Below are 287,567 nucleotides of genomic sequence, written 5' to 3'. Positions count from 1 at the left end.
TGAACACCTGTTGTTCTGTTTGACACTTTTTAATTAAAAAGAGGAATAGCGCCATTAAGATTGCCTGACCTTGCAGAGTCACACCACAATCCTATTTTTGCGTCTCTGTGTGTGTGTGTGTCATGTGCAGGGGAAATGAAATGACCCACTGTCATGAATATAAATGAGCGCAGCACGCTAACCAGAATTAAAACCTGTTCCTCTGCATAATTTAACAGATAACTTTGTGTACTTTGAGATACTTGCATCCTTTATTTCCTGGAGCTCATCAGACGAGAGATGCTTATTTTCTCAACCAAGCAATTTATGAATTAGAGTTACGCTAAGAAAGGCACAGACATTTATTGAACAATATCGCTCAGATATATTATATTGTCTGCTTTGGTTTTGCAATGGTGACTCTACAGTACAAAAACAGTAGGGGGGGATGCAACTGTTAAAATAAGTCAATAATGGACTGCTATGAAGAAAATACGGGCGGTGGAAGTACAGGAATTCCTGATTTATTGGTGTTCATGGCTTCCAGACCCGACCCCAATTTCAGCTAAGTTGGATTCTTTATTTGGAAATGGAATATTTTTGTAGTTAGAGCGTAGGAAACTAGTTAAAGCCCTCGACGTGTAATAACACCCCGTAGTCACCTTTACACTCATATTGTCCAATTAATTGAGACAATGAGAGAAAATGAACCATTTAAGACACAACTAAGACAAATGTGTTTCGGTGCTGCGGATAATGAGTGGGGGGTGGACAGGATATGGCCGCAACTGGAGCCCACATTGTGAGATAATTTTGTTGTAATTGCTGTTGTTCCTTCCAGCAATTCTGGTGCTTGTGTGTCTCGCCAAAACATTAGCGATACCATTACAGACAGCTAGTGATCTCGTTAGTAGAAAGGTAGTAGGTAGTAGACAGCTTAGACAACATAAACAACATGAAAAAATTGGTTGTTTTGCATCAAAATGTATTTATTTTCACATTTGGAACTGAAATATGTGTGTGCACGTGTGTGTGTGTGTGTGTGCACGTGTGGATGCGTGAAAATTTCCCTACAATATGTAACCTTCTGCATGCTACGCTCCTCCATGCTCTTTCACTTCCTATTTCCTGTCATGTGTGATTTTGCGTTCACTTGATCTCCGCCGAGCTCTTATCAAATCCACTTCTGCCGCCTTGTGGCCGTTTTCATGGCTCAAAAGTGCTCTCAAGTGTAATCCATTCATTGAGAGTTGCGTCATCACCTCTTGTAAATTGTAAATAAATTGAATAAGTTAATTAAATAGTAAATAATAAGTTTACACAAAGTCAACGCATTTGGAGGTTTCATTGTGCAATGAAGGACGTTTAAGCTTCCATGTGCAGGACAAGGTTAGCCCCGCCCACTTGCCAATGAATTCCTACATCAGATGACCTTGTTGCTGCTGTCATGTCCACCTGACCTTGAACGAAAGTGCAAAGATCTCACACGCGAGGCCCTTGCATGCAAATGTAGGCCAATATAGCGGCGATATTCCACACTAATGCATGTGCTCGCATTAACATTGTGACTGCATGCATAGCAAAGATCGTAACGAAAGGTTGCTCCTCATTATATATAGACATACGGAATTTATGACATTATTCGATAGCACATGGTTGGAGTAGCTTCCCACTTTACCACCATGGAGACTTTTATGCACATGCACATATTGTTGCTGCATTCACTTTTTACTTTTTTTTTTATTCCCCTCCATCATAACACGGCGTAATTACATCTTTTCTATTCTCTAATATGTGCAATGCGGTTGTAGACGCGCTGATCTTGGCAATATCCTCTCTCCTTAATTGGCTTGCTGCTGGGAGACGGCTGCACACCATCCCTGTTTAATAACCCCCCCTTGCACACACTCTAATGCAAGTCACACACAATGCGGCCACTGGATACAAGGGACTTGGATTTTAAAGGCAAAAAGGTAGTAATGAAAACAAAGTCACTTTTTGTGTATGTCAAACTAAAATTTATGACGATAAATAAATGTAGTTAAATATTAATAAATATGTGCACGACCGAGTTAGAAGTTTAGAGACAATTTCTCATGCAATAGGATGCAAGTATCTTCAAATAACGTATCATTGCACGGTGGTCAAGTGGTTAGCACACAAACCTCACAGATAGGAGACCCGAGTTCGATCCATCTCTGTGTGGAGTTTGCATGTTCTCCCCGTGCATACGTGGGTTTTCTCCGGGTACTCCGGTTTCCTCCCACATTCCAAAAACATGCTAGGTTAATTAGCCACTCCAAATTGTCCATAGGTATGAATGTGAGTGTGAATGGTTGTTTGTCTATATGTGCCCTGTGATTGGCTGGCCACCGGTCCAGGATGGACCCCGCCTGTCGCCCGAAGACAGCTGGGATAGGCTCCAGCACCGCCGCGACCCTCGTGAGAATAAGTGGTAGAAAATGAATGAATGAATGATTCAGTTGAGCTGGTTTCATAATTATACCTTTTGAGTGTTAAGTTGGTGTGTGATGAGTTTAGTGTTCTTTGTAAGAACACTAACACGTTCCAAAAACATTTTAGGTTTTGGCGACTCCAAATTGTCCATAGGTATGAATGTGAGTGTGAATGGTTGTTTGTCTATATGTGCCCTGTGATTGGCTGGCTCGGATAGGCTCCAGCAGCCCCGGGACAATTGTGAGGATAAGCGGTAGAAAATGAATGTTATACTGTAGTCATCCCTCATTTATCGCCCACTTATGACACCCCTAATATATACTGTATATTACTTATATTCAGTATACAAATAGCCAGCCATCTGAAAGGACAGAAGTCATCCTATTATATCAATATTTAAATTTCTCCTCATAAACAAAATACATAAACTTCCTTATTGTGTAGTAGAATAAATCCTTGTCATGACCTCTAAGTTTTGTTGTTGCTCCCCAACAGCCCCCTCCAGGGCAGAGAGGAAGGAAGTGTAGGACAGCCGAGTGTAGTGTCAGTCGCCCCCTCCCCAACGTCCATCCTTTGTTTTATCTTGTACCGCCAGACGGCCTTGGAGCTGATTCACTCCGGCTTTCAACTACAAACCTTATGTATTGCGGGGTTTTTGGACATGTGTGAAAAGACACAGACATGAAGAAGAAAAAACGAAAATACAATAGTAGGTCAGCGAGACGGGGGGGTGCAGTGTGCATCGGTGTGCAAGCCTTGACCAGGGTGGAAAGGTTGTGGTCTGAATATCAACACAAAGGATTCCGCAATGAAATTCACTTTGCTACATGACTGAAAGGAGCTCATATGGCATCCGTTCACAAAGTGTTCTCATTTTTGTGTAGTTCTGCGTACTCGGTAAGACTAATGACTCAAGAAATTGATCCCCTGCATGCAGAGCTTAATAAGTTAGTCTTAAAGTGATTCCCTCGAGAAGCATAAAGAATGTTGTGTTGTTTATAAGCAACAACACTATAATTAAATATAATTCAAAGATGACCAAGTATGACTCCCTGTGGGACACCTCTTAAAAATGAAGCTGCGCTTTAAGTGTGACAGATGTTGTATTTTTGGTGGAAATTTATGATATTCTGAACTGAACTGATGCAACGCCATACACATGATAAAAAAACCAAAATTTTATTCATTATTCATAGGCAACGACTACCTTGTGATGAGTTCTCCTCTCAGATGCTCCAGCTTAAGGATGCAACAAAGTGCTCTCGAATAATCAAACCTACACTTCTGCTGGAAACCCTCATAGGTAAGTATCAGTCTTCTTATGCTGGACTTGTTTTTCAACAAGTGCAGTCTCATTCATTCTCATCGTCAACGTGCGGCATTCGGCTGTTTGTTGACGATGGACGGGACTTGAACGATTAAATGCAGACTTCGTGTTCATGTGCTGGAACAGAATGTTGTTGAGCTCTTTAGTTTGGGAACATATCAAGCTGTAGTTCTGATGCTAATTTATCCACAGATAATGGACTGTAGGAAAATAACAAGCTTTATAACCGTGTGTGTAGAATATGGTGACAAAGTACAGTGAAAACTTTTTCGTGTGTATTGCCAGACTCTAAAAATATTTACAATATGTTCCTCGACAAGGGCTGCATATATTCTAGCTTCATTTGCATGCGGCGTCCCACAGGGCGCAGAACTTAGACAACTTCTATTTGTCACATCAGTATTAAACGTATTGTTTAAAACACCTCTAGAGAACTTTGGATTCGAAATTTCTTCCCTAAAGTAGTTTTATTTTACCTGCAATTGTACAAAATATGTTGTTCATGAGCTGCACGGCGGTCGAGTGGTTAGCACAGCTAGGAGACCAGGTTTCGATTCCACCCTCGGCCAGCTCTGTGTGGAGTTTGATTCTGCCTTTTTTCATTCTAGTCATAGATAGTCATTAGCAGTAGAACATGGGTAAGTTTCAGGAAAATATCAGTTCCCAACTAAAAAAGGGAGAAAGCCATCTTTTTGTGAGAATAAGCGGTAGAAAATAAATAAATGAATGAATGATTCGGTTGAGCTGGTTTCATAATTATACCTTTTGAGTGTTAAGTTGGTGTGTGATGAGTTTAGTGTTCTTTGTAAGAACACATTCCAAAAACATTCTAGGTTAATTGGCGACTCCAAATCGTCCATAGGTATGAATGTGAGTGTGAATGGTTGTGTGACTGAGCTGCACAGCGGTCGAGTGGTTAGCGCACATACCTCACAGCTAGGAGACCAGGTTTCGATTCCACTCTCGGCCATCTCTGTGTAGAGTTTGATTCTGCCTTTTTTCATTCTATTCATAGATAGTCATTAGCAGTAGAACATGGGTAAGTTTCAGGAAAATATCAGTTCCCAACTAAAAAAAGGGAGAAAGCCATCTTTTTGTGAAAAGATAAATTTGAAGTTTTGATATTTTAAACGAGGCTGCAGGGCAGTTGAGTGGTTAGCGCACAGGCCTCAAAATTGTTGTTTTTTCCGGGTTCTCCGGTTTTCTCCCACATTCCAAAAACATGCTAGGTTAATTGGCCACTCCAAATTGTCCATAGGTATGAATGTGAGTGTGAATGGTTGTTTGTCTATATGTGCCCTGTGATTGGCTGGCCACCAGTCCAGGGTGTACCCCGCCTTTCGCCGAAGACAGCTGGGATAGGCTCCAGCACCCCCGCGACCCTCGTGAGAATAAGCGGTAGAAAATGAATGAATGTTGTTCATGAGTGGATGTGCAAACGGCCCATGCAGACAGTGTGAGAGCACATACAGAGTGGCATCTTTGATCTAAAATGCTGAAATGTTTGCTCGGAATACAAAGTATAGTGGAAGGTGACCGCAGACATCTGCTTGAGAAGGAAATAACTGCAGTCACGAGGGATGGTGCGCATGTATGGTAGCTGCTCGCATGTCTTTGGGGTAAACTCGGCTGTGACCTTCGCACATGTAAACAACACCGCAGCAGACCTAAACAATTAGCTTTAAACAGGATAACTGTTTTCCCTACGGCTCCCAAGAATCAGATGAATTATTAATTATGAAGCAGTTGATGATCCCAGCCGGGGTTCACGTGCATGCTGCAACTTAAGATGAGTTTAGAAAGCAAATAAAGTATTTTTTTTGTAGCTTTTCATCTTTCTCATTGTATTTTAATAAAAGAGGACATGCCGTTATAATAAACATGAATATATTATTTTATTGCATTTGTGGTTTATTGTTATTTTGCTTAATGAAATAATGAACTAAAGTATAGCAAATTTTAAAAGCAATAAGTATAATAAAAGAAAATGAATCTCAATAAAACATAAAATATATATTTTTTTTTTAAACCTTTTCTGGTCTGGGGTCACCACAGTGAGTCAATCACATGATTTACTTTGCGGAATAGTAATAATAATAATAATAATACAATTTAAAAAAACGTGTGTATATTGCTAATGTTAGCAGTGTTAAACATGCTGATATAAGCACGCTAACACCTAGCATAATAGTGGTAAGTGTTTATATATGTGTCTAACTATAAAAATGGGTAAAAATGCTCCTATGCTAGCAATGCTAACATGCTAACATTAGCATGATAACACCGAGCATAATAGTGGTAAGTGTTTATATATGTGTCTATGAAAATGGGTGAAAATGCTCGTATGCTATCAATGCTAACATGCTAACATTAGCATGATAACACCTAGCATAATAGTGGTAAGTGTTTATATATGTGTCTAACTATAAAAATGGGTCAAAATGCTCCTATGCTAGCAATGCTAACATGCTAACATTAGCATGATAACACCGAGCATAATAGTGGTAAGTGTTTATATATGTGTCAAACTATGAAAATGGGTGAAAATGCTCGTATGCTATCAATGCTAACATGCTAACATTAGCATGATAACACCTAGCATAATAGTGGTAAGTGTTTATATATGTGTCTAACTATAAAAATGGGTAAAAATGCTCCTATGCTAGCAATGCTAACATGCTAACATTAGCATGATAACACCGAGCATAATAGTGGTAAGTGTTTATATATGTGTCTATGAAAATGGGTGAAAATGCTCGTATGCTATCAATGCTAACATGCTAACATTAGCATGATAACACCGAGCATAATAGTGGTAAGTGTTTATATATGTGTCTATGAAAATGGGTGAAAATGCTCGTGTGCTATCAATGCTAACATGCTAACATTAGCATGATAACACCTAGCATAATAGTGGTAAGTGTTTATATATGTGTCTAACTATAAAAATGGGTCAAAATGCTCCTATGCTAGCAATGCTAACATGCTAACATTAGCATGATAACACCGAGCATAATAGTGGTAAGTGTTTATATATGTGTCAAACTATGAAAATGGGTGAAAATGCTCGTATGCTATCAATGCTAACATGCTAACATTAGCATGATAACACCTAGCATAATAGTGGTAAGTGTTTATATATGTGTCTAACTATAAAAATGGGTAAAAATGCTCCTATGCTAGCAATGCTAACATGCTAACATTAGCATGATAATACCTAGCATAATAGTGGTAAGTGTTTATATATGTGTCTAACTATGAAAATGAGTAAAAATGCTCCTATGCTAGCAATGCTAACATGCTAACATTAGTATGATAACACCTAGCATAATAGTGGTAAGTGTTTATATATGTGTCTAACTATGAAAATGGGTAAAAATACTCTTATGCTATTTATGCTAACATGCTAACATTAACATGATAACACTTAGCATAATAGTGGTAATTGTTTATATATGTGTCTATATATGCTAACATTAGCAGGAAAATTTGGAATTCTGGATCACCGCCGAAATTGAATCAGTTCTTCTACATCCCATGTCTGACAATTCCTGAAAATGTCATCTCAGTGTGTGTGTGTGTGTGTGAGAGATGCCGTGATGTGGTGGGTTGAGGTCACGGTGCTCAGGTTGGTGCTCGCTCAGCAGGTTAAACAAAAGTCTCATCCATAACCGGCGACAGCTGTTTACGACGGGAGGGGATTAGGGGCGGCGCGCATATTTCATCAGGATTTATCTCAAAGTGGATTGCTCATAAGCCTCTCACTTTAGCGCTCATAAATAATTTCTAAAATGATGTCTGCTCCTATTTGCGTGCGTAAGTCCACATAACCTTCACGTGTCCTAGAATGGAACAAGTGGAAAGCGTCTGTGTCCTCTCAGTAAAAAAAACCCAAAACAAAACTCATGGAAAACTCCCAAAGAGATGAAAACATGCGACCCGGAGTCCGTTTCTAAAGGACTGCACAATCTTAAATGGAATATATTTACTTCAATGTGACTTTCTGGGATTATGTCTCCACAGTATGTTAATGCAAGCGCTTGTTTCGTTTTGAATGATAGTTAGCACAAAATGGCCACAGGCAACCAGGGTTTATAAAGTGTTTCCTTTTAGAGCCTCACAATTAAAAACGAATTAATAGATTTTTTCAACACTTACAATTTTCTCCAATGCTTCAGGGTAAGAATCAAATTGACTTTGGATGACATACACACAACATGAAAGAGGAAGGGGAAATCATGGTGCTCGGAAAGATCGTAATTCGCCGTTTTAACACTTTTGGGCGGAATTAACGGAACAGCGATGACGGAAACAAACCACAAGGGGGACCTGCGGTGAGAGAATAGGACTAAAGTAATCCCTCCTTGACTGACCGTGATAAGTTCATTTCCACAAGCATTTCTAAAACTTCAACTTGCTGATATAGTTCATCTTCAAACAGCTAAAATAATGCATAAGGCTAAAAATAAGCAATGAGCTAAAAATGTCATCCAATACTTCTCTACAAGAGAGGAGAAATATGATCTCAGGGAAGAAGTACATTTGAAACACTTCTATGCTAGGACTACGTTATGCTAGCCATAGCATTTCAGTATGTGGAATCAAACTATGGAATGGATTGAGTAAGGAAATCAAACAATGCACAACGATGAGCCAATTCAAGAAACAATACAAGCAGTTGATGTTTGCTAAATACAAGGATGAAGAGTCTTGAACCAGTCATGATGTGCTATATATATCACTATATTGACACGCACTATGGTACCCATTATGGCATTGGATGCTCATATCACCCAGTACTTTGGTACGGGACAAAAATCAAATTAATTTAATTTAATTTAATTTAAAAATGCTCTTATGCTAGCAATGCTAACATGCTAACATTAGCATGATAACACCTAGCATAATAGTGGTAAGTGTTTATATATGTGTCTAACTGAAAATGGGTAAAAATGCTCTTGTGCTAGCAATGCTAACATGCTAACATTAGCATGATAACACCGAGCATAATAGTGGTAAGTGTTTATATATGTGTCTAACTATGAAAATGGGTAAAAATGCTTCTATGCTAGCAATGCTAACATGCTAACATTAGCATTCTAACACCTAGCATAATAGTGGTAAGTGTTTATATATGTGTTTAACTATGAAAATGGGTAAAAATGCTTCTATGCTAGCAATGCTAACATGCTAACATTAGCATGATAACACCTAGCATGATAGAGCAATTTATTAGGAAGGCTAAATGTCCTGAAGGAGTTGACAATTTGGAACGGTCTGAATCGGTTGAGAAATGTGGAAGTAGCTTGAACTCTTTCGATTGATTAATTTAATTTAATTTAATTTAATTTAATTTAATTTAATTTAATTTAATTTAATTTAATTTAATTTAATTTAATTTAATTTAATTTAATTTAATTTAGGAAAGCAGGAAGTGAACAAATGTAACAGTTAGTGATTGTAAAAGTACCAGATGGAGGGGTAGGATTTAATAAGCTTTGCTTCTTCCTACTCCTTTTGGACATGTGGAACTGGGAACTGATTATGGGATGCACTCAATTGGAATCTGATGCATGTTCAAATGAAATTAAACCATTACCATTACCATTCCTTATTTTACAACGTGCAAAATTTGTGTTCAGATGAGCTACACAAATAACTACACTGTGTTTGTTTATGTTCACACAGACTCACTGCATTGTCCAATTTGACCTTAAGAAGGATGTAAAAAAAAAAAAAAGAAATAAAGAGAAGAAGCCGAAGGAAAAGAAAAGAGCAGCTTTAGGTGAGTTTCATCAGGATGAAAATGTCACCTGTTCCATCTGGAAGAACAAAATGGACCAGTAGTTCGCTGCAGCAGCATGTAGAGTAGAGTCGTGTAAGAGTAAGCACCTTGTCGTGGAAAACTGAGCCATATGTAAGCGTTACTCGAAAAAAGCTCGCAGGCACTTTTAGTCCATTTTTTGCATGGGAGGTTTAGCTGCGGAGTTTTAGAAAGACTTTTAGACGATGGAATATAATGAGAACTATTTAAAGCAAGGCTATTTAACAAAGCAGCAACAGTAATGTTCTAAGCCTGCGTTAATAGCGCTGATGAGTTCACTGGCAGTGTCACACGCATGACTTTCACAGTGGGCCTACTTTTTAAAACACACGCAGGAAGCCTGCTGGATTCTGACCCCCGGTATATACCTATATATATATTAATGTCACTACTCTGTATTAAGACATTTGGATTCATACTTTTTCTTCACCTTCTACTGGATCGAGTGGCTCTGATATCACTGATATTTACAGTAATCCCTCGTTTATCCTGGATTCTTCATTTATATATGGAATATTTTATAGTATAGTATATAGTATTTATTTGTATTATATTTATTATTAATTTATATTTTCATAGTATACAAAACCTTTTTATGACATTCTGCATATATTTTTTACATTATTAGAGCCATCAATTCCACCCTCCACCCACCATCTCTGTGTGGAGTTTCCATGTTCTCATGTTGAAAAATATAGAAAATAAAAATATAAAAATTATAAAATATAAAATAATAAGCATAATGAGAAGCAAGAGCTGCACAGTGGACAAGTGGTTAGCGCGCAGGCCACGCAGCTACGAGACCTGAGTTCAATTCCACCCTCAGTCATCTCTGTGTGGAGTTTGCATGTTCTCCCCGTGCATGCGTGGGTTTTCTCTGGGTACTCCGGTTTCCTCCCACATTCCAAAAACATGCTAGGTTAATTGGCGACCAGTCCAGGGTGTACCCCGCCTCTCGCCCCAAGACAGCTGGGATAGGCTCCAGCACCCCTGTGACCCTCGTGAGGATAAGCGGTAGAAAATGAATGAATAAATGAATGATTCGGTTGAGCTGGTTTCATAATTATACCTTTTGAGTGTTAAGTTGGTGTGTGATGAGTTTAGTGTTCTTTGTAAGAACACTAACACATTCCAAAAACATGCTAGGTTAATTAGCCACTCCAAATTGTCCATAGGTATGAATGTGAGTGTGAATGGTTGTTTGTCTATATGTGCCCTGTGATTGGCTGGCCACCAGTCCAGGGTGTACCTCGCCTCTCACCCGAAGACAGCTGGGATAGGCTCCAGCACACTCCGCGACCCTCGTGAGAATAAGCGGTAGAAAATGAATGAATAAATGAATGAATCAGTTGAGCTGGTTTCATAATTATACCCTTTGAGTGTTAAGTTGGTGTGTGATGAGTTTACTTTTGAGTCACTTTTTTTTTGGAGAGTGCACTTCCTGAAGTGGCTATTGTATCGTCAGTGTGATATTACTGACAGCTAGTGATGAGTATAGAACATATTCATCTGTGCTTACCTTTTTGTTTGTTTGTGTTCAAAATAACTTGAAAAGCTCTTAATGGATTTGGATGAAATTTGCAGGAATTGTCGGAAATAGCATATGTAAGAACTAATTATTATTTGGGGGTGATCCGGATCACCATCTTGATCCAGGAATTTTTTTTAGAAGGATTTTTTTATATTGCCTTTTTTGCCATTTGTGAATACAACACAAAAAATGTTTACAACAGTTGGAAAAAAACATACAGGGAAAGTTTCAACAAAATATTAAACACTTTCCCAGATCATGGAATAATTCTGGTTACAATGATCCATAATATGAAAAAATAGTGGACCTTTGGAATTCTCATGATAGGAAGACAACAAAAGAAGCTATAAACATGCAACAAACACCATTTTATACAACCAACGCTGTGTGGAACCATCGGATTTGTTGTATCTTTAAACGCTATGGAGATCCAGTAGATCCAGAAGAAAAGCACCTTTACGGAACTACTGAACTAATATTGACATCATTATGAATCTAATTATTAGTGTTTTCATGGTCAAGGAATCTAAATATGTAGGACAAAATAAATATCGGACTAATATTTATGGCGTAAATCCCAATACCGGGAAGGGGGGGGGTGCTGTGGCGTTGGCGGAGGTCTGCACTCTCTGAGTGCTTTTCTAGTTAATTTATTTAGAAAAACCCTGACAGTGAAGCCTGATGTGGCGAGGGATGACTGTGCTGTTAACGAGCAGACATCCACTGGAGGAAAATGTCATCTTTGTCTTGTTTTTTTAATGTTACAGCTCCTCAGTTGTGTTGTCCTTTGGCAAGGAAAGGAAGACTGTCAGATTAATGTAAGTGTAGGAGTGTGTGTGAGTGTGTGTGAGTGTGAGTGTGTGTGTGTGTGTGTGTGTGTGCGTGCCTGTGGAGCATAAATGTTATTTAAATTGTGAGGAGAAGATAGGGGCCGTGGTTATTTGTGGATTCTTCTATCTTCACACTTTATGTCCAGAAATGTGTTGTGACAAGCGCCACTTCTTCTTCCTCTACTTTTACCACCCAATCTCCATCACCAGGAAATAATTGGCTCTCCTGCCAGGGATGATTAAAAATATTAATAAATATTAATAAAATAATTTAGACACAGAGCGCACGCAAAATCTTCTAACATAACGAAGAAGGGTTATTTTTAGGCGGCCAGCCTCACATGGAATTAAAGGGAGGGAGGACTAAATGAGATTCTAACTGAAGGCCACTTGTGTGTGTGTGTGTGTGTGAAGACATGACCTTGAGTGGACCATAAGAAGGGAAAAGTCCCCTTTTAGTGACACATAGTCCTGTTTGGGCCTAGGATAATATTTACGCTATTTACCTTTGTATTTATCTTTGGAGTTTGATTCTGCCTTTTTTCATTCTAGTCATAGATAGTCATTAGAAGTAGAACATGGGTAAGTTTTAGGAAAATATCAGTTCCCAACTAAAAAAAAAGGGAGAAAGCCATCTTTTTGTGAAAAGATAAATTTTTGATATTTTAAACAAGGCTGCGCGGCAGTCGAGTGGGTAGCACGCAGGCCTCAAAATCCAAAATCGTTGTTCTCCCTTGTCATGCGTGGGTTTTCTCCGGGTACTCCGGTTTCCTCCCACATTCCAAAAACATGCTAGGTTAATTAGCGACTCCAAATTGTCCATAGGTATGAATGTGAGTGTGAATGGTTGTTTGTCTATATGTGCCCTGTGATTGGCTGGCCACCAGTCCAGGGTGTACCCCGCCTCTCGCCCCAAGACAGCTGGGATAGGCTCCAGCACCCCCGCGACCCTCGTGAGGATAAGCGGTAGAAAATGAATGAATAAATAAATGATTCGGTTGAGCTGGTTTCATAATTATACCTCTTGAGTGTTAAGTTGGTGAGTGATGAGTTTAGTGTTCTTTGTAAGAACACTAACACATTCCAAAAACATGCTAGGTTAATTAGCGACTCCAAATTGTCCATAGGTATGAATGTGAGTGTGAATGGTTGTTTGTCTATATGTGCCCTGTGATTGGCTGGCCACCAGTCCAGGGTGTACCCCGCCTCTCACCCCAAGACAGCTGGGATAGGCTCCAGCACCCCCGGGACCCTCGTGAGGATAAGCATACATATGACATATCTCCGCGAGGCTGGATGCTTCCTGTCACCTCATTTGAGCAACTTTGGGTGTCTAGGCATGTGAGTCTGTCCTTCAATGTCTCCGTCCTTCACAGGACGAGGACCTCTCACCTTCGTATTCTTTGTAATCTCAAAGGACTTTTCCCGACTCTTTTCTATTTTGAAATAATGTAATGCACATTCACCCACCCGCAGGATTGGAGTGGGTGTCATCTTTAATGATCAGTACTTTCTTTTAATTATGCCTTGGCGGAGGTCTGTGCTTTCCGAGACGATAACACTTGACATCGGAATGAGAGTATCGTGTTATTTTCCAAGTCTCCTCCGACAAACGCATCGCAATAAACACCCGACGGAGAGTTGTTACGCAAGCGCGCGGAAAGGGAATTTTAAAGCAGCTAAAATTCAATTTGAGGGCATGTGAAAGTGGAAAAGGAAGTCATCTTATCTGTCAGAGGGATGCGTTGCCGTTAATATGAAAGGAATGCGGGGGCGGGGGTTGCTGCAAGAGAGCGCATCATTAATCCTCTCAGAGCTGCAAAACAAGAGTGTGAACACGATTGGTGTACATTGTGCACCTTTTGCTGCAAACCTCGCCTCGCCGGCCTCATTAATATTCATTCTCGGCAAGTGTCATTTTCTTGAGGAACTGCAGCAGACTTGAAAATGACTTTGAAATAAACTCCGAGTGTCGTGTCTGCAAGGCGATACACTCGTAGAGGGATTCCAGACTGGGAATCGGCGCACTTATCTTGCACTCCTCTGCCTTTGCCAACACTCCCATGATGGCCGGGCTCCGTGGTGGATGATAGTCATTGGCCGGCCGTGCCAGGCCACACACATCAAGCGCTCCTCGCATGCATGCGCCGGCCGGCTGGCGTGCGGCTGCGAGAAGAGAAAGCCGTGACTTGTTATCTCATTGCAGCTTTTTCCCCGAGTGCACACTTGCCGTATCTGCGGCTTTGAAGACGGAGCCGCTGGCGGTGTCTCAAGCCCGGCCGCCATCCAGCCAGCGCCTCTTCGTTAAAATCCTTGAGCTGCCTCTAATTATGGGCCGCTTCCACAGGGCCGGTGGCGAAATGACATACGCACCACCGGGGAGGCTGAGAGGATGGACGTCGGTGGTCAAGATGTCAAGATGGCCGTGTCCCGCTCACCTCATTTGGACTGAAATTTCTCATCAGTCGTCAAAGTAGATCCTGTTGAGAGTCTTGAGTGGAGTCCCCCAGCTGATGGAACACCTGTCAATGACAACTTGAAAATATAACCTTCAGTGGACCGACATCCTCCTTTTGGAAAATACTGAAATACTAATATCGAGTATTTTGAGACTCAAAATGGTTTTCAGTAAAGATGCCAACATTAGTCCTCGTCGGCTTATGCAAGCGTGTTTGTAAACAAATCAATTTGAAATATTACTCAATGACAACGCAACAGGGCCAACCAACAACCCAACAAGTCACAAAAGACCCCACAATAACATTCAAAGAACTGCGGGCCTCATTTGCCTCAGTCAGTGGTGTCATTAGGCCGATTTTAGGGGCGCTTCAGTCCCCCTAAAATTATCCCCCTTATAATTTTTTTGTTATTTTGTATTGATTTTTTTTTTTTTACAAAAAAAACTCAAGACAAATTTCATATAATAGGGCAAAAGCAAGCTAATAAGATTTTAGGGGTTTTAGGGCTGAATCCCCCCTAAAATGTTCTTAAGCCTCCCTAAATAATTTTTTATTGATATTTTTTATTGATTTATTTTTTATTTTTTTATTTATTTAATTTTTTTTTTTTTGGTATTTTTTTTTTACAAAAAAAATCTGACAAATTTCATTTAATAGGGCAAAAGCAGGCTAATACGATTTTAGGAGTTTTAGGGCTGAATCCCCGCTAAAATGTTCTTAAGCCGCCCTAAATAATTGTATATTTTTTAGTACGTTTTTTTTGTTATTTTTTATTGATTTTGTTTTTTTTTCTACAAAAAAAATTCATATAATAGGGAAAAAGCAGGCCAATAAGATTTTAGGGGTTTTAGGGCTGAATCCCCCCTAAAATGTTCTTAAGCCTCCCTAAATAATTTTTTATTTATTTATTTTTATTTTTAATTTTTTTATTTATTTTATTATTTTTTTATTTTTATTTTATTTTTTTTACAAAAAAAATCTGACAAATTTCATTTAATAGAGCAAAAGCAGGCTAATACAATTTTAGGAGTTTTAGGGCTGAATCCCCGCTAAAATGTTCTTAAGCCGCCCTAAATAATTTGATATTTTTTTATTGATTTTTTTAAACAAAAAATCTCATATTTACAAATACATACATAAAAAAACATACAAAAAATGTCATAGAATAGGGCAAAAGCAGGCTAATAAGCAGGCTAATAAGCAGGCTAATACTAGCCTCTGATAGTAATAATCAGAAGAATAATAATGATAATAATAAAAATAGGCTAATTAATAATATAATAATGATTATTATATTGTTGATCACTGTCCATTGGACAGAATGGAGCAGCGGTTTTGCAGTGTAGATTGTGTGTACTTGTGTACATTTAACGGTGGCCTAAAACTATTGAGTATCTCTACTAAATCTGTCCAAAAGTGGGAAAGTTATATCCCGGTTCTTGTTCCTTATTTTATTTTTCGGAAATTTTGATTTTTGGGGATTTTTTTTGTAAGTCTACTACATTCATTCATATGCTGTGCATCTCCAGGTCGCTAAGATCCAACAGATCAAGAAGATCATACCAACAGTAAAACACGGTGGTGGTAGTGTGATGGCCTAGGCTCTAGCATGGATTCTGCTGTCTACAAAAAAATCCTGACGGAGAATGTCCGGCCAGCCGAAACCAACATGGGTTCTGCAACAGGACAAGATCCAAAACACACAGGCAAGTCCACCTCTGAAGTCCTATGGAGATGCTTTGGCATGACCTTAGAAAGGTACTTCACGCTGGAGGACCCTTCAGTGTGGCTGAATGACAACAATTCTGCAAAGATGAGTGGCCTTAGTGTTGCCGCTAAGGGCGGCCAACCAGTTATTACCGTAAGTTTAGGGGGCAATCACTTTCTCTGCACAGACCCATGTACTGTAGCTCTGCAGGAAGTACTGTAGAAAGGGGGCGGGGGCACTTTAGCATCATTGTCTGCTTCCTTAAACACGTTTTATGACTTCAAACCCTAATGACAAAATCCTGACTACAGTATGTGGCCCTCGGTGAAAGGTTGGACACCCCTGGTGTGTGCAGTTTAGCATACACGTGTATCATATTTGTAATAGCGTCATGCAAACAAATCACCAAACTCCAGCGCCGGTTTATTGTTAAACTCGACAGTGTTGCTGCTTTTTGAAGTGTCGGGATGAAAACAGGAACACTGCTGATGCTGACACTTTTGTACAAGCTGGTGGAAAACGCACATTAAAAAAAAAACAACTCACAAACCGCAAGACTTAATTGGCGCTGTTTGTCTGCCGCACCAAAGCATTCTGGGATAGAGGATTTGAGCTTTGTCTCTCAAGGTAATACGCTCCGTGGCTGTCACCTGCACTCCTGGCTGCTCTATTTATAACTTGTAACCATAACGATCGCTTCGTTCTCTCTTTGCCAAAGAAGAAGATCCCATCATTAGGCGTTTCTCAGCACAAGGCACAAAGAATGCCAGTTAAATAATACTCAAAGGGGGTATTTTATGATATAGTTGGAAAAATATATATATATGATATGGTTGAGATGGCTTCTTTTTGTTTTCCTGTGTGGGAAGATGTCAGATTCTGGCTTTTAATGAATGCTGAATAGGAAAACACGGGGAGCAAAACAGAGTTTGAATTGCAAATTGAGCACATTGAACAGGAAGAAATGTTTGACTAAAATACACGCTTACATATTCTGTAGAGAAACTAATGATAAATAAAGATACCTGCGTATGTTAAACATGAATCAAAACGCCTTTTTGGAAGTTTGATCGGAATTTCACCTTTTCACCTTTCACCAACACAAAGTGATGGGATGGAAAAAAGATGTCATTGGTTTCAACTGGTTTGTCCACGGGAGCCACCATCATCGCCTATAATAGTTCAACTTCTGAAATATATTATATTTGGTAATGGTTATGGTTTAATTTCATTTGAACATGCATCAGATTCCAATTGAATGCATCCCATAATCAGTTCCCAGTTCCACATGTCCAAAAGGAGTAGGAAGAAGCAAAGCTTATTAAATCCTACCCCTCCATCTGGTACTTTTACAATCAGTAACTGTTAGATTTGTTCACTTCCTGCTTTCCCAAGTTTTTTTAAACATTTTTTTGTAATTTTTTTTGCAATTTTTATTATTTTTAAATTTTTTGTCACGTACCGAAGTAGGAGGTGATATGAGCATCCAATGCCATAATGGGTACCATAGTGCGTGTCAATATAGTGATATATATAGCACATCATGACTGGTTCAAGACTCTTCATCCTTGTATTTAGTAACTGTTACATTTGTTCACTTCCTGCTTTCCAAATATATTTTAATTTTAATTTTAATTTTAATTTTAATTTTAATTTTAATTTTAATTTTAATTTTAATTTTAATTTTAATTTTAATTTTAATTTTAATTTTAATTTTAATTTTAATTTTAATTTTAATTTTAATTTTAATTCTTGTAGAGAAGTATTGGATGACATTTTTAGATAATTGCTTATTTTTAGCCTTATGCATTATTTTAGCAGTTTGAAGATGAACTATATCAGCAAGTTGAAGTATTTGTCATTTTAGAAATCCTCTGTAGGCGGCATTATGAATTATCCTTACTGACCTTTTTTGCAGTACATTTAGCAGGTGAAGATTGCTTTTCTAGTTATTAGCCCATATTTCCACACAATAAGTAAGTATTTAAAGGAACAACGTGAGCTGCAGTTGAGTCTCTGTATAGCCTGTTCTTCTCCAGCAGATATCTGAAGCTGTGTGTCGGACAGAAAGCACGTTCAGGGACATCGGGTCATCCCTCAAAAAAAAAACCTAAAAGTATTTACTAATACCCATTCATACCACCAGGTGGGTGGATGGGGGGGAGCTGAGGGGTTGCAACATGGCGTCCCACCCCGGCAGTAACCGAGGGTAACGGCCATTTAGCCGATGAGGGGAAACGCCGCTGTTTGACATTTCCCTTCTCCCATCATCCTGCATCCTTTGGCGGGCCCTAATTGCTCCCGCAGGGACCAATCCCGCGGTTCCAACTAAATGGACCGGGTTGAAGAGCATGGCGGCGGCTTTGCGGAGCGAAATGGATGTGTACCCTCGCAGGCATCTTCGCCACACAGGGAGGGAGGGGGGTAATGGAGGGACGGAGCTGCAGTAGAACCAAACCAGCTCTGTGCTCTTTGTCTCTGCTGGATTATTATCACCATTTTACTCTCTCAGTGAAGTGGTTAGCGCGCAGACCTCACAGCTAGGAGACCGGAGTTCAATCCCACCCTCGGCCATCTCTGTGTGGAGTTTGCATGTTCTCCCCGTGCATGCGTGGGTTTTCTCCGGGTACTCCGGTTTCCTCCCACATTCCAAAAACATGCTAGGTTAATTAGCCACTCCAAATTGTCCATAGGTATGAATGTGAGTGTGAATGGTTGTTTGTCTATATGTGCCCTGTGATTGGCTGGCCACCAGTCCAGGGTGTACCCCGCCTCTCGCCCCAAGACAGCTGGGATAGGCTCCAGCACCCCCGCGACCCTTGTGAGGATAAGCGGTAAAAAATGAATAAATGAATGATTCGGTTGAATTGGTTTTATAATTTTACCTCTTGAGTGTTAAGTTGGTGTGTGATGAGTTTAGTGTTCCTTGTAAGAACACTAACACATTCCAAAAACATGCTAGGTTTATTGACTCCAAATTGTCCATAGGTATGAATGTGAGTGTGAATGGTTGTTTGTCTATATGTGCCCTGTGATTGGCTGGCCACCAGTCCAGGGTGCACCCCGCCTCTCGCCCGAAGACAGCTGGGATAGGCTCCAGCACCCCTGAGACCCTCTTGAGGATAAGCGGTAGAAAATGAATAAATGAATGATTTGGTTAAGCTGGTTTCATAATTATACCTCTTGAGTGTTAAGTTGATGTGTGATGAGTTTAGTGTTCTTTGTAAGAACACTAACACATTCCAAAAACATGCTAGGTTACTTGACTCCAAATTGTCCATAGGTATGAATGTGAGTGTGAATGGTTGTTTGTCTATATGTGCCCTGTGATTGGCTGGCCACCAGTCCAGGGTGCACCCCGCCTCTCGCCCCAAGACAGCTGGGATAGGCTCCAGCACCCCTGGATAAGTGGTAGACTTTGATCTATACCTCTCATTACTTTTTGAGTCATGACTAAAACATAGCGTCACTCCCGTAATGACAATCTGGTCTTCTCCATGTTTCTCAATGCCAAAGCAAGGTTGAGGAAGAGCTGAAGACCCAATCTGTCACATGACAGGGCTCACCGAGACATCGGAACCGTGGCGACGCGCTGAATTCAACCGGATTTATTTGCCGTTTGTTGTCTTCTCTCGGGTGCAGTAGTTAATTAACGACACAAAGCAAGGAAAAAGGATGATAGCGTATTTGCTCATGATGGCGCTTGTGGTTTGCGGTGGGGGGTGGAAGAGCTCTTTCTGGTATTTTGGTGACCCGATTTATTGTGGCAAGAGCCTCCCTCCTTGTTTCACGTACGTTTCCTCAAGCAGGAGACAACCAAAACGTGTTGGTGTTTGTGTTCATCTCCAATTATGAGCAGGATAAGACTCACACTCCAATGGAAGGTTGACAAATGGATTGAAAATCCGACAGACTAGAATAGAATCACCATTTTCAGAATTCTAACGTCCGACGAGAAGAAGCGTCAGCCCCCACTAACGGGGCTTGTCCGCCTTTTATCGGCGCCAAGATATCTCATCCGTAGCATTCTTTGGCTGTGTGGGTGTGATGACAACACCTGAGAATCTTTGGCTGATGTCATAGTCTTTTTCATAGTCATAATTGGCCCCAGACCCAATTAACAAATGAATTTGAAAATGAAATAGATTCCCGTAGAAAGCTGTTTATGATCTTCTACAGTAAATATGGTTTTAAACATTATTAGAGCCCTCTCGACATGAAATAACACCCCTATAGTGTCCTTTGCACTCATATTAACCAATATTCGTTCATTAATTTTCTACCGCTTATACTCACAATGGTCACAAGGGGTGCTGGAGCCTATCCCAGCTGTCTTCTGGCGAGAGGCGGGGTACACCCTGGACTGGTGGCCAGCCAATCACTATCTGTCTAGCTATCTGTCTAGCTATCTGTCTAGCTATCTGTCTAGCTATCTGTCCATCTATTCGTCCGTCTATCCGTCCGTCTAGCCGTCAATCCATCTGTCCATCTATCTGTCCATCTATCCGTCCGTCTATCCATCCGTCTAGCTGTCAATCCATCCATCCATCCATCCATCCATCCATCCATCCATCCATCCATCCATCCATCCATCCATCATCTATCATTCCTCTTTCCATCCATCCATCCATCCATCTATCATTCCTCCTTCCATCCATCTATCCATCCATCCAGCTATCCATCTATCATTCCTCCTTCCATCCATCCATCTATCATCCATCCATCTATCATTCCTCCCTCCATCCATCCATCCATCCATCCATCCATCCATCTATCATTCCTCCCTCCATCCATCCATCCATCCATCCATCTATCATTCCTCCTTCCATCCATCCATCCATCCATCTATCATTCCTCCCTCCATCCATCCATCCATCCATCCATCCATCCATCTATCATTCCTCCTTCCATCCATCCATCTATCCATCCATCCAGCTATCCATATCATTCCTCCTTCCATCCATCTATCCATCCATCCAGTCATCCATTTATCATTCCTCCTTCCATCCATCCATCTATCATCCATCAATCCATCTATCATTCCTCCTTCCATCCATCATCCATCCATCTATCATTCCTCCTTCCATCCATCCATCCATCCATCCATCCATCCATCCATCCATCTATCATTCCTCCTTCTAGCCATCCATCTATCCATCCATCCATCCATCCATCCATCCATCCATCTATCATTCCTCCTTCCATTCATCCATCTATCATCATCCGTCCATCTATCATTCCTCCTTCCATCCATCCATCCATCCATCCATCTATCATTCCTCCTATCCATCCATCCATCCATCCATCTATCATTCCTCCTTCCATCCATCCATCTATCATCATCCATCCATCTATCATTCCTCCTTCCATCCATCCATCCATCCATCTATCATTCCTCCTTCTATCCATCCATCCATCCATCCATCCATCTATCCATCCATCCATCCATCCATCTATCATTCCTCCTTCCATCCATCCATCCATCCAATCCATCCATCCATCCATCTAACCTGTAATAAATACGTGTTGGTGCTTGTGTATCTCGGTGGTCACATGACAGTGACATTACTGACACCTAGTGGCCAGGGTAGAATACTACACGTCATCACAACCTCTTTGAATGCATCTTCTGACAGCCTCATTTTACATAATATGGCCATTTTTAGGCTTGTTTTCCTCTAATCTTTGTCACGTTCCCAGTCCTAATTCTTTCATGGTCAGGTTTAACTCCGAGTCTTCTGTGGAGGCGGAGCGTGTTTTGTGGTAAAGATGCGTCCCGTCAGTACGTGGTATGTTGTGTCATAGTAACGGTGGTGAAAAAGCTGTGGATGACGCGGCGTTATTTCAAGGAGCTCTGCTGTAGTTGATATGATCTTTAATAACTCTCGCCCATGTTATGATTTAGCCAGGCTTTGGTTTAGCGCTCACATAAAACACGACTGTGATCTTTCTATGAAGACGCGCAGAGGGACGCACAAGTGAACATGGCGCTCTCTCTCCCTCTCTCCCGCCTTGTTTGAGGAAACACAAAGCAAATAAAAAGTACAAAGTGGAGACCTCTTGTTACTTTGGGTTTGATGCCAGACCTCTCGGGAGAGTGGAATGTTTGCCGCATGTTTACTTACGAGGGGAAAGCAAAGGAAGAAAAAAAAAAAAACCAGCCCAACAACAACAACAACAGGTGAAATGAAAGCAGACGCACTGTTGGCAGGCTCTAACGAGACCTGAAAGAGAAGTCATCTCATTAAGCCGTCCTATTCTCGTTGATTCTACTCTCCACTGTTACGTAACCGTTCTTTGGAAGTATTCTCCACTTTGGTTCCGTCTGCAGTGGGAGAGGAGAGAGAGAGACGCTTCCCTCAAAAGCTTATTTTCCTCTTTCATCCTCCGTGATTGTGCAGAAACGGATGAGGTACACAAAGTGATTTGGCAGCCATGTTGTGGATATTTGGAAAAAATGATTTTAACGGAGCAAATAAGCCTTATAAACATATGGCAGCGGTGTCCAAAGCGTGGCCCGTGGCATGTTCGAAAAATACAATTCAACAAGAAAATGTGGGAAAAAAACAAACAGCCAAAATTTAAAATAAAACGGTAATAATTTTACAAGAATGAAGTCGTAATTTTATTTTATTTTTAATGTTAAAATTTTAGCAAAATGAAGTTTAATTTAAGACAAAATACGTCATTTTTCGAGTCATACAATGACAAACAAAACTAAACAAAGTTGTCATTTGTGGAAAATTTACTTGTGGAAAAAATTATAATATAGGAAGAAAGTCCTAATATTACAAGAAGAAAATTTACAAGCATAAAGTTGAAATTGATAGAAAATAATAAAAAATTTTAATTTAATTTAATTTAATTTAATTTAATTTAATTTAATTTAATTTAATTTAATTTAATTTAATTTAATTTAATTTAATTTAATTTAATTTAATTCTTTATTCTCTTCTAATCTAATCAATTCAATTCTTCATTATTTTCTCTTCTAATCTCTTCTAATCTCTTCTAACCTTTTATTTTATTTTATTTTATTTTATTTTATTTTATTTTATTTTATTTTATTTTATTTTATTTTATTTTATTTTATTTTGTCTGCTGGGATGGGCTCCACATTAATAGAAAATTAATTTAATTTAATTTACAGTTTTTCTCGATTGTTTAAACACATTTTCTGACAGGATGCCTCATATTCTCAGAACTCTACACACAAATCAAGAACAGCAGGAGTGGAAAATTTTATGAGAATTTTATGAGCCCTTTTATGAGAATAAATCAAAAATAAAATAGTCATATTCAAACAAAAAACATTGCAATTTTATCATTTTAGTAGCATAGTCCTGAAATATTAAGGAAAGAATGTGTTTTTTTTAAAGTAATAATTCTATGAGAAACAAACAAAGCAAAAGTATTTTAAAAAATATGAATGTTAGGGGAATAAACTCATAATATTACAATTATTAAAGTTATTATTAGTTATTAATGTTACAATTAAGAGCGGCAAAAATTGGTAAATGGTAAATTGGTAAATATATTAATGAATACATCTTCCTGGTACAAAAAGTGCATATTTAAGCATATTCCACCTTTTTGCCTAAATGATGCATTTTCCAGCATCAAAAAGTCTAAATTACTTGAAATGCAAATAAAAGGCATTCAGAAGACCTATTCAAAGACATTATGATATGTAGTAGCATACACTGGCCACTGGGTGTCAGTAATGTTATTGTAATGTTGGGTGAGAACCACAAGCACACAACAGAACTACAGGATTTTATTGCATCTTTCTTTTGGAACGTACCATGTTTACATAACCCTAGAACACAATGTTCTGTGTGCCTTTAAAAATCTGTCAAAATCATGAAAACTGGCCAGCGGCACCAAAGGGGACTAAAAAATACACATAAATGATGAACAAAATGTATAAATAATCATTTAAGGTGAACATTTCAGGCATTTGTCGTCCATGTCAATATTTCATAACAACACCAACGTGATTCCCAGGCATCAAAGCAGCCTGGCAGCATCCTGCGTCTCAAAGTCGGCCATAATTACTTTCCGAGTAATTACATCTGCCATCATTGTTGACTGTGTACGCGTGTGTGAGTGAGATCACTCAGTGTGATGAAACCCACACGCAGTCACCAATTGTTTCCTAATCCTGGCAGACTCGCTCTCGGTGGAATGAAAGAAAGCCCCCCCACCCGGGTGTCTCCCGTCGCCACAGCGCAATCAAACGCCTTCCAAGTTAGCTAGGGAGACGTATCTCTTCAGTGTATTACAAAATACAAACAACTACTAAGTCTGAATCCTAAATGAAGCAGATAAAACCTTCACAACGACAACATTTTGTCTGGTAAACGCCTTCCTGAGGATCTGAGATGGTGTGTTGTGCAAGATGCACCCACTGCTGCGCTGATACAGAAGCATTAGCATTGACTAAAACAACTGCTGACCCACTTTTAAGCATGGCCATTCAATTTCCGTGAAAAAGAAATGGAGTTCTTCTTCTTGTAATAATAATCCTAACAGGTTGGAAGAACATGTGGTATGTTGAATATTGGCAACAAGATAGGTAACGTACTGCTGTTTTCACATTTTGACCATAGCCATAGTCATATTATGTATGACCAGAATTTAATTTAATTTAATTTAATTTAATTCTCTTCTCTTCTCTTCTCTTCTCTTCTCTTCTCTTCTCTTCTCTTCTCTTCTCTTCTCTTCTCTTCTCTTCTCTTCTCTTCTCTTCTCTTCTCTTCTCTTCTCTTCTCTTCTCTTCTCTTCTCTTCTCTTCTCTTCTCTTCTCTTCTCTTCTCTTCTCTTCTCTTCTCTTCTCTTCTCTTCTCTTCTCTTCTCTTCTCTTCTCTTCTCTTCTCTTCTCTTCTCTTCTCTTCTCTTCTCTTCTCTTCTCTTCTCTTCTCTTCTCTTCTCTTCTCTTCTCTTCTCTTCTCTTCTCTTCTCTTCTCTTCTCTTCTCTTCTCTTCTCTTCTCTTCTCTTCTCTTCTCTTCTCTTCTCTTCTCTTCTCTTCTCTTCTCTTCTCTTCTCTTCTATTCTATTCTATTCTATTCTATTCTATTCTATTCTATTCAAATTTTGACCTTAGCCAACGTAGTCATATTATGTATTACCAAAATTTAATTTAATTTAATTTAATTTAATTTAATTTAATTTAATTTAATTTAATTTAATTTAATTTAATTTAATTTAATTTAATTTAATTTAATTTAATTTAATTTAATTTAATTTAATTTAATTTAATTCTTTCTTCTCTTCTCTTCTTCTATTCTATTCTATTCTATTCTATTCTATTCTTTATTCTCCTCTCCTCTTTTCTCTCCACTCTTATTAATTTTATTTTATTTTATTTTATTTTATTTTATTTTATTTTATTTTATTTTATTTTATTTTATTTTATTTTATTTTATTTTATTTTATTTTATTTTATTTTATTTTATTTTGTCTGCTGGGATGGGCTCCAGATTAATAGAAAATTAATTTAATTTAATTTACAGTTTTTCTCGATGTCATTTTATGTCATTTTATGTCATTTTATGTCATTTTATGTCATTTTATGTCAAGATGACTTTAAACATTTCCTGGATCCAGACGGTGATTTGGATCGCTCTCAAAATGGAATCAGTTCTTCCAGATCCCGTTTCCGACCAGGTGTTTATCAAGGTGTTGATGTGATGACGAAGTTCCTTTACTTCAGGTAAAAGTCATCGATATACTTGGGAACGTCCGCGTATTAGAGAGCGTGTGTCTTAGGTGTTAGGATGCATGCCGTCCACGGGCCAACGTGTGCTTCGCCGGCCCCGTTTGGAGTTTGATGCGCCGAGATAGCTCCCGAGATCCGATGCTTCTTGAAGCCACCTGAGGGCTGATGACGGCAAAAAAAGAAGAGTAGTCACTTCGCCAGCAGTTATATGAGGCCGCCTTCGCTGCCTTCCGCGCTCCACGATGAGATATGATCACATCTGAGGTCAAAGCGCCACGTGCTAATTAGAAAGCAGACAGGATGTGGCAGCAGCCCAGCTCGCAGGGAAGCATGGCGGCGACGCTTCCAGCCAGAAGGTCGCGTTGAGGGATGATACGTGACACGAGTACACAGCCGCTGACCCCGGCGCTGATGCGCGTACCTTCTAATGTGTCACACCTGCTCGTTGGCATGGGAGGACACCGCCGGGAGGACAAACTGCCCCCCCCCCCAAAAAAAAACAGTTGCAGCAATTTTGAACTTTCCACAATTTGCCAAAGTGTCAAAGGTTTAAGGTTACTAATTATAATACAAATAAATAAAAAATACTACCACCGCTACTAATAACAACAATGCTAATCAGAATGACATTCGCAAGCTTTGATTGGCTGTAAGAAATCACATGGTTCCACTAACTGATATGGAGCGTTATCCATAATTTTATATTTGTAACATTCTAACAATGTCGGTTATGTTTAATAATGTCATTTTACAGTAATTAAAAAAACAAAAAAAGTGAAAATCGTAATTACTCACCAAATTTGGTTCCTCCTCAATACTGTTTCAATACTGTCCTACTCGCGAGTCAGTGAGGAAGTGGTAACTATTTGGCCGGAGCCAATCTTGACCAATCGGAAAATCGCAGGATCACCATCTGACTCATGGTGTCGTCTTACAAAAGACGCTAAAGTCATCACACAACACCTTAACACTCAAAAGGTATACCTAAGAATGATACAAAACAGTACCAATATGACTTTACATAAAAAAAAAACAACTATTTAATGTTGTCCCATAATGTATTGGGTCTTGCTGGGGCGCTGCAGTGACGTCAGCCTCCTGCTGGGCTCTGTGCTCCTCTGGCTGGCACGATCCATCCATACATTTTCTATACTGCTTGTCCAATGAAATGCTTTGCTCAGTCGAAGTGCACTTTTATGAAAATGTTAAAAATTGTTGTTTTTAAACTTGTTCCACCCTCGGCCATCTCCGTGTGGAGTTTGCATGTTCTCCCCGTGCATGCGTGGGTTTTCTCCGGGTACTCCGGTTTCCTCCCACATTCCAAAAACATGCTAGGTTAATTAGCGACTCCAAATTGTCCATAGGTATGAATGTGAGTGTGAATGGTTGTTTGTCTATATGTGCCCTGTGATTGGCTGGCCACCAGTCCAGGGTGTACCCCGCCTCTCGCCCCAAAGACAGCTGGGATAGGCTCCAGCAATCATGTATTGGAAAAATATTTAGTATGTGTTGTTTCTACATATATTGGAACACTTTTAGTACCCAGCCATATAAAAATTCAATAATTGTATTTTTTGATGCACCCTAATGTACATTATACGTGTATATTTTTGAGCTGGTTTCATAATTATACCTTTTGAGTGTTAAGTTGGTGTGTGATGAGTTTAGTGTTCTTTGTAAGAACACATTCCAAAAACATGCTAGGTTAATTAGCCACTCCAAATTGTCCATAGGTATGAATGTGAGTGTGAATGGTTGTTTGTCTATATTTGCCCTGTGATTGGCTGGCCACCAGTCCAGGGTGTACCCCGAGACAGCTGGGATAGGCTCCAGCAAATATGTATTGGAAAAATATTTTGTATGTGTTGTTTCTACATATATTGGAACACTTTTAGTACCCAGCCATATCAAAATTCAATAATTGTTTTTTTTGATGCACCCTAATGTACATTATATGTGTTTATTCTTCTAAATTTAGTTTGAGTCTGACTTATGTATATCAGGGTTTACGCTATAATTGCAGGAATTGCTTAGGATTGCTTAGGAAGTCAGATGCTAACTATTCTGTAAACTTGACAGAAACCTTTGCTTCTTGTCAAAATAAGAATACGATAAGAACTTGATGGCTGTTCCAGAACCAGCTGTCCTGGGAGACATTTCCAAAAGTGGAAGAAGTAACATGATTATTTCAGGTGACGACGGGTCAGGGCGGACAAGATCACCATGTCCAAATGCGGCCGGCCTACCCGCAGGTGCTGGAAACGGAAACGTAATGACGTCTCTGGAGGAGGCAGAGCAGCCCAAAAGCAGGCCGACCCTGACGCGTCGCAGCCAAGGATGATGGCTCCCTTAGCAGGTCATGTAGATGAGCTTAGCTCTGGCTTGTGCTGTGACATTTATACACAATAATACGCCTCGTTAGCGGCAGTGCGGCTAGCACAGCCTAGCTCGGGGCTAACTGGGTGTCAAGTCCGGTGATCAAAGCGGATGAAAGTGACGTCATCGAGATGTGGAAGTGGTGTTTTTTTTTTTTTTTTTTTTTTTTCTTTTCTGGCAGACGGTGGAGTCAGCATGGACACAATGGCGAAGGACACGTCGGCCAAGATGTCGTATAACATCCCTGATGCATCTTTATTGCAGGTGAGACAACCCGGCTGTGTGTGTGTGTGTGTGTGTGTGTGTGTGTGCACCTTGCAAGAGGCGTAGGTCAAAGGTGAAATTCCTGCACTGTTAGCCTCTTGTCAGATTTATAAGCGAGACGGAGATGCGTTATTACATTTTGTCAACACAGCACATGACAAAGTGTAGGCTCCTCCTCCAGGATGCAATCTCCTTGGCGCCCCCCTTGGCCTTGAGGCCACGCCCCTGCCCGTCATCTTGTCAGTTCAACTGTTTTTGGTTGGCTCATCAGTGACTCCATCTAATTAAAGAATTATATATTATATTTATATAGGCTGCATGTGAATGTGAATGGTTGTTTGTCTATATGTGCCCTGTGATTGGCTCACCATTGGCTCAGACAGATAGAAAATGAATAATTTTATTTTATTTTATTTTATTTTATTTTATTTTATTTTATTTTATTTTATTTTATTTTATTTTATTTTATTTTATTTTATTTTATTTTATTTTATTTTATTTTAACCCTAATGTACATTATACATGTATATTTTTGAGCTGGTTTCATAATTATACCTTTTGAGTGTTAAGTTGGTGTGTGATGAGTTTAGTGTTCTTTGTAAGAACACTAACACATTCCAAAAACATGCTAGGTTAATTAGCCACTCCAAATTGTCCATAGGTATGAATGTGAGTGTGAATGGTTGTTTGTCTATATGTGCCCTGTGATTGGCTGGCCACCAGTCCAGGGTGCACCCTGCCTCTCACCCTAAGACAGCTGGGATAGGCTCCAGCACCCCCGTGACCCTCGTGAGGATAAGCGGTAGAAAATGAATGAATGAATTATATTTATAAATTTAATTCAAGTTCAATTAAACTTTAAATGAAATATATGACATTAAATTGAAATAGATAAACAGAGCAAAGTTTAAATAACTTAAATGGCATATTTTGATGAATTATATGTGTTGCTACTACTACTACTACTAATTGATACAATACAGTTTCTCCAACTACTTCCTGTCATTTTTGGGAGTACTTTTTGAAGTACTTCCTGTCACAGCAGGAAGTAGACACCTTGAACATGAGTTTCAGCCATTTCATGCAGCTGTAGTCAGGCCGTGCGGCCGATTGTAGCACAATGTTGAAATGCAGTACTTGGAAATAGAGAAATACTACAACTTCCTGACATTCATTAGCACGTCCTGCTTTGTTTGTTTGGCTTCCTCTGGCCTGGTGGGCCTCACCTGTTTGTGGGGGGAATCATGGCAACATCAACCACATGAACGTCGGTGCAAGCACAATGGCAAGAATTACCAGAGCTCTCTGACTGTGAGTAGTCTTCATTTTTCTGTGTCCTACTTTACCCCGAATTGAATACAATATATCTCTGTGAAAGAAGCAGTAATATCACTTATCAACGTGTCCTACTTTGACATAGCATGGAGGTAATGTGGCCATGTAGACCTTGTAGACTGTAGACCCGTAGACCAGTAGGCTGGTAGAAAGGTGTGCAGGTGTTAGTCCGCCCCTCCCTGTGAGTCAATGGCACCTTTGAAGGCCTGTGTCATTTCCCATCCATCATCTGCTGGGCCTTTCTGCTCTGCAGGAGGGAATCCGTCTCATGGCTCGTCATCAAACATTTCACATTGGCGATGTTTTTATTCTCTTCTTCAGGCCCAAACTACATGTTTTTATCTGTTGTTATATTTTTACCACAGCTTCCTCAAACTAGTGTGAGACACCTCGCAACTGTTTGTGGAAAAATGGCTTCATATGTCGCCATCATTCATTCATTTTCTACCGCTTATCCTCACGAGGGTCGCGAGGGGTGGTGCTGGAACCTATCCCAGCTGTCCTCGGGCGAACATAGCCACCTTCGTCATATTATGTTTCATATCACCCGAATTTAATTTAATTTAATTTAATTTAATTTAATTTAATTTAATTTAATTTAATTTAATTTAATTTAATTTAATTTAATTTAATTTAATTTAATTTAATTTAATTTAATTTAATTTTCTACCACTTATCCTCACGAGGGTCACGGGGGTGCTGGAGCCTATCCCAGCTGCCTTTGGGCGAGAGTTGGGGTACCCCTGGACTGGTGGCCAGCCAATCACAGGGCACATATAGACAAACAACCATTCACACTCACATTCATACCTATATACTTACATACCTAATTTAATTTAATTTTCATTCATTAATTTTCTACCACTTATCCTCATGAGGGTTGCGGGGGGTGCTGGAGCCTATCCCAGCTGTCTTTAATTTAATTTTATTTTATTTTATTTTATTTTATTTTATTTTATTTTATTTTATTTTATTTTATTTTATTTTATTTTATTTTATTTTATTTTATTTTATTTTATTTTATTATTTTTCAAACATTATTAGAGCCCTCTCGACATGAAATAACACCCCTATAGTCTCCTTTGCACTCATATTAACCAATATTCATTCATTCATTCATTTTTTACCGCTTATGTGGGAGGAAACCGGAGTACCCGGAGAAAACCCACGCATGCACGGGGAGAACATGCAAACTCCACACAGAGATGGCCGAGTGTGGAATCGAACTCGGTCTGACCCAAGCATGTCACAGCTAATATCTTAAGAGAATTTATGGAAGAATGTACATATGTATATGCTGTAATATATCTCCTATATCAGGTCATCTGATGACATTTTTGATGGTTTCCTGTCCCAACCAGGGTCCAAGTTCTGATCTAGAAGGAGGAGGATGGAGGGTTTTCTTGTGTCCCGTTGCCGCCATCATCATCTGTGCGTTTAAAGATGGATGGGGTAAGTGCAGAAGTAAGCACACATAACGACGCTGGTTCTGTTTACCTGGAAGTGAATGGAGACATGTTGTTGTTGGCTAATGAGATCATGTGACAAGCCAAGGCTTTGTGTTTGGTGGATGAAGCGCACCCCCTGTTTGTTTGGTCACGGTGCATCATCAGTCACTTTGGTAAAACTTTATACGGCGTTGTTGTTACTTTTTCCCTCCTGCTGGGCGGCCTTTGCTACACTTTGAACATGTCAGGATATGCGAGCTGTTATCTTGTTAGCACCGAGTCTATCTTTAGGCGATGACGCCGCCTCTTATGACTCACCGAGCAACACACACACACACACACACACACACACATCGGGATTATTAATGTTCTTACTGAAATAGTTACCAGGAAATAACAGCAGCCCAGGCGGTGATGGCGATGATGGCGATGACGTCCTCCTCGGGTGTTATTGATCTCCTCGCCCACTCCGTCTCCAAACTTCCAATTAATCTGAGGTGGCCACCCGCTGTCTCCGCATGAATTGTTCTTCTCCTTTCCTTTAAAAGCGAGCCGCTGGCTTCCCTGCAAAGTGTCGAATCGCTATCTTGTGCCCGACTAGCGTCCCGGCTCATTTGTGAAACGTTACATCACGGCCCTCGTGGAGCCTCTCCAACTCTCTTTGGCATTCTTTGGTAATCAAGAAATGAAGCGGCTTCCCGTCGGGTTTTAAAGGCCCGCGTCTAATGCCGAGGGTGGCCATGCAAACACGGAGACCATTTAGAGGGGGGTCGAACTGGGGGGTGAACTGTTGAGAAATTTGCATTGAGAAAAGGTTCGAGTGTCTTGGAGATCATCGTCAGTGAAGTGGGACCTTTTGTATTGAGTTGTGGGCTCCTATAGAGCAGCTACACAGGAGCTTTCTAGATCTTCCAGAATCTCCGCCTATTCCAGCTCTATTTCATTGGATTTCCAAACATTCATTCATTCAATTTTCTGCCGCTTATCCTCACAAGGGTCACGGGGGTGCTGGAGCCTATCCCAGCTGTCTTCGGGCAAGAGGCGGGGTACACCCTGGACTGGTGGCCAGCCAATCACAGCCAATTATTAGAGCCCTCTCGACTTGAAATAACACCCCTATAGTCTACTCTGCACTCATATTAACCAATATTCATTCATTCATTTTCTACCGCTTTTTCCTCACGAGGGTCGCGGGGGGTAGCCACCTTCGTCATATTATGTATCATATCACCAGAAATTAATGAGAAAATGTAATTTCATTTAATTAAATTTGTTTAATTTTTTTTACATTTTAAAAAATTTTTTTAAATTTTTTAATTTTTTTTAAATTTTGTTAATGTTTTAAATTTAATTTAAATATGTTTGTAAACATTATTAGAGCCCTCTCAACATGAAATAACACCCCTATAGTCTCATTTGCACTCATATTAACCAATGTTATTCATTCATTTTGTACCGCTTATACTCACGAGGGTCACAGGGGCGCTGGAGCCTATCCCAGCTGTTTTCGGGTGATAGGCGGGGTAAACCATGGACTGGTCACCAGTCAATCACAGGGCACATATAGACAAACAACCATTCACACTCACATTCATACCTATGGACAATTTGGAGTGGCTAATTAACCTAGCATGTTTTTGGAATGTGGGAGGAAACCGGAGTACCCGGAGAAAACCCATGCATGGAATTGAACTCGGGTCTCCTAGCTGTGAGGTCTGCGTGCTAACCACTCGACTACCGTGCAGCCGGATTTCCAAACATGAGACGCTTTTTTTCATCGGCGTTCAGCAGCTGCCGAGGTCCAAGCATCCATCGGTGTATTTCCTGTGCCGCCATTACTGGTGGACTCCATTTGATCCCAATTGCATCCATTCTTATCAATCAAGCCATCATCCCTAACTCCCAGTCAAATTGCTCCAAAGCTCCAAACGGTAAAAATTTTGCTGACTGGGTTGTTCCCGGGTGCTGCAGCGTGGTTGTCTCATGGCAGCGTTGAGTCCTCCTGGGGCGGGAAGTAAAGCTCCTAGGAAAGCTAAATAAATGCTCTGCTAACTGCTCTCAAACTGCAGCCTTACGGAACCTAATCTACTATTTAGTTAATGAAATCCTTCAGGCCAAACGTTTAATAAGTCATCGAAGGAAAAAGCAGACCAAGTTGGAATAGCCGCAACTTCTTTTTGCTGAGGGACGCAAGGAAGGGCTCGACTGGCATTGGGTATTTCTGCAGTCAGGCAAATCATTTCTCATTTCATTTAAAGGCGCGCTGACGCCTCAAGACTTCTATTTAACGCCGCACTTAATTTGCTCTTGTTGTACTCCGTTTGCCGCTATTTGGAAATGATTCCATAAGTGGATGCCTGTTGACTTCACGCCGCCTGGCAGACGGCAATCAGGGTAAAGATTATCGCTTTCTGGTCCACAACTTCATCTGGACGCACTGCATCTGCTTTTTTACATGTCAGTTATAAAAAGCATTGTCTTATATTAAATCTATATATTCACATATAATTATAGAATGATAACTCAAAAATATACATAAATATATAAAATAAATATATATAATAAATATATACAAAATTATAAAAAATATAAACAAATTATAAAAATATATAAATTATATACATTATATACATTATAATTATAAAAAATATTTTTAAAAGTTTTGTAGTGTCTATCTAAAAATTGTATTTATATACATACAGTATATAAATACTATTACTATTACTACTACTACTATGAATAATAATAATAATAATAATGTATTATATTTTGATATTATTCCCAATTTTTATTATGTTATTTTTTGTGTATTATGCTTAATTTTTGAAATTTAAATTTAGTACAATTTATAATATGAATAGTCCTATATTATTTATATAGTTGATTATATTATATATACTTACAGTATATACATATGGGGAATATTACAATTATTACATATAATATTATATAATTCCATTATTATTATTATAAAATCATATTATTATGTAATATAATATATATCTAATATATATATTATTTTTACATATTAATTTGTATTATTTATTTATTTTGTTTAGTTTGTTTTATTACACAATATATTTGTCTACATTTGTCTATGTATATATATATTTTTTTTTATTATTTATTTATTTTTATTTTTTTAATTTCATTACGCATAATTTGGTTCAGATGGCTTGGAGCGATTGCATGAAGACTATATAGTATATTTCTAATATTTATAGTCGGATGAATTTATAAGTTTCTGTCATGCAAGTGTAAAAAGAAGTAACACAAACTTGTTGAGTCAATCCTTTCGAGAAAAATGATGTCGTTTTTTCCCTTTCACGTTTTTTTACGTGTCATTTTTCAGCAAATATTTCATTTGCTATACAAAAAAAATCTTAAATCAAAAGGAGGCTTTTGTAATAATAGAATCATCTTTTATGTAAATACAAATAAAGAGCTGTGAAACAACTTTATGTAAAAGCGATTTAATGTCGGCGTCGGAGTGCTGCAACAAGCATGAATATCCTTTCCGAGCGTCAAAAGAACATCAAAGCTGCCGTTCAATTAGGCCCTTCTCCAAATATAATATGATTTTTCCTCTGCCTGCTGTCACAGTGCCAACACAATTAGCTGATGCTTTGTGTGTCCTTTATTGGCGTTGCGGCGGCGTGAGGCGAGATCTCGGAGTGTGATTCCTACTACTTGTCAAAGTAGGCCAATACACTTGATGTTCCACGGAGGTGTGTCCCTGGGGGAGCCATCCTTAATACTGCTCTCTGCGTTGCGTTAATCTGGATTTGCTGTAACTTTGGATCAACTAAATTCCAGATTAAAATCAACATTTCATTTCCAGTTATCAAGGCAGCGTGATTTCCCACAGCACGCTTGACATCTCCAATCTCTATTTTGATTATTTTTACAAACTTCCAACTCACAATGTGGCTTTGTGATGGTATTATTGTGGTATTTCTCGCACGTGAAAACGTCCTACGTTCTCTAATGCGTCTCGGAGGCGCCGAGCGACCGCCTCATCTGATGGCGAGGCTAAGCAGTCGTGTCTGACTGCGTCTCGGATGAGCATTGATGTTGTTTTCGAGCTTCCCCGGAGACAAAGTAACAGCTTTAGCGTCGGGCGACGGCCGCAGCTAACAGCTGCTAAAGCAGCAACCGTGAACGATAAAAGCAACGACGGAGGGACGTTTCTCTCCAAATCGTGCGTGAATGCTGAAGAGATGAGGACAAACTGAAATGTCCGTTAGCCCAAGGCTGCTGACACCAGAGAGCCTCCTTGCGTCGACTCGTCCATTTTAGTTCAAAGTTTGAAGGTCATTTTGGTTTTCCGCTTCAAGTGAGGAGACTGTGACACTTGTGGAGGATTTTTCATATTTTTTTTTCTTCCATGTGATGCTGCCAAGAACAGCCTCTCTAAAGCTCCAAGGTGTTTTTGTGGGAGCTGAGATGAGTCCTTGCAGCATTTGAAATCTGTGGACAATATACTGTATTGTTCTGCTCCCACCAGGGAAGCCTTGTTGCCTTGTTGCCTTGTTGCCTTGTTGCCTTGTTGCCTTGTTGCCTTGTTGCCTTGTTGCCTTGTTGCCTTGTTTTGCACGTCTTGGTAGCTTTTATTGCCTTGTCTTATATTTTCATAATCGGAATTGGTTATTGGATTATTTATTATTAGCAATGACCAACACCAGAACAATAAAGTGCAAGTGGATTTTTAACATTGACCTTGACCTTGACCTTCATGGTGGTCTTTTCTTCTTACAATCATTTCAGTGTAAATGATTTATTTCTCAAATCAAGTCAATGGACGTTTACATTGGGGTGGACTGGTTTAACATAACAAAGACTTTTACATGAGTTGACTCAAATTACATATACATTTTTATGGAATTTTATTTCATCTAGTTTAATTTAATTTCAGAAATTATTATTAAAATTATAAAATTATTGAAATTACAAAAATATTAAAATTATAACATTATTAAAAATTATTAAAATTTATTAAAATTATTAAAATTATTAAAATTATTAAAATTATTAAAATTATTAAAATTATTAAAATTATTAAAATTATTAAAATTATTAAAATTATCATTTTTTGGTTTTAAAGTTATAATATATAAAATTTTAAATTACAATTTAAATTTAAAAAATATATATATTAATTTGAATTAAAACTAAAAGTCTTTTTTAATTATAATTTAAATGTATACATTTACATTTATAAATTCAAATGTATACATTTAAATATATTTTTAAAATTATAATTTAAATGTAAAAATATATATAGTTTACTTTTAATTAAAACTCAAACAAAAATGATAATTTTAATAATTTTTTATGTTTTGATAAATTTTAATAATTTTAATAATTTTTATAATTTTAATAATTTTAACAATTTTAACGATTTTAATAATTTTAATAATTTTAATAATTTTAATAATTTTAATAATTTTAATAATTTTAATAATTTTAATAATTTTAATAATTTTAATAATTTTAATAAAATTAAAATTAATCGATTTTCAATTGACCCCCTCCACATTCCCAAGGCCAAAAGTCACATAAGTCCCACCTCTTCATAGCATTCAATGTTTGTAACATAAATTTAGGAGTTTTTTTTATCTCACAAATGTAATTTATCTTGTAAATGTTTGATTTTATTCTCGTAATATTATGGGTTTTGTTCTCATCAATTTGCGACTTAACTCATATCATTTTAATTCTCTGTCATAGCAGACTATGCCTTGGACAGCTATGAACCGATGTGACCTTTTGCCTTAGGGAAAGGTAATATTACGACTTTATTTTCAAAATCTTCGATTCTGATAATTTTTTCAATGTGGCCCTCCCACTCCGCCATAGACTTGAGAGGTACCACTCTGTGTTAAAAGCTTAAGTTGCTCCTTAAGTGCGGGGTTACTGTAGTGCAGAGCCGTATTGTACAAATCATCTATTTATCAACATACCCAGAGCTCACAAGGGGGTTAAGTGCATTTAAAAAGGGAAAGAAAAACTCCTAGTCGCCAATTAAGCTGATTTACGAGGTCGGCGATGGTGATTTAATTCCTCTTAAATGACCCGGAGGGATGCGAGTACAGGCCATGATCTCGTTAGCATCGCTCTTCCGACTCTTTTTGGAAACACAAGGTGCTGTTTTGACTTGCCTGCAATCAGGAGAGCTCCAATCTGGACGTAAAGCCGCCAGAAGAGGGGATTGGTAGTTAATAGCGCTTAAGTGGGAAATGATGATCATTGCCGCTAATCAGGCGGCTCTTGTTTGCATATAGCAGGTTAAGTTAAGGAGCTGTAATTACAGCGTTGGATGGGGGGGGGGGGTGTCACTGCGGAGATTACATCACACGTGCTTTTTCATGCTGCTCCTGTCTCAGCCATATGTCTTCCATAACTGCTTGCTTATATTATTCATAGTGTAGCACATCTGCTTAATATTCAATTAATGGCTTTCTTTTTTACATCCAACTTGGAACCCTCGTTTTCTACTCCTTGTCGTCCATTTTCTCCTTCATTTTTAAAGAAATTTTCATTTTCTGCGTGAGTGGACTACTATACAAACGCTACACACAATAACAACAACTAAAAGCTGTCTAGAGCTTCCAGAATCTGCACCTATTCCTCAGATTTCCTGTTTAACGCCAACATGGTCGGTTTTAATAACACACCCAACTACCTCCAGGCACGCCTACTGTGGTTGGTCGCACTCCCAATTGTTTTTTCCCAATTGAAAGGGCTTCAGTTTGGCAAATAGTCCAGCTTTGTATTGGCCCTTGTTCACAAAACGGTCCCATTTGTGTCCGGTTGATTCCAGAATGAACTTGGAACCCTCATTTTTTGCTCCTTGTTGTCCAGTTCGTCCTTCATTTTTAAAGGATGCTCATTTTCTGCCCTTTTGTATTGAGTGGTGGACTCCTATACAACCGCTACACACAATAACAACAACTAAGAGCTGTCTAGAGCGTCCAGAATCTGCACCTATTCCTGGGATTTCCTGTTTACCGCCAACATGGTCGGTTTTAATATATTCCAAACACACCCAACTTCCAGGCACGCCCACTCCGCTGTGATTGGTCGCACTCCCAATTTTTTTTTCCCAATTGAAAGGCGTTGGGCTTCAGTTTGGCAAATAGTCCAGCTTTGTATTGGCCCTTGTTCACAAAACGGTCCCATTTGTGTCCGGTTGATTCCAGAATGAACTTGGAACCCTCATTTTCTGCTCCTTGTCGTCCATTTTGTCCTTCATTTCATTGAGTTGTGGACTCCTATACAAACGCTACACACAATAACAACAACTAAGAGCTGTCTAGAGCTTCCAGAATCTGCACCTATTCCTGGGATTTCCTGTTTACCGCCAACATGGTCGGTTTTAATATATTCCAAACACACCCAACTTCCAGGCACGCCCACTCCGCTGTGATTGGTCGCACTCCCAATTGTTACTTACAGCTTGCTCTTCTCACTCTTCGACTCGACCAAGAAACGTTGGAAAGGCGTTGGTCTTCAGTTTGGCGAATAGTCATGTTCACAAAACGGTCCCGTGTGGAATGCCGTATTTTACTCTTGCATCAACTCCATCATAATCATAAATCATAAACATTTCCTGGGAGCCAATTGCTAACGGCGTTAACTGGTGGGCGGGCAGGCCGACACTGTATCTGGGCATGCCCTTATAAGGAAGTGCGGATTGTTTTTAGAAAAAAAACTCTCTGACACCGAGCGGTCAGCGCCATCAAACTTCTTTTGTGTCTCCCGTCCACGTCCACAAACTTCCTGTTTTGTAGGGCGCAAAATAAATGAAATATATTCTTATTTATTTACAATCATGTGTTGTCTACACGACGGGACATAGCCATTGATTACCGATTTGATTGTTTGAGGCATTCAAGGCAATACCGGAAATACATTGGAGTTTATCCGGAATGTGTGTGTGTGACCTACTTTTTCCAAACAATACGTTTTATTTCCAGTTCAGAGCTGCTTAACCTCCTTCGCTGGTGTCTCATCAAGCGGCAGTCTTATTGTCCGACATATTCTGTAGATCAACGTGGAGCACGCCATATGTTTTCATGTCAAAGCGTGACCTATAGTCATGAGCTTCGGGGATCGGATCACGCGGCCGGAATGTTCAGGCTTCCCTGCTGAGGCTGCCACCCATGTGACCCCCACCTTGGATGAGCGGCCGAAGATGGATGGAAATAGCATTGTTGTAAAGAAAAACCCTGAGTTTAGAAGTTCTAGTACTTGTACTAGTACTAGTATTTGTGTCGTCATTCCCAGGAAGGTGTGACAGGAAGGAGTTCATTAGGACACCAAGGAGTTCCCAGGCCGGCTGTGAGACACAATCCTAGGTCTGCTCCGAGGCCTTTTCCCGGCTGGGCATGCCCAGAACACCTCACCGGGGAGGCGTCCCGGAGGCATCCGGACTAAATGCCCGAGCCAACTCAACTGACTCCTCTCGACTCTCAACTCAAAACCCACCTGTTTAAATCCGTTTTTAATGTCTAACTTTTTATACCTGACTGTTGCGCCCCGCCCCGCTTTAGCCCCGCCCTGCTTTTAGCCTTGTTTTAGCTCTGAATGAATGTATGGATATTGCATTTTAATGCATCTTTTACTCTGTTTTTACTCAACTCTATTTTTATTTCTTTTTTTTCTCTACTGCAAAGCATCTTTGAATACTCTGAAAAGTACTCTGAAAATAAAATGTCATTTTTATTATTAATTATTTAATTAATTATTATTTATACATTATTTAGTTAAAAATTTAAAAATTTAAAAATTTAAAAATTTAAAAATTTAAAAATTTAAAAATTTAAAAATTTAAAAATTTAAAAATTTAAAAATTTAAAAATCTAAATTTAAAAATTTTAAAAATTAGAAATTTAAAAATTTTGAAATTTAAAAATCTAAAAATGTAATTATTTGATTTATTTAATTTATTTAATTTATTTAATTTATTATTAATTATATTGTCATATCATGGGTGGTCAGCATCCAGCTGCTTTATCTACCTCTGCATACGCTATAAAGCAGAGCGTCCATGTGATGCGAGGAGTGTTCACCCCGAGGGCAGGTGTCCGACGCCCCCCCCCCCCATTCCCACTGCTAGCACACCATGCCACACAATATTTATTGTACGCAATAAGACACCAACATGAACCCAAAACGCTTTCCAACATGGAGGCAACAGCAGTCGGCTTTGAATTGTTTCCAGCCACCTCCTGCAGTGAGTCATAAAAGCACATGGCAATACTGCTGAATTTTTGATGAGGCATCACCGAAGGCCAAAGCAGAGCAGAGCACAGCAGAGCAGAGCAAAGCGAGCCGGACGGGGGCTGAAACCAAGCTAGGAAAATCTTGATGCTGTTTTAAGATGTATTACGATCACTTTCCCCGGCATGAATAATGGAAATACATCAAGTTGTGAACACTGGCCATTATAAAAGTTTAAACTACTGAACAGGCCGTGTGGTAAATGGCTCATATTTTAGATTTTATATTTTATACTTAAGTCATACAGGAAGCTCAGACACGCACAACATTGCCGTATTATAACTTATCATTTATAACGGGATAGGAAATGGGAAATTATGTACATATGAAGAAATATAATGAAAATATAAACTCCCAGATTATAGAACCCTAGGAGACCAGGGTTCAATTCCACCCTCGGCCATCTCTGTGTGGAGTTTGCATGTTCTCCCCGTGCATGTGTGGGTTTTCTCCGGGTACTCCGGTTTCCTCCCACATTCCAAAAACATGCTAGGTTAATTAGCCACTCCAAATTGTCCATAGGTATGAATGTGAGTGTGAATGGTTGTTTGTCTATATGTGCCCTGTGATTGGCTGGCCACCAGTCCAGGGTGTACCCCGCCGCTCGCTCTAAGACAGCTGGGATAGGCTCCAGCACCCCTGCGACCCTCGTGAGGATAAGCGGTAGAAAATGAATGAATGAATATTGGTTAATATGAGTGCAAAGGAGACTATGGGGGTGTTATTTCATGTCGAGAGGGCTCTAATAATGTTTAAAACCTAAATTAAATTAAATTAAATTAAATTAAATTAAATTAAATTAAATTAAATTAAATTAAATTAAATTAAATTAAATTAAATTAAATTAAATTAAATTAAATTAAATTAAATTAAATTAAATTAAATTAAAATAAAATAAAATAAAATAAAATAAATTAAATTAAATTAAATTAAATTAAATTAAAATAAATTAAAATAAATTAAAATAAAATAAAATAAAATAAAATAAAATAAAATAAAATAAAATAAAATAAAATAAAATAAAATAAAATAAAATACATTAAAATAAATTAAATTAAATTAAAGACATCTTCCCTCGTGAGGATAAGCGGTAGAAAATGAATGAACTTCTTTGTGGTTTAGGAAAAAAAAGACTCTGCAAATAACGACCAATGAATGAAAATGGTGTTTTAGACTGTAATAGTACTTTACTCTTGTTTATATTTCTCCAAATATACTTCTCCAAAGTAAACAAGCAGTCCAGTCCAAGGGCTTGTCCCGGATGAAATGCCAAAAGAGGTGAAGTGGAATGATAACATTCCGACATGCAACATCCAAATGGACGTGAGTCACGCTGAAGATAACCTTTGCCAACATGAAGGGTCATTTCATCTTCAGATGTCTGACACAAAATGACATCTTTTGCTGCAGTGTTGATTTTGGAGAAGAAAAAAAAAAAGCAGTCGTGTGCGCGACTTTGTTTTGGTAAGCTCGTTAGCTGTAGCCGCTAGCTGCTGGCGTTTGTTTCACTTCCCCGCAAGTAGATGATAATGTGTCGGAGTTCCGCAGCAACAGTTAGCTAACAGTCTTTTACGACTTTCCACTCCGTAGCTCTACGTCTTTTATATGCAGATTGAATTCAATAATAGACATGTAAATAACGCACATAGCAGCAGCGATGCCCACAAACGGCACAATAAACACCACCATGCTGTTGCTAAGCGACAGCGAGGCAGAGGCACGCACCGGGTCTTAGATGAACTTTTGCTAGGCTAACCTCAAACACTTCAATAGGCTTACTATGTGTGTAAGGTACTCCAAGATCCTCTATATGACGGGAACACTGTGCCTTTTTTAAGGACTTAGTGTAGAAACACTAGTCCAAGATCCTCTATATGACGGGAACACTGTGCCTATTTTAAGGACTCACTGTAAAAACACTAGTCCAAGATCCTCTATATAACAGGAGTCTGGCTGTTTCAAGGACAGATTTCAAAATGCTCATCAAAGATCCTCTATATAACAGGAGTCTGGCTGTTTCAAGGACAGATTTCAAAATGTTCATCAAAGATCCTCTATATATCAGGAGTGTGGCTGTTTCAAGGACAGATTTCAAAATGTTCATCAAAGATCCTCTATATATCAGGAGTGTGGCTGTTTCAAGGACGCATTTCAAAATGCTCATATAAGATCCTCTATAAAATGCTCATCAAAGATCCTCTATATAACATAGACACTGCTGTTTTAAAGGACCTACTGTATGAACACTAGTCAAAGATAAGAGTGTTCTATTTTTAAGTACCTTCTGCAGAAACGCTTGTCAAAGATCCTCTATATGACTGGACCACTGCGCTATTTTTAAGTACCTTGTGTAAAAACGCTTGTCAAAGATCCTCTATATGACAGGTGTGCTGTGCTATTTTTAAGCACTCAGTGCAAAAACGCTTGTCAAAGATCCTTTATGTGACGGGAGCGCTGTGCTATTTCCAAATGCTCATCAAAGATCCTCTATGTACCAGAAACACTGCTGTCAAAGATCCCCTATATGACGGGAGCGCTGTTTATTTTTAAGTACCTTGTATAAAAATGCTTGTCAAAGATCCTCTATATTACGGGAGTGTTGTGCTATTTTTAAGTACCTATTTCAAAAACGCTTGTCAAAGATCCTCTATATGATAGGAGCGCTGTGCTATTTTTCAGTACCTATTTCAAAATGCTCAACGATCCTCTATATACCACAAACACTGCTGTCAAAGATCCTCTATATGACGGAAGCGCTGTGCTATTTTAAGTACCTATTGCAAAAACGCTTGTCAAAGATCCTGTATATAACGGGAGCGCTGTGTATTTTTAAGTACCTTGTGTAAAAACGCTTGTCAAAGATCCTCTATATGACAGGTGTGCTGTGCTATTTTTAAGCACTCAATGCAAAAACGCTTGTCAAAGATCCTCCATGTGACGGTAGTGCTGTGCTATTTTTAAGTACCTTGTGTAAAAACTCTTGTCAAAGATCCTCTATATGACAGGTGTGCTGTGCTATTTTTAAGTACCTATTTCAAAAACGCTTGTCAAAGATCCTCTATGTGATGAGAGCGCTGTGCTCTTTTTAAGTACCTATTTCAAAATGCTCAATAAAAAGATCCTCTATATACCAGAAACAATGCTGTCAAAGATCCTCTATATGACGGGAGCGCTGCGATATTTTTATGAATTTGTCTAAAAACGCTTGTCAAAGATCCTCTATATGACAGGTGTGCTGTGCTATTTTTAAGCACTCAATGCAAAAACACTTGTCAAATATCCTTTATGTGACAGGAGCGCTGTGCTATTTCCAAATGCTCATCAAAGATCCTCTATGTACCAGAAACACTGCTGTCAAAGATCCCCTATATGACGGGAGCGCTGTTTATTTTTAAGTACCTTGTATAAAAATGCTTGTCAAAGATCCTCTATATTACAGGAGTGTTGTGCTATTTTTAAGTACCTATTTCAAAAACGCTTGTCAAAGATCCTCTATATGATAGGAGCGCTGTGCTATTTTTCAGTACCTATTTCAAAATGCTCAACGATCCTCTATATACCACAAACACTGCTGTCAAAGATCCTCTATATGACGGAAGCGCTGTGCTATTTTTAAGTACCTATTGCAAAAACGCTTGTCAAAGATCCTGTATATAACGGGAGCGCTGTGTATTTTTTTAAGTACCTTGTGTAAAAACGCTTGTCAAAGATCCTCTATATGACAGGTGTGCTGTGCTATTTTTAAGCACTCAATGCAAAAACGCTTGTCAAAGATCCTCCATGTGACGGTAGTGCTGTGCTATTTTTAAGTACCTTGTGTAAAAACTCTTGTCAAAGATCCTCTATATGACAGGTGTGCTGTGCTATTTTTAAGTACCTATTTCAAAAACGCTTGTCAAAGATCCTCTATGTGATGAGAGCGCTGTGCTCTTTTTAAGTACCTATTTCAAAATGCTCAATAAAAAGATCCTCTATATACCAGAAACAATGCTGTCAAAGATCCTCTATATGACGGGAGCGCTGCGCTATTTTTATGAATTTGTCTAAAAACGCTTGTCAAAGATCCTCTATATGACAGGTGTGCTGTGCTATTTTTAAGCACTCAATGCAAAAACACTGGTCAAAGATCCTTTATGTGACGGGAGCGCTGTGCTATTTTTAAGCACCTAGCGCTATTTTTAAGTACCTATTTCAAAATGCTTGTCAAAGATCCTCTATATGACAGGTGTGCTGTGCTATTTTTAAGCACCTACCGCAGAAGCGCTTGTCAAAGATCCTCTATATGACGATATATCTAGCATTAGCTTACCCTTTTATTGCCCCGAGTCTCCACTCGGATAAAAAGAGTGGATAATTAAACCAGGAGTTCCTTGTTCTCCTCCATGTTTGTCATCAGTCCCATCGATGCGTTCAGTGTGGCCTGTTTTTTTGCATGTTCCCACCGCACTATTTTTGAAGATCGTTGTAGTGCAGTAAGATCTTGAGCGTCAACTTTCTGGTCGCTGGCCGATTCCCGCAAAGCAGCATCCTGCGTCTTAGCGTGAAGCGGAGTGCTATGTGCATATTTAATGCTAGCACGCCATATGCTCGGGAAGAGCGTTGACGTCAAGCTCATTAGCATGCGAGTCCGCAGGGACACATGGGACTTTTTGTCCTCGGGGCGTTGTTCTCCTAAAGAGGAAGAAGAAGCTGCATGGAGAGGACAGGGCCTTTTATAAAAACAAAAAAGTACATTTCCATCTCTTCCTCGCCGCTAGTTAAGACGTTTGACAGCTGAAACAACGTTAGCACCACGAAGAGGCTAACTCTTTTAGAAGGAGTCAGCGGAGGCCTACGCCGACTCTCCTCATCCAAGGTCGAGAAAATGAGTCAGGTGGGACGTCTCCCAGCAGCGGGCGAAGGAGAGGGAAGAGGGAACGCAGACGTCCTCCATCCGTCACGTCAAGATGCGCCTTGACATGACGGGGGCCGACCGCCGTGTCAGCGCCGGGAGGACGTTGGGGCGTCTGTCGGGACGCCGCCACCACGACATCCATGACTTAAGTCACCTTTACTAAAAGCACTCGAGTTTGTCACACCGTGATAAAGGTCATTTCTTTTTATTACATGATAAAAAGTCTTTTAGCATCATTTGACTTAGGCTGCGTTCGAATCCGCTACACATCAAGAAACAATACAAGCAGTTGATGTTTGCTAAATACAAGGATGAAGAGTCTTGAACCAGTCATGATGTGCTATATATATCACTATATTGACACGCACTATGGTACCCATTATGTACCTTTGGTAACTTTGGTATGTGACCAAAAAAAAATTAATCAATTAATTAGTTAAAAAATAAAAAATAATTAATAAAATAAATTGAAAAAAACCTTATAAACTTAAAAATTATATTAGGAAAGCAGGTATGGTCATATCACCTTGTACTTTGGTATGTGACCCCAATTTTTTAAAATTAATTAATAAAATAAATAAATAAATAAAAATAATTAATAAAGTAAAAAAAAAAACTTAAATTATATTAGGAAAGCAGGTATGGTCATATCACCTCGTACTTTGGTATGTGACCCCCAAATTTCGTTTTTAATTAATTAATTAAATAAATACATAAATAAATAAATAAACAAAAATAAACAAAAATAAAAAAATAATTAATAAAGTAAAAAAAAACTTCAATTATATTAGGAAAGCGGGTATGGTCATATCACCTCGTACTTTGGTATGTGACCCCCAAATTTTGTTATTAATTAATTAATTAAATAAATAAACAAAAATAAATAAATAATTAATAAAGTAAAAAAAAAAAACTTCAATTATATTAGGAAAGCAGGAAAGCAGGTATGGTCATATCACCTCGTACTTTGGTATGTGACCCCCCCTCCAAAATAAATCTATTAATTAAAGAATAAATAAAAAAAATAAAAATCAACAAAAATCAAAAAATACTGCATCACACTCAAATTACCCAGGATGCAACGCGACGTGATGAAACGCGACCACAGACCCCCCCCCCCCAAAAAAAAAAAAAAACATCGGCTGAACACTGAGCAGCAGGATGGACCAAACGGCGGTATCAAGTTTTTTTGTTTTTGTATGAGAAAAGTAACGGGGTGTTTTATTTTGTAAAAATAACCAAAAAGTATGTTACTCACTTCGGCTATCTTAAATTTTGCCGAATTTGTCTGAACCAAATTGTAAACGTTTGGTATTTGGACAAATAAACGACACACTCGGGATCTAAACGGACACTTTTTTGCCTGATTAAAAAAAACCTTAAAGTTATGTATTTTGAGTTTTAGAGCGAAAGTGAAATCAGCTTCAGTCTGTTGATTTCGACTCGGGTTGGAGCGCAATGCATTGTGGGTTATAGTGTAGTACGCTGTAGTGTAAACGTTGTCTGATGGATTGGGTATGCAGTATGCGGTATCGAACATATTGACTAAACTAAACCACATTATGCTTGGGAATGTTTTGTCCTTACTATTAGCATATTAGCGTGTTGCCGTTGTAGTTTTATCAGAAGCGGATGCTGTATATGAATGAGAATATGACTAATAACCAGCATCCAGTTAGAATAAATGAATAATACGTTCCCATTAAATTGACGTTTTGCCGTTTAGGAAAATGAAAAACTAGGAAGAGTAAGTTGACAAACTAAGCGTCTAATGAAATCCGCAGCAGCCACATGACGGATGTTTCTCTCCCGGCATATTTAATGGCGAGCAGGCAGGTGATGCTTATTAAATATGCATACTTTGGCTCTTATCTCCAAACTCTCGAGTCGCAGCACGGAGAGACGCTCTGCTCACGCGTGATACAAGCCGGACCCGGACATGCATACTGCATCTTGGCGGCGGAAAACACGTCCCGCTCCGGCTGACCCACTTGCAGCATCATCTGACACCCGCCCCCGGAGAGGCGGGGCGTCGGCGCTTCGCAGCCAATCATGCATCACGTGTCTGACGGCGGAGCCTGCAAGAGCAATGAGAGGAACTTTTAGCTTGTTGACGATTGGTCCCTGAAGGTGCCTTCACATGGGCCATCCACGACCTAACAAGGGGGGTGGGGGGCAGGGGGGCGGTCTTCCTGCAAGTATGAACGCCGCCCAAATACTGTATGCGGCGTTATCACGTAATGATGTGAAAGTTTCTGATGTTTGTGACGATATGCAGTGTTGCACACTGACCACTAGGGGTCAGTAATGTCACTGTAATGTTCGATGAGACACACAAGCACCAGACCTGATTGCCGGAACAGGCTTTCATTGGAGGTTTCAATGATATCACACCAGGCACGATAAAACCTCTAACATGGCCGACTGTTGCCACCGCAACAAAGCTAAAACTCCACTTCCTGTCCTGTCACTCAACTCGCGATGACAGCAACATATACCAGCACAAGTCTTATTTACGGCTTATTTTCTCTCATTATGTCTACTATATTGGTTAATATGAGTGTAAAAGGTGACTATAGGGGTGTTATTCCATGTTTAGAGGGCTCTAATAATGTTAAAAACCATACATAGAGGATTATAAGCAGGTTTTCTAGGCAGTAAGTTTGAAAATATTCAATGTCTAAATAAATTCATGAAATTCACTTATCATGGTCGGGTCTAGAACCAGTTAACCGTGCAAAAAGAGGGATTAGCGTATTTAGTTTTTCCATAATGCCGATATAATGGACCGTATCTTAAACAATATTACCCACAGCGTTGGTGCCTTCATGGCGTCAAGCTCGTTGTTGTTGTTGTTTTTGTTGTTGTGATCGCCATCGAGCGTCTGCAAGATGCCGCGCCAGCAGTACGCAGGCAATTAAGAGAATAACAGCTCATGCTTTTCCAGCTGCTCCCATAACGGCCGTATCGGCGGCGACATCTTGGGAAAACAAGACGCTTACTGTGTGAGAAACGGCACATCCCAGTAGGGCAGCCTCCATAACTACCGCAGCGATTGACGGGATAACCTAGCACGCCGCTAATTAGTCCTACAGAGGAACTTTTTTCTTTTTTTTTGAAGGGGCTGCAATAAAAAAGCGCTATTCCGTTTTATTGTCATCAGCCTATTAGCTCAATGGGGAGGAACACAGCAATTAATACTTCCTTGCTCATCCCTTTCATGCACTCCAAGTGCGTCTTTACACCTCATATTTGCTGTCTGGCACCCAAAGCACCCAAACCGAGGCATACTTTTGGGCTTTAACCAAAAACCATGCTAACCAGGGTGTACGCCCAACAGGGTTCAACTGCATTCCTTTGTAACACAAAATTGTGTATAAAAGTGCAAAATAACCCTCCTAGTATGTCCAATGACTTATTCCCTGTATATCCCATGTGTATACCCCCTCCATTATGAAATACTAAAGATATCTATTTATTTTTATTTTTATTTTTATTTTTATTTTTATTTTTATTTTTATTTTTATTTTTTTTTTATTTTTTTATTTTTTTATTTTTATTTTTATTTTTATTTTTATTTTTATTTTTATTTTTATTTTTATTTTTATTTTTATTTTTATTTTTATTTTTATTTTTCAGTATTCCTTGTTTACAGCACATTTCACAAATCTTTTCTAATCTTATCTCCCATGTGTATAGCCCCCCCATTATGAAATACTAAAGATATCAATGCATTTATTTTTATTTTATTTTATTTTATTTTATTTTATTTTATTTTATTTTATTTTATTTTATTTTATTTTATTTTATTTTATTTTAATATCTATTCATTTATTTTTACTGTACAGACTGAACTTCAAACTGAAACCAGGAAATGCAACAAAGCGTATTCAGGAGTAAAATTCCATGTTGAGTACTATAAACGTGTACATGTTGGCAGGTCTGCAATAAAGTGAAAATCTCTTGTGTCCCCCCTGACAGTTCCCTGCAAAGGGGGCGGCTTTGGATGGATGAATAGGGTTTTAAACATTGCTAAAGCCCTCTAGACATGAAATAACACCCCTATAGTCCCCTTTACACTTGGGTTACCCAATTCAGTAGACATAATAACAGAAAATAAACCAGTTAAGACATAATAGACTCCCACTTGAGCATCGGGAGTCACATTATCACGAGTACTTCAAGTCAAGTGTTTAATCGGGTCTTCCGAATAATTTATTATTATTATTATTATTATTTATTTGCATGTTAGTTGATTTATTCATGCTCGAAAATGCTCCATTTTGGGTAAAAATATGTCAGATTTAAGGTGTCACTGATGAGGCGATATCCTCTGATATGGAATAAATTCCCATACGGATAGAAATGGTATCATCCAGGTTATCTCCTGTCATCACAGCAGTTTTCCACTTTACAGCATAAAGCTGCTCCACGCGGCAGCAAGCCAGATCTTGATTTAATCCACTGAGCATCCACCTTCCCCTGAGACTCTCCCTGAAGTCTCCACTGGGCGTGTCTGGCTGCATCGCTAGCGTCGACGTCGCAGCTTATGGTCGCTTTCTCGACCATAAGACTCCTACAAACTCATCCTAGTAGCCTTGGAGAGCCGAGAGTTGAGGATGCGAGTGTGTTGTGGCGGCGGCAGCGGCGGCTCTGTGGGGAGACCTTGAAAGGATGCGGACCAGGTCAGCGGTGCTGCTGCAGGCCCCCACAGGAGGTTAGGAAGAGCTGAAATAACACACTGAGACGGCACGAGGAGATGACTGGAGTGGTTGGCGCCGCTTTTATCACGCTCCTTTGGGATCGGAATGGAGTTTGGGCGTCATGTCGGTCGCAAGCCTCGGCATAACCCGCACTGACAAACACGCCTGGAGAGAAACATGCGGCCATTTTTATCCTGGTGCCTTCTGCAAAGGTTGCTGTGGTTGTCTTATCCAGGTTGTCTTCTATTCAAATGCAGCAAGCTTTTAAACGGGGGGGGGGGGGGGGGGGGGGTCAGACCCGGACCCGGACCCGGACCCGGATCTTGACCCAATTACATGCATCTGGAGTTTGGTTTACAAATACGGTTGTGACCCGGGCTTCAGGAGGACCCCTTAAAGGGGACCTATGATGCTCATTTTCCATTGACTTGTGGACTCCTATAGAGCAGCTACACGCAATAAACCACAGAAAAAGCTTTATAGATCTTCCCTCATCTGCACCTATTCCAGATGTATTCCTTTGGATTTCCAAAGTTTTAATCTGTTTTAATTGATTCCACCCACGGCCCACCTCCAGGCACGCCCACTGTGATGTCACAAAGAGAAAATAACTGAGCGTTCAGATTCATTCCAAACTTAGGTCCCCTTTAAGACAAAGTCACAATCGTAAAACGTAATTGTGGTGACCATGAAGTAGCAATATCTGGAGGGCGTACGAAATATTGGAACGTGCATTGGTTACACTAATTACCGTATTTTCCAGACTATAAGTCACACTTTTTTTCATAGGTTGGCTGTTCCTGCGACTTATACTCCAGTGTGACTTATGTATGTTTTTTTCTACCTAATTATGCATTTTTAGCCTTGTGCGACTTATGTTTGTTTTTTTTCTACATAATTATGCATTTTTAGCTTTGTGCGACTTATACTCCAGTGCGACTTATGTATGTTTTTTTTCTACCTAACTGTGCATTTTTGGCCTTGTGTGGCTTATACTCCAGTGCGACTTATGTATGTTTTTTCTACCTAATTATGCATTTTTGGGCCCTGTGCAACTTATACTCCAGTGCGACTTATGTATATTTTTTTCTACCTAATTATGCATTTTTAGCCTTGTGCGACTTATGTTTGTTTTTTTTCTACATAATTATGCATTTTTAGCTTTGTGCGACTTATACTCCAGTGCGACTTATGTATGTTTTTTTCTACCTAATTGTGCATTTTTGGCCTTGTGTGGCTTATACTCCAGTGCGACTTATGTATGTTTTTTTCTACCTAATTATGCATTTTTAGCCTTGTGCAACTTATGTTTGTTTTTTTTCTACATAATTATGCATTTTTAGCTTTGTGCGACTTATACTCCAGTGCGACTTATGTATGTTTTTTTCTACCTAATTATGCATTTTTGGCCTTGTGTGACTTATACTCCAGTGTGACTTATGTATGTTTTTTTCTACCTAATTGGGCATTTTTGGCCTTGTGCAACTTATACTCCAGTGCGACTTATGTATGTTTTTTTCTACCTAATTATGCATTTTTGGCCTTGTGTGACTTATACTCCAGTGTGACTTATGTATGTTTTTTTCTACCTAATTATGCATTTTTGGCCTTGTGCGACTTATACTCCAGTGCAACTTATGTATGTTTTTTTCTTCCTAATTATGCATTTTTGGCCTTGTGCGACTTATGTTTGTTTTTTTTCTACATAATTATGCATTTTTAGCTTTGTGCGACTTATACTCCAGTGCGACTTATGTATGTTTTTTCTACCTAATTATGCATTTTTGGCCTTGTGCAACTTATACTCCAGTACGACTTATGTATGTTTTTTTTTTTTTACCTAATTATGCATTTTTGGCCTTGTGCGACTTATATTCCGAAGCGACTTATAGTCCAGGAAATCCGGTACATGGTACGTGGTGCACAACACCATACATAGGAAAAAAGCCTAAGCAGCCATAATAGCGTTGCTTTGACATGACTAAGAACCTCTACAGCTTGAAAATCAACACCTTGTACCTCATTAATACGTACCCTTCGTAGACCAGCCGTAGGAGCCCACACAACCGGTTGTGACCTAGGCTTTACGGGGGGCGGGCTCATCTAGCGAGGGCAGGTCTTCTTCTCTCATAAGTCAGACTAACAACTGATTTATTCTCAAGGTCAGTGCACACATACTGCTGTTACAACTTCATTAAAAAAGTAAATTATGCATACTTGGGGAATTTTATTTCTTTGTACTGCATCCAGTATCTCATGTTAAAACTAAACGGATCCCACAAACAACTCCGCTCCCGGCCAAAATGGAGCGAGCAAAGGGTGCTCCAGCCTGGAAGCACCATGCCCCAAAAATCAATATTTAATGTTTATTTTCAACTTGTCTCCCCCTGAAGTGGAGCAAATTGGTCGCCGGGCGCAGAGTGCAGCCTGGTAAAACGGCGTAGTCGAGTCAGATATACGAGTGCCGGACGCGCCGAGTCATCACTTTGCATGGGGAGGTGTGGCCAAGACTCCGACATGAATCTTATCTTAGCTAGACGAAGCAGATTAGCTATACATTTTCATTGATTGAAATACAGGGAGTAGTTTATTTTTATTTTATTTTATTTTATTTTATTTTATTTTATTTTATTTTATTTTATTTTATTTTATTTTATTTTATTTTATTTTATTTTATTTTATTTTATTTTATTTTATTTTCTACCGCTTATCCTCACGAGGGTCGTGGGGAGTGCTGGAGCCTATCCCAGCCGTCTTCAGGCGAGAGGCGGGGTACACCCTGGACTGGTGGCCAGCCAATCCCAGGGCACATATAGACAAACAACCATTCACACTCACATTCATACCTATGGACAATTTGGAGTGGCTAATTAACCTAGCATGTTTTTGGAATGTGGGAGGAAACCGGAGTACCCGGAGAAAACCCACGCATGCACGGGGAGAACATGCAAACTCCACACAGAGATGGCCGAGGGTGGAATTGAACTCTGGTCTCATCGCTGTGAGGTCTGCGCGCTAACCACTCAACCACTCACTCAAATTATTTGTAAATGTTAGAAGCCTAAAATGTACCACTTCCACATGCAATTGGAGGAGACAAAAAAGCTGAAACGAAAAGGATGCTAACATCCGAGTGGAATAAAAGATATATAGGATGATAACTTATTTATTTATCCGTGCTCATGTCAAACTTTATCCTAATGACGACGAGCCCAAAAGAAAGTTTTGCTGCATTAGCATAAAAGTTTTGAGTTTAAAAGGTCGAAATGTGTTTTTCCAAAAAAAAAAAAAAAATGGTGTTCTTGCGGCCATAAGCACATGCAGCTTATCTAAGTCAAAAGGTTTGCCATTATATTCTCCTCTGAGACACAACAAAATATCCCAAGTTCATGCAAGAAACTGCTGCAAAGGCAACGGATTTAAATACGACCCTGAGCTGTCTGGGTGGGAATATTTCCTCACAACGTTCTCACACAGCACGGAGAGTACAAATACTGCCTGCGGTTCTACATAGCTTCCTGTCTTTATTCTTATGTTGTCTTATTGTTATTGTTATGTTATGTTATGTTGTTATTACTCGCGTGTGTGACAATATGGCTTTCTGAGATTGAGTGACTCAAAGGCTCTCCTCTCGTTCTGTGTGGAAGTGGTATGTTTTTGGCTTCTTTGTCCTTCATTGGCGGCACCACGGGGTGGCTGTTAGCACTACAGGATGGCTGTTAGCAATACAGGGTGGCTGTTAGCACTAGGGGATGACTTTTAGCACTGTGGGGTGGCTGTTAGCACTGTGGGGTGGCGGTTAGCACTACGGGGTGGTTGTTCCCACTACGGGGTGGCTGCTAGCACTACGGGGTGGCTGCTAGCACTACGGGGTGGCTGTCGGCAATACGGGGTGGCTGTCGGCACTACAGGGTGGCTGTCGGCACTATGGGGTGGCTGTCGGCACTATGGGGTGGCTGTCGGCACTATAGGGTGGCTGTCGGCACTACGGGGTGGCTGTCGGCACTACGGGGGTGGCTGTCAGCACTGCGGGGTGGCCGTTGGCACTGCGGGGTGGCCGTTGGCACTGTGGGGTGGCTGTAAGCAGTGCGGGGTGGCTGTAATTACTGTGGGGTGACTGTCGGCACTGCGGGGTGGCCGTTGGCACTACGGGGGTGGCTGTCGGCACTACGGGGGTGGCTGTCGGCACTACGGGGGTGGCTGTCGGCACTACGGGGTGGCTGTCGGCACTACGGGGGTGGCTGTCGGCACTACGGGGGTGGCTGTCGGCACTACGGGGGTGGCTGTCGGCACTACGGGGGTGGCTGTCGGCACTACGGGGTGGCTGTCGGCACTACGGGGTGGCTGTCGGCACTACGGGGTGGCTGTCGGCACTACGGGGTGGCTGTCGGCACTACGGGGGTGGCTGTCGGCACTACGGGGGTGGCTGTCGGCACTACGGGGGTGGCTGTCGGCACTACGGGGGTGGCTGTCGTCACTACGGGGGTGGCTGTCGGCACTACGGGGTGGCTGTCGGCACTACGGGGTGGCCGTTGGCACTGCGGGGTGGCTGTAAGCAGTGCGGGGTGACTGTTCCCACTACGGGGTGGCTGTCGGCACTACGGGGTGGCTGTCGGCACTACGGGGGTGGCTGTTAGCACTACGAGGGTGGCTGTCGGCACTACGGGGGTGGCTGTCGGCACTACGGGGGTGGCTGTCGGCACTACGGGGGTGGCTGTCGGCACTACGGGGGTGGCTGTCGGCACTATGGGGTGGCTGTTCACGCTCCGGCCACCCCACTGGCCATTTCAGGTATCAACTTATTGTCACCCCTATGTGACAACCTTCTTCCGTTTGAAACCCTTTCTTAAGTTTAGAAAATGTAAATTAGAGATGCCAACTAGTTAGCTTAGTAGCTCGCTGTGCTAGCGGTAGCCTTTTTTTGTCTCTAGCCTGCTTAATGCGATGTAAACAAAGGCAAAAACAAATGTTATTTCATTTTTAGCGTTTTATTTCTTTGAATAATGTTAACATTTTGTTATTTACCGTTATATTCTTACTAGCATGTGCGGCAATCTGTTTTTCACTCGGCAACGGGGCAGTTAAAATGCAGCCCGACGAATTCTGCCTAGCAACACCTGGCTAGAAAAAAAAGCTAGTCAGTGTTTACTGTGTTACGCTGGCATCTTCTCCCTCCTCTCAGGCTGCGATGTTACCCGTAAACGCTGATAGATAAATTGGCCTCCTCCACAGAATCTTGCTTTTATTCTGGCCCGTGTCTTTCATTAAATTGCTGCCCATTTGTCACAATCAGTCGGGGAGCTGCCGGGCCAGCGGAGCAATTGAAAGCGGCGTGGAGTTATTCGGCTGCTGAGTCGGTAATACCACTGAATTTATATGTATGGTTCATATCCTGGGGTTAATGTATAGGTGAGGGGCGGGAGGGAATGGCTAGCAAGGAAAGTTCAAGCAGCGGAGATCAAACCGCCCACATGTGGGGAGCGGACGGAAGATCACCGTGGAAGCATCCGCTCAGGCAGGGACTCTTAATATATTCACAGTACCGTGTTCATTAAAATACTTTTTGAAGAGAATATTATATGAAAAGTACCAGCAAATAAAACCATAAATGAGAATCATCATCCAAAAATAAATTGACAATTTAACCATGGAATAAAGAAAACAAACAATAACAAATGAGATAAAAATGTAAAAAAGACATATTTATATAAATATATAAAAATATTTAAAATGTCAATAAATTATCCTAAAAAATAAATTAATAAATCAAAAATAAAAATAAATAATAAAATTAATAAAAATAATAAATAATACAATTAATTAATTGATAATTAACACATTTTATATCAAATTTAATTGACAGTTTAAAATAAATTGAAAACTAAAAATACTATACTATAATTCATTGTATTGATATCTCATTAATTCATTGTAGACATATAAAAATCTGATTATATTTCATATTTAAACGAATTAATAGACAATTTATTTGTGAAATAAAAATAATGAAAAAACAATGTAATTTAAAAATAAATAAATCAATACAAAAAATCAGATTATATTTTATACATTATTAAAATTATTAGACAATCATGAAATTCATTAAAACATGAAATATACTATCATAGTCAAAATGTAATTAATTAATTACATAAATTAATTAATTAATTTATATTAATTATATAAATTGAGTGCATCCCATAATCAGTTCCCAGTTCCACATGTCCAAAAGGAGTAGGAAGAAGCAAAGCTTATTAAATCCTACCCCCCCATCTGGTACTTTTACAATCAGTAACTCTTACATTTGTTCACTTCCTGCTTTCCAATTTTTCATAAAATAAAATAAAATTAAATAAAATAAAATTAAATAAAATAAAATAAAATTAAATTAAATTAAATTAAATTAAATTAAATTAAATTAAATTAAATTAAATTAAATTAAATTAAATTAAATTAAATTAAATTAAATTAAATTAAATTAAATTAAATTAATGGACAAATCATGGACTAAATTGAAAATCTGAAGAAAATAAATCTGAACATATTTCACATTTAAATTCATTATTAGACACTTTAATCATGAAATTAATTTACAAAATAAAAAACATCATAATAGTAAAAATGTAATTGAACAATGACATAAATACAAACATTTCTGATGTTGCAACGTGTGAGCCTGAAGCTGAAAAGCAAATTTAAGACGATACAGAATAAATTCTCTTTTGAGCCCCTTCGGTGAACGTCTGCGCTGCTGTCCGATTCTTTTTGTTGTTGCTTTTTTTTTTCCTGCGGTAGATTCCCAGTCCACGCTGGACGGGGGAACGCTATCGATTGTGAGGTGCACCAGATGCCACCAGGATGAGTGATGAGCATTGGAAGGATGGGATTGATGAGCATGCCACGCAGGGACCGGTTTGTCTTATAGCCTGCAGGGAACGCTGTCAAGGACCACAAACCTTTCAAAGTCCATCCAAAGTTCCGGCTGTCAGAAAGTCTTACATGTTCATTGAAAGCAACGCAGCCTTTTTTCCTTGAAGCGACCTTATTTCACACGTCACAAGTGCAGTGGTAGAAGAATTATTAGTGAATAAAAGCTTCTCCTCTCATGACGTGTGGAAGTGGTACATTTCGGGCTTATTTATCTTTCAGTGGCGGAGCTACAGGGTGACATTTTTTTTTTTTCAAGTATCAACTTATTAGCACCCCTATGTTAGCGACGGTCACTGGTGTCCGCCGAAAACCAGGTCGCTCAGGCATCCGCCCTTGACCGCCACCCAACACACAATGCACCGGATGCTTATTCTTGCCCCCGTATGTGGTGGGTCTACTAGGGGGAGATCCATGTGTGGCTTCTTCGGGTTGGGCCCGGCCGGGCCCCCACGGGTGAAGGCTCTACCACCAGGCGCTTGCCTGCGAGCCCCTCCCCCGGGGCCTGGCTCCAGGGTGAGGCCCCGGTATCCCATATCCGGACGAGGTACAGTTCTTCCGGTTTTAGTCATAAGGGTCTTCTGGATGGATGGATGGGGTGATGGATGGGTGGATGGATGGGTGGATGGATGGATGGTGACCATAGGGTCTTATCGTGTCTTATTTCCAATGATTTCTAATGATGTAAAAACTAGTTATGTTTGATCATATGGGCCCGATATTAGCATAAAAATGTTGTGTTTTTTTTCCCTATCATGAAAAACTATCATGCCTGTCAAGTCTGCCTAGCAACAAGTGTCTGTACAAGCATGACGTTACTCTAGCGACCTCATTTCCCGGACTTTATTTCTCGTCTGAAGCTTCCACCATCCATCAATAATGACACACGCAACAGGATCTAACGGATCACTTTGCTAATTGATCACCAGACATATATTATGATTATTACAACCAGCGTAATAAACATGTTCAATGGACGACTGAGCATTATTATGTTTGGAAAGCCCGATTCTTTATTCATATTTAATAGTGCAAGTGAGCATTGTGTGCTAATGGGATTTTATCATCATAAAACTCCATTCAAGACCACGCTGATGCAAGAATTGGCAAGGCTGCTTCTTTCTAGCAATATTCCCCCTTATGACTGCTGATACACACACACACACACACACACACACACCTCCGAGTCCCAGCCTATATTCTTGCATCTTCACTACCTCTTTTGGCCGTTGTGGCCCACTTACATGCAGCAGCTTTGCAAAGAAGTCCGCCATAAATCCTTCATGACGCTCCAAGTGCAAAACAAAGCAAAAGCCTCTCCTGTGCTTTTCTTGAGATTTTTTTTTTCTAGTGCGATGCTGGAGCCCCAACTCGGTGCAATGCGTCATGCTGCCTCTAGCCGGCAGAGGGCGCTGGTCTCAAGTCAGGAAGGATGCTCAGCCTCCTTGATGGCTGCCACACCCTGATAGGAGATGTTCATCTTGGTATGATGTTGAAGTGGTGTTATGTCACAGACAGATTTCTGGTTCCTGTTATTATTATTATTATTATTTACTAATTTTGCTTTGCAACCAACATGTCATATATAATGTAGATAATAAACTATAATAAATGCTATTATATAGTCATCCCTCCATCTTTTCATAGAAGCATAGAAAACATGTTTCTGATCTTCTAAATATGGCTTTTAACATTATTAGAGCCCTCTAGACATGAAATAACACCCCTATAATCACCTTTACATTTTATATTACTCCAAAAAATAGCTTAATAATAGCCCTGGAGCCTATCCCAGCTGTCTTGAAGCGAGAGGCGGGGTACACCCTGGACTGGTGGCCAGCCAATCACAGGGCACATATAGACAAACAACCATTCACACTCACATTCATACCTATGGACAATTTGGAGTGGCTAATTAACCTAGCATGTTTTTGGAATGTGGGAGGAAACCGGAGTACCCGGAGAAAACCCACACATGCACGGGGAGAACATGCAAACTTCACACAGAAACGACAGAGGGTGGAATTGAACCCTGGTCTCCTAGCTGTGAGGTCTACGCGCTAACCACCCGACCGCCGTGCAGCCATATAATGTACATAATACACTATAATAAAATACTACTATACAGTAATCCCTCCATCTTTTCATAGTTGGAGCATAGAAAACATGTTTCTGACCTTCTAAATATGGCTTTTAACATTATTAGAGCCCTCTAGACATGAAATAACACCCCTATAATCACCTTTACATTTTATATTACTCCAAAGAATATACATATAAAGAAGAAATAAGCCATTTAAGATGTAAAGAAGACTGTGTGTGTGTGTTGGTTTCATGAAATGTGTTCTGCTGCAAGTGGAGTTGAGTGGGGGACGGACAGGAAGTGGCGTTGGGGGTACATAGTTGAGTTGAGCAACTGAGTTGTCACCTGTGTTAGGCATTGTTGGGCCTGCCATAAAAGCCCAGTTCTTGTGTGTGTCTCACTTAACATTACAGTAACATTACTGACACCTAGTGGCCAGAGTAGAGTACTACACATCACGTCTTTGAACACATCTTTGGAATGCATTATATTTGTAGTTTAGGTTTTTTAAAAGCCATTTTTATGCTTGAAAATGCTTAATTTAGTCCAAAACATTTGACTATTAATAGGCCATATTAAACCATGAAACATTAATTGTAGTATTTTATTATTTTATTATTTTATTCATATAGAGTTTTGAAAAAAAGCTATACAAAATTAGAAGCGTAGTAATAGTAATGATAATCATAACCATGACAGCAGTTTTAATAACAACAACAATAATAATAGTAAAATAACATATAATATAATAATAATAAAGATAATAAATTATGAATAATCATTATTAGTAATGTAGCTGATGGATAATCTATCTTAACAATAATAACAACAATAATAATAATAATAATAGCAAAAATGATTAATAATAATTATTAATTATTATTAGTAGTAGTGGGCTGATTGATAATCTATCTTAACAATAATAATCATTGTTATTAATAAAAAATATTAATATTAATTATTAATTAATATTAGGAATGGAGCTGGTGGATACTCTATCTTAAAAACAATAACAATAATAATAACAACAACAATAATAACTGTTATTAATAAAATTTGTAATGATAATTATGAATTATTAATAATTATCATTAGTAATGGGCTGATGGATAATCTATCTGAATAATAATAATAATTTATTATTATTATTATCTAATAATAATAATAATAATTTAGTATTATTATTATTAAATTTTATTATTATTACATTATTTTTAAAATTTTTATTTTATTACTATAAAACAGAATGTATGTAAATAAATTGAATAATAAGCACTTCTTCTGACAGCATATATGCTAATAATTCCAAATGTTATCAACGTTGTGTTAAAAATACATTACCGTATTATTAAAATAAGAAAATCATTTCCTAATAATGATAACTTTTCCTGAAAGGAAATATGACGGAAATTCCAGTTGGCATTAAAAAAAACTCCTGTGATGAATTATGAATTATGCACATCACCATCATCTCATACCCCCCCCCCCCCACCTCGGGGCTCCTTCTCCCATGGATGCTCTATCTTGGCCAAAGTGACGATGCAAAAAAACATCTTTGACTTCTCCCAAACATTTCCAGTGTAGGCGTCTTTATTAAAGGGCTCTTTTGGAGTAATAATAATAATAATTATTATAATAATTCCCACTGGCTCTTTTCTCATCACAGTGCTTTAAAAAGCCCCCGATCAATAGCACATCACTGCAATTGATTTTGCGACACAATTAGGCCTCAGTGAGGAGAGGAAGGATATTTTGGGCACTTTTTTTTCTTCTCAGATTTGATGTTTTCACCCAAGAAGTTGTGGTGCTTTCAATGCCTCCTCGGGACTGCGGCTTCTGTGAACGTTGCAATAATCATCATCATCATCGTCGTCGTTCATTATCGCGAGAGGAAACTGCTGTACGGTAATACGGTAACTGTGAATTTGGACGCTGGTCCACACCAGAAAAGGGACTTTATTGCTCCTAAAAATAACCCAAGACCTTCTCCACTGGGACCGCTGCGCTCTTTTGGACGCGGATCTCCAACATCAGCATCATTTGGAGACAAACGGCCAGCAAGTGATGTCTTACACTGATTGACAGGCGTGGAAATGAGACGTGTTTTTTTTTTTTTTTTTTTTTTGGAGTGAGTGTCTTTTCCACAGCACCCGGTGGCACACAGACGCACGTCAGACCGGTCCTTGGAGACTCTCTGGCGCTGCACATCCAGCGAGGAGCATCGCGATTGGCTCACTCCCTTTCTCTCTCTCTCTTTCTCTCTCCCTCTCTCTCTCTCTCTCTCTCTCTCTTCGCTCATACTCTCGCTTCCTCTTCACCGTGCAACGGCGAGGGTGGACCAGGCATGCTCGCCCCGGCCACAGCATCTCCTCCGAGGCGGCATCAAACTTGACTACACACACACACACACACAAGTGTACGGAGAAGACAGTGTGCAGCATCGCGGACACGTCCCCTTTCCCCGGCGTCGTGGGCGCTCTCCGTGGTGCTGAAAGTGGAAACTCGTGCAGCCGATCAACTAGTGAAGGAAGGAGGCAAGGCACGCCGAGACACACTTGGCAGCTTCTTGTGGACTGCATGGTCCTCAGGAGTGGAGCACAGGTAAATACCCGACTATGGGATGGGAGATCCGCATGGGTCCGGTTACAGCTCACATTCCGGACCGGGATTGCTTCCATTGCTTTCAGTGCTGTGTCTCATGCATGCGTGCATTCATGGAAAGTGGATTTTATTGGCGGGGGCTGACTTAGGTGTGGAAGATGTGAGCTCACCTTTGAGGGTTGTGGACCTGACCCGACAAGTCCCGGGCAGCCTGTTGATGTCCTGGGAGTTTTTTCCCCCGAGACCCCCGAAGACGTTCATATTTGGGTCTTTACAGTAAAAACAAGCGTTGTACAGTCTTTGTGTAGAATACTGTCTTGGTTGCTTTGGGGCTGGTTTGGCTTTTTTGGGGGGGATTTTTAAGGTTGTCCATTCCCTCTTGGGACGGGACGGAGGTGGAGAATTAGGGCGACACTTATTACACCAACTAGACCAATTATAAATGATAATTATTCCCATAATCATCTTCATAATATTATACGTAACTTTAGCGTATTTGTAGTACTGATGGCTGTACAATAATAATAATAATAATAATAATAATAATAATACATTTTATTTGTATAGTGCTTTTCAGAGTACTCAAGGATGCTTTACAGTAGAGAAAAAAAAGAATTAAAAACAGAGTTGAGTAAAAACAGAGTAAAAGATGCATTAAAATATAATATCCATACATTCTTTCAGAGCTAAAACAAAGCTAAAAGCGGGGCGGGGCGCAGCAGTCAAAAAATAAATATGTATATGTATATATATATATATATATGTCATATTATGCTGATTAAAACGCTCTTGCAACTTTAGTTGCATTTTAATTGCAATATTTTTGCATTAAAATGTCAACTTATTCGGGTGATATTTCCCATAATTACCACTTTTTATGTTAAGTTACAAGTAGTTACGTGAGAATATTACAGTCAACTCAAGGATAAAGTAGTATTCGAACTCATTGCAACTTATTCTCAGAATATTGTAAATATATCCTCGTCATATTTCTTATAATTTCATGTTAAATTGTGGATGAGCGGCCTAGAAAAGTTCCATTACAAATATTTACTTAGCGAGGATAAATGTACCTTTTATTTGTGTAATATTACATTTGATCACATTTAAACTTTATTCTCATAGTTTGGTCGGCCTTTGTGATATTTCTTAGAAGTACAGTTGACTTCATGAGAATATAATATAATATAATATAATATACATGGAGATGTCTCATGAAATGTCCGAAGAGAGCCGGCAACTTGGCAGTTGTGTCGCTAGATCCTTTTTCCTTACGCAATTGTTTTGCATTGGACTCCACAAAGCAAGAATCATTTCCAGCACGATATGCAGCATTTCCAGCATGATAAGCAGCATTTCCAGCATGATAAGCAGCATTTCCAGCATGATAAGCAGCATTTCCAGCATGATAAGCAGCATTTCCAGCATGATAAGCAGCATTTCCAACATGATAAGCAGCATTTCCAGCATGATAACCAGCATTTCCAGCATGATAATCAGCATTTCCATCATGATAAGCAGCATTTCCAGCATGATAAGCAACATTTCCAGCATGATAAGCAGCATTTCCAACATGATAAGCAGCATTTCCAGCATGATAAGCAGCATTTCCAACATGATAAGCAGCATTTCCAACATGATAATCAGCATTTCCAGCATGGTAATCAGCATTTCCAACATGATAAGCAGCATTTCCAACATGATAAGCAGCATTTCCAGCATGATAAACAGCATTTCCAGCATGATAAGCAGCATTTCCAGCATAACAGCATTTCCAGCATGATAAGCAGCATTTCCAGCATGATAACCAGCATTTCCAGCATGATAACCAGCATTTCCATCATGATAAGCAGCATTTCCAGCATGATAATCAGCATTTCCATCATGATAAGCAGCATTTCCAACATGATAAACAGCATTTCCAGCATGATAAGCAGCATTTCCAGCATAACAGCATTTCCAGCATGATAAGCAGCATTTCCAGCATGATAAGCAGCACTTCCAGCATGATAAGCAGCATTTCCAGCATGATAAGCAGCATTTCCAGCATGATAAGCAGCATTGCCAGCATGATAAGCAGCATTGCCAGCATGATAAGCAGCACTTCCAGCATAATAAGCAGCACTTCCAGCATGATAAGCAGCACTTCCAGCATGATAAGCAGCATTTTCAGCGTGATAAGCAGCATTTTCAGCGTGATAAGCAGCATTTCCAGCATGATAAGCAGCATTTCCAGCATGATAAGCAGCATTTCCAGCATGAGTAGAATTTTCAGCATGATAAGCAGCATTTCCAGCGTGATAAGCAGCATTTCCAGCGTGATAAGCAGCATTTCCAGCATGATAAGAAGCATTTCCAGTGTGATAAGCAGCATTTCCAGCATGATAAGCAATATTTCCAGCATGATCAGCAGCATTTCTAGCATGATAAGCAGCATTTCCAACATAAGTAGAATTTTCAGCATGATAAGCAGCATTTCCAGCGTGATAAGCAGCATTTCTAGCGTGATAAGCAGCATTCCCAGCATGATAAGCAACATTTCCAGCATGATAAGCAGCATTTCCAGCATGATAAGCAGCATTTCCAACATAAGTAGAATTTTCAGCACGATAAGCAGCATTTCCAGCATGATAAGCAACATTTCCAGCATGATAAGCAGCATTTCCAGCATGATAAGCAGCATTTCCAGCATGATAAGCAGCATTTCCAACATAAGCAGAATTTCCAGCATGATAAGCAGCATTTCCATCATGATAAGCAGCATTTCCAGCGTGATAAGCAGCATTTCCAGCATGATAAGCAAACGATGACAACATGGGGCCTGTGTACTCCTTCCGTGTGGTTTTAGGCGGGCTGTGTTTGATATTTTGGGTGAAGGATCTTTGAACTGCAGTCTCACTCTCGTGACTATTTCTTGTCTTCTTGTTTTAAATGGTTCAAATGTTTTCTTGTTGTTTTTTTCCCACCTGCTGCTTATAATTACCACCACTTCCTTGCTCGGCCGACCTGTGACAAAAGGCTCACTTGCAAAGATCTCGGTGCCGCTTTTGTTCTCGCTGTGTGTGTGTTTGTGTGTGTGTGTGTGTGTGTGTGTGTGAATGCCACAAACAATGCCTGAGCTGGTGTAAAAAGAGGAAAAAAAGTCGCCCGTTTGTGTCACGGCCGTTACGTAACATTCATCTTGAAGACATTTGTATTAATATGAATGCGCTTGATGCGCATCCAAAGGCAAATCAAAGCAGCCTGGAAACGAGAAAAGAGAAGAAGGAAACGTAACCTAAAAATAAAATATCCAGTAAATCCTATAGGGAATATTGCTGGATGCCAGGAGACCTTCCCGCCTTTTCCTCGGAAGGTGGAGACATTTTGGAGGATAAAGTTTTGTCTTCAATCGGTGAACGAGGGCATCACAGCACAGTGGAGTTTCTCTGAGGTTGGCTGTACGATGCCGTATTGATCTGGCTGTCCGTTATGTTGGCTCCTCTTGGATTTTTGGAGGATTTGCAGAGAAGTTTTGCACTAATGTGCTGGCCTGAAATCCTCCTAATTGGCGTCTTCTCCGCCGTAAAAAGCGGGAATAGTACTCCATTACTGACTGATTCCTTTCTGGCTTCTTTTGACGGCGTTTGCTGGAACCGTGGTCCCAATCAGCGGTGTCTAACATGTGGCCCCAGGGCCCATTTGCTGCCAGGCTGGCATTAGTAAACGTAAAATGAAAAAAGAGCAAAAATGACAAGAATAAAGTCAAAATATTTGGAGAAAAAAGTTGAAGAAAAAGTCAATTTTACCAGAATAATGTTGTGGAAAAATATCATCATTTTAGTAGTTTAAAGTGGAAATATTGAAAAATCATACACTTAAGAGAACTTACGATGAATAAAGTTAGCATTTTTAGAAAAATAGCAGACTTATGTAATAAATATTTAATAATTAATAAATAATAATTATTGACTATTAAGAGAATAAATTTCCATGTTTATAAGAAAAAACTGGCAATATTATGAGGAAAAATATAATTTTAGCAGCATAGAAATATACAAGAAAAAATATGTCTTAATATCATGAAGTTGTTTTTGGAAAATTCAGTTACAGAAGAAGAATGTTACGAGAATAAGAAAAAGTCATAATTATGATGAATGAATTACAACGCAAGAAATATGAAATAAAAATAATAAAATAAAAAATAAAATTAACAGTAGAAATGGGGAAACACATCATTTTTGGACAAAATCAAAATATTAAAGAGAAAAAAATTACAATTTTACAAAAATAAACTTATATGAAGAAAAATAATGTAATTATGTGTTGAACTATTAGAAAAATAGAATCTCATAATTTTGAGGAAATAATGTTGGTGACTAAAGTCATAATATTATGAGAAGAACATTTATGGAGCTCCCTCTGACAATATTATTACAATATTATTTTGTATTCTTATTTTAAGGTCGTGTGAGTCAACTGGATACTGAAAAAAATAAAACTCAAAAACTAAAAAAAAATTAACAACAAAACAAAAAAAGCAAAAATAATTTAAAAAAATCTATAATTTTGTGAAAATATTCTGAGGAAAATGTAAAGAATTATGGGAATATTATGAGGAAAAATCATGGCGTTTTAGTAGCATGAAGTTTAATAATTCAAGAAAAAATACGTTTTTATTTTTAAAGTTGGAATTTAAATTGAATAAACACTTAATTTTTGGAAAAATTTGGTTGGGGAAAAAAGTTATATTACAAAAGTAAAGTCAAAATATACTATATATATACATATATATATATACTATATATGGAAATAAATTCATACTTACAAGAAGAAAGTTGAAATGGAAGAAAAAACATTAGTAAAATGGTAAAAAGCTGTCATTATACGAGAATAAAGTCAATATATCATTTATGGAGATTATTGAAGAAGAAAGATTAAACATTTGGGGAAAATAAAAATCATAAAACCCCAAAAATGATTAAAAAAAAAAGCAAAAACAGAAGCCGATGCTAATTACTTTTTTAATCTCTATCATACCTGCATACTTATGTATAACCTCTTTTATTTGAGGGGCACAATTTAATTTGCCAAACATAAACAAAACACACGTGAAAATATATATCTGCCTCACAAAAAGGGGAGGGAGAGTCGGCAGGACCAAAGTCAGGGATCAAAGCTTGTTGTTGTGATTAATGGAGGAATTTGGGAGGTGTCCAAAGTGATGCGCGGGGGCCATTTGCGAACTACGACTGTTTTTTTATTGGTTTGAAATAAAAGGAAAAATTTTAGGAAAATGAAGCAAAATTTGGAACATTATGGGAAAAGTTGAAAGTTCCTACTACCAATATGCGTTTTTACTGACGTCACTTTTCTCGAACTTCCTGGCATATCTGCACCGTTGCTTTAAAATATCAAAGCGACCCCCCCCCTTGCATGCTTTCCTTTTCCTTTTTCTCCCCCCAGAAAACGCTTTGTGCAATGTAAGGCTGCGCTAACTTGAGCTATTTCAAACACAAACCCTCCGCTAGCACGTATCGACTCCTCTCTTGGCCACACGTGTGACTAGAATCAATATCAGCATCATCCTGCATGCGGAGGACGGCGGCGTGCAGGTGGCATCAAGGCACCGCGCGTCCCCGCCGTGACGCTCAATGGCTCCACTCACGGCCTCGGGACACACACTGCCTGGCTTTGACGTGTCGGAACTGGCCTCCAGTAGGAGGCCTTCATCCTGGGACCGACGGGGTCTTGTTGAGCTCCAGATGGTCCGGAGAGGCCGGAGGAAGGGAGCGGTCCAGGCCCAGCTGGGGGTGGCGGTGGTGCGGGGAGCGTTTGTACGATGAAAGGCAGACTTGAGCGACGTGCTCATTCACTCTCGCTTCAGTACTCGTAGTACTCGTACTACGTAGTATGTGGTGGATATTTACAGTGACGTCGACAATCCGAACCGTGGAACCGGAGTTCACTTCCCAATCCCCAAGATGGCGTCCGTTTCGGATATAACAGAACCGTACGAGAAGAACAAAAGTTCCTTTTAACCAAAGCCAACATGGGACATGTGAACGCAGCACGGATGAAATGGAATAAGCCTCCAAGAGACGGCGAAGGACGGATACTTGCTGTTATGCAGTCTGACTCTCCGCTTGGGTGGGGGCAACATGTCGCCAACGGGAAATAAACCACTTCCTGTTGCTAAGTGCTCGCTGCAAACCAAGCCTGACTGATAGCTTTTAAACAGGGATCAAACTGGGGGGGGGGGGGGCAAAACACTCCCTCTGACAATATTATTACAATATTATTTTGTATTCTTATTTTAAGGTTGTGTGAGTCAACTGGATACAGATGCAACAAAACTAAAAAAAAAATTAACAACAAAACAAAAAAAAGCAAAAATAATTTTTTAAAATTCTATAATTTTGTGAAAATATTCTGAGAAAAATGTAATGTAAAGAATTATGAGAATGATATTACAAGAAAAAATAATGGCGTTTTAGTAGCATGAAGTTAAAATATTCAAGAAAAAATGCGTTTTTATTTTTAAAGTTGGAATTTTAATTGAATAAACACCTAATTTTTGGAAAAATTTGGTTGGAGTAAAAGTTATATTACAAAAATAAAGTCAAAATATACTATATAGGGAAATAAATTCATACTTACAAGAAGAAAGTTGAAATGGAAGAAAAAACATTAGCAAAAATGGTAAAAAAGCTTTTTTATTATATGAGAATAAAGTCAAAATATTAAGAGAACATTTGACTGCCCTGTTTGTTTGATGACTGATTTTTTTTAATTTATATATTAAATGGCCAATTTATTGATATTTTATGGGCATTTAATTAAAAAAGGATGTACATTTTTGAATAATGGCATTTATATTTACATATATTATTTTATATTATTATTTTTCATTTACTATTTTTTTAAATTTACAATATTATTTTTATATTATATTTATTATTTATTTATAATTTTTTATATTATTTTATTTCCAATATTTAAATATATTATTACATATATATATTTTCAACATCTTTCAACTTAATTATTGAAAATATTATATTTCACTATTTAATTAAATCATGGATAATGTATCCAATTTTTCACTGTTTAATTAGTATTTTGTACATTACAATGAAATATTTCAAACGTGTGTTTATTTACTAGTATTTATTTATTTTTCTTAGGTTTATTTTACATGTATTATATATCCATAAATCAGAGTATATCAATTTAACGGTGGGATGATGCGGTGTTGAATGTATTAAAATAAAACTGATTTTTTTTTTTAAACATTGCCCTTGGCGAAGGTCTGCGCTGCCCCCCCCTTTTCCTCCATCCATCTTCTAAATCTGAATTCATATATTTTTTTTTTACACCACACAAATGCCACATTTACATCCTAGCCCGCTTAAAATCATGAAATAAATCCCCCACGATGTAATTAAATATGTATTTAGAATAATGATCTTCCCAACGCTGCCCACCTCTGTCACTAGTCACGCCGCTTCCCTCCGTGTGTGTGTGTGTGTGTGTGTGTGTGTGTTTGTGTGTGTGTGTGCATGCATGAAAGTAGTGTGAGGGTAAAAAAGTGTGGGAGGGAGATGCAATGAAAGAGAAGATGAAGGAGCTGCTGTGTCTGAGCGCTCGTGCACGGCAAAGAAGGATGCTGAAAATGAAAGAGAAACAGACGTGTGTTTGTGTGTGCATGCGTGGGAGGGAGTATGAAAACTGGAAGATGCATGTGTGTGTGTGTGTGTGTGTGTGTGTGTGTGTGTGTGTGTGTGTGTGAATGACTGCAGACAAAGCAAGGAGGGGCAGGATAGACAAAACATGGCAAACGTGTGCGTTCCCTGATGGGAAGGTGACTCCTGACTTGGGGGGTTTTAGGTGTAGTTTACCGTTTCAGGAGTACACCGGTATTTTCTACACACAAATATTGTACTTAAATATTGTACTTCTATATATTTTTTTGCTGCGCCGTGCCTTGGTAAATACGGTAACTCTGTCAGGTTGGGTCGGGAATATTCCACTGCACAGTCGCGCTCACCCCCCCTTGCTTAGGACCCTACCAGCCGAGCCGGGGGCGGGTGGGGGGGTGCAGTTTCAAACAAGTGGGTGCATTCTCGGCAAATGCGGCAAAATTGCCATCGACTCTGAAGTCTGAGGGGGTCCGATTCAAATAGTCCCAGGCCAGATTTTTGTCCCAGTCGGCAACATGACGGCCATTTTTGCAGAATATACGCCATGTTTGTGGAGTTCTATTGGCACTGCAGCTAACAGCTAACAGCTAATGTGTGCTAATATTTAGCTTTGCCTAAAACATAAAGATAGGTCTTCTTTCTTGGATGACTAAGTGCAAAAATCAGAGACTATTTGCGTTTTTACATCAAGAAAAATCGAATAACAAAACAATCTGGATTAATTAATTAATCAGTGATTAATTGTTGCAGCTCGTGAGTTTATTATTGCAGCTCGTCCGCCATATTTGGGAAATGTTTGCAGCCGTGTTTATGGTAGGTATTGTTGCAGCAACGTCACTACGGCAACGTGTTTTTCAGCATCTCCGCCATCTTTGTGGAATATGTTGTCGCAGCCCAAGCTGCCATATTTAGGGAGTGTATTGCAACATGAGAATATTTTCAGAATATCTTGTATCATGTCCACCATGTGTATGGAGTGCATCGCAACATCAACTATATTTTTTTCAGCATATCATATCCCTCATTTATCACTGTCAATTGGTTCCAGATTTGACTGTGATAAGTGATTTTCCCCCAAGAAGCATTCTTTATTTTTGTAGTTGGAGCATAGAAACTCTTCTAAATACGCTTTTTAACATTATTAGAGCCCTTAGACATCATATAACACCCCTATAGTCACGCTTACATTTATATTATACAATATAGCAGACATAATTTCTTCCATACAACAATCCCTCATTTATCACTGTCAATTGGTTCCAGATCTGACCGTGATAAGTGATTTCCCCCAAAGAAGCATTCTTTATTTTTTTAGTTGGAGCATATAAACTCTTCTAAAAACGCTTTTTAAACATTATTAGAGCGCTTAGACATCATATAACACCCCTATAGTCCCACTTACATTTATATTATACAATATAGTAGACATAATTTCTTCCATACAATAATCCCTCATTTATCACTGTCAATCGGTTCCAGATCCGACTGTGATAAGTGATTTCCCCAAAGAAGTATTATTTATTCTTGTAGTTGGAGCATAGAAACTCTTCTAAATACGCTTTTTAACATCATTAGAGCCCTTAGACATCATATAACACCCCTATAGTCACGCTTACATTTATATTACACAATATAGTAGACATAATTTCTTCCGTATAATAATCCCTCATTTATCACTGTCAATCGGTTCCAGATCCGACTGTGATAAGTGATTTTCCCCAAAATAGCATTCTTTATTTTTGTAGTTGGAGCATAGAAACTCTTTTAAATAAATATTATTAGAGCCCTTAGACATCATATAGCACCCCTATAGTCACGCTTACAGTTATATTACACAATATAGTAGACATAATTTCTTCCGTATAATAATCCCTCATTTATCACTGTCAATCGGTTCCAGATCCGACTGTGATAAGTGATTTTCCCCAAAATAGCATTCTTTATTTTTGTAGTTGGAGCATAGAAACTCTTTTAAATAAATATTATTAGAGCCCTTAGACATCATATAGCACCCCTATAGTCACGCTTACAGTTATATTACACAATATAGTAGACATAATTTCTTCCGTATAATAATCCCTCATTTATCACTGTCAATCGGTTCCAGATCCGACTGTGATAAGTGATTTTCCCCAAAATAGCATTCTTTATTTTTGTAGTTGGAGCATAGAAACTCTTTTAAATAAATATTATTAGAGCCCTTAGACATCATATAGCACCCCTATAGTCACGCTTACAGTTATATTACACAATATAGTAGACATAATTTCTTCCGTATAATAATCCCTCATTTATCACTGTCAATCGGTTTCAGATCCGACTGTGATAAGTGATTTTCCCCAAAATAGCATTCTTTATTTTTGTAGTTGGAGCATAGAAACTCTTTTAAATAAATATTATTAGAGCCCTTAGACATCATATAGCACCCCTATAGTCACGCTTACAGTTATATTACACAATATAGTAGACATAATTTCATCATTTATCCGCCATGTTTGTGGAGTGTATTGTTGTGGAAGTTTATCACAACACGACGACATCCGTGGAAACATGTCGGCCATGTTTGTGGAGTGTTTTGCAACGAGACTGGTGAATGGGTGATGTTTGTGTTTTTGTAGCAAAATGTACATTTCTTTTTAGCGTGTCGGCCATGTTTGTGGAAGGTATTGAAGCATGTTGTTTGTGAGTGTATCAATGCCCTTAAAGGCCAGCCATGAAGTCGTGCTTAACTTTGTCTGGGTGAGGCCGTGTTCTAAGCGGGGGGGCTTTTAAGTATCTATATTTTTAACAGACGGAGATAACAAAGTGGCGGCGGCCGTGGAGATGTAAAACTTTGCCTCTTGTTTCTATGTGGGGAGCCGCTAGAGAGCAGGAAGAGAGGAGCGAGTGCTCTTTTCATCCCGTTGATGGAGCGGAGCATGATCTGCACTTTGATCACAATGAATTATTCCTATGCTCGGCTATAAATACGGCCTGTTTCCAGCAGCCACACTCCCGCTCTGGCTTTTCCTCCGACTGAATCTGTGCTCTGGGCGGCGACACTGCGGCTGCGTTGCAGCTCTGATTTCATCCTGTCGACTTCTCTGGAAAAGGGAGCACACGTTGTTGTGTGGAATTTCATCCCATTTGGGAAACGGTGCATTCATGTACTTCATTGTTTGGCATCGGCAACATTTTTGTTTTTTCTCTGGTAATTTTACAACTTTTTTTTAGTTTGGTTTGTTTTTCATAATATTACAACTTAAAAACAATAACTTTTTACTCCTAAAATAAAATAATTTTTCCTCATAACATCATTTTTTTCCCTGTAAAACTGTGACATTTCTTCCTGATTACAATTCCACATTTATTCTTGATATTGTTAATATTTTGACTTTATTCTCATAAAATGAGAAAATTTCGTCCATTTCCCTTTACAGTTTTTTTCAAAACTTTAAGGTTTGTTACTCATAGTAATATGATTAATAAAAATACATTTTTAAATGTAATTTAATTTCAAAAAATCTATAACAAATGTATTAACTATAAAATATAAATAATTAATATTGGATTTTTTTCGTGCAATATTCTAACATTAATTCCATATTTTGACTTTATTTTAATAAAATGAGAATATTTCGTCCATTTCCCTTTACAGTTTTCAACGGTTTCAACCTAATTTTCCAAAACTTAAAAAATATTTTACTTATAGTAATATGATTTAAATGTAATTTAATTTCAAAAATTCAATAAAAAATGTATTAACAATACAATATAAATAATTAATATAGTATTTTTTTCATGCAATATTCTGAAATTATTTCCATAATATTTTGACTTTATTTTCATAAAATGAGAATATTTTGTCCATTTCCCATTTACAGTTTTCAACGGTTTCAACCTAATTTTCCAAAATTAAAAAGTATTTTACTCATAGTAATATGATTTAACAAATTATTTTTAAATGTAATTTTATTTTTTTATCAATAAAAAATGTATTAACGATAAAATATAAATATTTAATATTGTACTTTTTCTTGCAATATTCTAACATTATTTCCATAATATTTTGACTTTATTCTCATAAAATGAGAATATTTTGTCCATTTCCCTTTACAGTTTTCAATGGTTTCAACCTAATTTTCCAAAACTTAAGTTTGTTTCTCATAGTAATATGATTTAAAAATTATTTTTTACATTTTAAATTTTATTTAAAAAATGTCATTGATTAAATTTATAAACAATAAAATATAAATAATTAATATTGTATTTTTTTCTTGTAATATTCTAACTTTATTTCCATAGTATATTGACTTTATTGCAATAATTTGACTTTATATTACAATCATAGCTTTTGACGCTCATTTTACTATACTATTTAGTGTATCGTTTACTATTTATTTACTATAATATATCAATATTTCATATGCTAATAAGATTTTTTTTTGTGGAGATGTTTCCATATTTGCTGTTCAGGTGCGGGTAAGCCAACGCCACTGTTGACGTTGTCAATGAAACGTAGCATTGTTGTCTTTGCAGCCGTACCGGTTTTACAGGAGGTAGAGGTTCTGTAGTTACGGTAGCGGAGATGCAGTCTTTGTGACGCATGTATAGCAGAATGGCGGATGATCAGAGGGCGTGTGATGTGAAGGGAACGAGCCTGATGAGAACATGGAGGTGGTGCAAAGGAGGAGCCGGGGGCTGTGCTTTAGGAACAGTCAACAAGAGGATCCCTGCGGGACGCCGCCCGTTGCTTTTCTTAGCATCCCCGCTCACATGGCTCACCATTTAGCTGATTTTCGAATCCGGCAAATTCCTGCCTGCCGACCCCGCCCTGGAAAAAAGTATGGCAACCGATCGGACGGCAGCAAAAGGTCAGGCCTTAATTATTCATTCAGGATGTCAAACAAAGCTGTTATTTAGGGATGGGAGGGGGGTCCCGATGAATAATTCACAAGGAGGATTCTCTTTCCTGCCGCGGTTTGGGAGAGTCTCACCTCCACCTCTGACGTTGATGGGTTGACCTTGAAGCAGCGACATAGCGGTAAACACCCCCCACCGCCCCCCCCCCCCACACACAGTCCATGCAGTCAGGGAATAGAACGCAAAACTGCTCAGCTTTTGTGTAAAGAACTTCAAATCCCCCCCCCAAAAAGTTAATGTTTTTTTTTTTAGCAAAGAACAAAAGTAACAGTTTGACCAGCGTGGATTCTTACTTGATTTGTGGGGAATGAAAGTTGCTCTTTGCCTGAAGTGAAGCTCCCGGCTATTTGTCTTCCCCGCTAGTCTTTGATGGTTTACGCCAGGGTTGTCCAAATTATGACACCGGAGATCATTGCCGGCCCACAGCTACATTTGTATTGGCTCTCAGGTGCTGCAAAAACAGCAAAAAGGAAAAATTCAGTGAATGATAATATGCTTTGTCGCCTATAACACAAAGCTCACATGGATGCTGTTTTTCCTTCCGTTCAATAATCCCTCATTTATCACTGTCAATTGGTTCCAGATCCGACCGTGATAAGTGATTTTCCCCAAAGAAGCATTCTTTATTTTTAGCATAGAAACTCTTCTAAATAAGCTTTTTAACATTATTAGAGCCCTTAGACATCATATAACACCCCTACAATCATGGTTACATTTATATTACACAATATAGTAGACATAATTTCTTTCGTACAATAATCCCTCATTTATCACTGTCAATTGGTTCCAGATCCGACCGTGATAAGTGATTTTCCCCAAAGAAGCATTCTTTATTTTTGTAGTTGGAGCATAGGAACTCTTCTAAATGAATATTATTAGAGCCCTTAGACATCATATAGCACCACTATAGTCACGCTTACATTTATATTACACAATATAGTAGACATAATTTCTTCCGTACAATAATCCCTCATTTATCACTGTCAATTGGTTCCAGATCCGACCGTGATAAGTGATTTTCCCCAAAGAAGCATTCTTTATTTTTAGCATAGAAACTCTTCTTAATACACTTTCTAAAACAATGTTAGAGGCCTTAGACATCATATAACACCCCTATAGTCACGCTACATTTATATTACACAATATAGTAGACATAATTTCTTCCGTACAATAATCCCTCATTTATCACTGTCACTTGGTTCCAGATCCGACCGTGATAAGTGATTTTCCCCAAAGAATCATTCTTTATTGTTGTAGTTGGAGCATAGAAACTCTTCTAAATACGCTTTTTAACATTATTAGAGCCCTTAAATTTCATATAGCACCCCTATAGTCACGCTTACATTTATATTATACAATATAGTAGACATAATTTCTTCCGTACAATAATCCCTCATTTATCACAGTCAATTGGTTCCATATCCGATCGTGATAAGTGATTTTCCCCAAAGAACCATTCTTTATTTTTGTAGTTGGAGCATAGAAACTCTTCTAAATATGCTTTTAAACATTATTAGAGCTCTTAGACTTCATATAGCACCCCTATAGTCATGCTTACATTTATATTACACAGTATAGTAGGCATAATAATAGAAAATCAACAGAAATAAGTTGCTGTTCCTGTGCTAGGGGAAGTGAGTGGGGGGGCAGGAAGTAGCTGCGGGCTATGATCCCTGATGTTGGGGATCACTCAAACTTGCAATAACAGCCTCTTGTTCTGGCGAGCAAGTCTGGTGCTTGTGTGTCATTGCTACAGAATACTATGAATGAGTCTTCCGAATGCCTCTATATTTGTATTTGAGATATTTTTAGACATTTTAATTCATCAAAATACAAATTAAATAAATTAATATAAATTACAATAATTAATCTAAATCAATATATATATTATTTAAAAAGTATAAAGTGATAAATTAATATAAATTATTATTTCAAAAAAGTATAAAGTGATAAATTAATATAAATTATTATTTCAAAAAGTATAACATGATAAATTAATATAAATTATTATTTAAAAAAGTATAAAGTGATAAATTAATATAAATTATTATTTAAAAAAGTATAAAGTGATAAATTAATATAAATTATTATTTAAAAAAGTATAAAGTGATAAATTAATATAAATTATTATTTAAAAAAGTATGTTCTTTTTTCTTAAAGCTGAACAGGCTCAAAAACAATATTTGTTAAAATGAATCACAAGCATATCTCTTTGCGGTCGGTGGTTGAGTGGTTAGTACGTTGGCCACACAGTCAGGAGATCAGGAAGACCTGGGTTCGAATCTCCGCTCTGGCATGTTTGTGTGGAGTTTGCATGTTCTCGCAGTGTGTGCGTGGGTTTTCTCCGAATTCTCCGGTTTCCTTCCACATTCCAAAAGCATACATGTTAGGTTGATTGGCGGCTGTAAATCGTCCATAGGTATGAATCCATAGACTGGGCTGTACCATCTGAGTAGATACATAGGATGCACGGTTCCACCCCTAATGTTTACAATACAATGAATGAGTCAGGTGCCAAAGTCTGCAGATTAGTGGTCTTTTACAACAAGTCATTCCGCTTTCTCACCCGCGGCGTGTTTGTGTTTTCCCTACGCTAGCCCCCGACAATTGCTCTTAAGCGGCTTTCCGACGATGTCAGCGCAGTTTTATTGCCGTGGAAGAGGCCAAATCAGACATTAATGCTATTAAAGTGCATTAAAGTGAGGAGCGCCAGTGTAACGTGAGTCACTTCCCCGCAAGGATTAGAGGGAGAAGGAGGGAGAGTGTTCATCTTGTTCCCTGGGAGGCAGCATGAAGGAGGAGAAGGACGGATGATGGAGGAAGACAAAGTGTGCAACGCACACTGTGTGACAGACAGCCTCCATCACGCCTGAATAAAAAAAAAAAAATACACATATTCGGTACCGTACAAATGTCTCGGTGGCTCACAAGCGTGTTTGTCATCACGGCGACGACTCACGCCTGAGGGTAAAGGTCACTGTAAGGTCATTACTCTGCAGTTACGAAACTATGCTAAAATGTATGGGAATTCTTGCTTTGAAGCTAAGTGGGACCAATCACAGCAAAGCGGGCACGCCTGGAGGCGGGCAATGGGTGTAGTAACTTAAAAGACCATTTTGGAAATACAATACAGCTGGAATAGTTGCAGATTCTGGAAGCTCTAGAAAGCATTCTGTGCATGTTATTATGTGTAGCTGCTCTATAGGAGTCCACAACTCAATACCAAGGGCTGAAAAGGTCCCCTTTAAGGTGTTATTTGATGAAAAAAACAAACAAAAGGTGCACAGAACTCATCCTTGATGCTTGTTGTGTTGACATTTTGATAAATTTGCTGAGCTCTTCAAGTTTCGTTTTGTTTAGAAGGATGCTTTCAAAAATGACTGAAATGTAGGTGGAATTCTCAACTACATGTTACCTTTTGTTTCAAAAACATTGAAAGTGATATAAACTATAAATATATAAAGTAGACAAACATGAACCAACATGTACAGGCACTGTAAAAATGAAAATAAAAATATTTGATTTCAGGTAAAAAGACATTCAGTCGTTAATGCAAGTCCGCTAATCATGTGAACTTCCTGTTATCTTAACGGTCCTTGCCGACTCTGATCTTTCTAAAAACAAACAAAAGGTGCGCAGAACTCATCCTCGATGCTTGTTGTGTTGACGTTTTGATACATTTGCTGAGCTCTTCAGGTTTTGTGCACAATTAGAAGGATGTTTTTAAAAATGACTGAAATGTAGATGGAATTCTCAACTACATGTTACCTTTTGTTTCAAAAACATTGAAAGTGATATATATAACATATAAAAATATAAAGTATACATATACGGCCAAATATATCACCGTACAACTATCATCCAAATATTAATCACAGTGTGAATAAATAGATAAAGTCATGTTCAATTATCAACACAATCTTCCACCCATCTGTTATGAGGCATAATTGACACCAATGTTATTCACCCAGGCATGGATCACTTTAATGGTAATTATAACATATTTCTAGCCGTCAGTCTCCAAAGCCAGTCAATATCAACACATCAACCTTGATTGTTATTTAATATTTGTTGTCAAGCGATCAATCGGCGTGCGGCGTCATAATTACACTCCCGGTGCCAAAGAAAAATGAATCTGCCTTATTGTTATCTGCTTTTGAGCGTGATTAAGCGGCACGCTGATGGCGCTCATTCAATTAGTCTGTCACTGAGGACTTTGAATGACTTACAATGGCTGCCCTCTTTGACCCGGTCGGCTCTTTTCTCACTTCCTTCCTGCGTGGGACATGTTCAAACTGGGCTTCCCACCAGGAACAGGCATTTTAAAAATGGTATAATCCTGTCTATAAATATAAATGTAATATATATAGTATATATATGGCGGACAAAGATAAAAGGATGAGTGCTTATTGAACTATAAGGCCAAGCACTGAGAGCACCTGTGCTCCCGGCTGGCCCCTTCACTCCAGCTTTGATGTGGCCAAGGTCCAAGCTGTGCTCTGAGAGGTTTAAATCATTCTTACGCTTCATCTGCACAACAACAAAGTTGCCTGCACGAGGCGGGAGACACCCATTGTTGGTGATTTTTTTTTTTTTTTTTTTTTTTGGCAATAGGACTCATATTTTGGACGTGAGAAGGACTGTCCTTTCATATGTCCTCCTCTTTGATTGCAAACTAAATGGAAATAGCTGACAGGTTGTGACATTAAAGTGGACTGGCCCGGTGTTGGTCCACATTTTTTCATGCAGACGAGCTTGTGTGGCTCGCTTTCGGTCAGAGGTATCCAATATGCGGCTGTAGCGTGTTTCCTGGGGAAGTGCGGCACATTAATAATACGGTAAAATTTAAAAAATTGGTAAAATAATACCAATAAACAAGAAGAACCTGCAAAAAATGTAACAAAAAACATTGATACTACTACTACTAATAATAAAAAATTTATCATCTCAGATACCGTATTTTCCGGACTATAAGTTGCTCGGAGTATACGTCGTGCCAGCCAAAAATGTACAAAAAAGAAGAAAAAACTTATATAAAATATAAGTCACACTGCAGTATAAGGGTGGGGGGGGGTCACTCAGATACCATAATTGCTATAAGTCGCTCCGGGTTACACGCTAACATGTAAGAGCACGTAAAAGCTGCATGCTAACGTTAACATGCTAACATTAGCATACTAGAATGTGTTTTCGTGAATATGAACTTAAGCATACATTAACATGCTAACATTAGCATAGGAGTATTTTTCGCCTTTTTTTTTATAGGTAGGCACTATTATGCTAGGTGTCAGCATGCTAGCAATGGTAACATGCTGACATTAGCATACTAATTTGGTGCAACGATCCTACTGTGAACATTCCCGATAAAAAAATTGATCTCAGTGTCAAACCTGGGATAATTTCAAGGGAACGGCCATTAAATTTTTTTATATTATATTATATTTTTATATTTTTATATTTTTATATTTTTATATTTTTATATTTTTATATTTTTATATTTTTATATTTTTATATATTTATATTTTTATATTTTTATATTTTTATATTTTTATATTATTAATATTTAATTATTTTTTTATATTATTTATTTATATTGTTGTATTATTTTAGGTATTTTTAGATATTTACTTAAAATAATCCTTTACTTCGTTATAAAGAACCCAATGTAACATGGCTGTGGTTTCGCTTGTTGATGTTTGAACTTTTCCTGCTGTTTTCATGTTATCTGAAAGCTGGTTTAAATTAAGAGTAGAACATGTTTTTTTTTTTAAAGATGAAAGTTTCTACATCAACAGAATATCAGCGTATTATGTTTTTAAACGATGTCTTCATCTCAGTATGCGGGATGTTATTAGAGGCGATAGGAGAGGTCAAGCTGCTGCAGATTGTCAATCATTCCAAACAATAAGAGTGATTGATGCGAAGCTAAAGCGCATGAAAAGATGATGATTTCATCAAAAGGCTGGAATGGAAAGAGAAACAGCAGAATATGGATCTCATTCAAGTTGATATAATCAGCCTGATTAGCTCTTTGCACGAGAACACCGACTTGCATTTGGAACGCCCGCTCCTGTCGTCGCAAGTTCTTGTTGTCTTTTTGAAGCAAGCGCGTTGCATGGCCGCCCTTGAAGGAGGCCGGGGCGACCTTGAGGATTTCAATTTGGCTGCGCTTCTTTGCGGCTCAAGTTTGACCTTCACATGCTGCTAACTGAAGCACAAATTGATTTTTTTTTCTGCTATGAAAAGTTTGATCCCCTTTCACGTCTCCATTTTCAAGTTTTTAGTCATTTTCTTCTCCCAGCGTGGGTGTCCGGGGAGTTTATGCTGGAGCGTTTTTTTGCTGAGTCAAGGTTGCAATGAAGGAAGGGTTGAGATCTCACCAGGCAGGTGTTCACTTCATGGGAGGTGTTATGAGCTGACATGGCACCCATGTTGTGGCTGCTCAGCATCCTACCCTGGACGCCTCCGGGTTAAGGTTGGCCGACATCATGAAAACAAAACAGGGGGTGCTGGAGCCTATCCCAGCTGTCTTCGGACGAGAGGCGGGGTACACCCTGGACTGGTGGCCAGCCAATCCCAGGGCACATATAGACAAACAACCATTCACACTCACATTCATACCTATGGACAATTTGGAGTGGCTAATTAACCTAGCATGTTTTTGGAATGTGGGAGGAAACCGGAGTACCCGGAGAAAACCCACACATGCACGGGGAGAACATGCAAACAACACACATTGAACTCGGGACTCCTAGCTGTGAGGCCTGCGTGCTAACCACTCCAACGCCGTGCAGCCTCGTTTAAAATATCAAAACTTGAAATTGATCTTTTCACAAAAAGATGGTTTTCTCTCTTTTTTAGTTGGGAACTGATATTTTCCTGAAACTTACCTGAGTTCTACTGCTAATGACCATCTATGACTACAATGAAAAAAGGCAGGATCAAACTTCTTTTGCTTTTTAGTTGGGAACTGGTATTTTCCTGAAACTTACCTATGTTCTGCTGTCAATGACCATTAGCAGTATAATAATTATAATAATTATATATATATATATATATGTATATATATATATATAATTACTATAATAATGCTTTTTAGTTGGGAACTGATATTGTCCTGAAACTTACCTATGTTTTACTTGCTAATGACCATCTATGACTACAATGAAAAAAAGGCAGGATCAAACTTCTTTTGCTTTTTAGTTGGGAACTGGTATTTTCCTGAAACTTACCTATGTTCTGCTGTCAATGACCATTAGCAGTATAATAATTATAATAATTATATATATATAATTTTATAATAATGATTTTAGTTGGGAATTTATATTTTCCTGAAACTTACTTGAGTTCTACTGCTAATGACCATCTATGGCTAGAATGAAAAAAGGCAGGCTCAAACGGCTTTTGCTTTTTAGTTGGGAACTGATGTTTTCCTGAAACTTGCCTATGTTCTACTGCTAATGACCATCTATGACTAGAATGAAAAAAGGCAGGCTCAAACTTCTTTTGTTTTTTAGTTGGGAACTGATATTTTCCTGAAACTTACCTATGTTCTGCTGCTAATGACCATCTATGACTAGAATGAAACAAGGCAGGATCAAATGGCTTTTGATTTTTAGTTGGGAACTGATATTTTCCTGAAACTTACCTATGTTCTGCTGTTATTGACCATCTATGACTAAAATGAAAAAAGGCAGGCTCAAACTTATTTTGCTTTTTAGTTGGGAACTGATCTTTCCTGAAACTTACCTATGTTTTACTTGCTAATGACCATCTATGACTGGAATGAAAAAAGGCAGGATCAAACTTCTTTTGCTTTTTAGTTGGGAACTGATATTTTCCTGAAACTTACCTATGTTCTACTGCTAATGACCATCTATGACTGGAATGAAAAAAGGCAGGATCAAACTTATTTTGCTTTTTAGTTGGGAACTGATATTTTCTTGAAACTTACCTATGTTCTACTGCTAATGACCATCTATGACTGGAATGAAAAAAGGCAGGATCAAACTTATTTTGCTTTTTAGTTGGGAACCGATATTTCCTGAAACTTACCTATGTTTTACTTGCTAATGACCATCTATGACTGGAATGAAAAAAGGCAGGATCAAAATTCTTTTGCTTTTTAGTTGGGAACTGATATTTTCCTGAAACTTACCTACATTCTACTGCTAATGACCATCTATGACTAGAATGAAAAAAGGCAGGATCAAACTTCTTTTGCTTTTTAGTTGGGAACTGATATTTTCCTGAAACTTACCTACGTTCTACTGCTAATGACCATCTATGACTGGAATGAAAAAAGGCAGGATCAAACTTCTTTTGCTTTTTAGTTGGGAACTGATATTTTCCTGAAACTTACCTAAGTTCTACTGCTAATGACCATCTATGACTAGAATGAAAAAAGGCAGGATCAAACTTCTTTTGCTGATGAAAATCTACCTTTCTTTTGGTAGGTTCCAAAAGAAAGTTCATACAGCCATAGAACACAATATTGTGTGCCTAAAAAGATCAGTCCAAATGGTGAAAAATGTCCGGTACTGAAGGGGTTGTCTTTTAAAAAATGGCTGGGATTTAATGAGGTATATTTTGGAAAAATGTAAAAATGAAAAAAAACAAATTGGCGAGGGATTACTCTCAGTAAATAAATAGAAAATAATGAAGCTGCCACTGCACTTAAGCAAAGCGCATCACAACAAAAAAATCTACAAATTCAGCTAACGATGCTGTACAGCAGAGCACAGAGGGTGGTATCCACAAGATAAATTGCAAAGACTTCCCTCCAAAAACCCAAACACTATTGATTTGTACAGTCCTTGTTTGCACGTGGCCCCCAAAAGGCACCAGCACAGTTTGGCCTCCGTTGGAAGGACACTAAAGACAAAGTCCCCTCTCCGAAACACCAACGTGCAACGTGTTGAATGGATATTCAATCACGGTGTGAGCGCCATCTGTCACACCGACACGTCATCCTCGTCTGCTTTCCGTGTAAACAACGCCAACGGTGACCTTTCATGGCATCATTGGCGCAGACGGAGTACCGGGCGTGGAGGAAGCGGCATTGATGCGGATTAGCATGAGAGCAGGGATCCAAAATCAATAGTTCTCTAAAGTTTGGGCCGAAGGGAAAGCAAACAAACGTGCAAATGCAATACAAATACAAATACTGGAAGATGATGACATACAAAAATACTGCAAGACAGGACGTAACCATAAAGCCACTCATATGACCACTACTACCACTACTACTACTACTACTACTACTATTACTACTACTACCACTACCACTACCACTACCACTACCACTACCACTACCACTAATGATAATAATATATTTCTAATAATAATAATATTAATGATGATGATGATAATATAATAATAATGATGATGATAGTATAATAATAATAATAATAATAATGATATAATAATAATAATATATTTCTAATAATATATTTCTAAGAATAATAATAATGATGATTATATAATAATAATTGTATATAATAATAATAATAATAATATATTTCGAATAATATATTTCCAATGACAATGATGATAATAATAATAATAATATATTTCTAATGATGATGATGATAATAATGATGATGATAATAATAATATAACAATAATAATAATAAAAAAATAATACTATATTTGTAATGATGATGATAATAATAATGATGATGATGATAATAATATAATAATAATATAATAATGGTAATAAAAATAATAATAATAATAATAATAATAATAATACTATATTTGTAATGATGATGATGATAATAATGATGATGATGATAATAATATATTAATAATGGTAATAATAATAATAATAATAATAATAATAATATATTTGTAATGATGATGATGATAATAATGATGATAATAATAATAATAATAATAATAATAATAATAATAATAATAATAATAATAATAATAATATATTTCTAATGAGGATGATGATGATATTAATATATTTCTGTGCCTGACTGGTGATATGGTGTCTTGCAACAACTCGTATTTTTATTTTTTTTGCCACCGAGACTGCCGGAACAGGTGGGCAACTGGCCATCACCATGGCAACAAAGCCCCGAGCTTTAAACTAGCGTTGGCAGCTAATCCAGCTATAGCAAAGTGCTCTTATCTGTTCTTCCTGTGTATGGCGCTTGATGGCAGATAAAAGATAGTCATACAATTACATTCATGATATGAATTATATATTTTTTTTCCATGTCTTATTATTAAAATCACTTTTAACATTTTATATATAATTTTTTTAAATATTTTTTTGGTTTTGTTTATTTCCTTTTGCTCTTTATTTCTTGGTATTTTATTGTTTTTGTATTATTATTATTATGATTAAGTTCAGGCTGGTGCGAGTCCTAAAGAACTTCCCAGACAGGGTTGACCTTTTCCCACCCGGATGCCCTTTCCGTGGCTTCAAATACCAAGGTTAGATTTCAAATACCAAGGTTAGATCCCCTCTCACAGCCCTGATGGTTGGATGCGTGAAGGAGGTGTTTATTGTGTTCCAATGATGTGCATCGTAGAAACAACTATTATCCTCACGGCTTTTCATAGATAATAGCTTTGGCATTTTTGCTTTGTTTTTCATAGTAGGCCACTCTATGGTAATAGTGACACTCCTATTATGGGTTTTTGGGTCTATTTTGGGTCTTTTCAAGGAGTCTGAAATATAAACTTAAATGAAATACAATCACGTTGTCAATATATCTAAGTATCTAATATATAACAACAAATATAAATGATAAATTTGAGCATAAACGTCAATCTATCTTTGGCTTTCTGTGTTTAATTCTCATTGGTTGAATGCGCTAATATTGTCGCTAATGTGGCGAACTGACTTTTGTCAGTTCATTCATCCCTTGTCAGCGACTTGATGCAAGTTTTTGCTTAGTATTAAGAATTTCCAAGCATAAAAATGTCTACATGAAGTAAAATAGAAATACATTATAAGGCATTGAGAAGACGCATTCAAAGACAATGTGTAGTATTCTGCACGGCCACTAAGTGTCAGTAATGTTACTGTAATGTTCAGTGAGAAAAACAAGCACACAAGAGACTTGACTGCTGGAAAACAAGCATTTATTGCACAAAAAAGTGACTATAGGGGTGTTAGTTCATGTCTAGAGGGCTCTAATAGCATTAAAAAACTTTTTTACAGTTTTGATTCATAAAAAATGAGTCTACTTCACGGAAATTCACTTATCATGGTTATCACGGTTATCCAGTTAACTTTAATAAACGAGGCATTACTGGATTTGCTGACTTGTTTGTTGATTTTGTCGTTTAGTTTTTGAGTACAATTCGTCAGTCGTGAGATTTTCAGTTTTCATCAAGGCCACTTGAAGGTCCCTGCCGATACCATTTCTGTATGTTTTAAGCAGCGTCTTTGCTTTGTTGCACCCCCACTGTGTTGCGTGTGTGATAATTGTACATGAAACCCTAAAGTTTGACCCCCATGAGTGGATTAGCTTGGAATGACTGACGTAGTGGTTGGCTCCAAAAACACCCACCGTCATGTTCGGGTCATCGGGGAATTCGATACACACATTTAGAGGACATGTTTGTCAAATTTGAGCCAGATTGGTTGGAAAAACATGGCCGCCATCAAGCAAAGGTGCAGTCATTGAGTGTTGGTTTAATTCTAAAACTATGAGAATATCTGTATTAAAAAGTATTTTGCTTTGCTGTTTTGACTGTCGTCGAGATTTGCTTTTCATCGTTTGTTCAACAATGTCAAAGTGTATGTAATTCTACCGCATGTAGAAAACAAATATGACATGAAGAAAGACAATAGCGTGCTTCCATATTGCTGTCAAAGCCAAGCATTGAATGGAAGATGAAAAAAAATGGAGTGCTTTCCTCTTTGTAGTCCCGTAGTGATAATAAAATAAATACAGTGGGAAGCTTCGCCGAATTAACAAAGCCCGTTGTGAAGTGTTTCCTGTGACCTCCTGTAGACAGAATGTGTCAGGGAATTAAAAAGGGAAACAAAAAACAATCAACAGAGTGAAAGTGAGTTGCTCTGCAGCCGTAGCAGTAGCTGGGCACTGTTGATTTTTCTTTTCAGAGGTGTTGCGGCACTCTTTATATTATAATATAAATATAATATAAATATAATATAAATATTACATAAATATAATATAAATATAATATAATTTATAATTTATAATAATAATTTATAATAATAATTTAAAGTTTAATAATAATTATTTATTATTTATTATTTATTATTTATTATTTATTATTTATTATTTATTATTTATTATTTATTATTTATTATTTATTATTTATTATTTATTATTTATTATTTATTATTTATTATTTATTATTTATTATTTAAAAATTGCAAGAATTTAAATTTAGCGCAGTCAGATTTTAGAGGAAAAAAAATATTTTGCCCAGCATCCAGAATCCTGGTGTGTTCTAAAGACAAAAAAAGATGGTGGCTAAATAAAGCATGTATTGGGACACACCCATTCCACAGACAATTAACTCATTCCCGACTAAAGACCTATTTATAATTTTTTTTAACCCTTGTATTATGTTACGGGTCAATTTGACCCGTTTCAGTTTTTGTGTTAATGACCCTAGATGAGGAAAAGTCACAAAATTTCATGAAGAAACAGAAAGGATAACCAGTACTTTGGTCAACACAAAAACTGAAACGGGTCAAATTGACCCGTTTCAGTTTTTGTGTTAGGGTTAACTAGCATGATTTGTTAACAAATCATGCTAGTTAACCTTGTATTATGTTACCGGTCAATTTGATCCGTTTCAGTTTTTGTGTTAATGACCCTAGATGAGGACAGATAAGGTCAAAGGACAAGTCACAAACTTTTCGTTTCCAAACTGAAACGGGTCAAATTTTGTTAACAAATCATGCTAGTTAACCTTGTATTATGTTACGGGTCAATTTGACCCGTTTCAGTTTTTGTGTTAATGACCCTAGATGAGGAAAAGTCACAAAATTTCATGAAGAAACAGAAAGGATAACCAGTACTTTGGTCAACACAAAAACTGAAACGGGTCAAATTGACCCGTTTCAGTTTTTGTGTTAGGGTTAACTAGCATGATTTGTTAACAAATCATGCTAGTTAACCTTGTATTATGTTACCGGTCAATTTGATCCGTTTCAGTTTTTGTGTTAATGACCCTAGATGAGGACAGATAAGGTCAAAGGACAAGTCACAAACTTTTCGTTTCCAAACTGAAACGGGTCAAATTTTGTTAACAAATCATGCTAGTTAACCTTGTATTATGTTACGGGTCAATTTGACCCGTTTCAGTTTTTGTGTTAATGACCCTAGATGAGGAAAAGTCACAAAATTTCATGAAGAAACAGAAAGGATAACCAGTACTTTGGTCAACACAAAAACTGAAACGGGTCAAATTGACCCGTAACATAATACAAGGGTTAAACCTGACCGCATGCTCCCATAGACGTATTTGTACATCTTTTCAATTTTTTTACGCGGAGGTGATGATGCAACTCTACAGTAGAAGAGAGCATGTTTGGTGCACTTTTAAGCCAATTTTTTTTTTATTAAAAAGCATCGAAACCAGGAAGTGGAAAGGCATTTCGCAGCGTTATTATAATTTTAAAAACACACGTAGTCATGCTTGTAAATGTGAAAATGATAAACAGTTCATGATGTTATATTGATAAAAACGGTTATTTTTAACAACATTTATTTTCTTGTTTTGATCATCAGCGTATATCCTCTCAAGTGACAACATTTATATAATAACTATGAAGCAGAATTGTAAAATGGGGGTCGGTAATTAGAATGACTTCCTCTTCAATGGTGATTTCGTCTCAATATGGCGTCACTGAAGCATCTCCTCTGTGGTTCTTGCCAGCCAATTGCACCCCCAGCGATCGGCTTCATTATAAAGTAATTAAATTGAAGCCATGCGGATGTATTCAATCATCGTGAAATTAACACCAGGACATCGTAGTTTACCGAGTCACAGGTGTACAAAGTGTTAAAAAAAAGAAAAAAAACTAAATCGTGAAGCAATTGATTTAGCAGCACAGGGAAAAATAAAAGGATTTAAGTGACAACGACTTCTTCATTGACCTGAACACAATGTTACGTGATTAACATGGAGTCCCACGGCACACACGCCACTTCCAAGCATGGTGATGCTCGTCTTATTTGTTTCTGGCCGTCTACACTCGTTGGATTGTTGCTTCTAATAGAATCATAACAGCAAATAACACCATTGTGTCACAAACACTCGCGTGTTTGCTGCATGGACGCTGATCATTGCAGCCTAATCAGGCTTGGGATATCTGAGTATCAGGATCAGAGTACGTGCGATACGATACATGAGATACGATACTTTAGTCAAGACACTGCATGGTATGCTGAGCTCAGAAGCAAATATACAGTATATTAAACCGAATGGAAGCATGATGCTAGCATTACCTCATTGAACATGATATTATTGTAGTCATTATCGCTATGCTGCCGGGGTCACGTGACTCTTATTGGGTGAAATTATTTTTAAATAATGTTCGGTACGTGACAAAAATAAAATTAAAAAATAAAAAAAAAACTTCAACTATATTAGGAAAGCAGGAAGTGAACAAATGTAACAGTTACTGATTGTAAAAGTACCAGATGGAGGGGTAGGATTTAATGGTAATGGTAATGGTTTTATTTCATTTGAACATGCATCAGATTCCAATTGAGTGCATCCCATAATCAGTTCCCAGTTCCACATGTCCAAAAGGAGTAGGAAGAAGCAAAGCTTATTAAATCAATTAATTATGTAATTTTATTTTTGTCACGTACCGAACGTTATTTATAAATATTTTTAAAATAAAATAAATGGAAAGTGGAGTATTAAATAAATATTTTAATTTAATTTAATTTAATTTAATTTAATTTAATTTAATTTAATTTAATTTAATTTAATTTAATTTAATTTAATTTAATTTAATTTAATTTAATTTAATTTAATTTACTTTTTGCCATGTACGGAAGTATTCCGTAAATCATATTTCTCCTCTCTTGTAGAGAAGTATTGGATGACATTTTTAGCTAATTGCTTATTTTTAGCCTTATGCATTATTTTAGATGTTTAAAGATGAACTATATCAGCATAATAAGCTTTGCTTCTTCCTACTCCTTTTGGACATGTGGAACTGTGAACTGATTATGTGATGCATTCAATTGTAATCTGATGCATGTTCAAATGAAATAAAACCATTACCATATTTAGTCACAGTCTACCTTTAGCCTGGTCTTCGGGGTAGCACTACAACCCGGCTTCTGTTTTGGTGAACTCCACCTTCCATCGCCCGTCGAAGCAGCTCGAGGTGGTACGTTCCAAATTTACAGTATGTGGTTTATGAAATGTAATGACAGTGAAGTCAACTTGGGGACTTTGGAACCAACACCGGACCCACACATCTGTAACGTTCTGCACCAAGTTTTAACCCGATCGACTAGAAAAAGAATGAGAAATTTACTCGCCGCGAGCCAGACGGGCGGGTATCCCCGGAGACGGGAAAGTGCATTAAGAGCGGTTGCCCTCGCCAATAATTCATGAAGTCAGTGGCTATAAATCCTGCAGCATTTGTCTATAATGTAAATTACAAACACGTCCAACTGACCTCCTTCGTTTTGAACGTTTCAGCCAGCAGGCCAGTCGAGTCCCACATGACGGGTGGGAAAGACCATTATAATGGATGGTGCCTTCATATTAACACTATATACTCTATTGTACGCTACATTTTAATGGACATTTGCCTGTGCTGCCTTCATGCCTCCTGGTAAAATTGGGTATCCCACAGGTCACCAGCAGGGCAGCATTTTCAAAAGTATGATGAATCAACAAATTATGGGAATAATTACGGGTAAGCTTCAGAGGAGTCCATGAAATTGGTAATGGTTTAATTTCATTTGAACATGCATCAGATTCCAATTGAATGCATCCCATAATCAGTTCCCAGTTCCACATGTCCAAAGGGAGTAGGAAGAAGCAAAGCTTATTAAATCCTACCCCTCCTTCTGGTACTTTTACAATCAGTAACTGTTACATTTGTTCACGTCCTGCTTTCTAAATAAAATAAAATAAAATAAAATAAAATAAAACAAAATTAAATTAAATTAAATTAAATTAAATTAAATTAAATTAAATTAAATTAAATTAAATTAAATTAAATTAAATTAAATTAAATTAAATTAAATTAAATTAAATTAAATTTATGCATGTTCAAATGACATTAAACCATTACCAATTTCATGGACTCCTCTGAAGCTTACCCGTAATTATTACCATAATTTGTTGATTCATCATACTTTTGAAATTAAATTTAATTAAATTTAATTTAATTTAATTTAATTTAATTTAATTTAATTTAATTTAATTTAATTTAATTTAATTTAATTTAATTTAATTTAATTTAATTTAATTTAATTTAATTTAATTTAATTTAATTTAATTTAATTTAATTTAATTTAATTTTTATTTATGTATGTGTATGTATGGATGCACTCAATTGTAATCTGATGTATATGCAAATGAAATAAAACCATTACCATTACCATTACCATTAAATCTTACTCCTCTATCTGGTACTTTTACAATCAGTAACTGTTACATTTGTTCACTTCCTGCTTTCCTAATATAGTTTAATTTTTTTTTAAGTTTTTTTTTCACGTACCAAAGTATGAGGTGATATGACGTATAATACGTATATTAGCCGTATATTATATATGAGCATTATTTATTTATTCATTCATTCATTCATTTATTTATTTAAAAATTGCAATCATTTACATTCGGTGATATGACCATACAATGACATAATGGGTACCATAGTAACTGTCAATAACTAAAAAATTAACGCTCAGAAAGTTCCCGTGGCACTTAAACACATCACAGCACATCTGCGCTATTACTCTTCTCCCGTTGACTTGAATTCATCACGCAGCTCAACAAGTGAGATTGGTTGAAAAACATGGTTGCTATCAAGCAAAACGAGGCAAGTCACTGATCCTTTGAGTAATTATGATGTAACTTTGAGGATACCCGTGTTACTTGTATGCTAGCACGTCTAGCGTGTAAAACATTTTGACCACAATCAGTCAGTAGCGCTGTCAAATGCAGTCAGCCGTAATGAGTTGATGGTGTGATTTCGTCCATCACAGCCTTTTTTTGCTTTTTCATTGGAGGCCTCTGAGCACGCTCACATCAAGGACTCCTCCATCTGACTCGCTTCCTCTTCTCGAAACGGCAGAATGAATGTCATTGTTTGGTTCATGCCGAAGAAAAGGAAAGGAATATCCGGTCTTGACAAGCATGTGTTGGCTGTTTCGTATGCTGACAAAAACGACACAATTTAACTCGCTTGCTCTTTAAATCCAACACGACTCGCTCTCGTTGGCTTCAGTGCTTTTCTCCAGAGGACTGAAGAAGAAGATCCGACTCAAACGTCTTCAAGAATTGCATCATGTCTCGTTCACCTGGTCCGGTATGACCTTGCACCCCATAATATTCAGTGGAAACTTTCCCGACGTCCTGTTGCTTGACAGCGGAACCTTTCGCTTGCACTTTTACGTGTTAAAAAAAACCGAGCTGTCAAGGCCTGGCGTTTGATCACGTTAGCGTCACCCAAATCAAGACAATGGGGATCCGCTTTGAACGCCAGCCGCTGCTCCCGCTCGTCCTATTCTCCTGCACGCCGCGCCGCCATTAATTAATAAAGGACGCCTGCCAGCGGCTTTCATGTCTTTTATTAGGCGGCGTGCCGGCGCTTCCACGGATGCTGACAATTGAACGGGAATGAAAATGATCCCTGAGAAAGAACTTTCGAGGAGATAATATGTGGCTAATATACATAATATACGACTAATATACGTAATATACTGCTAATATACGTAATGTACGGCTAATATACATAAAATACTGATAATATACGTAACATACTGATAATATATGTAATATACGGCTAATATACGGCTAATATACTGCTAATACAGATAATATATGTAATATACGGCTAATATATATGGCTAATATACATAATATATTCCTAATATACGTAATATACTGCTAATATACATAATATACGGCTAATATACGTAATATACTGCTAATATATGTAATATACTGCTAATATACGTAATATACGGCTAATATATGTAATGTACTATTGATATACGTAATGTATGGCTAATATACGTAATATACTGCTAATATACGTAATATATGGCTAATATACATAATATACTGCTAATATACATAATATACAGCTAATATACAGCTAACATACGTAAAATACTGCTAATATATGTAATATACATAATATACGTCTAATATATATGGCTAATATACGTAATATATGGTTAATATACGTAATATACTGCTAATATACATAATATATGGCTAATATATGTAATATACTGCTAATATACGTAATATACGGCTAATATATACGGCTAATATACATAATATACTGCTAATATACGTAATATACGGCTAATATACGGCGAATATATACATAATATACTGCTAATATACGTAATATACTGCTAATATATGTAATATACATAATAAATACGGCTAATATACGGCTAATATACATAATGTACGGCTAATATACGTAATATACTGCTAATATACGTAATATACGGCTAATATACGTAATATACTGCTAATATACGTAATGTACGGCTAATATACATAATATACTGCTAATATACATAATGTAGGGCTAATATACATAATATACAGTTACTATACATAATATACTGCTAATATACATAATGTAGGGCTAATATACATAATATACTGCTAATATACATAATGTAGGGCTAATATACATAATATACAGTTAATATACATAATATACGGCTAATATACATAATATACTGCTAATATACGTAATATGCTGCTAATATACGTAATATACTGCTAATATACGTGATGTACGTACGTAAATGCATAATGTAGACATGTCTGTCCATTTGCATACACTCATCAAGTAAACATGTATGTCTAGTCACATACATGCATAATGTAAACCTGTCTGTCCATTCGCATTCACGTACATTGATAGATATCCATAGTTGGTTATATATTTTATTTATAGTTTTTATATGCACACAACAAATGTGTTTGTCCATTCGCATACACTAATTAGGTAAACATGTTTGTCTATTCACTTGTACACATAATGTAAACATGTCTAACCATTCGCATACACACAAAATGTACGCATAAAATGTCTTTCCATTCACACACACCCATAATGTAAACATGGTTGTCGATTCACATACGCACATGATGTAAACATGTGTGTCCACTTGCATACTAAATACGCAGTACACATCAAATGTCTTTCATGCACATTGAAAGGAAACATCTGTACACACGTACACAATGTATAGCCATGTCGGTCCATTCACCTAAAGATACTGTAAAGATGGAACTATCGGCGTTCCTCTACGATCTCCTCAGCCTTTTCAAGTTCAGTCAGGTAAATTGCAGAAGAACCCGTCATGTTCTTGGGATGTCACCAAAGCAGCACATTGGATGTCGGCCGCCGATGGCTCACGCTTGAGTACGACGAGCGTATTTGCATATTCATATCATGAAGGCGGCGGGGTTGCTCGCCTCCATCCAGCCGGAACAATGTTGGAATGCCTCGACTTTATTTTAAGGATGGAGTTATTTTTGCTGAATGTCTGCAACGCCTCTAATTTGTCTCACTTCACGGATTATTGCTCACAAATTAAATCTTAAAGCGGCTAAAGCGTGTTTTATGCCAGTTTAGACAAATAGATGCCGGGTGGGGAGAGTCAGATCGGCGTGTTGACTCTCAGCAAATGTTGAAAATTGAGCTTCCGGAGAGGCAAAAATGGTTTTCTTCAAGTTGAAGTGGCTGTTTTTAGTACCAACCTGCAGGAGATGAACACAGACTGTGCAAATGTGCGTGTCAAACAGGTTTTTATGTCACACGATAAGCCGGGTAGATAATGGATTGATGGATAATTAAAACAACGATCTGGGAAAACTGTTTACCCCCAGGCTCCTCCTCCTGCTGTTGGGATTTATTGCGCTTCGTACTGACATTAATGCAACAAGATACCAAAACTACACCTAATATTTTTCAAATATTTTTTAAAAATTTACTACAACTAATAATGATTGTTGTCAATAGTAGAAAATACTAGTTTAAATTATTTTACAATTATTTATTTATTTTTATTTATTTTGTACTTATTTTATTTATTTTTACAGTTAATTATTATTTTTTATTATTCATGTATATTACAAAATACATGTATATATATTTCAGCACACCTAATATTTTCCAAATATTTAAAAAAATAAATTGATTTAAATTTTTTAATTACTACAAATAATAATCATTGTTGTCAATAGTAGAACATACTAGTTAAAATTATTTTACAATTATTATTTTTTTTTATTTATTTTGTTTATTTTTTACAATTAATTATTATTTGTTATTATTCATGTATATTACAAAATACATGTATATATATTTCAGCACATGTAATATTTTTCAAATATTAAAAAAAATTGATTATTTAATTACTACAAATAATAAGAATTGTTGTCAATAGTAGAAAATACTAGTTTAAATTATTTTACAATTATTTATTTTTTATTTTTTTTATTTTATGTATATTTTACAATTAATTATTATTTTTTATTATACATGTATATTGCAAAATACATGTATATATATTTCAGCGCACCTAATATTTTTCAAATATTTAAAAAAATAATAAATTGATTATTTAATTACTACAAATAATAATCTTGTTTTGTTTACGCAGACATGGACCAAACTGTGCTCTTATTTTGAAGGGCGGTCCCGGAAGTGTGTTTGTGGAGAATGTGTATTTACGGCTACAATATGAGCTGCTTGTATTTTTTTCACTCAGAATCTGCATGTCTTCATCAGATATTATAAAAAGTACCTTACCTTAAAACCTTGCGTGCTAAACTAAGCTAACCCCTGCTAGCATTCCATTCACGAGATTCGAACCTGAAGGTCCCCTGGGTCACCTCCTGATCCAGCATTGAAGAAAGCCTCTGCACACGTTGCTACTAAATTGTCTACAAACTGTAATGACTGTGCTTGTCATTAAGGAAGATGTAGTCACCCATGCACTTTTTTTCACCTGGGATTTGCATTTGAAAACATTACCCCATCAATAAAGTTTTCGAGCCTGTATGTGAACCGATAGTTGTGAAAGAGTATTTGAGGTTCCGTTGGATGTGCTGCACCAGCTGTTATACGTGAAGCGATGGGGGGGCTTTTCCGTGATGAATGAAGTTCCTGAAGGTCCCCCTGGGTCACTTCCTGATCCAGCATTTCTAATAATACACCCGGCCTTTTTCGCCAGTCACCACAAACGCGGCCAAATGTGCCTGTGCCATTTTTCACCAAAAAGAAGTAGGCCTCTCTTGACTGTTGTGCTAATTGTGCTCTTTTTCTCTGCCCCGCCCCTCCCCCTTTCTAGTCTATAACCTTCTCTCGCAATGGTGTGGGAGGGGATGAAGCGGAGGATGGCGTTGGATTCCCTGTTTGGACGGAGGCGGAGGCTGTCCTGCTTCTTCTGGTTCCTCCTGCTGTTCGGTGTTGGAGTTCTGCTTTTCTTCATCCAGCTGCAGGACGCGCCAGGGTGTGCGCCGCAACAAGGATACGGTGAGTTCCGCCTCAAAGGCAACCCAGACCGCTGGCGGCCATTTTGTGTGCTCAGCCCAAAATGTCACAGATGGTTAGTTCCACGTTCAAAACCTCCTCAGGTCCATCACCGACCCTTTAGTGTACACCAGGATGACCTACACACTCCCACTTTATGTCAGAAGGTCTATCCATTCGTGTACAAACAATGCAAACGTCTGTCAGTCCACTCGCATGCAGCCATACGCATAATACATCTGTATGTCCGTTCACGTACACGCATAATGAAAATATCTGTTTTTACATATACACACAAATGTAAGCATGTATGTCCATTCGCATACTCATGTAATGTAAATGTTTTTTCTTCCATTTAAATGTTGAAAACTGTCTGTCCATTCACATATACTGGGTGAGCACCGGTCTGTCCATTCACATGCAAACTGTTTCTCCTAAATCCAGTCTGTCCATTCATATGCATACATGTCTGTCGTTTCACATACAAGCATGGCCTAAACATGTCTGTCTATCCATTCATGTACAAACAATGCAAACATCTGTCAGTCCACTCGCATGCAGCCATACGCATAATACATCTGTATGTCCGTTCACGTACACGCATAATGAAAATATCTGTTTTTACATATACACACAAATGTAAGCATGTATGTCCATTCACATACACATGTAACATAAACGTTAGGTCTTCCATTTAAATGTTGAAAACTGTCTGTCCATTCACATATACAGGGTGAGCACCGGTCTGTCCATTCACATATACAGGCTGTCCATTCCCATACAAACATATTGCCAAAATGTTTCTCCTAAATCCAGTCTGTCCATTCATATGCATACATGTCTGTCGTTTCACATACAAGCATGGCCTAAACATGTCTGTCCATTCGGAGGTACAGGACATAAATGTCATGCAAAATCACTCTCTCCATTCATATACACACAGAATGTGTATATGTCTATCCTTTCACATACAAACGTAATGTAAACATGTCTGTCCATTCACAGATACAGGACATAAATGTCATGCAAAATCACTCTCTCCATTCATATACACACAGAATGTGGATATGTCTATCCTTTCACATACACACGTAATGTAAACATGTCTGTCCATTCGTGTAAATTGTAAGCATTTGTGCATCCTGTCACATGACGCAAACATCTGTATGGCCAGTCACATAAACACATCATGGCATCTCAATGTTCCTTTACATATACACATAATGCAAACATGTATGTCCATTCACATACACATTTGATGTAAATGCATAACTCTTGACTCAAATGTCTGTCCATTCACATATACTGTACGCAGGTGTAATGCCTAATCTATTCAAATACACATAAACGTTTGTCTATCCTTTCACATACACACAATACAAGTATGTCTGTCCATTCACATACAAGACCTGGGTTCCCTCTAAGCTCGTAGCGACAGATTGCAAAGTCCCTCTGTGTCCCACGCCCTGCCCGGTGTTTTTTTATCCGCCCTCCTGTCTTGCATCGATCGCTTTGTTGCTGGCCAGAGCAAATTCTGATGAAGTAGTGCAGCGGGGGCGCCTGGGACAACATCAGCTCCGGCAGCGCGGTTGTGTGGGGACAGCGTGGCCAATCATTAGCGATATCAGAGCGCCGTCACACAGACTGCACTCTGGACGAGAGCCACTCGCTCTAATGGTGGAATGTCACCGCTTGTGATATCATCTCCGATGGTCACATGATGCTTGCTGAGGCGTGTCAGGTGAGCGGAAGGAATAATACTTAAAAAGCTGGCTTGATGGGACACAAACGGAGATGGATGTGTGCGGTGGAGAAAACATGTCAGGACATGTCGGAGGCGACGCCACAGAAGTCCAAGACCAGGCGGATGATGTGAGAAACCACACCAGCGCTCATGATGAGCTACCTGGTCAGGGTAAACCAGTCTTGTGTGGTTGTTCTCAGAAGGCCCGCATGCAGATGTGTTGAGGCGTTCAGGTGCACTCGGAATTTTGAGTGTTAGGCGCTAATTGTTCGTCATTTTGATTCACGTAACACCCCCCCCGTGTTCTGTTGCATGTTCTCCCCGTGCATGTGTGGGTTTTCTCCGGGTACTCCGGTTTTCTCCCACATTCCAAAAATTAGCCACTCCAAATTGTCCATAGGTATGAATGTGAGTGTGAATGGTTGTTTGTCTATATGTGCCCTGTGATTGGCTGGCCACCAGTCCAGGGTGTACCCCGCCTCTCTTGCCCGAAGACAACTGGGATAGGCTCCAGCACCCCCGCGACCCTCATGAAGATAAGCGGTAGAAAATGAATGAATAACAATAATTTTACTTTTCTGCACTGTGTGTGTATACTAGCGGCCCCGCCTCCACCCACCGAGACAGAGACAGTATGTGATTTTAGAAAAGGGCTCACTCCGTTCATGCCGTTGTTTTATGGAATAAATGTGCCAAATTAGGGCTGCACGGCAGTTGAGTGTTTAGCGCGTCAACCTCATAACTAGGAGACCTGAGTTCAATCCCACCCTTGGCTCCCACCTGGTTTACATGTTTTCCCCGTGCATGCGTTTTCTCCGGGTACTCCGGTTTCCTCCCACATTCCAAAAACATGCTAGGTTAATTAGCGACTCCAAATTGTCCATCGGTATGAATGTGAGTGTGAATGGTTGTTTGTTTATATGTGCCCTGTGATTGGCTGGCCACCAGTCCAGGGTGGTTTTCATTGGACTGTAGAGGGGCTGCACGGTGGTGGAGTGGTTAGCGCGCAGGCCAACATAATGCAAATAAATATAAGACGGACTTAAATCAAAGTGGGTTGCATGTTGACACTGCAGGTCAATTGCGATTTTTTTTGTGGCTAGTATCAGATTTTTTTTTGCATTTTTTCATGTCACGGTGAAAAGTACAATTCCGATTTTTTCAAATGCCACTCAGGCCTCATTCATATGTATATATAATCCCATAGGTGTCCCATCTAAACGGCCATGTTGTGTATATATCCAACCTATAAAGGTACTCCCAGATGTGGGCAAAAGTTCCTCTTGTCATCCAAAAAAACATTTCAAGAAGTGTCAGTGAAGCTGCTCAGGCCAAGATCTCCGCCCTTCTGGTTCTGACATCCACCCACAGACGTGGCAGCAAGTTCTCGGCGAATTGCCGTAGCCAAAAAGTCTTGCTGTCTTAACCTTAACCTTAACCTCCTACGTGGACTCATGCTTGACATTGCCACAAGGAGAGCATAAACTGGGACAATGTTTACTTCTGTACACACATGGTACTTCCCGAATGCATGGTGCTCACTTTTATAAGTTGCACTTTTTATTTTAACGGATGTATTTTAACCATTAACCATTTAGTCATTAAACCGCTGCAGTGTGAACGTAGCTAAAATGACCAATAAGCTTATTTGGTATTTTGCCTTTATTATTTTTTTTAAGCAAAGTCCGATCAATCTTTGATGAGGACGATCCTATATGGAAAAAATATGGAAACAACACGGTGCATCATTTTCCAAGTGAAGGTCTTCTGAATGTGTGACAAGCACATTCCTGTACTTAGTCGACAACACAGTGGAAAATATTCCATTCCTAACCAAGAACACAACTTTACATTTTAAGGTGTCATTGTAAAGTCAGGTTAGTTTTTTGCATATTTTTTTTGATAATAAAACATTAAAACATAACAAGGCTGCACGGTGGATGAGTGGTGAGCGCGTCAACCTCACAGCTTGGAGACCCGAGTTCAATCCCACCCTCGGCCATCTCTGTGTGGGTTTTCTCCGGGTACTCCGGTTTCCTCCCACATTCCAAAAACATGCTAGGTTAATTAGCCACTCCAAATTGTCCATAGGTATGAATGTGAGTGTGAATGGTTGTTTGTCTATATGTGCCCTGTGATTGGCTGGCCACCAGTCCAGGGTGTACCCCGCCTCTCGCCCCAAGACAGCTGGGATAGGCTCCAGCACCCCTACGACACTCGTGAGGATAAGCGGTAGAAAATTAATGAATGACAATAATTTTATTTTTCTGCACTGTGTGTGTATGCAAGCAGCCCCGCCTCCACCCACCAAGACCGAATATGATTGAGACAAGGGCTCACTCCATTCATGCCCTTGTTTTATGGAACATATGTGCCAAAGTGGGGCACATGAATGTGAGTGTGAATGGTTGTTTGTCTATATGTGCCCTGTGATTGGCTGGCCACCAGTCCAGGGTGTACCCCACCTCTCGCCGGAAGACAGCTGGGATAGGCTCCAGCAAATGAATGAATGAATGAACAACATTCTAACTCCATTTATCATTAGAAGAGTGTAAAAAGGATAATAGGTCCCCTTTAGCGGCTCCTAGACCAGACTGTACGCCACTATAATGCCCCCACCGGGATTCGGTTTCATTTTAAAAGCCCTGAAATGAGCAGCTTATGCACGTGCACATATTTCCACAGTGGCTGTTTATTTGGCAAAGTATTAAGATGAATAGCGGACCAGGTTTTTGTCTACATGTAAAAGCCAGCTAGCATCATCTCTTTCTTTTCCCTGTTAATTTCTCAACGCCGGCTCATTTTTGCCGAGTCTGCACATCTTTTCATGTGGTCTGTTTGAATATTTCTAAAAAAAAAAAAAAAAGAAAAGACGTGTGCTGTTGGCTAAATGATTCATGAGAGCCGTATAGCCGGCGAGTCAGCTATCTACCGTGAGCGAGCGTTCGCCTGGAGCCATGATGCTCAACCCCGGCAGGAGCTCATGTTGAGTAGAGCTGAGTTACAGCCAGTGTCAGCTTTTATCTGCTTCCTCCTCATCCTCCTCATCATCACCCACCTCTTTTTATTTTGTTGATGACTTTCATAACTGGTCCCCCCCCTCCCCCACCACAGTACAGTAAAAGTTCAAGTTAAAGACACAGGATGTATTTTTTTTTTTAAGTTGTAACATTTTTTATTAGTCTTAATAGTAAACAATATTAAACAGAAAATGGGGTGTATGTTACGAGAATAGAGTCAAAATATTATAAAATAATCATGTATAACAATGAATATAGTAAATATAACAATTTCAATTTAAAAAATGGAATAACTTTGTCATTTTATGCTGAAAAATAACATTTTATTTTTAACATGATACCGCCCCTTGGTAGATGAGCCTGCTTGTGCATACACCCACCACTTTATATTTAAAAAGCAGGCTTTGCTACACATCTTAAAACAGTGTTAGCACTGCTGCACACGTACGTAATGATAATATACATAATAATAAGAATTTTAATTTAAAAAATTTAATAAAGTTGTTATATTATGAGGAAAAATAACTTTTTATTTTTTAACATTTTTTATTAGTCTTAATAGTAAACAATATTAAACCGAAAATGGGGTTTATGTCACGTGGATAGAGTCAGAATATTATAAAATAATCATGTATAACAATGAATATAGTAATGATAACAATTTCAATTTAAAAAATGGAATAACGTTGTCATTTTATGAGGAAAAATAACACCTTTTTTTTTACATTTTTTATTTTATTTATTAGTCTTAATAGTAAACAATATTAAACAGAAAATGAGGTTTATGTTATAAGAATAGAGTCAAAATATTATAAAATAATCATGTATAACAATGAATATAGTAATGATAACAATTTCAATTTAAAAAATGGAATAACATTATCATATTATGAGGAAAAATAACATTTTATTTTTTAACATTTTTTTTATTTATTAGTTTTAATAATAAACAATATTAAACAGAAAATGGGGTTTATGTCACGAGAATAGAGTCAAAATATTACAAAATAATTATGTATGTATAAATTTAACAAAGTTTTAATTTTATGAGGAAAAATAACATTTTAATTTTTAACATGATACCACCCCTGATCCGCCCCTTTGGTAGATGAGCCTGCTTGTGCATACCCCCACCACTTTATATTTAAAAAGCAGGCTTTGCTACACATCTTAAAACAGTGTTAGCACTGTAGCACACGTACCTTCCGATCATGCATCGCCTATCCTGGAATACATCATAAAGGTTCTTTTCTACTTAATGTAATGGAAATGTGCACTGAAATGAAGCGGTTGGTGCCCCCCCCCCGCACCCCCCCACCAACCCGTATGTGTGTCCGCATGCATCCTGCCAGGACCGACACAGGCATATTGTTTCACGCTCCGAGGTAAAATTTGATCCCTCCGCCAGAGGTCCACTAATCCCTTAAGCCTTGTCTGTTTGCATAGTCCAATTTAGCCGTCTCTTAATGTAATTAAATTGTGCTGATGACCCTCCGAGCAGCGTTTGAATAAAAAGCCTGAATGATATTTGCTATTCTTCCGAGTGCAAAAAGCTCCTTTAGCAACAAAGCCTGCTCGTGTTTTGTTGTGTTGTGTTGCTGGCACGATCCTGGCTATTCCCTCCTGAGCAGGAAGATCATTGCAAAGCAACACTGGGCCAGCCAAGTCCATCACAAACCCTTAAATGCAATTTTCCTCCCAAAACAAAGACGGAGGAGGGATCGGGTCTCCTCGGAGCCAAGGAAAATCCTCAAACAAAAGTGAAAGAAAATGGTGTGAAGAAAGTGGGGTGATTGTGTTTGTTTGGACGTATTACGTCAGGATTAGACATGCGGGACTGTACCATTTTCACTCTGGGGATGGGGGAAATGGCGCCATTGTGATCGAAACGAAAGCAACTTATTTTTAATGTGTGGTATCCCCGTGTCAAGTTTCAGGGAAATTGGTTGTTGTTTGCGAGTAATTCTGCAAAATTATTGTTATATTTTAGTTTTATTTATTTTAGTTTTATTTTAGTTGCTTTCACACTGTGCTGAGTTTTTATATTTATTTAATTTACTGACATTTTAAAATATAAATCAGAAACTGTAATGGCACATTGAGGATCAATGAAAAAAATAACATAATTAATTCAACTTGTTGACTTTGTTTATTTATTTTTATTTGTCTCCAACATTGATACTATTTTTGACTTTTTATGCATAAAAAACTCAATTTACCAAATGTCTGTATCTAGTATCTGTGTGACAAAACCTCCATTGTCAATTCGATAATAAACATAAACCTGAAAAATAAGCTAAGTAAGAAATAGGGGAAATTGGTAGTTGTTTGCGAGTAATTCTGCAAAATTATTGTTATATTTTAGTTTTATTTATTTTAGTTTTATTTTAGTTGCTTTCACACTTTGCTGTGTTTTTATATTTATTTAATTTGCTGACATATTTTAAAATATAATTCACAAAATGTAATGCCAAATTGAGGATCAATGAAAAAAATGACACATAATTAATTCAACTTCTTTACTTTTATGTTTATTATCGAATTGACAATGGAGGTTTTGTCACACAGATACCAGATACAGATATTTGGCAAATTGAGGTTTTTTTATGTCTAAAAAATCAAAAATAGTATCAATGTGGCGACAAAAAAAAAAAGAAAACTGAAAAAAAAGCTAAGTGAGAATTAGGAGAAATTGGTTGTTGTTTGCGAGTAATTCTGCAAAATTATTGTTATATTTTAGTTTTATTTATTTTAGTTGCTTTCACGCTTTGCTGAGTTTTTATATTTATTTAATTCACTGACACATTTTAAAGTATAATTCACAAAATGCAATGGCAAATTGAGGATCAATGGAAAAAAATACAACACCTTGAAGTAATTAATTTAACTTTTTTACTTTTATTTTATTTTATTTAATTCACTGACACAATTTTAAATCGAATTGACAACGGAGGTTTTGTCACACAGATACCAGATACAGATATTTGGCAATTTTTTTTTTATGTAAAAAAAAATCAAAAATAGTATCAATGTTGGAGTCAAATAAAAATAAATTAAATGAAAATAAGCTATAAGTAAGAAGTAGGGGAAGTTGGTTGTTTGTGAGTAATTCTGCAAAATTATTGTTATATTATTTATTTATTTATTTATTTATTTATTTATTTATTTATTTATTTATTTATTTATTTATTTATTTATTTATTTATTTATTTATTTATTTATTTATTTATTTATTTATTTATTAAATAACCTGAAAAATAAGCTAAGTAGTTTGGCTGTTTTTGATGGATTATCATAGTTAGCATAGGAACATTTGGACTTTTGCTACCCCATTTATTTCAATGTGTTATTATAATTAGTAGTGCAATTGATTATATGATTTGCATATTGTATTCTAATATGCAAAATAAGTGAAATAATTGCTAGATTTGCACATTAATACATGTGATGTGTGCCATATTCATTCCATATTCAACCTTGTCTTCTTCCAAGAGGAGAGGAAACCTGATATCTTCTGGGATTTGCCTGAAAAATAAACAACGAAAACAGGCAAGCTTGCGGTTTTTCATATGTTGGGTATCAGCTGCCCACATGGCTGTCTCCGTGGCGTCTCGCAGACCCGGGTCATGTCAACGGGATTTAGAATGGAGGCGCTGCGAGGTCTCGTGCTTTTCCATTAACATTAATGCCCGCAGTTCTGCCATCGGAGCTTTGCGGCCTAATCTCATTTTCCCTGCCATCTGATCCTGCTCGCCAATGACGGCGATATGCCAGACGTTCAATGACATTAAAAAGTACGCACGCTTTGTCATGCACTGAAAACCATCATTAAAATGTATACATGAATTGATGTTTTGCATTACTTCTAATCCTAATCAAATCCTAAACCAATTCCTAATCACCTGACGTGAGGGTCATGGGACTTTACATGATCCACCAGTAAGCAAAAAGCTAAATAAAAATCAAAGCATACAATATGGACACGTATCCATTTTTAGTGGTTATGAATATGAACCCTTTGAAAGCTGTTAATGAGGGACATTGTTTCTTCTCCCATCTTGTCAGAGATGTTCATTAGCGACTGTCACTGCGACTGTCGGTGTCTCCAGCATGCTTATGATTATTGTACGCAGATGACAGACATGTCTTTGAGTTGCTATTAGCAACAAGAGTCAGATGATGGAAGGTCTGCTTTTACTGTGGAGGCATACTGGCTGCTTGTTGGAGGTGAGGTTGAGTCCGCGTGAATCCCAGGCCAGTTCTCAGACATTGTCTCGCCAACATGTCCTGGGTAGGCGTCCGGGAGGAAGCCTGACCATAATGATAAGAATTTCAACTAAAAAAATTGAATAAAGTTGTAATATTATGAGGAAAAATAACATTTTATTTTTTTACATTTTTTATTAGTCCTAATAGTGAACAATATTAAACAGAAAATAGGATTTATGTCACAAGAATAGAGTCAAAATATTATGAAATAATTATGTATAACACTGAATATAGTAATAATAACAATTTCAATTTAAAAAATGGAATAACATTGTCATATTATGAGGAAAAATAACATTTTATTTTTTCACATTTTTTATTTTATTTTTTAGTCTTAATAGTAAACAATATTAAACAGAAAATGAGGTTTGTCACGAGAATAGTGTCAAAATATTCTGAAATAATAATGTATAACAATGAATATAGTAATGATCACAATTATATTATGAGGAAAAATTACATTTTATTTTTTAACATTTTTTATTTTATTTTTTAGTCTTAATAGTAAACAATATTAAACAGAAAATTAGGTTTGTCACGAGAATAGTGTCAAAATATTCTGAAATAATAATGTATAACAATGAATATAGTAATAATAACAATTTCAATTTAAAAAATGGAATAACATTGTCATATTATGAGGAAAAATAACATTTTATTTTTTCACATTTTTTATTTTATTTTTTAGTCTTAATAGTTAACAATATTAAACAGAAAATTAGGTTTATGTCACGAGAAGTCAAAATATTACAAAATAATTATGTATAACAATGAATCTACATAATGATAAGAATTTCAATTTAAAAAATTGAATAAAGTTGTAATATTATGAGGAAAAATAACATTTCATTTAAAAAAAAATTATTTTATTTCTTAGTCTTAACAGTAAACAATATTTTACTGGTTTTTGTCGCGAGAATAGAGTCAAAATATTACTAAATAATTATGTATAACACTGAATAAAGTAATGATAATTTTAATCTAAAAAAATTGAATAAAGTTGTAATATTATCAGGAAAAATAACATGTGATTTTTTAAACATTTTTTATTTTATTTATTAGTCTTAATAGTAAACAATATTAAATAGAAAATGAGGTTTTTGTCATGAGAATAGAGTCAAAATATTACAAAATAATTATATATAACAATGAATTAAGTAATAAGAATTTCAATGTAAAAAATTGAATGAAGTTGTAACATTATGAGGAAAAATAACACATTATTTTTTATTTTATTTATTAGTCTTAATAGTAAACAATATTAAACAGAAAATGAGGTTTATGTCACAGGAATAGAGTCAAAATATTACAAAATAAGTGTGAATAACAATGAATATACGTAATGATAAGAATTTCAATAAGAAAAAATAAAGTTGTAATATTATGAGGAAAAACAACATTTTATTTTTTAACATTTTTAATTAGTCCTAATAGTAAAGAATATTAAACATAAAATGGGGTTTATGCCTCAGATTCTTCTTCGCCAACATCCAAGTCCAAGATCACTGCAGACGCCGCAAATCCACACGTTCTTTTTGTGCGTTTGTTCGTCTTCCAACACGAAGAAAATACGCTGTGATCCTCTGTGTTCCTTCTTGTGGATGGAGACTTTTTTTTTTTTTTAGAAATATCCGGTGGACGTGTTCAGTGTTCAATATGCCTGCTCTTGAACCAGCCTCTAATGCTACTATGTGCCAGGGGAGGGGGGGGGGGGGGGAGTGGGGGGTCACTAAGTCAATGTCGGCCATGTCCCTGCGGTTGCATACAAAAGCCTCTGAGGTGTCTTGTATAGAATCTTTGGCCTTCGGTTTTTGCAGTGGGTCTGTAAAAAACAGAGCACTCCTGTCGTTTTTAAAGGATCTTTGACTGGCATTTACGATGTTGGTCCTCAAAAACATCAGAATGCTTCTGTCATATAGAAGATCTTTGACTAGCGGTTTGGCTGTAGGTCCTTGAAACAGCAGAGCATTCCTGTCGTTTTTAAAGGATCTTTGACTAGCATTTGCGATGTCGGTCCTTAAAAACATCAGAATGCTTCTGTCATATAGGTGATCTTTGACTAGCATTTATGATGTTGGTGCTTAAAAACAGCAGACTGCTTCTGTCATATAGATGATCTTTGACTAGCGGTTTGGCTGTAGGTCCTTGAAACAACAGAGCACTCCTGTCGTTTTTAAAGGATCTTTGACTAGCATTTGTGATGTCGGTCCTTAAAAACATCAGAATGCTTCTGTCATATAGATGATCTTTGACTAGCATTTACGATGTCGGTCCTTAAAAACATCAGAATGCTTTTGTCATATAGATGATCTTTGACTAGCATTTACGATGTTGGTCCTTAAAAACATCAGAATGCTTCTGTCATATAGATGATCTTTGACTAGCATTTACGATGTTGGTCCTTAAAAACATCAGAATGCTTCTGTCATATAGATGATCTTTGACTAGCATTTATGATGTCGGTCCTTAAAAACATCAGAATGCTTCTGTCATATAGATGATCTTTGACTAGCGGCTTGGCTGTAGGTCCTTGAAACAGCAGAGCACTCCTGTTGTTTTTAAAGGATCTTTGACTAGCATTTACGATGTTGGTCCTTAAAAACATCAGAATGCTTCTGTCATATAGATGATCTTTGACTAGCATTTACGATGTCGGCCCTTAAAAACATCAGAATGCTTTTGACATATAGATGATCTTTGACTAGCATTTATGATGTCGGTGCTTAAAAACATCATAATGCTTCTGTCATATAGAAGATCTTTGACTAGCATTAATGATGTCGGTCCTTAAAAACAGCAGAATGCTTCTGTCATATAGAAGATCTTTGACTAGCGGTTTGGCTGTAGGTCCTTGAAACAACAGAGCACTCCTGTCGTTTTTAAAGGATCTTTGACTAGCATTTGCGATGTCGGTCCTTAAAAACAGCAGAATGCTTCTGTCATATAGATGATCTTTGACTAGCATTTACAATGTTGGTCCTTAAAAACAGCAGAATGCTTCTGTCATATAGATGATCTTTGACTAGCATTTACGATGTCGGTCCTTAAAAACATCAGAATGCTTTTGTCATATAGAAGATCTTTGACTAGCATTAATGATGTCGGTCCTTAAAAACATCAGAATGCTTCTGTCATATAGATGATCTTTGACTAGCGGCTTGGCTGTAGGTCCTTGAAACAGCAGAGCACTCCTGTCGTTTTTAAAGGATCTTTGACTAGCATTTACGATGTCGGTCCTTAAAAACATCAGAATGCTTCTGTCATATAGAAGATCTTTGACTAGCATTTATGATGTCGGTCCTTAAAAACATCAGACTGCCTCTGTCATATAGAAGATCTTTGACTAACATTAATGATGTCGGTTCTTAAAAACAGCAGAATGCTTCTGTCAAATCGATGATCTTTGACTAGCAGTTTGGCTGTAGGTCCTTGAGACAACAGAGCACTCCTGTCGTTTTTAAAGGATCTTTGACTAGCTTTCTACATAGGATCTTTGACTAGCATTTTTGTAGTAGGATCTTTGACTAGTGTGAATATGTTCATGCCGATTTAAGGCAAAGGTAAAAGCGTGAAGGCAGGACATCGCTTCCATCGACATTCCAGTTTATGCCAAATGAGACTAAAACGTCAACGCAGGAAGAAGATAACTCAGACATGAGCTCCAGGGTCTGCGACACATAATTACCGTCCACTTTCTCTGTTACCGTTCGCTGTCAGATCAATCAACCGCCGCGCCAATTGATCACCGGCTGCTTGTGTTGCATGGAGCCGTTTGACCACCATCAATCTCTGAAGACCAGACGGAATCAAACTCGTCTGCGCTCAGAGACTCCCGCCTCTCCAGAATAGCATCGGGTCAAAGTCATGTCTCCGAAAGCAACAACTAAACGTATCTTTCATATCATATGACTGCTTTGCCGGGATCAATAATGGCCGAGCGCATGAGGGCAAGCCCACAGCTACGGTCTGAAATAAAAGCGTAAACAGCCTGAAATAACTCCTGTGTGACTAATTGAATCCCGGCAGGATATATTGGATTTGTAGTGGCTTGGCCCAGGACTGCCGCAGTCCAGAACGCCGCTTCAACTTTTATGTGGAGGATGTTCGCTTCTTTTGTACTTGTTGTATTTCAGCGGGCGGCAACGGAATCTGTGTCTTCTATCTCTGTTAGCGGCGCCGAGCAGGTCCAAACGTTGCTTTATAGATTCCAACGGTGATGAATGTGGCGTCTCCTTGCCATAAAGCAGAGGCGTCTACAGACCGGGGGCCATTTGCGGCCCGTAGATGTTTGTTTTAATGGTCCGTGGCACATTCTAAAAATGTTATTTAAAGGGGAAAATTTAAAAAACATAATTTTACAAGAGTAAAGTCCAAACATGATGAGAATTTTTTTTAACTACAAGTCATCATTTTAAGAAAATAATGTTGTCATATTATGAGGATAAATTTTTTATTAGTCCTAATAGTAAACAATTTTAAAAAGAAAATGGGGTTTATGTCACAAGAATAGAGTCAAAATATTATGAAATAATTATGTATCACAATAAATATAGTAATGATAAAAATTTCAATTTTTAAAAAATGGAATGAAGTTGTAATATTATCAAGAAAAATTACATTTAATTTTTTTACATTTTTAATTTGATTTATTAGTCCTAATAGTGAACAATATTAAACAGAAAATGGGGTTTATGTCACGAGAATAGTCAAATTATTGTGAAATAATAATGCATGACAATTAATATAATAATTATAAGAATTTCAATTAAAAAATGTAATAAAGTTGTAATATTATGAGGACATTCTTTATTTGATTTATTAGTCTTAATAGTAAACAATATTAAACATGAAATGAGGTTTATGTCACGAGAATATAGTCAAAATATTACGAAATAATTATGTATAACAATGAACATAGTAATAAGAATTTCAATTTTAAAAAATTGAATAAAGTTGTAATATTATGAGGAAAAATAAAATGTTATTATTTTTTTATATATTAGTCTTAATAGTAAATAATATTAAACAGAAAATGAGGTTTATGTCACAAGAATAGAGTGAAAATATTATGAAATAATTATGTATAACAACGAATATTGTAATGATAAGACTTTCAATGTAAAAAATCGAATAAAGTTGTAATATTATGAGGAAAAATAACATTTTATTTTTAAAATTTTTTCATTTGATTTATTAGTCTAAATAGTAAACAATATTAAACAGAAAATGAGGTTTATGTCACGAGAATAGAGTCAAAATATTACGAAATAATTATGTATAACATTGAATATAGTAATCAGAAGAATTTCAATTTTAAAAAATGGAATAAAGTTGTAATATGATGAGGAAAAATACCATGTTATTTTTTAACATTTTTTTATTTATTAGTCCTAATAGTAAATAATATTAAACAGAAAGTTTATGTCACAAGAATAGAGTCAAAATATTATGAAATAATTACGAATAACAACAAATATTGTAATGATAATAATTTCAATGTAAAAAATTGAATAAATTTGTAATATTGTAAGGAAAAATAATGTCATTTGACTAGCATAGAGTCGAAGTATTAACTAAATTTTTTCTTAATATTAGGAGAAAAACAAAACAAAATAAATATGTCATTTTTGGATGATTAGGTTGGGGTGGGGGGAAAGTGACCATATTATGGGAATGAAGTAAAAATATTAGGGGACCAAGGTAATAAATAGATCCATATTGACAGATTTGGTCTGGATTCGATCCGGATTTTGCTTTTCTTTTTTTTTTTTTTAATCGGACATCTTTAGGAGATAAATTGAGAGAAAGGAGCCTCCCATCCCCGTGTGGGCGATATCAGAGACTAATACCTTATTACTCGCCAGTCTATTGCCTTCCATTCATGTCATTTTTAATTCCCCACACCTTTTCTTTGTGGCTGTCGTCAGACAAGAAGATGAGATGAGCTCTCTAGGGATCTCAAACGTGTTCAAGATTGGCTCGGTTTGCATCGCGACCTCTTTGTTTGGTGGCTTTTGTGCGTCCGCTTTCTCTCCGTCAATGATGCACCGTTTTGGGGGCAGATAAGCGTTAGCCGGCGGTCCACTCCACCGACACCTCCGATTCCTCTCGCAGTCAGCAGATTACGTCTGAGAAGTTGACAGCTTGTTATCACTTTCAATAGCAGCGGGGCTTAAGTCTTTTGTGCTGTTTGGACCAGGCCAGGGTGCAGGACTCGACGGCTCAGGTCACTTATTTCCTGACGACTTCCTCGGCTGTGAATGGGCCACTCCGGCTTCCGCTCTTCTCATCTTCCTCGGAAAGAGCGCCTGCACTTTGTTGAGGGATTACAGTGATGGAAGCTTCAGCCGTGAACAAAGATATCCATTCAGCTTGTCTCCTCGCCAGACAGAGGAAGAAGGGTCTGATTTCATGATGGCTGCACCCGCTTCAGTCTGCAGGAACGTCAGTCGGGAACGCTGCTGTGAACCCCCCTCCCTTGGGAACCATCAAAGTGTCGGCCGTTGATCACCGGTTAAGAAAACCGGTCAGGAGAAAACCGGTTTTCAACCTCCAAAACACATCAGACTGAATTTTCATTTATTGTATAATTAACGTATTTTCCCGACTATAAGTCGCACTTTTTTTCATACATAGTTAAAATAAATTACCCACAAAAAAATGCGACTTATATTCCAGTGCGACTTATGTATGTTTTTCTTCTACCTAATTATGCATTCTTGGCCTTTTGCGACTTATATTTCGTAGCAACTTATTGTCCAGAAACCGTATTTTCTGGACTATAATTCGCACTTTTTTTTGTAGGTTGGCTGTTCCTGGGACTTATACTCCAGAGCGACTTATAGTCCGGAAAATACGGTATATACACAAATGGCGAAAAGTCTCGCAATGTTAAAGAATCCTTGAAAACATTCCCGCATCCAGACGGAGACCAGGATCCCTCCTAAATTTTAATCAGTTCTTGCATATGCCATCTCCGCCAATTCCTGCAAAGTTACCGTATTTTCCGGACTATAAGTCGCATTTTTTTTCATAGATAGTTGAAATAAATTACCCACAAAAAATGCGACTTATATTCCAGTGCGACTTATGTATGTTTTTTTTCTACTGAATTATGCATTTTTGGCCTTTTGCGACTTATACTTTGTAGCAACTTATAGTCCGGAAAATTCGGTTTCGGACACATTTTTCATAGGTTGGCTGTTCCTGCGACTTGTACTCCGGAGCGACTTATATACACAAATGGCGAAAAGTCTCGCAATGTTAAAGAATCCTTGAAAACATTTCCGCATCCAGACGCAGACCCGGATCACTCCTAAACTTTAATCAGTTCTTCCATATGCCATCTCCGCTAATTCCTGCAAAGTTACCGTATTTTCCGGACTATAAGTCGCACTTTTTCTCATAGGTTGGTTGTTCCTGCGACTTATAGTCCAGAAAATACGGTAAATACACAAATGGCGAAAAGTCTCGCAATGTTAAAGAATCTTTGAAAACATTCCCGCATCCGGACGGAGACCCGGATCATTCCTAAACTTGAATCAGTTCTTGCATATGCCATCTCTGCCAATTCCTACTGACAGAGGAAGAAGGGTCTGATTTCATGATGGCTGCACCCACCTCCAAAACACATCAGACGGAATTTTCATTTATTGTGCGGTTACCGTATTTTCCGGACTATAAGTCGCATTTTTTTTCATAGATAGTTAAAATAAATTACCCACAAAAAAATGCGACTTATATTCCAGTGTGACCTATGTATGTTTTTTTTCTACCGAATTATGCATTTATGGCCTTTTGCGACTTATACTTTGTAGCAACTTATAGTCCGGAAAATACGGTTCGCACTTTTTTTCATAGGTTGGCTGTTCCTGCGACTTATACTCCAGAGCGACTTATAAATGAAAAAAGTGTTTATGTTCCATAAACACTGGACACCTTTTGTGTTCATGTTTATTTTTTGTGTAGCTGAATAAGCATTGTGTTAGCATATCTTACTGGGCATGCCCCATTGACTATTCTGGTTGATTATAGCGCCGCATGTAGACACGCGATTGAAATATTCCTTTCGGAAAAGGTCATTGCTAAAGATTCCATTCGGAAAGAGAAAAACTCCTCATGTAAACGTGGCTAGTGTTTCATGTCGGCAGAGTATTCCTCTCCATAGGAACAACCTTGGAATGCCTCACAATGTTTCTCCCAACAATAATGAAGTGTTTGATGGAATGATGACACGCTGGAGGGGTGACCTTGAACACGAACCGGGCGTTTCCTACCCTCGCTCAGCTCCTCAAGTGAGCACCATGTCTCCTCCACGAGTTGCTGCGTTTATGTAACGCAGGTCTCTTCCCACTCGTTTTTTTTTTCTTCTTACACGCGTCTTCCTGGCTTGTCGACGCCGGCAACCTCAAGGCTTCCCAACCTTTCAGAGAGTTCTCCAGACTTTCTGAAGTCTTTGCTGAAGTTTGAATCGAGGAGACTCGTATGAATGTAAATTTATTCCAGGAACAAAGTTTCTCGCGCTACGGGCGCCGGCTTTCAAGAAACGACTCGGAGCGTTGCTTAGTATTTGATAGGTCAACAGGGTTTTGTTTTCATTTTTTACGAACTCGAACAAAAGCAGAGATGAGTCATTCTTTATTTCTTCCCTTTGGAGTGGAGGCTCCACGGTCAGGCGTTAAAAACAAGCAGACAGGAAATAGATTTCAAGGCATTTAACAATTCACTTTGCTTCTTTTAGCGATCCAACGTGTTATTCTGTGAGGACAGCCCGGGAAAGACTGGCAGCGTTCATGATTATGGTCTTCAAAGACATTTTTCCAAAAATCAGCCTCCCTGTCGGATCCGCCAGGTGCTTCTGGCCTCACTCTGATTCGTGTCCTTTTAGTTTCGAACGTTACTCAGTGTGGCGTCATGGAAAAGGGCAACTTGAAAGCCCCCCCCCCCCCTCTGAATCCCACCACTCCACATTTTTAAACCAGCATCAACCAGACAGCGGGGCGCTCGCTAGGCTTGTCGGCGCCGCCAGAAAGCGCATCCTCAATCAATCAATGGCCTCCTGGATGTCAGATTTGTTTAAAAAATGTAATAAAGTTGTAATATTATGAGGAAAAATAACATTTTATTTTTAAACATTTTTTATTTGATTTATTAGTCTTAATAGTGAACAATATTCAACAGAAAATTGGGTTTATGTCATGAGAATAGAGTCAAAATATTATGAAATAATTATGAATAACAATGAATATAGTAATGATGAGAATTTCACTGTTAAAAACTGGAATAAAGTTGTAATATTATGAGGAAAAATAACATGTTATTTTTTAACATTTTTTATTTTATTTATTAGTCTTAATAGTAAATAATATTAAACAGAAAATGAGGTTCATGTCACGAGAATAGAGTCAAAATATTAGAAATAATTATGTATAACAATGAATATACATAATGATAAGAATTTCAATTACAAAAATTGAATAAAGTTGTAATATTATGAGGAAAAATAAGATGTTATTTTTGAACATTTTTTATTTGATTTATTAGTCTTAATAGTAAACAATATTAAACAGAAAAATAGGTTTATGTCATGAGAATAGAGTCAAAATATTATGAAATAATTATGAATAACAATGAATATAGTAATGATGAGAATTTCACTGTTAAAAACTGGAATAAAGTTGTAATTTTATGAGGAAAAATAACATGGTATTTTTTAAATTTTTTTATTTGATTTATTAGTCTTAATAGTAAATAATATTAAACAGAAAATGAGGTTTATGTCACGAGAATAGAGTCAAAATATTAGAAATAATTATGTATAACAATGAATATAGTAATGATAAGAATTTCAATTTAAAAAATTGAATAAAGTTGTAATATTATGAGGAAAAATAACAGTTTATTTTTTAAACATTTTTTATTTCATTAGTCTTAACAGTAAACAATATTAAACAGAAAATGGGGTTCATGTCATGGCAATAGAGTCAAAATATTATTAAATAGTTATGTATAACAACGAATATAGTAATGATAATAACTTCAATTTAAAAAATTGAATAAAGTTGTAATATTATGAGGAAAAATAACATGTTATTTTTTAACATTTTTTATTTTATTTATTAGTCTTAATAGTAAATAATATTAAACAGAAAATGAGGTTCATGTCACGAGAATAGAGTCAAAATATTAGAAATAATTATGTATAACAATGAATATACATAATGATAAGAATTTCAATTACAAAAATTGAATAAAGTTGTAATATTATGAGGAAAAATAAGATGTTATTTTTGAACATTTTTTATTTGATTTATTAGTCTTAATAGTAAACAATATTAAACAGAAAAATAGGTTTATGTCATGAGAATAGAGTCAAAATATTATGAAATAATTATGAATAACAATGAATATAGTAATGATGAGAATTTCACTGTTAAAAACTGGAATAAAGTTGTAATTTTATGAGGAAAAATAACATGGTATTTTTTAAATTTTTTTATTTGATTTATTAGTCTTAATAGTAAATAATATTAAACAGAAAATGAGGTTTATGTCACGAGAATAGAGTCAAAATATTAGAAATAATTATGTATAACAATGAATATAGTAATGATAAGAATTTCAATTTAAAAAATTGAATAAAGTTGTAATATTATGAGGAAAAATAACAGTTTATTTTTTAAACATTTTTTATTTCATTAGTCTTAACAGTAAACAATATTAAACAGAAAATGGGGTTCATGTCATGGCAATAGAGTCAAAATATTATTAAATAGTTATGTATAACAACGAATATAGTAATGATAATAACTTCAATTTAAAAAATTGAATAAAGTTGTAATATTATGAGGAATAATAACAATTTATTTTTAAACATTCTTTATTTGATTTATTAGTCTTAATAGTAAACAATATTAAACAGAAAATGAGGTTTATGTCACGAGAATAGAGTCAAAATATTAGAAATAATTATGTATAACAATGAATATAGTAATGATAAGAATTTCAAAGGGCAACTTGAAAGCCCGCCAATCCCCCAGAACCCCACCAACCCACATTTTTAAACCAGCATCAACCAGACATCCTGACGTCATACTGCACCCCCCCCCCCCCACCCCCCCGTTCCCATTGGACTCTTTCTCTTCCGGGACAACAAAGACACAAATGAAGAATGCTCATTTGTACAAAGAGATGAGTTATTCTTAAAATGGATAAAAAACGATGAATAAAAGATGAATAAGAGAAATACATAATTTATTCATTGTTTATCCTTTGTGCTTCCTTTCAACTGCTTCCCATCCCCGCGACGCTGTGAGCTCATCGGTTTCAGATACTCATGTCATCAAGTTTTACACTTTTGGAGGACATTTGTATTTGGTGATAGCCTAGTTCATTCATTAACCGTCAAAAAAACAAGCCTAAAGGGATAGTTGGGATTGTTTGACCTATGATGCTTTTCCACTTTTCTGACTTATAAATGTTGTTAGAATATTGTATTATTTTGGTTTTGGTTTTGGGTAATGTGTTTTGCACATTTGGCATGCACGGTTTCAGAGTTTTTTTCTGAACACGGGGCTTTGTGACCTTTGATTTTTTTTTTTTTTTTTTACAAAAAATCTATTAAAAATATCAAATTATTTATGGGGGGCTTAAGAATCCCCCCCCCCTAAAACATTTTAGGGGGGGGGGATTCAGCCCTAAAACCCCTAAAATCTTATTAGCCTGCTTTTGCCCTATTATATGAAATTTGTCAGAGATTTTTTAGGTAAAAAAAAAATCAATAAAAAAAAATCTATTAAAAATATCAAATTATTTAAGGGGGCTTAAGAACATTTTAGGGGGGATTCAGCCCTAAAACCCCAAAAATCTTATTACCCTGCTTTTGCTCTATTATATGAAATTTGTCAGAGATTTTTTTGAAAAAAAAAACAACAATAAAAAAAAATCTGTAAAAAATATCAAATTATTTAGGAGGGATTAAAATTTTTTAGGGGGCATTCAGCCCTAAAACCCCTAAAATCTTATTAGCCTGCTTTTGCCCTATAACATGAAATTTGTTAGAGATTTTTTTTCTAAAAAAAAAAATAAATCAATGAAGAATTAAAAATATAAAATTATTTAGGGGGGCTTAAGAACATTTTAGGAGGGATTCAGCCCTAAAACCCTAAAATCTTATTACCCTGCTTTTGACCTATTATATGAAATTTGTCAGAGATTTTTTTTCTAAAAAAAAAATCAATAATAAAAAAAATCAGTAGAAAATATCACATTATTTAGGGGGCATTAAAAACATTTTAGGGGGCATTCAGCCCTAAAACCCCTAAAATCCTATCAGCCTGCTTTTGCCCTATAACATGAAATTTGTCAGAGATTTTTTTTCTTAAAAAAAAATCAATAAAAAAAAAAATCAAATTATTTAGGGGGGCTTAAGAACATTTTAGGGAGCATTCAGCCCTAAAACCCCGAAAATCTCATTAGCCTACTTTTGCCCTATTATATGAAATTTGTCAGAGATTTTTTTTGTAAAAAAAAAAAAAAAAATCAAATTATTTAGGGGGACTTGAGAACATTTTAGGGGTGCTGAAGTCCCCCTAAAATAGGCCTAATGACGCCACTGCCTCAGACTAAGAGTCGATTGTGCAAAGCTGAAATAGCACGCCTGTGCTCCTATTTGGACTTTCACCAGACAGCGTCCATTCATCCAAAGCCAAGTATGCCAAGACTTTGTTGCTGCTCTCTCTCTCTTTCTCTCTTTCTGTCTAATACTCTCCGTCTAATCCCGAGACAGCGGGATGCGCTTTCTCATGCATGCTGGATGACACCATGCGTCCTGAAAACCTGGCAAAGTTTCGACCAGACTGTGTGATATTTGACTGCAGACGTTCCTATACGACTTCCTGCATGACTAAAAGTGAGCCCATGAATGAGAATGGAGTCATTGTGCCACCTATGTCCCATTTCCTACATCAATGTTTGACTATTTATGCTATTAATAGAAAGCACATTTTGAAGGGGAGGGTGATCTATCTATCACCCCCACCTGTGAAGGACAGACAGTATGACTGGCAGACTCACATGCCCGGACACCAAAGGCTCTTTTGAATCAGGTGATTAGCATGTGGAGGACTTGTTTTGGACACAAGAGGCCATTGTAAGTCAGTGTGACATAATTACAAATACTGCATAATTAGAAATAATATTTTGAAAATAAATATTTTTTATTTACATATATTTATATATATTATATATATAAATATATATATATAATAACAATATATACAAAATATATATAATAAATACATTATATATTATATTAAATTAAATTAAAATATATACTATACAAATATATAAACATATAATATAATATATATTTTTATTATATATTTATATAAATATTTATAAATATATATTTATTTTAGTTATAAAAAATATAAATTATGAATACATATATTTTTTTATTAATTAATTATTTTAATTTATATAATATATTTATTATATATATATATATATATATCTCCAAGTGAATAATAAAAATATATATTACACATACATACATATTTTTATTTTATATATATTTTTATATATTTATTTAAATATATATAATAAATACATATATTTATTCATTTTTAATTTAATTAATTAATTAATTTAATTATTAAATTAAAAAATATATATATTTTTCATTATATATAGATATAGATATCTAATAAAAATATATATCATGTTATATATTATATAATAATATGTTATAATATTTTCTGACATGGCCAAAGAGACCTACATATTCTTTTTGCCAAACAATTTTGCCTCTTTGTCATCCCTACTTTTATGAAAAGCCAAAGTTAACTTATTTTTACGCTTGTATGACAACATTAAAATGTGACTCCTGTACAGTTAATAAAGCTTGACCCTTGAACGGATCATTTTCATTATTTCCAGATTGTTCCGCCGTAGATCTCTTGCTCTTTTAACACTAAAGCCGTCCCTGAAAATTGAAAAGCTCTTAGGGTTTTTTTTTTCTTCTTCCCAGAATTACTTTAACTCATTGCTTTTTATGATAGTAAGGTACGGGCCATTAAATTACGTCCTGACAAATTGAGACGTTCACCATCCACTTTCATTTTTCTTGGAATATGGCACCAAAGAGAATTGGACACAGATCCCGTTATATTTATTTCCGGATATCACGGTGAGCCAGCAGGACTACCCCCTTCCCACCGCAAGCTTTATGAGCACCGTTTCCGGCTGGAAGAACGCTAAAGGACTTAACCTTTATACAGTCTTTTTTTTTTTAGCCTTTTGGGTCCAGACAGTTTTAAATAGAACCCCACCTTCACGCCTCCATCTATTGATTATGAATCAGACTGAATTTCATGACAGAACCTATTCTTTATTTTTTTGTTGTTGTTTTTTTTCCCACCCATTGTGGGTGTTTCTGTGCAAAGAGGATTCCGCAGGATCCATACAAAAATGGTAGGAGCTCTGCTAAGAAATAAGCCCACTTCAATGGAGGGATTTACAGATCCCACTCAGAGGTAGGAGGGGAGCCTCTTTCAAAGCCGCCCTTTTTTTTTTATAAAGGCTGTTTACCACACTGTACGACACAATGACTGGAGGCTCAGGCATGCCGCCTCTATTTAGGGACAACAACAACTCTCTATTATGTACAGGTAACTTTTAATGAGTGATATGGCTTCCGGGAGCCTGTTTATGAGCACCAAATATGATCATATCTATCATCTCCTTCACTTCTTTACTCCACTTTCAAGAGAAATAGAGGAAAGCGTCCTTGTTTGTTGATATGGTTTTGCTAGCCCACCACTTTGGGGAGGAAAAAAAACCCAAAACAAAACGAAAAAGGCTTCGCTACACATCCTAAAATGCAGCTCCAGACTTGGGGGCTCAGGTTAAACCATGTTGTTTTTCTTCAACAAATTACAGCCCTATCATTTCAGTCCAAAAAGAATCGTTAGCCAATCAAATATGGCCGTTATTGGTCCGCATCTCAAATCCCTGTCGATTCCAGACTAGTAGCGACCAGATAGAACCCGTGCGATCACAACAACTCCCGTCATCTCGCATCCCGTACTTACGGTTCCATTGTTGTACATCATGAATGGCATTTATTATGTTGGATAAGTGCAGCGTTGATATGTAAAGTTTCTTGGAGACGCATAGCATAAAAGCTACACACACATGTGTCTAAATTCTAGCATCAAAGATGGAACCCCTGAGGTAATGGAAACCTCATATTACAAATATACAACATAAGGTGGCCAGAAATATTAAAATATTGAACAAAGCAAAATTTGTTCTCAATCAAAAATCACTTATCAATTATTGCTCTCTGGTTCTACCATATCTTACTTATTGTGTGGAAATATGGGCTAATAACTATAAAAGCAAACTTAACTCGCTAAATGTACTGCAAAAAAGGCCAGTAAGGATAATTCATAATGCCGCCTACAGAGAACATACTAACTCCTTATTTGTAAAATGACAAATACTTCAACTTGCTGATATAGTTCATCTTCAAACAGCTAAAATAATGCATAAGGCTAAAAATAAGCAATTAGCTAAAAATGGTAAAATTAAAATTAAAATTAAAATTAAAATTAAAATTAAAATTAAAATTAAAATTAAAATTAAAATTAAAATTAAATTAAAAATTTTAAAAATAAAAATAAATAACTTATAAAATAAATTATATTAGGAAAGCAGGAAGTGAACAAATGTAAGAGTTAGTGATTGTAAAAGTACCAGATGGAGGGGTAGGATTTAATAAGCTTTGCTTCTTCCTACTCCTTTTGGACATGTGGAACTGGGAACTGATTATGGGATGCATTCAATTGTAATCTGATGCATGTTCAAATGAAATTAAACCATTACCATTACCATTATCATTACCAATAGTTTTGACTTTGAAAAATATGCTAGTCTAAAGTTGCAGAAACTTCATTACGCGAGATAAAACCAAAAAGTTGTATGCAGTACGTGCATGAGCCGCTAAGCTAGTAGCTAGCCAGGGAATCTACAGCCATCTCCGTCCCCCTGCTCTTGTTTTTTCATCCAATCCAGAACGTGAACATGAAACATTCTCCGTAAAGATCAATGTGAGCTTAAATCTGTCAAGTACGTGCCTGCCTGCCTGCCCGCCGCCGCCCGTCCCGCCACGGCGTGACCGAGACGTAAATGGCAAGTCCATCAATTCAGTGTCAATTCCCCCCCCCACCCCCGTCCCGTGGAGCTACAGAGAGGGAAGTGAGGCAGCATTAATTATGAACCTTCAAGCTCCAAGGGGCGGTTAATCTTTGTCATTTTGCTCCTGGAGACATTTGGATCTGCCATCCAGATTGGAGGCGGGTCGCAGCTCTTGACCCTTAACGAAGCAGAAGAATTCTGCTCACGCTGTTGGAAAAAATCTGATTTTTTTTTTTTTTCTCCAACGTACTCCACCCTCAGGCTCTTTTAGTCTGCCCAGTAATAGCTCGTCTGACTCTTTAACATCATTTTCAGAAGGAAAAGTTCTGCGGATGACCTTGGGATCATATTAGCGTCAATTGAAGAAAATTGCAACATAACACACATCGCTGGACATTTTATTAGGTATGCTTTCATAATCTGGTACAGACCAAAGCAAGGGGGGCGGGGGATGTATTGAAAATCTGCAATACAAGAAACAATAATTTATTTGATATCTGACCGATATCTGTGTTGATCTCACGTGTGATGTCGTCAAGTTAGCCTCCTTATTTATGAATGTAATATTTTTGGACCCGTTTACAGCCTTCTAAATGCAGTTTTTAACATTAATCGAGCCCTCTAGACATGATATAACACCCCTATAGTCACTGTGTTGCCCAATATTGTAAAGAAAATAAAATAAATAAGTCATACAAGTCATGAATCAAACATGATATAGACTCACACATTAAATTTAAATTTTCATTATGGACAATACTTCCTGAAGTGGCTATTGTCTCAATAATATAACATTACTGACGCCTAACAACCAATGTAAAATAGTCTTTGAATGCATCTCCTGAAAGTGTTATAATTGTATTGTATTTGGTTTAGCCATTTCTATGCTCAGAGTGATGCTGTTTCAAGGTTGAATACGGGCCTAAAAATAACCATATTTAATCATATTTTCTATGAAGACATAAAACTGAAGTGGCGACAGACTACTGTGTTGCCAAACTAGTACTTAAATATAACATGGAACCATTTTTGTGTATATTGTTTTCATATAAGGAAATTATGCAGGGCTGCACTGTGGTCGTGTGGTTAGCGCACAGACCTCACAGCTAGGAGACCCGGGTTCAATTCCAACCTCGGCTATCTCTGTGTGGTGTTTGCATGTTCTCTGTTGTGCATGCGTGGGTTTTCTCCGGGTTTACTCCCACATTCCAAAAACATGCTAGGTTAATTAGGGACTCCAAATTGTCCATAGGTATGAATGTGAGTGTGAATGGTTGTTTGTCTATATGTGCCCTGTGATTGGCTGGCCACCAGTCCAGGGTGTATGTGAATGAATGAATGGAATTATGCAGGTTTTTCCCTCATTCTGAAAACAACTAACCCAGGCTTAACGAGATGATTGATTTTTGATATTTTTTGGCAGGCAAGCAACAAAGTAATACAAAAAAAACCATTTTGACATAATTGGGGCATGGCTTTGATGGCGCCTTCCCAGTGCCCTTTTTATGTATGTTTAATACATCTGCAGAGAGACACAGACGCTTTAGCTGCCATTGCAATGACAACCTGGCCATAAAGGCATAAATAGCATGCTTGTGTTAGCCGCACGCTAAGCTGCACGCATGCATGTGGGGCCACGGTTATTACTTCCGTAAAAGGTGTCACACATCCCAATGAACGGCATGTTTTCCAACCGTCATCCGCTTTGACAAGAACTCTGAGATGCTCTCCAGGGAGTATGGAGGGCATGCGGAGTGAAGGCGGAATGTCTGCCTCGCCCGGCGATAAAGATTAATGAGGCTCCCGTTGTCGGTTTTAGGGCATCTCTGCCGTTGGAGACGAGCGCGTGGGATGTGCGAGGAATCAGACCTGCCGTGCAGCATTCCCTCGCTCGCTTCTTCTCATCTTAGCAACAGAGAGATGCAGGATGGATGGATGGACGGAGGAGGGAGGGGAGGCTGGTGCTGATGTTGGCTTTGTGTATGTAGAGGATCGGGCCAGCGGGCAGGGCGGGTCGTAGCGCTTGATGGCGTGGTATTATGCTGACTGTGGGTCGTTCAAAGACATCGGCGATGCACTGGAACAGGAAGTGAACATGGAAGAAAATATGGCGTTTGCTGCTGTAAGAGTTGTGCATATGAGAGTCAAAGCCCGACGTACAGTACGCTCGCAAATGCAACGTAGTTGTCATCAACTTGCTTGCTCCTCCCACCAGTTATTAATGATGTGCACCCTTGTACATGACAGATGTAAACACAAGAGAACGTTCAGACAGTCAAAGGTCAAAGTATAGTATGCTCGCAAATGCACTTGCAACATAGCTGTCTAATATAATTAAACCATTTCTCCTCCCACCAGTTATTAATGATATGTGCCACTCTGTATTATAGGACTAAACAGAAAGACTGCATATTTATGAAAGTCAAAGGCCAAAGTACAGTATGCTCGCAAATGCAACATAGTTGTCATCAACTTGCTTGCTCCTCCCACCAGTTATTAATGATGTGCAGCCTTGTGCATGACAGATGTAAACACAAGAGAATGTTCAGACAGTCAAAGGTCAAAGTATAGTATGCTCGCAAATGCACTTGCAACATAGCTGTCTAATATAATTAAACTATTTCTCCTCCCACCAGTTATTAATGATATGTGCCACTCTGTATTATAGAACAAAACAGAAAGACTGCATAGTTATGAAATTCAAAGGACAAAGTACAGTACGCTCGCAAATGCAACATAGTTGCCATCAACTTGCTTGCTCCTCCCACCAGTTATTAATGATGTGCACCCTTGTACATGACAGATGTAAACACAAGAGAACGTTCAGACAGTCAAAGGTCAAAGTATAGTATGCTCGCAAATGCACTTGCAACATAGCTGTCTAATTTAATTAAACCATTTCTCCTCCCACCAGTTATTAATGATATGTGCCACTCTGTATTATAGAACAAAACAGAAAGACTGCATAGTTATGAAATTCAAAGGACAAAGTACAGTACGCTCGCAAATGCAACGTAGTTGCCATCAACTTGCTTGCTCCTCCCACCAGTTATTAATGATGTGCACCCTTGTACATGACAGATGTAAACACAAGAGAACGTTCAGACAGTCAAAGGTCAAAGTATAGTATGCTCGCAAATGCACTTGCAACATAGCTGTCCAATATAATTAAACCATTTCTCCTCCCACCAGTTATTAATGATATGTGCCACTTTGTATTATAGAGCTAAACAGCCAAAGCCAAAGTACAGTATGCTTGCAAATGCACATGGAAGAGAGATGTCTCATACAATTAACACCATTGCTCCTCCTGCCAGTTATTTATTACATACAGCACTTTGTATCATAGACACAAACAAAGATGATATAATCGTAAAAGTCCAAGTCATAGTGATATACGTGACTTTAGATCAGACTTTAACTGAAAGGCTCGGCATGTGAACATCAAAACCCGATATACAGTACACCGCCCGTACTCCTCTCGCCAGTTATTAATCACAGAGGTGAACATGAAAAGATGATCAAAAAGTCCAAAGTACAGTATCCTTGCAAATACCCATGCATCATAGCCCTCTCACATATTTAAAGTGACCGCTCCTTCCACCAGTTATTAATGATACCTGTCACTTTGTGTAGGAATAAACAGATTACATTACAGTACTCTCGCTCACACCCAAGCACACTCACACGAGACGTGTCGTGCATTCATTTTTTTGATTTTTCCTTCTGCCAGTTATTAATAATGTCTGCAACGTGGCTTCATCGAAAAAAAAACAAAAAAAGATAAGATAATCCACATAATCAAAGTACAGCATGTGTGCATGTGCAGGCAAATCACTGTAGCTGGCATAAATTCCATGCGATCCCTCCCCCTACCAGTTATTAATGATATCAGCCACTTTGTATCGTAGACGTAAACAACAATACTCAGAACCCGAACGTAAGAGCACATGAAGACATCTGTCAGTATCCTAAATGTTATTCTTGTTGCACAGGCAAAAACCTGCCGTTGGTGTTTGTGTACCTGTTGATATCATAACAGTAAATTCATAAGAAATAAGAAGCACTCAGAGGAGATGTTTAATAAAAACCCGCTCTTATGTAGAGTGATGACGGTGCGTGTTGTTTATCTTTTTGGTGTATTCATTTCAAGTTCTCTCGAGACGCATAGAACTCGATATGATGATTACCGACGAGGCTTTTATCGCAGGTTAGAATTATCTCACAACAGGCGCAATAATGACATAATAGTCATAATCATAATAATGACTAAAACCATCCATCCATTTTTTTATGTTGCTTAGACTCTTTAGGGCGCTGGGTTGCTGGAGCCTATCCCAGCTGTCTTCAGGCGAGAGGCGGGGCCAGCCAATCAAAAACACAAAAACCACAAACTTGACTTTCTGGAGGGGTTCCACATGGGACGTGGACAAGCCCCTTAAAATTTGGCAAAGATATGGATACAAGTGCAGATAACAGAGGGTGCTGGAGCCTATCCCAGCTGTCTTAGGGCGTTGAGAGGCGGGGCCAGCCAATCAAAAACGCAAAAACCACAAACTTGACTTTCTGGAGGGGTTCCACATGGGACGTGGACAAGCCCCTTAAAATTTGGCAAAGATCTGGATACAAGTGCAGATAACAGAGGGTGCTGGAGCCTATCCCAGCTGTGTTGAGAGGCGGGGTACACCCTGGAGTGGTGGCCAACCAATCACAGGGCACATATAGACAAACAACCATTCACACTCACATTCATACCGATGGACAATTTGGAGTCGCCGATTAAGCACAAAATAAAGCATAAAAAAAATACAATCTGATTAAAAATTTCAAAAAAACGACAAAATAAAGTTAGAAAACTGACAAGGGAAAGAAATAAAGAGGAAGTACAAGCACAACTATGTTGGTGTTTTGTGTTTCTTTGCTAAATGACATCGCCATCTAGTGGCCTGGCATGCAAATATAGCATTTTTCACAGTATATCTACATATGCAATATTGTGCCGCCATTTAACCAGATGTGCTTTGTTTCTGTTAGGTGAGAATTTTTTTCAAACGACGTCAAGGCGAGATTTCGTTTTAATTATATGAGTGCTGAATGTGTGCTTTGACATCCTGTCAAGCGTAGAGGTGCGAATACATTCATGATGAAATAATCACTCAGGTGGGAGAGGGGATTTACAGCGCATAATTTGTTGATTTAATTCTATGCAAATGAGTTGTGTTATTTGCAAGCAGCTATGGAAATATATTTTATGATTATTCTCATCTTATGACTGGCTGCGTTCAAGTTTAATGACACAGCGGGAAATGCGGCGTTGCCAGATGGCATAAAAAAAAAATTAAAAAAAATCCCCGATTTGTATTCTATGATACTTGACGACGATCTGTCAATGAAGTGAGAGGATTTTCATGAGCGGCCATAAATTAGCGGCTGTTTGTTTTATCTGGCTGGCCTTCAACGCAGCCGTCATCACATCACAAAAGACCAGCTTTGGCCCAATTTGAACATTTGAACAGCAGATTAGGAAGGCCTCACTGTTTACTCCTTCCTCGATAACGTCGGCTAATGTACGTGATTACAAATTGGAAAAACGTGAGAAGGACAAAAAGGCCTGCGGTCATGGGGACATTTTTATTGCAGCGTCATAGACATAATGTGTGTGTGTGGGGGGGTGGGGGGGGGGGGTGTTTCCATTTATTATTAAGTAAGTACAATTAGTAATATTGTTAGTCAATTTATTGCAGCACTTTTGGTTTGATTTGATGCCATTTTGTAAATTTACATATTTATTTCTATTTATTTATAAATGTATTTATTTATTTTTATTTAATTATACTCATTTATTTTTATTTATTTATATTTATATATAAATTTATTTAGATTTATTTATTTCTATTTAATTATTATATTTGTTATTAATTTTGGATACTTCCTGGACAGCCTCTTTATTCTCTATTCTATTTTTCATAATAATAATAACAATAATAATTGTAAAACCTTTAGCTAACTACTTAAAGGATGTACCAATCGTGTGTTCCCCAGGGATCTGTTCTAGCACCGCTTCTTTTTTGACTTAAATTCTAACTTTTTATACCTGACTGCTGTGCCGCGCCCCGCCCCGCTTTTACTCATGTTTTAACTGTGTATAAACCAATGAATGTTGTATTTTATGTATCTTTTACTCTGTTTACTTGCTTTTACTCAACTCCATTTTTCTGTAAAGTGTCTTTGAGTATTTTGAAAAGCGTTATACAAATAAAATGTATTATTATTATTATTATAAATTATGTCCTTCGGGTCAGATACGCTTGTTTTTACTTTAGGTGACTATTGTAATTTATGTTGATATTCTATTTTTCATAATAATAATAATAATTGTACAACTTTTAGCTAACTACTTATAGGATGTACCAATCGTGTGTTCCCCAGGGATCTGTTTTAGCACCGCTTCTTTTCTAACTTAAATTATGTCCTTCGGGTTAGATACGCTTGTTTTTACTTTAGGTGACTATTGTAATTTATGTTGATATTCTATTTTTCATAATAATAATAATAATTGTAAAACATTTAGCTGACTACTTATAGGATGTATCAATCGTGTGTTCCCCAGGGATCTGTTCTAGCACCGCTTCTTTTCTAAGAAAAGCTATGCTTCTTCCACTTTTCTGACCTATAAATGTCGTTAAAATGTTGTATTCTCGTTAAACTATGCCAAAATTTCAGATAATGATTGTGCATTTCAAAGGCTCGATTTCCAAAAGCGTGGTAAAACTGCCCCCTTTGCTTTTCCTGTTTTCACTTGAGATTGTGCTTTAAGCCCCCCCCCCTTTCATTCTGATGTATTTCTTTATTTATTCATTTGAGTAAAGCTGCTTACAATATGCATGAAGTCTTCCATTGTTGAGTCGCTTCTTTTCTAACTTCATTTGCGTCCTTTGAGTCCGATTCTCTGGGACGCCAACATTGATTATGCAGATGACGCATACAAAACAACAATTATCCCGAGATGAGGAATGAGTTTGGATAGCAGAGCTGATCAGAGATTCATTAAGTGCACTATTAGAGCGAGGGGGCGGTGTCCCCCGGGGGGGGGCTACTGATGAGGCTCCGGGATCGACCGACCGATGGCTTCCCCTGAAGTTGCCGGGTTGTGCAATTATATCTGTGAAAGAGAAGAGGGTGCAATGTTTTAAGAAAGGGGGGGGGCTCAGGCGAATCGTCTTTGTATGGAAGTCTGGGGGGAAAATTACCCTACTTCTTTCCTGCTGATTGATTACCTCAGTCACCACTTTTGAAATTAATCCGTGGTCTCAATCATGTCTTTAAAAGCTTTTTTTAATTGCTGCTGTTCTCTCGGTAATTATGGAGCCATTTTGGAGAAAGAGCTAGAAATGAGGGGGGGTTGTGGTTAACACGGTGCAATCTACTTGGACCCAGGTCTTCCCGATCTCCTGACTGTGTGGCTTACATGCTAATCACCCGATGGCACCGTACGGCTCTAATGTTGTTATATTATTAGGAAAAAGTTGTAATTTTTGCAAAATCGGGTTGGTAAAAAAGTGATAATATTATGGAAATAAAGTGAAAATATTACGGGTATAAAGTCTTAATATTACAAGAAGTACATTTGCAAGAAGAAAGATGAATTTGTTTGAAAAAAACAGCAGAAAAAGGAAAAAAAAATTATAAAAGAACAGTGAGAATAAAGTCAAAATATAGTCATCTTCTAAGGAGAAAACCGATTCAATTAAACAAGAATAAATTTGTCATATTACGAGGAAAAATAATGTCTTTAGTTGCAGAAAGTTGAAATATTGATGTTTTTTTTTTAAGTTTTGAGAAACAAAAACAAAGTTGTCATTTTTGTAAAACGATATTTAGGGAAAAGTTCAAATATGGGAATAAAGTTAAAATATTACCAAAACAGATTTTACAAAGATTTTTAAGAAAGTTAAAATATTCTGAAAATTTAAACAAAAACGCTTATTTCCGATCTCAGACACTCACAAAGGCATTCACAACATTTACTAGCAAAGCTAGGATGCTAGCTTCCAGATAATGGCGATCAGTTACTACCACTGATATTAACAAACACATGTCATTCATCCTAAGTCCGTCATCGTTTATAATCGGCTAGCGGTCTTGGGATGCAACCCGAAGAATAACGGGTCTTTCAAAAGTGGGGCCCTTTTCTATTCAATAGAAAAATTGGCGTAAATGCACGTAGTTGGTTGTTTTTTGCAAAATCGGGTTAGGAAAAAAGTGATAATATTATGAAAATAAAGTGAAAATATTACGGGGATAAAGTCTTAATATTACGAGAAGTAAATTTGCAAAAAGAAAGTTGAATTTGTTTTAAAAAAAACAGCAGAAATACAAAAATAATGAGAATAAAAGAACAGCGATAATGAAGTCAATAACGGAAAAAAGTCATCTTCTAATGAGAAAACCGTTTTAATTAAACAACAATAAAGTTAAAATAAATAAAGAAAATAATGTCTTTTGTTGTAGAGTTGAAATATTGATTTTTTGTACGTTTTGAAAAACGTTTACATTTTTGGAAAACGATGTTTAGGCAAAAGTTTGAATATGGCAATAAAGTTAAAATATTAACAAAACAGTTTTTACGAAGAGTTTTAAGAAAGTTAAAATATTTGGACAATTTAAACAAAAACGCTTATTTCCGATCAGTTATCAGTTATCTTCCAGATAATGGCGATCAGTTGTTAACAAACATATGCCATTCATCCTAATTCCGTCATCGTTTATAATCGACTAGCGGTCTTGGGATGCAACCCGACGAATAACGGGTCTTTTAAAAGTGGGGCCCTTTTCTATTCAATAGAAAAATTTGCGTAAATGCACGTAGTTGGTTGTTTTTTCCAGCTTTGCCATCATTACTGATCCACTCGCCTATGCATAACAATAGCATCATTAGCACATTTGAAGTAAATTGTATCAAAAGTAATCAAAGTATGCAGCCAAGTCACGGTGGCCTTCTCCTTTCAGAGAACATACAAGCTATTCTCCAGTAACGTTATTCATAGCGCGTCTCCATGAAATGAAGCATTAGCGACGTCTCGGTGCCTCACGAGCATAAATACCTTTGATGATAGCCCGCATGTGAGACGCATTTCTGAACATAACCTTCAATATTTCAAAAGTTGCTGAATGAACGCGCCGTTAAGAAGACTAACTCGGAAAATGCATTTCTCTACCTCACAGACGCGCTTTTTATTATCGAGCCTCAGCGCGTCCTATTTGTCACCGTCCACGGGGGGGATGTTTATCTGCTCCGAGGAATTCATCAGCGGCTTCTGTTGTTTTTTTTTTTTAACTGACTTCATCACCTGTAACTTTGCCCACCGATGACTCGACTTACTCTCCTTCCTTTAAGGCAGCAAAGAGCTCCTGGAATACAGACAATCTTTGTAGTCTGTACTTAAAAGCAGCAGAACACTCCCAACATATAGAGGATCTTTGATTGGCGTTTTTGCAGCCAGTCTTTAAAAAAAAGCAAAAGGCTCCTGTCATATAGAGGATCTTTGACTGCCATTTTTACTGTACGTCCCTTAAAGGTAGTAGAGTGTGTCTGCCATATTGAGAGTCTTTGACTAGCGTTTTTGCAGTCGGTACTTAAAAACAGCAGAACACTACCATAATATTGGGGGTCTTTGACTGGCATTTTTGCAGGTGGAACTTTAAAAGAAAAACAGAGCATCACAGTCATAGAGAGGCTCTTTGACTTGCATTTCTGGAGTAGGTTGCTAAAAACTCCCGTCATACAGCAGATCTTTGACTTGCGTTTTTGGAGTAGATCCTTAAAAAATAGCTGAGCACTCCTGTGTCACCTAGAGGCTCTTTGACTAGATTTTTTGCTGGTGGAACTTACAAGAAAAACGAGCACTGCCGTCATAGAGAGGATCTTTGACTTGCATTTCTGCGGTAGGTTGCTAAAAACTGCTAAGAACTCCCGTCATACAGCAGATCTTTGACTCACGTTTTTGGAGTAGATCCTTAAAAAATAGCTGAGCACTCCTGTGTCACATAGAAGGTCTTTGACTTGCATTTTTGCCGGTGGAACTTACAAAAAACAGAGCACCATAGTCATAGAGAGGCTCTTTGACTGGCATTTCTGCAGTAGGTTGCTAGAAACGGCTAAGAACTCCCGTCATACAAAAATAGCTGAGCACTCATGTGTCACATAGAGGCTCTTTGACTTGCTTTTTGCATTTGGTACTTAAAATCAGCAGAACACTACCATAAAATGCGGGTCTTTGACTGGCGTTTTTGCAGGTGGAACTTACAAAAAAAAAACCAGAACACCGCAGTCATAGAGATGCTCTTTGACTTGTATTTCTGCAGAAGGTTACTAAAAACTGCTGAGAACTCCCGTCATACAGCAGATCTTTGACTCGCGTTTTTGGAGTAGATCCTTAAAAAAATAGCTGAGCACTCCCATGTCATATACATAGAGGCTCTTTGACTAGCATTTTTGCATTTGTTCCTTAAAAACAGCAAAACACTACCATAATACTGAGGATCTTTGACTGGCATTTTTGCATTTGGTCCTGAAAAACAGCAGAATGCTATCATAATATAACGGATCTTTGACTGGCATTTTTGCAGTTAGTCTTTAAAAGCAGCAGAGCACTCCTGTTGCATGCAGGCTCTTTGACTGTTTTTGCAGTCGACACAGCACTCCAGTCATGAAGAGGATCTTTGACTTTTGTTTTTGCAGTAGTTTGTTTAAAAGATCTGAGCTCTCCTGTGTCTTAAAGAAACTTTTTGGGTTGTGTTTTTGCAGTCAGTACTTAAAAACAGCAGAACACTCCGATAATATAAGGGGTCTTTGACGGGCATTTTTGCAGTCAGTCTTTAAAAAGTGCAGATTGCTGCTGTCATATCCAGGATATCTGATGAACGTTTTTGCAGTGATAGATTTGACTGGCAGTAGATCCTTAAACAGCATCGGCATTTTTGCATTTCAAACAGGAGAATGCTGTTGTTGTTGTTGTTGTTTAATCGTTTTTTGGTAAAAAATATTGCTTCTGTTTGAATGTACGACTTTTCTCATATTAGCTATTGAAATGGTCCGTTGTAAAAATGCGGCCCGGAGAACAATCGCGTTGAAAAGTGGTGATATAGACGTCGGTGCCGGCATCTTTTGCACTATTACAATGCTAGCATTCACAAAGTCATCTACAGGGGGGGGGGGACTCTCATTAGTGTCAGACAGTGATCCATTACTAGCGCCGTGATAGCGGATGAATCAGTCTGCCTCCATTCAATAGACGCGCGTTTGCGTCTCTTCCCTCCTTCCCCTTGTCTCGCCCGTCCTCTTATCTCACCGCGTTGCCTCGCCATTTATTTCCCTCTCAGCCATCCGAGTGAGGAATCCCTGTTTTGACAGAAAGTCCTTCACGTTGTGTCATCAAATTCAACAAGCAATTTCCCACTTGTCTACCATTTAGGTTTTTTCTCTCTTTTCAGGAGTCCATTCACCTCCAGTATAAATCACTTGCAGTAATTTGGGAAGTGGTTATAAAGTACTCCATCAAATACTTACTGGGGACTTACTACTTGTTGGACTGCTAGTAAGCAGACGGGAGAGCGCTCCTGTTATCCACGAGATCTTTGACTATCGCTTTTGGAATACATCTTTAAAAACAGCACCGAGTCATATAGAGGATCTTTGACTAGGACTCCCATCCTTTAGAGGATTTTTTGTTGGGGGTCCATAAATCCTGTTATATAGAGGATCTTTGATAAGCATTTTTGGAATACATCCTGCAAAATAATGTCCGTCATATAGACAATCTTTGATAAGCATTTTGCTAATAAAGCCTTATAACAGCATCCCTGTCATAGAGGATCTTTGACTAGCATTTTTGGAATGCATCCTTAAATACTAGACAATAGAATCTTTGGAATAAAGCCTTATAACAGCATCACTGTCATAGAGGATCTTTCATTTTTTGGAATGCATCCTTAAATACAGCACCTTTGCCATAGAGGATCTTTGTCTCGCATTTTTTGCAGTAGATTCTTAAAAAAAAGCAGAGGACTCCCATCCTTTAGAGGATCTTTCAAAGGTATTGATTTGTTGGGGGTCTGTAAATCCTGTTATATAGAGGATCTTTGATAAGCATTTTTGGAATACATCCTGCAAAATAACATCCAATAATATAGACAATCTTTGACGAGCGTTTTTGTAATAAAGCCTTATAACAGCAACACTGTTATAGAGGATCTTTGACTAGTGTTATAGCAGTCGGTACATCAAACAGTAAAACGCTCCTGTCATATCGTGGATCTTTGACTGGTCTTTTGTAGTCTGTCTTTAGTCATATAGAGGATCTTTGTCTCACATTTTTTGCAGTAGATCCTGTAAAACAGCAGAAGTATGTATATGTTGGGGGTCTGTAAATCCTGTTATATAGAGGATCTTTGCATAGCATTTTTGGAATACATCCTACAAAACAACATCCGTCATATAGACAATCTTTGAATAGCATTTTGTGATAAAGCCTTATAACAGCATCCCTGTCATAGAGGATTTTTGGCTAGCATTTTTGGAATGCATCCTTAAATGCAGCACCCTTGTCATAGAGGATCTTTGACTAGTGTTTTAGCAGTCTGTCTTCAGTCATATAGAGGATCTTTGTCTCACATTTTTTTGCAGTAGATCCTTAAAAAACAGCAGAGGACTCCCATCCTTTAGAGGATCTTTCAAAATATTTATGTGTTGGGGTTCCGTAAATGCTGTTATATAGAGGATCTTTGATAAGCATTTTTGGAATACATCCTGCAAAATAATATCCGTTATATAGACAATCTTTGATGAGCATGTTTTGCAGTAGATCCTGCAAAACAACATCTGTTATATAGACAATCTTTGACTAGCATTTTTGTAATAAAGCCTTATAACAGCATCTCTGTCATAAAGGATCTTTGGTTAGCATTTTTGGAATGAATCCTTAAATACAGCACTTTTGTCATAGAGGATCTTTGACTAGTATTTTTTGAATGCATCCTTAAATACAGCACCTTTGTCATAGAGGATCTTTGACTGGCATTTTTGGAATGTATCCTTAAATATAGCACCTTTGTCAAAGAGGATCTTTGACTAGAATTTTTGGAATGCATACTTAAATACAGCACCTTTGTCATTGAGGATCTTTGACTAGAATTTTTGGAATGCATCCTTAAATACAGCACCTTTGTCATAGAGGATCTTTGACTAGCATTTTTGGAATGCATCCTTAAATACAGCACCTTTGTCATAGAGGATCTTTGACTAGAATTTTTGGAATGCATCCTTAAATTCAGAACCTTTGTCAAAGAGGATCTTTGACTAGAATTTTTGGAATGCATCCTTAAATACAGAACCTTTGTCAAAGAGGATCTTTGACTAGAATTTTTGGAATGCATACTTAAATACAGCACCTTTGTCATAGAGGATCTTTGGCTAGCATTTTTGGAATGCATCCTGCAAAACAACATCCATTATATAGACAATCTTTGAATAGCATTTTTGTGATAAAGCCTTATAACAGCATCCCTGTCATAGAGGATCTTTGGCTAGCATTTTTGGAATGCATCCTTAAATGCAGCACCCTTGTCATAGAGGATCTTTGACTAGAATTTTTGCAGAAGGTCCGTAAAAAGGGACGCTCCTGATTTATAGAGGATCTTTGAATGGTGTAAAAGTATTGCCTAGATAGTAGCAGCTCATTCGCACGCAGACGGTTTGCGTCAGGACCAAACTAGGCCTTCTTGTTTTCCCTTGAAGCCTTTCTCGCCATGAAAAAACAGCAAATGAAAGCAGGCCAGTACACAAAAACAAGTGTTCCAATCAGCGCGGGTCAGCGAGTGGTTTGGGGCTGGGCCGTCCCCACATAGCCCAGCTCGTCTAATGAGTGTCTTTGCCGTCTTTTCAGCCTCGACTTCATCCGACAAGGGGCAGCGGAGGGGTCAAGCAGGCTCGATATCGGCCTCTTTAATTACTCACCTCATTAACACGTGGCTCCTCTCACTCCATGGCTGCTCCGTGCATACTCATCGTCAGCATCAGCCCATGCAACAGACGCCGAGAGCCTCTCTTCACGCACACGTCGGGTGGAGTGGACTCTTCTGCGTTTGCTACAGCTCTTAGCATTGGAGCATGCAATTACACAGTCAGTAGAATGGAAGTGAGCATTTCTGTGCTAGTCACATACTGTACCATAACACACACATCATTCACAGCATGACCAACTTTGGGGTTAATTGACTTTTTAATGATGTTCTAACTGAGTAGGAGGACCGAGCGTGAGAAAAATCTATCATCTCCCTCGCTTGTTTGCTCCACTTTTGTTTCATATCATCCGACATCTGTGCCAAATGGATGTGCACACAGAATATTGTAGTCTTTCTCACAATATTTTGCCGTTTTTGTTTGATTGCAAAATATGTTGAGAAGGTTGCCAGATAAGTAAACAAAGATATCAAGAACATACTCTTGATATCCAGTGGTTTATTCTTCATACTTCATATTGCTTTTGTTGCTGGACTACCCAGCATGCCTTGCGGGCATGTTGGAAATACATTCATTTTCTATCGCTTATCCTCACAAGGGTCGCGGGGGTGCTGGAGTCTATCACAGCTGTCTTAGGACATACAGAGGTGGGGTACACCCTGGACTGGTGGCCAGCCAATCACAGGGCACATATAGACAACCATTCACACTCACATTCATACCTATGGACAATTTGGAGTCGCTAATTAACCTAGCATGTTTTTGGAATGAGTTAGTGTTCTTACAAAGAACACTAAACTCATCACACACCAACTTAACACTAAAGAGGTATCATTATGAAACCAGCTCAACCGAATCATTCATTTATTCATTTTCTATTGCTTATCCTCACGAGGGTCGCGGGGGTTGCTGGAGCCTATCCCAGCTGTCTACACCCTGGACTGGTGGCCTGCCAATCACAGGGCACATATAGACAAACAACCATTCACACTCACATTCATACCTATGGACAATTTGGAGTCGCTAATTAACCTAGCATGTTTTTGGAATGAGTTAGTGTTCTTACAAAGAACACTAAACTCATCACACACCAACTTAACACTAAAGAGGTATCATTATGAAACCAGCTCAACCGAATCATTCATTTATTCATTTTCTACCGCTTATCCTCACGAGGGTCGCGGGGGTTGCTGGAGCCTATCCCAGCTGTCTACACCCTGGACTGGTGGCCAGCCAATCACAGGGCACATATAGACAAACAACCATTCACACTCACATTCATACTTATGGACAATTTGGAGTGGAGTGACCTAGCATGTTTTTGGAATGTGGGAGGAAACCGGAGTACCCGGAGAACATTCACAGAGATGGCAGAGGGTGGAATTGAACTCGGGTCACCTAGCTGTGAGGCCTGTGTGCTAATCACTTGACCAACGTGCAGCCTTTATGTTCTCTTCTGCTGAGTTATTTATCACCCACTTAGTAGTATTTGATTTAACTTGTTGTTGCTGTGGATGGGCTGTTTTTTTCATTTTGTTGCACCGTGAGCAAGTATGTTGTTCTGTTTAATGACATGATACATTTTTATTGGATTTACTTGATTTCTTACAGGGAAAATGTATTCACTTAGTGTCGGTTTCAGTTAGAATGAATGAATGACGCTAACCAAGGTTCCACTGTATATTTTGGATGATAAACCCCCAAAACTTTTGGTTATTCCAGTAAAGCCGTATTTGTGTGGAGACAATAAAGCTGAATAAGCATCAACATAAACCTCTTGAAGGGATGAGTAGCCTTTTGGCTGACTGGCCATAAATCCCAACCAGCTCAAGCGAAGACGACGATAACGTGCCACACAGGCGATAAGAAGGGGAGACAATTCTTATTGGCTTTTTTTTCTTCTTTGGTTTGCTTTGGCTAATCAGCCATTCCATTCACTCCCTGATTTGATACTTTTTACGGCTGCTTTCAATGATACTTCTTTCATTCTTTCAGTGAAAGAGACTTGATTGAGGTTTGACACACAAAGTACGGACTCAAACAACACTTTCATCGTGTGGAATATCGACTTATTCTGTAAAATCTGGCTTTATTTTCCCCAAAATGTAAACTTTGTTCTCATAACATAACATTATTCTCGTAAAATCGTAAAACTCCATTAAAAATTACTGGATTATTACTGGATTATTTTATAGTATTATTATTATTTATTATTATTAGTATTTATATTATTAGTATTATTATTTAGTATTTATTATTATTTTCATTGTATTTATTGAAAAAAATACTAACTCATCTTGTAATAAAATATCGTAATATTATCATTTTATTCAGGATGATTTACAACTTTATTAATAAGAATACAATTTTTTGTTTTTTATTGTTAATACCTTTTTTGCTCATGAATTAAGCATCAAAAAAACTGCAAATCTACACTAAATGTCTTAAATTTATTATTTTATTTATTTTATTTTATTTTTTAAATAATACTAACTCATTTTGTAATAAAATATTGTAATATTATAATTTTATTCAAGATGATTTACAACTTTATTAATATATAAAAAAATTGCAATTCTATACTAAAAGTCTTAAATTTATTATTTTTATTTTATTTATTTTTAAATAATACTAACTCATCTTATAATAAAATATTGTAATATTATAATTTTATTCAGGATGATTTACAGCTTTATTAAAAAGAATAAAGTTTTTGTTATTGTTGTTAATACATTTTATGCTCATGAATTAAGCATAAAAAAATTGCAAATCTATACTAAAAGTCTTAAATTTATTATTTTATTATTATTATTTTTTTAAATAATACTAATATCTTGTAATAAAATATTGTAATATTACAATTTTATTCAGGATGATTTACAACTTTATTAATATATATAAAAAATGCAATTCCATACTAAAAGTCTTAAATTTATTATTTTTATTTTATTTTTAAATAATACTAACTCATCTTGTAATAAAATATTGTAATATTATAATTTCATTCAGGATGATTTACAACTTTATTAATAAGAATACGATTTTTAGTTATTGTCGTTAATACCTTTTATGCTCATGAGTTAAGCATAAAAAATTTGCAATTCTATACTAAAAGTCTTAAGTTTATGACCGTTTTGTTGTAAAATACCAAATTTATTGTTATAATTATGTCACAATGTGGCCCCAATGCTCATTCCAATGTACAGCGAGCCATCATATTGCTTCAAAAGTATAATAATAGTTTTGGAGGTACGTATATGTGAGTATTCCCGCTCGGCCCACCACAACTCCGACAGTGTAAATGTGGCCTCGCTGTTATTGGCATCCAGTGTCATGTTACTTCCATCCACTTTGCTCCATTTATTCCAAGTAGCTATTGTCACCAAGGCCCCTGCAGTTATTGCGGACATTTGTTTGCCGGAGAGCCCCTAAACATGTTTAGCGAATGCGACGGGCCGCTTCACTGCGGTCCAGGTCTGATGTGATTCATATCCTGGCGGGTAGCGGTAATGGAAGTCTATTTTTAACCCTAACCCAGAGTTCTGCTTGAGGTAAACTTCATTGAGGACTTTGTGCATCAAATAAGATGTGGAAGGTTTGATGCGGAATTAGAGTATCCTCAGATGTTCTTCCCGTATGTGGGAAATCCGTGCATTTCTTCACATATGTTCTCTAAAAGTGCACATATGTGAATATCAGCTGGTACGTACATCAGCCGGAACACAATATGATGTTTTCATTTCATTGAAATATGTCTTCCCCAGCTGACAAAACACTTTGTTAGCCAAAGGTGAGCGTTATAAATGGAGACTTTGGAAGTAGAACAGGCTCGTCTCTCACAGTGTGACCTCTGTAGGCCGACGGCGACAAAAACGTGTTTTCACACCATCTTTGCAGGGTCAAACAAACCACAACATTTTCTGTGAAGCTGAAAACTGGAACATAATAATGGCGGAGCAGGAGCACAGGCTTTGTAATGCTAATAAACAATCAATTCAATTGCTTGAGAAGAAGACATTAAGGTGGGAATTCTGCAGTGGAAAAAAGAACAATTTAATCTAGGACATTTTGATATTTTTTTTATTTTTTTGTCACTGATTTTTAATTGTTGAAAAATAGTTTAGTAATGACTAATATAGTGTAATTTTTTTGACTTATTAAAAAAATAATTTAATTCATTTTAATTATTTTTATTATGTGCATTGTGAAGTGTTGGCAGTGTCACCATTTTAGCCATTTTTTCGGGTATTAACTAGACAGCTAGCGCGATCATGCTAGCTGTTAGTATGCGAAAACAAAAAAGCATGTTTGCTATTTTTAAAGGTATAAACTTACATAGACACTGTTTTCATGTTAGGTGTTGGCACGCTAACAGTTTTCATGCTAGCATTGTTAATATGCTAAAGTTAGCATCTTACAAAAAGTACAAAAAACTTACAAAAAGACTAAGCACGATCATGCTAGGTTTTAGCATGCTAAATTGTTGTGCATAAATTAGGGCTGTCAAAGTGAACACATTAATAACACGGAAACTCCAAATAACTTCATATTTTGATGTAAAGCAAGCTCTTTTTTGGATTTTTATGTTGTGGTACAGTTAATTAGATATTTGAGCTTTTGCACAAAAAGCTTTATCACTTTTTTGTGGAGAGCTGATATTTACCTGAAACTTACCTATGTTCAACTGCTGACTAGTCATTCATTTATTTATTCATTTTCTACCGCTTTTCCTCACGGGGGTCGCGGTGGGTGCTGGAGCCTATCCCAGCTGTCTTCGGGCGGGAGGCGGGGTACACCCTGGACTGGTGGCCAGCCAATCACAGGGCACATATAGACAAACAACCATTCACACTCACATTCATACCTATAGACAATTTGGAGTGGCTAATTAACCTAGCATGTTTTTGGAATGTGGGAGGAAACCGGAGTACCCGGAGAAAACCCACGCATGCACGGCGAGAACATGGAAACTCCACAGAGATGGCCGAGGGTGGGATTTAACTCAGGTCACCTAGCTGTGAGGCCTTTGCGCCCTTTTTTGTGATTATTATTATTCATTAATAATAATAATCATTACTCACATTCATACCTATGGACAATTTGGAGTGGCCAATTAACCTAGCATATTTTTGGAATGTGGGAGGAAACCGGAGTACCCGGAGAAAACCCTTGCATGCACGGGGAGAACATGCAAACTCCACACAAACATGGCCGAGTGTGGAATTGAACGCAGGTCACCGAGCTGTGAGGCCTTTGCGCTAACCACTCAACCGCCATGCAGCCCTTTTTTGTTATTATTATTCATTAATAATAAATTAATTATTTAATTATTATTATTCATTAATAATAATAATAATCATTACTCACATTCATACCTATGGACAATTTGGAGTGGCTAATTAACCTAGCATGTTTTTGGAATGTGGGAGGAAACCGGAGTACCCGGAAAAAACCCACGCATGCACGGGGAGAACATGCAAACTCCACACAAACATGGCCAAGGGTGGAATTGAACCCTGGTCTCCTAGCTGTGAGCTCTGCATGCTAACCACTCGGTCGCCGTGCAGCACTGTTGACTACTAAAGAAAGTAAAAAAAATGGTAAACAAACTTTTTTCCTGATGAAAGATGAGAGTTTCATCTTTCTTTTGGTAGGTTCCAAGAACCTAAAGCCATGGATGAAGATGTTCTTCATGCTTTGACGAAACCTGCCCAAATGGTCTAAAATGGGCGGTACTGAAAATAGCTGGGACCGCATGAGTTAACAAACAAAACTCCAGCTGTTCCTTGAAGCAGAAGCACCTGACCGCCAAGCCTCTCCTATCGCACGCACTGGACTGTGAACACAAGTTCCCGTGTTTTAGGTCCATATAGTGTTGTTAGATACACACCAGTCGGTGCGAGCCCTCCTCCGGCTTGTGATGCCGACATGCTTGGTTTGATGCGCGCTCGGCCATTCATGTGTGTTCTTATGTGGCCCGTTTACTGGCAACGCTTGGCGAGATCGCCGTTATTGCAAGGCACGTAGTGTACTGTATGTGGACGGCAGGGAAAATCAGGTTCCCGTCATTGGGCACTGATATAAAAAAAAAACACTCAAGGGCATATATTACGATGGTATATGAATGTATTGATTAGCTGCCATTGCGTTCCATTGAGCGAACGTTGGGTTATGTTTTGTAAAGCTGTCGGCGGGATGATGGATTTCATCAGAGCTGCTGTTATTTCTACCATAACAGATCATCATCATGGGATAAAATATTGCTGTACCACTTCCCCGTAGAGCAGGGGTCTCAAACACGCGGCCCGCGGGCCAAATGTGGCCCGCAGGACACTAGTTTGAGGCCCCCGCCTTGATATGAAAGTTTGATATGGATGCTGTATGGTATCATGTACCCAGAAAAAATTATTACGTTTGATTAATGTTCATGTTAAAGGTTAAATAACTGTTAATAGTTATCCTCCCTATCCGTGTGGAAGTGGTAAGTTTTTGGCTATTTAAGTTTAAAATAACTTGAAGGCTACCGTTTAGGTGGCTAGCTCTCTAGTTTGCGAGTTAGCATGCGTCTCAAGACCCTGCAGTTGCGCAATATGTTGTAAATAAAAAGAGTATAAATGTGACTATAGTCGTGTTTTGTCATGTCTACAGGGCTCTAATAATGCTTTGTTCATTTTAATCTGAAAAAAAATTATTTGTCTACCCACCAACTATATGTGGTTTCTTAAGTTTTTATTATTTGACATTTTATTATTATTATTATTATATTTATTATATTTATGTATTACTTTGTCCATCTGTCTGTCAGTGAGCAGGCTATGAAAATACATTCCTTTATCCGCACTTGTATCCAGATCTTTGCCAAACCTTAAGGGGCTCGTCCTCGTCCCATGTGGAACCCCTCCGGAAAGTCGAGTTTGTGGTTTTTGCATTTTTTTTGCTATCGTATAAGGATCATTTTATGAAAATAATACGCACTTGATCTCTGTGTGGAGTTTGCATGTTCTCCCTATTTTTCTCCAGGTACTCCGGTTTCCTCCCACATTCCAAAAACATGCTAGGTTAATTAGCCACTCCAAATTCTCCATAGGTATGAATGTGAGTGTGAATGGTTGTTTGTCTATATGTGCCCTGTGATTGGCTGGCCACCAGTCCAGGGTGTACCCCGCCTGTCAACGCCCTAAAACAGCTGGGATAGGCTCCAGCACCCCCCCCTGCGACCTTCATGAGGATAAGAGGTAGAAAATGAATGAATGAATGAATGAATGAATGAATGAATGAATGAATGAATGAATGAATGAATGAATGAATGAATGAATGAATGAATGAATGAATAAGCATCTGAAATAAAATCTCCCTACGCTGATGTACTGTCGCTTTAACAAGATTAGAGGAGTCTGATACAATGCTAGCTATCATGCTACATATTTCCCAACATGGAGGTAGGAGGGTGTTTTGTTTTTTTTATTTTTTGACTGTTCTTGGGAATAGGTGTCCAAAGTTTGGAACGGGGACCCTTTCTAGCTCACATATTGCTTTTTATTGGCCTGCAGCATCTTTTAAAATGAGGGTTTTAAATGTCATTTTCCACAGTATATTTTGTCATTTTCTGCTCATTCCAGATTCTAATTTAGTTTGCCTCAGCAGGTTTGGAAAACAGATTTTTTTTTAAATTTTTGTCTTTTACGGCCTTCAGTGGAACAAACTAAAGCCCTAAAGCGACCTCTTAAGCCCCTCCCATTACCATCCAGTTAATGTGACGCGACGGACTGCCGACTATTCAGATGAGTGAATAATCTTCGGGGTGGCGCTATTTCACGGAACAACACTCACCTGTGCAGCATTAACTAGGAGAAGCGTGAGAGGAGGGGAAAAAAAACGACATTAAGTTAATGAGCCCTGCAGTGTGTACCCTGGAATACATGAATAGCTAAGAAGTTCTGTCACATCTGTGGGAAAGTTCCATCTTGGACCCTATTGGAGGTCTTCAGGGGGGCCACGGAGAAATGAGCTGCAGGGTCTTCTGCGGTAGCAGGGGTGGGTTAGCGCGTTACATTAGCATTCTAATGAGGGAGCGCAGCAGGATGACCCGAATGACACCGGAAGCATGTAAAAGATTCATTACTCCCACTATCTGGAAGACTTGATGAATGCGGCTAACATCCGCTCTATCACAACAATGCCACATGAATGGACGAGATAGTAAATTGCAGGTCTGGACCATATGGATTCATATTTCCTTATATATAAATAATCACAGTAATTTTGGGATGTATCGGGATATGGCGATAAAAAAACAACATAACATTTATATTCAGCGGAGTCTTGTATAAAAATCTACAAACCTGCTAGCTTCTGTTCACGCTCTGTAAGAGGAGATTATTTGTATCCACCGCAGCGTGCAGTCGTCAACTCGGTTTGTTTATCGTTTATCATTGGAGGAATCTATACCGGTATGGAAAAATATAGCCCAACCCTCGTAAGTAGCATTTAACTCAGTGGGCATTTTAGATTATTTTAACTGATGTTTTGAACATTATGTTCCATGGCTATATAAACATGGAGGCTACTAAAAGAAAGGTTAGACTCCCATCTTGGTAATGGTAATGGTAATGGTAATGGTAATGGTAATGGTAATGGTAATGGTTTTATTTCATTTGAACATGCATCAGATTCCAATTGAGTGCATCCCATAATCAGCTCCCAGTTCCACATGTCCAAAAGGAGTAGGAAGAAGCAAAGCTTATTAAATCCTACCCCTCCATCTGGTACTTTTACAATCACTAACTGTTACATTTGTTCACTTCCTGCTTTCCTAATATAATTTAAGTTATTTATTTTTATTTTTAAAATTAATATTTTTATTTTTTAATTAATAATTTTAATTTTAATTTTAATTTTAATTTTAATTTTAATTTTAATTTTAATTTTAATTTTAATTTTAATTTTAATTTTAATTTTAATTTTAATTTTAATTTTAATTTTAATTAAAAAAGAGAGGAAAGAAGAGAGAAAAAACAAATAATAATAATTGAAAAAAATATAGTAATACAATAATAGTACAGAGTCACACAATTGTGCTATATTGGTGAGAGAAAGAGAGGAAAAATAATACATGTATAAATATAATAAGAAAGGGTAAATTCAGTTAAACAAAAAATACTAATAAAGAATGCTAATTAACAAATTAGGCACCGCACCACCAATTCTAGTTCTCATTTGGTCCCCTTTCCCATGTTTCTTCCTGCATTTGTGTTGTGCATTAAAATAAGCATTGGGCTTTATTTATGTGTATTTATTTATTTTTATTTACTTTATTTTATTTCATTTTTTTTACTTTTTTTCTTGTTTTTCTTTTTCTCCCGTTTGTATGCCTGTGCCTTAAAAAGAGTGTCTGGGTGACAGACGGGGTCACCTTCGGTCAGCTCAGTTTACCCTATGATGTTTTTTTTTTTTAAATGTATTTATTTATTCATTTGTATATATTTATTTGTATTTATTTTATTTTATTTTTTCCTTTTTTTCTTCTTTTTCTTTTTCTCCCGTTTGTATGCCTGTGCCTTAAAACGACCTACCCTATGCTGCTTTTTTTTTAAATTTATTTATTTGTATTCATTTATTTGTATTTTATTTTATTTTTTATTTTTTTTCAAATACACCATATAAAAACTGGGAGGAAAAATTACAAAAAAAACTTCCATAAAAATACTTCAAAAATAAAAAAAATAACAAAAAAAATATATATATTAATTCATTCATTCATTTTCTGCTGCTTATTCTCACGAGGGTCACGGGGGTGCTGGAGCCTATCCCAGCTGTCTTTGGGTGAGAGGTGAGGTACACCCTGGACTGGTCGCCAGCCAATCCAAAAAATATATATAATATATATTAAAAAAAAATATATATATATATATATAAAATATAATAAATATAATAAATACATAAAATAATTCTCTCATTCTCACGCCTGATTAAAACCCACAGCTGAGTAGCGACACTTTAAAGCGCATGCAGAGGCAGATAAACCCTATTGGATGCTGATCCCTGCTGAGACTTGATGAGACTTTGCTGTATTTCGCAACACTTGAGGTCTGCGTGGTCTTTATAATTGCTCAAAGGTTCTCATGGGTCGTACGCTCCATGGGTCGAGGGCCACCCCAGCGTTTGTATCAAAGTCCTTTGTGAGAATGCGTACTGACACACGCTTAATAAAGCGGCTTTCAAGTCAATATTGGCTGCAGCTTTGATTCCGTGGAGTACAGTTGACAGGATCATTAAATTAGAGGACGGGATCAGCTTATACGGAACGTCCCCGAGCCCGATTCAGCAGTGGCAGATATTCAATGTTCTTTTTTGACACTGATGGTCCAGTAAAGCACATATACGCTATGTCGTTATTGCTTTGGGATGGGCGGGCCTTTTACATGCTTTTACACTTTGTCCGGCGTTCCAGAGGATTTTTATGGCGCCGACTTTTTGGAGAGATTGACAGCAGTTTGTTTGTTTATGGCTTGTTTCCATGCCATCTACTTCCTCCCCGCCGTGAGAGCCTTCACGGACGGATGGTAAAGTAGTCAGGATTTAAAGTTGTCGGTGTCCCTTGCATTGACCGTCAAGCCGTGGTTTATGACCGCCGTAGTACAATTCCGGTCCACTTTGATATGTTTTCAATGTGAGAAGTCATACAGTGTTTGAAAATAACAAAACCGTATCACACTGTGTTCATTCAAAGTACATCACAATCAAGTCCAAAACGCGTGTAAAAAATAATTTATGTTGAAAAACAAATGTAACCACGGTAAAACTGTTTAAAAGGAAAAAAAAAGCTACAGGAAGCCAAAAGAAAATCAAAACAAAAACAATGTTGGATACATCCCTTAAAGCGGACCTATAATGTCATTTTTGCTCCTTTGTATTGAGTTGTGGACTCCTATAGAGCAGCTACACGCAATAACCAGCACACAAAGCTTTGGAGTTCTTCCAGAATCTGCACCTATTCAGCTGTATTTCTTTGGAACATAAGATGCTAAGATGCTATTCATGTATTTTCGTTCTATAAATACATTCTAGTACACAAAGACCATTTCTTGGTATAATTTTAATTTTAATTTTAATTTTAATTTTAATTTTAATTTTAATTTTAATTTTAATTTTAATTTTAATTTTAATTTTAATTTTAATTTTAATTTTAATTTTAATTTTAATTTTAATTTTAATTTTAATTTTAATTTTAATTTTAATTTTAATTTTAATACAGCTACTTAATATTTTTAAATGCACAAAAATAATATAAATACATATTTAGACATATTTGTAACAAATAAGACACAAAAAAGAAAACAAAAAAGATAATGATAATAATTTCAATGATTTCAGATACAGTACATATGGTCTTAGTATTATTTTATTAGATTTTGCTTAAACACATAACACACGAAAATATATATGAGCAAAATACACAAATATTTTTTACATGTTGAACAGGTGGTTAGCGCGTAGGCCTCACAGCTAGGAGACCCGAGTTCGATCCCACCTTCGGCCATATCTGTGCGGAGTTAGCATGTTTTTCCCGTGCATGCGTGGGTTTTCTCCGGGTACTCCGGTTTCCTTCCACATTCCAAAAACATGCTAGTTAATTGGCGAGTAAATCCTTCGCCACTTTACTATTTTAATTTCCCCGATTCATGCTAATCACAGTTTTTCAAAATGATATTGATGAATAAAAATAAAAATCATTTTTATGTTTTGTCAAGCGAATATAAGAACATTTTATGTTTGTACTGTCTAAATTAAGCATAGGGCTGCACGGCGGTCGAGTGGTTAGCGCGCAGACCTCACAGCGAGGACACCAGGGTTCAATTCCACCCTCGTCCATCTGTCTGTCACTGAGATGAAAATGAAAAATACATTCCTTTATCTGTACTTGTATCCAGATCCTTGCCAAACCTTAAGGGGCTCGTCCTCATCCCATGTGGAACCCCTTTGGAAAGTTGAGTTTGTGTTTTATGCGTTTTTTTGCTATTGTATAAGGATCATTTTATGAAAATAAGCACCTGATCTCCGTGTGGAGTTTGCATGTTTTCCCCGTGCATGTGTGGGTTTTCTCCGTGTACTCCGGTTTCCTCCCACATTCCAAAAAAAACATGCTAGGTTAATTAGCTAGTCCGAATTGTCCATAGGTATGAATGTGAGTGTGAATGGTTGTTTGTCTATATGTGCCCTGTGATTGGCTGGCCACCAGTCCAGGGTGTACCCCGCCTCTCGCCTGAAGACAGCTAGGATGAAAATGAATGAATGAATGTAAGAAAATCCTTCAAGGTCATTCTAAAGTGGATTTCTTTCAAGTCTGCTGGCCATCAGAGGTCCAGTGAAAGAAAATGTGGCATTTATTAAAGCCGGTCTGCCTGACTGCACCGTAACGTGTCTCAGTGTGGCATCGGGAACGTGTTTCCCCATCATGATGAGCCACTCCGTAGCTAATTCCCACCCTGTTGTGTTGTAATGTTACCTGCATGAGCCTTAATATTGATATATTCCCTACATGCTTCACGCTGGCGCATGAATCATGCATAAGGAAATTAATATTCCCACTGACTACGTTGCGTGTTGTCTCCGCAGCGTCAACACGGTGCCATGTTTCATTTACGTTGATGGCGCATGAGTTTATTTTCCGACGTCAGACCCACGGACGGTATTGACGGCAAATGCATTTTAACAAAGAAATGATGATGTAAACAACTTTTTTTTTCATACAATAAGTCAAGTGGAGCACGCCGTCACGTGGAGTGGAGATGTGAAAAGAATGACAACTCCCTTGGATGTTGTCCATCTACACCCTCAACACATTCTGGGTGGAACGGCAGTGGAAAGTTTCAATAGGAAGTATCAATAATGCATTCCAGTCACGTCCATCATTTCTTCTTGCCACGTGTCCAACATTTTCTTGCCTTTTTTTTTAGCGTTTCATCCACGAGAACCAGACTTTCATACTGTTAACGTCAATAAATTATTTATGTGATGTAAAATTCACATAGAAAATCCATAATGTATAAAATGTACATCATGTAAACATCATAACATGATGCATTTAATATGATGGCATGTTATTTTATTCATATTTTAATGCTATTTATTTTACAAATCTCTTTTCAAATGAAATCCTTTTTTTACAAATGTGTATTTTCTGTTTTTACTATTAATTACAAGTTATATAAATTCATTTGAAATGATGATATAGCTAAAACTACAATGTATATACTTTCTTACTCTTACTTTATTTGACTTTTATTTAACCTACAAACATGTCAGATCATTTTGACTGATCCTATAGTTTATACAAATCACAAAAACCCAACATCTTTGTAAACAAAAAGACTAAATGATCTGACACGTTTGTAGGTTAAATAAAAGGCAAATAAAGTAAGAGTAAGAAACAAAAGTAAAGTAAAGAAACAAGTGTTTTTATTTTTGAAAAGTACATATAATGCATTTTTTTTTACTTTATTTGCCTTTTATTTAACCTACAAATGTGTCAGATCATTTTACCTGACCCTGTAGATACCTTGATATGATGCCCAGTCCTCGCTGCAGTTGAGTAACGCTATGTCTCCAGCCACCATATGAGGAGACGCAGGATTCAATTGATTTGTTATGTTTCAAGACTACAAAAATGTTAGATTTTTGTGATTTGTAAAAAGTACACGGTCAAGCAAAATTATCTGACATGTTGGTAGGTTAAATAAAAGGCAAATAAAGTAAGAGTAAGAAACAAAAGTAAAGTAAAGAAACAAAAAAGTTTTTTTATTTTCAAAAAGTACATACAATGCCATTTTTTTTACTTGATTTGCCTTTTATTTAACCTACAAATGTGTCAGATCATTTTACCTGACCCTGTAGATACCTTGATATGATGCCCGGTCCTTGCTGCAGTTGAGTAACGCTATGTCTCCAGCCACCATATGAGCAGACGCAGGATTCAATTGATTTGTTATGTTTCAAGACTACAAAAATGTTGGATTTTTGTGATTTGTAAAAAGTACACGGTCAAGCAAAATTATCTGACATGTTGGTTGGTTAAATAAAAGGCAAATAAAGTAAGAGTAAGAAACAAAAGTAAAGTAAAGAAACAAAAAAGTTTTTTTATTTTCAAAAAGTACATACAATGCCATTTTTTTTTTACTTGATTTGCCTTTTATTTAACCTACAAATGTGTCAGATCATTTTACCTGACCCTGTAGATACCTTGATATGATGCCCGGTCCTCGCTGCAGTTGAGTAACGCTATGTCTCCAGCCACCATATGAGCAGACGCAGGATTCAATTGATTTGTTATGTTTCAAGACTACAAAAATGTTGGATTGTTGTGATTTGTAAAAAGTACACGGTCAGGCAAAATTATCTGACATGTTGGTTGGTTAAATAAAAGGCAAATAAAGTAAGAGTAAGAAACAAAAGTAAAGTAAAGAAACAAAAAAGTTTTTTTATTTTCAAAAAGTACATACAATGCCATTTTTTTTTACTTGATTTGCCTTTTATTTAACCTACAAATGTGTCAGATCATTTTACCTGACCCTGTAGATACCTTGATATGATGCCCGGTCCTCGCTGCAGTTGAGTAATGCTATGTCTCCAGCTACCATATGAGCAGACGCAGGATTCAATTGATTTATGTTTCAAGACTACAAAAATGTTAGATTTTTGTGATTTGTAAAAAGTACACGGTCAAGCAAAATTATCTGACATGTTGGTAGGTTAAATAAAAGGCAAATAAAGTAAGAGTAAGAAACAAAAGTAAAGTAAAGAAACAAAAAAGTGTTTTTATTTTCAAAAAGTACATATAATGCAATTTTTTTTACTTTATTTGCCTTTTATTTAACCTACAAATGTGTCTGATCATTTTATCTGACCCTGTAGATACCTTGATATGATGCCCGGTCCTCGCTGCAGTTGAGTAACGCTATGTCTCCAGCCACCATATGAGCAGACGCAGGATACGTTTCAATGATTGGAAAGCGGTTTGTTAGGAATGTGATATTTTAGCATTTCCACTCAATCATCTTGACAGGAAGTGAAAGGATATCTGCCAAAGTGCAAAATAAATGTTTCTTTTTGCGTACGCTTGCTTGGTGAACAAATATCATGGATGCATGCCAGCATAATAAGCATTCTATATATTTGTATATATTTTTTAAAGATAAATATTACATTTATCACAAAATATATTTCACTTAACGCCATAAGTCGCCTTTTCCATCCCCCGCCAGATTTATTTACAAAGTAGTTTATTTTAATCCAGTTTGTTTGTCGCAAAGCTGCCCATTTTTTATTTACAGAGGATTTCTCCTCTGTGAAATACTTCTATTTTCTCCTTGGGATGGGAAAAAGAATCGCATTACACCCCCCCCCCCCCCAAAAAAAAAATCCCTGTCTCTGTAAAATGAAGGCTTTCAAGTGTTATCTCAGCATAATGGCAATAGAGGCACTCCAGCAGCCAATAGCCAATCAAAGGAATAACAATGGAACCCGATGCATGGTCACATGATTCAGAAACTATTAAAGCTTTGTAATGATGATCTCGGTTTGACAGTGGATGAAATTTGGCGAAATTTCACACGTAATGAATATGCACGACTAGTACAAACCTGCCTTTGCATCGACTGTACCTTCCGTCCCCCCATATGTTGTTTACTGACGCATCCTTGACGTGCATTCGTTTTTGTTTCATGCCACTGTCATCCTGACAAGCTGTCACCCAATAAGAGTGGAGGAATGTGCAACTGGCGGGAAAACATGGATACATACGAGCGGAGAGAATCACAGCTTGGATAATCAAGCGATTCGTGCTGGATGTTTGAATGATAAAATGGCTACCAGTCAGCCACCTCTTCCAGGTGACTGGAGACCGGGAAATTTTGACTTCCCTTCTGAGACTGCTGCTCCCGTACCCCGGATAAGTGGAAGAAGATGGATGGATGGATGGATGGATGGATGGATGGATGGTCAGTCGGTCGGTCGGTCGGTCGGTCGGTCGGTCGGTCAGTCAGCCACCTCTTCCAGGTGACTGGAGACCGGGAATTCTCGACTTCCCTACTGAGACTGCTGTTCCCGTACCCCGGATAAGTGGAATAAGATGGATGGATGGATGGACGGTCGGTCGGTCGGTCCGTCGGTCGGTCGGTCAGTCAGCCACCTCTTCCAGGTGACTGGAGACCGGGAATTCTCGACTTCCCTACTGAGACTGCTGTTCCCGTACCTCGGATAAGTGGAAGAAGATGGATGGATGGATGGATGGATGGATGGATGGATGGATGGATGGATGGATGGTCGGTCGGTCGGTCGGTCGGTCAGTCAGCCACCTCTTCCAGGTGACTGGAGACCGGGAAATCTCGACTTCTCTACTGAGACTTCTGTTCCCGTACACCGGATAAGGGGAAGAAGATGGATGGATGGATGGATGGTTGGATGGATGGTTGGTGCAGGTGCTTATTTTCATAAAATAATTCTTATACAGTAGCAAAAAAACGCAAAAAACACAAACTCAACTTTCCACAGGGGTTCCACATGGAACGAGGACGAGCCCCTTAAGGTTTGGCAAGGAACTGGATACAAGTACAGATAAAGGAATGTATTTTCATAGCCTGCTCACTGACAGACAGATGGACGAGGTTGGAATTGAACCCTGGTGTCCTAGCTGTGAGGTCTGCGTGCTAACCACTCGACCACCGAGTTTTATTTTTTATTCATCAATATTGTTTTGAAAAACTGTGATTAGCGTAAATCGGGGAAATTCAAATAGTAAAGTGGCGAAGGATTACTGTAACTCATTTACTTCTCAGGCAAAAATATGCCTCAAAATGTGTACACAAACCTGACCGCAGCCTGTCACGGAAATCCCGAAGTGCAAGTGAAGATTCCTCGTGTATTAAAGGAGTTTTCCGTTCACGACGTGTTACAATGCGGTCTGTCCATTTTCATGTCGGACTTGACACAGCGTGGTATGAAACACGAGGGCTTGGCGTTCCATGAGAGCGGATTGAAAGTGCTGTAGAAGAAGCCTGGTAAACAAGAATAACACGGAGGGAGCACTGAGGGGGCTGAAAACCTATCAAAGCATAACCTATCATGTTCTTCTAATTAGCCTGTGCCTTCCAGAAGCCTCAGCAGCAGCCACCATAAAACATACCTCGTTTAATATTCCGCCATTGCGCCATTTTCATTACAATAATGACAGTTAACAAAAGATTTTCATTTGCGCGGCTTGAAAGGATTGCACGCTGCTTCTAATAAAGCACAACAAGAAATAACTAACACAGACGTTGCTTTCTTGCTGCATGCGTGCACTCGCTCACCGGGGGTCACCCGGCAGCCGAAACGCCGATCGAAGCAACATGGAAAATGCATGAAGTAATACATAATCGATAAGTGAACTACAAATCATCTAGTTAAAGAACTAACACACCCAAAGAGCTCTCCAATGAATTCAAAAGAAGCTTACGAACGAACGTAGCGCTAACTAAGTGCAGTAACCACAAGTTACAAGCTCTGGTACAACAGATTAGCTCATATATTAGCCAGCTAACCGGTGCAATAGAAACCTGCACAGGCTGGTAAAACAACTCCCGTCCAGCCTACAAACTATGTAACTGGTGGATAAATGTGGCTACATAGCTAACAAATAATGAATGTCCCATGCGCCATAAATGGCCCCTGGCCCGCACTTTGCGTACCCCATCGATGTGCATGTTTTAGTCGTCAGTTTTACTTAACAGTTTTTTTGTTTTGTTTTTTTTAGCAGTTTGGTTGTCACTGTATTCCTGTATGTCACTGGTGTGAGTGTGAGTGACAGGGAGAAAAGCTCTGATTTGCTTGGTTTGGAGTCATTCCTTGCTACTTGCAACACGCATTGCTGCTTAGACAGATGGATTGGGGAGGGGCTCATTTATAAATTTCCAAACCCCGAATGTAAGAGACTTTTGGAGACCGGATAGAGTCAAGGACGTGCTGCTGTTTTGGTTAGCAACCATTGGATAGATATAGATGAATAGATGGATTAAGGAAGTTGATGACACACTCAATGGCTAATGGGCACTTGGTTGCAAAAAAAATCACACAAAAAAAAACACCTCAGTGGGTGCTGCTGTTTTGGTTAGCAACCATAGGATAGATACAGATGAATAAATGGATTAAAGAAGTTGACGACACACTCAGCAGCTAATGGGCACTTGTTTGCAAGAAAAATCACTAAAAAACACCTCTGTGGGTGCTGCTGTTTTGGTTAGCAACCATAGGATAGATACAGATGAATAAATGGATTAAAGAAGTTGATGACACACTCAGCAGCTAATGGGCACTTGTTTGCAAGAAAAATCACTAAAAAACACCTCTGTGGGTGCTGCTGTTTTGGTTAGCAACATGCATTGCTGCTTAGACAGATGGATTAGGGAGGGGCTTATGCGGGATAAACACCAAAAAAGCTCAGTAGGTGCTGCTGTTTTGGTTAGCAACAGGCATAGCTGCATAGACAGATGGATTAGGGAGGGGCTTATTGGTCTTAAGTGCATGCAGCAATGAATGGGCACTTTCTTGCAGGAAGAAACACTAAAAAAGCTTGGTAGGTGCTGCTGTTTTGGTTAGCAACAAGGATAGATATACATGAATAGATGGATTAAGGAAGTTGATGACACACTCAGCGGCTAATGGTCACTTGTTTGCAAGAAAAATCACTGAAAAACACCTCAGTAGGTGCTGCTGTTTTGGTTAACAACCATAGGATAGATATAGATGAATAAATGGATTAAGGAAGTTGATGACACACTCAGCGACTAATGGGCACTTGGTTGCAAGAAAAATCACAAAAAAACACCTCAGTAGGTGCTGCTGTTTTGGTTAACAACATGCATTGCTGCTTAGACAGATGAATTAGGGAGGGGCTTATAAATCTCATTTGTAAATCTCCAAACCCCGAATGTAAGAGACTTTTGGAGACCTGATAGAGTCAAGGACGTGAGCTGCAGTAGAAAATGATGCATTGAATAAATGGTTGCTGTTGGGGGTTGGTTTCATTTATGCACCTGGTTGTCTCGTGTTCAGGTTCCCAGAAGGAATGTGTATTTCCAAACAAAGGAGTGCAATCGTTATGTGAAATTAAGAGGCGCTTTGGCGAGATCTCGTCCCCGGCAGAGGTCAGATGTCTTGGGTGTGAGGCGGGAACGGCTGATTGGATTATTCTGCCATTGGAGCGGAAACGGCGCCTGGCACAAGAGTGTAATGGAAGAAAATTCCATGCGTAAGGCGCGATGATGAGATGATGCTAACAGAAAAGACGGAATGCCCAGGGACGGCAGGGAGGAAGAAAAAAAAGGTTTCGTGACGACGTCTCGTGTCATCTCACTGGCGATAAGAAGAAAACCAGCATGGTCGTCACACAGCACGGCGAGTGGGGAAATCAAGGGGGAAGTCAATCAGCCTTGTCCAAACACTTGTCAGCATGTTGATACTTTTCACACGTCAAAGTTGGGATCAACCTCACGTACTATACAAAAAGGATGCCCCCCCCCCCCCCCCCCCCCACAGGTCTGTGCCGCTGTTTTGGTTAACAACATGCAATGCTGCTTAGACAGATGGATTAGGGAGGGGCTTATGTGGGGAAAAAAACACTAAAAAAGCTCAGTAGGTGCTGCTGTTTTGGTTAGCAACCATCGGATAGATATAGATGAATAGATGGATTAAGGAAGTTGATGACACACTCAGCGGCTAATGGGCACTTATTTGTAAGAAAAAATCACTAAAAAACACATCTGTGGGTGCTGCTGTTTTGGTTAACAACATGCATAGCTGCTTAGACAGATGGATTAGGGAGGGACTTATTGGTCTTAAGTGCAGGCTGCAATGAATGGGCACTTTTTTGCAGGAAAAATACAAAAAAAGCTTGGTAGGTGCTGCCGTTTTGGTTAGCAACATGCATTGCTGCTTAGACAGATGGATTAGGGAGGAGCTTATGCGGGGAAAAACACTAAAAAAGCTCAGTAGGTGCAGCTGTTTTGGTTAGCAACAAGGATAGCGGTACATGAATAGATGGATTAAGGAAGTTGATGACACACTCAGCGGTTAATGGGGACTTGTTTGCAAGAAAAAAACACTAAAAACACCTCAGTGGGTGCTGCTGTTTTGGTTAGCAACCATAGAGTAGATGGATGGATGAATAGACAAATACACAGGAGGCGTTTACTGGTCTTAGGTAGATGACACACACATTTTCTGCAGGAAAAACAACCAAATATATAATAATCGTTTTAACCCAAGAGATCAGTACCTCAGCAGGTGCTGCTGTTTTGGTTAGCAACAGTAATAGATGTATGGAGAAATAGTAATACTTGAGTAGTTCAAACAGATGGATTGAAGGAAGTAGATGAGTCACACAGCAACTCATGGGCACTTTGTTGTGGAAAAACTACACTTTCTGTTATGCATGCCAGACCAGGACCTCAGTAGGTGCTGCTGTTTTGGTTAGCAACTGAGATTTATAGACAGCTTGATGGACACAAATCTGGCGTCATCGACTGACAAATTCAAATTCAACTTCCATTTGGGGTGAGCCGTTGATTTGGAATTGGGATCAATCCCACATCTTCTGGCAAAATCTGCCTCACCTTCGCCATCTTTAATTAGCCAACGGACACGGAGGCGTGTTCGTAGCAAGGGAAAGCTGTTGCTCACAATAAATGAGCCTGTCAATCAAAGCACATCCCTGAGAGTCTCCGGTTTCGTCCACACCGAGACGTGGAATACACTCGCTAATTATGATGCTTGTTAGTATGCTAATGCTAATATATGTTTAGCACAAAGTCAGTATCCCCAGCAGGTCCGCATCCATCACGGGAGTGCCTCCGCGAGGGCGGGGGGGCATCCATTAATTACATCAACTAACAAGACAATAAGTCCCAGTTGGTCACTTGCCTGAACTCATCAGCCAATCACAGGACTCCGTTGCCAACCATCCCAAAAGCAAAGCAAGTTGAGGAAGTGGAAATTGATGACATTGCTTGTTTTTTTTTCCCCATCTCTCGCTTTGCTGCTGCTACTACTTTTTCATGAAGAGCTCAGTCGTAGACGGGCTAAGCGCGGCCCCCCGGCTGGGCCTCATAAACCTCCACCCGTGGTGACGACGCATCTTTTGACAGAAAGGTCCAATCAAAGCGGCGACGGGACCGCAAAGATCTTGCAGGCTTGTGAGTTACTGCCGGGTGTTGACGGTGTTGTTTTAATGGGGCTCCAAGCGGCGCCTATAAACACCGGGAGGGTCTGTTGGCCGCATCCACTGGCATGTGTCAGACCATGGCTGCCTCTCAAATTGTAGACCATCTTCTCACAGGAAGCTTCTTCGCTCGCAAACTGTCTGGCTTTTAAAGCATAACTACACTTTTTTTTTATTTTGTCCATCATGAACACGTCTTTTTTTTCTGTGCCTTCTAAAGATAAAAAAACATTAAAAAAAACACAGCGCTAACAACGCTTTATTTACATAATGGCACCTACATAAGAACCAAGCTAGCGAGACATTGTTGTTATTATTCTTAGCTTATTTATTTCAAAAAGGTAAAAGACGTATAAATACATCTTTGGGAGTGAGTTAATAAGAATTACTTTACCCCAGCGGCTAGCTGCTAGCTGGCTAGTAGCTAGCCGGCTAGCTTTCTTTCAACACTATGATATTAATTGAAAATTGTGACTATTTTCCTCCTTTGAATATCCTTTTTTTCCTCCTAATAGTTTGACTTTATTATAGTCAAATTACTGTAGTTTTTTTAAATTTTTACAACTTTGCTGTTGTAATTTTTACAACACTCGTAACTATGACTTTGTTCCCATAAAATTTTGATGTTATTCTTGTCTCATAACTTGTAAAAAAAAAAAACAAAAAAAACTTTTTATTTCGTCCATCATGAACACTTCTTTTTTTTCTGTGCCTTCTAAAGATAAAAAAAACATTTAAAAAAAACCCACAGCGCTAACAACACTTTATTTACATAATGGCACCTGCATAAGAACCAAGCTAGCGAAACATTGTTGTTATTATTCTTAACTCATTCAATTCCAGACATTTTTCAAAAGGGTAAAAGACGTATAAATACATCTTTGGGAGTGAGTTAATAAGAATTACTTTACCACACAACTAGCTACTAGCCGGCTAGTAGCTAGCCGGCTAGTAGCTAGCTGGCTAGTAGCTAGCTGGCTAGTAGCTAGCTGGCTAGTAGCTAGCTGGCTAGCTGCCGCCACTGCTGCTGTGTTTTTGTTTCGGAGTTTGGAGTGTTAAATTTCATTATCATGGATGTAACCATTTTTTTTGGGGGGGGGTATGTTAGCGGTCTTTGTAGGCGGAATAGGTGTGTTCCATTCCACATGTTCCTTTTTTTTAGCTGTTTTTATACGTTTAGTGCGTAGAGAAAACAGAAAGACGTGTCCTCACATCAGCTTTCTTAATTAATCTTTGTACATTTTGTTTCTTTTTGTTATGTTTTGACTTTATTCGCATAATATCGTAACTTTTTTTCAAAAATTGCAACCTTTATTTTGTTTTGATAATTTTTTTTTTGTAAAAATTTGCGTACTTCGTACTATTTCAACACTATGATATTAATAGAAAATTGTGACTATTTTCTTCGTTAGAATGTCGTTTTTTTCCTTTTAATAGTTTGACTTTATTATTGACAAATTACTTTAGTTTTTTTCAGTTTTTCCAACTTTGCTGTTGTAATTTTTACAACACTCGTAACTATGACTTTATTCCTATGAAATGTTGACGTTATTCTTGTCTCATAACTTGTTTTAAAAAAATGACAACTTTATATGTTGTTTTTTTGTTTTTCAAATTACGACTTTGACAAAAATTATTTTGTTTTTAAATTTTTTTATTTAATACTCCTACAATGAAATTTTTCCTCATTTTATGTTGTTTTAAGTTTCTTGTTTGATTTTTAAAAAATATTTTAGCTTCATTCTTGTAAAATAATGCAGTTTTTTTTCATCCTCTGTTGTCATTTTTGAATAATATTTTTAGAAAGAAAAAAACAACTGCAGCCTCAAGCGGCACTTTGCCCGCCCCCCACCCCCCCCCCACCCCCAACGGCGGTATATAAGAAAATATTACACTAAAAGTATAGTTACGTTAATGAGGCGTTCATAATTACATCTGCATGATTTTCCATTCAATTCCTGCTCCTTTTTTCCATCTCATTTTGTCTCATTTTTCCCACGGTCCGTAAACGCAGCACCAACACACAGTGGAGTGTGAGGGCGTTAATGCAGCTGAAAAATGGCCCCAAATGAATGAGATCTATTTTGCTGCTAAGTAGACACATTGAATTAAGACTTCATTTCCAGCACTGCTCAAAGAACAACTGTCTTCCATTTTCTAGGCCGCTTTATTACCAGATTCAATTATCCCACACAAATTACATTTGAAATTCAGCAGCTACGCTTAATCAACTTACCTGCACGCGCTCGCACGCCGTTTGGAGGGCCTCATGATTTTCCCTGCAGCCATATAATAATAATAATTACAAAAAAAAAACGTCCTTACAGCACTTTCTTCATTTTGACCTTCAAGCTCGGCCGATTTAAGTATTTTTTTTTTCTCATTTAAGTTGTGCTTTTAGGTCTTCCCTGCACATTTTCTCCACTCCAGTTGACTTTTGTGAAATGAGCAAGTGACCTCACTCATCCTAATTTCTTGGTGCTTTGCTCCCATGAGGTGAAATGAGAGAGCGAAGAAGCTACCAAATAAATCCACTATACTACACGCCACAATAGAAAGGTTTTTATTAGGGATGTCCGATACTTGATACTCTCAATTTCCGATACCACAAATTGTTTATAGGGCGTAAAAGTTCTCTGAAATGAAATGCGTTAATTAGTGTAGTATTACCCAAACTTTTTATAGTCACGTTTTACCCCTGCGGACATTTGACCCCAAGCCATGGACCCCTCTAGTCCTACACACTATACATTTAACCATGATAAATAACAAAGCAAGATTCAAAAATAAATTAAGAGAAGCAGGGAAGTCACTTTCTAGTTGGAATGGCCATTTGGTCATTTTTAGCCTTGTGCGACTTATACTCCAGTGCGACTTATGTATGTTTTTTTCTACCTAATTATGCCTTTTTGGCCTTGTGCAATTTATACTCCCGAGCGACTTATGTATGTTTTTTTCTACCTAATTATGCATTTTTGGCCTTGTGAGACTTATACTCCAGTGCGACTTATGTATGTTTTTTTTCTACCTAATTATGCATTTTTGGCCTTGTGCGACTTATACTCTAATGCGACTTATGTATGTTTTTTTCTACCTAATTATGCATTTTTGGCCTTGTGCAATTTATACTCCCGAGCGACTTATGTATGTTTTTTTCTACCTAATTATGCATTTTTGGCCTTGTGAGACTTATACTCCAGTGCGACTTATGTATGTTTTTTTTCTACCTAATTATGCATTTTTGGCCTTGTGCGACTTATACTCTAATGCGACTTATGTATGTTTTTTTCTACCTAATTATGCATTTTTGGCTTTGTGCAACTTATACTCCAGTGCGACTTATGTATGTTTTTTTTCTACCTAATTATGCATTTTTGGCCTTGTGCGACTTATACTCTAATGCGACTTATGTATGTTTTTTTCTACCTAATTATGCATTTTTGGCTTTGTGCAACTTATACTCCAGTGCGACTTATGTATGTTTTTTTTCTACCTAATTATGCATTTTTGGCCTTGTGCAACTTATACTCCAGTGCGACTTATGTATGTTTTTTTTACCTAATTATGCCTTTTTGGCCTTGTGCGACTTATACTCCAGTGCGACTTATGTATGCTTTTTCTACCTGATTATGCGTTTTTGGCCTTTTGCTACTTATACTCCAGTGCGACTTATGTATGTTTTTTTTCTACCTAATTATGCCTTTTTGGTCTTGTGCGACTTATAATCCAGTGCGACTTATGTATGTTTTTTCTACCTGATTATGCGTTTTTTGCCTTTTGCTACTTATACTCCAGTGCGACTTATGTATGTTTTTTTTCTACCTAATTATGCATTTTTGGCCTTGTGCGACTTATACTCCAGTGCGACTTATGTATGTTTTTTTTCTACCTAATTATGCCTTTTTGGCCTTGTGGGACTTATACTCCAGTGCGACTTATGTATGTTTTTTTTCTACCTAATTATGCATTTTTGGCCTTGTGTGACTTATACTCCAGTGCGACTTATGTATGCTTTTTCTACCTGATTATGCGTTTTTGGCCTTTTGCTACTTATACTCCAGTGCGACTTATGTATGTTTTTTTTCTACCTAATTATGCCTTTTTGGTCTTGTGCGACTTATACTCCAGTGCGACTTATGTATGTTTTTTCTACCTGATTATGCGTTTTTTGCCTTTTGCTACTTATACTCCAGTGCGACTTATGTATGTTTTTTTTCTACCTAATTATGCATTTTTGGCCTTGTGCGACTTATACTCCAGTGCGACTTATGTATGTTTTTTTTCTACCTAATTATGCATTTTTGGCCTTGTGTGACTTATACTCCAGTGCGACTTATGTATGTTTTTTTTACCTAATTATGCATATTTGGCCTTGTGCGACTTATACTCCAGTGCGACTTATGTATGTTTTTTTCCACATAATTATGCGTTTTTGGGCTTGTGCGACTTATACTCCAGTGCGACTTATGTATGTTTTTTTTCTACCTAATTATGTCTTTTTGGCCTTGTGGGACTTATACTCCAGTGCGACTTATGTATGCTTTTTCTACCTGATTATGCGTTTTTGGCCTTTTGCTACTTATACTCCAGTGCGACTTATGTATGTTTTTTTTCTACCTAATTATGCATTTTTGGCCTTGTGCGACTTATACTCCAGTGCGACTTATGTATGTTTTTTTTCTACCTAATTATGCATTTTTGGCCTTGTGCGACTTATACTCTAATGCGACTTATGTATGTTTTTTTTGACCTAATTATGCATATTTGGCCTTGTGCGACTTATACTCCAGTGCGACTTATGTATGTTTTTTTCTTCTTTTTTTTGGCTTTGTGCAACTTATAGTCCAGAAAATCCGGTATATGTTATGTCCATCTACAATAGCACATTCATGATTTATGGTTCTCTATTACATTCCTTATTAGAATCCTTACTTGATTCAAGCCTTCATAGCACATGGATTGAAATCTAGCGTGTTGGAGATGAAAGAACATGTGATTCAGTCCAGCCAGCTTGTAGGCGAACTCATTGAAATTCCGCTTTTTAATTCTGCACAAATGTCAACCTCACAGCCTGGCAGGATATTGAAATAAATCCGTCGGTGGTCTAACAGAATCCAGCCATCTCCAGACTAGGAAGATCTACGGTGGATCCCCCCACTGACGAAGAAAGAGCCTGCTTTGCATGCGTGTGTGTGTGTCACCACGACGTGGCGTTGACAAATAGTCTCAAAGCAGTGAATCATCGCCGGAAAACTGGATTGGTTGTGGCTACTTAACACTGTTGTCACTGTATTATGAGTAATACTTGCTTTAAGTGTTTTGTCAACGCCGATGCAAAGTGACACTGTGGCAAGGACTTCATTTAGGGCCACCCCTTGGCAAACTATTGCTAAAATGACATTTTTACATCAATAATTTGGAGCTTATTCATTTATTCATGTATTTAAATTTCTTTTTTATTGTTTTTAATTTATTTATTTATTAGGATTATTAAATATGGACTCAAAAGAATGCCAAACACAGATCTATTTTAAGACAATGGGTTTTTTTTTTACCCCACACTAGTTGTAATACTGTAATATTTACTATAATTAGTATTTTACTTTCATATAATAATGAAATAATCAATAAATAAAATGTGTAACTTCTATCTATTATTCTAATATAAAAATAAAATAAAAATTAATGTTTAACAAATGTGATTTCTTTCATAAAAGTTTTGTATTTTACGGTGAACCTGTCGTTTTTTTTATTAAATATTAAGCTAAATATAGATAAAATGTTATTTATTTATTTAATAATAATTAATTATATTAATATAATTATAATAAATTTATTATATAATGATATAATTAACATATTTGTATTTTAATATTTATAATATTTATAGAGTATATAATAATTATAATATAAAAGTACATAGTAATCAATAAAATATGTAGTGAAAAATATTTTAAAGTGTTTAAATCATGCAATGTGACATAACAAAACAAATTAAATAATCAATGCCTGGGTCAAGCCATCGGCATCATAATAATATAAAAGGGCATGTATATTAATATAATAAAAAATGATCTAGAAAATAACAAATAATATAAATAATAATAGATTTTTGTATATTTTTTGTTTTTTAAAGAATTCATATCTGGTCTTCACTACTTGGGTGACAAAATTAATTATTAAATTTTTCTCGCAAAAGAGCATGCAAACATCAATTTCCCACAGGATGGAACGTGCAGGTCTGCTTTTAAAAAAATCCCAAATTGTGCGTTTTTTTTAAAAAGGTGTATGCATATATTGCGTTTATTGCAAAGGAGTAATGCTATCAGAGGAGCGGCGCGTCATTGGGACCATCAGCCTTAATGCATTTATGGTGTTATACATCAGCACCAGTCACCTCCTTCTGTTATGAATACATCACAACGGGCTATTATGCTAATGCGCTCTCTGCGGGAGGGAAACTCGCCGCGCGGCATAACTTAATAATAATGTGACGCTTATTCCTTCCACTGTGATCACCGAACACACCGCTGCCCCACAGGTTTGCATTTTGAGCAGGCCCGAGCGCTAACGCTAATAATAAGCATCAGCAAATAGTATTTATTCTGGGAGCGGCCCATTTGCTTGTGTCAACAGTGGGAAAAAAATCCATTAGGGCGTCCATGAAATGAAATACGTCATGTAAACGTCCTTTAATTGAAGTTAATTATAGATGGATGGATGCTGCTGTGTTTGATTAGCAAGTCATTTAGCGTGAGCGCCTTGTGTTTTTGATTGAGGTCAGTTTCTCATCAGGATTAGACTCCTCAATCCTGCTCCTTCCTGGAGATTTTAAAATGAGGGAACTGGAGTAAATATTATTTGAATAAAATACTCCGCAACTCTCAACTTGCCGACAGGTTAAGTCTTCATTTTTCTCCTCTTGGCTAACGTATTTCCTCTCTGACCACGCCTTTGCTGTTTACAAGCTCTGTTAACTTTATTTACTACACTACATTATTTATTACACATTTATTACACATCTATTACACATTTATTACACATTTTCATAATTTGTTGCACCTGTTAGAACATGTTAATAATTGCTGCGACAAGTTCTACTACTTCCTTTTTTTCTTTTTAGGACTTTTTAGGAGTTTAACTCCAATAATCCCTCATTTATCACGTTCACACTATAGGATTTTGAATTTATAAATGGAATATTTTTAGAATTTGAGCATAAAAACCTTCTAAATGTGTTTTTTTAAACATTAGTAGAGCCCTCTGTACATTAAATAACACCCCTATAGTCACATTTGCACTTACATACTACCCAATATGGTAGACGTCCGGAGATCTTGTTATTTACAAGATCTGTTAACTTTATTATTACACATTTTCATAATTTGTTGCACCTGTTAGAACATATTAATAATTGCTGCGACAAGGTTGAACAAGTTCTGCTTCTTCCTTTTTTCTTTGTAGGACTTTTTAGGAGTTCAACTCCAATAATCCCTCATTTATCACATTCACACTACATATAGGATTTTGAATTTATAAATGGAATATTTTCAGACTTTGAGCAAAAAAACCTGTTTACGACCTTCTAAATTTGTTTTTTTTAACATTAATAGAGCCCTCTGTACATTAAATAACACCCCTATAGTCACATTTGTACTTGTACTACCCATTATAGTAAACACAATAAGTGAAAGTAAGATGCATGCACGTGTGTGTTGCTTTAAATGTGTTGTAATAATAATAATAATAATAATAGAATAATACAAAAATAATGAAAATAAATAAGACACTAGGTGTGTTGTGTATTAGCTCAGCTGGCTAGTGGAGCCGAGTAAAGGGCGGACAGGAAGTGATGTGCAGAGTTCAGTGTAACTTGTCTGTTGGTGTGGTGATCAAGTCTGGTGCTTGTGTGTCTCTCTGGACACTACAGTAACATTACTGACATCTTTGAATGCATCTTCTGAATGCCTTATGTTTGTATTTTAGTTTATTTATGCATTTTTATGCTTGGAAATGCTTAATTCAGGCAAAAATATGCTTTACATTTTAATTTTAATAATATATATATATTTAAAACCAATAATAGGTGGTATTCAATGAGGAAAGAGTATGATTTATTAATAAATATTTGAGGCGGGGGATTGCCGTAAATCCTGACTGACTGATGCCAACCCATCTACAGTGGAAACATGTTTATTTTCCTTGTCAAGCCAATAAATGCACCCAACTAAAGATTCATCAGCTATTTTGATGGCTGCGTTTGCCTCGGCCCCGGCCCAGCACGTTGTCTCCTGTGACATTGTTTTTTTTGTGCTGCATATTTGGAACTTGATTGAATGGAATTGGTTTCTATTAGGGGAACAGGACGGCGGCGTCTGGATGATGCAGGAAGGTCGTGCGGTTGTGAGAGACCCTTTTATTAGGACGGGTACACGGCTAAATATTTGGAATGAACAATTTATTGTTTGTGTTTTACTTTGAACATGAATGGCTTTGAATCCTCAGTTGGCTCAGGTAATGGGGTGGCTGTCTTCAGATCAGGGGTGTCACTAGGTTCCGAGGACAGGGGGGGCTTAGCCTCCTGGAGATGCACAGGATATGAATGAATGTAGTAGACATTCAAAAAAAAAATTCAAAACAACAAACAAGAACCGGGATATAAGTTTCCCACTTTTGGACAGATTTAGTAGAGATACTCCATTTTTTTAGGCCACCATTAAATAAAAGTAAAGTAAAGTAAAGTACACACAATCTACACTGCAAAACCGCTGCTCAAGCTCTGCAACCATTCTGTCCAATGGACAGTGATCAATGATATAATAATCATTATTATATTATTCATTAGCCTATTATTATTACTATCATCATTCTTCTTCTTCTGATTATTACTATTACTACTACTAGTAGTAGTACGCTAGTATTAGCCTGCTTATTGGCTTGCTTATTAGCCTGCTTTTGCCATATTATATGAAATTTGTCAGAGATTTTTTTTGTAAAAAATAAAAAATCAATAAAAAATACCAAATTATTTAGGGGGCTTAAGAACATTTTAGGGGGGGATTCAGCCCTAAAACCACTAAAATCTTATTAGACTGATTTTGCCCTACTATATGAAATTTTATATGAGATTTTTTTTTTGTAAAAAAAAAAAAACTAAGAATAGGTGGTATTTTTTTGTAAAAAAAAATCAATAAAAAATATCAAATTATTTAGGGGGACTTAAGAACATTTTAGGGGGGGATTCAGCCCTAAAACTGGTAAAATATTATTAGCCTGCTTTTGTCCTATTATATGAAATTTTTATATGAGATTTTATATTACAATTTTTTTACATTTTTTTTAATTCAATAAAAAATATGAAATTATTTAGGGGAACTTAAGAACATTTTGGGTGGATTCAGCCCTAAAAGTCCTAAAATCTTATTAGCCTGCTTTTGCCCTATTATATGACATTTTTTAATGAGATTATTATTTTTATTATATTATTTTATTTCATTATATCATATTATTTAAAATTTGTAAATTATTATTATTTATTCAAAATTATTTACATTATTTGTGCAATTTACTGTTTACACTGTACATTGTTGTTCATATTTGATGTAATCTATTTATTCGACACATTTTTATTTATTATTTGTTATTATACGGGAGCCAGGCAACGACATTTCGTTGGCAATTTCACTGCTGTGTTATTGTCTGTCTATCCATCCATCCATCCATCCATCTAATGCAATTTTAGAAATATGAGTCATGATTTCATTTTAAAAAACAAATTTCATAATTTTTGCATGATTATGTTGTTTTTTGCAAGCTGCAACCCATCCCATACTGTATTTTTCCGATTTTTCTTCCCTGGTATATACTGTATGTTTATTTATTTAGGTACTGATCGTAATCTATATTACGAATAAATATTTAAAATTTAATAAAAAATTATATTTTAATACTGAAACATAATCATTTTATTAGGTACCAATGTGTTTTTGCTCTTGGTCAAAGCAAGAACCCAACCTGACGACCGTGTGCGATGCACCCCACCTTGACTCTCCATCATCGGGACCGTTGTAGATTCATTAGCAAGGTTACCGCTTAGTTCAATCAAATAAAATTCCCCAGATGTTTTATTTAGCGGCGGCTGTATAATTCATTGTAAAAATGGTGGGCTGCACAGACAAAGTAGGACAATGAGATGAAAGGCAAAACAAAGATGGCCTACATTCAGGTCTTTGTGTCTTTTGGTCGTCTTCTGTTGAGCAAAGTGACAACTTAAAAGTTGATTTGTTTTCTCGTCTTTGGCCTCACCTGACAATCCCAACACGCCCTCACACTTCCCACATTGATTCCGGTGTGCCTTGCCTGGAGCCAGGTGAGGAGTGGAGGGGGATTCAAAGCGGCTCAGAGGGGGGCAGGGGCCAAGGGCGTGTTGCCCACACTGCTCAGCAGAGCACAGGGGTTGCATTAATTAGCACGTCGGGGGGGGGGGGGGGGCTCTTTCTGTCGGTCTTGAGATGGTCTTGTGGGAGGGAGATGGGGGGGGCTCGAGGTTCTTCTTTTTCATGGAGTGCAAGGTTAAGTTGTCTTCTTCTTGCCACCCTGACACTGACATACACACACTCCCATCCCATCACATGTGTATTATCTATTCAAGTCTTTTCACAGGATATGCTAATTAACTGAAGCATCGGGAACGAATATTGCGGATTCATAGTCGGTCTCCTGCTTTGGTTTTATTTGGAATCTTTTCGCTTGGTAACTGTACATCTCAAAACAGGCCAAGAAAAAATATGAATGACGTTAGGACGCATGCAAAGTCCACACAGATGCTTGAGCGGGAATCGAACCTGGGTATCCTGACTCGATCACCGTGCATCTACATCTACGCAGCACTGAGTCCTGTGAAATGGCCTTTCACTCAGCTGTAGTAGTGCAGTAATCTGTTTTAACAATGTTTTAACAAGGATACAAAAACGCTACAGTACAGCGGAATTAACATTTGAATAAAAGCTTGATGGTTGCACGGTGACCGTGCCTTTTTGTCCTGGCGCTGTTCCGCTGTACTGTAGCATTTTTGTATCATTGTAATGCAGTAATCGGTTCTAACAACAGTGGAACAAGGATACAAAAACTCTACAGAACAGCGGAACAGCACCATTGAATTTTAATCATCAACCTCCAGATCTGACAGAAGAATATTAAGTCACTCCCGCATACTTTCACTCCTGTGACCGTGTCTTTTTGTCCTGGTGCTGTACCGCTGTACTGTAGCATTTTTGTATCCTTGTAGTGCAGTAATCTGTTCTAACAATGTTTGAACAAGGACACAGAAACGCATGCTTTCACACCTGTGACCGTGCCTTTTTTGTCCTGGTGCTGTTCCGCTGTACTGTAGTGTTTTTTTTTTGTATCCTTGTAGTGCAGTAATCTGTTCTAACAACGTTTGAACAGGGACACAAAAACGCATGCTTTCACTCCTGTGACCGTGCCTTTTTGTCCTGGTGCTGTTCCGCTGTACTGTAGTGTTTTTGTATCCTTGTTAAAACATTGTTAAAACAGATTACTGCACTACTCTTCCTGTTGTATGATTTGTATATTATCCAAGTGCTTCTCAAATAGGGATCGAAATAGGGATAGAACAGATTACTGCACTACTGTAGCGTTTTTGTATCCTTGTAGTGCAGTAATCGGTTTTAAACGTTTGAACAAGGACAAAAAAAACACGTGCTTTCACTCCTGTGGCCGTGCCTTTTTGTTCTGGTGCTGTTCCGCTGCACTGTAGTGTTTTTGTATCCTTATTAAACATTGTTAAAACAGAGTACTGCACTACTCTTGCTGTTGTATGATTTGTATGTTATCCCAGTGCTTCTCAAATAGGGATCGGGCTCCCCTGGGAGGGGGTTGTGGGGAACTATTGGGAGGGCGTAAGAGTACTGTATTACTTTATTACTCCAAATCACCACCCAATAAGGAAGAAATGGTAATACCACAGAGTAGTAATAAGGAAAGTGGTCGGTAGTTCCTTATTTACATAATAAGTTATTTGTGTGATATCAGCTGACTGAAAGGCCATTTCACAGGACTCGGTGCTGCGTCGATGTTTCCAGCCGCTACACTTGACCATGAAGCACCACTGAAGCATCAGCGAGGCGACACATTTGAGTTTGATGAAAAATATTCCAGGTGGTTTCCCACGGTCGTACTAATAAACTGTTTCCTCTCCTGTCTTCTTGTTTTCCCTCTGCTTGGTCCGCCGCTCCATCACGTCTTCATGACGCCCCGCAGGTAAGTGCATTCTTGTTGCTTAACAAAATCACACGTGCATGTGTTCCGACACGAGCTGTACTGCAGCTATGTAGGCCACAGGATACTGCTGCTGCATGATTGTTTAATGTGCGCAGGCTTTGAAATGACAATGAGCTGTGTTGTGATTTGAGGGAAGGAGATAAAAACAAAACCAAAAAAAAAAGAAAAAGAAAATCATAAAACAGGTTGAGGATGAGTTCCACAAGGCTGTTTGTTTGCGGAGAAAATGCATAATAGATATGCAAAATGCATCCCCGTGCACCGTGCAGCACAGTGGAGAACATTTGAGGGAAGGAAATGGGTAGCGTGCTTACTTTCATCTGTTTGAAGAGATCAAGGCTATTGTGTGCTCCCCCAGGAGGGAGTCGACTCTTTGGAGGACATTTTTGTGAATTGTTGGTGGTTTGAGTGAGTTGCAGTGGTGAGGGGGGATACTTGGAAGGACGTTGCTGTCGGTGTGGTGTAGGTGAAGTTCATCGTGTCGCACAACACCTCTGCATTTTACCTAAAAAAAAAAATAAAAAAAAATACGCAGAGCAGTTTAGATTTCATCAAAAGCTTCTAAAATATGCTTCTGAAGCGCACCATTGTCAGACACTTCCAGTGCATTTTCTCGTTCATGGGTATCATTTCTGCAGGTTTTTCTGCAATATCTAATATTTTTATGGTTAATTTGACACCAGTGGCGCCCCCTCTTGTCGGACATTTTATAACTAGTCATAACTAGGGGTGTCCAATATTGGCCTTTTTGCTAAATTGATTTGATTAACCTTTATTTAACTAGGTAGAAAACCCATTGAGATCGAGATCTCTTTTGGCATATGCAAGAACTGATGCAAGTTTAGGGGCGGTCCGGGTCTGTTTTCAAGGATTCTTTAACATTGCGAGACTTTTCGCCATTTGTGTATATACGTATTTTCTGGACTATAAGTCGCTCCGGACACAATCAGTAACTGTTACATTTGTTCACTTCCTGCTTTCTTAATTTAATTTAATTTAATTTACTTTAATTTAATTTTATTTTATTTTATTTTATTTTATTTTATTTTATTTTATTTTATTTTATTTTATTTTATTTTATTTTATTTTATTTTATTTTATTTTATTTTATTTTATTTTATTTTCATAATAAGTGTCAATATAGTGATATATATAGCACATCATGACTGGTTCAAGACTCTTCATCCTTGTATTTAGCAAACATCAACTGCTTGTATTGTTTCTTGAATTGGCTCATCGTTGTGCATTGTTTGATTTCCTTACTCAATCCATTCCATAGTTTGATTCCACATACTGAAATGCTATGGCTAGCATAACGTAGTCCTAGCATAGAAGTGTTTCAAATGTACTTCTTCCCTGAGATCATATTTCTCCTCTCTTGTAGAGAAGTATTGGATGACATTTTTAGCTAATTGCTTATTTTTAGCCTTATGCATTATTTTAGCTGTTTGAAGATGAACTATATCAGCAAGTTGAAGTATTTGTCATTTTTGAAATAAGGAGTTAGTATGTTCTCTGTAGGCGGCATTATGAATTATCCTTACTGACCTTTTTTGCCATTGTGGCCAGTAGTGCAAATTATTGTCCAATTATTCAACTACCAAACTATCCTGAATGTGTCTGACGTAGGGGAATACATTGTGGTCAAATTTTCGACTACTTTTTAGTAGCCTCCTGCAATGAATCGTGTGAATTCCAGAGGTCCAGCTTTTTTTCCTTCTCGCCAACAACAACAAAAATGAGATTTGTCCGACACAAAGTGGCTTCAAAAGTAATTTGGTGCATCATTGTGGAGTCGTGAACGCGAGCCGATGCGCCGCTCTGTTGCTATGTGATGTCCCTTCCAGCTCGTCATCCTTTTGAATCCCCGCCCTTAACACCCGCATCGCCACATCTCGCTTGTTTATTCCATCCCTGGCGCCATCTGGGATTTTGACAGGGCAGTCACATGACACATGAGCTGCCAGCGTGTTGTCACCACATCTCTGTCACACCGGAGACTTCCGACTTGTTTGCCGCCACCGCCGTAGTGTTGGTCCCACGTGTATCCGTGCCTATGCCGGGGGATTTATTAGTAGGTCACAATCCTACACTTTCTTGGTAGTACCATGCAATACATACTTTATTTTCTGGACTATAAGTCGCTCCGGAGTATAAGTCGCACAAGGCCAAAAATGCATAATTTGGTAGAAAAAAAACATACATAAGTCGCACTGGAGTATAAGTCGCATTTTTTGCGGGTAATTTATATTACAAACTACTTGTTTGTAAAATACTACGGATTTTCTGGAGTATAAGTCACACAAGGCAAAAAATGCATAATTAGGTAGAAGAAAAAACATACATAAGTCACTCTGGAGTATAAGTCGCACAAGGCCAAAAATGCATAATTAGGTAGAAGAAAAAACATACATAAGTCACTCTGGAGTATAAGTCGCACAAGGCCAAAAATGCATAATTAGGTAGAAGAAAAAACATACATAAGTCGCACTGGAGTATAAGTCGCACAAGGCAAAAAATGCATAATTAGGTAGAAGAAAAAACATACATAAGTCACTCTGGAGTATAAGTCGCACAAGGCCAAAAATGCATAATTAGGTAGAAGAAAAAACATACATAAGTCACTCTGGAGTATAAGTCGCACAAGGCCAAAAATGCATAATTAGGTAGAAGAAAAAACATACATAAGTCGCACTGGAGTATAAGTCGCACAAGGCAAAAAATGCATAATTAGCTAGAAAAAAAACATACATAAGTCACTCTGGAGTATAAGTCGCACAAGGCCAAAAATGCATAATTAGGTAGAAGAAAAAACATACATAAGTCGCACTGGAGTATAAGTCGCACAAGGCCAAAAATGCATAATTAGGTAGAAAAAAACATACATAAGTCGCACTGGAGTATAAGTCGCACAAGGCAAAAAATGCATAATTAGCTAGAAAAAAAACATACATAAGTCACTCTGGAGTATAAGTCGCACAAGGCCAAAAATGCATAATTAGGTAGAAGAAAAAACATACATAAGTCGCACTGGAGTATAAGTCGCACAAGGCAAAAAATGCATAATTAGCTAGAAAAAAAACATACATAAGTCACTCTGGAGTATAAGTCGCACAAGGCCAAAAATGCATAATTAGGTAGAAAAAAACATACATAAGTCGCACTGGAGTATAAGTCGCACAAGGCCAAAAATGCATAATTAGGTAGAAAAAAACATACATAAGTCGCACTGGAGTATAAGTGCCATTTTTTGTGGGTAATTTATTTGAACTACTTAACCAAAACAGACATTAGGTCCTCTTGGAAGGCAAGTTGTAACAATAAAAGAATAGAGAACAGGCTGAATAGGTGTAAGATATGCTAACACAATGCTTATTCAGCTACACAAAAAATAAACATGAACACAAAAGGTGTCCAGTGTTTATGTAACATAAACCCTTTTTTCATTTATAAGTCGCTCTGGAGTATAAGTCGCAGGAACAGCCAACCTATGAAAAAAAGTGCGATTTATAATCCGGAAAATACGGTATTTCTGATTCTTAATTAACGTCCACTGCACATAAAAGGGTGAAAATTACTCAAAAGATGCATCCCTCCTGTGTTTGAGCCCCCTAAGTTGTATGGACTGGAAATTTCTCTCACAGCTACCCAAACACAGACAGTAAATATAGGGTATTTTTTTGCCCAAAATTGCTCAAATCGCCCCCAACATGTGCAAAATTTCAGCAACATATGTTGAAAAATATGGTCGGTATCAAGCGAAATGTCTTTGGAGGGGCGGGACTTTTGTTTAATGATGTATCATGTATGCTAGCATGTACTCCAAAGCATTTTGACCCCAATCCATAGGGAATGCCATAATTTGTACAGTCGAAGCTGGGTTTTCCTTATTAATTGGTTCCAAAAGGTCAGACGAAAACCAAAGCGTGTGAAAGCTGAAGTCATCTTTCCATATTTTAGGACATCATGGAAATTTTATTTAGCCTTCCAAGACACCCAAAAATGCTTTTACTTGTACAATAATTATCAACGACAAATGATTGGAACTTATTCAATAGTCTTTCTCACCTTCTTTATCAAACTGCTGGCACACACAACTTCCTTTGGCCTCATTTTGAAGTCGCACTCGATAAAAAAATTGAATCAACAATGCTTTGTTTGGGGACGTGATTTTGCGGACTAGTTTATGGACTACTTTATTCCATGCTGTTATATTTTAGGCTTAGCCAAATACTGTTGCTTTGTGTATTTCAGTCTAATAGCCTCCCCATGGAGGAATTAGAAACGGCTATCAAGTTGGCAAAGAATAACAAAGCCACTGGATCTGAAACAATCAAAGCAGGTGGTGAACCGATGAAGAACATCCTGGGAGAACTGTTCAACTGTTCAACCATGCATGGGAAAGCAGGGACAGTACCAGAACCGGTCTATAATCTGAACCCTGTAAGACCAGGGTGAGGAACCGTAGACCAGATTGCAGCTTTGAGACCATTCTTTCAGAAAACCATTAGCCACGTATACATGGACATGGTATCACGTGATGTTGATGTTTACGTTTTACTGGGCATGCCCCATTGACTATTCTGGTTGATTATAGTGGCGCATGTAGACAAGAGATTGGAATATTCCTTTCCATGGATACCACTGCTTTCGGAAAGATTCCATTCGGAAAGAGAAAAACTCCTCATGTAAACGTGGCTACTGACTAGCATAGCAGTTTTCTTGACCAGCACAGCCTTGCTTATTGTCATCGAGAGCACTTAACGACTTAAGCAATCGCCAAATTCCCCAAGCAACCTGAATGCCTCTTGAAAGAAAGGGATTTCCCAAAGATGTCAGAGTGTGTATTTACACGACTGTTCTAATGGCCGTGCTACTCTACTAGAGTGAGACACGGGCGCTGACACCGACAATAAAAAGCAAACTCCGAGTCGCAGAGACGAGGGTGCTCAGATTTATTCATGGGGTTACAAGGAGAGTCTGAATTAGAAATGAAAAAAATCAGACACTGCCTCGCTGTGGAACCATTACTGTCCATCACCGCGGGAAACCAACCGGAATGGTTTGGATATGTACTGAAGATGCCAGACGCCCAAAGAATGTACAAGTTGAAGGCCAATCATAGACGGCCTTTGGTTAGGCAGAGAAAGACCGAATCAAAGAAAGATGTTTTGATTTGAGAATCGATTCGTCACTATTCATCATGGAGGAGGTGCATGTTGTTGCGGGGTGGAGTTGAGTCCGACGACAACAATGAATGACTTCTGGTAGGCTAGTGTTGCAATGGGAGTTGCACGGTGTTCGAGTGGTTAGCGCGGACCTCACAGTGAGGAGACCCGAGTTCAATCCCACCCTCGGCCATCTCTGTGTGGAGTTAGCATGATTTTCCCCGGGTGCTCCGGTTTCCTCCCACATTCCAAAAACATGCTAGGTTAATTAGCCACTCCAAATTGTCCATAGGTATGAATGTGAGTGTGAATGGTTGTTTGTCTATATGTGCCCTGTGATTGGCTGGCCACCAGTCCAGGGTGTACCCCGCCTCTCGCCCCAAGACAGCTGGGATAGGCTCCAGCACCCACCGCAACCCTCGTGAGGATAAGCGGTAGAAAATGAATGAATGAATAACAACTGCTTTTTGAGGTTTGCCTTGTTTTCAACTACTTAATGTCTTTATTCAACACACCATGCACACTCGCACACTTTGCATTTTTGGTCTTTCTTTTATTTGTATGTGTTATTTTTGTAAACGGTTGGTATTTGGACAAATAAATGGCCCCATTGGGATCTAAACGGACACTTTCTTGCCTGATTAAAAAAAAAATCACCTCCTATTTTGGTATGTGACAAAAAAAAACAAAAATAATAAAAAATTAAAAAACAAAAATAACTTAAAACCTAAACTTAATTTTAAAAAACAAAGATGTTTTTTTTGTATGGTCATTGTACGGTCATATCCCCTCCTACTTTGGTACGGGACAAAATATATATATATATATATATATATATATATATATATATATATAACAACTTTAAACTATATTAGGAAAGCAGGAAGTGAACAAATGTAACAGTTACAGTTACTCAGTTGTAATCTGATGCATGTTCAAATGAAATAAAACCATTACCATTACCATAGTATAGTATGGACATGGAAGTATGTACGTAGTACTTAGTATGCGGTTTGGAACCCAGCCATTGTTTTTGTCTTTATGTGCGCTGTGATTGGCTGGCCACCAGTCCAGGGTGTACGAAGACAGCTGGGATAGGCTCCAGCACCAGTGCAACCCTCGTGAGGATGAGCGGTAAAAAATGAATGACTGGAGTTCATAGTCTGCAAGTCGCTTGGCTCAAAAACAGGAAAGTAGCTTTTTAAATGGCTAAACCTGCAAACCATTGTAGGATTTAATGGGGGGGGGGGCTGCTGCTTTTTTGATGACGCAACCCTTTCTTAACCTGAGAAAATCATTATTATTGACTTTTTTTTTGTGGCTTGCTAGCGTGTGTCTATCAAAATCCCCCATCATCCCAAATCAGGCGATGGGATCCGTGTGAGGAGGAAATGCAGCAGTGCAGCACATGCACACGGTGAGCACCTCCTTATTGTATTCACACGGGAGACAGTGACATTTCCACAGACAGACAGCCAGGCAAAAAGGGGGGGATTAGAAAAGAAGCAATTTATATGCAAAGGGAAGCTTTAAATGTCCTAAAAAGGCTGCACCTATGCATAATAAAACATTGTCTCATGACACTTCTCTCCAGATTTTTGTAGGCAAAAGTGCCAGAATTGCTCGAGTACGCGGCGTTATGGAATTCCGTGCTGCAGCCATGTCATCCATTCCCCCGGATGAGAACAATGCCTGCATGTGAACGCAACAAATTTCCCAAAGAGGATGAATTTCAACACATTTTTCTCACCTGGCAACGCATCAGTCATCCTCGCCCGCCCGCCCGTCCGCTGCGCCGCCACCGCCCTCGTCTCTGATTAAACAGGAGAATTAATAATGGGGGGGTTGTCTGAGGAGAAAAAAATGGAGGCCAAGCTGTACACTTGAACATGAAATTACCGTAAAGTATCGATGGGGAGATTGTGTCAGAGCGGATTTGCTGCAGAACAACAATAGAAGCGATAGAAGAGTAGCTGGTGGCTACACAGTGAAAAATACTGAAGTTGGGATAGCAGTGACATTGGGAAGTAGTAAGACTCAATTGTGATTATTTCATTTTAGGTATATTTAAGAATATTTTTATCTTTTCTTTCACATACTTTTATTTTTCAATACTATAACTATAAGTTCATATATTACGTGCGGAGTTCCCCAGGGGTCAATACTGGGGCCAAAACTGTTCAACTTGTACATCAATGATATCTCCAAAGTTACGAAAGACTTAAAGCTGGTATTATTTGCGGATGATACCACTGCTTTTTGTTCTGGAGGGAGTACAGACGAATCATTAGAAAGGTCAGAGAAGAAATGGTGACACTAAAAAGATGCTTTGATGATAATAGATTGTGAACCTAAATAAAACTAAAATCATGCTGTTTGCTAACAGCAGAAAGGACACGCACCAGAAAATACAAATAGACGGTGTAGACATTGAAAGGGTGAATGAAAATACATTTCTCGGGGTCACAACAGATGAAAATATGAGCTGGAAACCTCATATTACAAATATACAACATGAGAAATATGGCCAGAAATATTTCAATATCGAACAAAGCAAAATTTGTTCTCAATCAGCAATCACTCCACACTCTTTATTGCTCTCTGGTTCTACCATATCTTACTTATTGTGTGGAAATATGAGCTAATAACTATAAAAGCAATCTCCACTGGCTAAATGTACTGCAAAAAAGGCCAGTAAGGATAATTCATAATGCCGCCTACAGAGAACATACTAACTCCTTATTTCTAAAATCACAAATACTTCAACTTGCTGATATAGTTCATCTTCAAACATCTTAAATAATGCATAAGGCTAAAAATAACCATAACAATAACCAGCCATAGCATTTCAGTATGTGGAATCAAACTATGGAATGGATTGAGTAAGGAAATCAAACAATGCACAACGATGAGCCAATTCAAGAAACAATACAAGCAGTTGACAAGAAATAATATATGTTTTGTTAGGATGAGGTTAGAATCTGGGTGGTTAGGGGGGTGGGATTAGATAATTCTTGACTTCTTCCCACTCCTTTTCGAACATGTGTACGTTTAAATGTACGTAGTTATTTTTGTTTGTATTGATTTTGGTTGGTTTGTTGTGCTTTGGATGTTTTTCATATTCAAAATTAAAAAAGTAAGCTACTCTAAAACAGCATTTTAAGCATAATCTGAGGCGAAATTTTGCCCCGCATTTTTGATGTTAACCAAATAATATGCTAACCGGGGCGGACACTAACCAAGGTTCCACCATCTGTTAATTAATTGTGAATGGTTTGAGCTCAAAACCAGTCTGGATTTTACTGTGATGAACAAATGATGTTAATTGATGTTTTTGATGTTAACCAAATAATATGCTAACCGGGGCGGACACTAACCAAGGTTCCGCCGTTTATTAATTAATTGTGAATGGTTTGAGCTCAAAACCAGTCTGGATTTTACTGTGATGAACAAATGATGTTAATTGATGTTTTTGATGTTAACCAAATAATATGCTAACCGGGGCGGACACTAACCAAGGTTCCGCCGTTTATTAATTAATTGTGAATGGTTTGAGCTCAAAACCAGTCTGGATTTTACTGTGATGAACAAATGATGTTAATTGATGTTTTTGATGTTAACCAAATAATATGCTAACTGGGGCGGACACTAACCAAGGTTCCACCGTCTATTAAGTAATTGTGAATGGTTTGAGGTCAAAACCAGTCTGGATTTTACTGTGATGAACAAATGATGTTAATTGGTGTTTCTGATGTTAACCAAATAATATGCTAACCGGGGCGGACACTAACCAAGGTTCCACCATCTATTAATTAATTGTGAATGTTTTGAGGTCAAAACCAGTCTGGATTTTACTGTGATGAACAAATGATGTTAATTGATGTTTTTGATGTTAACCAAATAATATGCTAACCGGGGCGGACACTAACCAAGGTTCCACCGTCTATTAAGTTGTGAATGGTTTGAGGTCAAAACCAGTCTGGATTTTACTGTGATGAACAAATGATGTTAATTGATGTTTTTGATGTTAACCAAATAATATGCTAACCGGGGCGGACACTAACCAAGGTTCCGCCGTTTATTAATTAATTGTGAATGGTTTGAGCTCAAAACCAGTCTGGATTTTACTGTGATGAACAAATGATGTTAATTGATGTTTTTGATGATAACCAAATAATATGCTAATTGGGGCGGACACTAACCAAGGTTCCACCATCTATTAATTAATTGTGAATGGTCTGAGGTCAAAACCAGTCTGGATTTTACTGTGGACAGGCACCAGAATTGACCTTTACCCCCCCAGTCCCACCCCCCACCCTCACAGTAAGCAGTTTAAACCAGATTTTGCTCCCAAATCAATAGGTCTGTGACTGAAAACAGCTACTGAGAGTTGACATGGAACATGCATAATATGACCTTTGAACCCAGTGTCCTGAAGGACCTTTAATCAAATAACAGAATCAATAGGTTGAATGCACCAGCATGGAGAAAACTGAACAAGTATTTGAGGATATGACGACACAATAAATCAATAGAGATCTTGCAACGGCCGCCGCGGGTTGAGCAGCACTGATGTTCTTACCCCGAGATGTTCTTACCGCCCTGCTTGACTCTTTTACTCACCTGGAATATTCACCAGGAAACAGATGGATGTCTTTTATTGGACGTCTCCATCAGCTGTGATTTATGCCAGCGGATGGCCCCGCCTCTTAAACGCGTCCAAGCCGGAACACTCGCCGAGCTAAGCTAACGCATTCAGGAGAATCTGAGCTTACCTCTAATGTGGTTAGAGGTAATGGCGACCTGTCTCCGAGGAGACAGGCCGGGGCCTAAATCATATTTCACATCCATTAAACGCACACCTCGCATCCACGCAGCTCGCCTCAGCTGGGAGTAATTCTATTTCCAACCTGAGGCCAGCAGCAACTTTGCACCCCGTTCAACTCTGACGAGTGTCTTCGCCGGTATGTCAATCACGTACAATTAGTCATTTCTCACAAATAAAACCTTTATTTCTTGTCATATATGAACAATGTTAGGGCTTCCCGTAAATGACCACATATTCATATTGTATTTTTGGAATATTGGAACTTACTTTCTTATAACATTAATAGTTTCTTGTCATTTTAGGACGTCATTTTATTCTTCCTTTGTTGCAATAATGAAACTGTTATCCTGTAGTTCATGACTTTATTTTTCTTTGAATTTTTCTTGTCATATTCTGACTTTTCCAATGTGTTCATTGTAATAGGATCAACATTTTTCTTGTAAAATTAATATATAAAATGTAATATATATATATATATACATACAAATATATAATAGAAAATATATAATATAATATAATATAATTATAATATATAATATATATTATAAAATTATATATGTAGTTCCTGACTTTATTTTTCTCTGAATTTTTCTTGTTATATTCTGACTTTTGCAATGTGTTTATTGTAATAGTACAACATTTTTGTGTAAAATCACATCTCTTTTTCTTGCAAAATTAATATATAAAATTTAATATATAATATAATAATATATTATATAATAATATAATAATAATATATTATACAATATAAAATTATATATATATATATATTTCTCATAAATTACATATTTGTTTAATGAATTTACTGTCATTTACAGAACGTTTTCTTAGGGCTGTGAAATGATCACATTTTAAAATTAATTAATCATGATTAATCCCCACTATATATGCCAATTTTTACGGTGCTTTTTTGAAAGAAAAATACAAGACTGGTATATATGTTATATATATTATGTATATATATATATATTTTTTTTATTACATGTATTTTTTATGTAATTCAACAAAGATGCTATTTTTTTGCAGTTGTAGGACTTCATTCTTTTAATTTAGTATCATTTACCGAATTGATTTATTTAAATGACATATTTTTATTGTAAAATTATGATTTTTCAAAGTTTATTGAAATATATATTTTTTTGATATAACTCTCATGAATGACATCTTTTTAAGTGTAAAAACTGCCAAAAATTTTCGTTGTAGGATTCCATTCTCTTAATTTACTGTCATTTACAGAACTTCGTCAACAACGTTTTCTTAGGGCTGTGAAATGATCAAATTTTAAAATTAATTAATCATGATTAATCGCCACTTTGCCTAAAGTATGCCCATTTTTACTGTGCTTTTTTGAAAGACAGATAAAAGACAGGACAGGATTATATGGTACATATTTGTAACTTTCACGGCATTGTTATGAGCAATGAGGGGATGCGTTCAAAGCCACCATCTCGTTTAAGATGAATTCACAGGTTTTTAGTTTGTTTTCTGGGATTTCCGCAACATACTTAAATCATTCGGTACCAAAGACGTATTTATACGTTTTTACGTTTTTTTTGTGCGAGAGGTGACAAAGAACAACAGAAGAGAGCACTTATGAAGCAGTTTTAGGATGGAAAAAAACGTCCAAAAAAATATCAAGTTAAGTTTGTTTTATAAGAACTCGGCATGCATCGTCCCTGTTGATGATGCGTTCAGGTCAGAATAAAATGGCGTGATTCTTTGGAGACGCTTCACTGTGTCTCCGTCTGTTGTCATATGGCTTGCCATGATGCTTATGCATTAATTATGCTAAAAAAAAAAAGCGTTAAATTAGTTAGAGCCCTACTTTTTCTTATAATATTTTTTTTTCCTGCAGAAAACCCAAGTCAATCACCCTGAATCATTAAACTCCTGTCAGATTAATAACAATGAAATACCATGAAGTGGCGTTTTAACAGCTTTTTTGGCCTCACGCTAAAATAAACTTAATTGAGCATTAAGTCATTAAATCAAGCGTCCACATGAATGAAATTGCCATAAAAGACTAAGTTGCTTTTGGTTCTTAAAGCGAGATCTTCCCACCAATCCGAAGGTCCCGTTCGGCCTTGATGCGTCTAATTGCTGACAGTTGTCCATTAATGTGAGAAGCGTGTGCTTAGGGGAGGGGAAAAAAAAAATGCATCGACTTCTCCGCCCCTGTCACCTCTGATGTTGCTCAACATCGCTCAGCGTGGCGTCTAGACGGATGTAAGCGGATTCGCCGGCGAATCAATCATTAGAGCGATTTCCCAATTAGGCTCATTGTGCTTTATAAATAAACACATCAGAGACACAACCCCCACCCCCCACCCCCCGCCCCCATGTCTACATGCACTCTGGCAATCAGTGGGCTCTCTCTTGCCGTCACATGAAGTACATTCTCTCTCCTTAACACTGAAAGCTGTCGGAATTGTTGTTGTTTTTAGAAACCCTGCATCATATGTGACCGATGACTGCTTTGCACCTGCCTATTAGCCCACAACAGCCTTAATAATGCAGGGACCACCCTAACCCGGGGGGCCCCCCATCCTGTTCATCCATCCTACTTTCTACTAAAACAAGTGCGGCACTTACTCGGCTGACGCTACTGCAACAGTTAAGATTTCAAGGCGTCCTTCATAATACATGATGCGGGGCGAGAGAGAGGCCGTGTGATGATACAACAACTCTTGGCACAATGGACTCCGACCACCCCCCCCCACCGCCACCGCCCGCCCCCACTGGCACCGTCCCTCGCACGCTCTACCCACCTGTCGCATTGCATTTCACAAACAACGACTAGCATTTACCGAAACAAAACATGTCAAGTATCCTTTATCTTGAGTATGCTTGGAAAAGACTTTCTCTCCTTAGGGATGCCTCAGGGATGTGTACTTTGCCCACAGTTCTTTTACATACATACCAAGTTATAGGATTTTTAGTTATTTGAAATTTTAAGTTCATCATCAACAACAAAGGACATAGTCAAGTTCCTACACCACTGCAGTTGTTGAACGCCGATGAAACAAAAACACCTGGAGTCTTACTCATCTTGTCTATGGAGGATTGCAAGGTTTATAGTGTGTCTTTCCATGTAAATATTCCATGTGGATGCCTGCGGCATATATATAAATAGAAGCTAATATGACATGTTTTCTCATGCAATTGTGTTTTGATCTGACAAATCTTAAGTAAGTTTGATCTAATGTAGAAATACTACAGCTTGGATTGCAAGGTTTATAATGTGTCTTTTCCGTGTAAACATCCCACATGTACACCTGCAGCCTAAATATAAATAGAAGCTAACATAACATGTTTTCTCATGCAATTGTGTTTTGATCTGACAAATCTTAAGTAAGTTTGATCTAATGTAGAATTACTACAGCTTGGATTGCAAGGTTTATAATGTGTCTTTCCATGTAAATATCCCACGTGGACACTTGCGGCCTAAATGTAAATAGAAGCTAATGTGACATGTTTTCTCATGCAATTGTGTTTTGATCTGACAATTCTTATGTAAGTTTGATCAAATGTAGAATTACTACAGCTTGGATTGCAAGGTTTATAGTGTGTCTTTCCGTGTAAATATCCCATATGGACACCTGCGGCCTATATATAAATAGAAAGCTAATATGACATGTATTTTCATGCAATTATGTTTTGATTTGACAAATCTTAAGTGAGTTTGATCAAATGTAGAATTACTACAGCTTGGATTGCAAGGTTTATGGTGTGTCTTTCCGTGTAAATATCCCACATGGACACCTGCGGCCTATATATAAATAGAAAGCTAATATGACATGTTTTTTCATGCAATTATGTTTTGATCTGACAATTCTTAAGTAAGTTTGATCAAATGTAGAATTACTACAGCTTGGATTGCAAGGTTTATAGTGTGTCTTTCCGTGTAAATATCCCACGTGGACACCTGTGGCCCATATATAAATAGTAGACATATGACATGTTTTCTCATGCAATTGTGTTTTGATCTGACAAATCTTAAGTAAGTTTGATCAAATGTAGAATTACTACAGTTTGGATTGCAAGATTTGTAGTGTACACAAAGCCTTTGTGTACATAGTACTTCTGTATCACAAGTATTAACATTCCCTGCAAAAAAATTGTCACGTTTAAATCCTGCAAGATCCCGTGTCTTGTAACACCCCTACTTATTTCCACATAGCTTAGGTATTTTCTCTTATGTCTACTTATATTGTGTAATAGGTGTATAAAGGTGACAATAGGGGTGTTATATCATGTCAAGAGGAACCATATTTTTTCATGAAAGGCTAAAATTCCCCAGTTTTACTGAATGAGGCATAAGAATATGATCATAACCATTTTCATCAAAGTCGACTATGATGCAAAGCATGCATAGGCAGACCCGTGTATATAAATGCTGTCTTACATATGCTGCTTTTTGCTCATTGTGTGTTTGTCAAAGCGTGTGTGTATTTTCCCGTAGTTTAAGCCACTGCTGGTGTGTGTGTGTTCAATCCCATCCTTGCCGACCGTTTAAGCACACTCAGACAAAACAAGAACATTTCAGCGAGTCTTTCCACACTTGGCTGGATGACCTCCCGCAGACCAAATTCATTCCCAGAATAGAAAAAAAGGCGCTTATTGACTCTGTGGTACGGCCAAGTGGGCTTTATGAGTTAGTGCAGCGAGCTGTCAACTCTCCCAGGCAAACAACAAAAAACATTTTATCAATATTGCATCAGACGGGAGCTCTTTTTCTTATTAATAGACAAAGAACTTGAGTTCAGGTTCTGCCTGCAGGTTGAAAGTCTCACAGGAGAGAGTGGACTTTAATGGACTGCCAGAGGCCATGTCACTATTTTGTACTGATTTTTTGTGTCGTGTGCATGCACTGTTTTGATTGACAGTGACGAGCATAAAGCAGAATACACCTTCAGTGTAGAGGAAATGTATGACACCGAGTCCCAACACATATTGAACATGAAGGCCGTATCCAGTAGAGATGGGATTTTTGGCTCTTTTAGAGGAGCCGGATCTTGGTGAGCCGTTCCTTTCAAAGAGCCGTTCAAAAAAACTGGCTCATTTGGCTCATTTTTTTAATACTTATTAAGTTTAAATACGCTTATATTTATGAAGTACCCTGTGATTGGCTGACGATCAGTTCAGGGTGTACCCCGCCTCTCGCCCCAAGACAGCTGGGATAGGCTCCAGCACCCCCCCACCCCCCACCCCGTGACCCTCATGAGGATAAGCGAATGAATATTTATGAAGTTTTAAGAAGAACTGTTCCCAGCTGCGACTCGGTTCCCATCGTTCATGTTAATGAGCCGTTCAAAAGAACCGGTTCATTTGTATCCAGTTTATTCCAGTTTGTTTAGGTAATTGCACGGTGAGTATTTTTTTTAATGTTTAATTTACACACAATAATTGTAATTCTAAATATAAATAGAAGCTAACATGTTTTCTCATGCAATTGTGTTTTGATCGGACAAATCTTAAGTAAGTTTGATCAAATGTAGAATTACTACAGCTTGGATTGCAAGGTTTATAGTGTGTCTTTCCGTGTAAACATCCCATGTGGACACCTGCAGCCTATAATTAAATAGAAGACATATGACATGTTTTTTCATGCAATTGTGTTTTGATCGGACAAATCTTAAGTAAGTTTGATCAAATGTAGAATTACTCCAGCTTGGATCGCAAGGTTTATAGTGTGTCTTTCCGTGTAAACATCCCATGTGACACCTGTGGGCTATATATAAATAGAAGCTAATATGACATGTTTTCTCATGCAATTGTGTTTTGATCGGACAAATCTAAATTAAGTTTGATCAAATGTAGAAATACTGCAGCTTGGATTGCAAGGTTTATAGTGTGTCTTTCCGTGTAAATATCCCACATGGACACCTGTGGGCTAAATATAAATAGAAGCTAATATGACATGTTTTCTCATGTAATTATGTTTTGATCTAACCTTTGTAGACGGCTTGGCCGGAAGCGGAAGGCTTTCAAGGTTCGGTTCCCGGTTCGGTTTAGGCAATTGCAAGGAAACGTTTTTTGGGTTTTTTTTATATTTAATTTACACACAACAATAATTGCTCAAATAAGCAAACTAAATTAAAAATATATTATAAACTAAATAGCATTTTTCTAGTTTCCTTTGCTCCAATTTCTTTCTATTTTGTATTCTATTTTTGCCTATTTTCCCTTGCATCCACCCTATAGAGTGTGCTGCATCATTTTGCTGCAGCTTTATGATATTGCATTGATTGATATTGCCGGTGTTACTTTGTGCCCTTCTTCCCTTGTAGCCTGTAGGGGCTATTTTATTGCTCAAAGAGATGCCTTATACCTGAAATGAACTGGTGCAGTAAATGTGGGGGGAAAATGTAATTTTGCCCAATGCCACGTCCTCATTGAAGCCCAGCGCACATACCCCCCCCCCCACGGGAGTGAACACTCGTCGCATGGCACTGATCTTTGATGGTGGGATTTCTGTGCGATAAATCAGCAGGTGCCTTTATGCTGTACTTCCTGTTTGCAGTCATTCGTTGGACACGTATTCTCACCAGCACATGATAAACAATGGAAAACGGACTTGGCATCAAACGTATTTTTTTTAAACATTGCCCATCATCCAAACCACAATCTTTCCCTTTTATGCGCGTTCTAAAGAGTTACAATGAGGAAGCTAACAATGCACGTCAAAATGGTTTCATAGTCATGCTGACCATGCAGTAACAGGTACTTTCATAATACCATGTAATACAGAGTATTGTGATCACTTTAAACATGAATGGCGGCGCTGATTTCACATCGATAAGAAGCTAAGACGCTAATCCCGCCTGTCAAACGTGGGTCTGTTTGCTATTGCTAATCATACAAGCCGCCGCGGACGGTTACTTTTGGACAAACGAGGATTATCTTTTTGAGCCTGAAAATACGGAGGATGAGGTACAGGTTTTAGAAGCTGAGTGAGACAGCAAGAGGAGAGTGTGAAACTTCACACCAGATTGGGGGGGGGGGGTGACGGCGGAGGGGGGCATGACACCGGCCATGACTTGGTGGTGTAAATGTGGACCTGCTGCTCCAAAAGATAGCATCACAACAAACAAAGAGTAACATACCCCTGGAGTTGTTTTGCACCTACGCACAGAAAAGTGGCTGAACTGTCCATGGAATAGGTCACCATGATATCGATTGTGATACGTGGAGCTGGTAGCACGATATCATAACACAACACAGTCCATCCGGCCATGTATTGGTAGCTAATACTATGCTATACGGATTGGTATATTGTGGCATTGTGTTGGTGTGGAAAAACACAGGAAAGAGAAGACGTGTGTGTTGATGTTTCTCAAGTGCAGTGTTTCTTTAAAGAGGGTAAATATCAAATAGCAGCCCCATGCTGGAGTGTTGGAATTAGGACCAGCAGGGATGAAATCAAATCACCAAGGCAACCCCCCCCCCCCCCCGCCCCACTCCCTCGAGCGGCGACACAATGCATGGCGTCATAAGTAGTCATTTAGTATGTGATGGCTTGGCCCCGCTTCAAGTTTACCTATATGTGTTTATTTTAACATTAAAAAAAACATCAGGAGGTTGCCTACAGCCGCAATGCCCGGTCACCATAGGAGACACGACAGACACAGTCATAACAGCCTATGTCAAAACATTCCAGCTAAACAAAGTTGACTTTTATGGACTAGGAGATGTTTACATTCTATTTTTCCTTGTCAAAAACACCAAATTATATTAAAAAACTAAAACCAAAACCAATGTTGTAATAATGATGAGGAACAGGAGGTCTTTCCCAAATTTGAAATTTGAATTTTATAACTTTATGTAACTTATTTTTTTTTTTAGCTTTGATGATGTTTTAGAGTGCATGAGCGAGTAGCAAGAAGGATGTAGCTCTCTTTCTACATTACAGCATTACAACAGTGACAGAACCAATGTTGGAATGGACGTAAGGACCAAACAAGTTAACACTCAACAGCTGAATAGAACATGTAGAGGTAGATCAGTTTGACAAATTTGCTCCATGCGACTCAAATTCAGCTGCTGTAGTGTTAATAAACACTACATTTGGAGGTTGCCTACAGCCACAGTTCTTAATGCCAGTACACTCATTTAATGCGGTTAAACGAGTGTCCTGTATTTTATTGTTCTTTCAAAACAGCACATTCCTTGTCAAAAACACCAAATTATATTGCACAACTAAAACCCAAACAAAACCAATGTTGTAATAATGATGAAGAACAGGAGGTCTTTTCCAAATTTGAAACAAATTTTATTCATTATGTAACTTTTGTTTAGCTTTAATAGCTTTAGCTTTAGAGTGCATGAGCAACAACACAAGAGTGACAGAACCAATGTTGGAATAGACGTAAGGACCAAACAAGTTATCACTCAACAGTCGAATGGAACAGGTAGAGGTAGATCAGTTTGACGAATCAAATTCAGCTGCTGTAGTGTTAATAAACAGTACATCGGGAGGTTGCCTACAGCCACAGCTGTTAATGCCAGTACACTCGTTTAATGCGGTTAAAGGAGTATCCTGTTTTTTATATTCATGAGAAAGATTTATATCAAAAATATATTACAATAAAGTTTGAAAAGTCTTATTTTTACAATAAAATATGTCATTTAAATAAATCAATTGGGTAAATAATAATAAATTAAATGAATTAAGTTCTACAACTGCAAAAAAATTGCATCTATTTTAATTACATTAAACAAATATTTAATTTGAGAAATAAAAAAAAAATCTGTATAATCCTGTCCAGTCTTTTATGTTTTTTTTTTTTTCAAAACAGCACAGTAAAAATGGGCATACTGTAGTCATAGTGGCGATTAATCATGATTAATTCATTTTAAAATTTGACCATTTCACAGCCCTAACGAAACGTAGTTGACCATTGTGATAAGTGTGTATGTTTTTTAACATTATTAGAGCCTTCTGGATATGAAATAGCACCCGCACAGTTTTACACTCACATGACTTAATATATGTCTTATAATATATGTCTTATAATATACTTAGTAGACATAATAAGAGAAAATAAGACATAAATAAGACTCACGTGCTGGGAGAGTTAAGGCATTCTGTGCATTTAAATTAGTTCAAGAGATGAATCTGTGTCCAGATCTGCACCGCAGTCCACCTGTGGAGAGCCCGTGTAAAGCAAACAGCCCGTGGAACACGAACGCATCACCGTCGTGGATATTTTCCACGGTGAAGAGCAGCGTTGTGATGTCCACCAAGCTGCAGACTAAAGACATTTTGAGTCTTGGCACGGCGGCAAATGAGAGGATTGATGGTGGATGTTGGCTCTGCGGCTCGAAGGGCTCCAGAAGCCCACGTGTCCTCCTAATGAGGCAGCTTGATGTCGCCACGAGGTCCACCGGGCACGGGGAGCACCAGATGCCGCTCGCTCGCTGGCTCTCTCCTTCTAAACCCATCTGCCATCTTCCCGGCACAGTCAATATTTAGCCACCGGGAAAAAGGCACTGACAAACTCTGCACCTGCCCAAATATGTTGTTGCTTTCAGTCTACGTTACTTCCACTTTCACTATTTGTCTTACTTTGGATGTAATGTCAATGCAAGGTCATTTGGGAACAAATAGGAGGTGAAGGAGGTGCATTCAAGGACCTTCTCGCAACACAGAAATGCGACAACGCTATGTTGTATGTTGCTAGTCCAGGATCATCTATGTTTGTCAGGAGCAGTTTGCTGTTTCTAAGGACGTACTGCAAAAAAAAAACATCAATAAAAAATACTCAAAGATCCTCTATATGACAGGATGACTTTGCTGTTTTAAGGACTTACATCCAAAACGCTAGTCAAAATTCGGCTGTATGTGACAGGAGCACAGTGGACCTACTTAAAAAAAAAAAAATACCAGTCAAAGATCCTTTCCACGACAGGAGCACTTGTTGTTTTAGTATCTATTGTAAAAATGTCAAAACGTGAGTCAAAGATCATTTATGTGTGACATGAGTACTCTGCTGTTTTTAACACCCAACATGAAAAGTTGTTCTTCATATTGAAATTGTGTTTGTGAACATGTACTTTATAACTGGAAGGGGGTCAAAATGATTTGGTCGCTGTCTGTGGTGCTGAACTGCTTTGAATTTGTGTCGTATTATTTTTAGCGGGGTTGCACGGCGGTCGAGTGGTTAGCACGTAGGCCTCACAGCTAGGTGACCGGAGTTCACGCCCACCCTCGGCTATCTCTGTGTGGAGTTTGCATGTTCTCCCCGTGCATGCGTGGGTTTTCTCCGGGTACTCCGGTTTCCTCCCACATTCCAAAAACATGCTAGGTTAATTAGCCACTCCAAATTGTCCATAGGTATGAATGTGAGTGTGAATGGTTGTTTGTCTATATGTGCCCTGTGATTGGCTGGCCACCAGTCCAGGGTGTACCCCGCCTCTCGTCCGAAGACAGCTGGGATAGGCTCCAGCACCCCCACGACCCTCGTGAGGATAAGCGGTAGAAAATGAATGAATGAATTATTTTTAGTAACCATCCATTCATTTTCTATGCTGATTTTCCTTACTTGGGTCATGAAGGTATGCTGGAGCCTATCCCAGTTGACTTCAGACGAGATGCGAGGTACATGCGGGGTAAATGTACCCCACATGTATAGACAAATGTGCCTAATGCTTTTGTTGTTCTCTTGTGATACTTCAAAATGACATAATCGCTCTCCATGGTGCTGAAGTTTGTAAGCCCCCCACTGTTGCAGGCATGTGACTATGATGTAAAATGATGCTATCATGATATTTGGCATTAAAGGGCCTGGCCATTTGCCCCCCCCCCCCCCCCCCCCCATCTCAATGGCTCAGCTCTGACTTGTCCCGCTGGTTAGCATGAGCATACAGGATCTACTTCAAAAACACAAATCAAAGATCCTCTCCATGACAGGAGCCCTCTGCTGTTGGTTTAATATCTACTGCATGAAATATATAATTTAAAAAAAAAAAATAGAAATGTCAGAAAAAATGTATATTTATGAGAAATGGAGTTTTAAACTTTGTCCAAGTTCCTCGATGTCACAAGAGCACGCTGGACCTACTGCTAAAATGCCAGTCCAAGATCCTCTCCACAATAGGACTACACACTCGTCACCTCCTACATCGTTGCAGGGCGGCCGGTCAGAAAAATATATCTATTTTTTTCCTTCTTTTTCATTTGTAAGAAAAAAAGTCAACTCCCACGCGCCGCGCCCTCTTGGCCGTGACCTTCTTGTGTTAGCAAAACCTTGTTTTCTATTCCCTGGGCAGCGTATACTAATGAGGAGAAAGAACAGTTAAATAAGCCTCACAGCTCATGTTGCATGACTCAGCGGGGAGTCACTATTCGCCAGAGCTCCAATATGGCCGCTCACGCCCCCGAAGACGACGGCAAACTAATTATTGAAGAGGAAGAAGATGAGAATGTATGTCCTGCAGTCAAAAAATGTCTCTCAGATGCGCCGTGTGGCCATTTCTTATTTCACACAGCCCATAGTAACCGGAGGTGTAGCCATGGCAACTTTAAAGCACCAATTAAAACAGATCTTCACCTAGAGACCCACCAAGGGGGGGGCGGGTGCTGGGGGCTGATAATAAGTGATGATGAGAGTGGCGCATGAGGGACGCCGCAGACAAACAAAAAACATCTGGACCGAATAGTTTGCATTTTGCATTAAAAAAACAAACATGAAAATTTAAAATTAAAAACATGAAAATAAATTTACATTTATTAATAATCAGTAAAGAAAATATGAATGAATTAAATAAACAATATGAAATTACAATTAATGTATTTACTGATCAATTATGAATTACTTTCATGAATACATTAAATGTAATAAAATCTTCCGTAAAGTTTGAGTGAGGGTTTCTCAATAATTAACAATATATAATAATATTGCGCTTATGAACATCAGAACATTTTGCATGAAAAAAGAAACAGAAACATTCAAAATAAAAATAAAACATTACAAAATAATTCATGTAATAAGAAAATATTAAGACAAATATTCATAAAATATTTTAATTTAATTAAATATTATTAATAATAACATTACTTGTATTTATTATTAATATTAATTAATAATTTATAATTATTAATATTGTTAAGAATAATATTTTATTTATTTAACATTTATTTCAATTGAAAATTGAAAAAAATCTAGTAAAAGTAGTTTAACAACGGAAAACGACAAATATATACATTCATAAAATGCAATTAAATCTTAAAATTGCATCAAAACATTACAATTTGATAAATATGAGTTTAATGGAGAGTAATAAGTAGTTAGTAGTAAGTATTTAACAAATTAAATAAATGATAAAATCAACTTAATTTCAATGATTTTAATGATTTGGATCAAATTCTACGTTATGCAACATCAAGTTTTATTTTATGGAAAGCATTTAACACTTTAATTTTCTCGTTTTTTTTTCATTTCAAAACTTTTATTCCTAAAATTCAAAGGCAAAATGATCTGACACATTTGTAGGTTAAATAAAAGGCAAATAAAGTAAAAAACAAAAAAGTGTCCGACCTTGAACCGCCAGAACTGATTTAATTTTTCAAACAGAATGAAACAGAATGAATGATGTTATATGTACTTTTCCAAAATAAAAACACTTTTTTGTTTCTTTACTTTATTTGCCTTTTATTTAACCTACAAATGTGTCCGATCATTTTGCCTGACCTTTTATATCTGAGCTGTCACGAAGCATCAAAGTGAAAGTTATGCTTGAAATGCATTTTCACAAAAAGCTGTTTTTTTTCCTTTTTTTTAGTTGGGAACTGGTATTTTCCTGAAACTTACCTATGTTCTGCAGCTGATTACTAAATAACAGAAAAACATAGAAACAAAGTTTTTCTTCCCAAACGAAGTATAATAGAAGACAATCTGTGCCTTGAGAGGTCAGTCCAAACGGTCAAAAATGGCCGCCACTGAAAGGCTTGTCTTTTGAGAAATGGCTGAGACTGAATGAGTTAAACGACTAAAATATGTGTATTCATTTTTTTCTTGGGATTTCTTGGGAAGATTTCTTGGGCGTAGGAAGGGATGTTCCCGAACGTGCTTTATTTGTGCCGTTCGCCATGCTAAGCCTCTCCTGTGGGGCGGATCTGGATTCATATTCAACGACACGCTGCGTCGCCGCCGTCTCAGCCTCAGAAAAAAAAAATGGACTCCTGTCGTCTTCCTTCCTTAGATGTCACTCTCTCTTAAGCTGTGAATGGGATCTTTGTGTTACCCGGCGTGAACCCCCCCCCCCCCCCCCTTCACCCCCGTCCCCCGGTTCATTTGCATTGCACAGCGCTTCCTCCCCAACGTGCTGCTGCTTATTATGAAAACCAATCAGCAGTCAAAATTCCATCTCAGACTGAAATGAGCTTAAATATTTAACATCTTTCTATTACCTTATGGAGTTTAATGGGGGGGGGGGGGGGTTAAATAAGGTCTGTTTCTACTTTTTGGACTTTTTGGTTAACTTGTATTCTAGTATTGCAGTGTTGGGCACGTTACTTTAAAAAAGTAATTACTTATAGTTATTAGCTACTTCTCAAAAAAACTAGCCGAGTCACTCCACTACAAAAGTAACTATTGGTAATGGCGTGATGCTGACAGTAAAATTAATTACCGTATTTTCCGGACTATAAGTCACACTTTTTTTCCTAGGTTGGCTGTTCCTGCCACTTATACTCCAGAGCGACTTATAAATGAAAAATACTGGACACCTTTTGTGTTCATGTTTATTTTTTGTGTAGCTGAATAAGCATTGTGTTAGCATATCTTACACCTATTCAGCCTGTTCTCTATTCTTTTATTGGTAGAACTTGCCTTCCAAGAGGACCTAATGTCTGTTTTGGTCAAGTAGTTTGGAAAATTAATTACCTGCAAAAAATGCCACTTATACTCCAGTGCGACATATGTATGTTTTTTTATACCTAATTATGCATTTTTGGCCTTGTGCGACTTATACTCCAGTGTGACTTATGTATGTTTTTTTTCTACCTAATGATGCATTTTGGCCTTGTGCAACTTATTTATGTTTTTTCTACCTAATGATGCATTTTTGGCCTTTTGCGACTTATGTATGTTTTTTTTCTACCTAATTATGCATTTTTGGCCTTGTGCGACTTATACTCCAAAGCGACTTATGTATGTTTTTTTTCTACCTAATTATGCATTTTTGGCCTTGTGCAACTTATGTATGTTTTTTTCTACCTAATTTTGCATTTTTGGCCTTGTGCGACTTATACTCCGGAGCAACTTATGTACATTTTTTAAGACCTAATTATGCATTTTTGACCTTGTGCGACTTATGTATGTTTTTTTTCTACCTAATTATGCATTTTTGGCCTTGTGCGACTTATGCTCCAGTGCGACTTATGTATGTTTTTTAAGACCTAATTATGCATTTTTTACCTTGTGCGACTTATGTTTGTTTTTTTTCGACCTAATTATGCATTTTTGGCCTTGTGCGACTTATACTCCAGTGCGACTTATGTATGTTTTTTCTACCTAATTATGCATTTTTGGCCTTGTGCGACTTATGTATGTTTTTTCTACCTAATTTAGCATTTTTGGCCTTGTGCGACTTATACTCCGGAGCGACTTATGTACGTTTTTTAAGACCTAATTATGCATTTTTGACCTTGTGCGACTTATGTATGTTTTTTTTCTACCTAATTATACATTTTTGGCCTTGTGCGACTTATGCTCCAGTGCGAATTATGTATGTTTTTTAAGACCTAATTATGCATTTTTTACCTTGTGCGACTTATGTTTGGTTTTTTTCGACCTAATTATGCATTTTTGGCCTTGTGCGACTTATACTCCAGTGCGACTTATGTATGTTTTTTCTACCTAATTATGCATTTTTGGCCTTGTGCGACTTATAGTCCAGAAAATACGGTAGCTAGATTACCCATTACTGAAAAAAGTAACGCCGTTAGTAACGCTGAGAAGTGGAAGATACGACAGTTTGTTATGGATGTCAAACCCTGTGGGGTTTCCTATGTGAGTTTGTTTTTGTTACCTTCTTGGGCTTTGGTTTCCGTTCTGGACTCTCTTATTTTGTATTTAACTTCCTGTTTTGCCCTGTCTTCCTTCGTTGCCATAGTTACCCACACCTGTCCCTAATTTCTGTGTGTATTTAGCTCAGGTGTGTGCTCCTCCCTGGGTGGGATCATTATCATTTGTACGTCTGTTCCCTGAGTTGCTTTTCGCTGCTGCTGCAATTATTATTTATTATTTAGTATTATTTACCTGCAATTGGTCCTGCTCTCTGCATTCTGGGGTCGAACCTTAAAGCTCTCCAGACCGACCGTGACAATGGATCCGATACCAAGGATCCACAGGGCCAGTCTCTCCAGTGTTATGTTGACATTTTTCATCATTTTGTAACTTTTGCGTTAATTTGTCGGTGGGCCTGCCCTTGCGATGACTTGCTATACATAGATCTATATAAAGGATATAAATAATGATAATTGCTATATGACTCTATGCTATATACTGCAATTGTAGTTTGATTTATTCAGTTATTTTATTATGCATTTTCTTCCACCCATGACTTCATAATAAGACGCCAATAAGGGGCGAGTTGCAATGCCCTACCGGCATCTCCCGTGGAAAAAAGGTTTCGGGGTAAATCAAAGTCCTCGTCTGTCACTTCTGGCGCCCTTCAGTCGTCGGCATGGAAAATGACTCCTTGTAAACATTAGATGATAAGCCAAGAAGCCGTCGTAATCTCCCGTGATTCCCATGTCGCTCTGCTCCGCTCTTCTTGGAAGGAGGGCTCATTTCCATACGCAGCCCGGGCCCAGTTCGGGGAGTTTAGATCCTGCTTTTTCAGCAGAATGCTTGCAGGGGGGAGGGGGAGGGGGGAGGGCAGGTGCGTCGTATATTTTCTCTAAAATAATTGATGTTGGCACCATGTTCTGCTGTGTTGCTATAATTAGTTATGTGTACAATTGTGGGAATCTACTAAGAAGAACCGGAGTCTGGGAGTTAGCTGGATGAGACTAAAAGGTCCATGATTATGGAAAAAACTGAAAAATGAAAAAATACAAGGGCCACTTATATTTTACATTTTGTAAGCTACACCAAGATTTGCATCATTGGTGAAAAATATTTTTTGTTTGTAATAAATATTTAATAATATATAACTAATATTTATAATATAATATTATATATTGTATTATATATATTATATTATTTATATTATTATATAATAACTATAAAAATAAATATATATAAATATATATATGTATGATAGTATATAATATAATAATAATTAATATAATAACTAATATATATATATATATAAAATAATAATTATATTATTACATAATAATATCTAATATTTCAACTATCGCTATCGCTACCTCACCACTTAACCTGCACAGCCTGAGAGCCACCTTTTCTCACAGCCACCTGCTTTCAGGGGTCCTGCCAGGAATTCTGGGCCCAATGACAAAAACATCACAAGGGGTCCGCCCCAGGCAGCTGCTGAGACCCCATTTCTTGGACGTAACTGACCCATTAAAATCATTACATAATGACATCTTGAAAGTGCAATATTTACCGCTAGTGAGTTATACAGGGTCAGAAAAAATGACGCCAGGGGCGTCACTAGGTTCTCAGGACGGGGGGGGCTTAGCCCCCTGGAGATGCACAAAATATGAATGAATGTAGTAGACATTAAAAAAATAAAAAAATCCAAAAAACAAATAAGGAGCAAGAACCGGGATATAACTTTCCCACTTTTGAACAGATTTAGAAGAGATACTCAATAGTTTTAGGCCACCATTAAATGTACACAAGTACACACAATCTATACTGCAAAACCGCTGCTCAAGCTCTGCAACCATTCCGTCCAATGGACAGTGATCAATGATATAATAATCATTATTATATTATTAATTAATTAATTTTTATTTTATTTTATTTTATTTTATTGATTTTTTTACAAAAAAAATCTTAATTTTATATAATCTTAGACAATTTTTTAGACAAATAATTAGACAAATTATATATAATAGGGCAAAAGCAGGCTAATAAGCACGCCAATTAGCAGGCTAATACTAGCCTACTACTAGTAGTAGTAATAGCCAGTAGTATTACCATTATTAGCATATTATTAGCATATTAACATTTTAGGGGGGCTAAAATAGGCCTAAAATACGCCATTGTCTGACACATTTCGTAGGTTAAATAAAAGGCAAATAAAGTAAAGAATCAAAAAGTAATTTGATTTTTGAAAAGTACATATAATTTCATTTTTTTTTTCACATAATGCCATTGTTCCATGAGTTGGACCGGTGAAGATGGCGCTTTCATTGTGGAAACGTTTATCAAAACAAAGGAATTTGTGACATCTGCAACACAACAAGCGTTCCGTTTGCACTTCAATCTTGGTAGCCAGGATCCCGTACCAGCTGGAAACGCCATCTTGTTATGGGTTACCAACTTCAGGCCTACTGGATCTGCATTGAAACCAAAACCGAATGGCATTAGTTGTATTTTTCCAAAATAAAGACACTTGACTTTACTTTATTTGACTTTTATTTAACCTACAAATGTGTTAGATCATTTTGCCTGACCCTGTACTTGCAATGCATGGAATTGGGATGGGGGGGGGGGGTCTTTGTGTATAGGGGGCTCTTTTCACATTAAAAACCATACTTAGAAGGCCGTTAATGGTTTGCTGTATCAAAGAATCCTACTTGGCGGAAGTCGGATCTGGAAACAAGTCTCCATGACGAACGTATGATTTGCAAAAAACGTTTTCAAAGCACATAGCAAAGTTACATATGTTTCACTTTTTACCTCTTATCTGGAATTGTCCTACCAACCCCCGACACCCCCCCCCCCCGACCAAACACCGCCTGTTCTTGCTTTTAAACCACCCGTGACATTTGGGGTTGCGCTGATGCTGAGGCGCCATTAGAGCTAATAATATCTCATTAGGGAACAATAGCCTGCTAGAACCATGTCAGAGATGGGGGGCGGGGGGGGGGTGCGTTGGCTAATAGACGCTGTGGCTGCCAATGCGAGAGTCGCTGCTGGCTCTTTACTTGTATTTCATAATCGGCACATCCAACACTGCCGCGTGCGCTCAAATGTCTTATGCAAATGTGTTATGTAATTGTTTTTATTGCGAAAGGAAGGAATAAATTATCTCATTTAACGTTGGACAGGAGCCCGGTGATGCTCTTGCAGGTTTATCTCACGATGCAAAACATCCTTAGCATCCATAAGAGCTTTTCTTTCAGATCTCCCGTCTCTAGCAGCTGTCCTGAAGCTTCCAGGGGTTATTATTCTACGGCAAAATAATAACAATATTGACTATAAACACTTTGTACAGTTTGACATCGGGTGCTTTAACTTGGGCTCTGTGACATCCAGCCACCCGCTTAGCCTCACTAGAGGTATGCTGGAGCCTATCCCAGCTGACTTAGTCCTAAGGGGTTGGATCTGGAGCTTTAATAACGGAATAATAACAGCAGAAGCACCACAATAAAACACGTTTATTTGACTTGGCTGGAAATAGACAAATAATATGCATAGCGTTGACTTGACTCGAGTCGGACGGATTAATTAATTAATTTTCATTTTATTTTATTTTATTTTATTTTATTTTATTTTATTTTATTTTATTTTATTTTATTTTATTTTATTTTATTGATTTTTTTACAAAAAAAATCTTAATCTTAGACAATTTTTTAGACAAAGGGCTCTGTGACATCCAGCCACCCGCTTAGCCTCACTAGAGGTATGCTGGAGCCTATCCCAGCTGACTTAGTCCTAAGGGGTTGGATCTGGAGCTTTAATAACGGAATAATAACAGCAGAAGCACCACAATAAAACACGTTTATTTGACTTGGCTGGAAATAGACAAATAATATGCATAGCGTTGACTTGACTCGAGTCCGGGTGCCGCCGCTTTTGGTACCGCTACCCTGCGTGGTGTCCGGGCATCTTCTCGCGAACAGATGGTGACTTTGCTGCTTGCACTTTGAGCAGTTGGGGAGGCGCATTAATTCAGTAAAGGAGACACCTTCAGAGAGAGGACGGTGGTGGTGGTTGTGTGTGTGTGTGCGTGGAGGGGGGGGGGTAGCAAAATGTTTTTTGAAGCAGATGGTCGCCATGCAAGCATCTGCAGTTTGTGGTCAGGTGAAAAACAACACAGTGAGACGTGGGGGTGGGGGGGGTGTTATTCAATTAAGCTCATGTGAAGACCAAAGCTATTATTTATGTTTATGGTGGTGACCATAACCAAAACACGCTCTAACCAAATATGTTTCTCCCATAAGAAAGCCAGGGATCCGTCTTTTATGCAGTGTTGGGCATGTTACTTTAAAAAAGTAATTATTTAAAATTACTAGTTACTTTTCTGTGGGTTGTTATTCAATTAAGCTCATGTGAAGACGAAAACTGTTGTTTATGGTGGTGACACTTTCAACCTAGCATCAGTAATCCTTTCTGGAAGGTCTGACTTAAACCAAAACACGCTCTAACCAAATCCTTTTTTCCATAAAAAATCCAGTGATCCGTCTTTTATGCAGTGTTGGGCACGTTACTTTAACAAAAGTAATTACTGTATTTTCTGGACTATAAGTCGCTCCGGAGTATAAGTCGCACAAGGCCAAAAATGCATATTTAGGGAGAAAAACATATATAAGTCGCTCTGGAGTATAAGTCGCAGGAACAGCCAACCTATGAAAAAAAGTGGGACTTATAGTCCGGAAAATACGGTAGTTATAGTTATGAGTTACTTTTCCGTAGGGTGTTATTCAATTAAGCTCATGTGAAGACAAAAACTTGGTGATACTTTCAACGTAAACACAGCAGAATCTTGGTTAGCATCAGTAATCCTTTCCAGAAGGCCAGACTTAAACCAAAACACGCTCTAACCAAATCCTTTTTTCCATAAGAAATCCAGTAATCCGTCTTTTATGCGGTGTTGGGCATGTTACTTTAAAAAAAGTAATTAGTTATAGTTACTAGTTACTTCTCTGTGAGGTGAATCTTGGTTAGCATCAGTAATCCTTTCCAGAAGGTTGGACTTAAACCAAAACACGCTCTAACCAAATACGTTTCTCCCATAAGAAAGCCAGTGATCCGTCTTTTATGCGGTGTTGGGCATGTTTCTTTAAAAAAAGTAATTAGTTATAGTTACTAGTTACTTCTCTGTGAGGTGAATCTTGGTTAGCATCAGTAATCCTTCCAGAAGGTCGGACTTAAACCAAAACACGCTCTAACCAAATACGTTTCTCCCATAAGAAAGCCAGTGATCCGTCTTTTATGCGGTGTTGGGCATGTTACTTTAAAAAAAGTAATTAGTTATAGTTACTAGTTACTTCTCTGTGGGGTGAATCTTGGTCAGCATCAGTAATCCTTTCCAGAAGGTTGGACTTAAACCAAAACACGCTCTAACCAAATACGTTTCTCCCATAAGAAAGCCAGTGATTCGTCTTTTATGTAGTGTTGGGTACGTTACTGTACAAAAGTAATTAGTTATAGTTACTAGTTACTTCTCTGCGAGGTGTTATTCAATTAAGCTCATGTGAAGACGAAAGCTATTGTTTATGGTGGTGACACTTTCAACCTAAACACAGCAGAATCTTGGTTAGCATCAGTAATCATTTCCAGAAGGGCTGACTTAAACCAAAACACGCTCTAACCAAATACGTTTCTCCCATAAGAAAGCCAGTGATCCGTCTTTTATGCAGTGTTGGGCACGTTACTTTAAAAAAGTAATTAGTTATAGTTACTAGTTACTTCTCTGTGGGGTGAATCTTGGTTAGCATCAGTAATCCTTTCCAGAAGGTCGGACTTAAACCAAAACACGCTCTATCCAAATCCTTTTTTACATAAAAAAAAAATCCAGTGATCTGTCTTTTATGCAGTTGTCTATAGGTATGAATGTGAGTGTGAATGGTTGTTTGTCTAAGTTGTGTGAATAAGCGGTAGAAAATGAATGAATGAATGATTCGGTTGAGCTGGTTCCATAATTATACCTTTTGAGTGTTAAGTTGGTGTATGATGAGTTTAGTGTTCTTTGTAAGAACACTAACACATTCCAAAAACATGCTAGGTTAATTGGCCACTCCAAATTGTCCATAGGTATGAATGTGAGTGTGAATGGTTGTTTGTCTATATGTGCCCTGGGATTGGCTGGCCACCAGTCCGGGGTGTACCCCGCCTCTCTCGCCCGAAGACAGCTGGGATAGGCTCCAGCACCCCCCGCGACCCTCGTGAGAATAAGCGGTATAAAATGAATGAATGAATGATTCGGTTGAGCTGGTTTCACAATTATACCTTTTGAGTGTTAAGTTGGTGTGTGATGAGTTTAGTGTTCTTTGTAAGAACATGAACACATTCCAAAAACATGCTAGGTTAATTGGCCACTCCAAATTGTCCATAGGTATGAATGTGAGTGTGAATGGTTGTTTGTCTATATGTGCCCGGAATGAATGAATGAATGAACTTTAACCCTTGTATTATGTTACGGGTCAATTTGACCCATTTCAGTTTTTGTGTTGACAAAAGTACTGGTTATCCTTTATTTTTTTTCATGAAATTTTGTGACTTTTCCTCATCTAGGGTCATGAACTGGTGTGTAAAATTTGGACACTCTGAGGTGTCGTGGTATGTCTGTGCTGAGTTTGTATACAAAGATGATGTTGCGGGTCATTTTGACCCAGACACTTTAATGTGGGTATATAGCTGTTCAGATCCAGAAAAAAACATCTCTTTGATGTACTTTGCCTTTGAAGAGCCATTCGGACCCAGAGACCCAGGTGTGTGTAGAGGAGGAACTTTCTCTCCCTTGTCCTTGTCACTGTTCTCTTGTCATCTCTTTGAGATGCACACCAAAAATGAGCTCCAGAAGGTTTACAGCGGAAGAAACTTCACAGATATTGAATAGTGATAGTGATGCAGAGGAAGATATTTCAGAGACAGAGGATCTTTCAGAGGCTGAGGACAATGTTATTGATGATCCAGATTATCAATTTTCCTGTGATGAGGAGGATTCAGAGGACGAGTCTGCTCCATCAGATGAAAACCAAGGAATGCAGCAATCATCATCCACAGAGGAGACATGGGCATCTAAAGATGGTAATGTAAAATGGTCAACATCACCACACCACAGCCAAGGCAGACTGTCATCTTCCAATATCATCAAAATGACTCCTGGTCCTACAAGATTTGCTGTCACACGAGTTGATGACATTCAATCAGCATTTCAGCTCTTCATATCCCCACCAATAGAGAGGATTATACTGGACATGACCAACTTGGAGGGGAGGCGTGTATGTCAAGAGAAATGGAAGCCACTGGATCAGACTGACTTGCATGCTTACATTGGAATTCTGGTATTAGCTGGAGTGTACAGGTCAAAGGGAGAAGCAACTGCAAGTCTATGGAATGAAGAAAATGGGAGGCCAATCTTTCGAGCAACAATGTCTCTGGAGACATTTCACATGATATCTCGTGTGATCCGATTTGACAACCGCGACACCAGAGCTGGTCGACGTGAAAGAGACAAATTAGCTGCAATCAGAGATGTATGGGATAAATGGGTTGAAATTCTACCTTTGTTGTACAATCCTGGTCCGCATGTTACTGTAGATGAGCGCCTTGTTTCATTCAGGGGGCGCTGTCCTTTCCGACAGTACATGCCCAACAAGCCTGCCAAGTATGGCATCAAAATTTGGGCAGCCTGTGATGCAAAATCTAGCTACGCATGGAATATGCAAGTATACACAGGAAAGCTACGTGGAGGAGCGTCTGAGAAGAATCAGGGGATGCGTGTGGTGCTGGAGATGAGTGAAGGCCTGCAAGGTCATAACATCACATGTGACAACTTCTTTACATCCTACCGCCTCGGAGATGAACTTCTAAAGAGAAAGCTGACTATGTTGGGAACGGTCAGAAGAAATAAGCCAGAACTTCCCAGTGAAATTCTGAAGATGAAGGGCAGACCTCGGCACTCCTCAATATTTGCTTTCACTGAGAAAGCAGCAGTTGTTTCATACTGCCCAAAGAGAAACAAGAATGTTCTTGTCATGAGCACAATGCATGCAGATGCATCTCTGAGCACAAGAGAAGACATGAAGCCACAAATGATCCTGGACTACAACTCCACCAAAGGAGGAGTTGACAATCTGGACAAAGTCACAGCAACATACAGTTGCCAGCGCAGGACTGCTCGTTGGCCCTTGGTGATTTTCTACAACATTGTGGACGTGTCTGCTTACAATGCCTATGTCCTGTGGACTGAAATCAACCAGCAGTGGAATGCCGGCAAATTGTATCGACGTCGACTTTTCCTGGAAGAACTCGGCAAAGCACTCGTCACTCCCAAGATCCAGAGGCGAGCCAGGCCACCTCAATCCCCAGCAGCTGCAGCTGTCATTGAAAAGGTCAAGCTCAGGTCATCTGACCAATCCGCAATGGATCCAGTGGATACAGGTGTAAAGAAACGGAAAAGATGCCAGGTCTGTCCCTCCCGAGAAGACAGTAAAACAAGTACCTCTTGTGTGAAATGCAAGAATTACATCTGCAGAAAGCATACAGTTACATTCTGTCCATCATGTGGAGAACACTGAAACTGTTAACATTGAAAATCTGAGAAAATTGGGCAAGTTAAATGGAAAAAAAGTGTTTGTGAAGAGGGAAATACGTTAACTAAATAGTTCTTAAACATAGTGTTTGTATTAAAAATGTTTTGTATGTCTCTTTTCTAAATGTTTATATAATCTAAAATAAAGTTGTGATTGGTTAACCTGATTTTTTGACTGTTTTGAGTGGATTTACACAGTATGGGTCAAAATGACCCGCAACATAATCAATGTAGTTTTTTTCCAACATAATACAAGGGTTAAACATTAGACCCCATAAGATGACAAAATAGAATTACAATAAAACACTGAATATTAATGAGTATGTGAACATCAACATTCAACATGACTTGTTGCCAGCTTGTATGTTAAAGGTTTAACATACTTTGGAAGCAACTGGTGGGGGGATTCAAACATTTAGCAGGGTGCATGTGTCCCCTAGGCCGTACTTTACCTACCTCTTGCATAGACCTTCTAAATAAATGTGATGCTAAACATTATTACAGCCCTGGTGTGGCACCAAATATTACAGCGATGCTACGCTAACCAAAAAATCTGAATGTACGTATCGCTTTAAGTAGTACTGTACTGGCTTCTCTGGGATGAAATATGTCCCCGATCAAGCATATCTGCCTGGTACGAGTGACAGTTTTTCCTAAAAACTGTGTGCGGTGGAAAAGTGGCATTATTAAAAGCGACACATGGCTACTGTACTTCTATATCCGACAGTGTGCTCGGTAGCAAAAAAAAGCATCTTTTCACCTCGTGGCTTGATAGATTGCATCACTCGTAGTTCTTCCCCACTCTGATTGCTTTGATGGATGCGGTGCAGCCAATCCTATTACTGGCAGACACATTCAATGTTCTGTGCTGCTCACCAGCTCAGCACTTTATATCACTTTGCGTGCCGTGATTGGCTGTGATATCGTCAAGGTCAACTTACCTTCAACCCCTTTATTTTGTCACGCCCGTTGTCGGCCCCGCTGTCATCTCGCTCCGGTATGATGCCCTACGGAGCCCCACGGGGGGAAGCGCGTCTGGGGAAAATATGCTTTTAGTGCAGAATAAATCAATGGGAGAGCGGCTTTAAAATCAGGAAATATGACACTGTTGTTCCATTTCGCCCGGGTGCATCCACACGAGCGGCGTTAGTTTAAGGTCAGGAGCAGAGAGAAAGAGAGAGAGAGTGAAAAGGCGTCTTGACGGAGGTGTTTTCATTCTCTCTAATTCCCAAAGATCGATGGCGGGCAGGCGGTGACCCGCAAAGCAGCGGGAGTGACAGGAGGTCTATTTATAGCGGCCTGTGTGTTTGTTCATGACATGCGGCATCACTGAAGCCAGTTCAAGCTTGTTAGGAGGATGACGGGATGCGAGCGCCGGGTTTAACGGAACTTCATTTGTGTGAAGGAAGGAAGGAAATGAGGCCGGCGAGGCGTTTGCTCACACTTTTAACAAGTTTTTTTTTTTTTTTTTTTTCACAGCAACTGTCACATTTAACTCACGTGGTGCGGAAGAGCAAGCAATCAATTACCAGGGAAATAAATTGGATGGCAAGCGAAGAGAGGATGGACGGCTGATGACATATTTATCAAGGTCTGCGGCTCTCTGGAGTGACAGATGGGCTGCACCGCCGCTTTAGCACCTTCCCTCCGAGACAGGAAATTGGACCACACTGTGGTTTTTTTTCTGTTGCTGTTTAGGGGCCTGGAATATTACCTGGAATTACATAACTGGTCAGTTAGACAAAGCAAATCCCTTAAAGTCATTTTATTGCAGGAATGATACTATAGAGTGTAAATGTACACATTAGAGAAGTCTGTGTACAGCCGTTATTGACTAAATAGCTGTCAACGCAAATGAGCGGCATTGCTATGGTACACGAGTGCTGCCAGCACTGGTGGGGGTGAGCTACAGATCATTGTATGAATTCCTAAATGTACTCTTGACATTGTAATGGAGAAACTGGGCCGCAGTGGCAGTTTTCCAACTGGTGAAGGTGATGGAGCACCAGCAGGTGGGGGGGGGGGGCTCCTAAAGTGGAAGGAAGGTGGAAAAGGGCAAGGTGTGTGACATCCAATAGTGATGCCATCATGGAGGAGTGGAAGAGTATGGAATGTGTTAGTGTTCTTACAAAGAACACTAAACTCATCACACACCAACTTAACACTCAAAAGGTATAATTATGAAACCAGCTCACTCACTCATTCATTCATTCATTCATTTTCTACCGCTTATTCTCACAAGCGTCGCGGGGGGTGCTGGAGCCTATCCCAGCTGTTTTGGGGCAAGAAAGGTGGGGTACACCCTTTACTGGTGGCCAGCACATCACAGGGCACATATAGACAAACAACCATTCACACTCACATTCATACCTATGGACAATTTGGAGTCACCAATTAACGTAGAATGTTTTTGGAATGTGTTAGTGTTCTTACAAAGAACACTAAACTCATCACACACCAACTTAACACTCATTCATTCATTCATTTTCTACCGCTTATTCTCACAAGCATCGCGGGGGGTGCTGGAGCCTGTCCCAGCTGTTTTGGGGCGAGAGGCGGGGTACACCCTGGACTGGTGGCCAGCCAATCACAGGGCACATATAGACAAACAACCATTCACACTCACACCTATGGACAATTTGGAGTCGCTAATTAACGTAGAATGTTTTTGGAATGTGTTAGTGTTCTTACAAAGAACACTAAACTCATCACACACCAACTTAACACTCATTCATTCATTCATTTTCTACCGCTTATTCTCACAAGCGTCGCGGGGGGTGCTGGAGCCTGTCCCAGCTGTCTTGGCGCGAGAAAGGTGGGGTACACCCTGGACTGGTGGCCAGCCAATCACAGGGCACATATAGACAAACAACCATTCACACTCACATTCACACCTATGGACTATTTGGAGTCGCTAATTAACGTAGAATGTTTTTGGAATGTGTTAGTGTTCTTACAAAGAACACTAAACTCATCACACACCAACTTAACACTCATTCATTCATTCATTCATTCATTTTCTACCGCTTATTCTCACAAGCGTCGCGGGGGGTGCTGGAGCCTGTCCCAGCTGTCTTGGCGCGAGAAAGGTGGGGTACACCCTGGACTGGTGGCCAGCCAATCACAGGGCACATATAGACAAACAACCATTCACACTCACATTCATACCTGTGGACAATTTGGAGTCGCCAATTAACCTAGCATGTTTTTGGAATGTGGGAGGAAACCGGAGTACCCGGAGAAAACCCACTCATGCACGGGGCCAACATGCAAACTCTACACAGAGATGGCCGAGGGTGGAATTGAACTCGGGTCTCCTAGCTGTGAGGCCTGCGCGCTAACCACTCGTCCGCTGTGCAGCCTTGTTCAATTAAAATAACACATACAAATAAAATAAATACTAAAAATGCAAACTGCAACTGGAAATTGCCTAAATGTGTGAGTGTGCATGATGTGTTGAATAAAGACATTCAGTAGTTGAAAACAAGGCAAACATCAACAAACAGTTGTTATTCATTCATTCATTTTCTACCACTTATCCTCACAAGGGTCGCGGGGGTGCTGGAGCCGGGTCTCCTAGCTGTGAGGTCTGAGTGCTAACCACTAGTCCACCGTGCAGTGGATACTAAATCTATCGTGCCGTTAGGGAATTTCTGTCGTATTGTTTCTTGAAAGTTGTAATTAATTGCGGCTATGTGATGGGTGTACTTTGAAAATGTCAGGCTCGTGTGCAAACTCGTGGCAGCTACTCGGGCTTTCCCAGGAGGACGCCACTACTGCGGACCTTCCGAATGACTCACTCAAATGTTTACTTCCAGAGATTAATTCCTCTTACGCTGTATAATTCATTGTGCTTCTCAGGGCATCCTGGCTTATCATATGGCTTGTCATTTTTTTTGCCCCTGACTGACTGACTGACTGGCTGGCTGAAGTGCGGCTAAATCGTTGTGAATAATTCAAGCTGGGATGGGGGGGGGGTGTGAGGGGAGTGAATAAAACAGCAGATGGGGTCTACTGCACGAGGACTCTTTGGTCTCCAGGTGAGGAGGCTGCAAGGATGCAAGACAGAAATGTGCATTATTCAAGCTTGGGAAGGCTGGGCCGGTGCCAACACAGGAAGTTACTTCTGGGGGCGGGAGGAGGGGGGTGCGAGGGGGTTGGCGGTGATGGCGGGTGGCTGAGCAGTTGGCAGAACACAGCGGAGCCTGGAGTGGGAAGCTAACAGAAGCATTGAACAGAAGGCAGGACCTCAGAGAAGAAGAGGGCTCGGAGGGCTGGACGGCATCAGACGGAGCTAATCAAATCTACGGCGATGGCGGTGGACACACAGACATCTGCTGATGTGTCATGTTTTCCAGTGGTGTCACTTTAAGAAACATGGACAAACGGGTGGCGAATGACGGTGGCCTCGACTTGAGCAAAGACCAAAACCAAGTCAACATACGTATCTTTTATGTACTTGTTGATCTGCTTGGACAATCATGTGACACATTATTTTACACTCTTCGGTGATGCTCAATGCGCTTGTCAAAAACACCCACGGTAACTTCACGGGTGTTTACACAAAATTTGGTGTGAGACCGACAAGCACGTGTGGAAAATTTGAGCAAAATTGGCTGAAAAACATGGCTGCCATCAAGCAAAACATCTCTGTACAGATATAGAGCGATTTAACCACTGCTTGTTGACGTTTGCCTTGTTTTCAACTACTGAATGTCTTTATTCAACACACCATGCACACTCACACATTTCCAGTTGCACTTTGCATTTTTAGTCTTTATTTTATTTGTATGTGTTATTTTAATTGAACAAGGCTGCACAGCGGGTGAGTGGTTAGTGCGCAGGCCACACAGCTAGGAGACCTGAGTTCGATTCCACATTCAGTCATCTCTGTGTGGAGTTTGCATGTTCTCCCCGTGCATGCGTGGGTTTTCTCCGGGTACTCCGGTTTCCTCCCACATTCCAAAAACATGCTAGGTTAATTAGCCACTCCAAATTGTCCATAGGTATGAATGTGAGTGTGAATGGTTGTTTGTCTATATGTGCCCTGTGATTGGCTGGCCACCAGTCCAGGGTGTGAATGAATTTTAATTGAACAAATACAAATTGATTGTATGGCGGAATGGCATAATAAGCGGAATGGACTCACCGTGGTGACACTTGAGGGGTTAAAAAGCCAAAATGAAACTTTTTCATTCATTTCTGACTGCTAGTCTTAGCTAGCGAGTGAGAAATGTACCACTAATGAGGTTTGGGATTGGCTCCAATGACTGTATAACTTTGTTTCTAGTCATGTATCTGTTCCAAAGTATCTGACTAAAACCGTAACGTTAAAAAAACCAAGGTATTTTCTTCCAGGGGAAATACTATTGATCTAATTAATCCATTGAAATTAAGAGGGAGGGTTAACTTGAAGGAGTGGATGGTTAGAGTCGTGTATTTGCTGGCTTCCAGCAGCAGGTGTATTCATCTTTACACAAGCTGGCCCAGCTTACTGTCTGTTCTGTCTCAATGAAACCATTCCCCCTGCAGCCTGTGTTAAAGGTTCCTATTTTACAAGGCAATCTATTGTAGCAGGCGCTACCTTCACACCTTCGATTTGAAATTTCACCTTCTTTAACGCAGCGAATAGGTTCCCAAAATAGCCTGCAATTAGTGAATTCCATGAGGTAGCCAACTTTGTTTACAATAATTCTATATGTTTTAAGGCTATAAATACATTTGATACACTTTAGCTCAGACAGGCATTAGCATTTTCTCACATTTATCTCTTGTGTAAACATTCAAAATTCAAGTTTTGTGTGAATTTTAATTATCAATCTACTAGGATGGACACAAGAAATTATTACATTTTGATCATAGCTCATCCTGGCACCATTCGGCTGTAGCATTTTTGTATCTTTGTTAAAACATATTACTCTTGCCGCCATCGTCCTTCTCATCCTATTCCTTGAAATTAAACTTTATTAAGCTATTAAGTAGTTAGTTATTAACTAGTTAGTTACACCTTCTTCTTCTATTGTTTATCGACGGTTAGCAAGCAGCTCAGACAGTTAGCTAGTTTGCTAAATTAAATGGTCCACAGGCCGAGCACAGTGTTAGCCTGCTCTAAATTTAGCCAACAAAAATGCACTTTGACATCGAATCCGCGAAAGGTGAACAATGAGGTAGCAGATTTTTGTCATATTTGAATTACAAAATAAAATCTCACAGAATTTGGAGGCAACATAGCAATCAAAAGTTTGGAGACACTTTTCAATTACGTTGAATGAGAACATATCTAAAAACTTTTCACAAGGACACTGCAGTTCATTGCATCTTTGTTGACGAATAATAGTCAAGTATTTGTGAATTTTAATGATCAATCTACTAGGATGGACACAAGAAATTATTACCTTTTGATCGTAGCTCATCCTGGCACCATTCGGCTGTAGCATTTTTGTATCCTTGTTAAAACATATTACTCCTGCCGTCGTCGTCCTCATCCTATTCCTTGAAATGAAACTTTATTAAGCTATAAACTGCTTTTGCACCTTCTTCTTCTATTATTTATCGGCGGTTAGCAAGCAGCTCAGACAGTTAGCTAGTTTGCTAGCGGCATGAAAAATTAAAACAATGGTCCACAGTCTTCTTTCTGAGGAAGGAGGCATGTACCAGGTCAGAATCAGGTTTCGGAAACCAACTTTTCAATTAACGTTTAACATCAAAGCACAGAATGACTTGATTGCTGTTACAGTAACAAGCCGTTGTCATGGAAACTACTCAGTCTATGTTGTATAGCAAACCGTGACACAAGGACACTGCAGTTCATTGCAATCTACTAGGATGGACACAAGAAATTATTACCTTTTGATCGTAGCTCATCCTGGCACCATTCGGCTGTAGCATTTTTGTATCCTTGTTAAAACATATTACTCCTGCCGTCGTCGTCCTCATCCTATTCCTTGAAATGAAACTTTATTAAGCTATAAACTGCTGTTGCACCTTCTTCTTCTATTATTTATCGGCAGTTAGCAAGCAGCTCAGACAGTTAGCTAGTTTGCTAGCGGCATGAAAAATTAAAACAATGGTCCACAGTCTTCTTTCTGAGGAAGGAGGCATGTACCAGGTCAGAATCAGGTTTCGGAAACCAACTTTTCAATTAACGTTTAACATCAAAGCACAGAATGCCTTGATTGCTGTTACAGTAACAAGCCGTTGTCATGGAAACTACTCAGTCTATGTTGTATAGCAAACCGTGACACAAGGACACTGCAGTTCATTGCTTCTTTATTGACGAATAATAGTCAAGTATGTGTGAAAATAGATGTTGTAATAGCTGGGATGATGGTCGTAAACATTGACGCAAACCACAGCATTTATCGTCGGAAACCGTTTAAGATTCAATATCTTACTCAAGGACGCCTTGACAACACTATATGGTGCAATAATAATTCTATTTATAGCCAGCCGCAGAGCATGGAGGTGAGGGGGTCAGGTGGCTAATGAGAAGAGCTGCAAAATTCACTGCAGAAATGTCGTCAGGAAAAAAAAAAATATCTCCATAAAACCTGCAGTAAACCCACGTTTGTTTTGGAGATTTGTAGGTCGGGATGGGGATGTCTGACACAGAATGTAATTTAATGGCTCACCCGCACAGAAGGAAATAAAGATAAGTAGCCCAAACACACCTTTTAATGCCTAAGCAGGTTAATAAATATGACTAAAGTGGGCATATGTTGACTTGGTGTTTATGAATGCTATTATTTTGCATTTTAAATGAGATTATTAAACTTTTTTAAAGCACTGATGAAGTCTCGCTTTGGATTACCTTCATGTTGCAGTTTGTGTTTTGTATCTGCTAGTGTGTGCTCTTGTACTTCTGCTGCTGTGAACCTGAAATTTGCCTTTGTGGGACTAATATGGTAATGGTAATGGTAATGGTAATGGTAATGGTAATGGTAATGGTTTTATTCCATCAGATTGCAATTGAGTGCATCCCATAACCTGTTCCCAGTTCCACATGTCCAAAAGGAGTAGGAAGAAACAAAGCTTATTAAATCCTACCCCTCCATCTGGTACTTTTACAATCAGTAACTGTTACATTTGTTCACTTCCTGCTTTCCTAATATAGTTGAAGTTTATTTTATTATTATTTTTTTTTATTTTAATTTTATTTAATTGTATTTATTTTTAATTGTATTCATTTTTAATTTTATCTATTTTTAATTTTATTTAATTTTAATTTTATTTAATTTTTATTCATTTGTTTAATTTTTTAATTTTTTTGTCACATACCAAAGTACGAGGTGATATGACCCTGCTTCCTGCTTTCCGTAATACAGTTTAAGGTTTTGTTTTGTTTTGTTTTGTTTTGTTTTGTTTTGTTTTGTTTTGTTTTGTTTTGTTTTGTTTTGTTTTGTTTTGTTTTGTTTTGTTTTGTTTTATTTTATTTTATTTTATTTTACTTTACTTTACTTTACTTTACTTTACTTTACTTTACTTTACTTTACTTTACTTTACTTTACTTTACTTTACTTTACTTTACTTTACTTTACTTTACTTTACTTTACTTTACTTTACTTTAAGATCATATTCACACGGCAGAAACGAAACAGGAAAACCTCATAAACACGCTGAAAGTTGCTCTAAACGCTTGTTTCTTAGGAAATCATCGTCTATGTAAGTATATTGGTGTATAAATCACTTACATAGATGCATTTTCTATTTCAAAAATTGTACTTGTTTTGTCAAGTTCGCTAGCTTCATGCTACTGCTAGCTTGCATTTGCAGTTGGTGTACGTGTGTTAGCTAACTGTTAGCTGATGTGTGTTTAGCCTGCAACATGAGCAGTATTGGAATTTTATTTTATTTTTTCCGTATGTTTCAGTTACCACTTATTTTTACCAGAAAGCTTCATAAAGCAAGAAAAGCAAGCCTTGTGCGCGGAGTTTTCTTCGTTGGTTCGCTGGCCGTCTAGCAAAATACAGACTCGTGTTGTGAGGACAGCACACTTCATCTTGACTGTTGCCTGCCCAAATAGAGAGCAACTTCCTTTCAAAGCATTTTTTGTGTGTGATAGTGTTCATGAAAACTTACCATCATTATCTTTGTAAAGGCGGATCCATTTAAGAAACCTAACAAGATGGCTCCCTGCTGTGTTAAAGTGAAGTAGTACATGTTTTTCTAGTGTTTTGTGTTGGCTGTAAGAGTGCTGCTACGATGAGAATTAGACGACATGGACTACATTGAAGTGACAAGCGGGGGAGGTCTTGGTCGTCATGCTTGTCGGCAGGGATGATAATTGGCTACAAAAAAAAGGCCAGTTCGGGGGAAAGGAATTAAATGATCGTTATTATCTTTTTGTGTGGACTCGCTGCCTACACGCTGTCATGTCGGTTTGCACGCAAGCAAGGCGGGCATTTCACCGTAAGTCTCGAGAGAACCATGTCATCATCCGCAAGAAAGATTCATTTCAGACGTCTTCACCTGTTCTCGTCCAACTCGTTTTTAATTCGGAATTCAGTTCTCGGATTTTTTGTGTGTTTTACTTATCGAAACGAGTTTCTCATTACACTTCCATGTCATTGCGGAATGCTAAAAAACGAGACATGAGGCACATCTGTGGTCACAAATCGCCTTCACATTACGTCTTTGTTATTCTATTCGTTATTAAAAAGTTCATTCCCGGCCATTTTTAAAAAGACATCACATTTTTCTGTTCTTTAGTAATCAACCATAGAACATTGGTATGTTTCAGGAAAATATCAGTTCCTAACTAAAAACGTGAGAAAAGCAGATTTTTGTGAAAATGTCACTTTTACACAAATATTTTTGTTTTTGTGACTATACCAACTTAACAAAAAAAGTGGTTGTTTTACATTAAAATAAGAATGTATTTACATAATATAACTATTTATAAATTTCATGCATATGTTTAAATTTCGCCTTCACATTACGTCTTTGTTATTCTATTCGTTATTAACAAGTTCACTCCCAGCCGTTTTTCAACAGACATCCCCTCCAGAACCGGCTATTTTCCACAATTTGGACTGATCTTTCAAGGCACACAGAACGTTGTGTTCTATGGCGACATAAACATGGAACCTACCAAAAAAAAAAGATTAGACTCCCGTCGTTCATCTGAAAAAAAAAGTTTGTTTCTACCTTTTTCCGTTCTTTAGTAATCAACCGTAGAACATTGGTACGTTTCAGGAAAATATCAGTTCCTAACTAAAAACGTGAGAAAAGCAGATTTTTGTGAAAATGTCACTTATACATAAATATTTTTGTTTTTGTGACTATACCAACTTGTTTTACATCAAAATAACAATGTACTTACAAATATAACACGGTGAACTATTTATAAACTTCATGCATACGTTTAAATTTGTGTCTTTCAATATTTTGGACTAATAATAGGCCATAGTGGGCTGCACGGTGATTGAGTGGTTTACACGCAGGTTTCACATCTACGAGACCCAAGTTAAATTCTCTGTGTGGAGTTTCCAGGTTTTCTCCGGGTACTCCGGTTTCCTCCCACATTCCAAAAAATTAGCGACTCCAAATTGTCCATAGGTATGAATGTGAGTGTGAATGGTTGTTTGTTTATATGTGCCCTGTGATTGGCTGGCCACCAGTCCAGGGTGTACCCCGCCTCTCTTGCCTGAAGACAGCTGGGATAGGCTCAAGCATTCCCATGTGACCCTCGTGAGGATAAGCGGTAGAAAATGAATGAATGAATGATTCGGTTGAGCTGGTTTCATAATTATACCTTTTGAGTGTTAAGTTGGTGTGTGATGAGTTTAGTGTTATTTGTAAGAACACTAACACAAGCCCTGTGATTGGCTAGCCACCATTCCAGGGCGTATTTTAGGGGCGGTGACCTTGTTCATTCCGTTCACAAAAAAGAACCAGTTCTTTTGACCCGTTCGTTCATGACTGACACACCACTAGTAGAAGTCTACAGACATGCACATAACATGTAAGGCTGACTCTCTTGTTTCTTTCTGTAAATGTGGTCCCTATTGAGCAACCAGTTGTCATTTTTCGCCTTACGACAGTTTGTAGCGGCATGTGCACACCCATGCTTTCACCGCAGACGGTGTGTCAGCCCCCCCCACCCCCCCCCGCCCAAGCTGTCATTCACCATTACCCGTCCTAATCAGTCAATGTGCCGCTGTCTCGTCTTAATGGACTGACTTGAATGGCACATGCCTCGCTTGACTGAGCACCTCATTGTCTCCTTAGTGTCCTGGCGGATGACGTAACCAGACATCCCGCCTTGTAGTCACAAAGCGGGGAATAAAAGCAAGGGCCGGGCCTCCTCCTCGGGTTTGGCAGCGCATGCTGAGATCTCGCTGTCCTCGCGTCTGTCGCGGTTGTGTAAGAATCACAACGCACAGTCAGCCTCTCCTTGATGCGTTTCGGCGTCACAACCGTCGTCAATAATTCACATGTGCTCGCGAAACCTCTTTTAATAAGACGCTCTTGCAGAAGCAAAACAGAGTATGGTTGTTTTTCTTCTCGTTATACACGGCGGAGGAGTCTGCTACTGTACATTTTACAGTAGCTTTATGCTGCCATTCAGATCTGACGTTGTATCAACAAGGGTTCCTTTCATGCTATTTTGCTCATGTTGACATTTTTTGACAGTTGTCATATTTGTTACTTTCAATTTGCCTAAAATGTTACATATTTGTTAGCTGTTAGCAAACATGTCCCCGTTTGATTTTATTTCATGACGTGAAATAAGAGTAGGGCTGCACGGTGATCGAGTGGTTAGCGTGTAGGCCTCGCAGGTAGGAGACCCGGGTTCAATTCTGCCGTGCAGCCCTACTCATGAAGTGAAATAAGAGTAGGGCTCAAGAGTAGGTCATTTTGGTCATTTCGTTCATTTTGGTCATTTTGGTCATTTCGTTCATTTTGGTCATTTCGTTCATTTTGGTCATTTTGCTCATTTTGGTCATTTCGCTCATTTCGCTCATTTTGGTCATTTCGTTCATTTTGGTAATTTTGGTCATTTCGGGTCTTTTTGTTAATTTTTGGTAATTTGGGTAATTTGGGTAATTTTGGTAATTTTGGTAATTTTGGTAATTTTGGTAATTTTGGTAATTTTGGTAATTTTGGTAATTTTGGTAATTTTGGTAATTGGTTGTTAGCCAGCTGCAAGGTGCGAGTGGTTAGCGTGCAGGCCTCACAGCTAGGAGACCCGGGTTCAATTCCGCCGTGCAGCCCTACTCATGAAGTGAAATAAGAGTAGGGCTGCACGGCGATCGAGTGGTTAGCCCTCAGACCTCACAGCTAGGAGACCCGGGTTCAATTCCGCCTTGCAGCTCTACTCATGAAGTGAAATAAGAGTAGGGCTGCACGGTGGACAAGTGGTTAGTGCGTAGGCCTCATAGCTAGGAGACCCGGGTTCAATTCTGCCGTGCAGCCCTACTCATGAAGTGAAATAAGAGTAGGGTTGAACGGTGGTTGAAACCACAATCAACACATTTTGGTAATTTTGGTAATTTTGGTAATTTTGGTAATTTTGGTAATTTTGGTAATTTTGGTAATTTTGGTAATTTTGTTATTTTGTTAATTTTGGTCATTTTGTTAATTTCGTTAATTTCGTTCAATTGGTTGTTAGCCAGCTGCACGGCGGGTGACTGGTTAGCGTGCAGATCTCACAGCTAGGAGACCAGGGTTCAATTCCACCCTCGGCCATCTCTGTGTGGAGTTTGCATGCCCTCCCACATTCCAAAAACATGCTAGGTTAATTGGCCACTCCAAATTGTCCATAGGTATGAATGTGAGTGTGAATGGTTGTTTGTCTATATGTGCCCTGTGATTGGCTGACCAAGAGTCCAGAGTTTAGTTTTAGCTAGAGCACAGCCACAACAGTAGTTCCTGTTGTCATTATTATAGAAATATTTTTATTATTGTCACTGTCATATGGATTATTTATGTTCTTTTAGCAATTATTCTTAGGATTTCTATTGGCTGATACAGGAATGAGAACATTTGGTAACTTGCTAGCTGGATCTAGAGCATATCTGGGTTAACTGTTGCCTGTATCTAATAAGGAATAAGTCTGTTCACACACCCACACATCCTGGTGGCGTGAATCATTTCAGCCCATGAAGGTGAGATGAGCAAAAATGGTGAAAAGAATGATTAGAAATGGAGAAGGCTCATTCAGAATGTTTTATACAGATAATATAAATGACGTCTTCCCTTTAATGAACCTGGAATGAACTTTTTTTAAGGGTGAGGGGTGTAATTATGTTATGACTCAAATAGTTGTGACTCAACAGCGCCCCTGCGGGTTGAATCCAAGTACTGCGTTGTGTTTTACCTCAATTGAAATAATTTTGACCTCTGTGTGGAACTTGTCAAACAAAGTGATGGCGTGTATTTATTTAATATCACATTTCCGTGAGTTGAAATAGCTTGTTGACCTTGGCCCTGCTTCAAAATGATGCAGGCAATAAACTCTTACATTAAAATGGCGTTCAATACACTTTTGGTTGAATAGGCCGGAAGTTATTATTCAGGAATCACACATGGCATTTACACGTACTGCCAGTGAGTGTTATGGAAAGCCCTTTCAAAAAAAAAAAAAAAAAAAAACGGAAGAAATCCCGATGAGATATTAAAATGTAAGGATATTAAAACATCTCCTTCGGGGGACACGATGTGCCGTGGCTGGGAAGCAAAGAATTTTAATAACAATATAAAAATATTGCTTCTGCTGTTCATAATACAAAAATGAAACGTTCTTTTCAGGCTGCTTTCTTTCATTTGGGGAATTATCTTATTTATTGGTTTTTATAGAGCATGGCGGCATCAATGAAGTGGCAATTCCATACAATAGATGACTGACAAAGATCATCCATATTCATTAATCTGTGTCTCCTTTTATCTATTTCGACTCAAACTGAGTAGCATCGTGCTTTTACAAATAATTAGAACTTAATAATAATAATAAGAAGAAACAATCTATCCCAGGGCCATTTTGGAAACAAAAAAAAACAAACAATGAACTGAGAACAAATAACATTGAAAAAATCCCCAACACAATCCATTCTGTTGATGGCTTGGCTTCTCCATAGGAAGTAATGGCAATAGAAAAGATCTGTTCCAGTATCAAACTGTCACCATTTGAAAAATTTTCATTGTCTACCGCTTATCCTCACGAGCGTCGTGGGGGGTGCTGGAGCCTATCCTAGATGTCTTGGGGCGAGAGTCGGTGCATACGCTAAACTGGTTGCCAGCCAATCACAGGGCACATATAGACAAACAACCATTCACACTCACATTCATACCTATGGACAATTTGGAGATGCTAATTAACCTAGCATGTTTTTGGAATGTGGGAAGAAACCGGAGTACCCGGAGAAAACTCACGCATGCACGGGGAGAACATGCAAACTCCACACAGAGATGGCCGAGGGTGGGATTGAACTCAGGTCTTCTTGCTGTGAGGTCTACGCGCTAACCACTCGTCCACCGTGCAAGCCATGTATCTTTCATTATATGTTTTTTTTAACTCTGCAATATTTTGTCAACAGTGACATGCTTTGAGATTTCACATTTTGTTTTCCTCCATGTGTGTTTTGTGTGCTGTTATTGTGTGTAGCTGCTCTATAGGAGTCCACTCAATACAAAGGGCCAAAAAATGAGCCTAATAGGTCCCCCTTTAACATTGCATGGAGTCAGCCATGGCACTTCCAACATGATGGGAGTCGAAAAAAAAGCTCTCCTCCCATTCAGTGTGGAAATGGTACATTTTTGGCTTCTTACTTTGTCCTTCTTTCCCACTCCATTTGGAGTCGTCAATTAATCTAGCATGTTTTTTGGAATGTGGGAGGAAACCGGAGTACCCGGAGAAAACCCAACATGCAAACTCCACACAGACATGGCCGAGGGTGGGATTGAACTCGGGTCTTCTTGCTGTGAGGTCTACGTGCTAACCACTCGTCCACCGTGCAAGCCCTGTATCTTTCATTGTATGTTTTTTTTAACTCTGCAATATTTTGTCAACAGTGACATGCTTTGAGATTTCACATTTTGTTTTCCTCCATGTGTGTTTTGTGTGCTGTTATTGTGTGTAGCTGCTCTATAGGAGTCCACTCAATACAAAGGGCCAAAAAATGAGCCTAATAGGTCCCCCTTTAACATTGCATGGAGTCAGCCATGGCACTTCCAACATGATGGGAGTCGAAAAAAAAGCTCTCCTCCCATTCAGTGTGGAAATGGTACATTTTTGGCTTCTTACTTTGTCCTTCTTTCCCACTCCATTTGGAGTCGCCAATTAATCTAGCATGTTTTTTGGAATGTGGGAAGAAACCGGAGTATCCGGAGAAAACCCAACATGCAAACTCCACACAGACATGGCAGAGGGTGGGATTGAACTCGGGTCTTCTTGCTGTGAGGTCTACGCGCTAACCACTCGTCCACCGTGCAAGCCCTGTATCTTTCATTATATGTTTTTTTTAACTCTGCAATATTTTGTCAACAGTGACATGCTTTGAGATTTCACATTTTGTTTTCCTCCATGTGTGTTTTGTGTGCTGTTATTGTGTGTAGCTGCTCTATAGGAGTCCACTCAATACAAAGGGCCAAAAAATGAGCCTAATAGGTCCCCCTTTAACATTGCATGGAGTCAGCCATGGCACTTCCAACATGATGGGAGTCGAAAAAAAAGCTCTCCTCCCATTCAGTGTGGAAATGGTACATTTTTGGCTTCTTACTTTGTCCTTCTTTCCCACTCCATTTGGAGTCGCCAATTAATCTAGCATGTTTTTTGGAATGTGGGAGGAAACCGGAGTACCCGGAGAAAACCCAACATGCAAACTCCACACAGACATGGCAAAGGGTGGGATTGAACTCAGGTCTTCTTGCTGTGAGGTCTACGCGCTAACCACTCGTCCACCGTGCAAGCCCTGTATCTTTCATTATATGTTTTTTGTAACTCTGCAATATTTTGTCAACAGTGACATGCTTTGAGATTTCACATTTTGTTTTCCTCCATGTGTGTTTTGTGTGCTGTTATTGTGTGTAGCTGCTCTATAGGAGTCCACTCAATACAAAGGGCCAAAAAATGAGCCTAATAGGTCCCCCTTTAACATTGCATGGAGTCAGCCATGGCACTTCCAACATGATGGGAGTCGAAAAAAAAGCTCTCCTCCCATTCAGTGTGGAAATGGTACATTTTTGGCTTCTTACTTTGTCCTTCTTTCCCACTCCATTTGGAGTCGCCAATTAATCTAGCATGTTTTTTGGAATGTGGGAGGAAACCGGAGTACCCGGAGAAAACCCAACATGCAAACTCCACACAGACATGGCAGAGGGTGGGATTGAACTCAGGTCTTCTTGCTGTGAGGTCTACGCGCTAACCACTCGTCCACCGTGCAAGCCCTGTATCTTTCATTATATGTTTTTTGTAACTCTGCAATATTTTGTCAACAGTGACATGCTTTGAGATTTCACATTTTGTTTTCGTAATTTCCTCCGTGTGTGTTTTGTGTGTGTTTTGTGTGTGTTTTGTGTGCATGTGTGTGTGTGTGTGCCTGGTATAGTGAGGGTGGAGGTATACCTGACCTTTATCTGATGGATTGTTTTCTCCCAAATGAAGACATGAGGGGGGTGGAGTGGGTGATAGGAGGAAGGTCTTGTGTGGGTGTTTGTGTGTGTGTGTTTGTGTGTGTGTGTGTGTATGTGTGTTGTTGGACTACCTGGAAATGAGCTTCTGGTCTGCCATGTAATTATGTACTCCTCTTTCACCTCCCCTCCAATATCTTGGCTCCTCTCCTCAATTTTTTCTTCTCATTCTGCTGCAACCCACAGCTGAGCCGCAGGTGGTGGCAATCATGGCCTGTCCCACCACTCTCACGCCACACACACACACACACACACACACACACACACACACACATACATACACTTGAGAAGGTGGAGGGCAGTCGGCCAATAACTGGGCTTTACCTCCGAGATGAGACAAACACACACGCATGTAAACAGAGACCATCACACCCACGATAGCGTCCTGTTCAGTCAGCCATGATAGCGGCGAGGCGAGCATATTTTTCTTCGCCAGGCATCATGTGGGCATCATACGTCATCTCAGGCCTCAAGTGCGCTCGCGGTCCTGTTGGCCGCTGTGCGCCATCTGCTCCAGATAGCGGACGTTCCGCATGCTTGTATGCGTTAGCGTTGTTTGTTTGGTAGCTTCTTGTCGACTCCATGCTTTGAATATACGCCCATATACGTAATATGTGTCTTGGCTGTAGGACTGTACCTTCCCTGTAAGCCTAGCCTGGTCTTTGACTGGTCCTTGGTGGACTTTCGACTCGAGGGCTGTTATGTGGGTCTTGACAGTGCCTGGGGAGTCCACCTAAACTGTCGGTTTAGACCAGGGGTGGGCAAACTTTTGGACTCGCGGGCCGCATTGATATGACAAAATTTACGGGGGGGGGGAACTATATATTTTACACGTAACAGTCCACCTGGTATTATTGTCATGCAATCTGCTATTATTATTTATTATTTTGTATTTATATTTAAATATTTTAAAAATAATAAAATATTATAATAATAACAATAAAATTAAAATAATAATTATTATATTATTATTATGTAAAATATGCAAATATAACAATAATATTATATATAATTAATATAATAATTAGCATTAATATAATAATTATAATAATCATAGTAGTTCTAATAATATTTATAATAATCTAATAATAATAATTATTATTATTATTATTATGTGCTTGTGTCCCTTTTTTCAGGAACACTTTGTAAACAACAGACCATGTCAAAAAACGAAATTGATAAAACCATCAAAAGGTTGGCTCAGGCCATGATGCCAGGTTGTATGTTGAGTTTAAATGAAATACTTTGGAAAGATTGGGCGGGCCGTATTAAAACACTTGGCAGGCCGGATGTGGCCCCCGGGCCGTAGTTTGCCCACCCCTGGTTTAGACTATGGTCCTTGACGATGAACCGATCACACATGGCATTTACACGTATTGCCAGTGAGTGTTATGGAAAGCCCTTTCAACAACAACAACAAAAAAAACGGAAGAAATCCCGATGAGATATTAAAATGTAAGGATATTAAAACATCTCCTTTGAGGGACACAATGTACCGTGGCTGGGAAGCAAATAATTTTAATAACAATATAAAAATATTGCTTCTGCTGTTCATAATACAAAATGAAACCTTCTTTTCAGGCTGCTTTATTTCAATTAGGGAATTATTTTGTTTGTATTGTATGTTTTTTTTGGAATGTGGGAGGAAACCAGAGTACCCGGAAAAAACATGTAAACTCCACACAGAGATGGCTGAGGGTGGAATTGAACCCGGGTCTCCTAGCTGTGAAGTCTGAGCACCAACCACTCCTCTGTCGTGCAGCCACATGTAAACATGTAATCATTCATTCACTCATTTTCCTCACGAGCACAGTATTAGTGTATTGGTGTTAGTGTTCTTACAAAGAACACTAAACTCATCACACACCAACTTAACACTCAAAAAGTCTCATTATGAAACCAGCTCAACCAAATCATTCATTCATTCATTCATTCATTTTCTACCGCTTATCCTAACGAGGGTCACGGGAAGGTGCTGGAGCCTATCCCGGCTGTCTTCTTGGGGCGAGAGGTGGGGTACACCCTGGACTGGTGGCCAGCCAATCACAGGGCACATATAGACAAACAACCATTCACACTCACATTCATACCTATGGACAATTTGGAGTCGCCAATTAACCTAGCATGTTTTTGGAATGTGTTAGTGTTCTTACAAAGAACACTAAACTCATCACACACCAGCTTAACACTCAAAAGGTATAATTATGAAACCAGCTCAACCGAATCATTCAACCATTAAGTTTAGGATTGTTTTGCTGACTTACAATAATCTTAAACATCGTGTTGGGATTGGCCCTCTTCCACAGCAAAAGTTCCCAGATTATTTTATTCCAACATCTGTGAACAGGGTGGAAAACCCTCCAGTGCTAACAAGTGCATCGGACATTACAGTGATGTCCTGAGCATCGGTCCAATAGCAGTCAGATGATTGACAGGCTCTCCAGAGGAGGAGGGCGACTGCATGTCCCGGCCTAATGATGGCGGCCCACAAACCTACATATCTTACGTTGATGGATCAGCTGGTGCGAGCATGCGGCATTATTAATGACAAACACTTAAAAACCTATTAAGGTTTCAGCCTGTGCCCACGGCTGACAGCTCTGAGCTTCAGCCTGCTGGGGGTTGGTCAGGAATGAGGAATGAATAAATGACACGCTTGGCACACGTTGCACCAAAATTCCTGTTCCAGGACAAAAGTAAAAAGGTGGTTGAGCTGGATAGAATAAACTTAAGACAGTCAGTGTGTAAGTAAGTTGGTAAAGTGTGTTAGCAAGTGGGTAAGTTAGTCAGTAGATAAGTATATAAGTAAGTAGGTATATTAGATCATCTGTAAGTTGGTTGATTAAGTTAGTAAGTAAGTAGATACTGTAAACTGGTTAGTATGTAAAAGGGTAAGTAAGTAAGACAGTCAGTGGGTATGTAATAGTATGTAAGTATAGATAAGTAAGTTAGTAAGTCGGTAGTGAAAGTAAGTCAGTGAGTAGTTAAGTATGTAAGTAAGTAGGTATATTCGATCATCAGTCAGTACGTAAGTAGCTATGTAAGTTAGTATGTGGTATGTAAGTCAGTCAGTAAATAAGTAAGTGGGTACTGTAAGTTGGTCAGTATGAAATGAAGTCACTCAGTCAGGCGGTAAGTATGTTAGTAAGTATGTATATAAATCAGTAAGTTAGTCAGTAGGTATGCATGTAAATAAGTAGGAACATTAGATCAACAGTCAGTAAGTAGGTACGTTAGTAGATAAGTAGGCAAATAAATATTTGCAAGGTTGCCAATAAATATTTGTACGTTTGTAAGTAAATCAGTAAATAAGTTGGTCTGTAACTAAGTAAGTAAGGATCTAAGTAAGAACATAAGTAGATCAGTTGGTAAGCAAGTATGTAAGTAAGGTATGCAAGATCAATAGAAAAAATAGATAGTAGGTATATACTTACGTACTTACTCATAGTACATACCTAATTAAGAATGTACGTAAGGAGGTAGATAGGTTAATAGGCTAGTAGGTCAGCAAGTAAGTAATGAAGTACTGTATGTAAGTAAGGAAGTATGTAAGTAAGGTATGCAAGATCAATAGAATAAATAGATAGTAGGTATCAGTAAGTAGGTATGTACTATGAGTAAGTACGTAAGTATATAACTATGCAAGAAAGTAAAGACATATAAGTAAGAATGTACGTAAGGAGGTAGATAGGTAAATAGGCTAGTAGTTCAGTAAGTACGTAATGAAGTATTGTATGTAAGTAAGGAAGTATGTAAGTAAGGTATGCAAGATCAATAGAATAAATAGATAGTAGGTACCATAAGTAGGTATGTACTATGAGTAAGTACATAAGTATATAACTATGCAAGAAAGTAAAGACATATAAGTAAGAATGTAAGTATTGAGGTAGATGGGTAAATAGGCTAGTAGGTCAGCAAGTACGTAATGAAGTACTGTATGTAAGTAAGGAAGTATGTAAGTAAGGTATGTAAGATCAATAGAATAAATACGTAGATAGTAGGTACCAGTCATGTAGGTATGTACTATGAATAAGTACGTAAGTATATAACTATGCAAGAAAGTAAGGACATATAGGTAAGAATGTACGTAAGGAGGTAGATAGGCAAATAGGCTAGTAGGTCAGCAAGTACGTAATGAAGTACTGTATGTAAGTAAGGAAGTATGTAAGTAATGTATGCAAGATAAGTAAAATAAATAGGTAGTAGGTACCAGTAAGTAGGTATTACTATAAGTAAAAATGTACGTAAGGAGGTAGATAAGTAAATAGGCTAGTATGTCAGCAAGTAAGCAATGAAGTACTGTATGTAAGTAAGGTATGTAGGTAACTAAGTAAGTAGTATAAGTATAAGGATTCAAATGAATAGGTATGTAAGTCGGAAGCAGTAAGTAAGTAAGTATGTAAGTAAGTAGCATGCACTATAAGTAAGCAGGTAGTAGGTAGTAAAGCCAAGCAGGCGGTTGGGTAGGCAACATTCGGTAACACGTTGGTGGCGGTACCATTCCCACACCTGCACCACCCCTTCACAGCTTTTAATTAGCTTCCATCTGCAGTCCTGCCATTGCGTTAGTTCACCAGCCGGTCGTCAAGGAGACCAAGAGTGTTCAAGTGTCATGGGTGCGAGGTCACACTCTGTCATCGCCCGCCACGCGGTGCTGAGGAGGAAGCATCTCAGTGTCAGCAAAGTAGCAGCGGCAACGTGGCGCAACACAGGATGTTTTTATTCCAAAGTCTAAATTGTGCGCGGTGCCTCAAAGGTGTCTTCTGGCGTGGACTTGGACTTGGTTAAATGCCTTGAATAATAATAATTCTTACAACAACATTTAGCAGGAATGCTTCAAAAGCCGTGTACTAATGAAGTCACAGGGAAGAAAAGGCCAGTGAATAATTTGGGCTTTTATGCTAAGGAGCAGAATTTAGCTTTCATACCAATAAGATAAAAATAAATCAAGTATTTACTACAGTCAGGCAGCATGCAGTATTAGTATGCTGCAGATATTTTTGGGAGAAGAAATACTGCAATATTTCATTTGTGCGACAACTGTTTGACTTAAACGTCACCTATGACGCATAAGTGACTTTTTAATGATCTACTAGTAGTGTGTCGGTCATGACCGAACGGGTCAAAAGAACTTGTTCTTTTATGTGAACGGAATGAACGAGGTCACCGACCCTAAAATACCCGTTCAGTCCGTTGCAAAGTTCAGTTGCAAATGCTTTTTTTTTAGATTGGCTGGAGAGTCAGTTCACCGTCCCTTTTGCAGAGCGGGACTATCTGTGTGCTTGACGGTCTTATCCTATTGTTGTGGGGGGGGGGGGGAGTTAGCTGACTGAAAGACAGACAGAGAGATTGACCGGCACTTGTCAGCCGTTCATTGTTTTTACAGATATATTGTTTTTTAATATTTTTGTATGTTTAATACGCATTTGCACTGTCTGTTGTATGGAGAGAGAGAAAGAGAGCGAGAGAGAGAGAGAGTGGCATGTATGTATGTAAGTATGTATGTATGTATGTATGTATGTATGTATGTATGTATGTATGTATGTATGTATGTATGTATGTATGTATGTATGTATGTACGTATGTATGTATGTACGTATGTATGTACGTATGTATGTATGTACGTATGTATGTACGTATGTACGTATGTATGTACGTATGTATGTATGTACGTATGTACGTATGTACGTACGTACGTACGTACGTACGTATGTGTGTATGTATGTATGTATGTATGGATGGATGGATGGATGGATGGATAGACAGATGGATGGTTGGATGTATGTATGTATGTATGTATGTATGTATGTATGTATGTATGTATGTATGTATGTATGTATGTATGTACGTACGTACGTATGTACGTATGTGTGTATGTATGTATGTATGGATGGATGGATGGATGGATGGATAGACAGATGGATGGTTGTATGTATGTATGTATGTATGTATGTATGTATGTATGTATGTATGTATGTATGTATGTATGTATGTACGTATGTACGTATGTACGTACGTACGTACGTACGTACGTATGTGTGTATGTATGTATGTATGGATGGATGGATAGACAGATGTATGTATGTATGTATGTATGTATGTATGTATGTATGTATGTATGTATGTATGTATGTATGTATGTATGTATGTATGTATGTATGTATGTATGTATGTATGTATGTATGTATGTATGTATGTATGTATGTATGTATGTATGTATGTATGTACGTACGTACGTGTGTGTGTATGTATGTATGTATGTACGTACGTATGTATGTACGTATGTACGTATGTACGTACGTATGTATGTACGTATGTACGTATGTACGTACGGATGGATAGACAGTAAGAGAGCTGTGAGTTCATGATTTTGTTTTTTTTCAGCCAATGAGCTAACCTAGCATGATGTCACCGCTGACTGAAAGTTTAGCACTTTAGCACAAACCGTAAAAAGGACGTTGTGTACATGTACAAGGTTCTAGTAGGTTCTAGCTTCTAGTCTTCATGCACTATGTCAGACGCTACAGACACACAAAATGGCGTGTTCCCAGTTGGATTGACTATAAGCGCCTTTAAAGTGTTTTTCAGTTCCAGCATCAAGGATAGATTTTGGACGACATGATATGGGACCGATGAGGATTGACTCAGTCATAAATCCCGACTGATGACTCTTGTTGAACTGCGTCCACACACACGCGAGCTGCAAAGAGAAAGTACATGAAGGTGCCCACGCACTGTGCCAACCCTTTACATTTTTACCTGCTGACTTTTCTATTGGCTTGTCTTTCTGCTGCAAGCTGTGTTGCACGCTTTGCTTCGGCGGCGTGATCAAACGTCACGTCTACATGGGAGCTTCGTCTTTCATTGTCACTTGAATCGAGATGCAAACTGGCTAGGAAAAAAAAAAAAAGCTGCAGCAGCACTAACAACCCCCTACACGTTCCCGTCAGCCACATCTGCAATCTCATGCAAGTTCTTCCTCCCACGCTGCTGCTCCTGATTCCTCATCACAAACTTTTTGGAGCTCCCAGTGAGGGAATTGATGCATCTTTTTACCTCTGTTGACCTCCCATTGGCCTTTACTTTCATTCATTTTCTACCGCTTATCCTCACGAGGGTCGCGGGGGGTGCTGGAGCCTATCCCAGCTGTCTTCAGGGGGGCTAGAGAGGAGGGGTACACCCTGGACTGGTGGCCAGCCAATCCCAGGGCACATATAGACAAACAACCATTCACACTCACATTCATACCTATGGACAATTTGGAGTGGCCAATTAACCTAGCATGTTTTTGGAATGTGGGAGGAAACCGGAGTACCCGGAGAAAACCCACGCATGCACGGGGAGAACATGCAAACTCCACACAGAGATGACTGAGGGTGGAATCGAACTAAGGTCTCCTCGCTGCATGGCCTGCGCACTAACCACTCGGTCGCTGTGCAGCCTTGTTCAATTAAAATAACACATACAAATAAAATAAAGACCAAAAATGCAAAGTGCAACTGGAAATTGACTAAATGTGTGAGTGTGCATGGTGTGTTGAATAAAGACATTCAGTAGTTGAAAACAAGGCAAACGTCAACAAGCAGTGGTTAATTTAGCTCCATACCTGTACAGAGATGTTTTGTTTGATCTTGATGGCGGCCATGTTTTAACCTAGCATAATTTTGGAATGTGGGAGGAAACCGGAGTACCCGGAGAAAACCCACACATGCACGGGTAGAACATGCAAACTCCACACAGAGGGTGGAATCGAACTCGGGTCTCCTAGCGCACTAACCACTAGTCTGCCGTGCAGCCTTGTTCAATTAAAATTTGAAGACCAAAAATGCAAAGTGCAACTGGAAATTGCCTAAATGTGTGAGTGTGCATGGTGTGTTGAATAAAGACATTCAGTAGTTGAAAACAAGCAGTGGTTAATATAGCTCTATACCTGCTTGATGACGGCCATGTTTTTGTAATGTGGGAGGAAAGCAGAATCCCAGGAGAAAACCCACGCATGCACGGGGAGAACATGCAAACTCCACACAGAGATGCCCGAGGGTGGAATCGAACTCGGGTCTTCTAGCTCTGAGGTCTACTCGCTAACCACACAACCACCGTGCAGCTGTACTTGCAATTAATATAAACTATCTTTCGTTTATGAGTGCTTCCGTCACATAAAGGATCTTTGACTTTAAAGGCACCTGTCACTGGGATGGGTCTTTGACAAGCATTTTGAAGTAAGTCCTTGAAAACTGCAGAGCACTCCTGTCGATTAGAGGATCTTTGACAAGCATTTTCACAGTAGGTCCAGAAAACAGCAGAATCTACATATAAAAGCGATTTCATCCGCCTCCACAAAGAGTGAAAGTCAGCTGCTGCGACCTTTTGCTTTGCCAGACTGACAGCTAGCAATCGAGCAAAGACTAAAGCTAGCCGGAGCAAAGTGCCGGGCGGCGGCCCGCTGTTAGCACTTATGAGCAGTGAAAACAGCAAAGCTACTACAAGGAAAATGATGGTGTTCTTGGAATCGGGCAGCCATGTTCAGTCGCTGTGCGCTGTGTTTTTTGCTAAGATGCTCAAATCAGAAGCTAGAAGCGGATATTTCACCGAGACTGACAGACTAAAAGGTAAAACAAGGCCTTGCATGCGTGCACATTGTACATGTGTGCGTTTGTGCATCTGGCTCTGCATATGTTTGCCTCGCCATCGAGCAGCAGGCAGCTCTAAACCGCCCGTGCAAAGATACGCTTCATTTGGCCTCCCCGTCATGCCCTCACCGTATCTGATATGCAGGCTTCTGGTTGCTGCTGTTTGGGAAGTGCAGCTATGCTAGCAAGTGATACCATCTCAACGCAGCTATCTGCTATCGGTTCACATTTGTTCTTAGACACGTCATCCTCTTTGCTCCATAAATCTATGGTAATGCTAATGCTAATGCTAATGCTAATGCTAATGCTAATGCTAATGCTAATGCTAATGCTAAAGCTAATGGTAATGGTAATGGTAATGGTTTTATTTCATTTGAACATGCATCAGATTCCAATTGAGTGCATCCCATAATCAGTTCCCAGTTCCACATGTCTAAAAGGAGTAGGAAGAAGCACAGCTTATTAAATCCTACCCCTCCATCTGGTACTTTTACAATCAGTAACTGTTACATTTGTTCACTTCCTGCTTTCCTAATATAATTTAAGTTTGTTTTCTGTTATTTATTTTATTAATTTTTATTTTTTATTTTAATGTAAATTAATTTTATTTATTTTATTGTATTTATTTTTAATTTTATTAAAATTTTAATTTTATGTATTATTTATTTATATTTATGTATTTATTCATTTATTTATTTTTACATTTATTTTCACGTACCGAAGTACGAGGTGATATGACCATACAATGACATAATGGGTAATTGGAATGTAATCTGATGCCTGTTCAAATGAAATAAAACCATTACCATTACAATTTAAAATGCAAAATAACAGCATTCATAAACACTAAGTCAACATATTCGCACTTTAGTCATATTTATTAACCTGCTTAGGCATTAAAAGGTGTGTTTGGGCTACTTATCTTTATTTCCTTCTGTGCGGGTGAGCCATTAAATTACATTCTGTGTCAGACATCCCCATCCCGACCTACAAATTTTTATTTATTTTTTCTCATGTACCTAAGTACTCGGTGATATGAGCATCCAATGCCATAATGGGTACCATAGTGCGTGTCAATATAGTGATATATATAGCACATCATGACTGGTTCAAGACTCTTCATCCTTGTATTTAGCAAACATCAACTGCTTGTATTGTTTCTTGAATTGGCTCATCGTTGTGCATTGTTTGATTTCCTTACTCAATCCATTCCATAGTTTGATTCCACATACCGAAATGCTATGGCTAGCATAACGTAGTCCTAGCTAAGTCCTAAAGGGTGCATTCGAGTGCCTAAAAAGACCACCAATAATCAATCCTACAGGGAATGTTTCCCAGAACAGAAATTGTGTAAGGAGCAACAAAGACAGGAGGTGAAGTCTTGGGAGATCCCACAGGAGAAGAAATTCCCGGGACGCACAAAACTGTTCGTGTTCTGTGTAGCAGGAAGCACAGGAAGTTTGTATTCCTGTAGAGCCTTGAAGGAAAGAGCAAGATTTTGTTTATTTGGTTTCAAGTTTGACTGTCAGCAGGCTACTTCCTGGTTCACGGGGGGATGACGTCTGCAGTCAACGCTCCCGGTCTAGGGTCACTTTCAAGGTCATCAGTCAAGATATGCAATCATGGGCAACAGTTAAGGCAAAGTGTCAAAGCACACAATCAGGGTCCAGAGTCAAGGTTTACAAACAAAGTCTCCTCTCAGGGTCCAGTCGAGACCCGCTGTGAAGGTCCACAATCTAGACCAACAAACAAAGCATGCAGTTAAAGCCAACAACCAGTTTCTTGGTTGACAGTCAACTTGGCCAACAAGTTCTAAACCTGGTAAAGAAACCTAGGACTACAGGACATTCAGTCTAGGTCCGCCGTCAAAAACTTCAGTCAAGATCCAATGTCTAGAGCAGGGGTCTCAAACACGCAGCCCGCGGGCCAAATGTGGCCCGCAGGACACTAGTTTGAGGCCCCTGCCTTGATATGAAAGTTTAATGTTAGTTGATATGGATGCTGTATGGTATCATGTACCCAGAAAAAATTATTACGTTTGATTAATGTTCATGTTAAAGGTTAAATAACTGTTAATAGTTATCCTCTCTATCTGTGTGGAAGTGGTAAGTTTTTGGCAATTTAAGTTTAAAGGAAACAACTTGGAGGCTACCGTTTAGGTCGCTAGCTCTCTAGTTTGCGAGTTAGCATGTGTCTCAAGACCCTGCAGTTGCGCAATATGTTGTAAATAAAAAGAGTATAAATGTGACTATAGTCGTGTTTTGTCATGTCTACAGGGCTCTAATAATGCTTTGTTCATTTTAATCTGAAAAAAATCATTTGTCTACCCACCAACTATATGTGGTTTCTTAAGTTTTTTTTATTTGCCGTTTTATTATTATTATTATATTTTTTTATTACTGATTGATTTTCTTTATTCTTGATTTGTTTATTTATTTTTCATCTTATTTTGTGTAGAAAAATAAAAATTAAGATATTTGAGAACAGTGGAATGTTTTATCAGAGCTTTTCTTGTAGAAATCGAAACCAAAGCAAAGTTTATTCATTTTTCTGTTTTTAATAAATGCGTTTTTTTTGGGGGGGGGGGGAAACCTGATGCGGCCCAGTCTCGCCCAGACCCTAGCTCCAGTGGCCCCCAAGTAAAATGAGTTTGAGACCCCTGGTCTAGAGCTAAATTCAACACTGAGAAAGACAGTCCACTGACTGTAGACCATAGTCAAGGCCTACAGGGATGCCGTAAAAGACCGGAGTCTGAACCTACAGCCTCAAACCACCGTCAAAGCCCATAGTCTAGGCGCTACAGTCAAGGTCCACTATTCAAGGCCACAGTGAATACTGAAATGCTATAGTTGTTTATACTTCCTTGCTCACTGAACTGAGATCTCACGTGGCATCTCGCCGGACGCCTATTTTAAATTTTGTGCTACTTCAGAGGCGCATTTTTTGACGACATCACCGACTTTAGATTTTTGACTGCATTTGGCGAACTCGATGATTCTCGACTGATTTGACTGACAAAAACTCCAAAATAACAAGTAAACCCCAGCAGAGACATTGCGAGTGACAACAGACGTCTGCGAGACATGAATGAGCGACCTCAGCGGAGGAATGAAGACTGAAAGAGAGAGAGAGAGCGAAAGAGAGAGAGAGCATGTCATCTTTACCCTCTTCTTTTTTCTGTGATTTCCTTGTCGTATTTGGGTCACGTATTGTTCCACTCCACTGCTATTCCCCACTTTTTTTTTTCTTCCCGGGTAACTTTCTTCTCTCCCTACGTCTTGAGATCCATCCAGCTCTGTCTCTTGGTGTCATTTCATCACCGTCTCACTTGCAACCTTTGTTTTTTGTGCATTGCAACTTGGAGAGAGAGACTGTGCATTGCTAGCAAAGGAGACTGTCAGCCCCTGAGCAAGGCACACATGAACCTCAGACAATCCTTTGACATTGAAAGTATGCCACAAAAGTGAGAGTTGTGCTCCACAAATGGCTAAATACAAGTACAACGAAGGTAATGGTAATGGTAATGGTAATGGTAATGGTAATGGTAGTGGTAATGGTAACAATCAGTAACTGTTACATTTGTTCACTTCCTGCTTTCCTAATATAGTTTCATTTGTTTTAATTATTATTTTTTAAATTTTTTCATTTTATTTTTGTCACTTTTGATTTGGTCACATTTTTGTTAATTTTAATTTTAATTTTAATTTTAATTTTAATTTTAATTTTAATTTTAATTTTAATTTTAATTTTAATTTTAATTTTAATTTTAATTTTAATTTTAATTTTAATTTTAATTTTAATTTTAATTTCTTGTCACGTACGGAAGATGTATTCATACATTTATTTACACACATACCGAGGGCCACAAAGAGGTGATGATGCAACTCCACAATAGAAGAGAGCATGTTTGGTGTAGTTTTAAGTTATATAGGGCTAAATTTCCATGTTCTCCTTGTGCATGCGTGGGTTTTCTCCGGGTACACCGGTTTCCTCCCACATTCCAAAAACATGTTAGGTTAATTAGCCACTCCAAATTGTCCATAGGTATGAATGTGAGTGTGAATGGTTGTTTGTCTATATGTGCCCTGTGATTGGCTGGCCACTAGTTCAGCGTGTACCCCGCCTCTCTTGCATGAAGGCAGCTGGGATAGGCTCCAGCACTCCCTCGTGAGGATAAGCGGTAGAAAATGAATGAATGAATAACAACTGCTTGTTGACGTTTGTCTTGTTTTCAACTACTGAATGTCTTTATTCAACACACCATGCACACTCGCACATTTAGGCAAAAAAAACATTTTGGCAAAAAATTCCAATCATCTACTGATTATAATAATTATGTATAAGTTTTCTGTTAAATATTAAAGTGGATATTGCTAACATTCTTTAAAAAAAAGTCCAATTACCTCCGAGTTTTAGCACGGTGCTGAAAGTCATGACTGTGAATGAGGCTTGTTGTGTTCCAGATGGCAGCAGAAGCTTTGGCCTGCGGTGGCGGACAGAAGGCTTCAAAACTCTTTTTCACTGCTAGCATGAAACTCTTTTACCGCATTCCCTTTGCACACATTTGTTTCCTGCCTTTAATCCAACTCGCCTGCATTTTCCACTTCTCATTGCTCCCTCGTTGTCGTTGTCGTCGTGCACTTTTCTCACCTCCATCACAGCGTCCTGCTCTCTATTCCCCCGGTGCTCCCGCATCTGATTTCTTCCTTCCCGGCTGACAGGATATGCATTCTTGCCCACCTTATCTGGATCTCCAGCAGCCCGTCACTTTCTGGCCGTATTGCCTGTCCTCCTCTCTGGGGGGGCCTGGAGGGGGGGCGGCAGGCAGGCAGGCAGGCTCCTTACGACTTCACTAAATAACAAAGCTCAGTGGACACATTACACTTAAGTGGAATCAACTTGCCCTGAGGTTCCACTCAATGAAGCTTTGTCATTGTCCAAAAAATATATATATATATTTGGGCTATTTTTATTTATATAGTTATGTTGATTGCAATGTTAAAAATCATTTATAAAACATTGTAAATCGAGTTTTTGCGTCATAACAACACTAATAAAAATATAAAATATGAGAATTATTTATTAGAATAATTATGAACAACTCCTTACTTTTATGCCTATAGTTGTCCAGCACACAGGAAGGGGCCAACTTACATTTCGACTAGCTTACTGAGCTACTTACGTACTGATGATCGAGTATTCTTACTTACATACTTACATACTTATCTACTGATTGACTGGCTGACTTACTTACTACCAATTTACATACAAACCAATTTACAGTACCTACTTACTTAGTACTAACTTAATCTACTATAATCATAATAATAATAATAATAATACATTTTATTTGTAGCGAGCTTTTCAAAGTACCAAAAGACACTTTACAGTGAAGGAAAAAAATAGATTTTAGTAAAAAACAGTGTAAACGATGCATTAAAATACAATATCCATAAAGCTAAAAACAAGGCTAAAAGCTAACTTACGTTCCTATGTACATACGTACTAACAGGTGATCTAATATACGTACTTACTTACATACTTATCTACTGACTAACTCACCTACTTACCAACACACTTACCTACTGACCGACTTACTTACCTTCCCATTTACTGACTTACTTACGTACATACTGACCGACTGTCTTTATTTTTATTTTTATTTTTATTTTTATTTTTATTTTTATTTTTATTTTTATTTTTATTTTTATTTTTATTTTTATTTTTATTTTTATTTTTATTTTTATTTTTATTTTTATTTTTATTTTTCCAATTCAGTCACATTTTTGGGGCCTTATTTTTAAAAAATTAGCCCCTGCCACCAGTTTCATGCATCGTCACGAAACTTGGTGGAGACGTCAATCATGACAGGATGCACAAAAAAGTCTCATAAACCCATATTCCCAAACGAACAGGAAGTCTGCCATTTTGGTCAGTGGCGACTGACTATTTTGGGGTTGTACTTTGACCAACTCGTTTAAAATGGCTTTAATCACTAATTGCATTTTTAAAAGCCGTCTTAAAAATGTGCAAAACTGTTAAAATAGTAGCAGGTATGCTAGCGAGGAAGGTTTTATTTGTGGAAACTAGACAACCTAAACGTCGATAGGTTTGTTGTTACATTTGTGTTAGTATTGGCGGCCATATTGTTTGTTTATCACAAATATAACATCCAAGTAGGAATGCAATATATTGTACGTTTTTTTTTAGAATTCAGCATCAGTCAACGCTGATTCTAAATGAACCGGAAATGGAATCAAGCCCCACCCACATCCGCCCCATCCTGGTTGTAGCCTCGGAGCATAGCGACGCACGACGTGTAATGAGCAGGATGACCAAAGGAGACGAGTGTGCGATCAAAGCAAGGACAGACAGTGAGAGATATTCTCACAACTCTACTATATTCTTTTATTCATCGTCTGCACGCCCAGAGTGACTCAGCTTACTCTCCTGCTGTCAAAATGTGTCATTCTCCATTAGTGGCTCCATTCCCGTGACTACTGCTTCGACTACTAGCATGCACGAGTTGTCACTTTGTTGTTTGGGCGTGCACCCGAGCCTGTGGGACTGGGGCCGCCCCATTCTGGGAACAATGACAGTTGGAATGATGACTCTTATCTTCATGGGAGGTCCTGAAAAGACAGCGGGAAAGGTTACCTTTCATAATAGAAAAGACTAGGAAGATTCATTCATTCATTCATTTTCTACCGCTTATCCTCACGAGGGTCGCGGGGGATGCTGGAGCCTATCCCAGCTGTCTTCGGTCGCTAATTAACCGAGCATGTTTTTGGAAAAAAAGTACCCGGAAAAAAACCAACGCATGCATGGGGAGAACATGCAAAATCCACATAGAGATGACTGAGGGTGGAATCGAACTCAGGTCTCCTAGCTGCGTGGCCTGCGCGTTAACCACTCGGCCGTTGTGCAGCCTTGTTCAATTAAAATAACACATACAAATAAAATAAAGACTAAAAATGTAAAGTGCAACTGGAAATTGCCTAAATGTGCGAGTGTGCATGGTGTGTTGAATAAAGACATCCAGTAGTTGAAAACAAACAGTTGTTATTCATTCATTCATTTTCTACCGCTTATCCTCACAAGAGTCGCGGGGGTGCTGGAGCCTATCCCAGCTGTCTTCGGGCGAGAGGCGGGGTACACCCTGGACCGGTGGCCAGCCAATCACAGGGCACATATAGACAAACAACCATTCACACTCACATTCATACCTATGGACAATTTGGAGTGGCTAATTAACCTAGCATGTTTTTTGGAATGTGGGAGGAAACCGGAGTACCCGGAGAAAACGCACGCATGCACGGGGAGAACATGCAAACTCCACACAGAGATGATTGAGGGTGGACTTGAACCCAGGTCTCCTAGCTGTGAGGTCTGCGCGTGAAAACGTGAAAATTTGTAAACTCATGTTCATGGTGTAAATATTTTGATGTGTGTTGGTGTATTTGAGTTGTAATAAAAGCATTTTTTGCTTATTTGTTTCAAAGACAAAAGTTATGCTTGAAATGTATCTTCTAATTTAACTTTTAGTCGGAAACCGATATTTTCCTGAAACTTTCATATGTTCTACTGCTGATTACTAAAGAACGGAAAAAGGTAGAAGCAATCTTTTTTTTGCAGATGAAAACCAGGAGTCTAATCTTTCTTCTGGTAGGTTCCATGTTCATGTAGCCATAAAACACAATATCCTGCATGCCTCTGAATATAATAATAGTAATAATAGGTTTTCATATCATTCAATTTTTTTGCTAATATTTTGGAGGCCACGGTGCCCTTAGCATGCGGCTCTAGTATTGCCTAATGGACCAGCCGACTCTGACTGTACCTCAGCGACGTATGTCTGAGAACTGAAATTTCCCACGTTTCTTGAATGCAGCCGAAATACAGTATGTCATCCGTCTTTTAGCATTGATAGCGAGCATCTCGGTGGGTGCTGCCATTGCTTTATGACACCAGACATCTCCAAGGAGTCCGAGTTTGATCGATTTGGCCCAAGTTTGCAAGGACTTCCATTAGTATTCCGTTGTACTTTTCCTAGCGGGAGCTTGAAGAAGAAGAATCTCAATTTTTTTCCGGTGGAAGGATGCTGTTAATATCCTCCTGGAGCTGCAGACAGACGCTCGACGTTTGCCTCGTGTGCCACGGGCTAATAGGAAGATTCTCCCGTCTCCGGCTGGAAGCTGTAAATTCTTTTTGTTTCCAGTGAAAGGAAATGACTCAAAATGTCAGTAACAAGAATTGTTGGACACACAGACTTAAATGCCTCACAGTATTCGTTACTGGTGTCTATTTTTATGTTACAATGTTGATATTTTGACACATTTAATTGTGTGATATTAGAGCTGAAGTTGCTGTCCGGTTAGAAGATAGAAATCCCATTGTTTTAGCCACTTGTCCCACCTTGTTTGATGGTCCTTGAAAGCACCATTTAACTTTCTACCACGCTTTTTTTTTAGGTTTTTCTTTCACCTCATATTTGGTCCCAAATGCTGATATACAATTAATTACATTGATTAAGGCTGCACGGTAGTTAAGTGGTTAAAGCGCAGACCTCACAGCTAAGAGACCTGAGTTCAATCCCACCCTCGGCCATCTCTGTGTGGAGTTTGCATGTTCTCCCCGTGCATGCGTGGGTTTTCTCCGGGTACTCCGGTTTCCTCCGACATTCCAAAAACATGCTAGGTTAATTAGCGACTCCAAATTGTCCATAGGTATGAATGTGAGTGTGAATGGTTGTTTGTCTATATGTGCCCTGTGATTGGCTGGCCACCAGTCCAGGGTGTACCCCGCCTCTCACCTCAAGACAGCTGGGATAGGCTCCAGCACCCCTGTGTGAGGATAAGCGGTAGAAAATGAATGAATGAATAACAACTGCTTGTTGACGTTTGCCTTGTTTTAAACTAATGAATGTCTTTATTCAACACACCATGCACACTCGCACATATAGGCAATTTCCAGTTGCACTTTTAGTCTTTATTTTAATTGTATGTGTTATTTTAATTGAACAAGGCTGCGCAACGAACGAGTGGTTAACACGCAGGCCACGCAGCGAGGAGACCTGAGTTCGATTCCACCCTCAATCATCTCTGTGTGGATTTTGCATGTTCTCCCCGTGCATGCGTGGGTTTTCTCCGGGTACTCCGGTTTCCTCCCACATTCCAAAAACATGCTAGGTTAATTAGCCATTGCAAATTGTGAGTTAATGTGTAAATTAAATTAAATTAAATTAAATTAAATTAAATTAAATTAAATTAAATTAAATTAAATTAAATTAAATTAAATTAAATTAAATTAAATTAAATTAAATTAAATTAAATTAAATTAAATTAAATTTTTGTCACATACCAAAGTACAAGGTGATATGAGCATCCAATGCCATAATGGGTACCATAGTGCGTGTCAATATAGTGATATATATAGCACATCATGACTGGTTCAAGACTCTTCATCCTTGTATTTAGCAAACATCAACTGCTTGTATTGTTTCTTGAATTGGCTCATCGTTGTGCATTGTTTGATTTCCTTACTCAATCCATTCCATAGTTTGATTCCACATACTGAAATGCTATGGCTAGCATAACGTAGTCCTAGCATAGAAGTGTTTCAAATGTACTTCTTAAATATGAGATCATATTTCTCCTCTCTTGTAGAGAAGTATTGGATGACATTTTTAGCTAATTGGTAATTGATGTTGTTTACTTTGTGTTGTACGGCTGAAGTGCTGTTTTGCTTGGAATTGCCAACGCCAAACGCTGCTCTGCTTGGTATCGTATGGGTAAGAAAACCATCCCTCTGAGTAAGGTCTTATTAGAACCTCCAGAAGCCGTAATCATTGTTCAGAATTGTCTTGTTGTTTTGAGTTCGTCCTAAAAAGCGTGATTAAATGCTCCGGCCCGAACCCTCCAGGCTTCAGACACAACAGTGCTACCAAAAGGCCACATGTCTAGTTTGTCAAATGGATCTACTACCTCTTTACAGCTTGTGAAATCCATTCCAGGAGTCCAGTCTGTCATTGAAAGCGTGATGCGCTGATTGCCTGCCTCGCATCTGTCGGCACGTAAATGCTACTCCCAATTATTTCCGCCGCCTCCCCGCTCGCTGTCAAATTAGCGGCGCCGCCAGGCAAGCGCGGCTCCTCGCCGCACCTTTCTGACAGGAAGAAGAAAGAGTCCGACACCGCAAGAGCCAGCGAGAGCTCGGCCTCTGTGAGCATTTAAAATGTGGGAGCCGGAGAATCAGACAGACTCCGACACGGAGCACAACTTTGGAATGGGAAAGTACTTTGCTTCCGAGAATAGATGAAATGTGGGAAATGCTTGCAAAGTGAGGCCGTTTCTTTGAGGAAGCTACATGCTACATTAGCCGGAGGCTAATCAGGAGCTGCTCTGAGGTGCGCACTGCTTTTCATAATAATAATAATAAAATAATAATAAAATAATAATAATAAAATAATAATAAGATAATAATATAAAACTATAATATATATTTTAATATTTATAATGTTTAATATTTCATATATTTTTTAAATAGATATATTTTAATAATTTAATACAAATTACAAAAATAGAAGCATTTAAATACATACTTAAATCCATGTGTTTTTCATTAATTAAATTTTAATTATTTAATTAAATGTGATTATTAATTGTTTTGATAAAAAAATATAAAATATACAATAAAAAACTAATAATAGTCCCATATTTAAATGTGACTTTTTTCTAATAAAAACATGCATTTAAACATGTATTTAAATGTTATTTTTTAAAACTAATAATAATCATAATTAAATGTGATTTTTTTTACAAATAAAAAACATGCATTTAAACATGTATTTAAATGTTATTTTTTTAAACTACTAATAATTAAATGTGATTATTAGTTGTATTATTACAAATATAATATCAAATAAATACAATATAAAATAAAATATTTTAAAAATTTATTTAAAAATATAATAATAATTTTAATAAAAAATAAATAATTTCTTCCTAGTTTTGTGATGGAAACAATTATTAGAAAACAATTTGTAGTGATTGTTTAGTATGCTGGCTGAACGTGCTTCAATAAAAACCTGCAGTTTGAGAAATGATAATGAAGTGCAAATGAACGGAAGAAAAAGGGCAGCGCATTAGAGAAGAGACGTAACAACAAATACGTTTTTTTTTCAGAGTAGTAATGTTGTCGTGTGACTCATTAAGGTCATTTAGTGTGTGTGTGTTACATGATTGTGTGTGTGTGTGTGTGTGTGTGTGTGTGTGAGGTACCTCTTTCTGCTGATTACTAAAGAACGGAAGAAAAATGTAGAAACAAGCTTTTTCTGATGAAAGACGGGAGTCTAATCTTTAATTTAGTAGGTTCCATCTTTATATAGCCATAGAACACAATATACCTTTAGGTTGCTAGTGTAATGTTAGCATTGTAGCCCCCATAGCAATGCTAGTGTTGCTAACATTTGTGTCCACCAATTCATTCATTTTCTACCGCTTATTCTCTAAGAGGGTCGCAGGGGTGCTGGAGCCTATCCCAGCTGTCTTCGGGTGGGATAGAGAAGTGGGGTACACCCTGGACTGGTGGCCAGCCAATCACAGGGCACATATAGACAAACAACCATTCACACTCACATTCATACCTATGGACAATTTGGAGTGGCTAATTAACCTAGCATGTTTTTGGAATGTGGGAGGAAACTGGAGTACCCGGAAAAAAACCCGCGCATGCACGGGGAGAACATGCAAACTCCAAACAGAGATGACTGATGGTGGAATCGAACTCAGGTCTCCTAGCTGCGTGGCCTGTGCGCTAACCACTTGTCCTCTGTGCAGCCTTGTTCAATTAAAATAACACATACAAATAAAATTAAGACTAAAAATGCAAAGTGCAACTGGAAATTGCCTATATGTGCGATTGTGCATGGTGTGTTGAATAAAGACATTCAGTAGTTGAAAACAAGGCAACGTCAACAAGCAGTTGTTATTCATTCATTTTCTACCGCTTATCCTCACAAGGTCGCGGGGTTGCTGGAGCCTATCCCAGCTGTCTTGGGGCGAGAGGCGGGGTACACCCTGGACTGGTGGCCAGCCAATCACAGGGCACATATAGACAAACAACCATTCACACTCACATTCATACCTATGGACAATTTGGAGTCGCTAATTAACCTAGCATGTTTTTGGAATGTGTTAGCGTTCTTACAAAGAACACTAAACTCATCACACACCAACTTAACACTCAAAAGGTATAATTATGAAACCAGCTCAACCGAATCATTCAGCATGTTTTTGGAATGTGGGAGGAAACCGGAGTACCCGGAAAAAAAACCCACGCATGCACGGGGAGAACATGCAAACTCCACACAAAGATAGCCGAGGGTGGAATCGAACCCGGGTCTCCTAGCTGTGAGTCCACCAGTCCAAATAGTTTTTTTAGCCATTGGAAAAGCATCAGTTGTGACAAATCCAAGCGTGAAAGTCTCCCAGGTTATATTTTATTTGTCTCGACTGTTTTCACTCAGCAGCAATCTGACATTTTTGAGGCGTTCCGGCCTCCTGCAGCTCGCAGTCGACTGACAGCGGCGGGTAAGAAGCCGCCTAAAACAAGCCTTGTTCTTAAACGATACCTTCTCTCCGGGGACCCCGGGGCCAGCGCCACCTGACGTGCCTGCTGGTTATTTTGGGCAGAGGGGACTGTCTGTCAGCGCGACGACCTTTTGTCACACAAACACAACTCACACACACATTAGCGCGCAGGTGTGGGCTCACACACCTGACTGCCTGTCAAAGTACTCGCTCTTCTACTCGGGAAGTGGAAACATCTGATTCCTGCTGGAAAATGTATCATAGTAATAATACCTGCTTAAAATAATTTAAATTTAAATAACATGACAGCCACTGAAAAAGGATATTTTTATGTTGTAAAAAGGCTTTTATAAAAAATTTATATTTAAGTACAAAGCTTTCATTTTATTACTAGTTATTAATATTCAACAATTCAGTGTCTTCTCTTTACACTTTTCCTTTCTGCTGTATTTTTCCCCATTTTTACTGTTTTCTGTTTTCAAAAATTGTAAGCTCATAGTAAATAATTTCAATACCAAATGTACACAATTACAAAAAATTTTAAATAAATAATAATATTAAAGAGTGTCTAAAAATGTAATGTAACAATTAATTTTTTTTTTAAATATATATAAATCTGTTACATGTTCTAAAAATGTGTTTATTGATTTAATTTATTATTTAGTAGTTTTAATTAATAAAAATAATAATAGTTTTATTTTCTTACAAATATAAATGTCTTGCTTTTACCAAAATTTTAAAAATAAATAATAATATTAAGGAAGCTCAGAGTGGTCTAAAAATGTAATGTAACAATTAAAAAAATATTTAAAAAAATATATTTAAATCTGTTACATAGTCTAAAACCGTGTTTATTGATTTAATTTATTATTTAGTAGTTTTAATTAATAAAAATAATAATAGTATTATTTTCTTACAAATATTAATGTTTTGCTATTACTAATGAGTTATTACTACTCAACAATTCCGTGTCTTTTCTTTACATTTTTCCTTTCTGCTGTATTTTTCCCATTTTTACTGTTTTCTGTTTTCAAAAATTGTAAGCTCATAGTAAATAATTTCAATACCAAATATACACAATTACAAAAATTTTAAAAATAAATAATAATATTAAATAGTGGTCTAAAAATGTAATGTAACAATTAAAAAATATTTTTAAAAAAATACATATAAATCTGTTACATGTTCTAAAAATGTGTTTATTGATTTAATTTATTATTTAGTAGTTTTAATTAATAAAAATAATAATAGTATTATTTTCTTACAAATATGAATGTTTTGCTATTGCTAATATGAGTTATTACTACTCAACAATTCAGTGTCTTTTCTTTTAATTAATAAAAATAATAATAGTATTATTTTCTTATGAACATGAATGCTATTCATTTTGCTATTACTAATATGAGTTATTACTACTCAACAATTCAGTGTTTTTTCTTTACATTTTTCCTTTCTGCTGTATTTTCCCCATTTTTACTGTTTTCTGTTTTCAAAAATTGTACGCTCTCGTAAATAATTTCAATACCAAATGTACACAATTACAAAAAATTAAAAACATGCATTTAAACATGTATTTAAATGTTATTTTTTAAACTAATAATAGTCATAATTAAATGTGACTATTAGTTGTTTTAATAAAAAATATTAAATATACAATTAAAAACTAATAATAGTCCTATATTTAAATGTGATTTTTTTTTATGAATAAAAAACATGCATTTAAACATGTATTTAAATGTTATTTTTTTAAACTAATAATAGTCATAATTAAATGTGATTATTAGTTTTATTATTAAAAATATAATATCAAATAAATATTCAAAATTATTTTTTAAAATCATTTAAAAAGTTGTGATTTTTAATATAATAAAATCAATAAATAATTGGAAATACTACATTATTTGATACATTCAAATGTATTTAAATAAATAAATGAAAAATAATATTAATCATATATTGAAATGTGATTTTGACTTTTGCAATCAAACAATATGCATTTAAACCTGGATTTAAATATTATTGTTGAATAAATAATACATTTCGTAATGCATTTATGTTACAGTTATTTTACTTATTTTTTAAATAACACTACTTTTTTCAAGAAATAAAATTTCTTCCACCCATCATCTACTTCATTAGGTATACATCAAACTCTGAAGACAGACTCTGCAATGATATTAATGCCCATGTAGTTAATTATGAATATAATCTGTGAGTTGTACACCAAAGCAAATTACCCCAAATGAATACATCACGAGTTGACAATTACACTTTTTTTTTGAGTTCTGATCCCTAGCCACATTTTCAGACACTCCCTCCCACGACCACGAGTTCCTCTGTCGTGTCGGCACTCATCGGGCGCACGGGAGCGTGAAGCTAACTTAGAGCAGAGGCCAGACTAACAGTGACAGCGGCAATTCTCAGCACAAATGGAGGTGGCCGGGGAGGGCACCGACGCTTAACCAAGACATTTCAACATCCCATCATGGCGCCTCAGTGAGCTCTAAGTGGGACGCCAGCTTGTCTGTCACTTGGTCTTGGTCTCCTCATGTGTGGGAACCAGGCCGGAACCGCCCACAAAGTTTGGGATCGGGGATACGTGGGAGTCATCTGCTGTTGAAAAGGTGGACGATGATTAACTTCTTTTTACGCTTGTGAATGTGTGGGCGTGTCTCACCTTCGCTTTGGGAACGACGCTTTTATTTTCATTTGTCCTTTCCAGGCGTCTAACCGGCAAACTTAAGTGGTAGATTAAGAAATGATAGACATACAGTAGATATGATCGACCTTATGTGTGCGTGTGCGTGAATGGACAGACGGTTTATGCGGTATGACGAGATGTGATGCACTTTACGATATAAGTATGTGCGTGAACGGACTGACAGTTTATGCAATTTGACAAACAGATATAATGCAGTTTACTGTGTTTGTGTGAATGGACAGACAGTTTATGCAGTGTGACAGGATGTGATGTGCTTTGTGATATGTGTGTGTGAAAGGATAGACAGTTTATACAATTTGACAAACAGATGTAACATGGTTTACGATATGCGTGTGAATGGACAGACAGTTTATGCAGTATGACGAGATGTGATGCGCTTTACGATATGTGCGTGAACGGACCGACAGTTTATGCAATTTGACAAACAGATAGAATGCAATTTACTGTGTTTGTGTGAATGGACAGACAGTTTATGCAGTGTGACGAGATGTGATGCATTTTACGATATATGTGCGTGAATGGACCGACAGTTCATGCAATTTGACAAACAGATATAATGCTGTGTTACTGTGTTTGTGTGAATGGACAGACATTTTATGCAGTGTGACAGGATGTGATGTGCTTTGCAATGTGTGTGCGTGAAAGGATAGACAGTTTATTTATGCAATTTGACAAACAGATGCTAACATGCTTTACGATATGTGGGTGAATGGACAGACAGTTTATGCAGTATGACGAGATGAGATGTGCTTTATGATGTGTGCGTGAATGGACCGACAGTTTATGAAATTTGACAAACAGATGCTAACATGCTTTACGATATGTGGGTGAATGGACAGACAGTTTATGCAGTATAAGATGAGATGTGCTTTATGATGTGTGCGTGAATGGACCGACAGTTTATGCAATTTGACAAACAGATGCTAACATGCTTTACGATATGTGGGTGAATGGACAGACAGTTTATGCAGTATGACGAGATGAGATGTGCTTTACGATGTGTGCGTGAATGGACCGGCAGTTTATGCAATTTGACAAACAGATGCTAACATGCTTTACGATATGTGTGTGAAAGGACAGACAGTTTATGCAGTATGACGAGATGAGATGTGCTTTATGATGTGTGCGTGAATGGACCTACAGTTTATGCAATTTGACAAACAGATGCTAACATGCTTTTCGATATGTGGGTGAAAGGACAGACAGTTTATGCAGTATGACGAGATGAGATGTGCTTTATGATGTGTGCGTGAATGGACCGACAGTTTATGCAGTCTGACCAACAGACGCTAACATGCTTTTCGATATGTGTGTGAATGGACAGACAGTTTATGCAGTATGACGAGATGAGATGTGCTTTATGATGTGTGCGTGAATGGACCGACAGTTTATGCAATTTGACAAACAGATGCTAACATGCTTTTCGATATGTGCGTGAAAGGACAGACAGTTTATGCAGTATGACGAGATGAGATGTGCTTTATGATGTGTGCGTGAATGGACCGACAGTTGACGCAATTTGACAAACTGATGCTAACATGCTTTTCGATATGTGTGTGAATGGACAAAAAAGGTATGCAATTTGACTACTAATTTGACTTTCAATTTGACTTTATTTACGGTGTGAGTGCATGAATGGACATACAGCTTATGCACTATGCGTGAATCGAGAGACAATTTATGAAATTTGACCAACAGATGTAATGTGCTTTACTGTGTATGTGTGTGTGCGTGAAGGGACAGATCGTAGTATATGCAGTATGAAAAAAGGTATATACTGTCATGTGTTTTATGGTTTGTGAATGGACATACCGCGTCTGCAATATGACAAACAGATGCGATGTGCTCGTGTGTGTGTGTTGGTCCCCGGTCAGGAGCCGTGCAGTGTCCAAATAAGATCCACACCAATTAGAGTCCAGTGTGTCTGGTCTCGCCTCAGCTAATTCACTTAACCCCAAGCTCACAGCAGACAGGCGGCGTTTGTTTACACGCCCCTCTCTCCCCATCCTCCACGAAAAAAAAAAAAAAAAAAAAGCCGCCTCCCATCACGCGGTGCTCCCTGACTCCCTGTTGCCATGGCAATGTGCCCCCGACTGTTTGCATCGTCTAACCTTGAATGCACCCGGAGAAGGATCTTCTCGGAGTGTCAAAATGAATTGTGGAGTCGGTGATGGCTTGGTTTCAAAGCGAGCCTCTCAGTGGCTCGGCATCCATAACGTTCATTATTTCTTCACCTGCTGTGTTCATTGCACCGAGTTTACATTCACGATAAATCATTCGGGAATGGGAAAGACGAGGGTAACACATCTTTGACTGTTTTGTTGTAGCGTCCCATCCTTTTTACTAGAAGTCCTGCGAGGGGAATACTACATTTATGGACAAAGTTAATGCAACGGAATTATTTACGATAGCGCACAGCAGGGGTGCTCATACTTTTTTCAGCCTGCTAGCTACTATACTGGTAAAATGTCCAAGTCCCAAAGGTATTTCCACCTATTTACGTTATACATATATCAAGGGTGCACATGCTCAAAAATTACCAATATACAAGAATTGAAAATGATTATGAAAAAGATAATGCAGCCGAAGTCAAGGTCACATATTAAAAAACGTTCAGTATTGGGCATATTTTCCATTTAATCATGAAATAATAGTTTAAGAAGCAGGCATGTCGAAAAAAACATATTTCTTTATTGGAGTTCATGACGTGAAGCAAAGCCAATGTGAAAGTTCACAGGTAATCGTATCATAATGATACTCAGTACGGCAATAAATGTGATTCCCCCAATGGTTGTGTACATTACCTCCAGTTAGCATATGCTATCAAACATTACCGATATTCAAGAGTTGAAAATGATTATGAAAAAGATAATGCAGCCGAAATCAAGGCCACATATTGAAAAACTTTCAGCAATGGGCACATTTCAAATTTAATTATGAAATTATAGTTTAAGAAGCGGGCATGTTGAAAAAAACGTATTTCTTTAGTGGAGTTCATGACGTGAAGCAAAGCCAGTGCACTTTTTTTGTTTCTTGGAAACTCCAATGCAGATCATTATAAGCAGCTGGTGGCAAACATCCTGAAGGCCATAATATGTCACAGAGGATACACAAAATAATATCATAAAAAATCTTGAATATGTTATTATTATGATTATTCTTATTATACAATTATACATACTTATTAATTAATAATAATTACATTAATTAAATATTTTTATTTCTTAGTTAATACATAAATTATAAATTATAACAAATAGTAATAAATAATAATGAATAATTATTTCATATTTATATAATTAATTTTTATTTTTAATAAATAAATTATAAATACAATTATTTCATTAATTTAATTATTTATTATTATTTCATTATTATTATTAATTGTTAATAATAATTATTAAATAATATAAAAAATATATTATTAGTTATTATTATTATTATATTATTATTATATTTAGTACATTCAAGAGTTTATTAATAATAATTTTTGCCTTCCATATAAAATGCTAGATAGTGAAACGAAGCACGTTTCTTACAGTGTGATCTCTACCGTATGGCTCCTCCCCATAATGAAATTACAATGCGGCCTCTTAAAATGGCCGCACACGGAGAACCAGGCTGTGGCTGCTTTGAATATCCGCAATGGCGGGTGTGTGTCCCTTACCTGTGATTTATGCTTGTGGCTTTGCAAGTGGGGGTTAAATCACAGTCCTGCCCACGGTTGATGCTCTAAACAGCAAGCGTTTTATAGATTCCTCTCTATTTACCACATCGCACTGAGGGGCTGTAAAAAAAATCCAAAAGAGATTGCAGAGTGGAGGTCAGTGGGATGTCACAGCGGATGGAGAGGCGAGGTTGCATTACATCAGCGACATCAATAATGGTCGTCGATATGGCATCTTACACGCCCCCCCCCCCCCCCACCTTTTTCCTTTAAGGCTGGACTAGTTCCTACTTTATCAAGAGTCCAAAGAGCATTATTTAGACACCATTTTGGATCTCAGGTGTCCCTAATGAAGACAGCAATGGGTGTTGTTTTGATTCCAGGACTTGATGAAGTTTGGCATGAGAAGCTTCCTGTGAGACGTCATGTGATACCACGGCTCCCTCAGAACATCAGGAGGTGCTGAGAATATTCCGGCCTTGGAAAAGAATGTCGAACTGTGCAGAGTTTTTTTTTTTTTTTTTGTAGCAGCGTGAAGGAGTCGGGTCGTTCTGACACAGAAGGATAGGAAGTACTTCATGGACATTTCTTTAATCTCGGGGTTTCCACGGATGCTTGGAATTTCTCTCTTGAGTTTTACCAGCATGGATACGTGTTGTTATGTAATCATTATTAACGCCACAAGATGGCAGTAGATGCGTTTGAAGTATCAGTAATTGTCAGCATCCAGTAGATTTAGCTATCTCTGAATGCGGTACAACTGTCTGTCCATTCTCACGCACTTAAGGTAAACCACATCACTTTTGTATGTCATATTGCACAACTGTCTGTCCATTCGCACACACATAAGGTAAACCACATCCCTTCTGTATGTTGTATTGCACAACTGTCTGTCCATTCACACACGCATAAGGTAAACCACATCACTTTTGTATGTCATATTGCACAACTGTCTGTCCATTCACACACACTTAAGGTAAACCACATCACTTTTGTATGTCATATTGCACAATTGCCTGTCCATTCACACACACATAAGGCAGACCACATCACTTTTGTATGTCATATTGCACAACTGTCTGTCCATTCACACACACACACACACTTAAGGTAAACCACATCACTTCTGTATGTTGTATTGCACAACTGTCTGTCCATTCGCACACACACACAAGGTAAACCACATCACTTTTGTATGTCATATTGCACAACTGTCTGTCCATTCACACACACATAAGGTAAACCATATCACTTTTGTATGTCGCATTGCATAACTGTCTGTCCATTCACACACACATAAGGTAAACCATATCACTTTTGTATGTCGCATTGCATAACTGTCTGTCCATTCACACACACAAGGTAAACCACATCACGTTTGTATGTGGTATTGCACAACTGTCTGTCCATTCGCACACACACAGTAGGTAAACCATATCACTTTTGTATGTCGCATTGCATAACTGTCTGTCCATTCACACACACATAAGGTAAACCACATCACTTTTGTATGTTGTATTGCACAATTGTCTGTCCATTCACTCACACTTAAGGTAAACCACATCACTTTTGTATGTCGTATTGCATAACTGTCTGTCCATTCACACACACATAAGGTAAACCACATCACTTGTGTATGTCATATTGCACAACTGTCTGTCCATTCACACACACACACAAGGTAAACCACATCACTTCTGTATGCTGTATTGCACAACTGTGTGTCCATTCACACACGCATAAGGTAAACCACATCACTTTTGTATATCATATTGCACAACTGTCTGTCCATTCACGCACACATATGGTAAACCACATCACTTTTGTATGTCGTATTGCATAACTGTCTGTCCATTCACACACACATAAGGTAAACCACATCACTTTTGTATGTTGTATTGCACAACTGTCTGTCCATTCACACACTTGAGGTAAACCACATCACGTTTGTATGTAATATTGCATAACTGTCTGTCCATTCACACACGCATAAGGTAAACCACATCACTTCTGAATGTCGTATTGCATAACTGTCTGTCCATTCACACACACATAAGGTAAACCACATCACTTTTGTATGTCGTATTGCATAACTGTCTGTCCATTCACACACACACACACACACAAGGTAAACCACATCACTTTTGTATGTCGTATTGCATAACTGTCTGTCCATTCACACACACATAAGGTAAACCACATCACTTTTGTATGTCGTATTGCATAACTGTCTGTCCATTCACACACACATAAGGTAAACCACATCACTTCTGTATGTTGTATTGCACAACTGTCTGTCCATTCACACACACAAGGTAAACCCCATCACGTTTGTATGTGGTATTGCACAACTGTCTTTCCATTCGCGCACACACAGTAGGTAAACCATATCACTTTTGTATGTCGCATTGCATAACTGTCTGTCCATTCACACACACATAAGGTAAACCACATCCCTTTTGTATGTTGTATTGCACAACTGTCTGTCCATTCACACACTTGAGGTAAACCACATCACGTTTGTATGTAATATTGCATAACTGTCTGTCCATTCACACATGCATAAGGTAAACCACATCACTTCTGAATGTCGTATTGCATAACTGTCTGTCCATTCACACACACACACACACAAGGTAAACCACATCACTTTTGTATGTCGTATTGCATAACTGTCTGTCCATTCACACACACATAAGGTAAACCACATCACTTTTGTATGTCGTATTGCATAACTGTCTGTCCATTCACACACACATAAGGTAAACCACATCACTTCTGTATGTCGTATTGCACAACTGTCTATCCATTCACACACACACACACACACACAAGGTAAACCACATCACCTCTGTATGTTGTATTGCACAACTGTCTGTCCATTCACACACACACACAAGGTCAACCACACCACATCTGTTTCTTCATATTGCATAACTGTCTGTCCATTCACACACACAAGGCCAACCACACCACTTCTGTTTGTCATATTGCATAACTGTCTGTCCATTCACAAACACAAGGCCAACCACACCACATCTGTTTGTCCCATTGCGGAACCGTCCAATGCAATCCAAAGCAGCGGTTGAGGCGCCTCAGTCATGACGCTGCTGAGGAATGAATCCCGTTTGATGAACATTGCTGCAGTTAAGCGGAATAAAAATAGATGATGTCAGTGAATGTGCCGCCATAACGTAAGAGAGCTTCTCTAATCGCATGAAATGCTCCTGTGTCACACGTCTTACATCTCCACTTCAAAGAAGGAGCATGTTTCATGTTGCCATGAACGGCTGGATTAGAACATTAAGAAATCCTCCATGCTTAAAAGCCATCACCTTCTCCTCATCAGCAGCTATAGTTTGCTTTATTCCTCCTTTGTATGTCGGAAAGAAGGCAGTGCGGCTTCATACTGGTCTTTGGCAAGCTTCCTTCCCGGATCAACCACAGCGGGGCGCCTCCCATGCAGAATAGAAGGTGGCGGGAAGTCATGTGCTCAGTGATTAATGAAAGTTTTATGGATGCTACTCCACGTTTGAAGGAAGACACGCCCAGTCTGTCCTGTTGCTCGTTAAAGCGTCCATTAATGAGGCAACGTCCAGCGGGGGTGGGACTCCTTTTTGGCTTAACAAGCTCATTATTTCACATTGTTTTTGTCCTTCTCTAGATGTTTGATGTGTGTGTCTGTCAAAGAGCTTCCAGAGGGGAAGGATGCTAACGGAAGACGCTAACATAAGACGTCGGCTCGTTAGCATGAATAATCAAATCATTTTGGCCCTGCAGAGAGGTGACATGTTCAAGGTTTTTATTTGCGTTATTTTCTGTGGACTAGCGCACCAGACGACCAAACACAGTTATTTACTGTGTAAATGCTTGTTTGTCCATTCGCGCACATACACACATACGCACACATCAGGTGAACAGATCAAACTTAGCTCTTGTTCATTCAATCAAGGAGTTTTTGAAAGTGTCCGTCCATTCACACACCCAAAAAAGTCAACCGCATCAACGTGCAATGGTTTGTCCATTCGCGTACACAAGTTAAACCACATCAAACTTGTTTGTCGGATTGCACGGCATAGCGAAACCCCATTTGTTTGTCCCATTCACACGCTCACAAAGTATAAACAACATCTAATCTATCATGTTGCATAACAGTTTGTCCTTTCACACACACACACAAATAAGACAACCAACATCCCATCAGTTCTGACCTGAGGGAAACCACATGACATCCGTTTGTCCAATTGCACTACTGTCTGTGCATTCACACACACTTGTGTACCACTGTGTGTCCATTCACACGCACAGTAACCCATGTCACATTCGTTTGTCACATTGCGCAACCATCTGTCCATTCGCGTACACAAGTTAAACCACATCAAACTTATTTGTCGGATTGCACAGCATAGCGAAACCACATCTGTTTGCCCATTCACACGCTCACAAAGTATAAACAACATCTAATCTATCATGTTGCATAACAGTTTGTCCTTTCACACACACACACAAATAAGACAACCAACATCCCATCAGTTCTGACCTGAGGGAAACCACATGACATCCGTTTGTCCAATTGCACTACTGTCTGTGCATTCACGCACACTAGTGTACCACTGTGTGTCCATTCACACGCACAGTAACCCATGTCACATCTGTTTGTCACATTGCGCAACCATCTGTCCATTCACACACGTACAAAGCAATAAACATCAGATCTGTTTCTTGTCCATTACATTTGTTTGACCTATTGCACAACAGTCTGTGCATTCACACACACCAATGTGCCACTGTGTGTCCATTCACACGCACAGTTGCCCATGTCACATCTGTTTGTCACATTGCGCAACCATCTGTCCATTCACACACCACAACTAACATCAGATCTCTTTCTTGTCCATTACATCTGTTTGTCCTATTACGCAACTGTCTCTGCATTCACACACACACTAGTGTACCGCTGTGTGTCCATTCACACACACAGTAACCCATGTCGCATCTGTTTGTCACATTGCGCAACCATATGTCCATTCACACACCACAACCAACATCAGATCTGTTTCTTGTCCATTACATCTGTTTGTCCGCTTGCACAACTGTCTGTGCATTCACACACACTAATGTGCCACTGTGTGTCCATTCACGCGCGCAGTGACCCATGTCACATCTGTTTGTCACATTGCGCAACCATCTGTCCATTCACACACATACAAAGCAACCAACATTAGATCTGTTTCTTGTGCATTACATTTGTTTGTCCTATTGTGCAACTGTCTGTGCATTCACACACACTAATGTGCCACTGTGTGTCCATTCACACGCGCAGTGACCCATGTCACATTGCGCAACCATCTCGATTCACACACGTACAAAGCAATAAACATCAGATCTGTTTCTTGTCCATTACATTTGTTTGTCCTATTGCACAACTGATGTGCATTCACACACACTAGTGTACCACTGTGTGTCCATTCACACGCACTGTGACCCATGTCACATCCGTTTGTCACATTGCGCAACCATCTGTCCATTCACACACCACAACCAACATCAGATCTGTTTCTTGTCCATTCACACACACAAGATAAAATCACTGTACGTCCATTCACACGCACACACAAACAGTTACCCATGTCACATATGTTTGTCACATTGCGCAACCAGCTGTCCATTCATACACATACACACATGCACTGTCCTGTCCGTTCGGCCCATCACATCATGATTGTTGTGTAGTTTGTCAGGTCACACACACGTAAGGTAAACTGCAGTCTGAGGACGGAATCGTTCCAAGACTCAGACCACAGGAAGCTGCCAGCTGGCAGTCAAGCTACGAGGCATGCGTGTCCGCGTGCGGCTGAAAGTGAAAGTACCAGAATGAAGTTTCAGCATCTCACCGGCCGCCGCCTCGGTTCTTACAATTTATTGCTGTTTTGCGGCAGAGCGCTGCAAATCGATAACGTGGTTAAACAGAGTGGAACTGACTGAGTGTGAAATTGCAATCAAACCTGCGCTCTTACCCGCAACCAAATAGATACAACAAAGATGAATGATGTTTAGAAATCACCCCTTCAACCTCAATTCAGCCGACATTAAACTGCATGTTTTTGTGGTGTTACGTCAAATGCTGCACTAGTCAAAAGGGATCCAGGCTCTCCACGTGATAGAATATTACATGCATGCCAAGGTCTTATAAAATACACTTTTCAGCTTAAAACTGCACCAAACATGGTCTCTTCTATTGTGGAGTTGCATCATCACCTCTTTGTGCCTGTCATGTGAAAAAAATGGAAATGATGTATAATAATAATAATAATAATAAGTAATATAATAAGTAAATAATCATAATAATAGGGGCTGCACGGCGGACAAGTGGTTAGCTCACAGACCTCACAGCTAGGAGACCCAGGTTCAATTCCACGCTCGGCCTTCCCTGTGTAGAAAATGAATGAATGAATGAATAACAACTGCTTGTTGACGTTTGCCTTGTTTTCAACTACTGAATGTCTTTATTCAACACACCATGCACACTCGCACATTTAGGCAATTTCCAGTTGCACTTTGCATTTTTAGTCTTTATTTTATTTGCATGTGTTATTTTAATTGAACAAGGCTGCACAGCGAACAAGTGGTTAGCGTGCAGGCCACGCAGCTAGGAGACCTGAGTTCGATTCCACCCTCAAGTCATCTCTGTGTAGAGTTTTCATGTTCTCCCCGTGCATGCGTGGGTTTTCTCCGGGTACTCCGGTTTCCTCCCACATTCCAAAAACATGCTAGGTTAATTAGCCACTCCAAATTGTCCATAGGTATGAATGTGAGTGTGAATGGTTGTTTGCCTAAATGTGCCCTGTGATTGGCTGGCCACCAGTCCAGGGTGGGAAGTCAGCTGGGATAGGCACCCCCGCGACCCTTGTGAGGAAAAGTGGTAGAAAATGAATGAAAGAATGAATGAATAATAATAATAATAATAACAAAAAAAGGGCTGCACGGCGGGCGAGTGGTTAGCACACAGGCCACACAGCTCGAAGACCCGAGTTCAATTCCACCCTCGGCCATCTCTGTGTGGAGTTTGCATGTTCTCCCCGTGCATGCGTGGGTTTTCTCCGGGTACTCCGGTTTCCTCCCACATTCCAAAAACATGCTAGGTTAATTAGCCACTCCAAATTGTCCATAGGTATGAATGTGAGTGTGAATGGTTGTTTGTCTATATGTGTGTCTATATTGAATTTAAAGCCGTTTTTCAAGCAATTTGGAAGCCATTTATCCAATAAAATCAACTCTTGTCATTTTCAAAGCTCGCTCGTCTGTGACTGCTAAACGGTGTTTTAATTACACCGCAACATAACTCATGCAATCTCATCTTGGGGGGGGGGTGTTGTGGCTGAAAGTGGCGCATCGAAAGCAGCAGCCGAGACAAAACGTGTAACGACAGCCAGACCCAAACACCTCCTCCAGACGGAACCAATTAGACCTTTGGAGATTTCAATTACCACCTCGGTGGGCTTTTCAAGATCAATAAGCGGCCTTGTATCTCCGCATGATGGTCGTCTGAGGGGCTCAGCGTTAGCAAAAGCTGATGGGCTGCTTTTGTAAACGCTCTCCCCCGTGTCTGTGCGTGTTAGCGCTGCTAAATATTCATGTATTTCATAAACGCGGATCCACACCCTACATAAGCCATCATTAAGGGTGAGGAGATCAGATGTTACAGCTGCACCCAAACAAGATTACATCACATGACCCCCCCCCCCACCTCGTCTTCAGAGGTCCTATTGCGAAGATTACGCCTCCGTACGACATGCTAGTCCGCACACGCTAATGAAAGTGTTCATTAGCACAGTTGACATTAATAATTTGCGTTTCTTCTGAATTTTACAATTTGGCCCAAGAAAATTTACATATAGGTTTGTTCTTGTTGCTAGGCAGAGTTTATAGGGCTCAGCCACAACTGCCCTGTTGGCCAATGAAAAAAGTAATTTATTTAAAAAGCAGTAAAGATTTAATCATGTGACTGAATTTTGCAATTCACAGAAAAACATAGGTCAAGGGTGCGCTGGAGCCTATCCCAGCTGTCTTCACACCCTGGACTGGTGGCCAGCCAATCACAGGGCGCATATAGACAAACAACCATTCACACTCACATTCATACCTATGGACAATTTGGAGTGGCTAATTAACCTAGCATGTTTTTGGAATGTGGGAGGAAACCGGAGTACCTGGAGAAAACCCACGCATGCACGGGGAGAACATGCAAACTCCACACAGAGATGGCCGAGGGTGGGATTGAACTCGGGTCTTCGAGCTGTGTGGCCTGTGTGCTAACCACTCGTCCGCCGTGCAGCCCTTTTTTTGTTATTATTATTATTATTATTCATTCATTCATTCATTTTCTACCACTTTTCCTCACAAGGGCCGCGGGGGTGCTGGAGCCTATCCCAGCTGACTTCCCACCCTGGACTGGTGGCCAGCCACTCAAACACCATGCAGCCCCAGAAAAACTTTTTGTTCATGTAAAAATACATGAACTAATTTGCTAGCAAAGACGTATTTATTATTATTATTAGGTATGTCAGATATTTATGATTTTTATTATTATTATTATTATTGTTATTGTTGTTATTATTATTATTATTATTATTATTATTATTATTATTATTATTATTATTATTATTATTATTATTATTATTGTTGTTATTGTTGTTATTGTTATTGTTATTATTATTATTATTATTATTATTATTATTATTATTATTATTATTATTATTATTATTATTATTATTATTATTATTATTATTGCCACCAGTTTCATTATAATAAATGATATTATAATTATATATTAATTATATATTATTATTAATTATATATATATATATATATATATATATATATATATATATATATATATATATTAAAGATAAAGAATTAGCAGCACTGATAATTATCGGACATCCCTAGTAGTTACATGTTTTTTTCCAACCCAACCGCTCCCTCCCAAAGACGTCTTTTCCATTTTTTTTCACACAACAGTCACAAAGAGGTGATGATGCAACTCCACAATAGAAGAGACCATGTTTGGTGCAGTTTTAAGTTGAAAAGTGCATTTTATAAGACCTCGGCATGCATCTTTGCCTTGTAAAAGATCGCTGTGCAGCAACCAGGAAGTGAAAATGCTCGGAGCCATGTTGCACGAAGGTTTGAAATATAAAATGAGGTAAATATTGTCGCTTGATGCTGAGTAAGAAGTGTTTTCTACGGATAAAAAAAACAATTTTAATTTTTTAAAAATCTGCAAAAACGTGCAGGGCGATGAATGTTGAATTGCGAGTGTACGAGGATCCACATGCATAGTGTCTCCGTCTCGTGGGGCACTGTCACTGCTGCCCCGAATGCCGAGTCACCACTGGCGAGCTCATCATTCACGAGTGGTTGTTGCCCGTATTCACCCCCTCCCAGCGTTGCTACGCAGTCCATCACTTCTACCCTTAAAATTGGAAGTGACAAGCCACTTAGGCAAAGGTGTCTACTTCCTCCAACCCCCCCCTTCACCCCCTTCACCCCCCCCCCCCCCCCCCCACTTACATGCACAAGCCATCAGACAGCCGTGTAACTTCACTTAGACCTGTCACTCTGATTACTTGACAGTTGGATTTGGGTTAAGTTGTAAAAGGAAAAAAAAAAAAATCTCACATCTGCCAGGGTTGCATCCCGCCGCCTGTCGCCATGGCAACCTTAAAAAAAAAACCCAAGGTGGATGTTTCCATCAGTCCGCTGATGCATTGACTCTATGTGTCTCCTTACAATCAGTCTCTGACAGTTTCAATTCTCACTTGTTTCCAGTCCAGGAAAAACATAACATGATGTGATTGGCAGTTGTCGCCACTCATCACTAGGGCGGCGCTGTTTCACCGGCTCCATTGTACAAAGTGTAAAACTCAACATTCTTTTTTCTCTCTCTTTCTTTCTCTCTCTGCAGCGTTACAGCTTGAAGGAACTCTGCAACAGTCGAGAGAGGTGTGTGTTTACTCCACACACACACACACACACACACACACACATCTATTATCTATTGCAAAGGAGCAATTGTCGGCCATGTTCCTCTGAGCGTGTCTGATAGCATCAGTGTAGAGGTGCTGACCTCGTGCAGCATCCAGCACGTCTAGCCAGACCAGGGTGCTTTCTGAATTGTTTGCTTTTAATTGTGCCATCGCTGAGAGAAAAATAGATTTTATATAAGAGAACTGGTTTAAAAAAATGCACTTAAACTCAAAATAAGCGACAGTAAAATATACTTTTTTTTTTGTTTTAGCTATTGTAAAATTAATCAATAAATTCAAACAATAAATTGAATAAAAAGCATATTTTCTTCAGATATTTTAATCGTTATTTAAATTGTTATTTTAAGCGTTAATCGTTTTTAATCTTCAGGTAGGAAGTTGAGTTCATAGTTACGTTTTTTTTTCCAAAATTTCAATTTTTTATTATTTAAAAATATTTATTACTTCTCTGGTACATTTTTATGACTACTTTTCTTATAAATGTTATTCTTGTTAAGTTTATAAATTTTAATCGTTAATCGTTTTTAATCTTCAGGTAGGAATTTTCAAGTTTCCTCTGGTTTCAGGCCAAGCTTTTATTTATAACGTGGCAGCAAAACACAGCAGTTGAGTTCATAGTTATGTTTTTTTTTCCAAAATTTCAATTTATTTTTTCTCCAAATTTACAACTTTGATCTTGTTAATTTACTTTTTTTTTCTTGTAAATTTGAGACACAATTCTTGTAAATTCATGACTTTTTTCTTGTATATTTATTACTTCTCTGGTAATTTTTTATGACTACTTTTCTTATAAATTTTATTCTTGTTAAGTTTAAACTTTTTTTCTTTTTTTGCGATTTTATTCTTGTAAATGTAAAAAAAAATTAAAAATATCATACAGAAAAACATTTACGTTAAAGTTGTGAATTAAGTCGTATATTTATTATTTTCTTCTTGTAAATGTACAACTTTTTTCTTGCAAAATTATGACTTTATTGTTATTAATTTATGACTTGTGTCTTTTAAATTTACAAATTTATTCTGGTAAATGTACAATTTAAATGGTGATTTTTTTTTCAATGTGGCCCTGATTCATCTGTATAATGATGCTCAAATTTTGTAAAAATGTATTTTTAAAAAAAGTTACAAATATTTTTTCATCCGGTTTAAATGGTGTTAAATTATTCTTAGATACAGAAAAATATTTACATCAAAACAAAAACTATATTTTTGAATCAACTTTAGCTGGTTTTAAATCATTAAATATAGTAAACAGGAATTTAAACTCAAAAGCATATTATAAAGCTGGACTTAAACCTAGTTTCAAAACAGCAAAATATATTGAAATGCCCTCCAAAAAATGAACATAAATATTGTTTCTTCATATACTGCTTTAAAATTCTTAAGTGGTTCATTAATAATTAGTAAAAAAAAAAAAAAAAAAGAAAATAGATACTTTTTACCGAGAAGTCATATATAAAAAAAAACATTTGGGCAATTCATTTCATTTGCGAATATCTGCAACGTGGTGTGTTTGTCGAACTATTCCACACGGGCAGGACACACGCACACGCTGTCACAGAGCGTTAGCATCACCGTCTCGCCACTAAAACCTCACATAAATTGTTTAGTTGTGTGAAAGAATAAGAACGTTTGAAGGCACCTCTTGTTGACGTTGGAGGTGAAAGTTTCACAGGCTGTTCTCACAAGACCGTTTTTAACCGACGCTGACCGAAAATCCTTTTCACGATGACGTCTTACGGTCTACCATAGAATCTAATTGTTTACGTTTATTTCTAGGACTATCACGCTGCTGTTGAGTCATGTTTAGTGCTTTTAAACAGGTTCTAGGGCAGGAGGGTGGGGGGGGGGGGGCATCAGGCCCGCCAAGCGTCTTAATCCGGCCCACCGGGCATTTCCCAAATCCTTCTTTTAAACCTTTAACGTGGAAAGTGTAGCCGACTTGGAGCGCCATTGTGGGACGCTCGAGTCACCAAAATAGAAAAAAGCCATCAAACAACACACATGCAAAAAAAAAAAAACACGTCGCAAGGCATGCTAGGTAGCTTCTCATACTATTTCACTCGTGTTTGTCACACAAAATATGTTGAGGTGGTTGTCATTTTCCGGTCATTGTGTTGGTGTAGTCGGCCATTTTCATCTTATTTGTTCCCCCTCTTCTTGCTACATCTTCTTATTCCGACTCACTTTTTGTCTCCAGAGTTTAACTCATTTTCCAGTCATTGTGTTGGTGTAGTCGGCCATTGTCATCTTATTTGTTCCCCCTCTTCTTGCTACATCTTCTTATTCCGCCTCACTTATTGTCCCCAGTGTTTAACTCATTTTCCGGTCGTTGTGTTGGTGTAGTCGGCCATTTTCATCTATTTGTTCCCCCTCTTCTTGCTACATCTTCTCATTCCGCCTCAGTTTTTGGCCCCAGAGTATTCCTCCTTTGTGTTGTCCATTGTGTTGGTGTAGTCGGACATTTTCATCTTATTTGTTCCCACTCTTCTTGCTACATCTTCTTTTTCGGCCTCACTTTTTGTCCCCAGAGTTTAACTCATTTTCCGGTCGTTGTGTTGGTGTAGTCGGCCATTTTCATCTTATTTGTTCTCGCTCTTCTTGCTACATCTTCTTTTTCGGCCTCACTTTTTGTCCTCAGAGTTTAACTAATTTTCCGGCCGTTGTGTTGGTGTAGTCGGCCATTTTCATCTCATTTGTTCCCCCTCTTCTTGCTACATTTTATTATTCTGCCGCACTTTTTGTCCCCAGAGTTTAACTCATTTTCCGGTCGTTGTGTTGGTGTAGTCGGCCATTTTCATCTTATTTGTTTCTACTCTTTTTGCTACATCTTCTTTTTCCGCCTCACTTTTTGTCCCCAGAGTTTAACTCATTTTCCGGTCGTTGTGTTGGTGTAGTCGGCCATTTTCATCTTATTTGTTTCCGCTCTTCTTGCTACATCTTTTTATTCCGCCTCACTTTTTGTCCCCAGAGGTTAACTCATTTTCCGGTCGTTGTGTTGGTGTAGTCGGCCATTTTCATCTTATTTGTTCCCTTTTACAACTGAACTGTGTGTGCAAATTTGTGTTCAAATTTCCCCTAAATTTTAAGAGTAAAGAGAGAGTAAAAGAGTAAAAGAGTCAATAAAAAAGGTACAGTCATCTATCCTTTTTTTAATCTTATCTTAGCAATCTCCATTTTACACCATAAAGACGGATGCATCGTGGACAAGCCGCTGTCACGTATTAGATATACAGAAGACCTGCAAGCCATCCGTCTTTTCTCCCCCTCCTGGATGAGAATGTTGCCCTTTTAGTCGGGTGGGGTTGAGCCGAGATCCAGCGCACCCTTATCACATGTAATATTAGAATGATTCATCCAGTGCATTGACTTTATGACAGCGTCAGAGCGTTTAATTGAAATCAAATGTCACCGTGCACACTGGCCTCGGGCATCATGGCGTGATCAGGTAGTAGGAGGCGTTCATTTACATTTCCCATCAAGCGCTTACGGGACACGATGTGCTGCCACCAAGGTTTATATTCATAAGAGGTCATGGATTGGCTTTGGCCAGGGTGTGGGACTTTTGTGTTAACACAGAATTAGACCTTTATGCTTCTTGTAGTCAAACAGCACCACCCAGTGGTGTGCTTGGGGATTGCAGGGATACATGCTGTATAGGATGGTTTCACACATACTGTAGGTCCTTAGGTCCACAGTTTACAATATTTACCTCATGGCACTTTACTCATGAAGGTCACATTCAGAAATAAAAACAGAGAACTGACCTGAACGCCACAGGAGCCAGCAAGGAACATGGAGTACAATGTCTCTGATACGTATCAGCGTATCAGGGATAGCATCTAACTATATGAGTTTATGAGTTTTGAGTTGACTTTTAAATAGAGAGAAGGAGTCTGTCCTACAACCAACCATTTTAAAGCGCACACAGAGGTAGATAAAGCTGCTGACCGCTTGTGATACTTCAACTGTCATTTTTGTGTAACTAATTAAAAAAACACATCAGGAACAGCTGGCAACAAGAAGAGTATACATCACAACAAAGCTCAACAGAACCAATGTTGTAATAGGGCTAAGGAGTCATCAGCATTAATAGCACCAATGATAGCACTGATGGGTACATTGGGGGGAAAAAATAGTACCACAAGTGTATTTTGCATGTGTTTCACAAACAACCATTTTAAAGCGCACACAGAGGTAGATAAAGCTGCTGACCACTTGTGATACTTCAACTGTCATTATTGTGTCAGTAATTACAAAAAACACATCAGGAACAGTTGTTAACAAGTAGTGTCTCAACAGAACCAATGTTGTAATCGGGCTAAGGAGTCATTACCATTGATAGCACTGATGAGTTTATTATAATAAAAATAGTACCACAAGTGTATTTTACATGTGTTTCACAACCAACCATTTTAAAGCGCACGCAGAGGTAGATAAAGCTGCTGACCGCTTGTGATACTTCAACTGTCATTTTTGTGTAACTAATTAAAAAAACACATCAGGAACAGCTGGCAACAAGAAGAGTATACATCACAACAAAGCTCAACAGAACCAATGTTGTAATAGGGCTAAGGAGTCATCAGCATTAATAGCACCAATGATAGCACTGATGGGTACATTGGGGGAAAAAATAGTACCACAAGTGTATTTTGCATGTGTTTCACAAACAACCATTTTAAAGCGCACACAGAGGTAGATAAAGCTGCTGACCACTTGTGATACTTCAACTGTCATTATTGTGTCAGTAATTACAAAAAACACATCAGGAACAGTTGTTGACAAGTAGTGTCTCAACAGAACCAATGTTGTAATCAGGCTAAGGAGTCATTACCATTGATAGCACTGATGAGTTTATTATAATAAAAATAGTACCACAAGTGTATTTTACATGTGTTGCACAACCAACCATTTTAAAGCGCACGCAGAGGTAGATAAAGCTGCTGACCACTTGTGATACTTCAACTGTCATTTTTGTGTCACTAATTAAAAAGACTGGAACAGCAAGTAGAGTATATATCACAACACAGCTCAACAGAACCAATGTTGTAATAGGGTTAAGGAGTCATCAGCATTAATAGCACTGATGAGTTTATTGTCAAAAAAATATAGAAATAGTACCACAAGTGTACTTTGCATGTGTTTCATAACCAACTATTTTAAAGCGCACGCAGAGGTAGATAAAGCTGCTGACCGCTTGTGATACTTCGACTGTCATTTTTGTGTCACTAATTTAAAAAAAACACATCAGGAACAGCTGTTAACAAGTAGAGTTACAACACAGCTCAACAGAACCAATGTTGTAATAGGGCTAAGGAGCCATAAGTATTAATAGCACTGATGAGTTTACTGTAAAAAAAAAATAGTACCACACGTGTATTTTACATGTGTTTTACAACCAACCATTTTAAAGCGCGCGCAGAGGTAGATAAAGCTGCTGACCACTTGTGATACTTCAATTTTTTTTTTTTTCAATTTTTTTTCATTTTTGTGTCACTAATTAAAAAGACTGTTAACAAGTAGAGTATCTATCACAACAATGCTCAACAGAACCAATGTTGTAATAGGGCTAAGGAGTCATTACCATTAATAGCACTGATGAGTACATTGTAAGCAACAGTACTTTAGAACAGAACTATATTAAAGCAAACACAGAGGTAGATAACATTGAATATTTTCAAATGTGTATCATTTGTCAATGAAAATAAGCAGTGGGCTTTCTGAGCCGAGCATGAATGCATCAAAAGACTAAATGATTCATCAACATGGCTCACATCCTGTATGACAGACTAGAGTCCTGTGTGAAGAGCAAAGTCATATCTTACCGCCCGACATCGGGAACATCCGTATTGAGCTCGCATTTAAAAGGCTGTTATTTTTAGAAAAAAGCATTTCAGACCCGTCAAACTGCCAAAGTGCAAGTTAAGGTTTTTTTATTAAAGTGGCTTTGCACAAATATAGGAAGGACTCAAAAGGATTTGTTGTAATGGGTAATGTTTAAAAAAAAACTAGCGCTACGTTACTGGTTTTCTTTAGTACAAGAGGGAGCAAAATGGTTCTTTAGATAAAGGTTGCCGACCCCTGGTATAGACAATTTTGGTCTTCTGTTGTGGACTAGAACTTGGATTTGATCCTTTTTTCCGTCCCCAGACTTTGTCGACTCAGGACAAAGAGAGAGGAAAATCAGACATCTACCAGGAGCACCAGGCGAAATCAGACATCTACCAGGAACACCAGGTGAAATCGGACATCTACCAGGACCACCTGGCGAAATCAGACATCTACCAGGACCACCAGGTGAAATCAGACATCTACCAGGACCACCAGGTGAAATCAGACATCTACCAGGACCACCAGGCGAAATCAGACATCTACCAGGACCACCAGGCGAAATCAGACATCTACCAGGACCACCAGCACCAGGCTGCTGATGTCTTCAGGGTGCTGAAAACGAGCCCTCCCACCCGATGCATCAACAACAACACGCCCACATCCAGCTCCTCTTCTCCGTCTTCATGGTCCTGCTCAGGTTTGTCCTCCCACCAGCGCTGGAGGGACCTCTGCAGCATCCAGGAGCAGCGCCAGCAGCTGGTGAGGACCATGTGCGCCAAGTACAGGAGCCGAATCTCCAAGACCATCACGCTGCAACTCGCCAAGAACATCTACGTGGAGGACAAATACAAGATCCTGTACTGCCAGGTTCCCAAAGTGGGTTGTTCCAACTGGAAGCGGAGCCTAATGGTGCTGGGGGGCCAGGCCTCCGACCCCCAGGACATCCCGCATGAAATGGCCCACAGCAGACGTTTGAAGACGCTAGACAGCTTCCAAAGATCGGGGGCCATTAAGCGCTTGAAAACGTACACTAAGGTCATGTTTGTGCGAGAACCCTTAGAGAGGATGGTGTCGGCCTACAGGGACAAGTTTGAGAACCCCAACGAGTACTATCACTCTTCTTTTGGGAAATACATCATCTCCAAGTACAGGGTCAACGCATCTAGGGCGGCGTTGGATTCGGGCGACGGGGTCACCTTCCAGGAGTTTGTGCAATACCTGCTGGATGTCCACCGTCCGGTGGGCATGGACATCCACTGGGAGACGGCCAATCAGCTGTGCAGCCCTTGCCTCATAGACTACGACTTCATCGGCAAGTTTGAGAACATGGACGACGAGTCCAGCCTCTTCCTGCACTTGGTCGGGGCGCCGCCCAACTTTACTCTGCCTACTTTCAAGGACAGGAACCCGGGCGACAAGAAGACCTCCTCGGAGATCACGCAGAAATACTTTGCGCAAGTCGGCCCGTCGGAGAGGCAGCGGGTTTACGATTTCTACTACAAGGACTATCTGATGTTTAATTACTCCAAACCTTTTCCAGATTTACACTGATTGACTTTTACCGAGATGTCCGCAGCTCTTCTACGTTGGCTCATCTAATTAAAGCTTTTTTTTTTAAGTTAGCCAAACACTTTCAACCACATCACAAGATGCAAAAACGTAATGCTGCAGTAGGTTGATGTCATACTAGCGACAAAAAAATATTATCCACATGATCTGTTATCCAGGGCTCCAGTCTTTTTTTTTTTTTTTTTTTTTTTTTTACCAGGAGCAAAATGGCCTCGAACTTCAAATTTTAGGGGCGAAAGCAAAAACTTTAGGTCCGCACACCGAAACCGACCGCACTTCCTCTCATTTTCACCGTATCGCTTATAAATACTATCAGTGGCGTCATTAGGACAATTTTAGAGGGGATTCAGCATTTGTCAACATTTTAGGGGGGCTTCAGACCCCCCTAAAATTTTCTTAAGCCCCACTAAATAATTTGATATTATTTATTTATTTTTACCGAAAAAATCTCTGAGAAATTTCATATAATAGGGCAAAAGCAGGCTAATAAGATTTTAGGGGTTTTCAGGCTGAATCCCCCTAAAATGTTTTTAAGTCCCTGTGAATAATTTGATATTTTGTATGGATTTTTAAATTTATTTATTTATTACCAAATTTTTTTTTTTTTTTACCAAAAGAATCTCTGACAAATTTCATATTATAGGGCAAAAGCAGGCTGAATTCTAAAAATATTTTAGGGGTTTTAGGGCTGAATTCCCCCTAAAATGTTCTTAAGTCCCCCTAAATAATTTGATATTTTGTATGGATTTTGTAAATTTATTTATTTATTTATTTATTATAATTTTTTTTTTTTTTTTACCAAAAGAATCTCTGACAAATTTTATATGATAGGGCAAAAGCAGGCTAATAAGATTTTAGGGCTGACTTCCCCCTAAAATGTTCTTAAGCCCCCCCCTAAATAATTTTTTATTGATTTTTTTTTAACAAAAAAAATGAAACCGACCACACTTCCTCTCATTTTCACTGTATCGCTTATAAATACTATCAGTGGCGTCAGGGCTTCAGCATTTTTCAGCATTTTAGGGGGGCTTCAGAGCCCCCTAAATAATTTGATATTTTTTATAGATTTTTGAAATTTATTTATTGATTTTTTTTTTTTTACAAAAAAAAAATCTCTGACAAATTTCATATAATAGGGCAAAAGCAGGCTAATAAGATTTTAGGGGGTTTAGGGCTGAATCCACCTAAAATGTTCTTAAGTCCCCCTAAATAATTTGATATTTTTTATAGATTTTGGAAATGTATTTATTGATTTTTTTTTTTTTTACAAAAAAAATCTCTGACAAAGTTCATATAATAGGGCAAAAGCAGGCTAATAAGAAATCCAATAAGCAGGCTAATACTAGCCTACTACTACTACTAGTACAGAAGAAGAATAATGATGATAGTAATAATAATAATATTCCTCAGAACCTAGTGACGCCCCTGAATACTATTATCATATTTTCCGGACTATAAGTCGCACTTTTTTTCATCGGTTGGCTGTTCCTGTGACTTGTACTCCAGAGCGACTTACACTCCAGAAAATACGGTAACCCTCTTTTCACAAACATCGGCCGGCCTTCTTCTTTGGTGTTGGTTTCGGGGGTAACAAACGGAAAAGGAAATGAAACCGCCAGAGAGACAGAAGAAAGAGCCAGGCAAAATGTGTAAACAAAGATGGAAGACAAGTCAATGAAGTCGATTGAAATGTGAGCGATCCAACATGCTGGCATCGATAGCCGTCATCGGTTGACTCCATATTTTTATTTCTCACCATAACAAAGTGCGTCCCTCGTCAACCATTCAGTTGCCGTCTGGAGCCCTGTTATCTACGAGCACATGTTAAGGTGGAATTTTGAAATGATGTTATGCTTCTTTAAAGTTTAATCGTGTTCAACAGGCTTTAAATGATGTCTCACTGTAGGTCAAACAGGAAATGCAAATGCTTAGTAAGGGCTGGACGCCCTGGAGTTTGGTATGTTTGAGTATTAGGGCCACACATGTCCACGAAAAATGGTCATTATCGTCATAATACTTGATTTTCCGCTTGGAGTTTGCATGTTCTCCCCGTGCATGCGTGGGTTTTCTCCGGGTACTCCGGTTTCCTCCCACATTCCAAAAACATGCTAGGTTAATTAGCCACTCCAAATTGTCCATAGGTATGAATGTGAGTGTGAATGGTTGTTTGTCTATATGTGCCCTGTGATTGGCTGGCCACCAGTCCAGGGTGTACCTCGCTCTTGCCCGAAGTCAGCTGGGATAGGCTCCAGCATACCCCCTAGTGAGGATAAGCAGCATAAAAAATGGATGGATGGAATATTGAGGGCTGCCACAAACGAAACAAATTAGTTGTCATGATCTTTTTTTTTTGCCAGAAAACAGATAAAATAAAATAAAATAAAATAAAATAAAATAAAATAAAATAAAATAAAATAAAATAAAATAAAATAAAATAAAATAAAATAAAATAAAATCAAATCAAATCAAATCAAATCAAATCAAATCAAATTAAATTAAATTAAATTAAATTAAATTAAATTAAATTAGGCGGCACGGCGGTCTAGTGGTTAGCGCGCAGACCTCACAGCTAGGAGACCAGGGTTCAATTCCCACCCTCGGCCATCTCTGTGTGGAGTTTGCATGTTCTCCGAGTGTGGCATGTTCTTCTCTGAGTGTGAATGGTTGTGTGGCTGACCACCAGTCCAGGGTGTACCCCGCCTCTCGCCCGAAACAGCTGGGATAGGCTCCAGCACCCTCCGCGACCCTCGTGAGGAAAAAGCGGTAGAAAATTATTAAATTAAATTAAATTAAATTAAATTAAATTAAATTAAATTAAATTAAATTAAATTAAATTAAATTAAATTAAATTAAATTAAATTAAATTAAATTAAATTAAATTAAATTAAATTTATACAGTTGACATAATCTTGACATGTCAACTAATCATAGCAGCCCATCTCTGAATACAACCCTTTTTTAGATTTTTAAAGACACGTTACAATTAAAAAATGAAAATATTCCCTTTAATATATTATACCACTTTTAAAATCTTTTTTATATAAAAAAAATCAAATTTCTAAAATAATAATACAACTTTTTTTGTAAATTATCAATAGTTTTTTTTTTAAATTGTGATAAATGTCCAAAAATATGCCTTTTTTTTACTTTGTTTAATATAATTTCTGTAAGTTACTACATTATGAATATATTCTCATAACTTTACAGCTTTTCTCATCATTTAGAAATGTTTCCCCCTCTATTGTGGCCCTAATACTCCCTAATACTCCCTAATACTCCAACTTGCAGTTGATTAAAATCTTTGTTTTAATAAGACAGTATTCATACTTCCATGTAAAAGCGTTCTTTGCTGCCACGTTTGCATTGACTACTTGACTTACAGCAGCGTGGGCGTCAGTATACCTCTATCTGTGTACCAGTGCATACTAATACTGACATTTGGTGTAAATGTTTGGGTACTAAACATAAACTCACACAATGGACTCGTATAATCCTTGAAGTGTGTCCAGGGCTGCCCACTCTGGAGCCGTGTACACTTATTGTAGCATTTTTTTGTACTTTGATGCTCCTTGTGCTTTGAACACTCGTCACCGGAAGTCGTATTTACTTGGCGATCCAGGTACTTACAGGGTACAAAGTGTTGCTGCCTGTTCGCGGTACACACTTGACTATCAAGAGTGCTGGCGACTGAAATCATCTCCATTCAGAACGACACAGATTTGGGTCCACGACTAAACGGGTCCACGAATAAATGAGCGAACGCCTGAGAGTTTATCCGAAAGGAACGTTATACACCTCACATGTCGGGTACCATTGAGGTGTACGTTTGTACTACATAGCAGCAGAACCAATGTTGTAGTAGCGGTAAGGTGTATCCTTTGATTTGACATCTCTCAATTTTTTACATCTATTCGTTTTGAAATCACCGCTCTGTATTAAATGTAAACCCGATCAAAGTCTTTAGACCAGTTGAAAAATAGCTATAGCTAAAGTAGCTAATATATAGCTACTATGGTAATAGCATATTTGGATCTTAATGAGGTTTTAAGTAGACCTACAATGTGACAAAAAGTACTTTGAAATAGTCATTTATTGAAAACAGTGGCACTGCACGGTGGTCGAGTGGTTAGCACACAGACCTCACAGCTAGGATGCCCGAGTTCAATCCCACCCTCGGCCATCTCTGTGCGTGGGTTTTCTCCGGGTACTCCGGTTTCCTCCCACATTCCAAAAACATGCTAGGTTAATTAGCGACTCCAAATTGTCCATAGGTATGAATGTGAGTGTGAATGGTTGTTTGTCTATATGTGCCCTGGGATTGGCTGGCCACCAGTCCAGGATGTACCCCGCCTCTCTCGCCCAAAGACAGCTGGGATAGGCTCCAACACCCCCCACGACCCTTGTGAGAATAAGCAGTAGAAAATGAATAAATTAATGAATGACTCAGTTTAGTTGGTTTCATAATTATACCTTTTGAGTGTTAAGTTGGTGTGTGATGAGTTTAGTGTTCTTTATAAGAACACTAACCCATTCCAAAACATGCTAGGTTAATTAGCAATTCCAAATTGTCCATAGGTATGAATGTGAGTGTGAATGGTTGTTTGTCTATATGTGCCCGGTGATTGGCTGGCCACCAGTCCAGGGTGTACCCCACCTCTCGCCCGAAGACAGCTGGGATAGGCTCCAGCAACCCTTGTGAGAATAAGCAGTAGAAAATGAATAAATTAATGAATGATTCAATTAAGCTGGTTTCCAAATTATACCTTTTGAGTGTTAAGTTGGTGTGTGATGAGTTTAGTGTTCTTTGTAAGAACACTAACATTCCAAAAACATGCTAGGTTAATTGGCCACTTCAAATTGTCCATAGGTATGAATGTGAGTGTGAATGGTTGTTTGTCTATATGTGCCCGGTGATTGGCTGGCCACCAGTCCAGGGTGTACCCCGCCTCTTGCCCGAAGACAGCTGGGATAGGCTCCAGCAACCCTTGTGAGAATAAGCAGTAGAAAATGAATAAATTAATGAATGATTCAATTGAGCTGGTTTCAAAATTATACCTTTTGAGTGTTAAGTTGGTGTGTGATGAGTTTAGTGTTCTTTGTAACAACACTAACACATTCCAAAAACATGCTAGGTTAATTGGCCATCCCAAATTGTCTATCCATTTCTCGCACATTTTCAACTGGTCTTAAGATTATGTTTAAATACCTACTAAATTCTGGTCCGGCACTCTTCCCCGATGGCGTGACCTGCTCAGTCAGTAACACTGTACCCGACGCTCTAACACTGTACGCATCACACCCAGTCCACAGCCTTGTATAAGCTTTTTTCTACACTGTATAATTGTATAATGGGCATTCAGATGACTATATATTTTTCTACGTATTTCTAATATATACGTACAAATACATACAGCATATAATCCGTGCTTCATGGTGAAGTCTTTATGTTACGTTGTCGCCATTAAAAGCGCTTTAAAAGAGACTGAAAAGACTAACGAGTGTTTGGCGTGGATGGCTGCACGGCGTCACTTTCTAGCGCACGTTTCCATCACCATGCAATTAACCGTCGAACGAATCAACACGGTAGGGATAATAGAGCCGCATCACGCCCTCCTTTCACAATATGTCCGTCGCACATCCCGCCTTTTATAATGTGGACATCTGTGTGTCTCTTCTCCGTTGTTGTAAGCCCATCCGCCATACGCACACACTGCTGCACGACGTACTAAGTACTACATGGTGCATATAATGAAGGATGTCTGTGTGTGATGTTGTTGTTTTGAAGTCCTGCACAAACGGCACTAAAGTCAAGTTGTATGATTTTGCCTTATAATGTGAAGCGTCGGAAATGAAAGGAAGGTCGAGCAACCAGCCAAGACAAGTACAACCATTTGTAACATTTGTAAACACGCCGCAAATGCTCTAATTATAGCCGAGGTGTTTCCGAATCGGAATCAGAATCAATGAATTTATTGTCATTGTATTACATACAACGAAATTTGAGTGCAACTCCACGGTGCATTTTATCGAAAGTAAAGACCTCACAGCGAGGAGACCAGGGTTCAATTCCACCCTTGGCCATCTCTGTGTGTTCGGTTGAGCTGGTTTCATAATTATATCTTTTGAGTGTTAAGTTGGTGTGTGATGAATTTTGTGTTTTTTTGTAAGAACACTAACACATGAGACCAGGGTTCAATTCCACCCTCGGCCATCTCTGTGTGGAGTTTGCATGTTCTCCCCGTGCATGCGTGGGTTTTTTCCGGGTACTCCGGTTTCCTCCCACATTCCAAAAACATGCTAGGTTAATTGGCCACTCCAAATTGTCCATAGGTATGAATGTGAGTGTGAATGGTTGGCTGGCCACCAGTCCAGGGTGTACCCCGCCTCTTGCCCAAAGACAGCTGGGATAGGCTCCAGCACCCCCCGCGACCCTCGTGAGAATAAGCAGTAGAAAATGAATAAATGAATGATTTGGTTGAGCTGGTTTCATAATTATACCTTTTGAGTGTTAAGTTGGTGTGTGATGAGTTTAGTGTTCTTTGTAAGAACACTAACACATTCCAAAAACATGCTAGGTTAATTGGCCACTCCAAATTGTCCATGGGTATGAATGTGAGTGTGAATGGTTGTTTGTCTATATGTGCCCTGTGATTGGCTGGCCACCAGTCCAGGGTGTACCCCGCCTCTCGCCTGAAGACAGCTCGGATAGGTTCCAGCACCCCCGCGACCCTGGTGAGAATAAGCAGTAGAAAATTAATAAATGAATGAATGATTCGGTTGAGGTGGTTTCATGATTATATCTTCATAGTGTTAAGTTGGTGTGTGATGAGTTTAGTGTTCTTTGTAAGAAAATGAATGAAAATAAGACAATTGCAGTATTGCAGAATTACAATAACCAAAATGTGGAATTTCAGTAAACAAAATGTAGTATTGCACATTTTGTACCTGAGTTTCACTTTCACAGAATGAATCTTATTGCACTTATTGACATGCATCGCAAATTACCAGTTAACGTTGCTGATGTTTTGGAGCGCATGAGAAAGTGCAGAGGACAAAGTATGTTGCACAATATAACAGGAGATTGCCTACAGCCGCAGCTGTGTTTTTCGATTATTTTGTTTAGGTACACCAGAGGCATTCATTGGAGCATTTACGGTGGTCTACTTTTCATTATTGCAGTACGGACTTCCTACAGTGCTGTCTCTCGGCTCGCTTTGTGTTTTTTTTTTTTTTTTTATGTGACAAAATGCTTTATGACGATGTGTGTTTGCCTGTGAGTGAGCGGAAATCCACGGTATATTTAAAGCTATACTCCCTATAATCCAATTTGGTATTACGAGCGTTAACAGTGATGGTGACTCTATGAAATAATTGTCGGTTTAGTGTGATGGCTTTCGCAAAAATTCCAGAATCTTGCCATTTATTTTGGTCTTGGTTTGACTCGGTGTAGCCTATCTCTTGCCAAAAAAAGGAAAATATTATTGTTGCTTTTATCACTGGCCCTCTAGCTTTCTAAATGTGTGTGTGTGTGTGGATCACAAGCATAACAGCAGTAACAAGTGAATGTATTAAGTGTTTATTGTTGGTGCAAATGTGTAAAAAAAACTATATATATATATATATATATACAGTATATATATTTATATGAAAAACCCTTTGCCTTATTTTACACTGCCAATCAAATGGTGACTTTTCAGGAAGACATTTTTCAGGTGGTTCTTTTTTCTGGCTGATGAGTGTCTACTAATAAATTTGTCTTTAGCATTTCAACGCTGCCTCTTTTTTTTTTTATTATTTTGACCTCTTCATAATAATTCATGATGATAAATGATTCATACACCCTCTCAGGTTGGTGCATTGTTTAACCCAAGCTATGTTAGTATCATTATTATCAGTAGTAATAGTAGTATTCATGGTATTATTCATTGTGAGAATTTTGCATTCGATGTTTGAATCACATTGAGCAGGCTAGGATAGCAGTCTACCAAGCTAACTAGTTAGCCTCTCCAATTTCATTATTCTAAACTTCAAGAAGTGTTCCAAACAGAGTGGGGAGGAAGAACAAAGAAGTTAAAAAGTTACCACTTCCACACTGAACGAGAGGAGACCCTTTTTTCCATGGCATGTTCAGCCAGTTTCTAAGGTAATTACTGACACTTAGTGAAGAGAATACTACATACAATTTGCCTTTCAATATTTTTACTCAAACCCCAAATCATTGATTATTTAAATTATTATTATTTATTATTATTAAGTTCAAGCATCTGAAATGTGATTGCATGCAAAATATGAATCTTTCTTGTAGGGATGTCCAGGAGTACATGGATAAGGGATAAGAAAAGACAAATAAGAAAATATAATACCAATAAATAATATGAAATGGTTCAGTTCCAATTTGTACTGGAATAATATATAATAATAATAATGATGATTATAAGGTAATAATTCCAGTCCTGTGTGTGTTTAGTGGATAAGCTTGATAATAATGATAACAAAGTGAGGGGTAACTACCGCCGTACCTACCAAGCCTCTATTGCAACATCAAAACTCCACTCCACCACGGCGCACCACGGACATATCTGCATGGTTGAATTCTCTTCCAAATGAATCTGCTGCATGTTTGTTTATTTATATTTTTTAGTTTACTTTCTTTTTTTGTTGGTGTGGCAGATGAACATTGATCACCGCCAACAGGGTGAAATTAGATTAAAATGCTCAAGGCCGATTTCCATCTTTCTTGTATAAGTCATGAGAGCACTTTGGAGGTGGGGGTTGGGGGGGAGTTGAACAGAATAGAAAAACAAAGCCATGCATTTCTCTCATTACGCCGCTTGAGAAATCTTGATATGCTTGGAAGGGAAGTTGTTAAATCAGCCTTGGGGGCCCAAAGCCGCCATACGTCTTCATAAAGTGATAAACAAGCTTTTGTTGAAGTGGGCTGCACAATGTGGAGACTTTTCTCCATTTTGTTTTCTGTGTTATTATGACAAATTTTATTTTTCTTCCGGCAACAACTGATGACAACTAAAGTTCCATCACACAAACATTTTGTACACAGTTGTACAATACTAGCTATAGCTATATAATAATGTTTCTTGTTTCTACTGACACTCTAAGGGAGGAAAAATATTTTTTATACATTTTGAATGTATTATTATTCATTTAATTAATTAATTTATTTATTTATTTTATTTAAAAAATATATTTTATTTTATTCAATTATTATGATTCATTAATATTTTTATATTGGTTGTTAGTCGTTGGTTACACTGAAAGGAAGGAAAAAAAATACATTCAAAAATGAAAAAGTTTATTTCATACTGCTGATCTGGTTTTTATGTAGGTCATATTCTGCACTATAATGACATTTTACACATTTATATACATATATATTCATTTTATTTGAGAAATAACATTCATACTTTATTTACACTCAGCTCACAGCTAGTAGATACATGTATACTAATGTCCGCTAGCCCCGCCCACCTCTCTTGCTCACCATCATGGCGGCCTTTCACCGCCGCGGCCGCGACACTTTGTTCCCTTCTGTTATGGTCGATCCTTGCCGGAGTCTTGAAGGTGGGTTTCTTCCTCCATTTCTACTCAAGTTACAGCCTCCTACACTGGGGATTTGCAGGAAAAGCTTCTCTGTTAAATGAATATTTTTGTATTTTTAAAATAACGTTATAGACCTTAACAGGAAACAACCATCGCTCCTGTGATGCTAGCTAAGGTTAGCTTGGTGGCTCATTTGAATCCGTTGTAACCGGTAACCAGTACCACCATTGTAAAGCCTGACTAATTTTGCACAACTGATTTACTTTCATTGTTTATAACTTCTTAGACGTTTATAACTTCTAACTTCTTTTTACATAAGAGTATGTAAAAAAGAAAAAAGCTAGAGCCCAAATAAAGAGTAATTATTGCATTCTCACTCTCAACCACCAGATGGCAGTAATTCACTCTCCACTTTAGACCCAAACGCCCATTTTACATTGTTTGTTCATAATTTTATATTGAACATATTAACCGTTTTAAGAAAATAAATAAGCACCGGGTATCACATATATAATAATATGATAATTATGAATTAAATATAGTCATTTATCCTGCAACATTTAACACTAATTTGTATAACCTGCAATAGCCATACTATAGTCACTTATATCCTTATATATATCCACACTGTATCATAGTCACTTCATTGCACTACTTCATTGCACTACTGTACATATTACTGTTATTATATATTGTCGCATTCATACTGTTTATAATCTGTATAATCTGCATTAGCCATATTATAGTCATTTATATCCCTGTATATATCCACACTGTATCATAGTCACAGCCTGTTATAGTTTGTACATATATCTATCAATTTACAGCTCTATTTTATTTCTACATTTACTTACTAATAAGGTATTTATACATTTGCACTTCTTGTTGGATGCTAACTGCATTTTGTTGCCCTGTACAAGTGACATGAGCAATAACAATAAAGTTGAATCTAATCTAATCTAGTATACAGTATATTAATTACTAACAATCTTGCTGTTCAAAAATATTTTACAGTCCAAATATAAATTATATGTACAATTTTTACAGTGTCATTTTTCACAAATTTTACTTGCTTTTAATACTTTGTAAAAAAAATGTTTGGCCATGCTTCAAATCATTCTAACTAGAATGCAAGCCACAATTGCAATGATTTATGCAACAGCTATAATGAAGTTGAATCTATAAACAAAAGGAACGTATAATGAAGTCTCACAAGCTGCTGCTGGCAAAGCTCTTCTTTAACCTTGAGCTAATGTCTCGACATTTGCCGAGCATTTAGCTTGATGGAGTGACGCTCCGCTGTGCTTAAGCGCAGATATCCCTGCCAGCACTTTTAACGAGAAGAAGAAGAAAAACAAGATGGCGCAAATGTATTTTAAATGATAGTGCATATTAAGGCCCGGGGCAAGTATTTGCTAATTGACTCCTACATGTTTACGTGGTAACTGCATCTTCTTTTCTTTCATGTTGACACATCTCAGCATCAAGCAGTGAAGGATGAGAGGATGATACACCTGCCCTGATGGATGGATGGATGGATGGATGGGGGGAGGAGCTCACAGGCCTCCAAACTTTCAGCCATCATCACTTACCAAATGACAGCGGAGGTGATACCGTGCTGTTAGCGGGCCGCAGGGTGGGCCGTGGGAAAGGCCCGTCTTGAGCTAGGATGGATGGGCTTCTCTCTGCGGACTAAATTAATACTGGGATTGCTTTCCGAGCTCCCAAGGAGCTAATCAGACAGGAGTTATCTGGAGGGGGCTGAAGGCTAGGCTGGCAGGAGGCGGGTGCTCCAAGACGACTCTTAGCACTTTATTCCGGAGTTGGACACACAGATGCAGTCAGCCAGTGGATGGATTGGATGGAGGCCGAGCAAGGTTTCAGAAAGTCCAGTTTTTCGAAGAATTGAAGACAAAGCTGATTTGACGCAGTTTCAATGTGACGTATAGGTCGTTGTTTACACTGGTGGAAAAAGGAAATAATACAATTTGCTTTTATATCTTGTTAAAATTTGACATTTTTGAGAGAATACAGGAAAGAGGAATATTTTGGGACACCCTCTGAATTCCTGAATTTTACCTGCAGTAATAAAAACTGCCACTAGATGGCGCCAGGAGACATAACATAAACCCTTAGCTAAGCTGACTTCACTGAACCTCCACAATATGTACCATTCATTCATTTTCTACCGCTTATCCTCACAAGAGTCGCGGGGGTGCTGGAGCCTATCCCAGCGGAGTTCACCCTGGACTGGTGGCCAGCCAATCACAGGGCACATATAGACAAACAACCATTCACACTCACATTCATACCTATGGACAATTTGGAGTCGCATTCCAATATCATGCTAGGCTAATTGGCCACTCCAATTGTACCCCGCCTCTGGGGTCGCCGCTGGGATAGGCTCCAACACCCCACCAAACCCCACCCCGCAACCCTCATAAGGATATGCGTTTTCTGACTGGGATAACCGCCTTTTTTCAACTACAGAATGTCTCTATTCAACACACCATGCACACTCACACATTTAGGCAATTTCCAGTTGCACTTTGCATTTTTTGTCTTTATTTTATTTTGTATGTGTTATTTTAATTGAACAAGGCTGCACAGCGGTCGAGTGGTTAGCGCGCAAGCCACGCACCCGAGTTCAATTCCACCCTCGGCCATCTCTGTGTGGAGTTTGCATGTTCTCCTAGGGGGTGCGTGGGTTTTCTCCGGGTACTCCGGTTTCCTCCCACATTCCAAAAACATGCTAGGTTAATTAGCCACTCCAAATTGTCCATAGGTATGAATGTGAGTGTGAATGGTTGTTTGTCTATATGTGCCCTGTGATTGGCTGGCCACCAGTCCAGGGTGTACCCCGCCTCTGTGGCCGCCGCTGGGATAGGCTCCAGCACCACCACCACCCCCCAACCCTCGTGAGCGATTTAATAAGCGGTTTCTGACTGGGATAAGCGCCTTGTTTTCAACTACTGAATGTCTTTATTCAACACACCATGCACACTCGCACATTTAGGCACTTTGTATTTTTTGTCTTTATTTTATTGTGTATTGTGTTATGTGTTATTTTAATTGAAGGCTGCGTGATGAGTGGTTAGCGCGCAGGCTAGGAGACCCGAGTTCAATTCCACCCTCGGCCATCTCTGTGTGAAGTTTGCATGTTCATCTTCTCTTCTCTGAGGATAAGCGGTGGAAAATGAATGAATGAATGTTCTGACTTCAAACTCAACTTTTTAGAACTGATGCTGTTGAATTCTGCCTAGCAACAAGTGAGATGACAATGGGATGACATGATCAGGAAAAAGAAAGAGCTGCTACTCGTTAGCTAAAGTTTGGATCCATTTGAGAAAGATCCCTGAGAGGAAGCTGTGTTGTTTCATCGATGCGTTTTCATGCGCCTCGCCGTTTTGGCAGCGTAAAAACACCACAGTGTTCAACTCCAAGCAAAAACATTGACATGCAAAACTGAAAAAGTGGATTTTCTCCCAGCGGAACTTGGTGGGGGATTACATGTTGTGACCATAAAATGTCATCAGCCAGCAGCCTGGGTCTGGATGTGCTGCACAGAGCACTCTCCTCCAGCCCCAGGCGCTGGCCACACTATAAGCTGGCACCCTCCACCACCCTCTCCCTTTCTTCACCCCCTGCCCGCCTGCCCCCTTTTTTTTTTTTTGCACCATCCTGCAGTGACCCTCCCTTTCCTTTTACACCCAAAACCAGTCCTCCACGTTAAGGCGGCCCCGGGCAGCCTGGGTGTCAGTGCGATGGCCTCGGTGTTGACAAAGCAGAAGACACATCAGACCTCCTCCATGTTAGCGAGTTCACAACAAAAGCACGGGGGGGGTTAGGTTTCGTTCTAGCCAAGGTCCCCGGGGAGAGAGCGGGGACGGGGGGGTCTAAATCTAAACCCCACCCCTCCGCCCGCTCTTCAAAACCTTTGCAGACGACAAGTGTGTGTTTTTGTCATGACAGCGCCGTGATGGATAAGTGCAAATATAAAGCATAAGTCAAGGTTGCGACTTGATGTCATCATGACACATGCACTCTAATGAGGACTGTGGGTGCTCCGCCCCGAGGCATGCTGAGCGGAGGGGGGTGTGTGGGGGGGGGGGGGGGGTTAGGGGGGTGGATGAGCGAATGCTATGTGATGCATAGCCGATGTGATTGGAGAGATGACACTGTTGGTGTTGTTACTGCAAACCAAATATTCTACCTTTTTTTTCTTTTTTCAGGCGTGATGCTGCTGGGGCGCCAAGACTAAAACTCCGTTACGAGTGTGGAGACAACATGGCTCGTTGTGGTGAGACTGACCTTTTTGTTTGTCAGGTACAGACAGTAACTCATCTTCACTGTAGTTGCAGAGTCCTACCACAGGGTGGCAGCAAATGTGCTCATTTAGATACTAGATGTTATTTTTATGTTGCGTTTTTCTGCTGAACTTTTATTCATTCATTTTCTACCGCTTATCCTCACGAGGGTCACAGAGGCGAGAGGCGGGGTACACCCTGGACTGGTCGCCAGCCAATCACAGGGCACATATAGACAAACAACCATTCACACTCACATTCATACCTATGGACAATTTGGAGTGGCCAATTAACCTAGCATGTTTTTGGAATGTATTAGTGTTCTTACGAAGAACACTAAACTCATCACACACCAACTTAACACTCAAAAGGTATAATTATGAAACAAGCTCAACCGAATCATTCATTCATTCATTTTCTACCGCTTATCCTCACGAGGATCACAGTGAAATGCTGGAGCCTATCCCAGCTGTCTTCAGGCAAGAGAGGCGGGGTACGCCCTGGACTGGTGGCCAGCCAATCACAGGGCACATATAGACAAACAACCATTCACACTCACCTTCATACCTATGGACAATTTGGAGTGGCCAATTAACCTAGCATGTTTTTGGAATGTATTAGTGTTCTTAAGAAGAACACTAAATTCATCACACACCAACTTAACACTCAAAAGGTATAATTATGAAACAAGCTCAACCGAATCATTCATTCATTCATTTTCTACCGCTTATCCTCACGAGGATCACAGTGAAATGCTGGAGCCTATCCCAGCTGTCTTCAGGCAAGAGAGGCGGGGTACACCCTGGACTGGTGGCCAGCCAATCACAGGGCACATATAGACAAACAACCATTCACACTCACATTCATACCTATGGACAATTTGGAGTGGCTAATTAACCTAGCATGTTTTTGGAATGTGGGAGGAAACCGGAGTACCCGGAGAAAATAATTGTACTTTTTAAATCATTTAAACCCCATGATTTGTCTTAAATTTAGGCCGTAATTATGACACATATGTTGTCTTGAGGCTGCAATTAATGTGAAACCATAATTATGACAATATGATGCGGAAGAGAAGTAGCAAACACCTTCCAAACTATACAATAAATGACGTTCTATCATGGAAACAAAGAAAATGAGGGCCCAAAATAGATCCACTAAATTCTGCATAAACTCTGCATTTTTTTTTCCCCAGCCGTCGTTAAGCGTTTCAGTCAATCCCATAATATTCTCAGGCAGATGAAGTCGACAGCAGCAGGGTCATTGCACGTCTACCTGCCGCAAATCAGCAACATTCAGAAGAAAATAGACTTTTTAAAGTATATATTTTTATATTTTATGTAATTGCCAACTTGGAGCACTTGAGGGGAATTCTGCTTTTTGCTTGCTGGCTGTTTTTGTGCAAAATAAGCTCCCCTCCAGCCCTCCCCCAAACACACACACACACACACACACTCACACACAACACAGCTCTATTAATAAAAGTGACACCTTGTTACCCCCGCTGCCTGTCGGAGGTTACGAACAATAAGTCCCGCCGCACGCCAACATCAAGCAGAATGTCAAATGTCTGCGAGAGCGACGCAGACGATCTCCACCAGGCACGGCTTAAAACTGCAAAATAAGAAGAAGAAACGCACTTTCTTCGTGTTTCCTTCCAACTTTCACCACATGGCTGGAGGGGAGCGCTCGTCTGATGGCAAAATATTTTGGATAATGCTCCTGTTTAAAGGGCCCGTGTTACTGTGGTTTTCACAACTGGAATTCAGACCGTTTCCTGTGACTGTAGCTTTAAATGCTAATGAGCTGCGTTGGTGCACTTTCCCAGTGCTAACATTGTACTCATATTAGCTTATTTTAAGATGTGTAGCGAAGCCTGCGGGTCTACATACAAAAAAATGGAAGGACATCTTTGATACATAAACCAATCCGATGGAGGTCGATATTTGGAGAAAACTTGAGTACAATGTTAGCACTGGAAAAGTGGACAAACACAGCTCATTAGCATTTAAAGCTACAGACACAGGAAACAGTCTCAATTCATTGATTCATTTTCTACCTTATCCTCACGAGGGTCGCGCAGGGGTGCTGGAGCCTATCCCAGCTGTCTTGGAGCGAGACGCGGGGTACACCCTGGACTGGTCAATCGCCAGCCAATCACAGGGCACATATAGACAAACAACCATTCACACTCACATTCATACCTATGGACAATTTGGAGTGGCCAATTAACCTAGCATGTTTTTGGAATGTGTTAGTGTTCTTACAAAGAACACTAAACTCATCACACACCAACTTAACACTCCGAAGGTATAAAAGGTATAATTATGATCCATTGTGTGTTGCATAAAGGTAAGTTAAAAATGTGAATAACATGATATCAAAAATATGTTTTTTGAGGAATACCTGGAATATGAAATGATAAAAATTTTTAATTACAAATATATTTCAAAAAAACAACCCGACCGGGTCATTTTTGACCCACTTATGGAAGGTTAGGGTACTAACACAAAAACAAAAATTTCTTAAAGTTTATAAAAGATAAGTTAAAAATGTGAATGACATGATATCAAAAACATGTTTTTTGAGGAATACCTGGAATATGAAATGATAACAATTTTTCATTACGAAGATATTTCAAGAAAACAACCTGACCGGGTCATTTTTGACTCACTTATGCATCTAAGGGTTAAGACTGCGCATTGCAAGGTTAACACAACTGTAATTTATATTCAGGCAAATTGCACGTGGAACAGAAAGCTGCATCTTTGTATAAAATGGAAACCAATTCAACGCCATCGAGGATTCATGCTGCTATGTTCTCTTTTATGATGTCAAATGTAAAAAAAAAAAAAAAAAAAGGCCGATAAAGTCGACTTTTGCAGAGTGGTAAACATGGTTGGTTCTCCAGCAGCTATAAATCTTTCCAGCGATCTTCATGCGCTAACAAGGACGGGAGACACATTGTCTTCCTTTTAGTGCTTCTGGAGGCCACATTAACAGCACCTGCCTTTGGGCCCCCCAGGCAAAGATATTATTCTTGTATAAGGGCCATGCATTAATTCGCTGGCTTCATTAAAGCTTGAAGGAGGCTTTTGAAAAGCGTTGCACCTAAAAAAAAAAAATGAAAAACATACACAGCAAATGTGAAATGCTGCAGAATGCTCCCGTTAAAGACTTATCAATAATGTGATTGGTACTTTGGCGTACCTTTGGGCAACTCTTTGGCCTTCTGCACACAAGCCCTCCACATGACCTAGTTCTTCTCCTTCTCCTTCACGTTGACACCGCACAGCTAAAATCCATAAATTAAGGAAATTAACTGATGGGCCCCCCAGCCACTTTGTAAGCTATTTAAATCTTTAAATTTACAACATCCCTGCATCGGCCTGCGACATGTAATTGAACTAACTCCGGGCTTGTTTCCTTTTAATGAGAAACCCCCCCCCCCCCCCCCCTCCATCCTTTTAGTTTGTACCTCTGGAAACAACAAATCTGTGCCAGAGGGGTGGATGCGGGGGTTGGTGGGCCGCACTGGAGTCTAATTACCGAGACTTGGCCCGCTTGGAGGAGATTGGAGATGCATTCCCACACTTGCACCAGTCCTGCTGTCAAAGAGCCCCCCCCCCTCCAACCCACCCACCCATATGTATGCCCAGTGAAATTATATCGATACCCTCGATGGGCGGGACTTTGTTTGTTCACAACATCCTTAGCAACAAAGTTCCATGAACACTTGAGCAGTTCAACTTCTTCGAAAGGAAGTAGGAGGAAGCGGAACTTATTTAATCGTACCCCTTCGCCATCTTCCAACAATCACTGATCGTTTGTTCACTTCCTTTTTTCGTGGTTCCCTGTTAATGACTTTCAAAGTACAGCTTTTATTATTATTAGAGCCCTGTCGACATGAACTAGCACCCCTATAGTCACTTTGTCGGCAACACATTGCCCAGCTGTAATTCACAGGCCATGGCAGGGGTGAGTAAACTTATATTTGATACAATATACTGCAAATTTTTGATACATTTCACTGAATTATTTGTCTTATTTCATCTGTAAAAATGACAAACAATATGCCGTGTGTGCTTCTGTCCGTCTTTTCAGAACCACTTGAAACACGAGACCATGTCAAATAATAAAACTGAATTTTTTTAAAAAAATTTTTAACATTATTTTTGACTTTATTATCTCACAATTTCAACTTTTTATCTCATAATTATGACTTAACAGTGGGACTTTTTTCCATAAAGGTCAAATTGTTGCTTCTACTAAAAGCTTTATCGTGTCGCTCCGGTTTCTTTCTTAGCTAAAAAGGCTTTGCAAGGGTGATAAATCATGTTGTTTTGATCATTTCTTGACTTTTTGGACTACTATGTCATATTTATAAACAGTATTTTAAGGCTAAATTGTGATTCTTTTCCATGAGATGACATGAAAAGGAGAATGGAGGTTAAATGTGTGCCCAATGGCGTCATTAGGCCAAGGTCATTAGGCTTCAGGCCACTAAAAAAAATTTTTTAAATGTAAGCCTCCCTAAATAATTTTTTTAAATATTTTTTTTATTGATTTTTTTAAAAAAATTATTGATTTTTTTTGTTTGTTTACAAAAAAATCTCTGACAAAATTTATATCCTAGCCTACTACTACTACTACTAGTAGTTGTAATAACCAGGACTAAAATGCAATATAAAGTATCAATAATTAGGCCAATGTTAACAACAGCCAATGGTGTTTATTAGGCCTATTTTAGGGGGGCTTCACACCCCCAAAAATGTTCCTAAGCCTCCCTAAATAATTTTATATTTTTTATTGATTTTAAAAAATGTATTGCTTTTTTTTTTTACAAAAAAAATCTCTAACAAATTTCATATAATAGGGCAAAAGCAGGCTAATACTAGCCTACTACTACTACTACTAGTTGTAGTAATAACCAGGACTAAAATATAATATAAGGTATCAATAATTAGGCCAATGTTAGCAACAGCCAGTGGCGTCATTAGGCCTATTTTAGGGGGGCTTCACACCCCCTAAAATGTTCCTAAGCCTCCCTAAATAATTTTATATTTTTTATTGATTTTTAAAAAATTTTGTTTGTTTGTTTACAAAAAAAATCTCTGACAAATTTCATATAATAAGGCAAAAGCAGGCTAATAAGCAAGCCAATAAGCAGGCTAATACTAGCCCACTAGTAGTAATAACCAGGACTAAAATTATTATATTATAATTATTATATAAAAATATTGATTATTTATTTTTTTGTTTGTTTACAAAAAATCTCTGATAAATTTCATATAATAGGGCAAAAGCAGGCTAATAAGCAAGCCAATAAGCAGGCTAATACTAGCCTACTAGTAGTAATAACCAGGACTAAAATTATTATATTATTATTATTATAATTATTATATAAAAATATTGAGTATCTCTAATAAATCTGTCCAAAAGTGGGAAAGTTATATCCCGGTTCTTTATCCTTATTTGTTTTTTTTTTATTTTTTGAATGTCTATTATATTCATTCATATCCTGTGCATCTCCAGGGGGGTTACGCCCCCCCCCCCCCCCCCCCTACCCCGTCCTCAGAACCTAGTGACGCCCCTGTGTGTGCCACTCACTCCCTACTGACAAACTTTATGGCTACTTTTTAGCGACTTATAAAAGATGAAGTACCAGATTCTTCCACTGGTGGGCGCCAAAGGTCAAGAAACGTTCATCGGTATGCTGGTACCGAGTAATTGCTGGGCTCAATGCTGCATCAATTATTCACAGTTATTTACACCCCCCGACCAATAAACAAACATGAAAATAAATAAATAATGACCTACGTAATTAAGAGCACCTTAATTTTTTTTTTTAGGGACCACAAAAAACACTTTGATGCTTCACACTTTCACTTGTTATTGTCTTTTAAAGCATAAATACACACACATAGTGAAAGGCAACACAACAATAATCAGCTTTGTGAATCCTATTTTGTAAAAGTCTGGAGGCTGTCTTTTTTCATTTGAGCATGAGTGAAGTGTGTGTGCGTGTGTGTGTGTGTGTGTGTGTGTGAGTGTGTGTTTTGGCCAGATATCTCCATCTAAGCCCTGCGCTATAATTGAAATGGCGCATTTGGCTGCAGGCAGGTTGTGAGGGCTGCTTGCTGCTGCGGCGTGCATGCACGTCGGTGGACGTCATTTGATTTGAATGGCCTGCGGGAAGTGTGCCCTTGCAACAGCACCACCATCATCATCATCATCATCATCATCATCATCGTCAGCCACTCCAGACATTGAGGCAAAGAGCAGGAAGGAGGAAAGAAGTACTAGGAGGACTATATTGCTGGGAGTTTTTTTTTTTATATTTATCAACAAGTTTCTATTGGACGCATTTTGGATTCCTTTTACCTGCAACACACCGGAAGGACTCTTAACCATAAAGATCATCTTTGTTGCTGAGATAACCCGCTCTGGACTTCAACTTTTGCGTAAAAAGGAACATTTGCCACCTGGGAAAAAACACACAGAAATATATATAAGATATCTGTGCAGGCATCGTTTGGAGAATAAGAGGAGGAGAAGGAGGGAGGAGATGCAAAGAGAGGAGGAGAGGGTGGGGGGGATATGAAGGCTTTCTTCCTTGAGAAAATTGCCTTGGCGGGAGAGTGGAGTTGAGTTAATTGTAGCCTAATCCCCGGCCCAGAGGCGCTTGGGCAGCCCGGAGCCAGATTCTTCTTCTTCTTTTTTCTTCTTCTTCTTCTTTTTCGGGTCTTTTTATTTAGAGACGGGATTATTGGGTTTCTTCTCCGAAACAAAAACCACAGGAACACTTTCATTTTAGCACGAAAAAAAAGAAGAAAAGAGAGGAATAAAAGCGAAGCAGCGCGCAATTTTACGCGCGTCCAAAGCCGGAACAGAGGAGAAAAGGGGGAAGGAAGCAAGGAAGGAAGGAGATCGTTACATCTATGTTCAAGGTAAGCAAGGACGCCTCCTTTGCGCTTCTTTTTTTCTCCGCTTGCCTGCTTTGCTGGGAGAACAGCAGCCGTGAGAGCATCACACTTTTTTTTTAAAGGAGGGGGGGGACGTGTGCGTACGCGTATGTGTGCGTGTGTGTGCGTTTTCAAGCAGTTTTGTGCATGATCCGAGTGGACCGTTTGTGTATTATCGTCCTCCCCCCCTTCCAGGACGGTAGTTGAACGCCCGCAAGCAAACATTTGAAGCATTTTTGTGCTGTTTTTCTTCTTCATTGTTATTTTTTATTTTTATTTTTTGCAACGCGAGGAGGCAGACCACCGGATTCCCATCTTTGGACTCCCTTACCATGTTTGAAACGGTAAATGCTAAATACGTGTTGTGAAATCGATTAGAAGTGTTTTAGAAGCAGACCCTATTTTCACGCGTGGAAAAATGTCACAGCAAGCTGAAATAAGACGCCATGTTGGGTATTTTTTTTCCCTGCATGTATATGCCGCACCACGGTGCTTTAAATTCTGCAGTGTTGGCAGTCATTCGGACTTTGTAGTACCGGTCTGGGTTTCTTCTCAAGATACTCGCTTGTTCCAGAAAGGGGACGACCTGAGTTCTGAGACCCCTCAAAACTTCCCAAGTCCCCTTCCCTTTCCATGTGGAATGTAATCCCATCCACATGTAATCGTATTAGAGGAACATGATACTTGAAATGGGGAGGGGGGGGGGGGGCACCACCCTGGAAATGAAAAAACAAAAACATATTATAGAATAATAGCAATATTCAATATACCTGTCTGTAAGCATGCATAAACCATCACCTTTTAGCACACTTCAAGAATCCCAACATTTCACTTTCACTTTCAAATTGATGCAATCTACTGGCTGTCAATACAATAGCAGTGCCAGCCTCCTTTTGCATCACCCTGCATGGTCCACCTTGCAGCCTCTGGCGCCGCAAATGACTCCCTGCAACTTTATTAGACATTTTCATTGACATTACAAAAAGGCAGCCATAATAGACGCGTTATTGACATCGATAAACTCTTGTTACGTTGTTGCTAACTGTTGCATTTCTGTCACCCGAAACAGAAGATTGTTTTGTTTTTTGGGTTGACATATTAGCTTCTGGTAGTAATAGCGGTATAGTAAAGATGATCAGGTGCGGAAAAGGTAGCCATAATAGACGCGTTATTGACATCGATAAACTCTTGATACGTTGTTGCTAACTGTTGCATTTCTGTCACCCGAAACAGAAGATTGTTTTGTTTTTTGGGTTGACATATTAGCTTCTGGCAGTAATAGCGGTATAGTTAAGATAATCGGGCCGGCTGGAAAGTCGTGGAAAAGGTAGCCATAATAGACGCGTTATTGACATCAATAAACTCTTGTTACGTTGTTGCTAACTGTTGCATTTCTGTCACCCGAAACAGAAGATTGTTTTGTTTTTGCGTAGACATATTAGCTTCTGGCTGTAATAGCGGTATAGTAACGATGATCGGGTGCGGAAAAGGTAGCCATAGTAGACGCGTTATTGACATCGATAAACTCTTGATACGTTGTTGCTAACTGTTGCATTTCTGTCACCTGAAACAGAAGATTGTTTTGTTTTTTGCATAGACATATTAGCTTCTGGGAGTAATAGCGGTATAGTAAAGATAATCGGGCCGTCTGGAAAGTCGCGGAAAAGGCAGCCATAATAGACGCGTTATTGACCATCGATAAACTCTTGTTACGTTGTTGCTAACTGTTGCATTTCTGTCACCCGAAACAGAAGATTGTTTTGTTTTTTGGGTTAACATATTAGCTTCTGGCAGTAATAGCAGTATCGTTAAGATGATCGGGCCGGCTGGAAATTCGCTGAAAAGGCAGCCATAATAGACGCGTTATTGACTATCAATAAACTGTTGTTACGTTGTTGCTAACTGTTGCATTTCTGTCACCCGAAACAGAAGATTGTTTTGTTTTTGCGTAGAAATATTAGCTTCTGGCAGTAATAGCGGTATAGTAAAGATAATCAGGCCGTCTGGAAAGTCGCGGAAAAGGCAGCCATAATAGACGCGTTATTGACAATCGATAAACTCTTGTTACGTTGTTGCTAACTGTTGCATTTCTGTCACCTGAAACAGAAGATTGTTTTGTTTTTTGGGTTGACATATTAGCTTCTGGCAGTAATAGCGGTATAGTAACGATGATCGGGCGTGGAAAAGGCAGCCATATTAGACGCGTTATTGACTATCGATAAACTCTTGATACGTTGTTGCTAACTGTTGCATTTCTGTCACCCGAAACAGAAGATTGTTTTGTTTTTGCGTAGACATATTAGCTTCTGGCAGTAATAGCGGTATAGTAACGATGATCGGGCGCGGAAAAGGCAGCCATAATAGACGCGTTATTGACCATCGATAAACTGTTGTTACGTTGTTGTTAGCTGTTGCATTTCTGTCACCCGAAACAGAAGATTGTTTTGTTTTTGCGTAGAAATATTAGCTACTGGCAGTAATAGCGGTATAGTTAAGATGATCGGGCGCGGAAAAGGCAGCCAGAATAGACGCGTTTTTTACCATCGGTAAACTGTTGTTACGTT

The 287,567-nt window shown here is 38.3% G+C and overlaps 2 protein-coding genes across 4 annotated transcripts in view; both read left to right on the top strand.

The window, feature by feature from the left end:
- The first annotated feature begins 61,328 nt into the window (after window positions 1–61,328).
- chst8 (carbohydrate (N-acetylgalactosamine 4-0) sulfotransferase 8) lies at window positions 61,329–264,930 on the top strand. Of its 2 annotated transcripts, XM_058088659.2 has the most exons (4): window positions 61,329–61,753; window positions 95,874–96,058; window positions 256,691–256,728; window positions 262,923–264,906. In XM_058088659.2, the coding sequence occupies exons 2-4, from the start codon at window positions 95,893–95,895 to the stop codon at window positions 264,153–264,155; spliced, it is 1,437 nt and encodes a 478-aa protein (XP_057944642.2). In that variant the 5' UTR covers window positions 61,329–61,753; window positions 95,874–95,892; the 3' UTR covers window positions 264,156–264,906. The 2 variants fall into 2 exon arrangements, with proteins under 2 accessions (XP_057944642.2, XP_078651768.1); XM_078795642.1 differs by lacking the exons at window positions 61,329–61,753; window positions 95,874–96,058; window positions 256,691–256,728 and adding an exon at window positions 175,005–175,446 and having other exon boundaries at window positions 262,923–264,930.
- Window positions 264,931–284,091: 19,161 nt separating this feature from the next.
- kctd15b (potassium channel tetramerization domain containing 15b) overlaps window positions 284,092–287,567 on the top strand; it is a 33,634-nt gene continuing 30,158 nt past the window's right edge. The window contains exon 1 of one of the 2 annotated variants that reach the window (XM_058089363.2): window positions 284,092–284,988. In XM_058089363.2, coding sequence (XP_057945346.1) covers window positions 284,980–284,988 — 9 coding nt within the window. In that variant the 5' untranslated portion in view covers window positions 284,092–284,979. Of the gene's footprint in view, window positions 284,989–285,102; window positions 285,348–287,567 lie in introns of those variants that run through there. The other variant, XM_058089361.2, reaches the window with a different exon arrangement.

The sequence above is a fragment of the Doryrhamphus excisus genome, linkage group LG13 (assembly GCF_037039965.1).
Source record: "Doryrhamphus excisus strain RoL-2023G ecotype Guam linkage group LG13, RoL_Dexc_Guam_v1.1, whole genome shotgun sequence".
Lineage (NCBI taxonomy): Eukaryota > Metazoa > Chordata > Actinopteri > Syngnathiformes > Syngnathidae > Doryrhamphus > Doryrhamphus excisus.
This window is presented reverse-complemented; position numbering and strand designations above follow the sequence as displayed.

Coding starts and splice junctions, on each gene's coding strand:
- chst8 (XM_058088659.2), top strand. CDS start 95,893: ATGGTGTGGGAGGGGATGAAGCGGAGGATGGCGTTGGATTCCCTGTTT. Junction 96,059..256,690: donor TGCGCCGCAACAAGGATACG/GTGAGTTCCGCC, acceptor CTCTCTCTGCAG/CGTTACAGCTTGAAGGAACT. Junction 256,729..262,922: donor CTCTGCAACAGTCGAGAGAG/GTGTGTGTTTAC, acceptor TTCCGTCCCCAG/ACTTTGTCGACTCAGGACAA.